The sequence below is a fragment of the Aspergillus luchuensis genome, chromosome 2 (genome assembly GCF_016861625.1).
Source record: "Aspergillus luchuensis IFO 4308 DNA, chromosome 2, nearly complete sequence".
Lineage (NCBI taxonomy): Eukaryota > Fungi > Ascomycota > Eurotiomycetes > Eurotiales > Aspergillaceae > Aspergillus > Aspergillus luchuensis.
In genome coordinates, this window is record NC_054850.1 from 3380180 (window position 1) to 3593752 (window position 213573).

At 50.5% G+C, this 213573-nt stretch overlaps 64 protein-coding genes across 64 annotated transcripts; 31 read left to right on the forward strand and 33 right to left on the reverse strand.

Moving 5' to 3' along the window:
* Positions 1-1265: 1265 nt before the first annotated feature.
* Positions 1266-4791, reverse strand: AKAW2_21111A (DUF1765 domain-containing protein; the record flags this gene model as incomplete). Its single annotated transcript, XM_041685899.1, has 3 exons — positions 1266-1281; positions 1354-3882; positions 3941-4791. 3 exons carry the CDS (start codon positions 4789-4791, stop codon positions 1266-1268), a joined length of 3396 nt encoding a protein of 1131 aa, XP_041539937.1.
* A 4048-nt stretch (positions 4792-8839) lies between these two features.
* AKAW2_21112A (ATP synthase subunit H) lies at positions 8840-9399 on the reverse strand (the record flags this gene model as incomplete). The annotated part of the gene is made up of 3 exons (XM_041685900.1): positions 8840-9108; positions 9221-9299; positions 9373-9399. 3 exons carry the CDS (start codon positions 9397-9399, stop codon positions 8840-8842), a joined length of 375 nt encoding a protein of 124 aa, XP_041539938.1.
* An 898-nt stretch (positions 9400-10297) lies between these two features.
* On the forward strand, positions 10298-11353 carry SUA7 (transcription factor SUA7; the record flags this gene model as incomplete). Its single annotated transcript, XM_041685901.1, has 1 exon — positions 10298-11353. The coding sequence occupies one exon, from the start codon at positions 10298-10300 to the stop codon at positions 11351-11353; it is 1056 nt and encodes a 351-aa protein (XP_041539939.1).
* A 1189-nt stretch (positions 11354-12542) lies between these two features.
* Positions 12543-15447, reverse strand: AKAW2_21114A (Aim21 family protein; the record flags this gene model as incomplete). The annotated part of the gene is made up of 2 exons (XM_041685903.1): positions 12543-14434; positions 14496-15447. 2 exons carry the CDS (start codon positions 15445-15447, stop codon positions 12543-12545), a joined length of 2844 nt encoding a protein of 947 aa, XP_041539940.1.
* A 3700-nt stretch (positions 15448-19147) lies between these two features.
* Positions 19148-21307, reverse strand: AKAW2_21115A (putative C6 transcription factor; the record flags this gene model as incomplete). The annotated part of the gene is made up of 6 exons (XM_041685904.1): positions 19148-19574; positions 19630-19986; positions 20040-20219; positions 20288-20439; positions 20490-20996; positions 21059-21307. 6 exons carry the CDS (start codon positions 21305-21307, stop codon positions 19148-19150), a joined length of 1872 nt encoding a protein of 623 aa, XP_041539941.1.
* Positions 21308-25673: 4366 nt separating this feature from the next.
* Positions 25674-27032, forward strand: AKAW2_21116S (branched-chain amino acid aminotransferase, cytosolic; the record flags this gene model as incomplete). The annotated part of the gene is made up of 3 exons (XM_041685905.1): positions 25674-26088; positions 26181-26785; positions 26847-27032. The coding sequence occupies 3 exons, from the start codon at positions 25674-25676 to the stop codon at positions 27030-27032; spliced, it is 1206 nt and encodes a 401-aa protein (XP_041539942.1).
* Positions 27033-28256: 1224 nt separating this feature from the next.
* On the reverse strand, positions 28257-29651 carry AKAW2_21117A (AAR2 splicing factor family protein; the record flags this gene model as incomplete). Its single annotated transcript, XM_041685906.1, has 1 exon — positions 28257-29651. The coding sequence occupies one exon, from the start codon at positions 29649-29651 to the stop codon at positions 28257-28259; it is 1395 nt and encodes a 464-aa protein (XP_041539943.1).
* A 695-nt stretch (positions 29652-30346) lies between these two features.
* RPS14 (40S ribosomal protein uS11) lies at positions 30347-31088 on the reverse strand (the record flags this gene model as incomplete). The annotated part of the gene is made up of 4 exons (XM_041685907.1): positions 30347-30498; positions 30561-30721; positions 30879-30951; positions 31022-31088. The coding sequence occupies 4 exons, from the start codon at positions 31086-31088 to the stop codon at positions 30347-30349; spliced, it is 453 nt and encodes a 150-aa protein (XP_041539944.1).
* A 465-nt stretch (positions 31089-31553) lies between these two features.
* TYR1 (prephenate dehydrogenase (NADP(+))) lies at positions 31554-33914 on the forward strand (the record flags this gene model as incomplete). The annotated part of the gene is made up of 7 exons (XM_041685908.1): positions 31554-31648; positions 32079-32139; positions 32207-32318; positions 32423-32571; positions 32709-33308; positions 33457-33588; positions 33756-33914. The coding sequence occupies 7 exons, from the start codon at positions 31554-31556 to the stop codon at positions 33912-33914; spliced, it is 1308 nt and encodes a 435-aa protein (XP_041539945.1).
* A 4423-nt stretch (positions 33915-38337) lies between these two features.
* AKAW2_21120S (cytochrome and DOMON domain-containing protein) lies at positions 38338-39701 on the forward strand (the record flags this gene model as incomplete). Its single annotated transcript, XM_041685909.1, has 2 exons — positions 38338-38386; positions 38446-39701. 2 exons carry the CDS (start codon positions 38338-38340, stop codon positions 39699-39701), a joined length of 1305 nt encoding a protein of 434 aa, XP_041539946.1.
* Positions 39702-40626: 925 nt separating this feature from the next.
* On the forward strand, positions 40627-44473 carry AKAW2_21121S (putative cytosolic regulator Pianissimo; the record flags this gene model as incomplete). Its single annotated transcript, XM_041685910.1, has 3 exons — positions 40627-42354; positions 42403-44244; positions 44303-44473. 3 exons carry the CDS (start codon positions 40627-40629, stop codon positions 44471-44473), a joined length of 3741 nt encoding a protein of 1246 aa, XP_041539947.1.
* A 1070-nt stretch (positions 44474-45543) lies between these two features.
* On the forward strand, positions 45544-47351 carry AKAW2_21122S (putative ATP-dependent protease (CrgA); the record flags this gene model as incomplete). Its single annotated transcript, XM_041685911.1, has 2 exons — positions 45544-47231; positions 47312-47351. The coding sequence occupies 2 exons, from the start codon at positions 45544-45546 to the stop codon at positions 47349-47351; spliced, it is 1728 nt and encodes a 575-aa protein (XP_041539948.1).
* An 830-nt stretch (positions 47352-48181) lies between these two features.
* On the reverse strand, positions 48182-48559 carry AKAW2_21123A (uncharacterized protein; the record flags this gene model as incomplete). Its single annotated transcript, XM_041685912.1, has 1 exon — positions 48182-48559. The coding sequence occupies one exon, from the start codon at positions 48557-48559 to the stop codon at positions 48182-48184; it is 378 nt and encodes a 125-aa protein (XP_041539949.1).
* Positions 48560-49089: 530 nt separating this feature from the next.
* On the forward strand, positions 49090-50723 carry AKAW2_21124S (RNA-binding protein; the record flags this gene model as incomplete). Its single annotated transcript, XM_041685914.1, has 8 exons — positions 49090-49105; positions 49181-49244; positions 49322-49331; positions 49403-49477; positions 49535-49556; positions 49617-49669; positions 49716-50189; positions 50238-50723. 8 exons carry the CDS (start codon positions 49090-49092, stop codon positions 50721-50723), a joined length of 1200 nt encoding a protein of 399 aa, XP_041539950.1.
* A 970-nt stretch (positions 50724-51693) lies between these two features.
* On the reverse strand, positions 51694-52731 carry RPS16 (40S ribosomal protein uS9; the record flags this gene model as incomplete). The annotated part of the gene is made up of 4 exons (XM_041685915.1): positions 51694-51984; positions 52072-52143; positions 52537-52559; positions 52686-52731. The coding sequence occupies 4 exons, from the start codon at positions 52729-52731 to the stop codon at positions 51694-51696; spliced, it is 432 nt and encodes a 143-aa protein (XP_041539951.1).
* Positions 52732-53090: 359 nt separating this feature from the next.
* On the forward strand, positions 53091-53833 carry MRPL23 (mitochondrial 54S ribosomal protein uL13m; the record flags this gene model as incomplete). Its single annotated transcript, XM_041685916.1, has 3 exons — positions 53091-53111; positions 53237-53597; positions 53715-53833. 3 exons carry the CDS (start codon positions 53091-53093, stop codon positions 53831-53833), a joined length of 501 nt encoding a protein of 166 aa, XP_041539952.1.
* A 329-nt stretch (positions 53834-54162) lies between these two features.
* AKAW2_21127A (urate oxidase) lies at positions 54163-55194 on the reverse strand (the record flags this gene model as incomplete). Its single annotated transcript, XM_041685917.1, has 3 exons — positions 54163-54284; positions 54353-54999; positions 55055-55194. The coding sequence occupies 3 exons, from the start codon at positions 55192-55194 to the stop codon at positions 54163-54165; spliced, it is 909 nt and encodes a 302-aa protein (XP_041539953.1).
* Positions 55195-55917: 723 nt separating this feature from the next.
* On the forward strand, positions 55918-57686 carry AKAW2_21128S (uncharacterized protein; the record flags this gene model as incomplete). Its single annotated transcript, XM_041685918.1, has 6 exons — positions 55918-56019; positions 56068-56088; positions 56136-56193; positions 56247-56926; positions 57008-57110; positions 57187-57686. The coding sequence occupies 6 exons, from the start codon at positions 55918-55920 to the stop codon at positions 57684-57686; spliced, it is 1464 nt and encodes a 487-aa protein (XP_041539954.1).
* Positions 57687-58345: 659 nt separating this feature from the next.
* AKAW2_21129A (uncharacterized protein) lies at positions 58346-58954 on the reverse strand (the record flags this gene model as incomplete). The annotated part of the gene is made up of 1 exon (XM_041685919.1): positions 58346-58954. One exon carries the CDS (start codon positions 58952-58954, stop codon positions 58346-58348), a length of 609 nt encoding a protein of 202 aa, XP_041539955.1.
* Positions 58955-61501: 2547 nt separating this feature from the next.
* Positions 61502-63236, reverse strand: AKAW2_21130A (uncharacterized protein; the record flags this gene model as incomplete). The annotated part of the gene is made up of 3 exons (XM_041685920.1): positions 61502-61527; positions 61602-62366; positions 62456-63236. The coding sequence occupies 3 exons, from the start codon at positions 63234-63236 to the stop codon at positions 61502-61504; spliced, it is 1572 nt and encodes a 523-aa protein (XP_041539956.1).
* Positions 63237-72926: 9690 nt separating this feature from the next.
* On the reverse strand, positions 72927-74122 carry AKAW2_21131A (uncharacterized protein; the record flags this gene model as incomplete). The annotated part of the gene is made up of 2 exons (XM_041685921.1): positions 72927-73877; positions 73946-74122. The coding sequence occupies 2 exons, from the start codon at positions 74120-74122 to the stop codon at positions 72927-72929; spliced, it is 1128 nt and encodes a 375-aa protein (XP_041539957.1).
* Positions 74123-74610: 488 nt separating this feature from the next.
* AKAW2_21132A (amino acid permease) lies at positions 74611-76491 on the reverse strand (the record flags this gene model as incomplete). The annotated part of the gene is made up of 4 exons (XM_041685922.1): positions 74611-74641; positions 74698-76020; positions 76073-76184; positions 76236-76491. The coding sequence occupies 4 exons, from the start codon at positions 76489-76491 to the stop codon at positions 74611-74613; spliced, it is 1722 nt and encodes a 573-aa protein (XP_041539958.1).
* A 1741-nt stretch (positions 76492-78232) lies between these two features.
* On the reverse strand, positions 78233-79100 carry AKAW2_21133A (cytochrome b-c1 complex subunit 10; the record flags this gene model as incomplete). Its single annotated transcript, XM_041685923.1, has 5 exons — positions 78233-78241; positions 78316-78463; positions 78544-78597; positions 78848-78918; positions 79098-79100. 5 exons carry the CDS (start codon positions 79098-79100, stop codon positions 78233-78235), a joined length of 285 nt encoding a protein of 94 aa, XP_041539959.1.
* A 577-nt stretch (positions 79101-79677) lies between these two features.
* On the reverse strand, positions 79678-81541 carry AKAW2_21134A (putative disulfide isomerase; the record flags this gene model as incomplete). Its single annotated transcript, XM_041685925.1, has 2 exons — positions 79678-80040; positions 80105-81541. 2 exons carry the CDS (start codon positions 81539-81541, stop codon positions 79678-79680), a joined length of 1800 nt encoding a protein of 599 aa, XP_041539960.1.
* A 1088-nt stretch (positions 81542-82629) lies between these two features.
* On the forward strand, positions 82630-83463 carry AKAW2_21135S (complex I NDUFA5 subunit family protein; the record flags this gene model as incomplete). The annotated part of the gene is made up of 3 exons (XM_041685926.1): positions 82630-83171; positions 83234-83338; positions 83397-83463. 3 exons carry the CDS (start codon positions 82630-82632, stop codon positions 83461-83463), a joined length of 714 nt encoding a protein of 237 aa, XP_041539961.1.
* Positions 83464-84163: 700 nt separating this feature from the next.
* AKAW2_21136S (coatomer subunit beta') lies at positions 84164-87111 on the forward strand (the record flags this gene model as incomplete). The annotated part of the gene is made up of 6 exons (XM_041685927.1): positions 84164-84181; positions 84298-84360; positions 84410-84431; positions 84490-84521; positions 84579-85847; positions 85903-87111. The coding sequence occupies 6 exons, from the start codon at positions 84164-84166 to the stop codon at positions 87109-87111; spliced, it is 2613 nt and encodes an 870-aa protein (XP_041539962.1).
* Positions 87112-88546: 1435 nt separating this feature from the next.
* On the reverse strand, positions 88547-90468 carry AKAW2_21137A (serine/threonine-protein kinase; the record flags this gene model as incomplete). The annotated part of the gene is made up of 4 exons (XM_041685928.1): positions 88547-88959; positions 89009-90160; positions 90217-90360; positions 90441-90468. 4 exons carry the CDS (start codon positions 90466-90468, stop codon positions 88547-88549), a joined length of 1737 nt encoding a protein of 578 aa, XP_041539963.1.
* Positions 90469-91656: 1188 nt separating this feature from the next.
* adaB (chromatin-binding transcription regulator ADA2) lies at positions 91657-93356 on the forward strand (the record flags this gene model as incomplete). The annotated part of the gene is made up of 3 exons (XM_041685929.1): positions 91657-91749; positions 91826-93223; positions 93288-93356. The coding sequence occupies 3 exons, from the start codon at positions 91657-91659 to the stop codon at positions 93354-93356; spliced, it is 1560 nt and encodes a 519-aa protein (XP_041539964.1).
* A 479-nt stretch (positions 93357-93835) lies between these two features.
* AKAW2_21139S (enoyl-CoA hydratase/isomerase family protein) lies at positions 93836-94798 on the forward strand (the record flags this gene model as incomplete). Its single annotated transcript, XM_041685930.1, has 2 exons — positions 93836-94064; positions 94170-94798. The coding sequence occupies 2 exons, from the start codon at positions 93836-93838 to the stop codon at positions 94796-94798; spliced, it is 858 nt and encodes a 285-aa protein (XP_041539965.1).
* Positions 94799-95106: 308 nt separating this feature from the next.
* Positions 95107-96273, reverse strand: AKAW2_21140A (mannitol-1-phosphate 5-dehydrogenase; the record flags this gene model as incomplete). Its single annotated transcript, XM_041685931.1, has 1 exon — positions 95107-96273. The coding sequence occupies one exon, from the start codon at positions 96271-96273 to the stop codon at positions 95107-95109; it is 1167 nt and encodes a 388-aa protein (XP_041539966.1).
* Positions 96274-97658: 1385 nt separating this feature from the next.
* AKAW2_21141A (uncharacterized protein) lies at positions 97659-97985 on the reverse strand (the record flags this gene model as incomplete). Its single annotated transcript, XM_041685932.1, has 1 exon — positions 97659-97985. One exon carries the CDS (start codon positions 97983-97985, stop codon positions 97659-97661), a length of 327 nt encoding a protein of 108 aa, XP_041539967.1.
* A 2992-nt stretch (positions 97986-100977) lies between these two features.
* Positions 100978-102474, reverse strand: AKAW2_21142A (uncharacterized protein; the record flags this gene model as incomplete). The annotated part of the gene is made up of 2 exons (XM_041685933.1): positions 100978-102272; positions 102351-102474. 2 exons carry the CDS (start codon positions 102472-102474, stop codon positions 100978-100980), a joined length of 1419 nt encoding a protein of 472 aa, XP_041539968.1.
* Positions 102475-106245: 3771 nt separating this feature from the next.
* AKAW2_21143S (putative fermentation associated protein (Csf1)) lies at positions 106246-115978 on the forward strand (the record flags this gene model as incomplete). Its single annotated transcript, XM_041685934.1, has 3 exons — positions 106246-106301; positions 106350-106385; positions 106450-115978. The coding sequence occupies 3 exons, from the start codon at positions 106246-106248 to the stop codon at positions 115976-115978; spliced, it is 9621 nt and encodes a 3206-aa protein (XP_041539969.1).
* Positions 115979-117325: 1347 nt separating this feature from the next.
* On the reverse strand, positions 117326-118406 carry AKAW2_21144A (glycosyltransferase family 2 protein; the record flags this gene model as incomplete). Its single annotated transcript, XM_041685936.1, has 3 exons — positions 117326-117356; positions 117407-118151; positions 118238-118406. The coding sequence occupies 3 exons, from the start codon at positions 118404-118406 to the stop codon at positions 117326-117328; spliced, it is 945 nt and encodes a 314-aa protein (XP_041539970.1).
* A 5759-nt stretch (positions 118407-124165) lies between these two features.
* EFT1 (elongation factor 2) lies at positions 124166-127149 on the forward strand (the record flags this gene model as incomplete). Its single annotated transcript, XM_041685937.1, has 6 exons — positions 124166-124173; positions 124298-124313; positions 124442-124499; positions 124579-125234; positions 125291-127069; positions 127132-127149. The coding sequence occupies 6 exons, from the start codon at positions 124166-124168 to the stop codon at positions 127147-127149; spliced, it is 2535 nt and encodes an 844-aa protein (XP_041539971.1).
* Positions 127150-127862: 713 nt separating this feature from the next.
* Positions 127863-130349, forward strand: AKAW2_21146S (CCCH zinc finger and RRM domain protein; the record flags this gene model as incomplete). Its single annotated transcript, XM_041685938.1, has 5 exons — positions 127863-127927; positions 128011-128129; positions 128202-128846; positions 128919-129934; positions 129996-130349. The coding sequence occupies 5 exons, from the start codon at positions 127863-127865 to the stop codon at positions 130347-130349; spliced, it is 2199 nt and encodes a 732-aa protein (XP_041539972.1).
* A 609-nt stretch (positions 130350-130958) lies between these two features.
* AKAW2_21147A (TNT domain-containing protein) lies at positions 130959-131796 on the reverse strand (the record flags this gene model as incomplete). The annotated part of the gene is made up of 2 exons (XM_041685939.1): positions 130959-131675; positions 131722-131796. 2 exons carry the CDS (start codon positions 131794-131796, stop codon positions 130959-130961), a joined length of 792 nt encoding a protein of 263 aa, XP_041539973.1.
* A 1028-nt stretch (positions 131797-132824) lies between these two features.
* On the reverse strand, positions 132825-133676 carry AKAW2_21148A (TNT domain-containing protein; the record flags this gene model as incomplete). Its single annotated transcript, XM_041685940.1, has 2 exons — positions 132825-133478; positions 133608-133676. 2 exons carry the CDS (start codon positions 133674-133676, stop codon positions 132825-132827), a joined length of 723 nt encoding a protein of 240 aa, XP_041539974.1.
* Positions 133677-134733: 1057 nt separating this feature from the next.
* Positions 134734-135469, reverse strand: AKAW2_21149A (putative lactoylglutathione lyase (Glo1); the record flags this gene model as incomplete). Its single annotated transcript, XM_041685941.1, has 2 exons — positions 134734-134796; positions 134852-135469. 2 exons carry the CDS (start codon positions 135467-135469, stop codon positions 134734-134736), a joined length of 681 nt encoding a protein of 226 aa, XP_041539975.1.
* A 485-nt stretch (positions 135470-135954) lies between these two features.
* AKAW2_21150A (uncharacterized protein) lies at positions 135955-137578 on the reverse strand (the record flags this gene model as incomplete). Its single annotated transcript, XM_041685942.1, has 2 exons — positions 135955-136896; positions 136958-137578. 2 exons carry the CDS (start codon positions 137576-137578, stop codon positions 135955-135957), a joined length of 1563 nt encoding a protein of 520 aa, XP_041539976.1.
* An 844-nt stretch (positions 137579-138422) lies between these two features.
* BMS1 (GTPase BMS1) lies at positions 138423-142169 on the reverse strand (the record flags this gene model as incomplete). The annotated part of the gene is made up of 4 exons (XM_041685943.1): positions 138423-141740; positions 141807-141896; positions 141963-142033; positions 142112-142169. 4 exons carry the CDS (start codon positions 142167-142169, stop codon positions 138423-138425), a joined length of 3537 nt encoding a protein of 1178 aa, XP_041539977.1.
* A 582-nt stretch (positions 142170-142751) lies between these two features.
* AKAW2_21152S (urea carboxylase-associated family protein) lies at positions 142752-143741 on the forward strand (the record flags this gene model as incomplete). The annotated part of the gene is made up of 2 exons (XM_041685944.1): positions 142752-143490; positions 143542-143741. The coding sequence occupies 2 exons, from the start codon at positions 142752-142754 to the stop codon at positions 143739-143741; spliced, it is 939 nt and encodes a 312-aa protein (XP_041539978.1).
* Positions 143742-145035: 1294 nt separating this feature from the next.
* On the forward strand, positions 145036-147590 carry AKAW2_21153S (uncharacterized protein; the record flags this gene model as incomplete). The annotated part of the gene is made up of 5 exons (XM_041685945.1): positions 145036-145236; positions 145290-145550; positions 145595-146359; positions 146405-146551; positions 146601-147590. The coding sequence occupies 5 exons, from the start codon at positions 145036-145038 to the stop codon at positions 147588-147590; spliced, it is 2364 nt and encodes a 787-aa protein (XP_041539979.1).
* A 517-nt stretch (positions 147591-148107) lies between these two features.
* AKAW2_21154A (uncharacterized protein) lies at positions 148108-148525 on the reverse strand (the record flags this gene model as incomplete). Its single annotated transcript, XM_041685947.1, has 4 exons — positions 148108-148195; positions 148270-148338; positions 148396-148436; positions 148508-148525. The coding sequence occupies 4 exons, from the start codon at positions 148523-148525 to the stop codon at positions 148108-148110; spliced, it is 216 nt and encodes a 71-aa protein (XP_041539980.1).
* Positions 148526-149046: 521 nt separating this feature from the next.
* On the forward strand, positions 149047-150521 carry AKAW2_21155S (alpha-ketoacid dehydrogenase kinase family protein; the record flags this gene model as incomplete). Its single annotated transcript, XM_041685948.1, has 2 exons — positions 149047-149258; positions 149315-150521. 2 exons carry the CDS (start codon positions 149047-149049, stop codon positions 150519-150521), a joined length of 1419 nt encoding a protein of 472 aa, XP_041539981.1.
* Positions 150522-150605: 84 nt separating this feature from the next.
* Positions 150606-152178, reverse strand: AKAW2_21156A (putative 2-methylcitrate dehydratase (PrpD); the record flags this gene model as incomplete). The annotated part of the gene is made up of 2 exons (XM_041685949.1): positions 150606-151747; positions 151830-152178. The coding sequence occupies 2 exons, from the start codon at positions 152176-152178 to the stop codon at positions 150606-150608; spliced, it is 1491 nt and encodes a 496-aa protein (XP_041539982.1).
* A 203-nt stretch (positions 152179-152381) lies between these two features.
* AKAW2_21157A (IQ calmodulin-binding motif protein) lies at positions 152382-154587 on the reverse strand (the record flags this gene model as incomplete). The annotated part of the gene is made up of 4 exons (XM_041685950.1): positions 152382-152656; positions 152726-153253; positions 153323-154139; positions 154201-154587. The coding sequence occupies 4 exons, from the start codon at positions 154585-154587 to the stop codon at positions 152382-152384; spliced, it is 2007 nt and encodes a 668-aa protein (XP_041539983.1).
* A 768-nt stretch (positions 154588-155355) lies between these two features.
* AKAW2_21158S (putative thiamine pyrophosphate enzyme) lies at positions 155356-157339 on the forward strand (the record flags this gene model as incomplete). Its single annotated transcript, XM_041685951.1, has 4 exons — positions 155356-155357; positions 155422-155464; positions 155511-155633; positions 155702-157339. Coding segments are annotated over 4 exons (1806 nt in total).
* Positions 157340-159529: 2190 nt separating this feature from the next.
* On the reverse strand, positions 159530-160594 carry AKAW2_21159A (amidohydrolase family protein; the record flags this gene model as incomplete). The annotated part of the gene is made up of 1 exon (XM_041685952.1): positions 159530-160594. The coding sequence occupies one exon, from the start codon at positions 160592-160594 to the stop codon at positions 159530-159532; it is 1065 nt and encodes a 354-aa protein (XP_041539985.1).
* Positions 160595-162777: 2183 nt separating this feature from the next.
* Positions 162778-164737, forward strand: ARO8_1 (aminotransferase-like domain-containing protein; the record flags this gene model as incomplete). Its single annotated transcript, XM_041685953.1, has 7 exons — positions 162778-162939; positions 163021-163057; positions 163108-163139; positions 163197-163407; positions 163465-163541; positions 163601-164425; positions 164483-164737. The coding sequence occupies 7 exons, from the start codon at positions 162778-162780 to the stop codon at positions 164735-164737; spliced, it is 1599 nt and encodes a 532-aa protein (XP_041539986.1).
* Positions 164738-167501: 2764 nt separating this feature from the next.
* On the forward strand, positions 167502-170247 carry AKAW2_21161S (putative serine/threonine protein kinase; the record flags this gene model as incomplete). Its single annotated transcript, XM_041685954.1, has 4 exons — positions 167502-167942; positions 168020-168134; positions 168183-168352; positions 168400-170247. 4 exons carry the CDS (start codon positions 167502-167504, stop codon positions 170245-170247), a joined length of 2574 nt encoding a protein of 857 aa, XP_041539987.1.
* Positions 170248-171193: 946 nt separating this feature from the next.
* AKAW2_21162S (uncharacterized protein) lies at positions 171194-172189 on the forward strand (the record flags this gene model as incomplete). The annotated part of the gene is made up of 2 exons (XM_041685955.1): positions 171194-171766; positions 171824-172189. 2 exons carry the CDS (start codon positions 171194-171196, stop codon positions 172187-172189), a joined length of 939 nt encoding a protein of 312 aa, XP_041539988.1.
* Positions 172190-173917: 1728 nt separating this feature from the next.
* Positions 173918-175720, forward strand: AKAW2_21163S (serine/threonine-protein kinase; the record flags this gene model as incomplete). The annotated part of the gene is made up of 5 exons (XM_041685956.1): positions 173918-173924; positions 174308-174359; positions 174431-174638; positions 174691-174847; positions 174918-175720. The coding sequence occupies 5 exons, from the start codon at positions 173918-173920 to the stop codon at positions 175718-175720; spliced, it is 1227 nt and encodes a 408-aa protein (XP_041539989.1).
* Positions 175721-176687: 967 nt separating this feature from the next.
* On the forward strand, positions 176688-177265 carry AKAW2_21164S (ubiquitin-conjugating enzyme E2; the record flags this gene model as incomplete). Its single annotated transcript, XM_041685958.1, has 2 exons — positions 176688-176886; positions 176982-177265. The coding sequence occupies 2 exons, from the start codon at positions 176688-176690 to the stop codon at positions 177263-177265; spliced, it is 483 nt and encodes a 160-aa protein (XP_041539990.1).
* An 887-nt stretch (positions 177266-178152) lies between these two features.
* Positions 178153-179710, reverse strand: NUO49 (NADH-quinone oxidoreductase subunit D; the record flags this gene model as incomplete). Its single annotated transcript, XM_041685959.1, has 3 exons — positions 178153-178190; positions 178251-178971; positions 179039-179710. The coding sequence occupies 3 exons, from the start codon at positions 179708-179710 to the stop codon at positions 178153-178155; spliced, it is 1431 nt and encodes a 476-aa protein (XP_041539991.1).
* Positions 179711-180139: 429 nt separating this feature from the next.
* On the forward strand, positions 180140-181429 carry RPC40 (DNA-directed RNA polymerase core subunit RPC40; the record flags this gene model as incomplete). The annotated part of the gene is made up of 3 exons (XM_041685960.1): positions 180140-180184; positions 180256-180360; positions 180458-181429. 3 exons carry the CDS (start codon positions 180140-180142, stop codon positions 181427-181429), a joined length of 1122 nt encoding a protein of 373 aa, XP_041539992.1.
* A 261-nt stretch (positions 181430-181690) lies between these two features.
* On the reverse strand, positions 181691-183220 carry AKAW2_21167A (NEDD8-activating protein UBA3; the record flags this gene model as incomplete). Its single annotated transcript, XM_041685961.1, has 6 exons — positions 181691-182442; positions 182498-182794; positions 182843-182922; positions 182986-182991; positions 183042-183143; positions 183192-183220. The coding sequence occupies 6 exons, from the start codon at positions 183218-183220 to the stop codon at positions 181691-181693; spliced, it is 1266 nt and encodes a 421-aa protein (XP_041539993.1).
* Positions 183221-183603: 383 nt separating this feature from the next.
* Positions 183604-186879, forward strand: TEL2 (telomere length regulation TEL2 family protein; the record flags this gene model as incomplete). The annotated part of the gene is made up of 6 exons (XM_041685962.1): positions 183604-184471; positions 184523-184870; positions 184924-185010; positions 185060-185594; positions 185645-186361; positions 186417-186879. 6 exons carry the CDS (start codon positions 183604-183606, stop codon positions 186877-186879), a joined length of 3018 nt encoding a protein of 1005 aa, XP_041539994.1.
* A 934-nt stretch (positions 186880-187813) lies between these two features.
* On the forward strand, positions 187814-188041 carry AKAW2_21170S (uncharacterized protein; the record flags this gene model as incomplete). The annotated part of the gene is made up of 1 exon (XM_041685963.1): positions 187814-188041. The coding sequence occupies one exon, from the start codon at positions 187814-187816 to the stop codon at positions 188039-188041; it is 228 nt and encodes a 75-aa protein (XP_041539995.1).
* Positions 188042-188060: 19 nt separating this feature from the next.
* AKAW2_21169A (uncharacterized protein) lies at positions 188061-189703 on the reverse strand (the record flags this gene model as incomplete). The annotated part of the gene is made up of 2 exons (XM_041685964.1): positions 188061-189203; positions 189251-189703. The coding sequence occupies 2 exons, from the start codon at positions 189701-189703 to the stop codon at positions 188061-188063; spliced, it is 1596 nt and encodes a 531-aa protein (XP_041539996.1).
* A 535-nt stretch (positions 189704-190238) lies between these two features.
* On the reverse strand, positions 190239-192622 carry AKAW2_21171A (Sec1 family protein; the record flags this gene model as incomplete). The annotated part of the gene is made up of 4 exons (XM_041685965.1): positions 190239-191735; positions 191792-192003; positions 192269-192464; positions 192545-192622. The coding sequence occupies 4 exons, from the start codon at positions 192620-192622 to the stop codon at positions 190239-190241; spliced, it is 1983 nt and encodes a 660-aa protein (XP_041539997.1).
* A 560-nt stretch (positions 192623-193182) lies between these two features.
* SPO20 (putative plasma membrane SNARE protein (Sec9)) lies at positions 193183-194500 on the forward strand (the record flags this gene model as incomplete). The annotated part of the gene is made up of 2 exons (XM_041685966.1): positions 193183-194385; positions 194441-194500. The coding sequence occupies 2 exons, from the start codon at positions 193183-193185 to the stop codon at positions 194498-194500; spliced, it is 1263 nt and encodes a 420-aa protein (XP_041539998.1).
* A 2704-nt stretch (positions 194501-197204) lies between these two features.
* On the forward strand, positions 197205-200962 carry PRP10 (U2 snRNP complex subunit HSH155; the record flags this gene model as incomplete). Its single annotated transcript, XM_041685967.1, has 2 exons — positions 197205-197214; positions 197274-200962. The coding sequence occupies 2 exons, from the start codon at positions 197205-197207 to the stop codon at positions 200960-200962; spliced, it is 3699 nt and encodes a 1232-aa protein (XP_041539999.1).
* Positions 200963-201731: 769 nt separating this feature from the next.
* On the forward strand, positions 201732-203300 carry AKAW2_21174S (uncharacterized protein; the record flags this gene model as incomplete). Its single annotated transcript, XM_041685969.1, has 1 exon — positions 201732-203300. One exon carries the CDS (start codon positions 201732-201734, stop codon positions 203298-203300), a length of 1569 nt encoding a protein of 522 aa, XP_041540000.1.
* Between the last annotated feature and the right edge of the window lie 10273 nt (positions 203301-213573).

Consider the following 213573-nt stretch of genomic DNA (forward strand, 5'->3'; position numbering starts at 1 on the left):
GCATTTGTTGGATCCTATTCGAATGTACACGATATCTTCCCATTAGCATGAATGCGTACCTAAATTCTTACGTAGTCCCTGCAATACTGACACATTCCCTTGTATACTTACATAATGAATATCATTAACGTAACTAAGTAGTTCCATTAACCCACCTCCCATAACAATTACTATGGCTGCATAGTTAACAATCACGAAAAGGGATATCATGTATCCCAAGTTTTCCACCCAAATACTAAGTTATGACAGCTATTTCAATACTAAACTAACCTAAATAAGAACTCAATTGAGATTGATGTCTATAGAATACACATCAGCTACACTGCTTACTGATGATATTACCTACCTAATACGTATAATTAATCATGTCCCAAGAAAGGGCCTAAAATAATAAAAAAACGAAAGACAAAAAATAATAACAACCCGAACTACTAATAATGGATGCGTCGTTACTCATTAGATTTAGAACACATTGATGTCTGTCTCCCAGTTGCAATCCGTGCATTTCAACAACCCATGCCGTGTCTTTCTTTTCTTTCTGCTTTTGGCTTCACACGAATCACCTATATCCTACATTTTTTTTTTGCTGCATTGCAGCTAGCTAGCTAGCTACATCCCGGTTTAGGTAAAGGAAATTAAACAGGAAAAGTTGAAATGAGTAAGGAATGAAGAAAGATAAAGGGATGGAATAGGAGATAGTAGCAGTCATTAGAAAACTGAATTGGTGGATGAGAGGAAGAGAAAAGGAACGCATCGCAGACCATAGCCATGACTCCGCCGAAATGTAGATAGGAAGTAGATTGAAATGACGTGGGAAAGAAAGATGAAATTTTCAGAGAACAAATAATAAAAAGGCTATAAGATAAAGGAAAAAGAGACAACCAGGCCCTCATCCCACACCCGTGCATGCGCCGTGTTATGTATTAGCCAGTCAACCCAGATTTATATACAGTACATGTTTGGAAGTCAATGAGGAATCAGAAGGATGGAAAGGTGATGGAAATAGAACAGTAAGGTATTAAATATGCATAATCCCGGGTTCGCCTTTCCGTGGTCGTACGCTGTATGCAATGTGGAACCGGAAAGTGGGGGGTTCCGTTGCATGCTCTATAGGACAGTTTGCGTGGTTTTGGTGAGGAAACATGATGTGCAAGAGATGTTGTGTGCTGGTGGTTGTATGTAGTAGGACTTCTATCTTGAAGGTGGATGAATGGAGTGGCCGGAGCCTTCGGTTTGGAATCCGAATGCGGAGGACAACACCTCCGTCAACGCAAGTCAGGACTGACTCATGATCAGTATGGAGGATATACATTATATTTCCATTCCTTCCTAGGCTTCCAGTGCGCTGCTTACTTGCGGAAACTCTCAACTCCAAGCGTTGGTGTTTCAACCATGCGATCGCAGGGCACGCCTTCGTCTCGTCTCCGGGCGAAGAAGCTATCACATTCGGATACAATTTGTGCCCACTCCGCAAGAGCCCTTCCTGCGTATTTACTGGCTGCGAGTTTATCATTCATCGCAAGACTGATATCAAGATCATTGGACTGCTTTTCTGACTCTGTACTGTCGTCTGTTCGGGCGTCTTGTTCGTCTGATTCGGGTGCACCTTGAGGGTCATAACTCTCATCGTCGTCTTCTCCCTCCGCCGCTGAAACGTATTCGGATAACGTCTCACAATCATCCCGCTTATTCAGAGATTTTCGGAGCTGCAAGTGCAGCTGCGACCCCACGGGAAGACAGGGAGTGTAGAGACGTTTGTTCTTGCTAGGCCACTGAGGCCGATCCATCCACTCTAGCGAGAATTTGAACGAGTAGGGTTGGTGTGCAGTCTTGGGCCGACTCAGCTCCCCAGATTGGTTCTGGGGCTGCCATTGACCGTCCAAGCCTTTGTCTGCTGACGCCAGATTTTCAGAGCTCGCAGAATCTGACTCGTCAGAGCTGCTAGAAGATGACGCCTCACCATTAGACTTTGAGCTAGAAGAACCGCCAAACATGGCTTTAAGGATACTCCATTTCCGTTTAGGTGCGGGTTGGGGCTCCAATGATTCCGCTTTCGCAGAAGTATTGCTACTGGAGAAAGCGGACGTTTTCTCCGCTGGAGCCGGAGGAACAACACGATCGAATGATACGAAGAAGTTCGATGGCGACAACTGATTGTCACATCTGATAATGATAATCCTCCGGCCTGGTGCCGGCGTGCATGGTGCAGAAGAAAGCGGTGTGGTGAGTTCTTCATCGGCTTTGGCCTGGAAAGCAAGGTAGTATTTCCAAGTGCGCTGAAGCCGGTCCCATAGCGTCTCGTATATCGCAGTGTCAAGAGATGTGGGCTCATCGCTAAACCTCCCCAGTCTCCAACACAACAGACGATGAAAGTAGGCGCGGACCATTGGACTCCAATGACTGAAGTAATGGTAGAAAATGGACTCTTCTAGGAGAAATTTCAAGCACAGATCGGCTTTCCTTTCCTCTGAAGCAGTCCATGTGGTCCAGATAGCAAAGAGAAACGAGAACACCCGAACTTCAGTGAGAGAATTGTGACTTTGCATCATTTGACGACAGACTTTCAGCCAGAAATTCCAGTCGAACAAGTCATTCTCAACGGAATGAGAATATCGTATGATAATGGGAATAACCTCCTCCACAAAATCACACAGCAGGAAACAAGCATTATGGTCGAACAGCGATGTCCTCTCCGCAGCTGCTCTCATGATGGTACAAAATGATTCAGCATACAGCAACCTTGCACGGTTCGGCTCAAGCGAAGATTCCGAGAGAAAATCCCGAAGCAGAATAATCAAGCGATTTTCAGCCATCAAACGATGACTATTCGCTGCCCCTAAGGGAAGAGCCGAGACAGCCGCATCGGTCCCTTCTATAAAATCATCAAATGTGACCGCGGCAGCCGTGTGATTGGTTTCCTGCATTTGCGGAACCGATTGCTTGTAAAGGGTGTCCTCAAGAACAACCAGGAGCTGCGAGTGAATCGGCAGCAAGCCTGGTGCTAGGATCCGCTTCTGCTTGTCAAGATCTGGCGGCAGAGCATCGGCGTACAGTACATGAATGTACTTGACAAAAACGAAAAAGAGATCGGTATCCCGGCCACTCCATCGCGAAACCCACGGGCTCTGCCAAGGAATCTGAACAGTACTCAAAGGTACATCAGGCTTCTGACGAAGGTATCGCACCAGAGCCGTATGGGCGTGAAAAGCAAGCGTCCGTAAGGCTGCCGGGAAGTTTAGGGCAAGGTCCTGTGTTAGCGCTTTCGTGCCGCTACCTTTGTCGAGATTTGACTGGGAAAGTACGCGCCGGAAGATGCTGGGAGGTGTATTCCATAGCCGCACAAGGATGTCGGCGACGCCAGGACAGAAGAAGAATGCATACGCACAGGCCTTGCCACAGAATGCAACTAAGCTGGCGGGCGCATGTCGCATAGACATTCTTTCAACCACAAATGACATCTGAGACAACAAATTTTGCGTAAAGATATTCCTTATGTTGTGATGAATAGACTCAAGGAGGAAATCGGAGCCTGACGAGCCATCCGAACTCTCCGATATAGAAGTTGACGCGTGCTTGAGAGGCTTTGGGAAGTTGCTGCTCGACGGTGGAAGAGGGAAAGGAACCCTCCATTCGGGTCGAGTCATAATGCCGACAATCGCTTCCAAGTATACTGGCCTATCCGTTCCGGATATGGATTGATTATTCTTGCCGTTGAGCATCTCTAACAGCCCTGTCCACCACTTGTTGAGTATGTTAACCCGGCGATCTAGGTCTTCGGGCCTCAGATGTTTACAGGATTGATGTGAAGGGCTTCGGTTCAAGAACGGCAACAGCGCGGACCGGATGACGTTGGCTTTCAAAGCGCTGGACTTAGCCTGAAACCTATATGAAGACTGAGTCAACCAATGTACGCATATATGCAAGTTCCTTGAGGACTCACTTCTGGAAGTCAGCCTCGAGGCCCCGGAAAACACCCCAGAGCTCATCCTTTTTCCGCGGCACGTCCACTGTTCCGGCGGAATTCGTAGTTGCCGGTGCTTTAGGCACCGGAGGTAGGACCGGCGTTGAGACGTTTAGGGTTGCGGTGAGTTTTTCTAGTGAATTCTTGGCCACTAGTGATTGAGGTGAAGAACTACTAGGAGTACTAGGACTATCTGCTCGACTTTGCGTCACAACCGCGACCATCGGACGTCGCGGTCGTTTCTGTAGGATTGTCCGCCTGCGGGCGGGAGCAGTAGGCTCAGTTTCTGCACTCCCAGAATCTGCTTGGCCGTTCGCCTTGGGTGACGTTGTCGGGGGATTTAGGGTTTGTTCCTCTGTACGTAGAGAACGGAGCCGGGAGCTTTTCCCGGAAGGCGGGGAGCTTGACATCCAGGGTTTTCGAGCCAAACTGACCAGCCTGCCGGACATAGAGCGGGCTTTGGAGGGGCGAGCAACGGGCGACGGTGCCCTCGTTTCCGGAACCTGGGCAGGAGGAGCTGAGGTTTCTGGGCCAGCAGGATCCGACACATCCTCTGTCGATACGGTAAAGCGAGAAACAGCGATAGTTGGTTTGTTCTTAGACCGAAGCGAGGTCCGTCGTAAGATGTCTTTGCCAGCAGCCACATCCTCCTTTGACGGCGACTCCGTCTGAACAGGATGGTTTAGGTCGGAGAACGTCCTCCGCAGACCAGGCCGGCCGGCCTCGGTGGCCGCTAGGTCCGGAAGGTGGTTGTAACTAGCGGCATGGGTCAAATGGACGTGATCGTCATCGAGATGAGGGGTTGCGAGCTCTGGAGAGGAAGAAGACATGGTCAAGGATAGCCAATCTTGGCTATAGATCCACGCAGAGGAAGAGCCCTAGCGAGGTGTACATCTCCTCCAGCCGCAGAAGGCTGGGCAATATACTATCACTCAAACGGGCGTTGGGGAGACCAGCTCCTCCATATACAACGAAAGCCACTCCCAGAGAGATCAAATCATATGCGGGCCGTTCTATTCCAGTAGCATTGAATCGTTCCGGTCACCGATGCGGAGCAAGACGAGGGAAGGCGACAAGGAAGGGAGGCTTGGAATGATGGCGGTGCAGGCAGGCAGAGGAAGGGCAAGCGACCGCGGCGAGCGAATACGGCAATTATCGACGAAGCTCGGGATAGGACTGGCTCCGAAAAGCTAAACCGGGAACCTTTAACGACGCACGGCGAACTAGGGACTGAATGTTAGCCAATGCTGGGCAGGGAGAAAATGAAGAGCGAGCGGTTGATCGACGGACGGGCAGAATTCCGGCGTGAATACGAAGTATAGCGGAGTAACGATCGTAAGGTTGAACGAGGGGCAGGTGGGAAAGCCGGCAGGGGTGGGCAAGAGATAGTAGGTAGGAAATTGCAGCAGAGCTAAGACTGGCTTGCTCCTTTTCTTGTTCTTTATATGGGCCCCAGGGAAATGATAGAGTGAAGGAATATTGGGGAGTGAACAGAACAAGCAAACGAATGTCGGAATCAACGAGGGAAGGGGAGCGGAGCAGGAACGGAGCGGAATAGATAGAGTAAGGAAAAGGGAGAAAGGAGCCGCAAGAAGAGGAGATGGGGATGAACAAGCCAGCGAGAGCCAGCGACGGCCAAAGAAAGAGAGACACAGAGAGAGAGAGAGGAGATGACGAGCAGGCCGAATGGGGCAAAGCAGATGAACTGACCGGTTTCGATAATACTTCCCACTTCCTATTACATACAAACCAGCCCACTTGTTCTTCTTCTCCTGGTGGCTTTCTCTCCTCTCTAACCCTTGATTTAGCCCTTCAGGAACCCGGGCAGATGGGGCTTTCCTCAAGACTGGAGTAGCCCCCGTGAAGCTTGGCCCCAACAATGGAGGGTATAATGATCTCACCAGGTGGTTATTTTCTTTTTAAAAGGAGGACAACGGTGATGACGGGGGAGGGAACAGTGACCTTGCGGGCGCGGAAAAGTAGAAGACGAGAAGGAGGACTGAATGGGACTCCTTCCACGTTTAAGATTGAGAAAGAAAAGAAGGCTGTCCCATCCTAAAGGTTCCAGGCAATTTGCCCAAGTAGGCGGTCGCTTAGGATTTCTTTCTTTTACTATTTCTTTTTTTTTTCTACTATTTTTTATTTTTTCTTATTTTCCATCTGCCTGCTTGTCTGGATTTTATGGCTTGATGATGTACCCCGTCCACGCATGGAGGGCCAGAAGGTAAATAAGCAAGTACACACCGTCTGGCTTGCGCTTGGGCGGTATTGTCTCTTACAGTAAGTACCGGGTATGTATGTAACTATGTATTTGATTACAATACCGCAGTTCCCTTGTCGGAATTCGAGCGATCCGAACACCAGACTCGCCCAGAATGAAACTCCATTGTCCGTCTAGAGATGAGACTGGGACGAGGGTGGTGATGCTCATATGATGAGATTGAGGGGAAATTAAAGCCTGGACTTGGTATTTGTCCCCTTTATCGTCCCCCTTCCTTTCCTACTGTATATCTCACCAAACGTTGAACCGTCCGGGTGCGTCCCTGGTGCTTAAGCCTCGTAACCTATTAATACATGGAGAAGGGGGGAGAGGAGTTTGCCCCATGCAAGGCTGTGAAGAGAAATTCAATAATCGCGTCATGACGAAATCATTCTCCAAGCTGAAATTTTTTTACTATGAATAACCCACAGTGTCTTAGCAGTCCTGGACTTGCGTAGATTTAGATGTAGGTGCTATGGTAACAAAAGGGTTGAGAAGAAGGATGGATCAGATCATTGCGACTATTGATGGAAGTAAACTGTATTCGTGAGCGGTACCATACTTTACTATCCGTACTTACCTTTCAACTATCTATCTACTTACCCATCCAATCTCGCTCAGCTCCGGGCTCCGATCCTTTGTGAGGCTGCATGCACGTCCAACAGCAGCTTGCAGGAACAGGTTGGGTACGTAGTAGAGTTTTCGATCCTCGTCCTGGTCCCCGAGTTGGGCAATGCGAAGCGTCTGTGGGAACGGTTGTGCTGACTCGTCCGAGGGGCGCAGTGGAGGGGAACATTCTCCCGTGTTATTATTAGTAGTGACAAGATGGGAGTTATCTATTTCGTACAGGAGGAGGACTGGGATCTTGGCAGGACCCTGATATTAGTCCCTATTTGGTTGCCGTATGGGGTAATTGTGAAACATTGTGAGTAAAGCCGCGCGCAAACTTGACTTGGCATAGGGAAATGGTTAGTCAGGCTGAGGCTGGTAAAAGAGGTGTCAAGTAGTGTCAACTACTTAGTAGAAAGCGCTTCAGTGCTCTTATCAAGTGCTACTTCATGGTGCAGAGGAGTTGCTTGCTACTTATCAGTCGGGGTGTAAGTAGATGATCAAAGTGTGGTGTGGTTGTTCCATCACACTCTGCCCCTGCTTTGTCAGGAAAGTAAAAGTAAAAGTAACTATCTCTGGGTGACTTGGATCTTTCACCGTCCGCGCCGTAACTTACCATTCATTGTTTGTTTGGTACCACCGAATATACTTGGATCGGATCGGATCCTCACCAGTACCACAGCAACTGGAAAACCTTCCCTCCAGCATCCTCCTCCTCCTCCTCTTGGATTACTAGTCAGGTCGCTAATCAAATCTTAATTAAGTGGGTTCACATTATCAACCATAAGACAGATATGAATTCCTGCCAATTCAATCCTCCGAAAGGAATGTTGTACAGTTATAAGCGGTCCACCTGGAGACTCCCGCTCTCATTCCATTTGACCAACGTCATCCTGTTGATAACCGGGGGATGAAGTGGCTCAGCCAGCCATTTCATGCCTGCCACCGTTTCCTAACTTCTTGTCAAAGATTCCTGGAGTATGAGATTCTAAATTGGCTGACAGGCCCATCGATCGCTCAATCATTCCACAGATCGACCCTGCAAGTATGGACGTGTAAGCCCATATGTTGAAAGCAAACCCGGTTGCAACAACCCTCATAGCGTGATGGATGTTGTGGATAGACAGACAGACAGATTGATCGAGGCAGATTATCGTATCATTGTTTCAGTCAAAGGCCTGAGTCCTGATGGTCTAGCGGTCTGCGAAAGCAATCCTGGCTGGAGCTGTCATATCTCACGCTACACACCCACTGTACAGTAGAACAACTAACGCTAAATCCCCTGCATCCTCTTCGAATCGACAGATCTTACCAACACACTACTAACAACGATGATTCGTATTGCATGTTGTTTTTAGCCCGATGAAGAAGGACACGTTATGATCGTCTCTCAGCCCGAAGTAAGGTAGATGCAGTTGCATACCCTTGAGAAGATCCAAAGATGTCCTGCCCTTCCGGTCACCGGCGCCCATGTGCACTTGACCATAACCGAAATGTACCAGATGTATTCGCAACTTTCACACGTCGCACACCAGGGTCATCATTGCAGGAGGCGAATTCCAATTTGTCTGGCTGTATCATGTCCCGCTGTACTCCGGACAGCGTTCCCAAATGGCGTGCTGGGAATCAATCTGCCACTTATCAATCAGAAGAGGAGGTTCGGACGGTCGGATATATCAAACCCGCCCGCGCTACGGTCGCCTGAGGCCAATTTCTGCGCTCGGGGTACCCGCTTTGGCCAAACGTTGAGTACTATGGCTACGAAGTACTCCTCTCACTCCCTTTCTTGAATAACCTCCCGGCCGGATTATGTTCCGAAGGGATGCAAAACATACTTGACTAAAAAGAGCTTGATGGCAAGAGGAAAAAAGAAAGTTCATGTGCTCAAAGTAGGTTTAATTTACAGAAGTTACTCCAGGACTTGAACAGCGGAGGATATCACATTAAGTCCATCCCATTGTCTATAAGCCCCGACTCTCCCTGATCGTTGTCGGTGAAACAACAGATACCTAGTGAGCAGCGTGGGCCTCCTCCTCCGGTTCCTCCTCGAACCAGCTCTCCTCAACGGGAGCGGCCTCACCAGCGGCGGCCTGGCCCTCAACCTCGACCTCCTGGCTCTCGTAGGACTTCAGCTCATTGGCGAGGTTGGCCTCCTCGGGGGACTGGGGAGCGGCGGGAGGAGCGAACTTCTGGACGTGAGCGTCGGCGTCACCGGCCTTGACGGGAGTGGGCTTGTAGGCACGGAGTTCACGGAGGTAGAGCTCCTGGACAGGGTCGGCTGCAAGACGTTAGAAACCGTAGATGCCTCATATGCACGGCTAATTTGCCCAATCCGAGTAAACATTCTCGATGGGAACCGATTCCACATTGTATGATAGAGGGTCACATACCCTGACGGACAGCCGAGGTCAGGAAAGTGCGGCGAGAAACAGAAACCTGTTGCCGAGAGACGCGGGAGAAGAGAGAGCGCTACCGAACAGGGTCAGTCACCATGTCACCCGGTTGAGTTGGAGGGTATATCGTAGGTGTATTGTAACCTTACCGACGCTCTGAGAGTCTGGGACATCATCGCGGCGGGGTGATAGATGAGGGGGGTTGGAGGTAGGTGGGTTTCTGCGAGGAGAGCAAGTGCTGATTGAAGCCGATGTTGGAAGTTCGACGTTTGTTCGGGAGCCTTCGGCTTGGCGGATGACTCAGCAGGGCGGCTGCGAAGTCCAAGTCAGGTGCATCTCCAAGCTGGGTTTGTCCGCTTCGCCCCTCAACCTCAGTTCTCTCGCTTCCTCTTCCTCTCCTCTCTTCCCTCTCGTCGTTCTTTGTTTCCCCTCCCCTCTTAACCTCCCGGCCACCTCTTCCGCAAGGCCTTCCTTGTCTGCTCTGCGACACTTTTTCGTGATACAACCCTCACGGAGAGACCTTGACTGGTTCCATCGCGGTCGGGCAAGTTTGGCTTCGAGGTTTCGGGGATTACGCTGGAGAAGGTGATCACCGAGTACTTCAGTGCTTTACTCTGGGAACTTTGGCAGGACCAAGAGTCCTTCACCTGCCCGGAAAGGTAAAGCGCTAGCTTATAGAACCTGATCCCCTCCTTGAGGATAAAATTGCATGTCGGTGACTACCGGTGGACCTTCACCGTTGTCATTCATCATGTAGTTTTCACTCGGGAATCTCCTGCATCGTCTCCCATTGGAGTTGTTGTAATCAGATATGCTTGGGGCATTCAGGCTAACATTAGTACAAAGGCAGTGACGTGGAGACGTACTTGCAAATCAGTCTGAGCGATTTGCGCCGCTGCTGTCCCATCCTCTATCGCCGTTATACTGTGAGCACGCCGATTCATAAAGTCTCTCCAACAGACTTTGGCCGTGAGCCTCACTTCGCCATACGAAGGCCGTTGCACCTGCAGCTCCGCGTTTATCGACCACTTTTCTAAAACGATACACCCAAGCTTTGTCTCACTGCCTCTAAATATGGCTGCCGTTTCCCCTGCTGCCGCTAGGGCCGAGCCAGGCCAATGGAAGAAGAACCTTTCGGCCCACGTCATTTGCCCCGAGTGCAAAGAAGTGCCCCCTAATCTGGAGTTTCCTGGTTCCCATGAAACTGTTTGCGGCTCATGTGGCCTGGTCCTCGCTGATCGGGAAATCGACATGCACTCTGAATGGCGTACATTCTCCAACGACGATCAGAACAACGACGACCCTTCTCGTGTTGGAGATGCTATGAACCCGCTTCTCAACGGTGATCAGCTGGAGACCCAGATTGCTAGTGGTGGGTCGGGCCGCGTTCGCGATCTTTACCGGGCTCAGAACAAGCAGTCAAGTGAAAAGGCAAACAAAGCTCTTCTGGCAGCCTACAAGGAGATCGGTGCTCTCTGTGATGGTTTCAACATCCAGAAGAACGTGGCAGACACAGCGAAATACCTCTTTAAGATTGTGGACGATGCCAAGGCATTCAAGGGAAAGTCTCAGGATGTGATCATTGCAGGCTGTATTTTTATCGCCTGTCGCCAGTGCAAGGTGCCACGTACCTTCACTGAGATCTTCGCGGTGACCAAGGTTACGAGGAAAGAAATTGGGCGTATTTACAAGGCTTTGGAGAAGTTCTTCACTGCGCAGAACCTCGAGCGGATCAACGCTGTGGTCTCAAGCGGAGGTGTCCCTGATCCCAACGACACATACACCGCCACCACTTCCACCAAGCCTAGTGACCTTTGCAACCGTTTCTGTAACCTGTTGGATCTGCCCTTCCAGGTTACTAGCGTCTCCTCTGCTCTATCCGATCGCGTGACAACGATGGGAGATTTGGCTGGACGTTCTCCCCTGTCCATTGTGGCAGCCTGCATATACATGGCTTCGTACCTGATGGGACATGGCAAGAGCGCCAAGGAGATATCTCAGGTGGCCCATGTCAGCGATGGTACGATCCGCGGTGCTTACAAGCAGCTATATGCTGAAAGAGAACGCCTGATCGATCCCGAGTGGATCAAAGATGGAAAGGGTGACTTGAAGAACCTGCCTAATAGTTAAATGGGCTAGACCTTGCCCTTTTCAAGCAGTTTGACTACTCGACATTTTGCCGGAACAGCCGCTTGTGCTTCCCATCCAGCGCCTTAGTCAAACCTCACTACTAGCTACTGAGAGTAAACATGATACCCCAAATCACCTAGAGATATACACAAAAAAAGAGAGAAGAAACAAAAACAAAAACACACAGATATATAATCCAAATCCATTCCATACCGTCGCATCACCATATCAAACAAAGAATGGCAATTTGCGAAAGAAGGACCCGGTAGTCTCCCAAACGAAACGAGAATGAAATCCAGAAACCAGAAAGGGGAATTTCTCAGTCGTTATTTCCAAAACCATCATCACATGCCGTCATATTCCTTCTTACACTATACCGTTCATCTTCCAACTTACAAAAAGCAGCCCTGATGTGTCTGACAGACAGACCACACCCTTTTCTTTCTGCTCTTAGTTCCCCCGTTGACCTTGAATTTGCCAAAACCTTCCCATTGAAGTTTAGTGATTCATTTGCTCAGTCCTTCAGCCTTTCGTTTCACACTCTGTATGTAATTAATCCAGACATATCTAGCTAGCATACATGCCATGCATCATGCATCATTAGTTTTCAATCAATCAATCAATCAATTCCTATTATCACTGGGTACTAGTAGTATCTATATAATAATCATACAGTAGATAGATAACGTAAACTTGACAACTCTTGCAGTTCGCAGAACGTAAAAACCCAACTCCTCTATCTCATCTCTGTGGTAATAATAATATTATTATTATAGGAGTTGATCTGATCAGTAAGTTGTAAAGATTCAACTTCGGCTCAGTGAAGGATGATGATTAGTAGAAAGGACCAAGGGGCAAAGTGACCCTCGCGCAGATGTCAGAAAAGTAAAGTACGATGAATGATACGAATAGCACTGCTGGAAGTGGGCACTCAAGCTAAGCTAGCTAGCTGGCTAGCTAATTGGCTGGCTAGCTGTACTTACGTCTTGTCAACTGGCGGTGGTTCTGGTCGTTGTTGTTGCTGCTCTATAGCTACTGCACAGAGGTATGGTAGTACTATGCGTGTATGTGCTATCAAGGGAGTGAAACAAGACGGTGGGGTGCACGAGTGTCTCAAGAAATGAAGGAAAAAGGAAAAAGAAATGAGAAAGCAACATGTAGAATCAGACAACCGTCAATAGCCGGTACTTCACCGGGTCTCGCCAATGTCACCTTCCGAAGGCCTTTTGCCGTCTGCAGAGGCGGCTAGGGTTTCGGCGACGTTGTCGACTTCTTGCTCAGGGGATGAGGTCTCTTTGGCAATAGGGACATCCTCCTTGACCACGGGTTCTACAGCGGGGCTTGGCTCAGCCGCACTGTCAGTTGATATTGAGTGGGCAGCCTCGGTGAATGTAGGTTCCTTGGACTCAGTGACTGTCGTGTCCTTCGGTGAAGCTGAGACTTCCTCTTCCTTCTCCGGCAATGGCTGCGGATCAACAGATTCACCGGCGATATTCTTTGCGATCGCTGGAGCCATGGTATCGGGCTTCGTATCGGGAACAGCAGAGTTGGCTTCAGATCCAACGACCAAGTTACCGTCTTCACCAACTTGCCAGACATTCAACGTTGTGGTGATTCTGACCTCAGGAATAGTAGGTAACCTCGTGCTGGCCTTCTCAACGGCAGGCTTTCTCCGCGCGGGTCCACGGGCGCGGCCCTTCCGAGCATCACTCAATGGTTGTTTCTCTACCGGGGCGGCTTCTTCCTCTTTCTTCTTCTCCTGAGGCTTGGGAGGGGCCTGCGGGCCAAGCTGCAATCGTGAGTTCAAATCCGACAGGAACCCTGCCTTCAGGGCAGCAATCTTGCTACCGCCAGGACGCGCCGGTACGGCCGGTTTGGGCTTGGGAGCGATATCCTTTGATTCTTCGGGACTTGCACGAGAGATAGGCTTGGCTGGACGGGCTGGAATCTGAGGCTTGGGTCTATCCGGGATGACTGGAGGTTGACGCTTTTCAATAGGTGAAGTGACCGGCTTCGTTGATGCATCCACTGCTGGGGCTTGCTGCGGGCGCTTCTGAGGACGTAGTGGGATGCTCGGCTTTGAGGGAACTTCTGGGCTCTTGACCTCTTCCTCTGACGGCTCTATGGTTGTCACTAGTGTATGGCTTTCAGGCGCATCCTCCCAGATGTCACGGCTGGGAAATCTCTGCTTGGCCACTTCCGGTCGAGCGGGGGGCTTCTCGTCATGCTCTTCGGATTCCAAAATCTGTGTTGCGACCTGATGGGGATCCAAGTGACTCGCGTGGCTTCTACGGAACGACTCTTGTTCAGGAGTCTCAAACGCCTCCTGCTTGGGCCCTTCCGGAGTAGACACCGTAGCGTGCAGCTGCAGACTGTTAGGCGAATCTTCCCAGATATCCTGGCTAGGGAACCGATGTTTGAGCTCCGGACGCTGCTTGAAGCGCTCTGCAGTTGAGACAGTCTTCTTGTCCTTCGCATCGTCCTCAGGAAACAGGGGCTCATATTCTTCGACATCTTCAAGAGGGGTGTAGACGCCTCCATGCTCTTCGCGCGAGTCATACCGTGTCAAAGCGGGCATTCCACTCTGTACACTAGCAGCTCTGCTGTTAGATCTGCTGTGCGTGGCACTAGGTGTGTGACTTCTGCCTTCATAATCGACACTACCACTCCTTTCGAACGAAGGTGAGACAGCGGGATGCTGGTAGGCCGACTCGGGGCGCACTTCGTCGGCAGCCAATATGGGCTCATCGTCTTCATTGCCATCAGTAAAGCCGCGGTTAAGCTCTTCCGGATCCGGAGTCTGAGCGAAACCATCGGGATGGTGCAAGTGGTGGTACGGCTCGTCAACATGGATCACTCGAGGTTCTTGTGGCTTCTCAAATGCCGCCTTCTCCACAGCCTCATCCTGTTGTGCCTGGGACTCTGCGGCTGGTAAGCTTGACTTGCGGAGTGGGGACTCAAACGCCGGACGAGAATCCCGGCGTGACTCGGGAGGTGGCGATGACAAGCGATGCGTATACTCGTCAGAGGCAATGTAGCCAACTTCCTCCTCTGGAGTTCCCGCCACAGCAGGCGAGGTACCTGAAATATCAACATCAGCACTATCCTTCCGATTACGTAAGTGTATTACTGGTTAACGTACCAAGTCCAGAGCCAGTGACAGCAGAACCTCGAACAATCTTGTTCAGGTCGTCGCTGCTCAAAGCCCAATCTGGTCTAGGAGTGCCCACACCAGGACCATATTGGCCTTGTTCTTCCTTGACGTATTCTTCTGGGTGCTTCTCGTACCACGCTTTTTCGAACTTGTCGTTCGTAGGTACACCGTGCCCATGCAGGCCATAACTTCCGGGTGGCAGCGAGGCCTCACGACCACTACGGGTTCTGTTATGACTCCGACCTGGACGTTGCTGCTGGTGCTCCACGATGTATGGACTTGGGGACGGAGCCTGGACATCGCCCGCGTTGGGGTACATGGGCACTCTCTGCCCAATCTCCGGAATTCCGTGTTCATCACCATGGAGTGACTGTCGGCGATCCGCGGACGCAGTTGAAGACTCGGCGCGTGAGCCACTAGCCCGCGAATGCGATGAGCGAGTGGGCCTTTCGGCATGATCATCATGGAGAGGAGACCCGGCACGGCCCAGACCGGCGGCTGCAGCTTGACGAGAATCTGTACGTGTGACAGCCTGCACCTTGGCCTTGGCACTGGAGGAGGGTAATGATGGCCTTGGCGCATGGAGCTTGAGATCGCTTCCCACGTTGCGTGTTTCCGCGGGGGTCGAATGGTGGGCGTCGGAGGCGTTGCCAACATCCAAGTCTTCGTACTCGATACCCTCTTCCCCCAGAGAGGGAATTGTGACACTCGGAGGACGGGGAGGCAGATCGGTCGAGGGGGTACGCTTCACGCCCGAACCATTGGGCAGTTCATTCAAAGGAGAAGGTGCATAGCTATCGCGGTAGGGAGACACTGAGCGCTCAATGCGGTGGGTAGGACGAGGAGGGATCCTAGGCATGTCTGCTGAGGAAGGTGCAAGGCCTTGTTGAGGTGATCTTGACGGTCGGGGAGGGATGACTGGAGCTGTCTGACTCGACATGATTGTCTGGTTGGTCTGATAAATATGGTTTCGGTATGTGCTGGAAATCAATTCTAACGATCGTCAGTCTCAGCGGAGCATTGGACAAGTGTCACATGAGCCAGCTGATCTCGATGGCGGGGAAGTGATGAGGGTTGGGTTTGAATTAGAGCTAGCACAGGGCAGCTGTGCATACATAGGTCACGGAAACAGGACAGGATGCAGGGGCGATGGTCAGTCTGGGGGGGACGTGCTCCCAGTGGGAAGATAGAAGAGAGCACTATCTCAGCTAGTAGAGGAGCTAGCGGAAGAGCTGCAGAAGAGGGCACGAGGCGAACTCTGTGGCAGGGATTGTACATATGTAGCCGGAAGCAGGTCGATAAGATAGGTGCCATGCGAAGCCGCTCACATTCTTTGTTGTCTTGGCTTGTCCGGCAGACTTCTGAAGGCGGATAGGAAGCCGTTCCAAGGGATTTGGAACGATAGAGAAAGGACGATATTTGCAATGACTGATAAGGGACATGGAATTGATTCGCTTACCTGGCAAGGATAACAAGTGTTGACGCAATGATGGAAGGAGGACTCAGCCCGAGCTCTAGAATGGGGGGGAGGAACGGGGTGGGGAAAGTCAATTCTGGGAGAATTTAACAGATGAAAATGAATATGATGCTGAGACAAGATGGAAGTATACGAGAGAATGTGTCCGAGCGAGGGGGAATGAGGAGAACAGTGAAGTAAGTAGAAACAGTAGCAAGTAGGAGGAGGAGGAGGAGGAGCAGCAGCTTGGCAGCAGGAGACGGTCAGGCCTGCAAGATAACTAGTCTACTAAGTAACTATGGGGATGATGTATGACTCTTGATTCCCGCAAAGTGGCCGTAACAGCCAGACTAACCGCTTTCTTCCTGCCACGGCCCACCGCCCCGTCGCGTGACGTGCTCTGACGGCATAATACCACTCCTGTCCCCTCTTGTAAACCGTATGGTAACCGTATCTGGGCTGTGAACCAACCGGCACTGTTTGTTGCAATTACATAGTATTGTTGAGGCGGTGGCAGAGGACCCCGCTGGGATCAGGAGTCATTTTTAGGTTTCCCATTTTTTCTTTCTGTATCACCGTGTATCATTTTTTAAGACACGTTCCACTAGACCCTTCTGCAAAGGATGTTCAAGATAACGTTAATCGGTTCAGACAAATACAAAGTAGTCATAGTAGTAGCTAGATAGATGGAGAAGACCACATACCAACTGTCCGTTTCTCAGGCATCATCGTTCAGCTGACGACAATCCACCAATAATACCAGATTAACAACAAATCCCAAGACCCTCAAATGAGCCTTACCCTATGCATGAATGACCGTAATGGATAGGTATGATTTGGTGATGTTTTTTTTTTTTTTTTTTACCCTTTTTCACTGCATTGCATCATTTGAGGCATTTTCCCCTCTTAGTCTGCTCTTGGAAGGTTGAACATAATGCATACCAAAAGTCTAGACACCTACTAGGTACCCCAGTAACATCGACGATAACCCGTTAGCGCTTCGTGATACTACGAATTAGCATCTATGAAAAGGTCAGCTCAGACCCCAAAGGCAAGGCCGTCGCCCCCCGCCTTGCACGACGCAGAAACTCGGTATCAAATTGGCGGATTACGGGTTGATGATCTGTGGCCGATCCATTCTTGAAAACTCCCCGTTTGCTCTAAGAATAGGAGAAATTAAATCCCTCCCCTATTTTTTGCGCTACTTGGTAGATAGATACGATGAATGGTGCGGGGGGGAAACATTCGAATACTGGTAAGAACAAACAATGTCCATGGTGAATCCCCCCATCTGCTGCGTCAGGGACCACTTTCCCCCCCCCCCTTCTCCTTTCATGTTGGGAAAATGAGTCGGGCTAGACCATGGTCCAGATGTAGTCTCAGCCACAGCGCCACGAAGGGGGTATTCTCCCCCCGTTGCTACTGTTGTATAGTACAGAGATCTGTCGATGGGCAATTTTCCCAAAACACCGAGTGACAGGGAGTATTACCGGATTAGCTATGCAACTTATGTTATTTGTACGATATGTTCACTCTTATGCATTAATTTAACCCCCTTTCTACAATGCAATTGCCAATACTTCAGTGTGGCGGTGCAGGTTGCTTCCCGGACTGATTTACTGGTGCAGCCTTCCGTGGTACAACAGGTGTATGTGTTGGTTGCCGGTCAAATATTGAGTAGTCACTCCATGCCAGGCTGCATGCTGCTATACATGCATATATACCTCAGATCTTAAGGTCGTGAATGTCAAGCAATCCCGCTATTATATCCATTCTGTCGAAGCACTCAGTGAAAACGGATAGATACGGAGTAAATGTAGCTTGATATGAGTTGAAATATCCCATGTAGTCTATAGTAACTATGCATCTATCCTTGGTGGCAGGTTTTGTGGCTGCCCGTGGCGCACCCTCCCTGTCCTTATCAGATCAGGAAAGGGCAACTACTATAAAATTAGCATACATGGTTTGATACTATAAGAAGGCTCACCTTATTTGCCTGCCCTGATGTAGTTGCTATATAAATCTAAAGAGTTACGTATTCGCCTAGTAAGTACTCTTGCAGTTATTAAGAATTCATAATTCGTAAGTAGACATAGTCGTTGGTAAAGATAATTCCTAGTCCTCTGCAGAGGAAACATGGCTGACAACCTTAACTTTACTACTCTGTATACTGTATGAACATGCAGTGCAGAACTGACTAAGACGATGCTACCTACTTACTACATGATAGACGTGTCTCTAAAGAGTGAGTGAGTCCTTGTTTCCAAAAAAGCAACATATCAAAACCTGAAAATGCACATGGATGAGGAAGGAGAGAGGCAGGGTGGTGGTCTTTCAGACGAATGTCCCTAGAGACAACAAGGCCATGCCTTAGAACCCGTTATTTAACAACCTTCAGCAGGACAAGAAGAAGCAATTGGGGCAGCCTGAGAGTCGGAACAGCTGTCTTCCCCATAATGAGGGCTGTCGTCAGCAGTTGTGATGCAACATCGACATGAAGAGGTGTACTGAGATGCACGAATGAAGAAATCCTTGCCGAAAGATACTAGTGCTACATGATGGAGGCAACCGAAAAGCAGGTTTTCCCATAATCCAAACCCAAGACAAAGTTGCTGGTCGGCGGTAAGGGAAGAATGGATGGGCTTCTGGAGGTTGGAAGGGAGGCTGGCGGGCGCCCTTGACGTGTTTGGTGTAGGAAATTATTGGTGCGCTGGTCCGGAAAACTTATCCTACCGGCACAACCTGCTATCACTGGCTCCGTTCTGCCTTGACAGGTCCCCCCAAAGTAGGCGGACTCTCCAAACTCCAACCTGTCGTCCACTGGCTCACGCCACTTTCGTCTTTCTTCAATGCTTTATCTATTTCATCGTCTATGCTCGGGACCTTCTCATCTGAGTTGATCCTTGTCATCTTCTACTGACGATTTACCGTGGTCTCTTTTTTTTAAAAAAAAAAACAGTTACCGCATTTTTCAAGAAACACACATTAACACTACTGAGGGAAACCCTTTCCCCCCCCCTCGTGGTACAGGATCTGATCTTCCCCCATCATGCCTTCCGATTGAACCTGCTCCTTTCGACTTTCACCCACTATCCATTCCATCTGATATCTCTATATGACTCGATGCAAACATAATGACGGAGTAACAATGCCGTTCTGGCAAATAATGCTATGATTCCCGGGCTTACACCCATTGTGAAGTCTCCTGCCCCCTGTGATCCAGTACAGCAACCGCTTCTGGGGGTAAAGTGAGCCTCGAGGACTGAACAATGTTCTCTAGATTGCGAAGCATCTCTTTAGCTAACGCAAATCTCTTGCTGAAAGCCACTAGAAATCGACACAATTCCACAAACGCATCCTTTGAATCGTCCTCGTTCAAGGCACTCAGAAAGACAAGGAGACTACTATTGGTGGGCTCGAGCATCTGCCTGGGTATTTGTCGCAATCCATAGGCTTCATGGTACGAGCGGAGACACTGGACAACTTGCTTCGCCGATCGAAGCTGATTTGACCGAGCCTGTTCAAATTCCGATGGATGGGACGTGGGCCCGAAATGTTGATGCTCCAGGAAATATTGGAATAGTACCATAATCGTATGGTGATATCCGATACTAAATGACAGTCAGAGATTGTGTAAACACCTGCTCGCGAAGCTCATGTTCTTACTACAGGTATAAGATTTGTGGTGGTTGCTCATCGTCGGCTTCAAAGTCCTTCGGAAGGCTGTCAAGCCATCGCTGCAAGCGAACGCATTTCTTATTGGCTGCTATCCACAGTTCGCCAATTGCCATGTCGAGCCCTTTGTCAAACAGCAGCTCCGGTATGTCCGCGACAATATCGGTCAAATCGATCGTTTTGGTCATGACGAATCGTAGATATGCCGGGTGTTTGGCGAGGCCAACCTGATTGAAGCGAGGATACGGTGTCCACATAACATCATCATCATCGAGCGCAGTTACAGGATAAGGTTTATATTTCGGTAGCTTCAACTCTGCGACCTTGCGACTATGCAAGGACGTTTGCCTGCAGATTCAGCCGGTTAGCTTAGTCGGTTTACGTCGGGGATACCGTCATACGCGTTCAAAATAAAGAGACCCCAAGCAGTGATTGCACAAGCATGCTGCAGTCTGGGAGACATTTTCTCCCACTGGCGGTGTCCCATCCTCGGTGATGTGAACATGCCAAAATCTTGTGCGAGCTGTACAGCTTGTCTGAGCATGAGCCAACTCAAGTCGTCTTTACCTTGGAACTTCAGGCTTCAACTAGTCAGCTGCTAGAATTGGTTATGTATAATTAGGGAGGGGGATCTCTTCGCGAGCCATACAAACGACTCATTAGGGCCACAGCTTGAATATTGGCCAGAGAAACGCGGCCTTCCTCCGCGTTCCACAATCGCTCTGCTTCCGCATAAAAATGCTGCCCCCGTGACGTCTCATCGTCAGGGACAGCAAAAACTTCTGGAAAGTCGGAATAGATCTTGTCGTGGTCAGAAATAGCAAATTGAAAGGAGGATGGGAGCAACGCACACTTGCCACAGCTAATATGCTATTAACAAGCAGCGAGGTGCAGCAATCTGGATTGGTTTCTTTGGTAGTCATATGCTTTAGGAACGTCTCTTGATCCACGACCTGCAATAACGGATGATCCCAAGTGAAGTACAACGATATTAGGTGCGAAACAATATGGTCATCATTAGTAACCACTGTCCAAGGCCCGGCAGATACCTGAAACAAGGGACTATCACATAGCCTCTCCACCGTTATCCGCAAGTGGGCATCGACAACTGGGCGCTCGTGCTGCGATGGGATATCTTCCGCAGGCCCAACGCTCTTGGAGTGCTCTGAACTTGCGTCACTGAAATCAGTGGCAGGAGCGTCGATAACAGAGACGAGGTCATTCAGTTGGGCATTGCCACGGATCTTTTCCAACATCTGTCGGGCCTTTTCTTCATCTGAGGATCGAAGCGTTTCGAGAAGCGAGTATAGCAGGCCTCGGTAGTACTCTAGCTCTCCTTGGGTGCGCCTCGCAGCAACCTTTCGTCTCAGGTCGAGCGTCTCATCGAAGATGCATCCACCAGTGTTTTGGCATGCCTTACAAGGTGGCGGGCGTCCGCTGCACTGTGATCCTTCTTCGTTAGCAGGAGCGCGACATAGGTGAATGGGCAGATGAAGGGCAAGGATGCAGGGTACTTCGTCGGGAGAGAGGCCCTGGGTTGCCAGTCAAGATTCAGTGAGACACGCATGCACACAGAGTCTACCTCCCTCCCTGTGCTTCCCCACTGCTTGTATGCAGAACTAAGAGTCCAGGTATTACCTTCCGCTTTGCCTGCTTGCATGGCAAACATGCTGTCGAATTCTTCCTTGACTTGGCCAATGTGGTTGATCCAGTTGCAACGGGGCCTCGGGGCCCTGGGGCTAGGGAGGGAAGATGTTTGCCTTGGTTTTCGGTGTTCATTTCAGGCGACGATGCTCCCGCTCGGGCGAAGGAAAGGTAGCTATGAGATGATGGAGAGATGCTATCGCATCGCTGATCACTGGTCAAGGCTGCTCTTTGGTCAGTCGGATCGTACGACATGAATATCGCAATAAGACGTACGGCAATACTTTTGCAATCTGAACCTATTATTCTTGGGGGAAGGACTGCAAAGAAGCGGATTTCGGCTCAGGGACACGGGCAAAAATGCTAAATCACCTCACCCTATCCAAAAGTTCGGTATGGGGCGACCTTGATGGTTCAACTCTCATGCAAAGAACAACCTATTCCGGGATACCTGTCAATAGGCATATTTCGTCAAACACGGATGCCAGCCTTTCAACGGTCGGTGGTTGTTGCTGATGATTTGTGCCGCGGTGACAACAAGACCCAGTGGGGTCGGGGAGACGATTTCACCCTAGAGGTGATGAAATGGTTCAACGAATCGAGAACACCGTGATACACGTGATCATAGACATCTTCTATACGAGAGCCTGGGGATGGGAAGGGGCAGGGCTGGCAGAAGCAGAAAGACTTACCAGATAACTAACTGCCCGGAACCATGACTAACGACCATCACATCTAAGCCAAAGCGCTTGCATGGTTTGAAAGACCCCTCAGCGGGAAGCAAACAAGCATCAATACCGGTTATTCTTGGGGCAAATTCCGATCCCTAACAAGGGGCCCTGCTTAAAAAGGATTCCAAATACTACAGGCGGACAGTTCTCCCGATTTCCTCCCCAAGGTTCCTCGATGGGCAGAGGTCTGGCAGCAGCGCGAGGCGCATCGGAGCGATCCTGTCGTGGTATTGGTTACGGCCCTATACCGTTCGTTCCGGTCCGATCTACAGGTAATGACACCATGTTCGCATTCCCTAAGCGAAAGACTAGTGCCAATGTCTCATGGCCCTATATGTGAGGAAGTTGGGTGTCACTAGCCCAGACGCATGCTAGCCAGGAAGCCTGGAATGTCCGCTTAGGGCGAGATAACACACTTAAGGTGACAGGTATGCACGGGGTCCCTCGGCCTGCAATTGGTCTACAAAGTACCCTCAGGCCGTCAAATAAGCGTGCCACAAGGTAAGCCAGGAAGGCTCACGCCCATCTTGCTGTTTCTGCCGTCGAGTCGTTCCAGTGCACTGTTTACTAGGATAAGGGATCCAGGACTCGAATGCATACAATACATGACATAGGTCAAACTCTACCTGCGATACCAGCCGTGCCTAGCGATCTTACAGGCCGGGTAAAACAGCCATCGGGCCAGCGAACCGCAAAACAAAGTAAGGGAGAGTTTTGGGGAAAGCACACAAGGCGGAGGGGGTAAAAATTGAAATAAGAGAGGCGGGTAATATAGCAGGCAGGTGCTTCAGCCAACACCCCGATATGCAGCAAATACAATAGGTGGAAAAGTTCACCGACCCGCAACACAATGAAATAGCACCAGCTAGAGGACTCCAGATCCTAAACTGGTCGAGGTCGAGGTCCACCATAAATCAGGTCGCCGGTCCACTCCTCAAAAAACGAATAGCTACCGAACCAGGCAGCTTCTTGCTTCTTACATCAGCCCAGCCGGCTCGCCTGTCAGAATGGGGGCTCGCATCCTCTCACTGCATCCTTACTACGCGGCGAATGATGCTCCGTTCTAGCCTGCCATGGCATGGCCCCGCAGCAGTTTCTCGACTGATCCTGGTTAGCAGCTCGATATTGGCGCTGGCTTATGTAGCTTGCTCGAACCAATGTGGGTTGTGCGGTGCAAAGTTCCGTGGGCGTGACGCCTCGTAGCCAAAATTCCGGCTGAGCGGGTATAAGATGGCGATTTGGGACTGGCTCTACCGCCCTGAGAACAGAGCCTTCTTGCTGTGGGACTGTGACCGAAGACTAGAGTTCTCGTGTCATAAGCTTAAATCGAGGGCCAGAGATACCTATTCTTTTGACAGAGTATGACATCCACTCGAGCGCATTTCTATGCACCAAGTGTTATCCTCCTTGCAGCATAGGGACGGGAGGGGCGCGAGCTGACTCAAAACCCCATCTCCACATAGCACCTGCGGCGAAGGTCGCGCCTGTCGATCATTGATAGTCCAGAGTTACATTGGGCCGGTCATCTGTGGCTGTAGGATCCTGGAGGCAAGTGTGCATACGCGGCTTGGGATACTCTCAGAGGGTTGCGATGAATGGGTCGGATCACCTGACAGCCCGTAATACGTCGGATTTGCGCAGAAACGGCCTTATACATCACTGTGACATGAACCTCCTTCAACATTCGCCCATTTACGAGGGGGGCCACGCTTTCATTTACATTTTGTTGGTGTCAACCGAAGCTTTCCCTCCTTTCCTACATCGCCACCAATCACGATGACGCGACCAAAGCCCGGTTTTACATACCAGCAGCACGCGAGCTTCCCAGCATTTCTCAAATTCTGGGGCAACTCCTTTTCCGCCGGAGTCTGCCAGGGGGTGAACGTTAGTAAGGTCCAATCGCTTGGCATGATATATCTCTCTGCACCGAAAAGCATCGATCCAATCATTACAACTTAACCTTACCTCCGCGGTCTGAGCGCCAATCAAACATGCAGACCCGGTCTCCGCCCCATCGTAGGCCATCTGGCCCTACAGACAGCTTGCCTAGACGTTCGGCATGGACAGTTTATTCTTCTCATCAATAGCCCCCCTCCCCTCTTCCTGCAACCTCACCGTTGAGGATACTGACAGGCAGCCCGACGACCCGACAATAACATTCTTCTGTTCGGGCACCACCCGGAAAGGAGACCCAAGAGCTGGGCATCCATGGTTATACAAGTAGCCGTGGTACAACAAAGTGCAGTTTCTCTTCACCACTTGGACTGTCCATGTGGCTCAAATAAACCCCGAGGCTTTTCTTTATCCTTGCGTGCGGTGTCTGCAAGAGTTGGCTAATAAAGTTCCAGACAAGCACTCGAGTCACACTACTAACGATCTGTTGTCTCCAATCATAAGGGCTGCAACATGCATCCACGGCATTCCAGTCTTTCTGGGTGCTTCTAGCCTTCCTAGCTCTACCGAAACTTGATGCGGGTTTATTATATTCAGGGATAACTAGTATATTTTGCTTTTCATTTGCTCCAGATGCTCTACCTCAAAAGGTATGTGCGTCTGGCTTTCTGTGGAATGCAAACCACACTTCTGGTCGGGCGTAGGTATGGAGATCAATGGATCGAATTACTCTGCAGCAATTGTTTCACCTCCACATATACCTATGACGGGAGTATTCGGCTCGCAATGAAATTTTTACAGAGACTGAGCACCGAGAAAGAAAATTCTGTGTCCGCTTTCGATGAGAAAAGAACTTCATACTCTTAAGGCTCAAATGGCTGGGAAGCCAGAAAGGAGCTTACAAGCATGATTCTAGACAACCAGCAATATTGACCAGTCAACGCCCTACTAATCAATACCTACCTAGGCCACAAGACCTTCCAGTTAAGCGAAAGAGTAACCTTCTAAGATATTGCCTAATCAAGGCGAACATGACTCCTTTCACCTCCGTTTCCGGAGTGATAAGCCGCCGTCTATCTAATCAGTAGACGACACCGCCTTCGGTTAGCATCGGTACGAGGGGCTCAACGCATCAAGTCGATCGATATGCATACGATGGAGACCGCTGTCAGATATAGAAATATATCGAATCTGTTACCAAATTGACGCGACAAAGAGACAGGCATCAGCCTATCACCGTATGTCCTGTCAGTTCGCGCCCTGTCAAGAACAACGGCGGGACGTTGCATATCGCGTGGAGGCTCGGATATCGATGGCAAAAAAGGAGTCGTCCCATAGAATCAAGGCACCCGAACCGGCAAGTCACTGTAAAACTTTTTTTCTTGGTTTACCCTTTCCCCTCCGCGGGGTTCGTCTGGGTGCTCCTTAAATTCAGTAGATAGAATCATCGGTTCCTCCTCGTCTGTAGAAAAAGAAAAAATTTGCCATCTCAATTGCTTCTCTTACCACTCGCTTTGCCACCGAACAATCTCTGCATCTCTGCAATTAGTTGGTTTTCTTTCCGCTCGGGTTACGGAACCGAAAGTCGACGCTTAAGGTACTTCGAACGGATCGCCAGGGTCAGTCAACTTATTCTGTGACTCATAAAGCCTGTTTCGTCGCGGAATTCACTCGCGCCCAATCAATCTCTCCAATTCCGCATATCCTATTTAATACCTTTTCTTTTTCCTTGATCACTTTCCTCGCAAATCATACATCAACGCAATAATGGGTTCTGTTGCGCCTTCTCCCGCAGAGCTCGACGCCTCCGTCGTCAAGGTCACCCGCTCGACCAACCTTCGCGATGTGCCTCTTCCTGGCTCTCCCGAGGAATTGAGCCACTCCCACTGCACCGACCACATGGTCACTGCTCGTTGGACCGTCGCCAATGGCTGGGAGACTCCTGAAGTTCGGCCATTCGAGAACCTGAGCATCCCTCCCACAGCCTCGTGTCTGCACTATGCCACCGAATGTTTCGAGGGTATGAAGGTGTACCGGGGATTCGATGGCAAGCTGCGTCTGTTCCGGCCCGATTGCAATGGCGAGCGTCTGATGAACAGCGCCAAGCGCACCTCTCTGCCCTCGTTCCGGTATGAGGAGATCAAGCGTCTCATTGCCAAGTTGATGCAGATCGATGGACCTCGTAAGTTTGAACCCGAACCCCGATTGCCGGGAGTGACTTCCGAGATCACGATGAACTGCACGATGAACTGACAAAATCCTCGTCTTTTGTAGGTTGGCTACCCAAGGATCAACCCGGTCGATTCCTCTACCTCCGTCCCGCGTTGATTGGCAGCGGCCCACACCTCGGCGTCCAGACACCCAAGGAAGCCCTTCTTTTCATCATCGCCGTGCCGTGGCCCGACCCTTCGAAGAAGCAGGTCGAGCAGCCTGGTGTTCCTCATGGATTGAAGCTTTACGCTTCTCAGCCTGATAGCATTCGTGCTTGGCCCGGTGGTTTCGGATACGCCAAGCTCGGCGCCAACTATGGTCCGTCGTTGCTGGCGCATGGCAAGGCGCAGGAGCTTGGGTTCGATCAGGTGCTGTGGCTGTTTGGTGAGGATCGTCAGGTTACGGAGGCGGGTGCTAGTAACTTCTTCATCGTGTGGGAGAACAAGGAGACGAAGAAGCTGGAGCTGGTGACTCCTTCGTTGGAGAGTCAGCTCATTCTTCCGGGTGTTACTCGTCGTAGTGTGCTGGAGTTGGCTAAGGAGCGTCTGACTCAGTCTGTGGGCAAGCTGGCTCCTGTTGATGTTGTTGAGAAGCACTTCACTATCGGTGATGTTGAGGAGGCTTGGAAGGAGGGCAGGATCGTGGAGTCGTTTGTCTGTGGTACTGCTGTGAGTTTTTCCCTTTTTTCTACTTCACACCGTGTGTATGGTGACTAACTGTGACATTCAGTTCTTCGTCACTCCTGTCAAGCTCATCCGCAGCGGAGACGTAGATATGAACATGCAGGAGGCTGGTGCTGAACGTGCCGGATATGCTGCTCAGATCAAGTCCTGGCTCGAGGCCATCATGTTCGGCATGAAGGGCGAGGCGACCCATGAGTGGGGATACGTCATTGATGGTGAAGTTGAACAATAAGCGCTAACAACGATGATGATATTCATGACGATGGTGGTTTGTTTGACGAGGGGATGGAAATCGAGCCCTCTGGAAGGACTCGTGCAGTTGTAGGGAAAGGAGTTGGTGAGATTGGGCGGGGCAGCAGGAAGGGGAAGGGATAAGAGCCACTGTATATACTTAGTTTCTCCGGTACTTTTTAGAGTGCAGATGATAGATTCACGTGACATGTCATTCTTTTTGGATGTTTTTAATGCTATTTTACACAATAGATGGCGCTTATAACGATGTGTGATGGAACTGATGGAAAAAAGTGCAGCCACGAATGCATAGTCAGGATATTATGGAAGCAATCCTGCGGATGGTCACACTTGCTTACTACTAGGTAGATTAAGATTTCAACTATAATGCACTATTGGAAAAAGCTACAGGGGCGACATATCATTATGGGGTGATCTGTGCAGCAACATATGAGGTTATTGAAATAAATCAATGGAGATCACTAAGTACGTAGTAGTATAGTACCTATTATATATAGTACTTGGATACCCGCCTGTATGTAACGGCTTTTTGAAGTAGTAGCTTGTTAAGATCCGACTTGAACCTCGCTGATAACACATTAAGATGATGAGACATATCAAACAGAAGATCGTTTACCAGTAAGTAGCGATGATCCAATCTGTCTTTGGAGAGATCAGATAGTATGAAATACAGTTTGAAAGGTACTACACCAAGGCACCCAATAGTACAGATAGGTCTTTGATGTGTAAACTTCTCAGCTTATGACCTCGGCGACGTGCGAAGGATCCGCAATAGATACTATTGACTTGATATCTGTTTTTTTTAACCCTACTTTTTGTCAACTAATAGTTTACTCTGCTAGGGTATAAATCCAAGCCCTCGACTCTACTGACTTCCCTCAATTGTCTCGAACCCAAGCTTCGATCTTTACTACACCTGCCCCTCCCCCAAAGTATACTTCATCTCAATCAGTATCTGACAATGCGTCTTGTCATTCTATCTACCTTCCTTCTCGCTACTATCGCTCCAGCTTTTGCTGCAGTGAGTGTCGACGACCCTGGACAATCTCGCACCTGCAACGCTGCTAGTCACTAGGGATCTGCAGTGCTAACTCGGAGATCAAATCTACTAGTACTATCATGTTTATACGAGTTGTGAACATTTATGCCCCGAATTGTAGTCAAATACTGCGTATGAAACTGTGCATATCTCATTGATACCGTCTCAAGCCTCTCCCATATCTACACGATCCTGTGTGGAATCGTCTCCCAGATCTACCACCATCGGAGCATACTCTCCTAGCTCATCGTCTTCATCATCATCGTGCATGTCAAGCTCCACCTGCTCACCATCCTCCAGCTGAACCATACCCCGCCGAACAAAGACTTCACGGTTCAGCTCCCAGTCGTATTCCTCTTTGACCCATGCCTCGAGCTTGTCAAACTCAGCCTTCACCACTGACTCCGTACCATCAACAATCTCATAAAGCGACCGTCTGAACTTCACAAGTAGCCTTCGCAAGAACTCACCACCTTCCTCACCATCAAGGTCAAACAGCCCCCCTTCGACATCATCACACCTCTTGAGCTGTAGTAAAAGCAATCTCAATACCCCAGCCACCAGGGTCTCTCTATCCCGTATAGCCGCCCGACACGTCAAAATCAACTCCAACAACCTCTTCCACTGCTGAAGACAAGAGTAATTCATGAGCGTCAAGATCATCAAGAACGCAAACTGCAATTCCCCTAGCACCTGATCCTCCCCAGCCCTCTCATAACCCTCAGAAACCCGGTGTATCAAGTCCCCCAACGCCCACGAGCGATCCTGCGCAGCCTCCGTCCTCTCACGCCCAATCGCCCCCTCCCGCCACGTCCTCTTCAAATCAACCGGCAGAAATCCGAACTGACTCTCCTTCTCCCCCGTAACCTTCTCCAATTCCTCCGTCGCCTCCGCCGAATCCATAAGCCCAGGTATAACATCCGTATCTCTTTGCGCCGAGCTAGCAGACGTAACCATCCACCGCGGCCGACCATCCACATCCAAAGCCGGATCGCCCACAACGCGCGTCAAAAGCCGCGGCGTCAATTTATCCGTCAATTCCTTCCAAGTCTGTCTCCCTTCTTTCTCATCTTCCTCATCGACTTCAAGCTGTACCGGATGTCCAGCATTCTGTTGTGCCAAAGCCGCCGGTGAGACTCGACTGCGGTACCGGAACAATCCTCCTCTTTGCCATATAGCTCCCAGATTCGCTTTATGGCGCATCGCTTCTTGTTTGTCTGCATCGCTGTCGATGGTTAACGGGGCAAGGGTCTCGGTGTCGGTGTTCCATTTCCAGACGATTATGTCGGCGCCGGGGTGCGAGGGGTTGCTAAGAGAGAGAGCGCTGCCGGCTTGGGCTTCGCTGAGTTTGTTTATGTCACCGACGTAGAACCAGCCGCCACTTCGGAGGGATAGACTCTCTGTTGTTCCGGTGTAAAGGAAGTGCCATCCTGAGGGGAGGTCGCGGATTCCGTGGAAGTTGGGGGTCGAGGTGAAGGTTATGAGGTCGATGCCGACAAAGGTCTTTGGTGGGAGGTGGGGGACGAGGATCGTAGGGGAGGGCGATAATGTGGATGTCATGTCTGCCTTGTGAGTATCGTTAAGTGTGAGTTGGATTTCTTTATGGTGGGATAGCTGTGTTTAGTCGTGTCGCATGTGAAAAGATCGAATCGCAAAGCTGACGTCAAACCAGATTAAGGCTGGATAGGGTAATGATTCTTTGATATTGGTATATCACGTAGTATGGCGGAGGGTGCAGTTAATGCATGGAAGATATTTGATGAGTCCAGAATCGACGTGTAAGAAATCGTGGTAGGGACAGGAAGGTGGAGGGGAGCTCTGGGTAGATCGATAAAATGTGCTTATCTTAGCTTGATTGCGGGATAAGGAGCCCGGCTACGGAAGATCAAAATCAAATGCCTTAACATTCACAAGCGTAAGATATATCGAGGTGCAGGAACCAACCACGGTCAAGTTGCATGATTCTATACGCATATTCTGTTTACTGTGATTCTCTACACATACAAGTTACACTCAAGGACCACATCAGTTCTAGGTTCAGTTATATTGACTATACAACCGCCACACAGACAGCAGACTACCTAAATCCAGAACCGAAAGACACACTTTTGGGTATGTAATAAATTGAAGACCAGGCGATAAAGGCCGTTCTTCGCGTTTATTCCATCCACATACGGCAAGCAAGGCCAAGTCCGCTCCGATCCAACCATGCGGAGAAGCTCCGCACAACTTGGAAGAGATGAACCCGCACATGCTTACAAACGACGACCACGGCGACCACCCTTGCGACGAGTAGAGTCGGAGGGAGTGGGGGTGACGTCCTCGATACGGCCGATTCTCATGCCGGAACGGGCAAGAGCACGGAGGGCGGACTGAGCACCGGGACCGGGGGTCTTGGTGCCGTTACCTATATCTAGTATTAGTGATTGTTCTCTCGAGTTGGTGCTTTCATAGCGCTCGTTCACATACCACCAGTGGCACGGATCTTGATGTGGAGGGCGTTGATGCCAAGCTCCTTGCAGCGAGCAGCAACATCCTGAGCAGCCAACATGGCAGCGTAGGGGGAAGACTCGTCACGGTCAGCCTTGACCTTCATACCACCGGTGACACGGCAGATGGTTTCGCGACCACTGTTATCCCAATCAGTTAGCCAAACTGTATCCCGCCAGACAGCGTTCTGCGACAATCCACGATATCCGAATCCTAGTCCATTGCGGGGCGCAAAATGTTCTCCGGAGAACGGATTCTCGTGCAGTCGATAGTCGGGTATTTTAAGATGTGACGAACCTCAGATCGGTGACGTGGACGAAGGTATCGTTGAAGGAGGCAAAGATACGGGCAACACCGAAAACGAGCTTGCCTGCAAATCATCTCAGATTAGACATGGTCTCGATCGCAAAACCGTAGAGCGTGCACTGGGTTGTACATACCATCTCCGGCCAAAGGACCGAGAGAGACGTTCTCCTTGGCAGCACCGGCGGTCTTCTTGGGAGCCATTTTGTCGACTTGCTGGGGTAGTGGGATGGAATATGGAAGGGAAGGAAAAAGAGAAGTTCGATAGGCCTCAAATGGCTTGGATACAGAAAATGACTGGTGTGTGCCCTACCCACGGCGGCTCACATTCTGATTGGCTGAGAGATGATCAAGGGCGGTGGGCAAGCGAGTGTTGTAGCCTGAGGCCGCGGAACCGCGGTGAATCAACTCGATGACTCTTTCTGTGACAGGCACTGTAACGCCGGATGGGCAGTCGGCCCGGTTTGGTGCTCCCCCCAGCACTATTTAAAATTTCTGCTGCAACCTCCCGAGCTATAACTTTCTTCTTCCTCCTCATATCCAATCAGGCAGGCAGTCGGACTCTGTGGCTTTGTCTGCTGGCTTGTTTATTGGCTCAATTGAGCATATCGCGCAGCCTAGTTTCTCACAACAAACAAGACTGAACGAGGACTAATCCAACCAGCAAACATGGGCTTCACTAAGGAATCAGCCACGATCGGCATCATTGGCATGGGAGACATGGGCAAGATGTACGCCCAGCGTCTGAGCGCTGCCGGATGGAGGTAATATTTAAACAAGTGTCCTTCCCAGTCAGTTGTTTCCGATTATCACCCTGGTGGTGTGTGTTATTGTAATAGGTGAGCATCCCCTTCTGTCTATATTTCTCTCGCTTTCCCCTTGCTTCCTCTCCCCCTCTTTGGATGATGACTTGAGTGCATTTGGCTCGAGTATGGCCTGGAGGTTAGCTTTCCTACCTTGGTAGGTTTGCGACTCCGCCAGACCGTCAATGATGTAACATCTCAGCTACCTATATTTCTTTGTCTGAAACCCAAAGCTATCAACATTTATGATGATTGATTCACACATTTGCGCATAATGGGCTTGTGCTAACCATTCTGCCAAACTAGGTTCTCGCGTTGTATATCATTAGAGCAAAGCATCAAGCCGGACTGGATTAGCTATACTAACTATCTACTCTTTTTATCTATCAAGGATTAATGCATGTGACAAACCCGACTCGTATGAGCGTCTTATAAAAGAATTCGAATCCACAGTACGTCCATGATACTTCGCAGCTCGCGCTGTCCAGACATAAACTCATCCTTCATAAAACCAAAAAGCAAAATGTCACTATCTTTCCCAATGGCCACCTGGTTTCCAGAATAAGCGATTACATTATTTACAGTGTAGAGGCCGGTGTCATCGACAAGGTAGTGGAAATGTATGGCCCGTGTATGTATTTCAAGTTGCAAAGGCTTGCTTGCTTGCTGCGCCCTTATATTTGCATCATGAATTTGAAATGTGCCTGTCTGACTTGTGGAAAATCACACAAAAAGCTACCAAGGTCGGTGCAATCGTCGGTGGTCAAACGTCCTGCAAAGCCCCTGAGCTCGCGGCTTTCGACAAACACCTTCCCAAGGACGTAGAGATCGTATCATGCCATTCGCTACATGGCCCTCAAGTCAACCCCAAGGGTCAACCTCTGGTACGCTGCTGTCTGCCTGCCTGCCTGCCTGCCTGTCTGTTATTTGCTTGGAGCATATTATATGCCCTCAAACCCAAGATCGCACAGGACAATGTATGAATGATAACATAACGCCCGTTTGCCTTTTTGTGTTCTAGGTCTTGATCCAGCACCGTGCCTCCGATGAAAGCCTCAACTTCGTCAAGGAAGTCCTGTCATGCTTCGAATCCAAGTTCGTTTTCCTCTCCGGAGAGATGCATGACCGCATCACAGCAGATACCCAGGCCGTCACCCATGCGGCCTTCCTGAGCATGGGAACAGCATGGCAGGCCAACCAGCAATTCCCATGGGAGATTAACCGTTGGGTGGGAGGTATCGAGAACGTGAAGATCAACATCACCCTACGCATCTACTCCAACAAGTGGCACGTGTACGCCGGTCTTGCCATCTTGAATCCAGCGGCGAAGAAGCAGATTCGGCAGTATGCAGAGTCCGTGACGGATCTGTACAAGCTCATGATTGAGGGCCGCCGAGACGAACTCAAACGCCGTGTCAGAGCTGCAGGGGAGGCCGTTTTCAAAGCGGGTACCAACGGCCAGGATCTCCTGTTGAAGGACGAAGTCCTCGACCGTTTCTCCCTGTCGAACCGGGAACGTGAGCAGGCTCCTCCAAACAGCCATCTCAGTCTGCTTGCCATCGTTGACTGTTGGTCCAAACTTGGAATTGTCCCCTACGATCATATGATCTGTTCCACGCCTGTGAGTTTGCTTTGTCCCTTGCTTTCCATGGCGTTCCTGCCTTCATTATTTTTTTTTTCTGTTATTCCCCGCGCAATTTATGCGATGTAACGTTGCTTTAAAGTCAAAGTCTAATCCTCGCGCGCGCGTGTGCGTGCAATCTATATAGCTTTTCCGTCTCTGGCTGGGCGTCACGGAATACCTCTTCCGCAACCCCGAACTCCTCGAGGCGGCCCTCGACACTGCAGTTGACGACAAGACGTTCCGTTCGGATGACCTGGAATTTACCTTTGCAGCTCGCGTGAGTACCAACCCTGTTTTAGCTTCCAAAAAAAAGACCCTGGCCGCCTTTGTGCGGTTTTAATTCAGTCCAATGGATATGAATGGGAACCCAACCCCTCCCCCAATGTACATTTATTCCAATTTGTACAACAGCACCACTGACGTCATTCACTATAATTCGTGCAGGCATGGTCGGACTGCGTATCGTTCGGTGATTTCGAATCCTACCGCGACCGGTTCGAGCGGATCCAGCAGTACTTTGCTCCCCGATTCCCCGAAGCCGTCAAGCTGGGCAACGAAATGATGAAGACCATTCTGGAGAAGACTGCAACGGGCCAAGCCTAGTATAGGAGAAGACACACCAAAAGAGATGAAGTTCGAGTAATGCCAATGACTCCTCCCTAAGTCTAAAAGCCCAATCACAAGAAGAAGCCGGCTAGGGACAGTCGGGTAGCGCGTCTAGAGTAGGTGGATGTCTCTGCGCCAGTCCGGCAGGATCGGAGAGGGGGGCAATCCATAATAATCATACTCATAATAATATACTAATGATATTAATAATAATGTGTAATAGGCAGCAACTGTCTCGCTCGTTGGATAACGACGACGACTGGTAACAACAGTGGAACTTTGGTAGACGTACGGGGAGTATCCCTTGAACTAATCGCAATCGGGCAGATAAGGGTAACCCTTGAAATGTTGTTGACAGGGTTTCCTTCCCGAGGTCGAACGAGAGGCATGGAAAGTCATGGATCTTTCTTTCTTGATGTCAGGCAAGAATGGCTATTATTGTTTCCCCCCTTAACTGTCGTTGTTCCGTGTGGTTGGAGCAGGTCTTGGTATGCTGAATGGGTATGTATGTATGTATGTACGTAGTAGTATGTTTTTGTTCACGCGCGCGGGGGCTCAGGTCGCTCGCACTTTCTTAGCGCACGGAATATTCCACCGTATCGCTATGGGCTGGGCTTTATCCATTTAGGGCAATTCGCATACGTTTCATAGGTCCCGCTGTGGCAGACACTAAGATGCTAAGCCAGGATGTTATTAGTCCAAGTGGTGGCTAAAGGTACTAGGCTGCTTGGTGTCGTATCTTTGAGAGGTGCCAAAACTCTGGAATGGGGATCGGAGACCCAATCCGATCCCAGCAGACTTGAGGAGGGTAGTATCGTTCTCGGTCCTCTTGCATGAATAGATAATTGAGTAAAGTGTGTGTGTGTGTGTGTGCGCGCGCATTCCGAAGCGACTAGCTACTGCTAGAGCCGAGATCTTATATTACTTGCATGACCTGCTTTGGGAAAACAAAAGGGTTGATCTGTATGTTGCATGACGTTTTGAACGGAGACCCTCCTTTGAGGCTTCAGCCCCGGGTCGTGGGAACTCCGCGGTTCCGGTAGGGGAGATAGATTTACGGAGTACGTCGGATCATTTTAATCAATTGTTCTCCGGATGGATACTAAACTTTGAATGCCATGAGTCTCGGGCGAGAAGGATAAGATTCGCAAAGATATATGGTAGTATTGGTAATGGTCCGGAGCAGACCGTTTTTCTTGGGGCACGTCGAAGGTTGTGCTCGATCGATTAATCTTGGCATCGATGCACTGCTAAGTCCAAAGCGGTTGGTTGCAGCCTAGCTGGATATTGATAGTTCATGAACTTGTCGTATACAAAGTAATTTAAAAGCGCTATCTGTGCGGACCAGGCCGTCTTGTGGCGTTGTGTCGTATCTGCTGGGGTATGCTAGGATAATTACGATCCAGGCTATGGCGCTTCCTGGCCTGCATCATCGTCGGCATGGCCATTGTCTTTTCAAGCCACCAGATGATGTAGTGGTTGTCGAAGTGGGGTATCACATGGCTGCACTATTTGCATGGCAAAATTTTTTTGCTTGCGAGGTGCTAAGAATAACCGAGCTGTGGACTGATCGAGCCTGGAGGCGTCGGAGGCTCGGAGAAGTCTTGCGTTATTGGCCTAGTCCGCCCTAGACGAGTCTCAATAATGACAGCTTCAGGAGCCCAAAACATAGGGGGCGTCCGACCCAAGGTGGTCCTGCTTCTTTTCTGAAACCATGCTGCGCAACCTTTCCCCATACACTTTTTCATGTCTGTACTCCGCTGCACGCAACAGGCCATACTGACTGTCGGTCAATCATGAGAACGTGCGGAAATTGCTGAGTTGTTCATATGCTTTGGGAGACGCGTGGAAAGCGTATAGGGATACGGTGTTCGTTCTTTGGTGCATGAACCGTGGTCATGATTAGACTTTTTTACTTCTTGCCCCCCTCCTCTTGGTTCCCCATTCGCCTCGAACCCCTTTTTATGGGAAAAGAAAAAGGGTTAAGCCCAGCATTTTCCAACCCAAGGTTGCCCGGCTGTCCTATTTCAAGAATGGTAAAACAGCCGTCTCAAGACCTCGCAATCGGCGAAGACCTCGCCCGTGGAAAGCCAGTAAACGAAGGTCCCGTCTCCAGGCTCGACCGTGTGATTGGATCCGTTATTCCGTCGGCCCACCCCTGGATGAGCAGCGAAAGAACGCCAGGATCGGTGAGAATACGACTGCTTCCGAGATCCGAGAACTTGGTCTTAGCTACGGAAGGCGGATGCTGATTGGCAGCGGTGGTCCTGCACAGGATTCGTGCGTCCGAGAAAGTCGTGTGGGTGACCACTCATGTCTAGTGACGAAAGGGTCCATGATTGGCGCCAGGAACATTAAGCGGACTTGTGAGCTCGACGATAGCAAGTAGCAGTGGACTAGATAGTAGAGAACTTGTAGCTAGCTATTACACCGGAGCCACTTCGTAAGTAAGAACTCAGATTTGAGAAAAGTATATGAGTGGCTCCCAATGACGATGCAATAATAATAAACAATGGGGGTGGTGGTGGAAGGGGAGAAAGCTGAGTGATAGAGATGGAAAAAACAACCGGGATACCTGTATCTGGATAGAACTTACAGTACTGACTTAGGTACTCTTATTCCGGTTCGCCTTCCGGAGTACTTTTACTCCGGTTTCTGGTAAGAATGGATGATAGATCATTTTACCATGGCCTCTTGGGAGTGAGAACAGGTCAAGAAAAGTGTAACCAAACGACGAAGCAATATCTTGTTTCGTTTGTAGATGATGGACGGACCTTCAAACGAACAACAGATGCGTGCCAGTGAGGAAAGGGGACCGGGCCGGGGGGAGGGAAGAACAACAGAAGGAATAACAAGGGAAAAAGAGGACTGAGTTGATGGGTCCGGCTGCAGGCTGCAGTCTGATTGATCAGCTGCTGCTCTCCGAGCCAATTGGCATGTCTCCATCCATTGAACGGTCGAAAATCATGATGCTGGATTCCCGGCAGATGTTCCTTTTCGCCTTTTTTGCCCCCCCTCTCTACAGTTCTACGTACTGTGTATTACTCTTCCACCCACCCACACACACAAACCCCCGTCCGAGGGAGTCTGTCGGACTGTCTTTCTAACTAGTAACTACTGTACTAGTGTCCTTCCTTCCCTCCCAGAAACCCACACCCACACCCAGTCACCCACTCCCCTCCCCCCAAGAAACCCAAATTCAATCCAGGCTCCTCTCCCGTCTGCAAATAAGCACCCAAACGAAAGTTGCGCATGGACCCAACTCCATGGATATGGCATAGTCCCATCCTGGTTTGATTAAATGCCCACTAGGCAGTCATCGTACCTTGGGTTGGAAATCCCCCTTCTCCGGCTGCTAGTATGGTTTGGGACATTGCTGGGCTCAGTCTCCAGCGCTCTGTCTGGGCACAAGCTGGCGAGCACAGACCATGTGGCCATTCCACTCCCAAAATATGCCCACTGAGAGGCCGGAGAGGCGTGGCAGCTGGGGGAACTTTAAATTGGGAAAAACCCGAAGATTTTCGCCTTGGTTGATCTGAGAAAAAATCAAGGTACCCGCTTGCCTTGCGCGGTGGGCATATCTATCTGACAATCGCCCATTTTGATTGACGATCTTCTCCTTTCGTGGGCCCAATCTTGCTTCCTATCGCTGTTGGATCTGAATAGACTCGATTGCCTTCACTCACCCTTCTGCCCTTTCTGTCTCCCTGGCAGCTGCTAGTCTATCCATCGGAGGGTGTTCGCCCGCATGGTAGCGTGATCTTCCATCTCTTCCATCGTTGTGATTGCCATGCAGATCTGTCGCATGGCATCTGTGGCACATCACTATGTGGCTTAGGACAATCATGCACCTTTCGATTCTTCAATTGCTCTAAGTATGAACAGCCCTTGTTTCCCCTGTCCCTCCAAAACATGGCACCTATGCTCTAGCAATCCCTTGCCAAATGGACGTGGCCGCGGAACCCCCGTTGTCGTCGAGACTCATTGATGGTTCATGACGAACATGGGGGGGACTTTCAGTCTTGTATACCGAAAGAAACCCAGTAGATGTCGATTTTCCAAAGAATGCTTGGTCTTTACTGACAGAATCTGTCTGCGCAGTGATGTTTCCCATCTCGTCTATCTATGAATATCAGACTTCCAGCAGCAACTGCTAAGATTCCAGCATCTACACTCCCAGGAAACCTCCACCAGCAGGTGTCGCCCACACGCAATCCTGGTTACATTCTATTCAGGACAGTCCTTTTGTGATACTATTCTTTTGGTATCCTTATATTCTTTCTCATTGTTTTATTCGTGAACTGGCTTGGGCCCGCTATCTCCTCTCATTCTCTCTACATCTACACTGATTCGACTATCTATCACCTATTCCTTCCTTCCCTCAAAACCCAACATTGAAACGATCCTTCTTACCCTCCAAATGAAGTTTTCAAATCTCTTTGCTGCTGCAGTCGCTGCCTTTGGTCTGGGTAAGTTCTTCCTTCTGAAGTTATTGTACCTGCTGAAATGGCTGACTGTATCTATACAGTGCGCTCAGGTTGCAGCCAAATAGTCAAGCACAGGCCCTCAGAAGGTGCAGGTGTCTCCTATAGCATCAATGTACCTAAGAATACCTCTGTAACGGGCTCTGGCCCCATCTTTCTCCAATTACAGGCACCACCTGGTGTCAAATGGTTTGCCCTAGGTCAGGGGTCGCAAATGACAGACGGGAACCTGTTCATCGTCTATGCGGCATCCAGGCACAATGTCACCTTGTCCACTCGGAGGGCAACCGGTCATGTGCAACCTCTTTATGACCCGAGCATCGAGGCATATCTTCTCGACGGCTCTGGTATCCACGACGGGGTCATGACCGCTAACATCCGTTGTGATAACTGCACAACACTTGCTAATGGAGAGAGTGCACTGGGCAATTCCAGCTCCTGGATGTGGGCCCTGACGCATGGCCCTCCGATGATGTCCAGCAACGTATCCCAGTTGTTATACCAACATGACTGGCACGGCACTTTCACCCTGAATACCACTTGGGCTGTTGGGGGCAACAATACCAACCCCTTCGTTGTCCCGATGGCAACCATGCACGAGCTGTCGGCATACACTCACCAGCAGCAAGTCAGCGATACCATTCTCCATAAGAAACGAATCGCCCATGGCGTGATGACTTCAGTGGCCTTCGTCCTTCTCTTCCCCAACTTCGCTCTTCTTTTGTACATCGTCCCTTCTCGGCGTACAGTAGCCTGGATCCATGCTCCTCTGCAGCTTTTTGCTGTGCTCCTAGCGTTAGCTGGGTTTGGAGTCGGTGTCTCTGTCTCGAAAGATCTGCAGGAGATTGGAGGCTACCACCCGGTCATTGGTTATGTGGCGGTCGGGGGTGTTGTTTTGATCCAGCCAGTACTGGGCATCATGCAACATCTCCACTTCCGCAAGACAGGGACAAGTTCGCTATATGGCGTCTCCCATCGTTACCTAGGACGTTTTTTCGCGGCCCTGGGAGTCATCAATGGCGGAGTAGGGTTTCATTATGCCACTGCCAAGAATCCTGATATCCCTCCGGCTTCCCCTATTGCTTATGGCATAATATGTGGGTCGATGTTCATCATCTATGTCTCCGTCATCTTCTGGAGGAGATCGAAGTCGGCATCCAAGACCGCGAGGTTCAGTTTACCCTTCTTCCGACGGCGACAAGAGAAAGCGCCGATCGCCAAACTTGAAAATAACAGCGACAGCACACTTTGTGGAAGTGGAGTTGTTGAGACGTCACGGGAGAAGTCATGGGTGCCATGAAGTTCCCGCAGAATATCACGATCATTATCAGCATTTTGTACTACCAAGCGTACATTTTCGTTGGGTCTTGCATATCCGGAGTTCGTCGTACTACAGCATCTTGCCATCCTTCATTCGTTTCCGATTTTCTATTCTCACCCCTGTCTTCATGTAATATTTCATTGCATCAACAGGATCTCTCACCTGTCTTTCACCCCAACCTTCGCTAATTTCCATGCATTATATCTCAGAAAGATTCTTCTGTATATATACGAGCTAGCTCGTTTGACTACTTGCCATGGGTTTCATGACTATGTTGGTCTTTCACGAACAGGCATCGATCATAATGCCCAATCAATCAATCAATCATATTCACTAGTCAATTATCAAAGTGCATCGGTAAAGAATTAGAGAGTAAACACGCATCCAATACTCAAATATCGGTGAGCTATCAGTAGTGGAGGCCACAGAAGCGACGAGTAAACTAGTATAGTTGCTAGGTTAAGTTAGTTAGCCTGAGGCGATAAGAGCGGGTTAGTCAGCTGGGGTCCGGCCTGAAACCACCAGCGGTGGGATTGGAGAAAGACCCCGGTCATTGAGGCAGATTGCTTGCTTCGTGCTCTAACTAGCATCTAGCGTTGTCATCTGCAGCCTGTGCTACATGTGATTTGATTCTTAGACGCCCTCAACCTTCCCGATCTTTCCCCCTCCCTCAGCCTCATCACCTTCGTGACCGCCGTGATTTTGTTTCCCCTCCCCTCCCTTTTGAGGTGCCCGCCGTCAGCGAATACGCCCATCGAGAGCGGTCGGTTTCCAGTCACCCCGAGCACTTCGATCGCTCCGATAGTCTCGGTAATCTTGTCGGCGAACTCAATGCAGTCCTCCGTCCCTTATTTCAATTGCGACAGGTGATACGCACTCCTCTCTTGCGGCTAGATGGAGCTCTATGGCGTCCGGACATAACTCAGCGTTCTCCGCGACGTCAATCCAGCACCGTGCTGTGGGTGATGGACGGTCATATAATAGCTTGGAGGATAACACTGCAGACGGTAGCTGGGCCGAGTCCGCTACGCGAACCGGACGAAATGCTCGTTCGGAGTCTGGAGGCAGCGCGACCATTGGTCTCCGGGCAGGGTCATTAGCCCCTTCTTCGGGGGCCCCTGGTAGCTTCAGCTCCGAGCTGAAGAGCATGAAGACGTCGCGGAGCACTACCCCTCGACCCGAAGGTGCTCCCGCACGACGACCGAGCAGTCTAACGGAGCACGATGAATTGTCCAGCACCGAGGAGCGCCAGGCCGTGATCCGGGACAAGATCGCAAAAGAAATGAAAATCAAGACGGGGACGGAAAACATGCTCGAGGCGCTCCTGGCGAAGAACCCGAAACATACCAAAGATCAGAGGCTAAGGGTGGAGTCGGAGCTGAGTTCATCCAACCGCAAGCTTGCCGAACTACATCATGAACTGGAGGAGGAAATGCTACGTGCGCAGGCGCCGTCCACCCCTCCCCGAAGTCGACTCTCAAGCCTTTTCCAAGGCGGCTCGATGCGTTCGCCCACTCGGAACAATATACCGATCGAGGAGCAGCAGATCCCGGGTGAAGCGGAAATGGAATCGCCAACATATGTGCTTGCGGAAACACTCCAGGCCCTGGAAATCGAGGGCATGTCCCCAGATTACTACGTTGAGCGTGCGAATAGTCTGGTGGAATTGTTCAAGAGACATCCTACCTTGAAATACGACTTGGAGTGGTCGGTGTTTGGGCTCCGTGTGCAAATAATGCTCTTGAGCGACAGCAAGGAAGCCGTGGCCGCAGGGTATCGTTTGACTCGTTATGCCATCGCAGATCGGAAGTCGTTGCAAATCATCCGGTCATTACATACAGACGAGCTGGTTATATTGTCCCTTGTCAAGGAAAGCAAGGCGAGCATCGAGCGTGAGCAGGCTTTGAAGTTTGTTAGAGCGTTTTTGGACGTTAAAGATGGCGTTCGGGAAATCTCGCGTGCTGTGGTCAGAACGATCGTCTCGGTTGCTGAACATTACGAAGACCGACTCCGGAATATTTCCATCATGACACTAGCCGAAATCTTGGTGAAGGATCCGGCACTAATTGCATACTCTGGGGGCTTTGCCACTCTACATGATGCTTTAGCAGAGGGGACTTTTGGCGCCTCAGAAAGTCTGATAGCAAGCTTCCTTCATGTCCTTGATACCCCTCACAGCAGGAAACATCTTCGGGGAGGGTGTGAGCTAGAGGCTGTTCTCGCACCGTTCACTGACTCCTTGTCGGATACTGTTCGCAATGGGCGTCTTAAATCGTCGGCTAGGGCGATCTCTGCCATGCTCAAGACGTGGCCAGGATTGATAGTTCTCGCGAGAAATGGGGCCCAGCCTTTGCAGTCACTCTTGGACTCATTACATTACCCTGACCCACAGGCAAGGGATCTCATTATGGAGCTTCTGTTCGATGCGTTGAGGATTAAGCCACCTTCATGGTCCTCCTCATTCCTCGCTGGTCGGAGATTGACAACTTACGGAAGAGTAGCTAATCTCAGGACTGAGACTGATACAAAGCAAGCTCGAAGTTTTTATGATGACGATGGGAATAGATTTGATTTAACAGCACATTTCTCGACTCTTATCCTCGCAACCCTGGTGGATGCAGGATTGTCCAAGGTCGGTACCCCGAGTTCTGGGTTGTGGTAAACTGTTAACACGGTGCAGGCTCTTTCCGATCTCATTGAGGATGAAACGGACCTGGCTCTTAGACGCAAAGCGACGTTGCTTTTGACCGAAGTCCTGAAGCTAGCACATCACTCTCTGCCTCAGCATATCAGTGCGAAGCTCCAGGTCCTCCCGCATTTGCTACCAGCCGCTATAAAATTCGACGTCGACAACCATGATGTTTCCACCTCAACTATCTACCAGATCGAAAGCATAAACAGAACACTGGCCCGCTCTGTCGGGGGTGTTTCAAATGGAGCGGGGCGTTACAACGTTGACGTTGACATTTCTGCTTCAATACTTACTGGCGACCAAAACAAGGAAAAACTGAGTCCTGCCATGGATGAGACTCAGTTCCGCAATGCGATCCTGGAGACCCATGTTCTGAATACTGTGAATTACCTAAAGTGGAAGTGGGATTTGATCCACCGTATTGTTGAGGGACCTCTGACCAATCCCAAAAGACTGGAAGAAGGAATCAAGGGTTCAAAGTTCATGAAGCGACTTATGGGTTTCTACCGGCCATTCAAGTATAGGTTCTCTATGCTGCCGAACACAAAACCAAACCAACGTTATGTCCGCACTGGTTGTGCGCTGATGCGCACGCTGGTGCAATTACCCGAGGGCATCAAGTACTTGGCCGAGAACAAGTTCTTGAGGCAGGTTGCAGAGTGCCTTGCGCAGGTTGACCGCATGAGCGGGCTGACATCCTCCTCGCCATTATTCTCGAAAGAACAGATGACCAACACATTGAGCGGTGGATACTTTGCAATGCTGGGAGTCCTCAGTGGCGACGCCAACGGGCTTGCTATGATGGAGCGTTGGCACATGCTCAACATGTTCTACCATATTATTGAGCTTCGGGATCGAGACGACCTCATACAAACACTGCTTGGTAACATGGACTATGCCAAGGAGAGTCACCTACGAGTCATCCTCTCCAAGGCACTCACCACTGGCTCCAAGGAGATTCGCATATTTGCGACCAGGCTACTTCGAAAATATGCGGTCGGAAACGTTCCCCTCTCCTCACAGTCGGCCACTGGCAATGCGGACTGGGTGGTCAAGCTGCTAGTCACACAGCTATACGACCCTGACGTGTCGGTATGCCAAGTAGCTGTAAAGATTCTCGAAGAGGCGTGCAATCAGCGTCATTATCTCGAGTTCGTGGTCAAGTGTCGCCCTTCCCTCGATCACTTGGGCGAAATCGGTGCGCCGTTACTTTTGCGCTTTTTGTCCACCTCAGTTGGATATCATTATCTGGATGGTCTCGACTACATTACACAGGAAATGGATGACTGGTTTCTGGGTCGTAACGACGCATATGTGGGCCTTGTTGAAGCCGCGCTATCGCGTGCCTACGTCGATCAACCGCGTCGGAACAGTTTTGTCCCTGAAGATCTTGTAGATCTACAGGACATCGGACTAGTGCCTCCCCATTTCTATAGAGAACTCGCTCGGACAGCAGAAGGCTGCAAGCTTCTGGAGCAGTCAGGGCACTTCAATGAGTTTGCGTGGACCATCCGCGATTTTCAGCTGGATGAAGAAGACACAGAGGCTCTTCTCAAAGTGAAAGGTTGCCTTTGGGCCGTTGGTAATGTCGGCTCCATGGAGCTCGGTGCGCCGTTCCTTGAGCCTGATATTGTCCAACACATTGTGAAGATCGCCGAAAGCGCCGAGGTTCTGACGATGAGAGGAACGGCCTTCTTTGTTTTGGGTTTAATCTCGCGCAGTCGACATGGTCTTAAGGTCTTGAGAGATTTCGGATGGGACTCTGCTCTCGACCACAAGGGAAATTCTTTGGGGCTGAGTTTACCGACCGACTTCAACAAGCTCTTCTTGGTATGTTTTTAAATAGCCAGTACCTGTGCGCCAGCCATTAACCATCTTACTTTTGCAGGTTGATTTCCCAAGCCATTCCCGGAACCCTGACTCGAAGCGCACGTCTCAGGAGAAATTCAAAGAAGCGGCCATGGACACGGATCCAACTAACCAGAAGATCTTGAAGTTGATAGTCGATATGGGTAATACCGTGTTATCCAAGCGGGCTGCGGCAGACCTCCACAAGTAAGGAACACACCTTGTATAGTAATAACCAAATGCGACGAAAAGCTAACATAGCCCGAATTTACAGTCTCAAGTCGAAACAGCCCGATTGTTTCCACCAGCCTCACCTTTTCCGCAAGACGCTCAGTATCCTGGAAAGCCACCACTTCCGACTGCCTGCACGCCGCTTTGCCTTGGACTTGTTTGACAAGAGTGTCATGCGACGCATAGTGTTAGAAGACGATTCTGATTCAGACTCGGAGGCATCGTCATCTCAAGTATCAAGCTAGATGGGCACGCCGAGTCTCTCGCTTATTCGAACAATCTTCCTTTTAACGAACTATCATGCGTCAAGCTAGATCCACAAGCAAGCATCCGATGACTTCACGTTTGGAAATCTTCTTTCTTGGCCACAACCCCCCTTTCATTTCTGTCTTCCTGGCTATGGCGTTGGATGGTTCCGGTCATGAGCAACGAAAGGATGTTAGCATATCATGTTGTTCTGCTCTATTCTACGCTTGATTTGCGGCTCTTTTTGTTTAGCCGTTGATCCGATACCTTTTTCTGTGATTCTTCTCTCTCCACCAATCTTGCATCAGATCGAGAGTTTTGCTTCCACGGGGTTTGTGGGATTTTTTATGCATCGGTGATCATCATCAATTCATTCAATCTTATGAGTACCCTTTGTTCTCGTTCGAGGGTAACATTGTACTGTATATACTTAAAGATTACCATTTACCTTTTTTTTTTTTTTTTTTTTTCAAAGTCCAACGAAATGCATCATTGCATCTTGCATATTAGCTACTTCAAAGGAAAAGATGCCTTGGCTACCAGCCATGACATCGTAAAGCGTGTCCCCGAACCTCGGATGACGGCCGGAAGGAGAGAGCTCCGGAGACCAACCAGCCCAGCTCGTCTCCACCCGTCAGTCACTGTAAGTAAGCCAGCCCAACAAAACATCAATCAATCAATCAATCAATCTAAGCGCCGACCGACCAACCGACCGACCCTGGTCTAGATTCTTTACCTCTATCCTTTATATTTTGCCTTTTCCTCCTCTCCGATCCCCTACTCCTCTACATACCGCGAACCTCCATGGAAGATGCCACCATGCCCAGCCCTCCACCACCCTCCTCTCCGCATCCCAGCAATGCAGCTGCTGCAGAAGAAAAACAAAACGGCGATGATCACCACCACACGCTGAACAACAACAGCTCACGCGACCCGCTCCTTTCCCGATTAACCTCCGCACATTCCATCATCCGGCTTATCCAATGCCCGCGCTGCTCGTTACCGCTCCGAACCCCGCTGCGCCTGCCCTGCGGAAACACGATCTGCAAGTCATGTCTACCGCCCATTCGGCAACGGACGGGGATTACTTATCCGGCGGATGAGGAGCGGAAACAGGGGTTTACGTGCTATTGGGGAGATGGTGCGACGAGCTGCTCGGGGGAACATTGTCTGGGGGATTGCGGGACGGATGTTTTGTTGGGGAGGGTGGTGGATGTGTTTGAGGAGGTGTTGGGGAAGCGGGGTAGTGATGATGATGATGATGGTGCTGGTGCGAGGTTTTGTGATGTGAGGTGGGAGGGGAAGAGGTTGGGGAGTGAGGATGAGGTCAAAGGGACAGAGGCAGACATAGGCACAGAAACATGTGTTGCTAGGATTGGGTGTGGGGATTTGTTAGGGGGTGTGTATGGACTGGTTAAGCAGGGTCGTGTTGGGTTTGGGGATGTGTTGGAGGTGGATGGTGATACTACATTTGAGGAGGGACAAGGGCAACGACTATCCTACGAGAGATTGAAGGAGGCAGTTCGGGGAGAATTGGACTGTCAGGTCTGCTACTCGCTTATTTTGGATCCGTTGACGACTTCTTGTGGACATACGTTTTGTCGCGGTTGTGTGGCTATGGTTTTGAATCATAGTGATCTGTGTCCGCTGTGTCGGCGCAAGTTGAATATGGCTTCGACGGTGCGGGCTGAGCCCGTTAATAGGAGGATTTCGGACTTGGTGGAAGCTTTGTTCCCTGAGCAGGTTGTGTCGCGTCGCGAGGGTTCTTCTAATGAGGATGGAGTGGCCGCTACTGGGGATGGAGAGCGGACTATTCCCTTGTTCGTGAGCTCGCTTTCGTTCCCGACTATGCCGACTTTCTTGCATATATTTGAACCGCGGTATCGGACTATGATCCATAGGGTCATGCAGACGAGGGATAAGAAATTTGGTATGGTTATGTATAATCGCTCCGGTCGGCTGCAGGAAGGTTTGGGCAGGGCCCAATTCATGCAGTATGGTACGGTGCTGGTGGTGGAGCGGTTCGAGCTACTCCCCGATGGGAGAAGTTTGGTGATTGCATCAGGGGTGTCGCGCTTCAAAGTGATGAGCTTTGAGATGGTGGATGGATACCATGTTGGCAGGATACAGCGCGTGGATGATATTGCGATATCTGAGGAGGAGAGGCTAGAGTCTTTGGAAACGTCATCAGGAACAGGGGAATCACTATCAGCAGCGTCAACACCACCGGAGTCTCTGCCCACGCAGCAGCTTTTTCAGATCGCCTTGGATTTTATCGACAAAAGCCGTCGCGAAGGAGCAGCATGGCTCCATCCGCGAGTCTTGCTAGCATATGGCGAGGCGCCTACCGATCCGGCTGTGTTTCCCTGGTGGTTCGCCTGCGTTCTGCCTCTTTGGGAAGATGAGAAGTACAAGCTTCTAGCGACGACCAGTGTCCGGGATAGACTGAAGATGGTTGTGCGGTGGGTGAGGAAGTCAGAGTCTCGAGAGTGGTAGGTAGATGATCGGCCCCTTCATCAGGGCTTTGCTTTCATATCCTTCCTGGGTGGCGCTCACATTTTCTCTTGACAAGGTTGGCTCGGCCCCGACCATCATTCGCCTCGGTCTTATGACTAGCCGTCCCTCTCCTCGTCTTCTCCCTCGTGCCAATGGTTCTGAGCCCAGCTTTAACATACCTGGCCCCGTCTGCGGGAGTCTTTACGTCGTTCACGCCATTTTCCATGTCTGTCTCCATCTCGTTTGGGTCTCCTCGTCCAGTTGATCCTGATCGCCGGCAGCGGGCGCAGAGTCAGGATTCAGGAGGAAGCTATATCCCACAGACTCTCGTTATGGGGATATTCTTGGCTATCTTTGCGACGCAAATGGCGATCAATGTTGTCCAAATCCGGCGAGCCAGACGGCGAGAACCACGCTGATAGATATGCTCAGAGGACGACGAGAGAGATGCACGACGAGGAAGAGGGACGCCACTCATCCACGCCAGGTACGGCTAATCCTTGAAGTATCGAAGGCGCTATTAGTACACGATAGCGTTCACTGGTCCTTGTACTAGTTGGCGCCCGGCCTAAGACTGCGGCAGCCATAATTCCTCCTCCAGACCGAGGAGTATAAGTATATTCTCGTCCTAGCTGGTGGCTGGTTGCCACAGGGACATACTAATCTCGGAAGCTACCCATCGCATCGTATAGGTGGGCTTAACGCCCATCTCGTAGAGTCTGGTGCGACTCCATGCAGGCATGGTATCCTTTCTTTGCTTCTTTATTTTTTTTACTTTTTCTCCTACGATCGACCGATGACAGAGTCGAACGGGAACGTACAGCTTTGTGCAGATAGAGGGATAATAGGAGGGATTGGAAGGTTTCAGGCAACTAACTGTTTGGGAATCCCTGCATGTACTTCGAACGAGCACATTGGTGGTGGAAGTGGAAGAACCAACCCGTAGCTATCTATGCATAAAGTAGGAGCGAAATGCGCCTTGCGTGCGTACCGCAGATGGTGGAGAACGGCTAATGTCGAAGCCTGATAAGAGAACAATGTTGCCTAACTGGCAGGGGTAGAGAGCCTCTGAGCCAGTATCCAAGCTCTGACTTGTCCAGCGCAATGCAGCGTCGCTGCGCCCGTTTGCCGCTGAGCTGCGCTGGTTGGTGGTTGGTGGCCGTTGGTCGCACAAGCGCTGCACTTGGGATTTGCGACGCCAAAACCACCCAAACGTTGCAAGATGGCGAAGGAACAGATACAGCTCATGCAATCCTAATCGCCCTTTCCCATGGCGTGCCTCGTCGCTTGCCTGTTCGGGCGCCATTGAAGTCTGGTTCGCCATGCTGGTCTTGATGCGTTGGCTTGCCAGCTCCCCCGGTCGTTTTCCTTCCTTCTCTTCCTCTTCGCCTTTCTTCTCTTCATCTGCAATTGATCCGCTGTTGCATCTTATCTGCAGTCTTCTTCTCTATCACTTTGGAATATCTCCCTACGTGTGGAGCGCCCACGGTGAGTGTATCCAGACTGTATCTATGATGTACTATGTTCGTCAGCAGAGTGAAAGGTGAAGCAGGAAGAGAAGATATCGGAGATTTCAAACCAAGACCCTTGTAGAGAAGAAAAAGAAAGAAAAGAGGAGAATGAGTAAAGAGGGAAGAATAAAAGTGTCGGGTGATCCATCGTTCTTGCAAAGTTGATGTGGAGCGACTGTGGATTGGAGATATCAACTTTCCCTTTTCTCCTCTTCTCCTCTCTACTTAGTACTTCTCTACTCTTCGTTCCTTCAACCATCTCCTGCGCTGGTCTTAGCTTCTCTTCTGCATCTTCCAGGTGAAGACTGCTCAAGACTAACAGCTTCTTTTTAGTATCAGCTCAATGTCTACTTCTTCAGGTAAGCTTGGCTTCATTTGCAGTTGTCAAGCTGCTGGGCGTTGCCTGATCTTCACTAAAATCACCCCACACCCAGATTCTCGTACTATGGCCTCATCGACCTCATTCACAGGCCATCCGAATAGCTATATGCCTCGAAGGTGAGTGTCCTCATACTCGAGTTCCATTATATACTCACTGATATATGTACTCGTCCGACTGACTGGTTTCTAAACAGACCATATGCTGTGAGTCCCCTCAACTGCTCGCTTAGAATCTCATCAATGCGAGCTGGTCTGACGATTTCACCATGATACAGCAACTTCCGAGCTATAGAAGTACCCCGTCAAACGCAGAAACCGTCACCATCCCCCGCTCGGAATATGATCGTCTGGTGAGTACAATCTGACAGGTCCAAAATGGCCCCTCGCTGACCGGTGACACTTCGCAGCTCCAAGATTCGCAACATTTTGGTATGCGACCGCCTCTCATATACCTAATATCTATCTCTGCAGCTGACATTATCACTACAGCTAAATTAAGAACCTCACTCCTTAATGGAGGGTTGTCCCAGGAAACTCTTGATGTCAGGAGACGCCCACTGATTGGCGTACATTTACTAACCTACATAGGTCTTGATTTACGGGGCTGCTCAGCAGCCTTCTCACCAAACTAGCCGCGAAAATAGCTCTCAGAGCCCAGCGAAATCGCATGCGGCGTTCGAGAACAAGGCCCCTGGCTGTCATGAACACTTAGACGTGAAAGTTCATGACCCTGAAGATTTCGCCATTGGTGAAGATGAGGACGAAGACGAAGACGCTCTCCTGGATTCTCATGACAGCGAAGACAAGGATGACTATGATGAGTCTTCCAGAAGTGCAGGATCGTCTCCGACTCCAAGCGCCCAACGTACCGTGCTAATTCGGAATCTTCCCGACCGTATCGCGCACAGAGACATCGTCGCAGCCATAAAGGGCGGAGCCCTACTGCACATCTATTTACGTGCGCGGGAACACATGGCCAGTGTGTCTTTTGTCGAGGAAGCGGCCGCTCGTGAATTCTTCCGGACTGCGAAGACCTACGGTCTCATTGTTGCTGGGAAGCGCGTAAGTGCCCAATCCGGCAAACGGTAGCACCGCTAATAGGTACTATAGGTGGAAGTGGGTTGGAATGACAGACAGTTCTACCTTCCTCCGTATGTCCGGGCCAAAATTGACAATGGAGCATCGCGCAATCTAGTCGTCTACAATGTACAGCCGAACGTCACGGAGTGGGTCATCCGGAAGGATCTGGACCATATCCACAACCTAATCGTGATCTCGGTACAATTCAAGAATGGCAATGCCTACATCTCCACCAATTCAGTGCATAATGCGCTCTTTGCACGCTCCTGCATGATGTCTCGGTTCACGTACAAGGGCATGAAAATTGGGTTCTATCCGGACGAGTGTTTAGGTACCCCGGGGAAGTACCCCAAGAAAGAACCACAAGCACCGGCAAAGAAAACCGGCTCCGTGCCCAATCGTTTTCAACTTCTGTCCCTGGATGGAGCCGACGATGAGGACGACCATCCCAGCCATGACGGACTGGGAAGGATGAACAATGGAATGCGATGGGCTGATAATAGCGTTACCGCCTGAGTTGTCTCCTCTCTCCTCTCTTTATTTTCTTTGTACTTTCTTTGAAGTGTTGTGCTACCAAATAGTTGAGCAGCACTTTAGGCGAGACTAGTCACCAGATTTAGGGGAATCGGTACTAGTATGGTGGTGCGTTGCGTGAAGGGGATCTGGCTTAATAGAACGAAATGACTGATCAGGCTGGACGGACGAACATGACGGATAGGCAGCGGCGAGTGGGGTGAGAATGAAACAAGATGGCGGGTGATCTACGAGGGGGATGGCCAGACTGATTGCCAGATGCTATCACTTATTATAGCCAGCGTATATCAGTCATCTAAACGGTTCATCCGTTATGAGAATGTGCGTTTGTATGCTAATACAACGCACGGACGTCCAATACAACTTTATAGTGACAGGGCTGACGACAAAAAAAGAAATTGGGTGATATTTAAGATAGTCCAGGCTTATACTAATAACAGCCTAAGACCGGGGCCAGCATTGCACCATAATTTCCAAACACAGCCACTGTAAACAACCCAAACCATCCTCTTTATTTGATTGAATTGTCTGCAGTGGTGGAATGGGACCACCACACCAGATCTCTCTCTTCTTCTCTCCCTCACCCCAGTAAGTACAACCGTTAAAACGACAAACAGCAACAACAACACCATCCCGCATGATATCCCGTTTTCTGCCTCACACAAAGAAAACCCTTCATAACCCGGCCATAATCATAAGAGGGGAAACGTTATAGGAAAACTTTTTTTTTAAAACCGATCCGAGCCAAGCAAGCAAAAACTCGAACCGTAAAAGGTGGGGGAAAGCATAACAGCCGGGAAAGTAAGGATTTTGTCCCCGAATTCCATGGTTTGAATTCCTTTCTTTCGAAAACGGAACGGAACAGGAAACAAAAAGGAATGAGAACAGAAAAACAGGCAGAGGCGGAGCAAGCTTGTATGTGTGTATATTGTTGATGTAATAATGAAGCCGTTTAACGGTAGGACTTCTGGTAGCGAGCGCGGGCACCACGACCACCGAACTTCTTGGGCTCCGTACGACGGTTGTCGGCGACGAGGAGTGTGCGGTCGTACTGGACAAGAGCCTGCTTCAGCTGGTTCTTGGAGTGCTCATCGACGTACTTCTGGTAGTAGGCGACGATGGACTTGGCGATGGCCTGACGGATGGCGTAAACCTGGGAGGTGTGACCACCACCGGAGACGCGGACACGGATGTCGACACCGGCGAACTTGTCGGCTCCAACGATCAGGAGGGGCTCGTAGACCTATTCCATTTTGGAAAAAATCGCGTGTTAATTGACCCGTCCCATGGCAATTTCGCATATAATCCCGATAGGTGGTGAGTTATGTACCTTGAAGCGGAGGATCTCAGGCTGGACCAGAGAGAGGGGCTGGCCGTTGACCCGGATCATGCCCTTGCCTTGCTGTAGTTGGAAGAAACGAATCAGTCTGGACGCTCTTCTTCTTTCCGTTGCGATCTTGGTTCATCTGATATATTGCGATGCGGATGCAGATGTGTCGTTCGAGTTTGGTTGCGCATGCCTTCTTCCTTTTTTTCCCTTTAGGTATTCGACTTCCTTCAAATTTGCATATTCGTGTCGTTCAATTATTTTTCGATACTCGATATCGCATCCCTCGCGTTTCCATGCATTCCATGTTCCTTAACCCTTAATGTCGAATAGATACCCAAGCTTCCTTCAACAACCTTCCAACCCCAAGTATTGACCAATATCGAACGACACATCGGCATCCGCAAACACGATAAATCCTAGACCAGCAGGAAGGTGACAGATAGACAGAGAACGTTATTCTCATACCTTGCAGTGGGCGACAGCGGTGGCTAAAATCACATCAACCGTTAGCATCCCATGCTACCTTCAACCAAATCATCCCAACATCCCGAACCCTCCCAATCTTCAAAGTCCACCCAATCCATTTATATATCAAAAACAAGAGGAAAACTCACCCGTCTTCTTCTTGCCGAAGCATTGCACACTCGGGACGGAAGCCATGATGGGGAGGCGGCGAAGTGTGCTGGGTGGTGGGAAGTAAGGTAGACGGTGTCGGGGTCGTGGAGTATTTGTCGTCGATTAACGGAGTCGCGCTGTATTAATTTTCGCTTCGCACAGTCAGGCGGTGCGATTTCTTCTTTGGGGCTTGTGGTTTTGCTGACTGTCCAATTCTTGGTCTCTCGCTTAGTGCGCTGCGCTAGGCCGCTTTGGGACCTTGAGGTAGGGCTTGTCGGGGAAGTTGGATCGCATCACGTGATGGGGAAAGTTCGGACTCCCGGGATAGAGGCCAGTGCCAGGTTGTTGTAGGGTATAGATTGAAGTAAGAGGCATATAGCTATAGCTATTCGTTTTACGTCAAGATGTCGCAGACTGTTGGAAAGGTATATCCCGTTATTCTCTTCCCCAGTATTCTCTCAATTGCATAATATTGATCCCTTCTCCCTCCCTCTCTTTACCTGTCTGTTTATGCTCAATATCTAACTTTGATTTCAATATAATGCTATAGACCCGTCTCGCCTTCTCCCGAACATGGCACTACGTCGATGTCGGCAGTGACCCTCGCAGTCTGGGTAGACTTGCCTCCTCCATTGCCCTCACCCTCATGGGCAAGAACAAGCCCGTCTACGACCCCTCCACCGACTGCGGTGACTATGTCGTCGCCGTCGGATGCCACGACCTCCGTGTCACCGGCAAGAAGCGCTTCCAGAAGAAGTACTACACTCACAACACCCGCCCCGGTAGTCTGCGGAGCATGACTATGGACAAGATGTTTGAGAAATGGGGCGGTGGTGAGGTCCTCCGTCGTGCTGTTCGCGGCATGTTGCCCAAGAACCGCTTGCGGGATAAGCGCTTGGCTAGGTTGAAGAGTGAGTATACCTCTGATATCATTATCAATTGGATATATATATGTCGTCTCTACCCTGGCGCTAGACTGGCATATGGTATGTCGTTTGAGGATGTATGCTAATGGTAACCTTATATAGCTTTCGAAGGTCTCGCCCACCCCTACAAGGAGAACATCGTCAAGCTTAACGGACAGTCGGTCATCGGGAACTTGCCCGAGGTGAAGGAGGCGTTTAAGATGGCCAAGACCGATGCGTGATTGCATTGTATTGTCTGCGCATCTTGTCGGATTGCTGGATCGGATACCATTTTGACCATTTACACCTCTTGTACTTTTACATATGTCATTGATATTGCTGTTGTCATGTTATGACTTGCTAGCGCATGGGTGGGAGTTTTGTGATTTCTGATTATTTTATATTTTATGTGACATATTTTGTTTATATTACTACTAGCTACGCTACACAATCACAACAGCTTGTGCATTGATCATGTATCAGAACCTGTGAATGATGCTATTTATCCCTAACCTATATACAAGTGCCAGAACTCCATCTCATAACTGCTAATGCAATACTACAAATCATCCTACAGCTTCGCCTTCGTGTTGCGACCAACCGTGCACTTGATCAGCCCGTTCGGGTTGGTCTGCGGCGCATACACCTCGGCATCCTTGCCGGTGTTCTTCAGGCCCTTGTGCCAGCTCAGGTCTGCGACAAACAACGGATTAGCCGGGATTCAAGACGAACGAGTCTATCAAAAAATATGAAATACATACCAACTTCGAAGTAGTGCTTGTTAGGCAGAGAGTACTCGACCGTCTCAAGCAAGGGCTGACGAGCCAAGATCTGCTCCGCCATCTTGTACATAGTGTTCTGGACACTGGCCGAGTTGTCCTCGGCAAAGGTCTTAAGGGTGATATCCCGGGCCGCCGACCAGGTCGCATCGAACTGAGGCACAGTAGCGCGCACCTCGTCCAGCCCGTTGAAGCGGCGCCACTGCCAGCTGGCGTCGACGTCGGTGCTGAGAATACGGTCCCATGTCTCAGGGAGGGTGGTGTACTCGTCGCGCAGGAAGCCCCAGAACTGCGAGTTGGTGCTCTTCAGAACGGTCAACTTGGCCAGAGACGAAGTGATGTCCACGCCCTTGCCCTCGACGACATCGACCTGCACGTTGCGGGTTTCCTCGCCATCCCGGAGGAAGGAGTGCGGGTGCGGCTTGCCGTCGATGGTCATACGGGTCCAACGGTGGGTGATGATGTTGACATGGGCGGCGTGGATGTGATTGTACTTGGTGATGAAGTGGGTTCCAAGGATGGAGCCAAAGAGCTCGGGAGGAGTGACGGGGTTTTGCTTGGCGGTGATGTAGATGGTGTTCTTGATGGAGTCGGTCGCGACAATCACGCTGTTGTCGGCCTTGGTGTAGCTGTAGTAAACGAGGGTTAGCTCTGATTTCGATTTTAAGGGAGAAAAATACATACGAGGTATCGATGTCACCCTCCAAGAGGACGCAGACGGTCATCTCCACGACCGTCTGGACGCCGGTCTTCTCATCGCGGTGGACCTTGTATACTCGGACATTGTCCTTGCCGTAGCGGGCCGCAGCAACTGGGGAAGACATGGTGGGTATGGGGTAGGGAGGTGAGGAAGATGAGCAACCAAAGAGGGGTATTGACAATAAACACAGAACTGGGAGATTCAACTACAACAACCCCTGTGGCAGCAGGATGAAGCTTTTTAAGACTTCTCCGGAGCCAGGAAGCAGTCGGGATGGGGAGATGGCAGCGTATCGGCCACCTCCGAAGCCCGCGGGACTTGACGGCCGCAGCCTCCCTCGCTTTATCTTATCGCCCCGGGATTCGTAACCTCTGGGGTTATGCAAACATCAGGCAATCCCGGCTGTGGTTGCCGGGGATTTGTTTGGCTAGAATGAATGTAATGTAACCAAAGGGATTGATTGGGATGGATTCATCGGTCTACCGTCAGCGGTTACATGAAAGAGCAAGAATGACAGCCAGACTACCAAGAAACCCTACAAAATGTAGAGGAAGTGTCAGACATGTGACTGCCCAGACGTCATCCACTCGAAAGAATCTCGCGCCTCAGCAAACAATGAAATCCCAGACTCAAGATGGTCTCTGCCATCATTGCAAGAAATGTCGGGATCTGCTGAGTTTCTCAATATAACATATCCCGTTTCGACCCTCGACTGACCTTCAATTGCTCTGCTACGGACCTGTCCGATACCGCGGGCCCGGCCAGTTGTCCAACGTTTCAGCAATGAGAGCTATCCAGCTGAATCGTGCTGAGACCAGGACATCAAGTCGACGAGCCGGAGAATACCATGTGGTTTACAAGTGAAGGTAGAGAGCGCCCGCCATGGCTTCTCAAGTACCGTTCCTCTACAGCCTTCATCATCGCGACAGTCTGGACCTCTTCGTTCACGGTATGCAGACAATCACGCTACCAGAGACACAATAGCTGACACTGGCAGGACTACTTCCTCTATGCCATGGTGAGTACCATCCAGACTCACATCTATATCGCCAGTTAACTCTCCAGATCGTTCCCGTCATGCCAACAGCCCTAGTCGACCGCGCGAAAATTCCCTATGAAGACCGTACGTCCACCACCACACCCACCCTTACTCTATACCATCTGATACAAAACCAGGCGAACGCTGGGTCAGCATTCTCCTCATATGCGAAGCCACTGTCGCATTCATCTGCTGCCCGATCTTCGGATACTTGATCGATGTCGCGCCCACGCGCAAACTCCCCTACCTTCTCGGCCTTATCCTGCTCGGCGCATCTATGCTCATCCTCGGTCTCGCACGCACCATCGGCTTCTTCGTCATCGCACGCCTCCTACAAGGCAGCGCAACCGCAATGGTCGTCGTCGCTGGACTCGCCCTCCTCACCGACTCCGTCCCGTTCGAGAACCTCGGCCAGACTGTCGGATACCTAGGGTCAGCGGTTACCCTAGGGTTCCTGCTAGGTCCATTACTGGGGGGTCTGGTGTACAGAGTAGCAGGATATCAGCCCGTATTCGCAATGGCGTTTGCCATTGTAGGGATGGACCTGGTGATGCGGTTTGCAGTGATAGAAAAAAGGGTCGCGAAGCGGTGGATAGCTTTATCGCAAGATGATGCCGACAACGATAATGAAACCAACAACCACGACAGTCCCTCTGTATCAAGCACACCTCAACCCGAAACCACAGAGAACGAAGCACCCATCATACCCAAACACTCCCGCAAACCCACCCTCCTACTCCTCATCCAACAGCCCCGCATCCTCATATCATCCTGGGGTCTCCTCGTCCACGGCATGATATACGCAGCCTTTGACGCCGTACGTCCCTCCTCCCCACCCCAACTTCCCCCATCCATACACCACAAACTAACAACGACCCACCCACCCACTCATTGACAGACAATCCCCATCTTCGTCGAATCTCACTTCAACTGGACACCCCTAGGCGCAGGCCTAACCTTCCTCCCCTCCTCCATGACCGCTCTCTTCGAGCCCTACTTCGGTACACCCCTCCCCTCCCCCATTCCCCTCCCCCCAAACCACCCATCTCACTAACCCTATCCCTCTATAACCAACAGGGAAACTAACCGACACCATAACCCCGCACCCCATCGCAACAACAACCTTCCTCCTCCTCCCCATCCCACTCAGCATGCTCGCGCTCTCCACCAACCCCACAAGCACCCACATCACCCTCCTAATGATAAACCTCACCTTGACCGGCCTGCTCGTCAACATCGCCACCCCGGCCCTGTACCTCGAGACCCAGCGTGTATTGGATACCATGGAGCGCCGGGAGCCGGGGATCTTTGGGCCGAGGGGCGCAGTCGCCCAGGCGTTTGGGATCCAGACGATGGCGCAGTTCCTAGGACTGAGTTTGGGGCCGTTGGCTGGGTTCGTGGAGGGGAGGTTTGGGTGGGGGGTTGTGGTTGTTGGGTTAGGGGTGGTTTGTGCGGCGACCGGGGTGGTGGTGGGGGTTGGGTTGAGGGGGGATGCTTGTTGTGGTGGTGGTGGTAGTAGGTTTGGGGATGGGGATGGAGATGATGGGGAGAGGGAGAGGTTGCTTGCTGGGGATTGAGTAGGTAGGTGGTGAAGTAGCTATCAGGGTGATAATAGATAGGATTAATTTGAATTTTGGATGATGAGTATGAGTGTAAAGTCTGAAGTTTGCTTTTAGTAAGGAAACCTAACTAGGCCGGTCGGTCATATGCTGATTGATTGATACATTCGGATTTCAGATCAGATCTAACATTCAGTTCATCCATCCATACCCCATCTTCTCTCAAATCATACCAACTGCACCTTTTATCGAAAGACATCAAGACGAGCATCACACAGCACAAGGATTGTCTTCATGTACAGTTCAAACTCAATCCAGATACACACCGGTGTGGATGTAGCGTAGCGCAGCATAACATAGCGGAGCGGGGAAAGAAGAACCCATATCAACACCACAATGGAATGGATCAATCATATAATAAGAGAATCGAAAACCCGAAGGAAAGTTAAAAGCGGTACATTTTTGGTCTGTATTCCATTCACTGGGGGGAGGATGAAAGGGAGAAAGGAAAGAAATAGAGAGAGAAGATATAACGCCATCCAATGCCCTACTTGGACGCCAATAACACCTGATCATAGGGGGTTAAATTGTAATCAGAGAAAAAGGAAAGAAACTCCACCATAACGCTCATATCCCCAAACACCATGAATCAATAAATAGATAAATCAATCAATCAATCACAGACTTAGCTGATCAATGCTTCCCACTCTACCACTCCCACCGAGCCGACCTCCGCCCTTCGTCACCATCCCTAAACGGTAGAACCGCTCCTCCCCGCCAGGCGTTCGACCTCCGATATACCACTTCTCCGGACCCAGCGCATCGCGGAACCCTCCCGAGCCACTGGAGCTGTCGCTGCCGCGACGCTGGCGGCCTTGGCTGTTTGTGATCGGGATGGGGTTTGATGCGGCCGGGGTGGGTGGAGAAGAAGCGACCTGCTGGGTCTGAGGTGGGGCCGGGGATGCTGGAGAAGATTCGGGTTGGTTCAATGGAGATCGCTGGTGCGAGTGAGGACGGGAGTGGGAGGAGGATGAGGCGCTAGTGGTGGAATGATGGTGGTAGTGATGGGTGGTGGTGGATGGAGAGGCATCTGATGAGGAAGCGGCTGCGTTGCCGCTGCTGGCCTTGGTGGCTATGGCTCGTGCGCCTTGAGAGATTTGGGTGGAGGAGAGCGAGGAGGATGGACCAGCGGTCGCGGATTGTGAACCTGCTGCTGAGGCTTTGTATGTGGACTGGGCGCGAAAGGCCGCTAGGAAGTTGGCCAGGAATGGCCGGTTGGTGGACATGGTGGCGAGGTGGGGAGCCACGGTGAAAGTATAGAGATGGGGTGAGTGAGTTTGGACTGACAGGGGTACGCTAGTCGGATAGGACTAGGGCCTGTAGTCGGTCGCAGGTGTGTTTGCTAATATTGGTGTAGAAGGTATGGGTTGCCGGTTGTGAGAAGTGGTGAGGTGAGGGGATTGTGCGTCTTGTATATAGAGTTGGTGTCGGTGGTCGTCGGTCGAGATCGGGGCGATAGTAGCCGCGGAGTTGCGGAGTAGACGAGATCTAGACGGGGGTCTGAGAGGAGAGTGTGGATGGAGAAGTGCGACTGAGTACAAGAGTACACGAGTACACGAGCACAGACAGGACCAGAAGAAGACTGCAGGAGGGGACGGACGATCGGAGCCAGAAGGATGGAGGAGGAGGTGGACGATGACGAGAGAAACGGCGGAGGAGATTCAGAAGTTGAAACTGGAGGACCTCCGGGGAGTCCCGTGGGCGGCGGCCAATCAGCGGGGGTGGATATCAATCCGGGGGAGCCCCTCGGCGGTGACGTCTATTAGTTAAAAGTATCGTATACTATCAGTTAGTTAGTTATATCTACGGGTAATGGAGGGGGTGAAATAATCATTCATCACTTGGAATCTTAAGCAGTCTCTTATCTCTCATGCTTGCTCCTATGTCTTTCTGCCGGGCGCTCTATCAATCTACCCTCCACTCTCTCTCTCCCCAAGTAGAGTATCGGCCTACTACACTTTGGCACATGCGAAACAAGAAAGAAAAACAAGAATCTAATCACCTGCAACAAGAGTTACCCGATCGCACTAACCATCCAGCGCTCACCGTAGGGAAATCCCGGGATCGTTTCCAGACATCTCCGCCCCGGACCAAAGGTTGGCTTGTTCGGTCGGGAAAGTCAAGTTCCAGGCAGTCACGGGGTGTTCACATGGTCTGTCCCCTTCCGATCCCGTGAGGCTCTCTCATTAGCTACTTAGCTAGTTAGTTACCTTAGTACTACTTCAGTAGTTACTCTGCTATTTCTCTACTACACCCCCACCCAGGTCAATTTCTGTAAAGTCATGTAAATATGGCCCTTATTATTTCTCGTTCAACTCCGAATCACTGGCTGTCTATATTCTAGCTTTTGGATTCCCGTGGCTTCCCATAAGTGACGACTTCCACCAGGCCTGATGCAGGGGGTTTTCAATCGGCCTCCCTGGCCTCCAGACTCCAGGACCAGATACAAGAAGAAAATGCATGCGGCATAATGGATAGAACAAGTACATAACCGACGTATGGAACATCTGGGGGCTGACCAGGGGTGTGCATCCAGGCAGATCAACCAACCGCCGTCCGGAGTAACAGAAAAGAATGAAACAAGCTCCAACACAGCAGGAGTGTCCCTGACTGCGGCCAGGATCTGCAGCCAACCCAGCCGCAAAATGTAGGAAATCGGGCAGTCGAAAAGCACCATGCTACCTTTTTCGGTCACAAATGAGAGATGAAAAGAAACAGAATAAAGAATAAAGCATGAGACACGAAAGGAAACCGAAGCACATTGACACAAAACACATTGGATAGGAACGCAGGAGGCAAATAGTAAACACAAGACGACGCAACACCTTTCATCCTAGCTCGACCTCGTATGCCCTCCATCGGACACTCAGTATGTACTTACATGGTCGACTGGAAGACAACATGCGGATAGGAAACGGCCGTGACGGTTATGCAAACAAATCCCGAACACACCCAACCCTCCGTGCAGCTCGAATTTGAACAGGAAAAGGGAACATGCAACGCGAAACGAAGAGTGGACGGAAGCCTTCCCCGCAAGAAATCTTTTGATGACTCGTTAAGATGAGAGAGCCCTTGACGCAACAAAATTCAAACACATGCCCAAGTCTATGATTGGACGCCAGTAAAAAAAACCACACACACCATCCCATCAACCCACTCATAATGGATGGAAACAAAACAAAACAGGTCCAGAATCACCGCAAATCTGCACTCGCCGTAGAAAATGCTCACAAGATTTTTCAAATAAACAATGGACGACCAGATAACCCAGTAGGACAAAAGAAGACGTTTTCATAACAATGAGTAATCCGGATGCTGTAATCTAGACCAACGCTGTGGCGCGCTGCGCGGAGTTGGTGGCCGAAACGAGCTTTTTTCTATCTGTATTTTTTTTCTTTCCCTTCCCTTTCATTTTCCGGTTCATATTTTTTTCTTTTATAGGGATAACCCTCGATAATCATTCATGTGACTTCCAGGCTGGATTCATGCGCATGATCCAGGAGACTGATAAGGTGCCAAACCGCATAGCATGTAAACCCTTGTGTAAGAGCCTCATCAGCATGATCGGAGAAGCGTCCCCATAGATACTCCCAGACAAATGACTAGCATTGCAAGACATCGCTAGACTGATGCATAACATCGTTTGACAACGTAACCCAGTTAGTAAGACAAATTTGTAACCGTTCGTTATGGCCGCAGTGCTCCGTCTCCCTTGACGTTATACACATCAAGCTCAACGTGGTCAGCTCAAGACATCCACTTCCAAGTCACCACTATTGCCTAGCAGGCTGGACGGTACCTGGGATCCGGGGGTTAGCATGCCGTCATCCATACGCAGGGGCAGGAGTTGAGTTCCGGGACTCCTTCACTTACCGTCGCCACTCAACGTGGTCGAAGCCAGGTAAAGACCGTTCATCCCACCCTCCTGGGGACCAGCGGTGGTGGTGGGGTAAAACTTGCGTTCGGTATCGACGTGAGCGTGGATAGGCTCCTGGCCGGACGCCATGGTCTGGGGGAAGACGGGATTGATGTAACCGTCGGACGCTCCGGGCTGAAACATCGAAGTCCAGTCAATTTCGCCAGCGTGATTGGGAGGTCCAGGCATGACAGGACGTTTAGGGTCTTGAACAACCGGGGGCTTTACCTGCTCAATAGGAGGACGATCAACATTCAGCTGCTGGCCATTTGCATCTGCGCCAGGCTGCACCATGTATGGGTTCTGCTTGGGAGCAGCAAGCCAAGGTCCACGCTGGTGAGGCTGTCCGCCGGGGAACGCGTCTTCGGGCTGACCGCGGTTCATCCCATTAACGGAAGGCATGGAAAATCCCAAAGGCTGCTGTTCCGGATATCCGGGGCGACCGGGAGCCATGCCATTGCCGTTCACGGGCGCCTCGCCATACGTAGCACCCGGCATACCGTTGGGATGCGGGACGGTCGTGTTGACTTCATCCTGAACGGGTTTAACGGCGTTTTGCGCAGCTTGAGACCGCTTCAAGTGTGCCTGAGGGTGCGACAGGTGAGTCGCCCCAGTAGGGTTACCGCGGCGCAACGAGCACTTCTGGAAGTGGCGCTTGAGGATATCACTGCGAGAGAAGGTATCCTTGCAGAGCACACACATGTACGGACGGTCTCCAGTGTCTACCGAAAAAAACATAGATTAGTCATCGGAACAATTCGATCCCCGCCATGCGCTATCATATTATTCAGATGGAAAGAGGGGCACTCACGTCTGAGCAAATGGCGCTTCAGGTGCTTCGCATGAAGATAGGTCTTGTTACAGTGCGGGCAAGGGAACTTTCCATCCGCATCCTTGGCCGGAATAGTAGTGTTCTTCGCGGTACCATTGACACCGTTCGTGACGGGAGTCGCGCGTCCCGGAACGCTCGGCAAAATTCCGCGGCGGCCCTGCGACCCAACAACCTGTGTCCTAGGTGGTTCCTTCGCAGCATACGGGGGAGCACCGTTTGCACCTGCAACAGGGTCGGGGTTCATCCAAGGCGATCCCTTGTTATCGGAGTAGCTGAAAGCACCCGACGGAAGACCGGAGAAGTCCGAGCGACGATCACGCGGAGGCGCCGGCGCAATCGGCTGGGGATAGGTCTGCGCGCTGGACGCGGGAGGCAGCACGCTATGAGGCGGAGGGTAGGCTTGCGACGGCTGGGGTTGAGCCTGCGGATTGGGGTGGGACAGGAACGAGGAGGGAGGCAGGCTACCCACGGTGGTGTGAGGCATGATAGGAGCCGCGGAAGACGCGTAGACATCGTGAGTAGATGCGGGATACCTCGACAGATCCGGCCGGTACGGCTGGCCCATGTAGGAGTGAGGGGCAGGGGATTGACTGTGATGAGGCTGCAGCGGGGGGAGAGTATGCGGCTGGGACACAGGGTATTGAGGCTGCATGGTGTACTGAGGCATGGGCATGCTCGAGATGGGTGTCGAGGACAAAGGCGTGGAGCCCTGGGGTAGGCTGGTGGATGGGGGCCGTGAAGGATGAGATCTGGGATCCATCTTGAACGCGGAGAGGCTTTCAAACACGGAAGGAGGGGACGGAGGGAGGAGAAGAGAATTGGGGTAAGAGACTGGCGAAAGGAGATTTCACGATATCTCGATCATTGATCGCAGGGCGAGAAAACCTTTTCGTAGGATGTGTCTTGCGACCAAGGCAGTGCTCCGTGGATGCGAAAAGACTGCCAATGCCACCTTGTTCAAATCCTGATCGCGTTTCGCTCGCAAAATTCTCCAGTCCGGAGTTGTGTGCTCGCTTCTCTTCGATTGTGACTTCTGGATCCTTTTTTTCCTTTGCTTGTTCCGATAAATGAACAATCCTCCCACCTGATGCGGAGAATTGACGATGAGATTCGCGGAAGAGGTAGGTTCGATAAGCAAATCGACGCTCAAGGATCCTCAAGGTCGACGATAGACGTGCAGGATCAAGTTCGACTCCACTGCAGAAAAGAGGTCAGGAAAGAGGTCGAGATGCTTAATCTGAATTCCCCACGGTCACCCACCAGAAACTCGAGTTGTGTGGGAACTTCTCACTATCCGCACGTTGTCAAAACAGTCAATGGTTCTGATCCACCAGGGAGGCGGCGTGTAAGTGGGTCTAACACAATCAGCAGTGCTAGAAGGAAATTTCGCTAGCCAATTTTTGCTTCGCGTCAACAATGCGCGCGAAATTGACCAGGATGACTCTGATGGGAAGATCACAACTGCCAGGGACAACGCGTATAGATGCGGAGACAGGGCGAAGGAAGAGTGAAAAGTAAGGGGGGGATGGTAGAACAAGAGGGCAAAGAAAGAAAACGAAAAAGAATGATAAAATAAAATAGAATAAAATAAAAAAAGCTTAGGAAAATTTGTTCCAAGAGGGAACACCCAAGGTAGCCGTCCCTAGGGTAGTCACGAGAATGGAGGGAGGAGGGGGGGTGGAAGGGGGGGCGACGAACGGCGGCGGCGGCACAAAGTTAAGTGGGTGAAGGAGGAAAAAAAAAATGTTAGGGGAAAAAGAAATTATCCTCAGTATCGGAAGAGCGAAAACTGACACACTAACCTACTACTAAAGGCAAAGAAGGAAAAAAGTGGAAGAGGGAAAGAAATCACGACTAATTGAAGGTTAACTGGGGATTGGCGGTGACGATCGTAACTCTGGGAGGCGACAACCGTAAAGGATGAAGAGAAAAAAAAATGTAGGTAAAAAAAAGAAAATATGGAAAAAAAGGGAAAATGCTATTAAAAAAAAAATTATAACGGAAAATATTAGTTATTTTTATGATTTTATTAGCATCGTTTTCTACTCAGTCAGCACCCAACGTTTGGGACGGTTACTGGTTGCCGTTGACCTGATTCGTGCCTCGTCCGGTTTCCGAAACCCAGTCAAGAGCCGAACAAGGTCTGCATTTTCTCTGCAAACTAGACTATCCTACTTTTGTGTTTCCTTCTGGTCGCTTTACCTTTTGGGTACAACGATGTTGAAAACGTTAACCAAGATCTGCGTGCTTCGGTAGACTTCAGCAGTGCCTTTGGCACTGGGAATTCTAAACCACGAGAAGAGGAACGGTTCTGTAAACTTTCTGCCGCCCAAGAGACGGCAAGATCGGCTCAACAATCAGAGTCTTTTCCGAAATGTAGACACCGGAAGGGTAAGGAAAGCCCTCAGCAGAGCACAAGTCGATTTTGGTTGGCACCAGCGGCAAGCAGGGGAAAATTGTTGAAGGCGCTATTTCGATCGACGATGCTGGTTGGCTAGTTCGTTCATCGCATAATGTATTTTAATTATTCGGATTTCTTGGTCAGGCTTCCTCTGTGTCACAGATTGGTTTGGATGGGAGACACATCGGGCGTGTACCGAAAGACAGACCCCGATGTACTCGATCGTATCCTCGCCGCGGACAGCCACGGGAAAGATACCTGGCAGGAACTTGTTGTTACCGGCCCTAAAGCCTACCAATCACATCGCACCAGAGACTGCGCGGACGCAAGCGGAGAAACGCATGAACTGTTCTAGGCCAAGCGTCAAGCATAACGAAGAGTTAATTCTCTTTTTATTTGCCTACGTAGTTATGAGAATATGGTCAAGGAAGGAATATTCTGAACTATGCAGAACGGAGTCGGACAGTTCGATGTCCGCGTCTCGATCGTTACAACCCATCGCAACGAAGACCGTAATTTTACGCCTGTTGGTTTTGAACCCCCCGGGGAGAAGAAGGGCCAGGGCCGAACTTCATGACTTAAGAGGACTACCCAAGGCACCAGACCGGGTGGAAGGAACAAAGAAGAGTAGCAGGTACTATGTAGATACAGCAGCAACATAGCAAATCAGTTCTCCTGGCAATGAGGGGGTGGGAAGTCATGGAGGGGCGGGAGGTCTAAGACTGCTGCATGCCCGCCGTAAGATTGAGCTTCCGACAAAGCGTAAAGCCGGAGCTTTGGTCTCGAAAGCTTAGTGAATCTCGTAAGTACCCCTGTAGTTACATACTTCATAGATGCATGCCGACCGCCAGTACAGAGCAGTAAGTAACGTCCCTGTTTCGGTACATACTCGAAACTACTACTAGTAGGAATTAGTTAGTGGGCAGGCAGTGCTCCGTCCGGTCGCGTTCGACTGCCCTTTTGAGCCTGGACAAATCACCGAGGCATCATATTGGCCTGGGTGCAGCAGAGTCTCTCGACGAACTCTGGGATCTCTCATCATGTTGGAGACAGAAGGAGTCTTCTACTTTGTAGTATGCTTGATGTCATGAGGCGGATGGAGTTCTGCATCCCTTCTCCGCAGTTGACAGGCCCGCTTGCTCGATATTGGCTCCTTGGGGCGCTCAGTCCTCATGGCACATCCACAATCCCACATAAGTTAGGTAGGGGCAGGAAACCTTATCAACGCGATATCTTTGTTCGAAGTGGAGTGGCATCCTGGCTTGGACCTGAGCTTCACGGCTGGGAACAATGGTAGAGTTGCCCACTCGACTCCACGGCTGTCAATCTCGATTTTAGAAGTATATACTCCATCAATACTCCATAATGTGTGACATCCGATGGGGATCCTTATGGGGCTTCCCATCCTGCACTTCCCCATCACCGGTATTTATATCAACTGCGGGTTGTCCGCAGCAGTCAGGTACCTTTCTTTAAAGTTGATAGTGGTTCACATTTTAAGTGTCTCTTGCCGCGGGCTACAACTCCCATGCAGCCATAGCACTATGCTACCCATTGTTTTGTATCTTTGTCTATTAATCATTTCCTACGGTCACTATTAAGAAGTGACAGGAGTTAGTCTAACGGTGGTGTCACAAGCAACGACTCAACGGCTGAGCCTGCATCTATTACTCATATCATGCGCTCGGTTTGCTTTTGCGAACTAGGTATTATTTCGGACTTGCGTAAGCCGCGCTGGACGGGCTCTCAAAGCAGGGTATGTGTGTGTGTGTGCCTCCTGAGACATCCTGAGATTACAGGTTCGGCGTTCAGATCACTCAGGCTACCCTCCAAATCTCCTGGCAATGAAAATCCCACGCTTAAGGACAAGTGATGTTCAGCGCAAAGACACACACCACCGGCAGGGCTCCGACCATTGATTGAACGCCTCAGGTATATACCGGCTGCATGGAGCTTCTAGACTGCAGGCCGCAAGCGTGGTACTTTTGCGTTTCGGGGAGTGGCAGGAAATCCGGCCAATTGGCAAGTCGAGGAGGCCACGCACCTTGTTCCATCCATGCCAGTGTGCCACCCCTAACAGCTTGATTACGCCTTGGAAATTGTGATTTCGGAGGGCCGAGTAATACCACATTTTCCAGGCGTAACCCGTGGTTCGGCGCTGCGTATCCTTGCCACTTTCGACCGGAGGTATGATGGATCATAATCAACTCATTCCTGCAATCGCTGCTGGCGTTCAATCTCGAGTTCCGGAAGGGGACATCAGAGCAGCGAACAGGACGATTCGATTTTCATGGCTGTTAAGCTACAAATCATTCCTCAGATCAACGATTCTTCATCATGATGGGTCCCTCTTTTAGACTTCAAGACTGCGGCTGTTCTCCACCAGGAGATTTTCGCTGGGAGCTTCTCCCGCTTCGATTGTGGACCTTGACCTCTGGCTTAGGCGGGCGAGTGGAATCGCTGCACTTGCTTCTCCGTATTATACCCGGAGCTATCTGATCTGACCACCCGGCAGGGGTCACACAGCATGCAGCGATTCATAAACTCAGAGGAGGCTTACTGCAGTACGCAGTCCAGTATGGAGTCGTACTGTGAAAAGCGAAATTGACGATGCATGGCGGAATTGCGCGGAGGAGAGTTCCGTCAGCTTGCAAATGCGGAAGCCTATTTTGCCTTCTTTCTTTCTCAAAAGGGGATAACATTAACTACATTCGGATGAGTGCCTCGCGCTCGTGGCCACGGAGCACTACGGGAGCGTGAAGGAAACATGCCGTCATACACCCCCCGTACCATCCAATACCTACCGACTATTTTACCAACCCGGTATTATCATTACTAATGTGTGCGGAACGAAAACTAAGTAATCTTGCAATCTGCGCTCGGCTGGATGGAATTCGCACAGCTAACCTGGTATTCTCCCCATACTAGATTCATTATTTGTCTGTCATGTTGTTAGGAGTTGTCGGTCCCCATCCTCGCCTTAGCGATCGGATATATCGCTCAACCACAACAAATAATAATAATTAGCTAGACTAGCGCTTGCTCTCAAGCCGGTGGATGATGGTTCTGCAACATCTCGCCCGACTTGCCACTTACGCTGGCGTTCCAAGGAACAGGCGCCCGCAGTTCTCACGCCGGTCAGCACCACTGCGAGACGCCTTCCCGGACACGGTAAGACCAACATGATGCATCCAGTGGTAGCCTCCCGGTACTACCCTGCACCTCGCCCAATGTGGCGGTCCGATCACGGCCACCGGACTCCACCAACGAAGCCGATGGCCCGCTCATGGAAACTTCTACGGAGACACCAAGCAAGGCGGTGTGGGAGATCTCGAGAAAGACCCAGTCCACACACTGGCTGTCGTACGAGAGAAGGCGCACTAGACGCTGTTGGTCCTTAGGCAGCGCATAGCCAGAGGTTAAACCAGGTGCTTAACGGCATGGCTCAACGAGAAATTGTCCGACCGATCGCCGCCAGTCTGCTATCGTCCTAAAGCTTGGCTTCGCTTGTGAGACACTTGCGGACTAGTTGGACCAGGGAGTACACAGTAGGTAGGCATAATGCTGTCCGCCATTCTCCGCCCACCATACTGTGTCAGGCATGAAAGGACTATTCGGGCTTGGTATTCACTGCTACTGGGTACGGAGTTCTACCCGGCTGCAATAGTAGCCAAGCGCCTAGTATATGTGATGTCGATTACTTCGTACCGACACGTACCTACATCAAATTGCGTCGAGTTCCATATATAGATCCTACGGACACCGCCGCCTTCAACAAAAGGACTGTGTGCAGGCCCGAAAGTACATTCACCACAACAGATCGATAGAATCTCTCCTGTGTACTCCGTACTATCTACGTGGCAGGGATAAGCAGGCACAAGCGCGCAGCGTGGCTGGTCCGAGTCCAATCTCTGAACAATGAAAACCAACAGGCGCCGTGATAATAGCATAATAGTGATATAATGCCACTAAACTCCGTACGTGGACTAGTTCAGCAGCGCTAAAGTCCTTAGCCCCTCGACGAAAAGCATCCCTACGGGTCCTACAGAGCAGAAAAGAACTCAAAACGACCGCATGCAGATCTTCCCGCCGAATCCGGGACGCTCAGAGTCGGCCGGATACTTCCTCGGCACTTTTACCCTGCCAGGGTGGTTTTTCCGGGCATGACCGGAGTAATGCCGAAGCTCAAGTCTGGATCGGCTCAGTTTCAGACCTCGCGTGCGATCCAATCACAGCGAAAATGTTGAGCGAGGCGAGAACGCCACTCACCTCATTCCACTTGATGCCAAGCGGACCGGACGCTCTTGCGATGCACATTTTGTTGGTTGTTGTTCGGTGTGTGTATTGTGTGCTGTGTGGCCTGAGCCTGAGCTGCTTAGGCTTTTCCCCTCACCCCTCATCGCTCGCCTGTTTGAGTTAGTGACAAAGTAACTTACTCTGACTGGGAGTGTACAGAGCAGTTAGCGCTTGATCTGGATCGCATGGGTGAGGTAATCATGGTCATGTGCCTGACGCTGCGAGTCAGCCAGCCAGCCCGCTCGTCCTCTCTCCCGCTCTCCCGCCCGGAGTGCTGTCGCTTCTGCTGCCGCCGCCATCATTACTTTTTCCTATTCGATCAGATACATCTCTAGTTACCCAGTAGGTGGCTGGGTAGATACTACACATCCTTCGAGACATCTACACCGGCTCGCTTATGTCTAAAAATTGGGACCACACAGAACAATGGCTATTAACGTACAAGATCACAAGCATACTACTGCCCGAGTTGGCAGGAGTGTAAGCGCAGCTAGTAATTTGTTAATTGGGATGTTATTGCAGCTACAGGCTATCCCACACTTGACGGGCATCGTTGGCGCTTGCAACAGTTGCTCTATCTATTCGCCAGCCACCCGGACTAGGGTCATGCATAACTGGGGGGAAGGACTCGTTCGATCGAGCAATGTACCCAGTCGGACATGGGCGGCACTGACACTGGTCGTCGATCCGAAGGTAGCCATCGAACCATGGTCTTGGATCCGACTATGGGCCATGGCAACAAAACCGCATGGTCCCTGTTGAGGTCTCTGAATGATACGATGGCGGGTCCTTGGGATACGGGATGTATCTACCAGGGCCGCGTCATGATGTTTCCGACTGGTTTGACGCGCATGTATGATCCGGCGAGTGTGATATGTTCAACCGTATCAAATGCTACCAGGGCAGCCGGAGTGCAATCCGGGTGGCTATGGTGAGAATGGCCTGATTAGTAGGATTAGAGTTCGTTGAGCGTAACGCCGTCACCGGAGCCACCATACAACTTCCCTTTCAGATAGAGTAAGTGGCTGCCTGAGGCGTGATCAGATAAACGACGAACCCCCTCTCACTAAAGCTGCAGGGGTATGTCCGCACTACGGAGCATGGAGGAGGAACTAAGGGAAAGGAGGAGGGGACGCTGAGGGGAAAGGGGGAGAACCTGGAGATGAGGTATCCATGATCTACTCGATGGCCTCTCCCACCCCCGTATGGGTTAGAAAGGCGAGTCCGTCCCGCTTGTCTGTTGTCGTGTATAAGACTTTTGCCACCGGCGACAGGCCGACAAGCAGCCACGCGGACTGGGATTTCATTGTGAGACAGCCAGGTTTATCTGCCTAGTCTATATGGCTGATTATAATTTCTTCCTAGGCTGGAAAAGGATTGTTGTGACTTTCCCCAATAGGTATTTTCCACGGTCTAAGATAGGGAAGAGACGGTAAAAAAATGAGAGGTAAGCTGATTCAACCTTCCTTTAGATGTCGATTGTTATTATTTTAATTATTATTATTATTATTGTTGTTTTTATTATAGCATTAATTCTGTCATTCTATGATTAATACTAAGGTTAACTCGCTAGCAACAGCAGCAAACAACGATATCATCATCATCGGCTGCCGAGGCACAAGAAATGATAATGCAAAAAGCAAAATAATACCGCAACAAGAGGGTCAGCCCCAGGCAATCAACCAACTAGCGAGTTTAGAGGGCCTGCCTCAGGCGGGACACCGGAATAACGGACTCTCATTGCCAAGCACCACCAACCTCCCCTCTCTTCCTTCTTCCCCCTGTCAATCAATTTCCCCCCCCCCAGCCCCAACCCACCTCAGCCCGCTACTCAATTTTACCTACTAACTACGGAGTTACCACTCGTGCTCTTCCTTTTTTCTCGGCGCTGACTTGGGTTCTCAAGCAAAGATAAAGTTACAAGCTACACCATATAGTCAATGCAAGTCCATCCCAACACGGGTTAACATCCGACGGAAGAGCATACCATAGCCAACCTGCTGAAGAATTAGCTAGACATTTGACCCCAAGAATGCTCGATAAAATTTGTCGGCAGTAATTTTACACACCACTGGGACATTTTGCCGATACGATAGGCAACGACTTGCCTACTTCACAGCAGCTCTCGAAAATAATAAGTTGTAAAAGTCGGTGAAGGACCATTGCCTACGTATTGAAAACAATATATAAATAATATAATAAAAAAAAAAAAAAAAACAAAATATCATGGGCTATCAACTACTTACTACCTACGTTAATAAATACCAACAAAGGTACCAACCAACCAACCAATGAAGCCAGTCTACTATGAAACTACATACAAACCACCATGTAATTTTGAAACAAATTGAATAGATACATAGACTTGACTAGACAGATAGATAGACAGATAGATAGATAAAATGAATGGATACATCCCAGCCCTACTACCCACTACCTACCCATCCCTCCACTCCATAGATACTAAATAGACAGTAGTTAGTAAGACACATACTACTGCAACCTGCGTACCTGCAGGAAATTTAATGACCCCTCTGGCCCGCACGCCCGCGAAATCCCGCATCAAAGGTTGCAGGGCAGGAGACAAAGACGGGAAAGTCATTCGTTCGATCGGGAGGGGAGGCGTAGTGGAGATGTACGGGTGGATGGATGGATGGATGGGGTTTTGTGGTCGCGCGGCTGGCGTGTATGTGTGTGGATCGGGTAAGTAGGTAGTACAGTAGGGATTATGCTTGCTGATGGAGTTTTAACTTGGGTCAAGTGGTGCTATTGCTAAGTGTGGTATGGTTTAATGTACGGAGTATGGTGTGACTAGATAGATAGATAGCTACTTTAGAGGTATTATGGTTAAGTAATTTTTATGGGAAGGATGATTTTGAATGGCATAGTGATGTTACATTAATATGGTTAAGATGATAATCGGATTGAGTGGTAGTTGTCTCTGCTGGGTTCATTGGATGGTGGTGGTGGTTATATATAGTATATTTAGGTTGAAGTGGGTTTCACCTCAATATACTATACACAAAGGCTGCAACTGAACCACTACTACTGGTAGTACTAGTACTATCATGGTATACAAATGAGATCATTTTCGAGAAAACTGGATTTATATTGCATTAATTCGATGAAAAAAGTCTTAAAAATGTATATCCCTGTTACTCTTGATGTGGTCCAATTTAACCTTCATAGGGCCTAGTAGCGACATGGTATATTCATGGCACCATCATTAGTACGCCACTGTAAGCTCTGCAACACTTCTACCACTAGTCCTATGAATAATCACTCTAATGATATAAGCTGGGATTTTTATTAGCTACTACTGCTGTTTCTCAACTGAATTGGTCGGGTATAGAAAGTACTGCAGATATGGTTGATGATAAAGAGAGAGGGAAATTCACGAGAATTGTCTAGTCTTTTATACGAAAGAGCAACGCATGTTCTTATAAATCACCACAGCAATGATAGCCAATATCTAGGAAGGTCATAATATATTCTAGATTCGCAGTCAAGGGAAAGAAATTCCCTGCTGCCTTCTTTCTACCTCTCATGCATAATGCTGTCTATACTCTCCATATCTATTTGCACCCTCATTGCCCTCTCACGAGATGACAATACTGCCATGCCTTGAAACTCCTCACATCTGGAAGAGACAGCATTCTGTTCGCGGGTTCAGCACCAAAAAGCAACCCAACACCAGAACTCGCCAATATCAACTAGATAGGTCAAAGACAACCCGGACTAGCAGAATCAACCCTACGACACCAAATACATCACCGACTGCACCGCCGTAGCAACTCCCACCACACACAAACACATCTTCCCATGCAACTCGAAACAATACAGCAACTGCCTCACACTAATCATCTCCAATACATTAAGCACATGCAATGGTCCCTTGAACCTGAAGAGGTCTTTGATGAGCCTGCCTTTCTGCTTTGGGTACTCCTCATCCTCATTGTCATTCTCATCCTCCTCCTTCCACAAAACAACCTGGTTATCACCATCCCCCATCTTCTCACCCTCCCCCGGCAAAGGTATCAACGTCTCACAATCCCCCGTTACCAAGCTCCCCTCCACCACAATAAGCACAATACACGCCGGAAGCAAAACCAGAACCTGAGCAACGAGCATAAGTCCCGCGACAAGAACATCGGATCTCACGAGGGAAGTAACATCCGTCAAGTCCTCCGGCTGCAGCAGCACACGATCGAATCGAACCGGGGCAAGAAGTAACTCCGGCACATACATCATGATCGTCTCAGCACTAGCGTAAAGCAGCGTCGGCAGGAGAAGAGCTTTCCACCGATAATAATCAAGACTAAGAGGCACGTAGCGCATCTGCTCAGCGGGAGGGAGGATAGCTCCTGCTGTCCGGAAGAAATGGAATTCGGCGAGAGCGACGGAGGCGATGATGTGTGCGAGCGGCTCAGGGAAGCGTGCGATAGGCGATGTGAGCAGACCTGTGACTATAAAGTACCTCAGATTGTAGTAGATGGTGTAATGGAAGCCGTTGATGAGGGAGACAAGTCCTTCTTCGCGGTGGAGGGTGGTGAGGGTTTGAAGGAGGTTGCGGGTGGTGGTAGGCTTTGGATTTGATTTCTTGTTGTCGTCCTTGTCCCTGTCCTTGTTGGGGTTGGGAGGGTTGCTATCGATGGTGTCGAGAATGAGGAGGGACATCACACGGTTGCCGATGATATAGCGGATCTAGATGTGGTGATGGCGTACTTGTTAAGTTGTGCTCATCTTCGAAGGGTGGGGATTGGGTTGCTTACTATGAATTCGAGGGACAGTCCTAGAATGGCCAAGGTCAATTCTAGCACATTTTGGGGTGGTTCGGTAGGACTTTCTTGGAAGAGTCCATGGGTGTTGGCGAGTAGTGGATCGTTTCCTGCGGTACGGATGAAGGTGTTGAGGAGTTTGCGAAATGCGAATAGCAAGAGGCGTGACATGGCGAGTCTATCGATAGCGAGAAGTGGCCAAGAAGCGAGAGTCTCGAGATACCATGTTGGATGTGGGAGAGAAATACTGAGGTATAAATACTTGAAGCTATATTGCCCTGTCAATGAGTTGTCGGCACTTCCCTGCTCCCTGTTTCGCACACATGTCTAGAATATGGTAACAACCGCAAATATCTGGAGATCCTCACGGAAACCAAACTAGTTCCCTGATAGGGTCCATAAATAGGGCTGAATTCTATATGAGGCTTCTGTGGCCTAAGTGCGGGTGGATCCTCGCTGTGGAGAAGAGAATTGGTTGTTGATGATGAATCAACGATCTTCCCTTCCCACCACAAACAATGACTCATGCCAGTGGCAGTGCGAGGGATGCTTCTGTCCTTTTAATATAAAATGCTCTTACCTAAATGATGGGTAATTATATCGACTGATGCCGAGATATAATACTAATTTAGCAGTATATTGGCGCAATGCCGAATTATTTACAAGACTGTATGCGGCGTCTGTGGACGACTGTAGCCAAACATTAGAACGAACGTAACCTGAACAGTGTAGTGAGGCAAAACTACCTCGCAGATGCCTTGCTCGACGCATCATCTTGCACTACGTCTTCATCTGCTCCCACGCCATCTATAACAGCCGCATCCGCAGCGTGGATTGCGTGCTCCACATTGACCTTTGGTCCCGTGAACCACTTGTGCGCATCCACAACCCACCAGATAGTCACCCCCAGCATTGGCGCTCCCCAGACCAGACACGTCCAGTTCATCAGACCCGGCGTCAGATCAGAACCCGTGACACTAGGCAGACACAGCACGGGCACCATGAGAAGCACAAACGCCACACCCATTCCTCCAATCCAGGGCCCAAAGGGGCCCAGATGCCACGGACCTTTACGAAACCGGTGACCAACGAAGAACACCCGAATCGCGATGGGAATGGCAAAAGCGACAAACTGAGCGATGCCGCCAATAGAGAACAACGCCCCGATGGCTACATCGCCGGCTAGAACCAGCAGACACATGAGAATTCCCAGGACGCCATTGAGGATCACCGCATTGACCGGGGTTTGGGTGCGCGTGTTGACCAATTTCCAGTATTTGGATAGGGGGAAGCAGTCATCTCGTGCGTAGGCGTAGGTTACTCGTGAGGCAGCCACCATGCAGCCTTGGCCCATGGAGAAACCGCTGATGATGGTGAGGGCTAATATGGCCAGGGCAGTCTTGCGTGGCACGACCTGGAGCAAGTACGAGGCCCAGGGCTGGCCCAAGTCCGAGTTTATGACTCCATCAATGTCGGTGACAGTGTAAGCGACGACTAACTGCAAGAACCATCCCATTAAGCCACCAGCCCCTGAGGTCATTACGATCGCACGAGGCGAGGCGACATTGGCATTGGAGCATTCCTCGCTTAGGTGGAAGGGCGAGTCGTAGCCAGACATGGTCCAAATGACCCCGACAAAAGTCATCAAAACGGCAACACCATCGGGAAAGTCGGTGAGGTTGGTGATGGTGCCCCAGACGTCCTTGGACGAGGAAAACTTGGGCTCATTCGTAGTCCCAGCAGGAATGGCGATGAGAGTAATGACGAGGGCGATGATATTGAATGTTGAGCCCCAGGAATTGACACGAGCCACCCATATAGTGGGCATGCTGCTGATGGCCGTATGGATTATGAGAACGAGCACTGTTAGAAGATAAACTTGCCAGTTAGTGGGGACATAGTCTGGGTTCTGTATCGACGCAGCGGCGAGGATCATTGCAGAAAGCGCGTAATCCACAGATGGTGCTGCGGTGATCTGCCCAATCCAGTTCGACCATCCTGTGATCCAAGCGGCAAAGGGTCCATATTTTGGAGGCGCAAGGACCGCTGCGGCGTAGTAAAGGCCACCACTGTCAAAGTCAGTTTTATACTCCTATAGTACGCAACTCAGGAGAATCTTACCTGGTGGGCATCGCGGAACATAGCTCAGCCATGGACATGGCAACGCATTGAATGAAAATCATCGCGATGATCCAGCCCCAGACCATACCGGCTGTACCTGCATAGCCCATTCCTTGTGAAAGTCAGCCCTACCCCTCATATTGATGGATCCAGGAACAGCTACCGTAGTATATCGTGCTTGCAAATGATGGAAGCAATCCTAGCACCGAAAAGCTGACACAGAAGGTTGTCCATAGCGAGAATTCGCGTTTGAATTCTTGCTTGTACCCCAGGGCCACGATGACCCTCTCGTCCGCATCCATCGCATGATCGGTATAAGGGACGTCGCCCTGAGGCAGAATGGTCGTGACGGGGTCATGGTCGACATCCGCGAACACTGCTCCTTTGGAGACAGCCTTATGGCTGCTCGTACCAGGCATTATGAATGAACCATCTATGTAATAAGAGGTGATGTGTGTACAGTAAGCTGCTGCTGGGGAGTGGGAACGGCGGGGCAGGAAGTAACGTGGACGGAAGAAAAAGCAAGCAACGCAAAGATGCAGCGTTTGCTAGCTCAGACTCAAACTCTCATTTGTTCTTCTCAGACAGATGTCAAGCAGTATAAGTATGGAAAACACAGGTGAGTAGAAAATAAGTCATAGAGTGACTGCGGGACAGACAGGGTCATGCGCCAGTACATATATGAGTGGCTTTCGGGAAATCAATACTGCCATCTTATCTGCACAAGACACGTCCCGTCCTGCAAAGTCTTAATACTGATAGCCAAAGCCTTGAGTAAGATAGGTGGAATGCTGGTGTAACACGATAAACGCCTTAAGGAGCTCAGGTACCTCTGAAGCTGGGTGCAAGCGAAGCGGGGATCGAGCGCTGATACGCTTGGCAGCTGGTCACGATCTCACTGGATGACCGGAAGGAAAGACTGTCACTTGCAGTCAAGCAGCAGGAGCGAGTAGGATGACTCGCTAAAGACGAGACGAGATAGGATGCAGCTCCTTGCTGGTCAGAGACCTGAAGCTTGGCATGCACCATACTTGGCTGGGAAACTTCAGGCGCCGCGAGCGAAGACAAAACTTGGAGAACCCCTCGAACTTGACGCTAAAGTAATGACCCAGAAGCTGGGGAATCCATCCACTCGGGCTTATCGGAAGCAACTGGTTGGCTATTGGGTGCTTTGACTGCCGGATGATAAGCATCGAACGAATATCAAAGTGTTTCTAACGGGTCGATGATAAGACGGACGGCAGCATCTGGAGCTGGCTGAATTTATGACCTGTCAATGAAAGTAACAATTGGCCGGTAATAAACGAGTCGCTCTCCGCTGATTTGGCAGGCTATACCTGCCTTTATGAGAGTAGCGGGGTTGATTTCGTTCATTTTCAGCGGTCTCACCGGTAGCTATAGTGTGTCTACATAGTGTGTGTTAGTCGGTGGTCCCTAGACGAAGCTTAGACTCCTGTATCAGCCCCCGCATACAACTTGCATGGACACCACGGGAGCCACTCTTACCTTGCATTTGATACCAGTCTCCTCACTGGTCTTTCATCCATGGAATTCTCGCGAATGGCAGCCTCCAAATCCCTTCAAGCCACATCGTTCATACATCTTCGCGAAGGTCCATGGTGGCTTGAGGAACTGAAATTGTGACTATTCGGACTTTATCAGCAATAGTCGACCTGAGACTGCGCTGCGCAGCACTCGAACGGTGCTGTAATGCGTTCCTGTAGTCCGGCGCCAGAGATAGAATGACTAGCCCTGAGTGGTCCAGTGACCGAATTCTTAAGGCTAACGTTTAAACACGGACTATAGGCCTAAAATCGTGCATGTGTAGACGTAAATATCAAGGCTGTGGTTGGGGGGAGGAGTAAAGGAAGAAGCCTAATGTGCCTGGGGCGGGAGATAGGATCGGAACCTGAGGCTACAAGGCATGCGTGTGCCCCTGGAGAGCCATTGGCAGTCTGACGTAGACACAGACAAACAGTGCGTCTTAATGTTACTGAAAAAAATGAATGAAGCAGCCAGTGTCTATGTGCTATCAGAAACTCATCGCTATTCTACACGTACAGCACCCTCTTTTCTTCACCATCCATCCGCTAGGTGGCATATCCACGCTGGGTGGGTTCTTATAGATGGTCGGAAAAGCATATCCCATACGGCACCAATTTAGAAGGGCTAGACGATTATTAGCATAGCTCTCAATCCCAATTGCTGGTGCCACTGGAGCGGTATGAGGTAAAGGCACTTACGTTGTCCTCGGGAGCGATCGTGCGGTCGAAGTACTCATCGAGGAAAGGAACCTTCTGGAGAATGTCGCGGCGAACACGGGGGATCTCGCCGAAGAAGAAGAGGGCGAAGGTACCGGCGGCGACACCGAAGGTGCCAGCAATGGTAGCGCTAGATGTGCCCAACGTGTAAGCTGACCTGCTAGGAAGCCAAAGACGAGAGGTAGTCTTGGAACTTAAGGAGGAACTTACTACTTGGTAGCCAGACCGGTGGTGAGGCCGTGGAAGTGAAGGGGAGTGTGGTACCTATTCAATACAGTCAGTACGTCGCTTCCAGATACCACTTGCAGTCCCGGCTGGATTGGTGCCTCTCTAGCTGGATCTTGTATTCTCGTCAGAGGCAGGGTATGGCAGCAGTATGGATAGTTTTGCCAAGCACAATCTGCAGTACCCAGAGCTAGCAACAGGGACCCCGCCTCGTTGACCCAACCCAAGCCACCATGGACACCTTGTGTATTCGTATCTCGACCGAAGATGGGATATCGGGGGTTCTCACTTGGGAGCGAAAGGAGAGCGGTAGGCACCGGCGCTCTGGGCGGCGGCGCGGCGGAGAGTCTGAGAGAAAACCTATCGGCGAGAAGACAAGATCAGCACTGGTTCACTATTGCCCAAGCAGGGTTCAAGTCGCTATTATAGTAACATGGATAACGGCTCCCGACGCAGTTGAACAGTGGGCAAGCTCAAAGAACCCGACAGAACACTGGTAGGATGAAGGCCACACGAAGAAACTCTGGGGAAAGACATACCATATTGACTGGGTCTAAAGAAGCACGTCTGGCAACGACAATTGCTCCAGCAAAGGATGACGGCAGCTGCACTTGAAGTCTGAGGCTGTCGACGAAAACCGGGAGACTCCGCGACGTTGAGTGCTTGCGGCTTCCGATAGCCAATCAGCGACCGGCAATTGGCATTCACGTGACACTATGATTGGTCAAATCAGAGGCCGCGCATTTCCACTGCTCATGCCATCATTTATGTCGACAATAAAAATGCGTGTGTCGAAGCATTCAACCTCTACTGCAGCATAGCATCCGTTGAAAAGATCATTCAAAGGACCTGATTATTATGGGCACTTTTTCGTTTGTGTATGGCCAACTGGAAGACAGTGAAAGTTTCAAAGGGAATTTGTGTACAACAGTAGCGCCATATTCTAACACCATTTGGGACAAAATAACAGACAAAAGTATAAGAGTAGAATCGTCAATATGAAGAACCCAGAGATCCTGGTAAACATATAGCAACCCAGTAAACGTCCAAGATAGACACGAAATTAGGGCGTGGAAAAAGGTATAAAAGAAGTAACTGTACAATGCCCATATTATGGGATCAATCAACCTTGCCGGTCGATCCACCGTTCAGAAGACCTTCCTTTCCATCAAGGTTGAAGAAACCACCACCGGTGTTACCAGTAACCCCGAGTATTCCGCCACGAGCCCCGCGTCTGAGACTCCTTCCCCGGGCTACAATTGTAGCACCAGCCACCGAAAGCGTCAGGATGATAAAGAAGATGATCGGGTGACCGCTAATGAAAGTCCGAGTGAAGAAGAAGACAGACTCAAAGGTACCGACTGTGGACTTGGGCGTGAGTTTCGGTGGGTTGGCGATGACCAAGGGGATGGTCTCAAGGATGGAGGTCCGGGAAGCCATGATAGAAGCTCCGCTGGAAGACGTATCCCAGTAGCGCCGGTTCTAAAAAAGATAGATTAGCTTCAAGTCCTAGCAGATGATTAACTATTCTGTTGTAGTCACTTACATCCTGATCATTGATAACCACGCGTTCACCGTTCTCGACGTCGATGCCGTATGTGGTTCTCAGCCACCGTTCCCAGAAATCGCCATCAATCCAAGCGAAACCGACTTGCTTCTTGTCATCTTCGCGGATGGTAATGCGCATGTTCTTGGCGGCCCGCAAGGCACGCTGGTCGTTACGGTCTTCGGCTTCCTCGATCCGCAGCTGCTTAGCGTCACGCAGCTCAGCACGCTCCAACTGGAACAACTGCGTCTGCTTGTCCATCCACTCAAGGGCGGCATTCTTGAGCTCTCGCTTCGATTGAAGGAACTCGTCCGAGTGCTTCCGGCTCAGGATGCCAAGGACCACATACTTGCCGTCCATGATTTCCCGTGCGTTTGAGGCGGTGAGCTCAGGAACAATGGGCAGCCACACAGTGCGCATCCAATTGAGAATCTGGCGGAAGTCCCGCATATCCTTAGGAGCAAGCGCATTGTAGTAGCTGGGGCGACCGTCGCGGGACACAAGGAGGCGTGGCCAGGTCGAGATCTTGAACCGTTCCGCAAGAGCAGCGCTGTTCGTCTTGACAAGCCGGGCATGGCCGACCAAACTAAGAGTCAGGCGCTCGAGAGCTTCAAAATCTTCCGAGGTGGTCGCATGGTCATAGAAGTACAGGAAGATGACGTCCTCTTTCTCCTCCAACTCCTTGAAGATGGTGGCATCGACATCCTGTACACCGGATCCAACATCAACAGCCTTCTTGGCGTAGCTGACCAAATCTCCGAGGCCACGGAGACCGGTATACTCGACCCTCTCACCGCCGCGGAAGAAATACATTGTCGGGAAGGCGCTGACACGGGCATCTTTGCAAAGTCGGGATTCCGCATCGCAGTTCACTTCGCCCACATTGAGAACACCCTGCATCTCCTTTGCCATTTCCCTCCAGTTGGGAGCCAATGCTTGACAGTGGTGGCACCATGGTGCGTAGAACTTGATGAACCAAGGATCCTGAGTGGTGGTGACCAGCTTCTGGAAGCTCTCCGCGGTGAGAGGGACAGAGATACCCTGGGGGTTTGCTGGGGCCGGCTTGGGCTTAGGCTTGGACTTGGACGACACCTTGTCTGCAGGTGTCTCGTCCTCGGCCAGCTGTGCAGCCTGCTCGTTGTGCTTTTCTCCAGCCTTGGTGCCCGCCTCACGATCCTTATCTTTGGCGACGGGCGCCTCGGGCTGAGCCTGAGTATCCACTCCCTTGTCGCCAGGCTTGGGGAGATGGAGACCATGGGCAGGCCGCGAACCAGGCTTGATCTGTTCCAGCTTCTCCTCAACGAATTCGCTGATACCCTCCATACTCCTCTTTCCATTGTACCGTTCAACCAGTTCACCGTTGTGATACAGCGCAAAGGTGGGGAACTCTTTGACTTCGAGTTTCCGGCAAAAATCGCCATGCGCGAGACAGTTCATCTCGGCGAAATGGAAGTTGTAAAAGCCATGGAATGAGTTCAGCGAATCGGTGTTGGATGACTTGGAAGACGACGAGGACAAAGGATCGGAGGTCTAGTGGGACATTAGTGGATGCTGCTGGCAAGGAGCGATATTGACGCAATGCGCGAGAGATTAACTCACGTAGTAGAATTCATAGAGTGTCTGCCATGTAGGGGCAATCTTCTGGCAGTGTGGGCAGGACGGAGAGTATTGCTTGACGAACCTAGGTTCTTGTCAGCTTTCTGGAGGACCAACGGTACATATAGAATGAAGAGACAACATACCAGTAACCGTCCTTGATCGTGTCATCGAAGTTGTCGGGAGTCAAAGCCTTCATAGGCGGGACCTCGATCCCATTGAAGGTAGTCGACTGACCCTCCGACTTCACGTCGGAGTCGCCTCTCTTTACGAGGTGATGGCTGGGAGAGACATTATCGGAGGGGGCGGCTAAGGCGGGAATCGAGAAAAGAGAGAGTAGGGACCACGCCAGCAAAGAGACCCTCATGCTGGCTGTAGCGTAAGGTCTTTGACCTTAGAAGTGTGACTGAATAAAGAGGGACGGTTCGAATTTCGGGGGTCGAAGGAGTAGTGGAAGAAGTCAGGACGGGGCGTCACAGGTGGCACATTGAACTAACGACGGTCTAGAATCGCTAAGGGACACGCTTGAATGTACCCCTTGTTGGAGGGGGGCGAAAGAGATATCAGCAAGACAACTGCTGAGGAGAAGAAGAAGAAGAAAAAAAAATGAGCTAAGCTCAGAGACTACTGCGGAGGCGATCCGCAGGCTCTTTGAGAGAAAGAATGCAGGAAGAACACTCCTACAAGAGAAAGCGATAAGCCGACCAAGTGAGGTGCTCACGAGAGCCGCAGGGAGAGACTGAGGGAGAATGTCCCCCCGGCGCCACGGTTTCTCCGCGCCCCGACACGGGACCTCAACCCTTCGCGCATCGATCCCGATCCAGTGTGGTATCTTGACGACTGACAGCGCCGCTATTCCCGCTTATCCTCTGCCATTGGGTCTGTCACCACCCCGACCCTTATACCCAATTACACAACCTCCAGGCATAATGAGGTCTACATTCCGGTTGCTCGCCGGTGTGAAGCCGGCTCGTTACTTGGAGCCTTTCGCTCCTACCGGCTTGACCGGCCTCGTCACTCACCCTAGCCCTCGCCCGACCTTGATCTTCCTCTACAAGTCCACCCTGGACAAGCTGAAGGCCTTCCCCGAGTCCTCCGTCTACCGCCAGTCTACCGAAGCATTGACCCGCCATCGCCTGCAGATCGTCGAGTCCACGAAGCCGCCCGGATTCGATGCTTGGTTGGAGCGTGTGAAGAAGGCCGTGGCTGAAGAGCCCGAGCGCTTCGCCTCTCTTCGCCGTCCTGACGGTACATATGCCGCCTGGCAGCGTGACGACGGTTCCGACAACCCCCGTGGTCAGGAATGGGATGGAGAGAGCATCGAACCTACTACCGAGGGCCCCGCTCGTACGGCAGAGGAAGAAGCGCGGTGGCACCAGGCCATTGAGGACTCTACCAAGCCCACTGCCGAATCAGACTTCCACACTTCACAGATGAAGTGGGAGAACGAGCCCGCCCTGGAGGCTGAGCAGTATGTGGCATCATCTCTGAGCTATGCTACCGTTCCGTGGAGATGCTGATCAATTATTCTAGGATCGCCGAAATTGAGAGACAGATTGGCGCCGGCCTGATCGAGGAGGTCATTGAGGTTGCTGAGGGCGAGTTGAAGGTTGTTGACGAGCTGTACAGGACTTCCGCGTAAGTTGACCGATCGACCAGTTTTCGTTTGAAGCCAGAGATGCTAACGTTATCTTAGTTGGGAGGAGCTTTCCGAGAAGCCCAGACCCGGCCAGTGGTCTTACTTTGAGCGCAAGACCGAGTAAGCATAGAATGGTTTTCTCATGAATGGAGGATCCGAAACTAGATTCCCCATCTGCTTGTAATTATTATCTTATGGTTGTGTGAAACAAAATTCGATGCCAATGCCAGGCCAATTTCTTTTTTTATGGGGTTAAGTTCATAGAAGTCGTGATGAATTCCGTTATATTTGGTTACAAATGTCCCCTTGAAGAAAAGAAACTAAGGGAGCTGGTGCAAGTGATGCGTGTGATGTGAATAACTAGTTCATTGCTTTAGTTGATGACTACTGCAAACACCCCCAGAGGGTGCTTACGATGGTCGCATCTGCACACAGGTATTCCCTTCTCAGATGATCTACAAACAGAAAGGCATCCACAAGCATCTATATCTTAAGAAGTGATGCAGGGTTGATGTTTGATGCTCACCATGGAATCACAAACCGTAGGCGGTGAGCCCCATATGGCTAGCCGGTTCCAGATAGCTGGCGGGATTCCGTCTCCTTGTGGACACATCGCTGCCAGTCCCTGAACATCTTCGTTGACCTTGCTGGCCATTCCGGTCGGGGACTTTCCTTCTTTCTTTGCGCTCTCATCTACTCGATTCTCGGGACTCCTTTGCACAGACGGGCTGGCTGTTTGAGCGGCTCGTGGCCTGGTTTCCCCTCCTTCTCTCAGGCCGTTCTCCGACGCCGCACATAGTCGCGACTCTCCTTCCCCACACAACATGAAATTGGATGTCAAGGTACGGGTTATAATGCGGGGTCTAAAGTCCTTAGTTTAAGCAGAGGCTGTGGCGTGCAGAGGATATAATCTTGGGAATCAATTATACGAATGCTGACTGTTGTTGTGGCCTAACAGAGACAGCTGTTCGCCCGCTCCGAGCGGGTGAAGGGCATTGACTTCCATCCCACAGAGCCATGGGTGAGTACTCAATCGCTGCAATCCGTTGATCAATACTGATACTTTTCAGATCCTCACAACGTTATATAGCGGTGCGTGACGGTAGCGAGTGGAGGAAATCATCGAACCTGATGTGCTAATTCGACATAGGCCATGTATACATCTGGTCTTACGAGACTCAGGTGAGTTGTGCAGACAAAGAATCGCTATGATGCACTGCTGATTGCTGAATTATCTAGTCGATTATCAAAACCTTCGAACTCACCGATGTCCCTGTACGAGCCGGTCGATTCATCGCTCGCAAGAACTGGATTGTCTGCGGTTCCGATGACTTCCAACTTCGCGTCTACAATTACAACACCTCCGAGAAGATTGCCTCGTTTGAGGCGCATCCGGATTACATTCGTTCCATCGCAGTGCATCCTACTCAGCCTTTTGTTCTCACGGCGTCCGATGATATGACGATCAAGCTCTGGGACTGGGAGAGGGGCTGGAAGTGTGTCCAGGTGTACGAGGGCCACAGCCACTACGTGATGGGGCTTGCTATCAACCCCAAGGATACGAACACCTTTGCCTCCGCTTGTTTGGACCGTACCGTCAAGATCTGGAGCCTCGGCTCGCCTCACGCCAACTTCACCCTGGAAGCCCATGAAACCAAGGGTGTCAACCATGTCGATTACTACCCACAAGCGGATAAGCCGTACCTTCTTACGACATCAGATGACAGGACCGTCAAGATCTGGGATTACACGACGAAGGCGCTCATTGCAACCCTGGAAGGACACACAAGTAACGTTTCGTTTGCCTGCTACCACCCGGAGTTGCCGGTCATTATCTCCGGATCGGAGGATGGAACTATCAAGCTCTGGCATGCAAACACATACAGGCTGGAGCAGTCGCTAAGCTATGGCTTGGAGCGTGCCTGGTGTATCGCTTACCAGCGTGGCAGACAGGGTGTTGCAATGGGTTTCGACGACGGTGCGGTAGTTGTGAAGATGGGCAGAGAGGAGCCGGCGGTTTCCATGGACGGCTCAGGAAAGATCATCTGGGCCAGGCACAACGAGGTCGTTTCCACTGTCATCAAGGGTGGTGATGCTAGCATCAAGGACGGCGCACCGCTGTCTCTTCCCACTAAGGAGCTGGGATCTTGTGAGGTCTATCCCCAGACGCTGTCTCATTCCCCCAACGGCCGTTTCGTTTCGGTATGTGGTGATGGCGAGTACATCATCTACACTGCCCTTGCCTGGCGAAACAAGGCTTTTGGACAGGCCCTGGACTTCGCATGGGGCTCCAAGGACAACAGCAACGATTACGCTATCCGGGAGTCCACGACCAGCGTCAAGATCTTCAAGAACTTCAAAGAAGTCAGTGGTGGTCTGGACGTGGGCTTTCAGGCTGAGGGTCTCACCGATGGTGTGCTTCTTGGTGTTAAGGGACAAGGAGGTATTGGCATGTTCGACTGGGAGACGGGTAACTTGGTCCGCCGCATCGAAGTCGACCCCAAGGCTGTAAGTATCTACCAACGACTAAGTTAAGGCGACCCTTCACTCACACCTCGAATAGGTCTACTGGTCCGAGTCCGGCGAGCTGGTGACCCTGGCTTGTGAGGATACTTTCTACGTCCTCCGCTTCTCCAGGGAGAACTACGTCAACGGTCTGAACGCCGGTGAAGCCGACGAGGATGGAGTGGAGTCCGCCTTCGAAGTTGTCACCGACATCAACGAGTCTGTCCGCACAGGTCAATGGGTTGGAGACTGCTTCATTTACACGAATTCGACGAACCGCCTGAACTACCTCGTCGGTGACCAGACCTACACCATCTCTCACTTTGATCAGGGCATGTACGTCCTGGGCTACCTGCCCCGCGATGGCAGAGTGTACCTTGCCGACAAGGACGTCAACGTCGTCTCCTTCGGTCTCTCCCTCAGCATGGTCGAGTACCAAACTGTGGTGCTGCGTGGTGACATGGACATGGCAGCTGAGCTGCTCAAGGACGTACCCCAGGACCAGATGAACAAGGTTGCACGATTCCTCGAAGGCCAAGGCTACAAGGAAATGGCCCTTGAAGTCGCAACCGACCAAGAGCACCGGTTCGAGCTGGCACTCGGGCTCAGCAACCTCGACATCGCCCTGGAAATTGCCCGTGAAGCCAACAACGAGCACAAATGGAAGACGGTCGGAGATGCCGCCTTGGCAGGATGGAACCTGGCCTTGGCCCAAGAATGCTTCACCAACGCCAAGGACGTCGGCTCTCTCCTCCTTCTGCACACTGCCAGCGGCAACAAGGACGGTCTCCGTCAGCTGGCCGAGCAAGCCTCGGAAGCCGGCCTCCACAACGTCGCCTTCTCCACCTTCTGGTCCCTTGGCGACGTTGACGGCTGCATCGACCTCCTGGTGCGTACCAACCGTCTGGCCGAATCTGTTCTCTTCGCACAGACCTACAAGCCTTCCCGTGCCCCTGCTCTCGTCGCACAATGGAAAGAGTCTCTCGAGGGCTCCGGCAAGACCAAGATCGCCCGTCTCATCGGTATCCCCCCCGGCTGCCCTGACCTCGCCGCGGACGATGACCTCTTCCCGGAGTGGGACGAGTACCTCCGTCTAGAGAAGGAGGGAGTTGTTCCTGAGCCCCCCTCCTCAGAGTCTTTGATCGACGTGCACGCCGACGAAGACGGCAATGCCGTGTCGGCAGGTAACGGTGAGCCCGAGGTGGAGGCTCAAGCCGAAGCCGAGGCCGAAGAGGAAGAGGCCGAAGAAGAAGAAACTGAGGCATGATCTGACGATGGTTGTATAAGGTGGAGAAAGATTAGGAGAGAGCGTGTGTGAGGTTTTTTTCCTTTAATTTCCGCAGGAGTAGGAAGAAGAGAAGTGATAAGAGGAAAAATTATTTCCATGTACCGTTGACAACCCTCCTACTTACTCTTATCTAGCTTGCTTGCTCATTTTTTACATAACTTTATTCATCTTTCTAGAACTATGTGTTGTCTTTTTCTTTTTTACATCTGCTTGGTTTGTCATCATGATTCAATCTTATGTTCATCCTTTCTTCTCTTTTATATTTGAACATTGTATGTTTCTTTGGTTCAGTTATCCATCCTACTACCTGTATCTATCACCCCTAGTTCTAACGATTTGAAGTGATGATCATAATATTGTGTCCCCTTTTCTGCGTATGGTGACATTCGGACCGTACGATGTATAAGCTACCACACTATATTTGTTTGTGGGACGCAGATTCAGTTGTAGAGTAGATAGTAATCCCATTGTCTATGAGCCAGCCATGTCAAATCAACAAACACCCTTACCCTCAACTGGTTTAGCCCATCCCAGCGCGCAAAGAGAGCAGAACCCAGACAAAAATTTTCGACAGTAACATGAGAAGGAACAGCTAAATGGTCTAAATCGAGGACCGCTCAAATGTGTACTTTCATATGTAGATCGATCCCAAATGGATTTAACTTCCCCAGGAGCGATCCGTGTTCCGCTGGAGCAGCAAAGGATCGGACCAGCAGATCTGAAACAGAACGAGGTCGGTTCATCAGGCATACAGAGGCCCTGTGCAGAGGGCTAAAATGTGAAAGCTTTTCGCTTTACCTGTGCCGTCCGCCTGTTGTTCGAAAATGGAAGCAAATCACTGACGCAAGCCCGAGACAAATTTGTGAAATGATGCGGCAGTCAAAAGAGGTGTGATAATGACAGTAAATGAGAAATGCACGAAAGGGACCCGCCTCAATTGTATCTTGAATGCAAACCAGGATAGAAAAACACAAGCGCTCAGCCGAGATCACCGCCACAGAGAATGGATTCCAACAGAAAGATACCATATACCACTTGTGCTAAGGCGGAAAACAGGGAGAACCAGCAGTGAAGCAAGTGCTCGAGCTATGCAGAGAATATGCACGAGTAAAGGTGAAAAAGCAAGGAATTGTCTCAAACAATTTCCCTTTATGTCTTGAAGGGACGTATGGTGTTCAAGTGAGTCGATTGATGATATATCAGCTTTTTACTCGGTGATGCTACCAAAAGAGGGATCCTTGACACTGCCACCGGCGTCGCCGAGACCGGCAACCGGGCGGTTGTAAGACCAGCCTTCGAATTGTTGCTGCATAGTCTGTGACAGCATGGGGCCGTCCACGTACGAATCCTGCGGTGCTTCGGAGGTGAACTCCCGGTCGAAGTTGGTGATATCGCGAGCGCCCATCTGCAAAGGTTAGTCATCATCACCGTCATACGCTAGCCACATCAAAGAGTTACATACCACATTCGGACGGAAGCTGGGCTCGTACTTCCGCTGGAGAAGCTTGCGCCAATCGATGTTAGCGAAGAAGTGGTGCGACTTAATCTCCGCTGCGCCGTTAGCTCCCAACCGACGTTGAGGATCGCGATCAAGCAGTCGGCTCAGCAGATCCCGAGCGGCCGGGGGAACAATGTCCGTGCTGGGGAAAGTCAGGGGCTCCTGAAGGATCTTCCGATACATATCGTTGGTGTTTTCGTCGTAGAAGGGGGGAAGACCCGTCAACATCTCGTAAAGGAGGACACCCAGCGTCCACCAGTCAACGGTCTTTGTGTATCCGTTTCCAAGCAAAAGCTCGGGTGCGAGGTATTCAGGGGTACCACAGAACGCTGTGTAGAAGGTTAGACGGATTCAGGTTGAAAGCAGGGGTAATCTTACTGTTTGTGCGATCCTCATCCTTCATGTCCAACTTGCACAGACCAAAGTCGCACAGAGCAATGTGGCCAGTGTAATCCAGAAGAATGTTTTCAGGCTTGAGATCACGGTAGATGACCTTGAAACCATGCAGGCACTCCAGCGCACAGAGCAGCTCGGCAGTGTAAAAACGGGCCCGGTTGATATCAAAGCGCTGCTCGCGCTGAAGGTGATGGAACAGCTCACCGCCGTTGACGAAAGCAAGGACGAGGTACAGCTTCTCCGGAGACTGGAAGGAGAACTTGAGAGGGACGATGAAGGGGTTGTTGATTTGAGAGAGCACGGATCTTTCGGCGAGGGTGTGGGTGACTTCCGACCGTGAGATGATGTGCGCCTTGCGGATAGTCTTGAGGGCGTAAATCCGACCCGTATCCTTCTTCATGACCTGCATGACCTTGCCGAAACTACCCTTACCCACAACCTTCAGCAACTCGAAGTCTTCCAGCTTCATGCTGCGCTGCTTGTTCTCGACGAAGGAGACACCAATCTTGATGGAACCGGTGCCGAACTGCATATCCAGCCATTCGGCGCCCAGCTGGCCCAGCTGGCGCTCCTGCGGCGTCTTCTTGGACTTGGGGTCTTCCGCATGGGGCTGAGCCTCTTCGAAACGAGGATGTACCTTGACGGCGCCGAGGAAGATATCCTCGCTGCGACCAGCGCCAGGACGAGCCGTGGGGTTCCGCAAATACAACTGAACGTTCAATTCCGTCTTGCGCGACACATCAAACTTATAAGCCGTGTTGTCTCCAGCCCACAAGGGGTTTTCGGGGGAACCAGAAACGGCGTCGACGAAAACTTGGTTCTTTTCGAAATCCAGAAGGGCATAGGGGAGGTACTTGGTCGAATAGCGACCGTGGGAGGTCGGAGCGGCATTGATACCCCCGCTGGTGGACTGAGGGCGACCGCTGGGGACGTAGGAGGCGGCCTGTCCGTGTGCAGAGTGGGATGACGAAGAGCTTGGACGCATGCCATAGGAACCGCTGCTCTGGAAATGGGAGTTGAAGATCTGTTGGTAGTGGGGGGAAAGAGAGAAGCCTCGACCTTCGTGGAGGGTGACGATCAGGATTCCGGGCTTGACAGGGGCCACGGGCGGGGAGACGAGCGACTCCGAGGCATCTTTAAGAGAGTGTTAGACGGTCGGCAGAGAATTGAAGAGAGTAGGAACAACATACTGATTCCATTGGAGTTTGTTGTGGAGATACTGGGGGTTTGCGAAACAACGGGGGTCTCTTCGCCAGAATCACCTTTGATGGTGGATGTGGAGGAGGATCGGGTGAATGTTTGGGTCAAAGGAGCCAAGTGCGTCTCCTTTAGTTCTGTATGAGGGAATTAATTCATTAGCATCCGATATGCCGGGACAGAGGAAACAACAACCGGGCATAAACATCGCACATACTTCTAGTGAGTTTCCACGACATTGTCATAGGTATGTTCTAGCAAGCGAATCCAGGGTGTGTATATGTTTGGAGAAAGGGCGAAGAGGGAGAGGAGGGGAACAGGAAAAGAGAGGATCAATTTGAACAGTCTTCCGACGGTTTTAAGGAAGAGGAAAAGGAGAGAGGAATAGGAGGCCAACAACTGGGTCGGAGGCCTGGCAGAGAAGAAGGGCAAAACGAGCCAGACCAGTCAAGTGCAGTGATAATATGCAGAACCGCCACAGCCACAGCGGTCAGCGACACAGAAAAAAGAGGGAGGAGAAGAGAGGGAGGGAGAGAGGAATGAGGAGGGCGAGGGTAAGTAAGTAGTAGTAGTAGTGGTTTCAGGAACCACCGATCGGGGCGGGAACAGGGGAACACCCGCAAACTGTACAAGACGCTTGAAGAACAAACGAAATGATGATGGAAGTAGAACCAGGGTCGGGGACACGATGGAACGACGAGAAGGAGGATCGACCCGGAAAAGTGACTTTTTTAGGGAGAGACAGTTGATAAGGCGAATTGGGGGGGAAAGAATTGGGAAATGGGGGGAGGAGGAGTAGGAGGGGGGGGAAAGGGAAGAGGGGGTGAATGAATGAAGGTGGGAAAGGGACTGAGCGAGGCTGAACTCTGAATAGAATAAGTCGCCGCCACTCCGTCCTTCATTGGCCCAGGAACCCCGTTGCCTGAATGTGTGCCTGGGGCACGAATATTTGTCACCCTGAGGCGGTGCATTCCCAGATCGTAATCTAGTCCCGATAAAGTAACCACCAAGTGCACTAGCCTCAGAGCTTAGCCACCGCCCACCCCCCAGAACCTCGAATCGTCCGTCCGCCGATACGCGACCAGTCTCCTGTTCACTGCAAACTGCTACTATCACAATCCTTCAGCCATCCCCAGAAACCTTGTTGGTATTACGGTTCTTGTCTGTGCTGGATCGACTTTTTGGGGACTAACCTGACGTTGAGCCCTCAAGGTTACTCCACCCTAGTTTCCCCGGCATTTCCCCCCGCTCATCGACTGCGGAGACGTACATCCCTTTGCGCTACCGTCGTTCTCCGGACCATCACCTTCATACCCGACGCGCATCCCTCTTTTCTCATTAGTTCCAAATTGCCCTCTCATTTCACTGGAGGGCGTGTCGGTGTGGTTGAAACGGATCCGGGAACATTGGAGGATGAAAGGGACCCGCGACCGATGGGTGTAATACGGAAGAAGACCGCCTCGCGCGGCACTGAAGCGGGCACCAAGTATCACTGTGATATCTGCTCGGTTGATGTGACTTCGACGGTACAGTCTGCGATCCGTGTTCTAGAAATCTTCGCCTCTTGTCGGCCTTAAACCTAATCTATCGGTCTCTTACTAGGTTCGCGTATCTTGCGCCCATCCCGCCTGCCACGAATACGATCTCTGCGTCCCCTGCTTCGCTGCCGGAGAGAAATCCAAGAACCATGACCCGTCAACGCATCCATTCCAGGTGATCGAACAGAACTCGGTCCCGATCTTCGAGGAGGACTGGGGTGCGGACGAGGAGCTCCTGCTGCTGGAAGGCGCCGAGATCTACGGACTGGGATCATGGGCGGACATTGCAGACCACATTGGTGGTTACCGCACCAAGGAGGAGGTTCGCGACCACTACATCAGCGCCTATATCGATAGCCCGAACTTCCCGTTACCGGAACGCGCCGATCCGGACGACAAGCGCCTTTCGGAGGCCATTTCGAAGGAAGAATTCCAGGCGCGGAAGAAACGCCGCATCGAAGAGCGCAAAGAGGCGGCCAAGGCAGCTCCACCCACAACACCGAAGCAGAAGCCTACTGCCAGTGTACCGGCTTGTCACGAAGTGCAGGGCTACATGCCGGGTCGGTTGGAGTTTGAGACAGAGTTCATGAACGAAGCCGAGGAAGCGGTGCAGCACATGACATTCGAGCCTGGTGCGGGCGAGACGGCGAACGGCGAGACAGACGCGGAGATGGAATTGAAGATGACCGTGGTGGATATCTATAACTCGCGGCTTACGGCGCGCACGGAGCGCAAGAAGATCCTCTTCGAGCACAACCTCCTTGAGTACCGCAAGAACACTGCACTGGAGAAGAAGCGCACGAAAGAAGAGCGCGACTTGCTGAACAAGGCAAAGCCGTTTGCCCGGATGATGAACCACGATGATTTTGAAGAGTTCAACAAGGGCCTCGAGTACGAGCACAACCTGCGGCTAGCCATCACGCAGCTCCAGGAGTGGCGCCAAATGGGTATCGGTGATCTCAAGGGCGGAGAGAAATACGAACAGGAGAAGCAACAGCGGGCACAGCGGATGGTGCCGCAGGGCTCGTTTGATCGGTTCGCCAGCACGCGACCGACGAAGCAGTCGCAGCAACCAGAACAGCCGTCCGCTGCTAGTCAGCTGACGACCCCGGAGCTTCCTCTCCGGCTCCAAAAGGCGTCCGGGGCGCCTAAGGCACCAGAGCCTGTCAACCCGCCGATGAATGATTTTGATCGGGCGTTTGCCGCCACCAACGGCGACGTCAGCACGCCGCAGCCAGTGAAGACCAAGTTTGTGATCCAGCCACTCAACGGAGTGATTCCATGGAAGCTGGAGAACGAGGGAGCACCGGATCTGCACCTGCTGACCAAGGAGGAGGTCGAGGTGTGCAATGTGCTGCACATGCAGCCCAAGCCGTACCTAGTAATTAAGGAGACGTTATTGAAAGAGGCGATGAAGCAGGGCGGCAGTTTAAAGAAGAAGGACGCGCGAGCTATTTGCAAGGTAACCCTCTTTCCCTCTGCCAGCGAAAAAGAGTGAAATGGAATACTGACAAAGATTTCTACAGGTCGACAGTACCAAGACGAGTCGGATCTACGATTTCATGGTACACAGCGGCTGGATCAACAAGAGCTGAGCGTCTGATTTGCATGAGCAGGATACCACGTGGTTCTGTGTAAGGAGTTGCGGCGTTGTGAGGTAGATGATACGATTTACGGATTTGATTCAGTGATTAAGTAGATGGACATATAGTTTATCTATACAAGGGACAAATTAATCCTTCAATTAACTATAAAGTAAACAGAATTTATTTTATTCATCACGACTTCCCACGTAGCTACTCCAGTCAACCATAAAACAAGAGACAGTAATCGGAACCGATACCCACCAACTAACCACAGAACCAGTCTAGCGGCAAGACCGTCTTCTCCGCATTCCAATCTAACCAGCTTACCTTAAGTATAACATCCGACCGAACCTCGGCATCATTAAAGACCCGTAATCAATCATACACCTTTATAACAACAACACCACTCCTCCCCCTACCTACCTTGAACAATAACCCTCACCACACCCCAATCCACATACCACACTATCCAAAAGAAAAGAAAAAAGATGGCACCAACCCTCCCCACCCCCGCTTCAAACACAATAACCCTCTCCCTCCCCCACCCACAAGTCCTCCTAGTCACTCTCTCCCGACCCAAAGCACTAAACAGCATTTCCACTGCGGGCCACCACGACCTCCACGCCATCTGGACCTGGATGGACAACGAGCCCTCAATAAGAGTAGGCATATTGACTGGATCCGGGAGGGCGTTTTGCGCGGGCGCAGACCTCAAAGGTAATACCCATACCCATACTCATACCCATACCCCATATCCCCCTCAATCCTCCACTACATCTCTCCCCTCAACATAATACTCATGCATATATGTACTACATACAGAATGGAACACCAACGTTCAAACCCCCACATCATCATCCACCAGTACCCCCTCCACCCCCTCCACCCCAGGCATGCCCCCCAGCGGCTTCGGGGGCCTCTCCCGACGGAGCGGCAAAAAGCCTATTATCTGCGCAGTGAACGGGCTCTGCCTGGGGGGCGGATGCGAGATGGTGCTCAACGCCGACATGGTGATCGCTTCCTCTAAAGCGTATTTCGGGTTGCCGGAGGTGCAGCGCGGGGTGGTGGCGTGGGCGGGGGCGTTGCCGCGGCTGGGGAGGATTGTGGGACGGCAGAGGGCGATGGAGATGGCGTTGACGGGGAGGAAGGTTCCTGCGGAGGAGGCGGAGAGGTGGGGGATTGTGAATGAGGTTGTTGGTGATGATGGGGGGAAAGGGGTGGTGGAGAGGGCGGTGGAGGTTGCGGTGCAGATTGCGGGGAATAGTCCTGATGCGGTGTTGGTTAGTCGGGAGGGAATCAAGTTGGGATGGGAGGGGATTGGGGTGGAGGAGGCGACGAGATTGTTGACGGAGGGGTGGTCGGACAAGTTGAATCAGGGGGAGAATATCAGGGAGGGATTGAGGGCGTTTGTGGAGAAGAGGAAGCCTGTCTGGAGGGATAGTAAGTTGTAAGTAATCGGTTAAGATCTATATTGGCTACAGTTTGTGAGAGACCTGGCATATATTCATGTTCAGTCATGTATTCGTGCTAGTTGCCTGCAACTATGTACATCATTATCATGTTATGACTATGCTAATCCGTTTCCATACCCATGCTCCATATCCGCGCCGACCAGTGTTCGCCGTATCCCAGATGGCCTGTCACCGTCCTGCGGCGGGGCCAGTTGTACATGCAGGTGATCGACTCGGAATGCTTTCGCAGTTTTCGTAATTGTAATCGTGAACATTAAAGAAGACAATGTGCAACAACAGCCATGCCTTTACTTCGTCCCCTGCTGCACCTTGCGCACCCGCTCCAGCACGGCAGGATACAGAGGGTGTTTCTGTTCCAGGCCGGTGAGGTTGCTGGTGGCATCTTCCGCCGACTGTTCTTGGAGGATGTTAGCGAGCTCGGCACTCTCGTCATCACCAGGCACGTTCTGGAAGCGCAGAGCCATCTCGACAGCGTCCATCAAAGAGTCATACTTCATGCCGCGCTCGGCCAGCTGCGAAGCCGGTCCAATGAAACGCTCCTTGCCAGACAGCTTGCGCAGGGGAGCACGACCCACGCGTTCAACATTGTCCTCCAGATAAGGGTTGGAGATCCGGCTGACGATCTTATCGACGTACTCCTTCTGCTCCTCCTCTGAGATGCCGTGCTTGGTCACGATGAGCGAGGCAGTCTCCTCAAGAACTTTGTGAACAAGTCCACGAATTTCCTTATCCTCCAGAGCGTCGGCAATCATCTTCTTGCCCCGGAAGTGACCAAAGTAGGCAGTAGTAGCATGGCCGGTGTTGACGGTGAACAATTTGCGCTCAATGTATGGCTCCAGGTTGTCGACCCAGTGGATGGCAGGAATGTCTGGGTGGCCGACAGAGCCAAAGGGAGTCTTCTCGACAGCCCATTCGTAGAACTTCTCAATGCGGACATCGAGGCCACTGTTGGGGGCTTGCTGAGGGACGATGCGGTCAATGGCAGAGTTGGCAAACTGGGCGCGGTCGTACAGGGACTCGACGCGGTCCTTGCTGGTGTGCTGCTTGATGAAGCCGTGCAGGGTGTCGGTAGCACCAATGGCATTCTCACAGGCAATAACCGCGACAGGCTTAGACTCTGTGCGAGCATCGATACCCTTGGCAATGACAGGGGCGATGAACTTGAGAATGTTGGGGCCCACAGCACAGGTCACGACATCAGCCGTAGCAATCTCTTGGATGACATCGCTCTCATGGGTCTTGGAGTTGATGGCACGGTAGTTGGTGATGGTGGTGGTGTGCTCACCCTCCTCACTGACCTCAGTCACATTGTACGACTTGTTCTGCTGCAGAGCCTCGACCATCTTGTCCATGACATCGACGAAGACTACTTCGTAGCCTGCCTTGTGGAGGAATTCGGCGACGAAGCCACGGCCGATGTTACCACCGCCGAACTGGATAGCCTTCTTTCCCATGATGTAGTGGAAGTATGACTTAGTAGAAGGGGGGTTGAGGTTGAGGTAGAGTAATTGGAAGACTGATCAAGTGAAGAAGTTGATCAGTAGTATGAGGGGTGACTTGATATTGCGAAAAGAAGAGTGGTGTTGAAGACAAAGGAAGGTTGAGAATTGAAGAGGAGAGGATGGAGAGAAGAAGAGGGGGGAATGGAGGGGTATATAAAGTATAATGAGCGAAATAAGAGAGAATGAGGCAGTCACGATGGAAACAACGGGAAAGTGCAACGGTGAATGAAACCGAGACTTTTCACGATGTTCGGGCCAATTCCAGTAAGTGGGGGAAAAAGACACACGCAGTGACTATGATCCAAGTAAAAGGGAACAAGACTAACTGACTATGACTTAATGGATCACGATGAGGCCCAATCCAAGCCCTTCCAAACAGGACCAGAGCCGGCCGTTCCAATGAGCGGCGATGACGCAGGCCCAAAGCGGATTGGCCATGCGGGCATTTTCAAGCCCTGCACGCCTCCCCTTACTTTGCTTCTATCCCAATCAGACACGGCCACTGTCATGGTCCCGGTTGATTCCGCACCCACAGACAATCCTGTCCTTGTCGCATGTGCGACTGTGCCATCGTGAGGTTGACGACGCGATAAACTAATGGCTCGTTGGCCCGTTAGCCCGGATGGCCTTCGACTAACTAATAGTCTACGTACTACTAGTGGTGCTACTGTAAGTCATCTCACAGAATCTCATCCCAGCCGGTTCTAATCCGTCTTTCTTCCCAACAAGTCATCTTCCCTGAACGTTGTGTACCTATACTCCGATCGCTGACCTTTAATGGGCTGGTGTGTGCTGCTTGTTGGTCCTGTTCTCAGGTCTCCTACATCATTCCCCTGACTATCATCATCGTCCAACCGGTCGTTAACATCATCATCATGGAATCAAATCGAGTATCCACCAGGGGTTGACCCACCGCTGGTGTCAGGCCAGCGATGGAATGGATAATTCAAAGAGATTCTACTGTTAGCGCTGGACGATGCCGGGAACGAGCAGCGCCGGAGGGGCCAAGGGAGGCCATGCGCCCTCGTCATTCGACCCGAGCCCAAACCTACTCCACTGGTGACGTGACCGGTTCTTCCCCCCAAGCAACGCTACGCTGCACTGTACCACACTATCGTCGGTTACCCCCAGTGGATGCGATCAACAATGGATGGCCGTAGAATCCCTTTCATGGGGTTTCTGTGGGTCTTTATATCCGGCTCCCTCTTATCCCCAAGACAAACCCAATAGCTTCATGTTCTATAGCCTGGCTGGATGTATTCCTTGCATTTCGATTCATTTCTATCCGCACTATCTACCCTTTCCATCAAATACAGTCCCTATTCCTCTTCTTTCCATCACTGCTTTCCCTCCTTTTCTGTCTCCACCCCGGGAGATGGTTCCGCACTGGATTTGACCGATTCATAGTCCGAGTGCATGAGGGACTTGGCTTGATCATCACAGTCACCTGCAAGGGTGCCTGTCTCTGCTCGGCTCCGGTCGACCAGCACCGTCAATAAACTGGTGATGCCTCCCGTCAACATCAACCCTGTGGCGGCCCAAGTCATTCCCAAAAATTGGGGTCCGTACTCGGCACGGACACCCATATCGCGCCCATGGTCATTGACAAGATCGACAAATTGAAACGCGATAACCGTCGCAATAATTGAGGAGATTCCGAGCATGATAAACCCCAGCTAGCACGTGGTTAGTGCTGGGATCATCCCAATCATATGTCTGGGGAGGGCTCTTTACCAGTAATGCCGCTAATTCCATGACGGACTGCCGTGGTCCGCGCCGAACCAGCCAATACAATCTGCCCACTATCGCCAAGCCAGCAGCCCCGGCTCCGATGCAGTAGAAAATCCCTATACTCCGGCTGGTCATGCTTAACGCATGGAAATCGTCTGTAACGGCATCGGGCCATCCCAGGTTCGAAAGTGAAGTGGTGTTACCGGTTTCATTCAACAACACCACGGAGGGATCAAAGGCAAAGGGCAATGCGGCTTTGGAGCAATTTGAGAAGTGTCTGTTGCCGGTCATGAGATCTCCTTCGCAATACGACATCACATAGATGGAGTAGAAGTCATGTATCCCCGTATCTCGACTCTGTTCTCCAGAAAAAACCTATATTGACGTATCTCAGCTGACTGACTAGACACTAACGTGCAACCAGAGGGGTCGATCGGGGCTTAAACTAACCGTGAATATATCGACACCTGGGAGCACCGTCAATTGTGTGCCTGCGAAAAGACATAAAAAAGTGAGGATAAAAGCGATAAACGCTGTTATCGTGGGGAAGTAGTTCACTAAGCGACCCATGGTGAAAGATGATCTGCCTCTCTACTAAAATTGTTTGCGACGAAGCTTATTTGATGAATACTGCAGCATGATAACCATGAGGGGAATTGCTCGCTCGTAGACGACATGAGCGATAACTTAAAGGATCCCAACCGCCGTGTATTCATCATTCCTTGAGATGGCCGGTATACATCATCTTTGGGAGACAGCAATGATCCCAACTTCCTCTCCTCCTTCAAGCACGTGGCGGTTCTCCAGCTGCATTGGTCGCGGGTACTGCCAGAGATTCCAATTGGCCGACGCGAGCCGTTGGGAATGTGCATGCTCAATTTATCAGGGTTGGCATGTTCATTCTTGAGGGACCGCCCGCTTGAAGAATGCCCGCCTACCGGGAGCATTCGAGCTGAAAGGATCAAAAAAGGTCCAGATCCTGCATTTGTCATTTGATTCCCTGAACAACGCTGTTATATTGACAGTGCGTTATTGCTGACACTAAGATTCGACATCTTGAAAGAACAAACTCTACAGCTAGCCTACTTAGAAAAGCCGTCATTCTAAAGATAGTCTTCCTCATATTTCCCACCCAAAGCCACTTTTACCTAAGTAAGAATTTGAGACCTATAGTACTAATACATCCTCAATAACTTTGAAGCCTATGCCCCTGGAGGTGGCCTTAGGAGGAATCCTTAAAGATGCTCTATGTACGGAGTAGCCTAGTTTAAATATGATTCTAATCTGAGGACAACTACTATATTTAGAAATGGTGTAAAGTCCGTTTGGCAGGGTGTCGAGTCTAAATAGACGGACCCCGCCGTTTGTAATAATATCCAAGCGATTCAGGGCTGTCTTTATCAATCGCAACTCGATCGAGACTTCGACTTCCACACAAACACACGACAATATCACCAGTGGCACAAGCCACGTTTGATTCCAATATCTGTAAATACGCACTTCTTTGCTATGCTCAGACCAAACGAAGAATTGGATCATTCGAAAAACAACCTCATTTCGTAAAACAGAGAAATCCCACTGCCAACCCCAGAGAACAATCATCCGATAGTATTGATCCAACAAATGCTGGAGCTTGTTCCTCGCAATAGTCACAAGATATAGTTCACTGGTATCAAACACTCTTCCAGCCGAAGCAGAGCTTCAGAAGCTATATCAGAAGGCGTCTACACATTGAGTTCTACCATCAAAGCTAATGCTACTGGATAAGTACCATCATCCATTAGACAAAGACTGAAGTGTTTTTTCCGTGGCCAAACGGCCATATTGACCTACGTTAACTACCGCATGAATATTCATTCTCCCGTGCCACGGTCTACTCGAGTGCCTGTGGAGCAACCCAGAGGACTGAAATATAAGGTTACTATGCTTCAGGACAGTCGCCAGACCTGCTGTTGATTCAGCAGGAGATATTACAAACCGCGTTGCAAACCCTACATTGCATTAATTACTCACAAGCGACTACTCAACTCGGCGTCGATGAGCTCCACACTCTGGATGGGCTTGATAACATAGTATGATTTTTTAAAAATAACCTCTCCATACATAGGGTAAAGGTTCACAGTAGTTGAAGAGCGTATAAGCTACTTATTACGAGGTCACGATGCGCATCAACAGTAGAAAAACGTTTGATACCGATTGTGATATGTCTATTTACTGCGGTTAATCCAGGCGGTAGACAATGTGGCCCTTGTTGATTACTACTAATCTCATTTGTTTCATTTTACGTATTGGTGGACGTGTATTTACACAAATTGCCTCATGATTATGGATGCGGGAGGAATGGGGAGACTACCAAGTTGCAGTCAACAATCTAAAACCCGTAATAGCTGTGCTGACTTTTACATCCCGGCGGGGAGGCAAGGAATAGGGCGATTGAGTTGACTAAGGACTCATAGGGAAGGATGAGGAATGTATTATTCCTAGTTCAAGGACAAAGGTGTTGATGATGGCTGTGCAGCTAGTCTTCTTTCTTCCTTGAGGAAGAGTCTCTCTATTGCGCAGCTGTGGCCCCATTTGTACTCCTCATAAATTAGCTAGTTTTGGACCAGAAAGACTTATTGATTCATGATATATTATCTAGGTGAAGCCCAGATGAAGCGAAAAGCACATATGTAGAACCAAAAGGGTATCAGATACATTGCTGCTGCTGGGGTATGTAAAGAAAGCGAGCGTATATAGGATCGATCCTCAAAAGAAGGATCTGTAAGAGACTGGATCATTAAGGCTGGAAAAAGATAGATATTTCCCTTGAGCAGGGATATAAATGCGACAGAAGAGTAGTTTGCATATCAAGGCCGTTGACCTTGAGGTGAAGTGAAAAGCCTTAATCTGAATGACAGTAAAGAAGAAAAGAACCCGGACAGATCAGAATGCTACACCCACAGCGGAATGACGATACTCGTAATATTGGGTAAGCATCTCGTCATAGACTTCGGGCTCTTGGTGTTGTGGCTGTTCGCCCTCGTAAATTGTGGGATAGGTGTGTTCTTCTGTCACGGTTGGGAAGGTCTGTTTCGGTGAGAAAGGACTGCCAAGAGGAAGGTCAAAGTTCCGTGATTCAGTGCTCGATGCTTGCATCGTTGGGGCTATTGTCGTGCCGCTGGCGAGGGACGGGGTGGCTTTGTGCCCTCCGGTGAGATTGCTAATGGTTGATGCGAGCGTAGAGCCGCTCAGCGTCCGCGACCGGATGCGAAATGGCCCCTTGTCGCTGGTTTTGATCGGGTTGGAGAAAAGGAAGTTTGGCTTGTTGGGCGTTTGAAAGAGCCACTGGGTAACACGTCCCGAGCGGGTTGGGGTTCGATTGGGGTTCTCCGATGGTGTGGTCGGAGGTCGGCTTTCGGAGGGAGTGGTAGGTGGGTGATACGTACTGCCTGAAGAAGGGGAATCCTCCTCAGTTGGAATAGAAGGTAAGGGCCTGTCCTGCAGGCTGGGTTTGGTGGGAGTCCTAGGGACCGAGGATGTAGAGGCCTTGTGGGTGTCCCGGTGTAGCTCGCTCCTAGCCAGGGACGTGCTGCCACCACTTGAATCCAGCCTGGGAGTGGTTGAAGGAACCGCACTTGGGGTCAAGCCAGTGACCGCAGAGCTACGTTGTGAAAAATGAGGGATTAAGGGACTGGTGACCGGAGGATTCTTCTCTAATAACTGGAGCTGTTCTTGGGTTGGCAATGAAGACCGACGGGAGCCTGATCCGACCGGCTTTCTCGCAAGCTGGAAGGACGAAGAGGGTCGGTGAGTTCGCGGTTGCGATAACCGGCCCATTTCGGTGGACGAGAGAGCCCGCGGGGGTCGTGAAATGACCTGCTTGCGGTCGTGCTCGAGAGGGAAGTCTTCAAACTTGGGAAGATCCGGGAGTCTGTTGCCTGGGGTATTGAAGCTCAATTCAAGGGGACGATATTCATCCAGTTCCGTCAAGAACATTGAGACTCTTCTAAACTCCGAGGGTCCACTGATCCTCACGGGAGCAGTTGACTTCCTCTTGAGCGACATGCTAGCTCGATTCGACGCTCGCGATGCCCGGGTCCTGCCCTCAACCACCCATGACTGTAGCGATGATACCCGAGGCTGAGGGCTTGGACTGGGCAAGTCATCGTAGCCGGTGAGGTTCATCGGAGGAACGAGATGAGGTTGAGTATGGCATACTTTCATTTCTCGTTCGACACCTGCAAGGGACGACTGTCAGTCCCCATGTCTGAGAGGGAGGAGTTGTAGTAAGAGAGAAAGTATGGGGAAAGCTATACCTTTTTGCTTCATAGCCTGTTGATGATGAAAGCTCTCATCGTCGCCCCTCCCGCTCAGGCAGAACAAACAGGAAGATATCCAGCCAGTGAATATGGAGCCTGCCTGCTCAATTGCCTGCATCATAGCTGCCAGCGCATCAGCAGTGATGCTCCATCGCCCAGTGGCCAGGAAGGGAGGACTGGGTGGGGACCGGAAGAAAAGGCAGGCAGCAAAGGCGCGAGCAGGCGATGCACGAGGCAGGTCAATGAAACACTAATACGAGACATCTGCCCAGCGGGGATGCAGGAGAATTAAATCGGAGGGTCCGGGAGGAGGGGGGGCCCATGAGGGCGCTGATATGAGAGAGTGAGTGAGAAAGAGAGGCTGGGAAGGTTAAAGTAAAACAAAGAAAGCGAGTAAATAAGCAGGAAGATGAAGGAGGGAAGCGGGACAAGAGTAAGTACTAGGGTTTTGGTGACCAACCATCTCTCCCAACTGTCCCATTTCCCTCCCCGCGATAAGTGTCAAAGTAGTAAACAACAGACAAAGCGGCGACCGCTTGATGCTATTGTCCCCCTGATTCATCAATACTGGGAGATTGGAAGTAGCAGAGCAGCTAAGGAAATGGTGCCATGCAGTCCAAGGCACCCGCTAAACTAGCTGGCAACCAATAACCGCCACGATCAGCCCCTCCTCGACAGCGTGTCGGCGTGTCGATCAGCCATCAATCCATCAACTGATAGCCATGTCACCTTCTCGGCGCCTAATGGTTGCCCTCCATTTGCTCGGATCGCTGAGGATGTGTGATCTGGCCAGCAGCAGGTGACATTCACACTTCACACTCACACCAGATCACTCATTAGACGGAAACAATTTTAGATACTCGGTGCCTGACTGTAGTGTGTTCCCCCCACCAAATTCAACTTTCGCAGCTTTCCCCTGGTTTCATCCTTCACCTCCTGTCTTCTCGTATCGATAAAACATTTCATGGTTTCATTCATCTTACATATCCTATGCTTCAAGAAATTTTGGCAGATGCGCCCCCATATGTAATAAAGCCACTGAAATTGGCGGGGATGGGTCTGTGCATGAAGCAAGCTCTGCTCTCCTAGCGATCCCACACATTCTCCTCTTCCAGCCCTCCATATGTCCAATTTGGCCGCGTCGTCGGCTCATCATCCCCTGCTCGATCGGTTGGGCTTGCAGCTCTGGTATTCTCCATCGTGCCATCTGCGCTATTTTCAAGATAGCTTGGCCGTTCATCAACTGGCTCCCCAGAGGGTCTCCTAAATGAGAGGTCAGTGCTGTTCCGTTCCGCTGCAGAAAGATGAGATCTATGAGATGGTGCAACATACTGGAAGTGCCTCTGGTCGGGCTCCAGCCAGGTCGATCCGAACGCCTTCTGTGTATGCACTCTCTCCGCTTCCTCTGCTTTATGGTCCTCAACCACCAAGTCCACTAGCTGACTGCGCTGGGAGCTGTGGGATATGGACGAGCTAGTCTCCTGACGAACTGTCTGGCGACCGTTGGGGGGCTCCCTGCGAGAACTACGGGAACTGCCTTCACTTCGTGGGGTACCTCCGCCATTGTTGATGCGGGACTTGCGGTGCTTTCGCGTCCGTTTTACCGCCCCAGGATTTTGTAGATTTGGGGAGCTTCGGTGGTGTATTTGCCGTTGATCTTCCGGCACTTCGTTGGCCGTGATCACGGGATACTGATTGCAATTAGCCCATCCGTGTCCTGGACTAGAGCACCATACAGCTTGACTTACATTCCAATCGCCGAATTCAAGAGTGCGTGCATTGGCAAATAGTCTCTCATCCTCATCGTCAAGACCCATCTCCTCAATGTCGCTGTTTGATCGAAATCGACTGAGCGTGCTGCTTCGTCGATCGCGACTGCTTCCTTCAGACCCTGACAGTAATGGCGTTCGACTGTTAACCTCGCCTGGTTTGGGGATCCAGTACTTCGCTTTGCCCCCACGCTCATACCGCATGCCGTGCATCACTCGCCTGACACGGGAGTTGGACTCGGCATGAGGGATGATGTGATCACCGGAATCAAAGAGTCTGTACTCGTAGTTTTCTCCTCGAAGGGTCATCTTCGTATCTTCAATAAGGTCGCGGATACCAAAGGAATCGCGAAGGGCAAACTTCACAGGCAGACGGGCAGCTGAAATGGTGGAGTCGGCGTAGTCATGCCAGGAGAAAGCGTACCAGTGGGTAATGGCGAAGAATGGCATCTCAAAGCAGATCAGACTGTCCTGAATCGCAGCGGCGAGATTGTCGGGTGTATATCCCGCCACGCCGTTGGATAGAGCACCCAGCCACTGCAAGATGGACAAGAAAAAGCCTTGCCAATAAGAAGCAAAAATAATAAGCTTGACACAGAGGAACTTGGGAACCGGACGGAAAGGTGCCAGGTCGTTGTGCAAACAGACCCAAAACATGGCTAACGAATAGAGACTTATGGTCACGCTGACATTGTACACGATACCCGTCCAGAGATACCCCGATGTCAAGCCCAGATAGCCTTCCTGATAAGTGTCCGTCGCTTTCATGACAATAGAGATGATAGCCAGAATTGGCTTAAGCCATGTATACTGAAGAATTCCACGCTTGACAGCCAAGAAGGTCTGAGGGTCGGAAATATCCACTTTGGGCAGGATATGGTTCAATGGCCAAGCATGTTGAATTGGAGGACGTCCATGAGTCATAATAATCAATGCTCTCTCGCCTCCCAGAAAGTTGATGAGTAGTTGGAAGAAGGTATAGATCGTGAACGCCTGCAGAGCACCATAAGCATGTGGCCAGCCAGTTGTCGGCGCGCATAGCTTACCTCGTAGACATCGCGAACGGGGTCCAGCCACATCGCCGCTTTCAAGGATATAATGCTAGCCCAGGAGGAGACCGCATAGATAGGGACCCTATTGCAATCAGCATTGCGCCAACATTGTTGTCAATGGAAGTGGAGACGGACATCAACAGTATGCGGACAACATATCGCTGGAGGAGTGGTTTTCGATAGTTTTTCCTATGTCACAGTCAGAACAGAACTAGGATGAGATGGAAGGTTTGGAAGGTCGTACGTCTGAAGCCATATGGACCTAAGATCGAGATGATCGCTTGTTATCAGCACATGTACCCTTCGGGGGCTACCAGGGGCAGCGGGGAAGGAGAGCTTGCTCACAGGAGAGACAGAAGTGAAGCTACCAGCGCAGAAACACCAGCGACTATCACCACCGCTCGTGCCAGGCTCGAGCCTGTACCACCGAAGGATGAAATGCTACTCATGATCAACAAGTTATCAGTAATCGCGGTAGTTGACCGCGTGCGCTTTCAAGGCAGTGTCCGCGGGCAGAGCATTCCGTTTCAGACCACCAGAATGTCACCAAGCGCCGAACATGATCATCGGACGGGTATAATCGTGGAGCTGAAAACTTCCCAAGACCTTCCAAAGCGAAGAAGTCCCTCGCATGACGGGTGGGAGAGAAAGCAAGGTCGTGCGGTGAATATTGCGTGGACATCGGGGGGGTGGGATCCTTATCCATCAGGCCCATTCCTCCGCTCTAGCTTGAGACACCGCCTACTGACACTCTGTGACTGGTTCCGTGACGGCAGCCTAGTCTGAGCTAAGCTGGTCTAGTGCGCGTCCGCCGCCCGTCCCTCCGTCGGAGCTTCCCCGTCCTCTCCACCATCTTTTTGTGACCCAAACCCGCCATTCCAGCCTCAGTTTCAAGGAACCTGGGGCCCCCTTTCCCTTGTTCTAGTCTGCTTGAAATGCTGTCGCGAATCTTCCATATTGCTTGAACTATGCTTCTCCTCCTATTCCGGCTCTCATTGACGGCGCATTGATTGTTTCGCCGAGTCACCATGTTCCCGAAGTACACGGGTTCTGGTAGGAGGATATTGCGACATGGCCAGCACAAGCTTGACAGCTTTATCGCTGACCCCGGATCCAAGCTTCAACTGGTTAGTTTTGTTGTCGCCTTTATATCACAATGGCTAACATGCATTCAGGTTCTTCCTCCTTGAGCTCATTGTCTCCTGCATCCTGTGGGTTCTATTCATACTCTCCCCTTTCTCTACAAGGTGACCCGCTAACGATCATACTACTCAGTGTATTGTTCTTTTTACTCTACTTCAATCGCCTCTTTGCGACCCTCTTGTCATACGGAATCCGCGCTTATACTTGGCATTACTATCGTGCCTATGTCGACATCCGTGCGCTTCAGATCTCCCTATTGGGAGGCAGGATCTTCTTTAAAGGCATCCGATACCATGGGGTGAACGAAACAATTTTTGTGCATGGAGGTTTTATAACATGGCATTATTGGAGACATTCAGTGAGGCAGACGGACCTTGCGAATGGTAGACCCGACAATCAACAATCACAGGATGAAACCCAACACAATGGAACCGCCAGTGCCAGCGCGAGCAACAGTAGCGATCGAGGCGAACAAGGGGGGCTGAAAGGCACGAACTTGCTTCCTTGTCGCATTACCGCCAAGCTTTACGGTCTGGAGTGGTTTGTATATAATCGAACTCCAGCCTACGAAGGAATCCTTGCGGGCTTCAGCCCCCCGCCGCCCGCGCCATCGTTCACCAGACCGCAGTATCCTGGAAGCAATACCTTGGATCCCCGACTTAAAGATGATACAATGGATGGTTCTGCGGGGCATACGCCTGACCAGGCGTCCGATCTCCATGGCAGTCGTCGCAATAGCGAGATGAAGGAGACGGGCGCGTCTGCGGCTTCGGAAGGCAATGGGCAAGAGGTAGGGGAGAGCCTATCTAGGTTGCTCCGGCTCCTGCCCATTAGAATCGAGTGTGACAAAGGTGCTATCGTCATGGGCAACGAAAACACAAGATCTGTACTAACTGCCATCTTCGATGGCGCCACGGGTTTGATCGAAGCCTGCGATTCTGGTCCCCTCGACCTTTACCGGCAAGTGTTCTCTTTTGACTTCACCCACCCGGTCATACAGATGCGGCCCAACCCAGACTTCAAGCAGAATCAGATCGCTGCTGCGAAAAGCCTCGGTTCAACCCGGTCGGAGCAAATGGAAACGAAACGCAAACGCGACACGATATTCAACTACCAACTGCAAAAGCGCCGGGTCTGGCACAGTATCCGTGATCTTATCCCGTACTTTCAAACTTCTGTTGAATCATTCCACATACATGAGAAGAATCCAGAGGCGGCTCCTCGAAGCTCGGCCGACATCCCCGATGACACACGCTGGGTTGGTCTTTCTCGATATTTGGATGAAAGCTCCCAGGATGACCACGAAGAGTGGAACCCTGTCGAATATGCCAGGTTTTCCACACTGATTGATAGTCCTAGCATGACTGTGGCATACTACTGGGATATCCCTGGTTGTGTCAAGCCGTCCCCCGGTGTACCGACACCGACACCGGCACCTTCAACTTCGGCATCGGATATCAATGGCGCACCACCTCCGGAATGGGGAATCGATGTGAAGATCGGCGGCGGCACTATCAACTATGGTCCTTGGGCTGATAGAGAGCGAGTAGGCTTGCAAAATATATTTTTCCCAAATGCCTACAAAAGCTCGCAGCCGGTTGACCTGCTGACCCCCGGTGAGCTGAGAAAGAACACTGTATTTCGCCTACGGATCGAAATCAACGAAGAGTTGACATTGCGTATCCCAACCAGGGAGCCATCAAAGGATTGGCAGTGGAAAGGCCGTGCTGACGCAATACGAGGTGTTTCCAAACTCCGAAAGCAATCAAGCCGAAGGCAGTCGCGCGCAGGAGACGGGGATAAAGGCCATATTGGCCCTGACATACGCCCTTTCGGATGGCTTTCACTCCGTGTCGCGGGCGATTCCACCATAAATTATGCCATGGATATGGTAGCATCGGCCTCAGGGTTCCATAGCCAGCTTGACCTCGATCTTCGAGAAACTAAGATGTTGTCCAGTGTCAACCATGCGCTGTTGTGGCAATGTCCTAGACAACTTGTTAGCTGCGATCTCTCCGTACCACTATCTTGGAACAGCCTTCGGACCTGGGTGTTCGACGTTAAGAGCACCGATATGGAACTATTTTTACTGCGCGATCATATTTTCCTTGTGACGGATCTCGTCTCTGACTGGGCGTCGGGCCCCCCACAGGACTATCACACGTTCGTACCGTTCATATACAAGCTCAAACTGTCGTTTGACAATTTTCGCTTGTTTCTGAACGTCAATGATATGAATATTGTCAGCAACCCATCGGATCTGAATGACAATCGCTCATTGGCTATCAAAGGCACGACACTCACGTCCGACATCAGCATCCCTTTGAGCAAGTATCAGCCTGAGCAGAACACCGTTGGGTTCAGCGTCAATCTGGAGGATGGAGGCATAGACTATCTGACTCCAGTATGGGATACGCTACATTCATTTCTGCAAGATAAATCGACTGCCACGTTGAAAAGCCTCTTCATTGATGGTTCATATAACTACTATCTGTCAACATCCCCGGAGCTGACAGATACATTATTGTTAAACATTGACGGGTTTTCTCCCAGGCTCTATCTATTTGGGTTCTTGATACGGTCATTCATGACAATCAGAGAGAACTATTTTGGAGAAGAAATGCATTTCAAAACTCTAGAGGAGTATCAGGAGCACGCATACCAGCAGGAGGAGTCTGGATCGCATGGCGGAGTTAACCCAAACAAGAAGTCAAACGACCTCGATGTGATCGTGCACGTAACTGTCAACAGTCCTTGCGCGCTCTTCCCAGGAAATATCTATGGTTACTCCGACTGTCTAAGGCTTACCGCGCCTTTGCTGGAGGCTGACCTTCGATTCACGAACTACTACATGGACTTGCAGTTCTCCCTAGCCCCTCTCAAGGTGGGCTTGGAATCCAGCGAGGTAGAGGAGAAAGTCCTTCCCGCGGAGACCCAACTTTTCATCGATGGTGTTTCTATATACGGCCACCGTCTATTCGGACTACCCCCGGCTGAACCTACCTATGTCTGCAATTGGGATTTTGGAGTTGGTCGCATTATTGGAGAGTGCTCGCCCGAATTCTTGAGCTGTCTTGTAGCGGCATTGCAAAGCTTCGACTTGACGTTTGACAATGAGGAAAATGCGCTGCCACCATTATCTCCGATCCAGCTTCATGATGTCACCTTCTTACGGGCCAAGGTGGATTCTATTCATCTTTCTGTTCTCCTAGACAAAGCCGCGCTGATGGTCATGTCTGGGCCAATAACGACAGAGTTCAATGATCTGGCGAATGCAAAGTTTTCCAAGCGGATGAAGCTCCTCATACCGGACCTTTCCATTGCCGCAATCGACTACCAGTTCTTGGGTCGATTTGGAAGTTTGCTACATACGGAAATCACGCCTCTCGCGCTTATCCAGTCCAATTTGAAGATTATGATGGTTCAAAGAAGAAGTGATATTAATGAAAGCCGGAAACTACAACAGGAGCATATCAAGGTGCATGATAAAAGGACACAGCGGACGCCGTGGCTACTCATGGATTGGGAGGACATGGATCCCGACTCGCTGCAGCACAATGAAGATGACTCTGTACCACCGACTATTCCTATACCTACAATGCCTGAGCCTATTTCGAAACACTCCGGCTTAGGGTCCTTGCAACCGCCGAGGCGACGCTTTTCTGCAGCCAGAAGCAATCTGAGTTCGAGAAGCTTTCTTGTTCTGCAAGATACATTGAGCGTGAAGAGCGTACCTAAACGAGAAACACGTACAGCCACTCGACCAACAAATATGCCATCTAGAATGGGGAGGAATCAAAAGCTGCATCGGGCAGCGACAGTCGGTTCAACTCCTACAGCATCTAAGTACCCGGATACGTTCAAGGATGGATCAGTAAGCATATCTGGTGTGTCAAATGCGTGGGCCATGCCGGACTTCTCTCTCCATAAGACCGTCCTTGATACATCACAACTCCCTTCGGAAAAGGACTTGCGCAAAGATGGTACTTCACCGAGGGGCAACCCCCCCGTTCTGGATATCGACCCGTTTTTCTCTTTCTCCGACAGTGATGTAACGACTTATACTAACATTGCCATTGAACTGCCCGTTGGGATTAGGGGCTCCTGCTCCCCTGAGTTCCTTCACATCGTGTCTGCCTTCATTGAGCGACTTCAGCCAAAATCTCCTGTTGCAATCATTGATGCTCTCCAAAAAGAGGTCATATCAGACATTGTAGGTTATGAGAAGTCAATGAGGCAGCCAAAGACGTGCACCAGTGTTGCCATCAAAGCTCCTTCAATACTCGTCAATCTGGTCAACTCTGAATTAGCTGCGAACGGTGATATTCATTCTCGTGACGAATACAGGGTCGAAGTGTCTCATTTGCAGACTGAATTTAGGACAAAGGTGGAGAGGCAAAAGGGCGATCTCCTTTCGGGCATAAATAAAAGCTCCATTGTGCATGCGGCTGCAAGCAATCTTTCTATATCTGTCCAAGGAACCAGTTCTGAGATGTGTCAACAAAAAGCCGAATTTAGTTGTATCTTTGGCGATATGAACTTTTGGCTTGTGGCTAATCCCAGCGTGAGATCAAACTTTCAGGTCAGATCATTCGACACTGTGACTTCCACGAAATCCGTGGAGCACCTCGCCTCCCTAGTCCGCCGAACAACTACAATGTCGGATTCCCTTGCATCCTCATTCCAACAGAGCTCATCAATCGGAAACAGGCGGTTGCAGTATCTCATACACTTCCTTACCCAACGAGCTACGGACATTCCAGATCCAACATTTCTTGTTCGCATATCGTACGTGCTTAGAGTTGCACGTTCCCATCTGCGACAGCACGACTCCTGGAAAATCATCTCACGCTTGCGAAATGTCTACTCCCATATGTCGCCGGATCAGCGCCAGGTATTGGCATCCAACTGCCTCCATGATGCTTTTGTGCTTCCTTCAAACGCTAGAACTGTTGTACTCTCTGATTTCGATCATTGGCGAGCCTGGGATTTAGCCCATGTTGAAAAGAGTTATGTTATGCGAAGGATATGGAACACTTCTGATTCCGATTCCGATTCCGAGAAGACATTGACAAGCCTAATGTTCACTTCCACGGTGAAGCTATTTCGCTTCTCTATCGACCCTGGGCCGAAAGAGAGCGATTTTATCGTGGAAGATTTGTCAACTGCCGTCTCAGTTCAGCCCAGTGAACTACCATCGACAGACCAAGGGCGCCGACTCAAGGAGGCAGTAGTCATACAATCGTATTGCTCTTCCGTTGGCCTCCACTTACGATGGGAGATCCTAGATCTGGTGGAAGGAGTCCTGAAAACAATGTCTACAGTCACACTGGAATCCACGCCTCCGCCCCAGAGTCGTGGCAGTGGCCCAGAAAAGCTCACCGAAATCCAGGTAGTTTTTGGAGCTGACCTGGGCTCGATCATTCTCGATGGCATCAATATAAAGCTAGCGTTGACCGGTAAAGCTCTTAGGAGCTCACTTGTGCAGAAACCCCCCAGCGCAGAAAGTCCGGAAATCATGAGCTTGTTGCTGAGCTCCGAAGCTTGCTTCTCAGAACTCTCCAGCTCTTCCAAAGCTCTCATGCTCTGGAAAGTCAGTAGTCCTCATATGTACTGTTCTCTTTCAACTGAAGAAAACGAGGCAGAGTTGAACCACGAATGGAAGGTTGCTGGTTCTTGCAGGAAACTCCGCTATGATATGAGGGAAGATGTGCTGGGCCTCGCACATACTGCTGATCGGTTGATAGAGGACGAGATTCATTTCATACAACAGCTTGTGAATAGTGTGGAATTGCCATCACATGAGCCGCAGCTTGACAAAACTCCTTCGAAGAAGCGAGTGCGCAATAATTTCCACGTTGCCATGTTCCTGGACGATTACCGACTAAGCTTTTGTGTGCTTCCATCGCTGACATATGTCATCGCTGGAGAAGTAGCACGAACTTCAATCACACCGAAAATTGGATCGAAAATTGAAGTAGACTTTGACTTGAAGAAGAACGCACATACGCTTTTATCAAGCGAAGGCGGCAAGTGGCGTTCCCTTTCAACATTGGAGATACCTCCTATCAATGGTCGAGTCATTGCTGATGTCTCTTCGACTCGCACTGATGTGGAAGTGGATGTTACTATTGAATTGATAAGAGTAGAGGCCAGCGCTGTGCGAAGCCTTCTTGGTGCCCTTTCCAAGCCAGAAATTTCGCATTTGCTTGACGATCTGAAGCGAAGTCTCGAAGTCCTGCGGCTACATTTCAACGAGAACATTGCCCAGAAAAGACCTCCTCCACAACAAAGCGTGTCTAAGAGTCACAGCATTTTGTACAAAGCACGCATGACGATGGCGGGAACAACTATTCATGCCAGGGCACCAGGGCTGAACGGCAAGAGCTATACCGCAGATATGGATATCAGCCTCGGTATGGTGCGCCTTCACCTAGACAACGGCCTCAAGGCAGGACATGCCTTGGAATACCCGGAGTTCCATATCGATACATCGAACATAAGCTTTGATTTGAGGAAGGAAGACGCACATCGCAGCCGCTCATACTGTACTTTTGCAGTCGACGCCAAGCTTCAGGGTACCTCGACGACCAGAGAGAGTGGGGAAACTCGACGATTGTTCCACTTAACCAGCAAAGGGTGCGATATCGAGCTTTTCCCAGAGACCGCCGCATTGGTGGTTGATATGGCTGCCCACTTGCAGGAACGCATAAAAACGTTGGACCTTTCTCAGGAGGTAAAGCGATTCAAACGACTGCGACATCGCGGCCACACGGAAGGCAAGGAACAGGAAATTCCAAGCATCAACGTTACGGATAGCGCTTCCTCCGAAGGCCTATTCGACTCGATGTACTCCCTTGACTTCAACGATATTCAGATTGGCTGGAACATGGCAGGTGTACCACCAATGGCATCTGGACGTAGACCTGATGATCTGGTGTTCTCCATCAAACGTGTGGAATTGTCCAACAAGAAAGCAAATGCCGCTAAGCTTCGAATTGAGGACGTCCAGTTGCAGATGGTGCCTGTTTCTGGTAATAGACGGAAGCGCTCGCTTAATTCTGCTCTATTGCCAGAACTAGTTTTCAATGTGGCATACTCCTCAGCCGGAAAGGAGGTTCGACTAGCCTTCCAAGCTGCAGGGAAATCTCTCGACATACGCGCTACTTCTGATTTTATCTTGCCAGCAAGCGTGATCCGGAACTCTCTTGCCTCTGCTGCACGAACTATCCGGGAGGCCAATGCCACTTTAGTGACAAAGCCATCCGATGATAGCACCAAACACCGCCCACTCTTTGGAAATAAGCGCTTCCGCTCCGTTCTGGTTGACGTTGACTTTGCCGGGGCCGTTATGTCCCTACGAGGGCGGCACACAGATGATACACAGGCAATGCTAGCGCCACCCTTGAAAGACGGCAGGCTTCCTGGGTCAACTTACGGACACTACATTCAAGGAGATGGAACAGCCACTGCAACGTTCAGAGCTCCAGGAGTAGCTCTGAAAGTTCAATTTGAGGACAACGGGCGAGATGACTCTGCCTTAAACGCGGAGTTGAAGGTCGACGCATCTACGAATGTCCTCTACCCGAGTCTCGTTCCCCTGATCAAGCAGATGACCTCTACTATAAAGGAAGCCATGGGCGACCAACCAAAGTCGAGGAGGCCGTCTAATGCCATGATGCTGCAGTCACAGAAGTTGATGCAGGAGACCCCTCTCGATGACAAAGGACCTGGTTCAATCCTTGGACGGTGCAAGGTGAATGTAGGCATCTTGGTTTGCAAACAGGAGTTCAGCTTAAGCTGCCAACCCATCGCTAGAGTAGCAGCTACGACACGCTTTGACAGTGTATATGTGACAGTCAATACCGTGCAGTCAGATGATCAAGAGCGATTCCTAGCCCTCTTGGTGTCTTTCAACTCATTGCAAGCATCCGTGAAGCATGTGTACTCAAACGAATCAACCGCTAGCTTTGAGGTTGAGTCTATGGTCATGTCTCTTATGAACAGCAAACACCTAGGGAGGTCGAAAGGGATCTCGGTCGTTCTGAGAGTGAGTCCGATGGAAGTTGCCGTCAATGCGAAGCAGGTTCAAGATCTTCTGCTCTTCCGTGAAATCTGGGTTCCTTCAAGTGACGAGGTAGACACTGCCCCTCCACCCGAGCCACAGCCCACGGAGACGCAGGCATATATCGTGCAGCGATATCAACAGGTCGCAGCAACCCCTGCTTTCCCATGGAACACCACAATCTCGATCGAGAAGTTGGAAATCCAACTCGACCTAGGGTCTACGCTAGGAAAGGCGCAATTCGCCATCAATGACTTGTGGCTGTCCTCGAAGAAGACCTCCGATTGGGAGCAGACTCTCTGCATCAACTTCAATACACTAGGGATCGAGAGCAAGGGCCGAATGAGCGGTTTGGTTGAGCTTCAGAGTCTCAAAATAGCCACTTCCATTAATTGGCCAAATAGTCAGCAGGTCAACAAGACGCCCCTCATTCAGGCGTCTATATCTTGGCATCAGCTACAGGTCAAGGTTTCTTTTGACTATCAACCTTTCTTGATAGCTCACATCTCCAGCTTTGCATTCTTGATGTATAATGTTCGGCAGACGGATGACGCTCCTGGCGAGCGTCTCTTTAGCATACTGGATGGGGATAAAGTGCAGGTCTTTTGCACAAGCCTGACTGCATCACAGTCGCTGGCATTATACCAGGCATGGCAGCGACTTGTGCAAGACAAGCAAGCAGCTTATGAAGCTTCTCTACGAGATGTGGAACGGTACCTGCGCCGGAAGACGTCGATCTTCTCGGAGAAGGCGGAGGTCTTGTCCAGGGAAATTTCCAAACCGGAGGAAGACAAGATCGAGACAGCACCAATCACCTTGCACACCGGAGTTGTTGTCAGTATCAACACCGTCAGCATAGGAGTCTTCCCAAGCTCATTCTTCGACAATCATGTATTCAAGCTGGAGGCGCATGATGCGCAGGCCCGGTTTGATGTCTCCTTGCAGGACGGTAAAATACACAGCGCATTAGGCCTAACTCTGGGCCAGCTTCGTGTTGCGCTTTCAAACATTGTGCGGTCCGGGCCTATGGATACGGAAGAGCTACTTGTGAATGAGATCGCCAATCGTGTCACGGGATCCAGGGGAGGGACTATTCTTAAGGTTCCTCGGCTTGTAGCTCGCATGCAGACCTGGCAAGTCCCGGGCTCTCAGCAGATTGAGTATATCTTCCAGAGCACATTCGAGGGCAAGGTAGATGTCGGTTGGAACTACTCCCGCATCAGTTTCATCCGAGATATGTGGGAGACTCATTCTCGTGCCTTGGCTACTCGACTCGGGAAGCCACTGCCCCCATCAGCGGTTCGGATCACTGGTGCGTTTGATGCGGAAGGCAGCGGCGACAAAAATGAGCCGCAGGAGAAGATCACGGCAGTAGTCAATGTTCCGCAGTCGAGATATGAATACGTGGCGCTGGAAACACCGGTGATCGAGACCCCTCAACTCCGCGACATGGGCGAGGCGACGCCACCGTTGGAATGGATTGGACTTCAACGGGATAAGCTGCCTAACATTACTCATCAGATTGTCATCGTCACGCTTCTGGAGATTGCCAAAGAGGTGGAGGATGCGTACGCGAAGATTTTAGGATCTTCCTGATTTCACGCGGTTCTGTATATAAGTTCTACAAATAATCAATGACCCATTAAACACTTCTAAAGTGAAATATAGAGTACTCCTAAGTTCAATTTGAAAGAATTCAGATAAAAAAAAAAAAAGTAGGTACCCTTATAGTACGATTGGGACACGTGGTAGTCTTACTATAAGACGTTTCCAAATTAGGATGTGCCCTAGTCACAGGCCGGCGACGACGGAAGTTTCTTCTACATATCAAACTATGAGTTGACCAGCACCAACTATTAATAGCCAATTGGGTTATCTACACATAAGTCTCACAGCACATAGACAACAATAGTTGACATTCATGCCTGAATAGTATCATCCAATGGAGAGCCCCGAAATAGGGCCCCTTCCAATGACCGGAGTGAGGGTAAAAAAATAGCAAGTAAGTTGGCGCACTCATTGTTCAGCATCACATAGTAACATCAACCGCGATTTCTCCACACATTTCACAGATACCTAAAATAAAATACGCTCATGAAAGTGATATAAACCGGAATCAATAATAAATGTCGACGATGACCTAGAGGCGCATGCCTCTGACGGACGTTGGATTGTCGAACTGCCTCAGAAGGAAACACGGCACGGGGGTCACTCGGATGAGTATCGAAGACTGCTTTCCGGGGAGGATATTGAGGCCGCCATATCACGCATGACAGTGGAACTAGGTGACAGGTAAGAATTATGTAGCACATGAGAACAACAGGAGGGTACAGCAAGGTGGTCATAAGATGAAGTTGCCAGTCGGGATGATGATGATGATATCTCTCGATGATACCGACCACCGAATGGAAGATGCCGGCGAGGGCTCCAAATACAAAGAGGACGTTGAAGCCAACTCTAGCATCCCATAAGTCCCTTTTCAACTGTCTCATTCGCGTGGGGACCTTGCTGGGATTGTTCCAAGTGTTCTGGGCACTGCCTGTCACTAGGGACCTACCCCCCTGTGAACCGAATATATGGAATTGTATGAGAGTACAGATTCGGTCTTTGCCCGGTTTGTCAGTTATACGTTGTACATATAGTATCAGGGTTGGGAGACGGCAAGACCGACCTGCACATAACCACAGTTCACCAAAATGAGAAAATACGGACAAGCGAAATCCCATTGCTGCCGCCTTCAGCCATTCGTACAGGAAAACGAGTCCAAACGCTATCAGGGATGATGGGATCTGGACCTGGAGTAGATGGTGTGGCACCAGCGCTTGACGTGATATTAACGCAGGAGCGATTATCGCACAACCGATACTCTGACCCAGTGGTGACAAAACCCAATAAATACCAAAGTATGCCATAGAGTATCTCAACGGAGTCGGGATAGACTCCCTAGATGGTGCCCAGGGTGTAGCGATCATCTCTGTCAGGCCAGTGAGCCATCGTCGGTTCTGCCGGACATGACCTTCCAACGAGGTTGGCACGCGTCCCAGTTGCAGCATTTCAGTGAGATATACGACGCGCTTCCCGTACGCTGGCAGAATAAACGATAGAGTGATGTCCTCCACTTCATTCAGAGTTGGAAATCCGCCCACCTGGACGGCTAAATCGCGGCGCATAAGACATCCCGAAGTTGTTGCTAGACTCGATCCCATTTCGTCCATCTTGGGCAAGATCACCTCGAAGAACATCGCCAGGCTTTGATCAAGTGGGTCCCCTTGGGGAAAATTATAGTAGTCTTGCCTTGAACTTACGATTCCAACACTGTCATCCCCCAACATATGAGGAAGCGTGGCTCGCAGAAAGTTGGGAGCAGGCAGAAAGTCTGAATCGAAGATGGCAATAAGCTCAGGCGGCTTGTCCATTCCTCCCTGGATATCAAACAAGCCAAAGTTCAGGTTGCCTGCTTTTGCAAAGACTTTCTGGCTCGGCTTAGTTCCTCTGCTGTAGTATAGGAGGTTTGGCCAGGTATGTTGCAACTCTTCTACCGCCTGTCGTAGTTCCAGAGAGTTTCCATCATCCAAGATGAGGACCCGGAATGCAGTTTGGGGGTAGTCAATGACACACGCTGCATGTATGGTATCGCAAATGATCTCGATTGGTTCTCCGCAGCATGGCAGCATGATATCTACCGAAGGCAATGCATGGTTCATAGTTAGATGGAGTCGTTTTGACATTTCCTCTGTCTGTCTAGGCAATTCAATGCTCAGGGACTGGTCTATAGATAATCAAGGCAAGATGGACGACCATAGTTAGACAAAGCACTATTTTTGGGATCACTTTTCCATGGGATTAAGAACGTACAAGTCCACAGGGCTTCGAATATCAATACCACCCACATCCAGTAATTGGTCTCAGGTGCACATATCAGACATGATAGCCGTAGCGCCATGTAAAGTGTGCAAAAGGACAAGCTAACCCGGCGAACATGGCCGACGTACGTCTGGGCCAGTCGTCTAATGGCTGGTTCCATTGTTTTGAACGTCTGAGAGAGATGTTATGCCAATTATGGTCAGCAGGGTAAAATGGTTTCGATGACGACCTCCGACCGTAGAAAAAAGTGATGATAGTTCATTTCTTTCGGGGACAACAGGGGGTTTTAGACACCGTGGCTGCTGAGATGCCAGCAAGAGACTACTGTATAGTAAGTATGCAACAAAGTAATCTCCGTCTGCAGATGCCTCTCTGGGCAACGCATTAACCCTCTTCCTGGCTATTGTATGTTATACGTCGAATCTACCACTTCAGCGCACGCGAGTGATAGCTCCTTGCTTATCATTGCATCTTCAAAATATCAGCACACCATTTCGGTGAGTTATCTTCGATCTACATGACCATGCAGCAGAAAGGGAGAAGAAAACAGAAAAAGAAAAGAAATGAGACATGTGAAACTATCATCAGTCAGTTCTACAGTCTTAGTGTATTCCATATTGATGAACGCCCACGATTGGGTGGTGGAGTAAAGTGGGTGATGATGCCTAATGAAGTACATAAGTAGTTTATATCCGTGGACGACATCTGTCCGTGAATGGGAACCAATGCATGATGCAAGACGAAATATCCCTCATCATGCCTATCTCTCCGAGAGTCCGAATACCACGAGGGAGTCGGGCCGTCAACGACCAATGAAAGTATTAGCGTTGCGGTTAGGGCGCACTGGAACAAAATGTAAGAACTTTATAGTACCATAGCAGCAAGGTAGAAATTCTCACTCAACAGGGGTGCAGCACTTAACGCCGCGATATGCCAACTCGGATTTTAACCTCATGATTCCCTAGACCGCATGGAACTGGGAGCTGGGGCATTTGCCGATGTGGACAAATGCGTTACATCGGAAGTTCAATGGTAAAGGGCACCGCATTGGCCTCGAGCAGCTTATCCAGTTGACAAGTGACTTCGGACGTAGATCACTTTGATACCTCCATTGAACCACTGGTAGTTTTACCCATTTGCTGACATGACTCATGGCCTGGATCAGGCAATCTTGCATACTCCCTGCTGTCTTTACACCGACAAACTAATGACCACATATCCAGAAGCCCATGTCATCCTGAATATACTCGCGACGTGGAAGGGTGGCACCAGTCCATGGTAGCCACGGTTTTTCGCTTTATTCCGATCGGCCTTCGTGGACGATACTTCGGTATACGGACAGGGTGGTGGCAGAGCACTATGAATATGATAGAGCCCTGTGGTTCTATTTTTGCAACGAGGAGAAAGGTGACAAGGTCAAGCAAGTGTTAATGGAACACGATAGGTACGTTCACAAAGTTGTGCCACCAGAGAGGTTGCTGGAGTTTCATCGTCAGAATGGATGGAAGCCGCTCTGTCGGTTTCTGAACCTTAGAGAGTCACAGACTCTATACGCTATGAGAAATGACTCTGGAGGAAGACAGGCGGCTATGGAAGAATTCTGGAGGAGATGTGTACGGCGGAGTATCATGAAGATCACTCCGTCGGTTATTGCAGACTAGGGTTATATATAGCTTGTGGTCATGTTGCGTTCCCGACCACACTCTCACATAGGAAAAGTTTTCCGATGCAACTGCTGTAAAGAGTACTTCATTGATCATGTCAACCTTGTGGACATCTCGGTATGTCCGCGCCGAATTTTCACCGCCATCGATGGAACGGCATACAGCAGTAGTTTAGTGGCACGAGAGCAATGGCATTGGCGATATGTATAAGTTTGAGCTGTCACTTATAGCCAACCACTCCATGCACATGGCTCAACGATTGACGGGAGTTTGCTCTGTCGCTGAAAGATTCGTTTTTGGGCCGATCATGCAATACTACCTAATGGCCTCGGTCTTTACCTGATCTCATGGTTAATGCGTGCCCAAAATTTAACAATTTTCTAAATCAATGATCCCGGAAATGAAGAAAGCTGTTTTCCACTCTCAGATTGTAATGCAGTAGGACCTTCATTGATACATGTTCAAGCTACTCTTAATGGAAAACCTTTTCTCTTGTAATGGCGTCTCCCATTCTTCCTGTTTAGAAAAGAAAATGCTTTTATATTCTGCCTGCTCCTACCAAGCGTAAAGCCTACCTGGCTCTCTCATCAACTGAAGCAAGCTCTCTCTGAATATTTTGCAGCTTGTTATTACCCCTTATGCCTGTGCCGTTGTGAGATCGAAATATGTCAATTCTCATCCCTAGTTCTAGGGCAAATCTGAAGGATTCGGACTGCTTTACAACGTTGCTAATCGGGCGCCACAAACAGCCGAGCATTACTGGATGAGGTCGAAAGGACGTAACGCAACTATGGTAGACGTGATAGGTGATGATACTGCTGTAGGCTTCTACGGCATGGGGAATCCTATCTTTCGAGCTTGGGATGCGATAGTCGTGCCGGAATGTAATTCTAACAGACAATGGCTGCCGTCCTTCATTGTATTTGCCGAGTCTCCTCTATGGAGGTGTTTAATTAGGAACGCTTACCCTATCCCAGTTGAGCAATACTTCATTCCTCGCATCGAGCAGTTTATCCAAAACAATACCTGTCGCAGCACAGTAGTGCTGCAAGCTTGGCAAGCATGGCTACACAACATCGACACTGAGGAGTCAGAAGTCTAATTCTCTCGGAGCATATCTAGAGCGCCGCGTTATATGGACGGCGCGTTTGATTGAGTCTTAGGCAATTGTAGCCATAAGTCCAATGGCACTCGCTAATTCGATCCTCTGCCAATCAGATGGCATTCGCTGTTGATTCTTTACTGAAATGTCGCAGCAAAAAGCTACTATCATATGAATGACTATTGGGGCTGGGAAAAGGAGCTCCTTGCCTTTAAGAAAGATAGAGATTCTAAATGTATAGGACTGTTCAAATAACATGAACGAGTGAAAAGTAAGAGCTACAGAATTATTCTGAGTCATGAGACAGAGACAGTTTATCAATAAATCCGTACAAGAGATACTGCAGCTGTTACAATGAGCTTTTAGTTAGCAGAACACAGCCAATGATATGATATAAAATAGTATAAGGATGGATATAAGTATGTTCCTTTTCACAGGCAATAGTGTACAGATCTTAGCTTGTTCTTGGTATCATCCACCCACACGCTCTAAAAGTATTTATGATGCTTTAAGACGATTTTGACAGAAATATACATGCAGTGAAGCACAACTGGACTGATTATTTTTCGGTCGCCTGGACTGGAGTGATATAAACGGAATCAATTCTGTACTATGCGAGGCCCTTCACGTCCGACAGCCGTGTCATGAACCTCTCACTAGCTACTTTGTCTTGTATCAATCCGGAAACCAACACTCCAACAACAGATAGCTAAGGACTGTTACGCAGATGATTATAAGTACTCAGCGTATGGCATTCGAACCCGCAAAGATGGAACAGAAACAAGGACCGTCTGACCGTCCACCAAATCAGTTGGATATCAATTACAAACAGTTCATGTTCCTGATGGTACACATCGCTACAGTTTAGTTCCAACAATAGATTTCTAGAAAGATGTAAGGTCTTAGGGGAGCCAGCAGGAATCTTGAAAATTGTTGCACTACATCCCAGGATCACTATATGCCTGAGTGGCACATTCTTGATCACACAAGTACGATCAAATTATAGTTTGCGCCTATTCCAATTCTAGCTATATATTTACTGAATATCAGCCCATCAGGATATATCTTAAATTATCCGCTGCGAACGCCCCGTCATCATAGGATGTTGTTCCCTATATGATTCCGCTTCAGATATACCGTAGCTCATCTATTTTCTAAATACAAACCGCCCCGTTGTTATGAGAATTGTTGGATTCGCCTGTTCCACTACTGGAATGTTCAGGGACGTGTCAGTATCATTGTGCAGCGCCATAGCTAGAACAAGGACACTCAGTGGTCGGTGGGCTTGTTGTGTGATTCTTTACGGTGTTTCACGATGATTTCCTGAGGCAACATGGGGCTGTTTTTGTCGATAAACCCGGCTTGTGGTGAACTGACGAGCCTAGGGCGAACACAACTAGCGCCGACTCCATCATGGATTTAGGGAGTCGTATGTTCGGTATAGTATGAATTATACTACCCACTGCATAATGCTGCCATCGAGGGTCGGTCAAGTAAACAATCGAGGTGCATAAGCAGGACTCATTCTGTATGTAACCTGATTGTTTTTATCTTCTCTTCGAAACCGCGAGTTTTGCCACAACATATAATTGTCAAAGATACCTAGGTGCTCATTTCAGAGTGCTCATCCTCTCTAAGGTTTACTTGGGTGACTATGAAATCAGATCCTCACAGGTGGTTGGTGATCTAGCCACGTGACCAGGCCTACTAGTATAATTGCTTCAGCAGTAGCTTAGACAATAACTACTATGCCACATCATCTACCTTAGGATAGATTGATAGAGCCGAAGAGCCTAGACTAGTCATATGTGTACTGCAAAAGGGTACGTCGGACCGCATTTGCAGGTGTGCAGGAGTAGTCGGGCGGGCGATTGGCCTGCCGCTGTCAAATTGGTCGAACCACGTTGTTGTAACGTTCGGTAATGCATTATTTCCTAACTCCGCTTCCCCCCATCCCGTGACCAGCCGGGCGGTGAGGAAGGAGGGGTCAATACCAGCCTGTAGTAAGCAGCTACAGTGTAGAGAAACTAATAAACTTCATTACAAGCTAGACATATAAGATTAAGATGTGACTGCCATTTTTACTGTTTTATTTCCCTCCTATTCATCTCTCTTGAATACTTGACAATGTTTCTCTCCATTGAAAGCAAGCTGACCAAGGTGATGAATATGAAGATATTGGCCAGTGGAACTAGGCCGCAATTGGGTAAGCTCCATACCTTAATTACCCACTCAGGATGGCGGGAAAGAACTTCTCTGGTACAACGGATCATGATATCAGCACACTTCAGCACTCTTTGCCACCCACCCACCTGAACACGGGATCACCGTTGAGAGGGAGGTTGGAGGTTACAGTAAGGTGGCTAAAGATACCAGAAGAGCTCGTGTACGGGAAAGAGAGGAGCTATGAGCTCTGTAAGCTTATAGTAATTGGTCATTGGATGACCTCTCCAGAGGAAGGTATAATTTGCCCATAAACCATGGTCAACTCCCATTACCTTAGTTCCAGTCAGTCTGTGCTTGCTGGGAAGTGCGGGCTCCCAGAGAGGAAATCGGACGAGGTATTAATGATGAGTCCTAACAGTTGTGCAGTAAGTAGTAGTAGTACCAGTTCAGCCGTCATTACGGATACTCATCCACAATCTACCCTTATTACCCAGTATTTCCTTTCATTTATAACCATTACGATAAGCAGGACTGGCGGGCACTGAAAAAAAAAAGAGAAAAGAAAGATAGTAGATACAACTAGAGGGTAAGAAAAGTAACCGACGCTAAGCAGTGAAACGGTAAGGAAACGAGGGGCCCGACAAGAAAAAACGCACATCCCAGATTTGAAATCGGAAAAAATCCCACCAGCACAAAAAAAAGTGTCCCCACCCGCCGCCCTCTCGCTTTCCTTCCCTCTTTTCCCCTCTTCCTCTCCATCCGCCCTCTTCCCTTCCCTCTTCTCTCTTTTTCCTTCCTTCACCTTCCTCCGCGAAGCCATCTCTGTCTCTTTCCCCGGAGCAGCGCACATAGGCCTTTCTTGTCCTATTTGATCACTCGGTCGAGCTAGCTCTCGATCTTGGTCCTTTGTGTGTCGTTCTTCCTTTTTATTTTCTTTTTTTTACGAAACCCCGCCTCTACGGCAGTTGACGAGAAAAATCAGTCAAGATGGTTAAGTACGTTCACCCACACACTCCCGGTCAATCTCTATGGCGATGCTATACCATCGCATAGATGGGTTGAGGGGTCGGCATCATACCTTGGAAACATGGAATAACGTGCTAACGATGTTCTTTATAGCTTCACTATCGAAGAGGTCCGTTCTATGTTCCCCGCACCCACTTGCATCGGACTGCTTCTCGACACCTAAGAGGGCAACCCCGGCCCAGTTATGGGAAAAGCAATCAGTCAACGAGGATGGAAGCGTACTAATGCTGGAAATAGATCCGCGGCCTGATGGACCGCCCGGCCAACATCCGTAACATGTCCGTCATTGCTCACGGTATGTACTTGATCCAGGTCTTGGCATCATTGATGGCCATATGTATCTCGAGTTTTATCTCGCTGACTCGCAACCATAGTCGATCACGGAAAGTCCACCCTTTCCGACTCCCTGGTCCAGCGTGCCGGTATTATCTCGGCTGCTAAGGCTGGTGAGGGTCGTTACATGGACACCCGTCCCGATGAGCAGGACCGTGGTATCACCATCAAGTCCACTGCCATCTCCCTCTACGCCAAGTTCCCCGATGAGGAGGATCTCAAGGAGATCCCCCAGAAGGTCGATGGCTCTGAGTTCCTGATCAACCTGATCGATTCCCCCGGTCACGTTGACTTCTCCTCTGAGGTCACTGCTGCTCTGCGTGTCACTGACGGTGCCCTGGTCGTCGTCGACTGTGTCTCCGGTGTCTGTGTCCAGACCGAGACTGTCCTTCGTCAGGCCCTGACCGAGCGTATCAAGCCCGTCCTGATCATCAACAAGGTCGACCGTGCTCTGCTCGAGCTCCAGGTCTCCAAGGAGGACCTGTACCAGTCCTTCTCTCGTACCATCGAGTCCGTCAACGTCATCATCGCCACTTACTTCGACAAGGCTCTTGGTGATGTCCAGGTCTACGCCGAGAAGGGTACCGTTGCCTTCGGTTCCGGTCTCCACGGCTGGGCTTTCACCGTCCGCCAGTTCGCCGTCAAGTTCGCCAAGAAGTTCGGTGTTGACCGCAAGAAGATGCTTGAGCGTCTCTGGGTATGAAGCAATGCATCATCTTGCTTGTGTATGAACATCGCTAACAATCAAAACAGGGTGACAACTACTTCAACCCCGCCACCAAGAAGTGGACCAAGTCCCAGCCCGAGGTCAACGGCAAGCCCGTTGAGCGTGCCTTCAACATGTTCGTTCTGGACCCCATCTTCAAGATCTTCCAGACCATCAACAACGACAAGAAGGACCAGATCCCCACTCTCCTTGAGAAGCTTGAGGTCAAGCTTTCCAACGACGAGAAGGACCTTGCTGGCAAGCAGCTCCTCAAGGCTGTCATGCGCAAGTTCCTCCCCGCCGCTGATGCCATGTTGGAGATGATCTGTATCCACCTTCCCTCCCCCGTTACTGCCCAGAAGTACCGTGGTGAGACTCTCTACGAGGGTCCCTCCGACGACGACTGCGCCGTCGGTATCCGCGACTGTGACCCCAAGGCTCCTCTGATGCTTTACGTCTCCAAGATGGTTCCCACCTCCGACAAGGGTCGTTTCTACGCTTTCGGTCGTGTCTACTCCGGTACCGTCCGCTCCGGTCTTAAGGTCCGTATCCAGGGTCCCAACTACGTCCCTGGCAAGAAGGAGGACCTGTTCGTCAAGAACATCCAGCGTACCATCCTGATGATGGGTCGTTTCGTCGAGCCCATTGAGGATGTTCCCGCCGGTAACATCGTCGGTCTGGTCGGTGTTGACCAGTTCCTGCTCAAGTCTGGTACCCTCACCACCTCCGAGACTGCCCACAACATGAAGGTCATGAAGTTCTCCGTCTCCCCCGTCGTCCAGCGTTCCGTTGAGGTCAAGAACGCCCAGGATCTGCCCAAGCTGGTCGAAGGTCTTAAGCGTCTGTCCAAGTCTGACCCTTGTGTCCTGACCATGATCAACGAGTCCGGTGAGCACGTCGTTGCCGGTGCTGGTGAGCTTCACCTGGAAATTTGCCTGAAGGATCTCGAGGAGGACCACGCTGGTGTTCCCCTTCGTATCTCCGACCCCGTCGTCTCCTACCGTGAGACCGTCGCTGGCACTTCCAGCATGACTGCTCTGTCCAAGTCTCCCAACAAGCACAACCGTCTGTACCTCACTGCCCAGCCCCTTGACGAGGAGGTCTCCCTGGCCATTGAGGCTGGCAAGATCACTCCCCGTGACGATTTCAAGGCTCGTGCCCGTCTCCTTGCTGACGAGTACGGCTGGGATGTCACCGATGCCCGTAAGATTTGGTGCTTCGGTCCCGACACCACCGGTGCCAACTTGCTGGTTGACCAGACCAAGGCTGTCCAGTACCTTAACGAAATCAAGGACTCTTTCGTCTCTGGTTTCCAGTGGGCCACCCGTGAGGGTCCCATCGCTGAGGAGCCCATGCGCTCTATCCGCTTCAACATCCTTGATGTTACTCTGCACGCTGATGCTATTCACCGTGGTGGTGGTCAGATCATCCCCACTGCTCGTCGTGTCCTGTATGCTGCTACCATGCTTGCCGACCCCGGCATCCTGGAGCCCATCTTCAACGTCGAGATCCAGGTCCCCGAGCAGGCCATGGGTGGTATCTACGGTGTCCTTACCCGCCGTCGTGGTCACGTCTACACCGAGGAGCAGCGCCCTGGTACTCCTCTCTTCAACGTCAAGGCCTACCTGCCCGTCAACGAGTCCTTCGGTTTCCCCGGCGAGCTTCGTCAGGCCACCGGTGGACAGGCCTTCCCCCAGTCTGTCTTCGACCACTGGTCCGTCCTCCCTGGTGGATCTCCTCTTGACCCCACCTCCAAGCCTGGTCAGGTCGTCACTGAGATGCGTAAGCGCAAGGGTCTCAAGGAGCAGGTTCCCGGCTACGAGAACGTAAGTTAAAACCCGTATACTAAGTTCCATCAATGAGATCCGAAGCTAACCTATATGAACAGTACTACGACAAGCTGTAAAAACCTTCCATACAAGCCGACTAAATTTCGAACTTGTGATGGATGGAATCCTCTGTTTATGAGATTGACGAATGCAATACCCTGTCTACATTGAGGGGGAGGATATAAAAGAAAAACAGCTTAATGTCGTATGTGGATTTTCGACCGCTTAGAGAAGTAGAATCGAGCTGTGCACGAGCATATGCGATGGCTTCATTTTTACGTTAACGACCGCGAGGGATTTTCCATAGCTCCTTTCCTATTCCCTCGATTGGACATGAAAAAAATATGATGGTTTTCAAGTTCATTATCAGTATATCGTCACTTTAGACTCGTAGTTGGCTTGTCGGCCAGATAGGAGATTAGTAGCACCGGTGGTGACGTGATGTGGTAGGGCAACCGGGCAGCTCACCCAGCGTAGGTCACGTGGGGAGACTGTCATCCGCGTCGCTCGCGTTTCCCCGGCTTTTTTGGTCCGCAAAGCTCTGTTGCTATCTCCTCGCACGTCTTTCCTTCATCGCACGATGATTCGCGCAAATCTCTGATCAAAATTACCGGCAAGCCTTTATTTTGTCACTATATTCATCATCCGCATTTTTGACGCCGATTTTGATCCCTGACCCAAACCTCTTTTCGGGCGCCGCCAAGTAACGCCTGCTGTCTCTATAAGCTCTTCGAGGCACTATTCCTTTCGGCAACAGTCGCCTGCCACGGTTGCAACCTTGCGCGGCAACATGCAGCTCACTGAGGATCAAGCGACTGAGGTGAAGTCGTGGGTAGTGAGGAAACTGGAAGATATGTAAGGCTCATCTGCCCGGCGACTGTTTTTCCACGACGTTCCCTGCGCTGAATCACGAGCTAACGAATAACTCGCCGGTCCAGATCGGATGCCGATTCTGACGTGCTCGCCGATTATGTCCTGGCGCTTATCCGAACAGATGCCCCGGACGAGGAGATCCGGAAGGCTTCGGTGGACAACCTGGAAGACTTCTTGAGAGAACGTTAGTCATGTTGAGGTACTTGCTTGCGCAGAGAAAGCGCAGTTGGCTCACTGGCTTTTCTTGCATATATAGACACCGTTCAGTTTGTCGATGAACTCTTCACAACGTTTGCGCCCAAGCCGCAGCCCGTTCAAACCGCCGCGATGTCCCATGATGGTGCTGCAGGATCAGCTTCGGAACAGCAGCAGGCCTTTGGAGCTCCCTCCGGCCCAGCAAATGGCCCTTACGGCATTCCACAGTCGCAAGCTGATGGCTCCAATTTCAATCGCAAGCGTAACTACCACGAGGGATTCCAGGCCGATCAGGAGCGCGACGATGGACCCCACCATCGCACATACAAGACCCCTCGCCGGGGACGTGGCGGTGGCCGGGGAGATTGGATGGGTAGGGACGGCGGCCGCGCAGGACCGGCTGGTCCGGGACAGTTCCATCCTGGTGCAGCGGGATTCCCAGTGATGCCTCCTGCGTTCCCCGGCTTTGACCAGAATGATCCGATGGCAGCGATGATGGCTCTACAGAGCATGGGCTTCCCTCAGATGCCGGGCATGCCTCCGATGCCGATACCACCCCCGGGCGCCGGTGCCGGCCAGCAGCCGGACAAGATGGGACCCAAGAGTTCGGAGCGGTGTCCGTTCTACGAGACCCAGGGTATCTGCTACCTTGGCGCTACATGCCCCTACCAGCACGATGCCATGCCAGGGTCCTCCAAGGAAGATGGTGAGTTGGCCGATTGATTGCGTTTGCCGCTGAACGAACTCTGCTAATGATGGGGGTTTTTTTTATCTTTAGAATACGATCCAAAGTCCTCCAACCTCATTACCGACTTCCAAAGGCGCACGGATACACCTATGCGAGGCAGCGACAGAGGTCGCGGCCGCGGTCGTGGTGGGGACCGAGGTGGCTTTGGAGGCAGGGGACGACGCTCCGAATTCTCTTCTGCTGGGCCTAACGAGGATACGACGATCACGACTATTGTCGTTGAGCAGATCCCTGATGATAAGATGGACGAAGCCACGATCCGAGAGTTCTTTTCACAATATGGCGAGATCACTGAAGTCACTCTGCAACCACACCGGCGACTGGCCTTGATTACCTACGATAACCACGCAGCTGCTAAACGGGCATGGTCTAGTCCCAAGGTGATCTTTGACAACCGATTCGTCAAAGTCTACTGGCATAAGCCCAAGGGTGATCGGAATGGTGACCATCGGTCTCCTGCCGGCGACGCCATGAACGAGGGTCCAGCCTTCAACCGCGAAGAGTTTGAGAGACAGCAAGAGGAAGCTCAACGGGCGCACGAGGAGAAATTGAAGAAGCGCAAGGAGACTGAGGAAGCAAAACAAGCCCTCGAGCGACAGCGCGACGAGCTCCTTAAGAAGCAGCAGGAAGAGAAGCTTCGTCTGATGCAAAAGCTTGGCGCGAAAGAAGGCGGTGATGGCAGCGCCTCTCCGGCCGACGAAGCGGGTGTGTCACAGGAGAATGCCAGTGACCAGACCCAGCAGCTTCGTGCACAACTGGCCGCTCTTGAAGCCGAAGCGAAGAGTCTTGGTATCGACCCCAACGGTGCTGGTGCGAGCGCACCATACTCCTACCGCGGTCGCGGAAGAGGCTTCGGTGCTCGTGGTGGATTCCCGCCCCGGGGCCGTGGTTACGACCCGTCCTTCCGCGGTGGATATCGTGGTCGTGGCGGCGCTGCTCGCGGCAGAGGTGGTGTTCTACGTCTCGACAACCGACCCCGTAGGGTGGCTGTCTCCGGTGTGGAGGCCAACTCTGAGAAGGACGAGGCCTTGAGACAATACCTCATTGTAAGTTTCCCGCCTCCAGTCTTACCCTATTTACGCTTTCAAAGCTAACCCAGTATACCAGGGCGTCGGCGAATACGAATCCATCGAGCCCAACCCAGACCAACCCGACTCAGTCATCGTAGCCTTCAAGGAACGCTACCTAGCCGAGAAGTTCATGTTTGGAACCCGAGACATCCCCTCGGTAGGCCAAGTCCAGCTCACTTGGGTCCCTAACCCCCCTATCACCCTCCCCGCCAGCGGCGCAACATCCGGCCCTGGCTCGGATACCAACAAGACAGGGTCAGACGAGGACACGGTAATGGACAACGCAACGGGGCCATCCATGTTACCGGAACAGAGCGGAGCACGCAAGGACGGCCCGCACGACGTGGACTACGATGTGGCAGAGGTGGATGACAGTTGGGGAGTGGAGTAGAGTAGATCCTACCTACCTGCTTTCGAGTGTAACTTATGCTCATGATGGGATGGACGGATGGATGGATTAGTAGATAGATACGTCTGCACTTGTTCTTCATATTCCTGGCGTCTTCTGGGGAAGGGAAAATGGTTTCTTTCTTGTCTCGTTGCATAAAGTAGTCGTCGGTGTCTTCTTCTTTGATCCTTATTTGCTTTGACGTGATAGACTCTGCTGGGTATGTATATGTATATGTATGTATGTACCTGGCTCGATTTTCTCTGGCCTTTAGGCTTGTACGATAGTTATGTGACTCTGCAGATGCAACTGATGGGTGACGATTCATTTTTAATGCTGGTTGCATATCTTGATGATAATATATTAAGATGTAGCCACCATCATATATGAGTAGAACCAAGTACGACCACCAAAAGAATGTTGTATTATGATTATTGCAACTACCTCTAACTACTATCCCGATGAGCATACAAAAGAAATCCTCGTCCATCCGTTATTGGTTCCTCCGTACCAAGGCATATATACCTCTTCTTCGAGGCAAGTCCTTCAAAGGAATTGCCAGATGATACAATTTCATCATCCAGCAACAGCCCTCAAACGCCTATGCCTCGCTCAATGATAGAACATTGGGTCCCCTTGCGCCGGCTCCAGACTCTCCCACGCCTCCAAGCTAGGAGCATTTGCTCCTTCATCCCATTCCACAACGCCATCCTCATGACAATCTTCGACGTTGACGGGTACAATAGTCTCATTACCTACCAAGTACTTCAGGCCGTCCTTCATATCCGGAAACACAACCCACTGTATGCCACCCCCAGGTTGTTCAAACCACGGGGCAATCTCCCCTTGCTGGGCAATGAACGGCTTATTCACCTTATAAACATAGTAGTCGAACTGCGGGCTATCCGGATACTTATTTAGGTTCCTCGGCGGGATAGCTCGTGCGCTGTACTTGGTGCCCAGAGGGGCCAGAAAACCACCATAAGGACTGCCGAAGCGGTCCACACAGCTGCCAACGCGAGGTCCTCCTGGTAGAGAGCCGGCTTTGAAACCATCATGGTCCGGATACTTTGGATCTTGCCAGGGTTTCACGTCCCATTTTGCCCATTTGTTGAGCCACTTACGAGGACACAGGCCTCCAAACGGTTCCCAACCCTTGAAGATTTCGGTCCAGTTGCCGGAGGTATCGATGACCTTTGGACCCAGCCATTTGTTTTGGCAGAGACAGTCTTTACAGAAGAACTTGTCCTGTACGGGATCCCCCTTTATCGGCTGTATGCCGTCGCAGAAGTTCTGGCCGCACTTCTCTGGGATGGCACTTTCCTGGATCTGGGTGGGTTAGCATGAGCTACTTGAAGACTTTGTTTGCGTCAACCTGACTTACCACATCTGCAAGGGCCAGTGAGCCCAGCAATGGGAGAGCGAGTAGTGCACGGGAAAGAAGGACCATGGTCGTTGTGAATGAGATTGGCTAATCCGAAGTAGTGGGCTTGAAAGTTGATGAACAAGAACGATAGACACTGATCTCTACGCCTTTATATGCCTTTGAAGGATGATCTTTTCATGATGGTCAACTCTTACCAAGTACACAAGGGATGCAGCCAGCCATTGTGTATTCATTCATACTACCACCCATACCAATGCCAATGTCGGTATGCATATCACCAGTCAGCATCTACTATACTTGGTGAATAGCTACTACTCACCTGACGTATACCACTTCCATCTCTTTAGTGTGACACCGGAATTACTTACCGAGGCAAAGAGAACCCCCAAGCTACAAGGGAAACCGTGGAAGAAGTGGGAGCTGGTGTGTGAGACAGGAGAAAGGCATGTCTGACTGCAATGATCTGCTAGCCATGTTCACCCGAACTCCACGACGAAATATGTTCCTAACTGCAACTTCTTACTCGTACGAGTAAGAGCCAAAGTAGATCGCAGAAATGCTTCAAGTCATCTGCCAATTTATGAAGAGTAAGTATCGGCATCGGTAAGCCCCGGTGTATGGCATGGAGTACGGCAGGGTTCGTTCGGTATCTAAATGCCGATCCCCGCGGAGCTTTTTGATCCTCTACCGGAATGAGAGAATTGCTTTTCATGATTTTTGTTGTTGATGTTGATGTTGATGTTGTTGTTGGCTTTGGGCCAGCAAAGCCTGAGGATCCATTCCTTCACTAATATAGTTAGTGTTTCATTGTATGCCTAAGGCTCGTTACGCCTGCTTAGGGCTTGCATCTTATTTCTGAAGCTATTGCAAGGTTATTGTGGTCATACTACTATATCTCGTCTACCCCCTTGTCTACCTGCAAAGTTACTCCAGCTAATTATTGACTCTATAGAAATTGTATTGCTTTTACTACTAGTAACGGCATACACCCCAGTCCTCTAACACCTACTGACTCCGCTGCCCAAGGAACAGGGCCCGTGCAATACACAATTGCCATCGCCAGCACTACACTTCAGCTACTCAGCTACTACCTAATAATCCTGAAGACCATAGACTCTCTCCATCGGCCCAGCAGCCTCCCAAGCTTCATTAACCCCAAAAGTCGTCGCCCCGACCAACTTAAGCTTGCCGTCAATTTGCAACTGGGTGACATTCGCATACCACTGCCAGCCACCTCCAGGCTGACCATACCACGGCAGAATCTCCCCACCCAAAGCCACAAACTCCTCAGTCACATTGAATCTCCAGTAGTTGTACATGGTACTACCATTGTACTTGTTCAGACTGCTTGGCCCGATGGATCGCTCTCCGTACGGAGCGTCCGCCGGGGCGAGATAACTGCCATTTTGCGTGCCAAAGCGGTCCACCAAGGTGCCAACACCTAGACTCACATTCTTGGGACAGCCATTGAAGCCATTGTTGGGTGGATAGACAAGTTTGCTATAAGTGGGGTTGAATCCATTGTCGGTCCAGTTCGCCCAGGTACAGAGCCAATCTTTCGGACAGAGGCCGCCCAGCGGAACCCAGTCGGTGAACATGTCGGTGAAGTTGTCGGTCGGTTGGAAATTGGACCATCCTAGCAATTTGTTCTTGCAGATGCAGTAGTCGCAGTAATAACTCGTGTCGCTCGGATCCGGCTCTATGCCGTCGCAGGCATCGACGCAGGTTGAGGGATAGTCTTCGGCCTGTCGGAGGATGGGGGGTGGTGTTAGTGTACGTGCTTCTCCGCTTCTTCACTCTCTCTCCCACTCTCTCTACTATGTATATACATCCATGGTATGATGAGAGAGAGGGGTCGAATTGAGACTCCGTACCTGAAGTGCATGAGATAAAGTCCCCAGTAACGGGACAAGAAGTAGCGAGACCCGGGCAAGGATAACCATGGTGATTACTAGGTACTACTAGTAAGTCCTGAGAGGAGCTGGAGGCCAGTAAATTTGTATGTCCTATCTGAAAGACTCGAGACTACGTCCTTGAGATGGTGATACCTGACTTATATATTATTTTGATTTCCACCCATCGTATCACCCACAACCATTCTCACTATACCCAAGAAAGGGGGGAGATATCGAGAGATGGATTGAAGGGCATACCTAGACACCATTCCTTACCATATGGATGGAATGCTATATACTGAGCTACGAGAATGTAGATACACCCAAGCCAGGAAACGTCTAGTAAGTAATAAGGACTAAGTACTACATATTGAATGCTGCATAAAGCTTGTATTTCGCTTTGGTATCAAATCAATTGGATGAATTGAGACAGATAGTACCCCCCCACCCCCTATACAGCCACAAGAACGAACGAGAACACTAGCAGCACTGATTATCATCTATTCATTTGTTTAAGTAGCCCTGGTACTAATCCTACCCTAACATAATAACAAGTATCTGCTAGACCCAAAATGGAAAGAACTCGACAGGAAGTATGCGGGGAATAGGACGGAAGGGCCGATGCGTAGCTGTTGGCGGGCTTGGGCTTGGCTTAGCTGGGAGAGAGAGAGAGAGGGAGGGGAAAGGGGCGCGTGTGAGGCTGTTTAGGCCTAGATGAGTGAAGAAAGCTAGTATTTGTAGTAATAGTAGTGGTACTGGTAGATTTGAGGGCCTATTGAGAGGTAGACTACTGTCCAGTAGGTAGTACTGTTTTGTCTGTAGGTGAGTTGCTTGGGAGAGATCGATTGCTTCATGAGTGGAGGACATTGCTGTATCAATTTACCATTTGGAATACAAATAAGTCTATTACAGTGGAAGCATGGAGAGACGAGCTAGTCAAGGATTACCGTTGAAAGGGGGAACGGGTAGAAAGTCCCGCGGAGTTTGTACTTGTTGTGGAATGGAATTTGTGGCTGGGCTTTCAGGGCTGAGAGTTATTCTCCAAGGTGCTTTGGAGTTGCTATAACACACAAGTTCAAGTTACATTATTCACTTCCCACAGGTATCAACTATGCCGGGCCCATTGATCCTGCATGTTCTGCGGAACAAGTTCAACCATGTATCCATCCTAAGCAACCGTCAATAACTTGGGTACTGTGATTGATAGAGTCAGGTCTGCCCACCGGATCAGCCACACACGCAATCTGATCGTAAATTTCCTTGAACTTTGGATGTACATCCCCCGTCCCCAAGCCGCGATGCTCTTCCCAAGCACTGAGAGGAACACTACCCCTGGAACTGTCCCCAACCTCTTTCAGCACGTGTACACCATCTCCCCTCAGTCGCTCGACAGCCGCGGGAACATCCGGGACAGTGAAACCTAGATGGCCAAATCCCAGGTAAGGAGGTAAGTTCCCTGTAGACACTCTAAACTCTTTATCCTTCTCAGTCCCATGAGTATGGTAAAACTCCAGCAGCCCGATGGTCTGGGTGAGTTCACGGACGTTGGCGACACGGAAGGCCCAGGCAGAAAGGTCGGCGCGGTCGCTGGGAGTGGGGGGATAGCCAAGGTAGTACATGGTGAAAGGGCCGGCGTTCATGGTGAAAATGGTGCGCATGCCCATGAGATCGATGTAGAAATGCAGAGTGCGCTGAGGATCTCGGATGCGGAGCATAAAGTGATTCAATCGGTAACCGACCGTGTCGGTTGTCAGAGGCGGGTCGGTGTTATGACCCCCAGGAAGATAGATGCCCGCCTCGAAAGGGGATGATTGAGATGCGGAAGGTGTTGCTTCATCCATTCCTTTGGCGTGACGAAAGATTGTAGCTTGGAAGAGCGCAAGTTGTTTGCACGCAAGCCGGAGGAAACCTGTACCAGCAATAGAACCAATGCGCGCGGGATGCTCTACGTAGCGAAGCCCCTTATAGGAATTAAGGAGCACAATGGTGGGAGATTCTCCAAGTATGACCGAATAATGACCTGTTTGGGCAGATAGTGGCATTAGTGGACCATGGAAACATGATGTTGAGAACGCCACGACCGTTCCTTTCGTCTGAGGATATAGTAATCGCAATTGTAAGAGTAATCTAGGGCTGGCCTGAACCAGATATTTGACGCAATCTAAGTCCGACTCCAATAGCGATTCTTCAGGTTGGGGTACCAAAGAGTATATGCAAACCAGGGCAAATGTTGCCACTGTCCTGTTGATGACTGTCATTTTGAGCCGTACATGTGAGCTTAGAAAGGCAGGCAGGCTGAACACCGAGGGCTGTGTCCGAATGCCTCTCATCCACCTCGTCGGTTATGCTCTTGAGAGCTGTCAGCTTGCTTAGAGCCATGGTCCGTAAAGCTGGACTGTGTCGAAGCAAACTTGACTTCGTCGTCGCTGTCACTGTCCATTTGATCCAGAATCCGGTCGATCTCGTCTCCAGCGTGCAATTCTAGACCAATTCCTTGATCGTTTGAAACTGGCATAGGCCGACCACGGGGATTACTGTCTTGAGAGTCTTGACTATGGGGCACTCGAGAGGCCGAGCTTCTGGAATCGTGGCTGCTCTGAAATATATTTCGTTGACGTTGGGAATGCTGGGAGCTTGAGTGATAGCCCGAATGTCCAGGACTGGACATGAAAAGCAGAGTTTCGATAGCGTCCTGTTCCATAGCGCTATTTCGATTGTGGTTTTGATGACCAACCGTACCGTTATAAGAAGCCTGACGCATTGGGCCAAGAGGAGGAGTCCCAGGGACCTGAACCTTTTCTGAATCTGCAGCTGGCCTGGACACGCCAACCTCTTGGTAAGAACGATGTCTGCGATGCAGTGACACGGAAATTTTCGGGTGGTGCAGCGGCTCGTTGGGGTTGGGACGTCGGCGGCGACTGCGGCTTCCACTTGCAATATCTGCAGGGGGTGCGAGTTTTGGGCGAGGATGGGATTTTGGCAGATCGAGGTTTGAGGGTGGCGAGGCATCGGCGGATTGGGCCACAGGAGACAGCCGCCCAGGGCCGCTCGGGGTGTAGAAACTGGTTGTTGAGGGTGGATCCGGCGCAGACATTGTGGTTCCATCTGGTGAGCTATTTTCTCCCAAACGCTGAGCCTCTATCTCGCTGAAGGCGGGCAACAGTCCAACCTTAGCGAGAGATTCTGTACTAGGCGGTAAGCCATGGATCTTCCTACTCTTAACCTTGGCGGCAGCATACGATAACCGCGTTCGTAGGTGAACGGACAACTAATTTGAAATTAGAATTCACATACAAGTCGCCGAAATTGATGTAAGGAATAAGCCTTACCGCTGCAATCCTGCTCTCACGCGATAGGGAGCCAATACTATGAGAGCGACGTCGATCGGGACTGTCTACTTCGGAAGGGTGGTCCGCTCCTGGGGCATCGACAAGGTGTTTGGAGATCCCAGCTGCAGTCCTCTTCGATGGGGCGTTATGTTTAGATGGGCTTCCCGGTACAGTCATAGAGGGACTATGGCTCTTTCGAATGGTGGACGCCAATGGCTCAGACCTGATCTGTTGCCCACCAGTGGACGCGTGTATACTCGTCCCCGTGGGTTCTGACGAAAGTTGGTGGTGCATTATTTCTTGCGTTCTGTTGTATTCGACGTGCTTTTCTTGCGCGACAGGCGGCAGACCCGTCGAGACCGAAGACTGTGGTAAGTGTCTATTGGAATTAGATGCCGGCTGGTCCGATGGTGGCTCTGATGTTATGTGAACCGCCATGGACGACTCCGGCTTAGGTGGCGATACGCCAACACGACTGTTTCTATGATCTATGGTGTCATGATGGCGGCTCCCAGCTGGGCGGCTGTGGTGTTCGGTGGCTTCTGCAAGATTCCGCGACGCAATTTGGGGTTGGGGGTTCTGCACATGTGGGCGTCCGTCTAACCGCGACGATCCACTCATACTGATAAAATGAGCGGCGGAAATCTGACACTGCAGGTCTTCTGAGGAATCTCAATAAGCTCTCGGGTGTGGCGTTTGCACATTCCTCCGATGGCAGCAGAGGAGGCAGAGGGTAAACAATCACGAGGGCTCTCAAACGGCCTGGCGTCTAGCGTCAAACAGAGGCAGATCACCGCCCGCTTCTGACGTTGTTGGGCACGGGAAGGGTCCGAAGCGGAGCTGTCAGGAGCACTCAGTCCACTGAGACAAAATGCCTGAGAAGCTGTTTGCTGCAAGGGATGGCGTTCGAAGAATCCACACGTGCAAGGCGGGACTAAGTACTAGCAAAAGCACGTTGCTGGTCTCCGCACGTCAATCCCGATGCCTGATGGATCGGCTTAAGGGGCGCGAGGGAAGGATGAGGAGGGATGCCATATGTAGACGAGAATCCGCCTACATGGAGAACAAATTGAATGCAGAGCTAGCGTTCACTGCGCTGGTGGGCGCAGGGCAACATGGGGAAGATCTTCCAGGACCAGCTCAGCAACGAGCGACGAGACAAGACGCGTTGCGCGGCGCGGTCACGTGGGGTTACTTCCACCGCATGGTTCAGGCACCATTTTCAGGCAGCCACAGAAATGTAAAAGTCAACACCAACTCAGTCTATTCCTGGTATAGAGCATCAATATATCCACATAAAAACAATAATCCAATAAGAGAAATAAGAAGTCCGACGCTATAGTCGGGTAAGATTCAACGCCATCCACCATGCAACATGTAGATAGATACACATCGACCATATTCACAGTAAACTTTTAACATCCGGTAGAGATCCCAAAAACATGCCGTTGCAGGAAGCGTTGCCTTACTTGCGCTTCTTACCCCCGCCACCTTCACTGTCCTGGTTCTTGCGCTTCTTACCTTCTCGGCGCCAGTATTCATCCCGTTCTCTCTTCTCCCGCTCGGCCTTCTTTTCCAGACCCTCCGCAACCTTCGCACGATACACCTGGCGCCGTTCCTCCTGCTTGGCCGCACGCTTGGCCTGCTTCTCGTTGCGCATGGTATTAAGCTTCTGCATGAGATCTCGTGCCTTCTTCTCTTCACCACCCAGGACCACAGCACGCTTCTGCATGTAGGTCTTGTCCTTCCGACCCTTCATCTTCGTGATTTGGGACTTGAAGGGAAGGTCAGCCGCCAGCTGGCGTGGCACACGAAGAGGGTTGAAGTGACGCTCGGGGCGCTCAATGGCGCGGTAAGCTGAGTCCTTGTTCATAGGAGTAGGAATTCCCTTTTCACGACGGACTTCACCAGTGAGACGCATAGCCTTCCAGCCGTTGTCACCGACACCGTCCTCGTCCAGATCCAGCAAGTTGGTGACAGGGTTGTAGAAGCGGTGGGGCTTGATCGGGTACCATGCGCGAAGGAAGACGATATCGCTCATGAGAATCTTGTCCTCGAAGGTAGCACGGAAGTAACCCTCGGGCTTGCTGAGAGCGCGTTTGATCTGACCACGAATACCAGACACAGTCCGGATGGAAGCTCCTTCAAATTTGGCGATTTCAATAGACGAGTTGAACATGTCCTTGATGAAAGCGGTGTTCTTGAAGATCTTGTAGGGTACACCAGTCAGCTTAAGCTTCTTGACAATCTCCGTGTGCTCGTCGACGCTCAGTACGACACCTGTAGCAGCGATGCGGAATCCCGGAGTCTTGTTCGAGAATGATTGCAGACAGCAGAAACCGGTGTTAGGTGCAACAAGAGGCCCGTAGAAGGTACCAAAGCAGTGCATGTGTTCGGGAGTGTACTTGAGCATGCGGTTACGGGTTCGACTGTCCGAAGTGCTGTATATCGGCAGGGACTGGAAGCGGCGCCAACCAAGAGAGAAGATGAGAGGGTCGTTGCTCTTCAGGATCTTCTTATGCCAACGATGCCTCTTGATGCGGATCTGCACATAACCGAATCTGTCTTCAGTCGGGGCCAATCCACCCACAATCACAGGGAAGCGGGGGTTGAACTTGGTTGCGAATTCGCAAGGAACGTTCTCAAGCACGATACGTGCATAAGTACCAGCCTTGAAACCTTCCGCACGGGCCCTCGAGGCCGGGTCAAGCATATCGAATTCAGCACGGTTGATGTCGATCTGCTTCTGGAGCTTGGCCTTCTGCATATCGTACCACTCGTCCTCTCCGAATTCTTCATCTCCACCCCCGGCCTGCCGGGAGTTATCCTTGGAGTTAGCGAAACCTTCACGGTCTTCTTCCTCAAAGCGCAGCCTCAATTCTTCCTTCTTCTTTGCATTACGTTCTCGCTCTGCATCCAAGTCGACGGGGCCTTCGGCCTCTGCAGCTTCATCATCCTCGGCGCCTTCTTCGTCAGAGAACCCGTCGAAAGCTTCACCAGTCTCCAAGTCTTCAAACTCTCCGTCACCCTCGTCATCTTCATCAAATGCATCATCGACATCCGAATCATCATCGTCGCCACCAGACAGTTTGGCACTGACGAAGCGTTGCCGCAAGGATTTAATCATGTCCGCATCTTGCCATTTGGCTTCTAGCTTGGCGTAGTCGTACTCAGGAACAGCACGGTACTCCGCAGCTTCTTCTTCCTCAACGTTTGTCTTCCTGAAGAAAGCGTCTTCGTCCTCTTCAGGCTCTTCATCGTCATCGCCGTCGGCCTCCTCCTTACCACTCCATCGGCGGATCACATCTGCAGGTGTGATGGTTTCATCATAAAGCATGCGTGACAAGTCAGGGACACGGTACTTAGGACGCTTCGAATGGAGGGCCTTCGCATTGGCAAGCATGTTATCCTTCCAACGGACCTCGCCATCATCTTCACCGTCTTCGTCTTCGTCGTCCTCGTCGCTATCAAGGACCTGATCCTCTACTGACGAGATGGAACCAAGGTCGGAGTCACTGTCGGCAAAAGCGATGTCGTCCTCTTTCTGATGAGCATTGCCGTTTTGTCTTTCCTTGAAGTTGGCCTCGAAATCTGGCGGTGCGGAAGCGTCGACCTCTTCCTCATCACCGCTCAGGTCCTCTTCCTCATCTTGCTCCATGTCCTCCTCGTCCTCTTCGCCCTCTTCGCTTTCGAAGCCTTCATCATCGTCCGCCGCATCCTGATTGTCCTGTTCGCCGTCCAGGAATCGAACGTTTCTCTTGTGCTTCCTGCCGACAGCTTCATCCTCGTCATCTGCCTTTCCGATGGCACCACCGCCGCGGAACAAACGAACACCACTGTCTGCCTCACCCAGAAGTTTACGCTCTCCTTGAAGACCGACGACCAATTGCTCTCCCAGGCCACGCTCCTCATCGTCAGATTCCTCGCCACGATCAAAGTTCGAGGTCTTCACATCGATGTAAACAGCATCCTTGTCAACCAAGACACCACCGACGTCGGACATAGGAGCAAAAAGCAACTTCTGCTTCTCTCCCAGCCTGCGCTTGCTATTCTTGCCGGTGGCTTTAGCCAACTGCTGATCCATATAAGGTGTTGGGCATGGGTCGGGGAGAGACTCGATGCCAGAAACAGTCAAGTCACCCACACCAGGAACATGCACGCGCGCACCAGAAGCCGGGAAGTTGGTGCCTCGTAGGTATCCATAGAGCGCTATCGTCCGATCACACTTCGGGTTTTCTTCGATCTGGGTAGGCGGCGTGATGTCGAGGAATCGATCTGCGAGGGCGTAAGGGTGAGAGTTGCGCCAGATGAGCGGTCTCGGGTTCTTCATGACAGACAAGAAGCGGGACAAGTTGTGCACTTCACGGTCGGGGTAGCGGCCATTGACGACTCCGGAAAGGTAGAAAAGCTTGGCACCGTTATACAGCTCGCTCCAGAAACGATGCTTGAGGCGTTTCTTGGCAGCACGCAGGGTGCTCTGCTTTTTGAAAAGGTCCAAGTGGGTCAGGATACCGAACACATTTCCGGGCATACCGTGAGAGCCCAAAACGTTCAAGAACTCCATAGTCTCCATCTCGAAGCCATAGTTTCCGTCGATCATCAGAAGCACAATATCCGCGATCTTAGCCACATCGACCATGCTGGCGAGGGAGTCGGAGGGGCATTCTAGGAAGGTAAGGCGGCGCCGTTTTGAGGTTACAACAGTCAACGGTCCCTTAGGGGTACTGAGGGTCTGCTTTGTGTATCGACGGATCAAGGACTTGATAAGGGTCGTTTTTCCAACCTGGAAGCAGCGAAGGCATTAGCATGTTGCAATCTTGACAATGGCATCATTGGTAAAGATACATACCCCCGGTGGGCCAACAATAGCCACCACGAGCGGCGGAGCTTCCTCGGGCAGGCGATCAACAAGAGGCACATGGAGTCTCTTTTCTTTAATCTATGCGGCAGAATGAGCATCAGTGACCGTTGCGTACGGGATTATGAAGAGGGTAGTAGCGCGTACATCGTGAGATCTTGCGCCGGCCTTGTTCGATTTGCCAGGGTTCGAGAACGCGAAAGCCTTCGGATTCGGGCCTAAGTTGCGATACATCTGTTAGTCGACCATTTTCTTTGAAAAAGCGGCGAATCCGACTTTGAAGAAGTATTACATACCGTCGTACTTCTTTTTCTCTTTGGCAGGGCGATGCGCCCTGTTGGATTGCTCCTCCATCTTGAATATGCGAGGTCTGTGGACCCCTCAAGAAATCTCTCCCCGGCTCGTGAAAAGATAAAAGCTTTCACCAAAAAAGTCGAGCAATCGGCGAGCTGCTTCCGTTGTCCAGTAGCTCGGCCAAAATTATTATTTCCATTTTCTTTCGCCGGAGGGTGTTTTTTCCGAGCCGAGATCTTCCCGCCGGAGAAAATGGGGGCAAAAGGCGGAACAGGAACATTGCTGCCCCAGGCAACTAATTACTAATGAGATCAGTTCTGCGATCAGTTATCGTCCGGCCCGGTCGAGTTCGATAAGGGCTCAACCCTTCCATATCGGCCCGGTGTCAATACGTCGTGATGGCCATGAGAGGATCCGAACTGGGACCCCAAAGCGGGGCTGTATGGGGCAGAATACGATAAGGAACGCTGCGATCATCGGCAGGCATCCCGAGGTAGTCGTGTACTATTAAAGCATAGGTTCACTGCCCCTGGCGTGGGTTAAGATGTACATTCCTCTCGCATTGGTTGCGTACTACACTGGTCATCTCGAACCGCCAAATATATTACCTTAAGACTACTGCTTCAACCAGACACATCCACAATGGCTGCTCCGCGTCGTCCCCCTCCAGCTTATACAGCTCCTGCTGATTCTGGAGTCCATGCTACCTCAAAGCTGTACCGAAACATCTCGGAAACAGCTTCCGAGTCCTCCAAACGAACTCTAGAGTCATCCTTCACTATTCGTCCATGCTCGGGCCAAGCTTGGGTAGTACCAGCCGGACACATCTGCCGTCTCACAACGCCGAAGGGTCCTCAAGTGGGTGATCTTAACATCTGGAATGCGAATAACCCTCGCGAAAGACTCTGGGCAGCGCGCACTCGTCAGATCCACGCCTCCCATGTCTCGGTTGGTGACCGCCTGTGGTCGAACCTGCCATACTTGCGCCCTCTAATTACCATTACAGGTGATTCGCTAGCAGGTGGGCAACTTCACGAAGTCTTGGATGAGGATGGCAAGCGAAAAGAAGGAAAGGGCTTCGGCACAACGCAGTTCGGAGGGCGCGTGCACGACCTTCTTGGTACCCGTTGTGATCCTTATGTGAATCTGGTCATGGGTGGGGAAAGCTTCGACTTCCACTGCCACTCTAACCTGACCCGTGCTGTTGCTCCGTATGGTCTGACAGAGCTTGACGTGCATGACGTGCTCAATGTCTTCCAGGTGACGGGACTCGATGAGGAAGGAAAGTACTTTATGGAGACTTCTCCTGCAAAGCCGGGAGAGTACTTTGAGTTCTTCGCTGAAGTTGATGTACTCTGCGCACTGTCGGCATGTCCTGGAGGTGAGTTTTATCTGGCAATCATGAAGATTAGATACTGATTCTTGGTCGTAGGTGATCTGTCAAACTGGGGCTGGGAGGAGAAGGCAGATATGGGGGCTACCACACGTCCACTGGGCGTTGAACTGTATAAGTTGACGGATTCCAAGGTGCTTGAGGGCTGGAAGGAGCCTGTAAGCCCCAAGTATGCTGGTATGCACGGTATGAAGATGCCACAGAGGGAGGATGACGGATCTGGTTATGTTGGGCTATAGGTATCGGGGAGGATATATAATATGATGTATGATATACCCTGACGACCAGAGTGTTCGTATAGTACCATGTCGAACCGAGTGGCTATTTAAAGCAATTCATATAAATAGCAGCAACTTCCGGCGATACCGAGGTCTACAAGTCGGTCGAGGTATCCTACTCAGAATGGTTTACCAGTATCTTGCGTTGAAGACGGGTTTTTTGTTGGCGTAGGCCTTCAACGCACTAAATACAGATAAATTTAGAGCGTTGTATCGGGTCTATCTGGAGAGCAGATAGAGAGATGCGTCCCAACATATGTAGTAGTAGTAGTACGAAGGTTCCGTGGGGATCTGCTTTTTGTCAGATACAACTACAGTAACAGCTATCACAGGTTCCAAAATGGACGACAGGGATGTGTATTAATGCTCCCCTCTTTATGGATGTATTTTCATCCAAGTGAACGATACATCACAATAGGCAGGATGCTGGTTCTATGGAGACACTCTCATTCCTTGAAGAAACTTCCCATTAAGTTTTACTTCAATAGCAAGAGATGAGATGACAAATCTATCTAGTAGCTACACGCACATTAACCTTAACCTGAATTTCCTTAAATATCTATGACAGGAGATGATTACTTGGATCCGTGCGTTGATTAGAGGCGACCTCAGGAAGTGGGATTAAACAGCGACGATCATGTGAGCTAATGTCACCACCGTAAAACACCAGATTCGGTCTGTAGTTCCGCATCATATCTTTGATTCCTTTTTTTTTATTTCCTTTTTTGATATCCCAGCATCAGCGAGTCGGAGCGAATGATCAGCGCCATGTGGTGCGGGATGCATTGAATGTGCCGTGAATGCAACAAGAAACTATTGGTGCTAACAAATGCCGCACTCCCTGGGCCGAACCCCAGAGGTTGGACCAGAAAAATCCCTCTCAAGGTGCTTACAGCTTTTATCTATAGCTATCTGTGCATTATCTAAAATATTCTTGGGATATCATCCAATCCTTATTTTCATCGAGATAAGGACATAGCCAGATGGCGTTCGATGGCTCGTATACGATGGCTGCGATGTGTGTCCACAAGCGTGGGAAGAGCACGCGGGATGAGGATTTGTTCAGAAGCTGACGCTTATCTACGATTCTTGCCGCCTGAACCATGAATATAAGTACTACAATGTTCAGTGACTTCTATAAAGGTGAATCGCACATAGCTCTGCGTCATCCCATGCCTCTTTAACTGACGTGACCCGACCTTTAAGCTAGCTAGCTGCCAGTACTCTTACGAGTCTGTCTTTGCCTCGCATCAGAATGGACCCTGACCCAGAGGCCTTGAAGGAACTGCCATCGCTGGCGACGGTGAAAGAAAAATCTCAACAGACTCAAGACTCTATCTACAATATTCGCCCATGGAATAACAATCATCTTGATCGAGCCATTAGTACTGTGAGTACTATTGGCGAGGATGACGACCCAGGCTTGCGCCGACCTACAGACTTCAAGCAAAGACAGGTACTGTCTGACAGGATTCCAGTGCTCAGAAGCACGCAGGCTAAAACCAGCAGGATTTCTCCGGCAAAATGCTTCTTTGGCTCGCATACCAGTCAATTGGTGTCATATACGGAGATATTGGAACCAGCCCGCTCTACGTCTTTTCGTCTACGTTCACCGAGGCACCGTCTCGCCAAGACCTTATTGGAGTGCTCTCCATTATAATCTGGAGTATTACGATTATGGTGACCATAAAATACGTCTTCATTATCCTTCACGCGGATAACGATGGAGAGGGAGGTACATTCAGCACATATTCTCTGCTCAGTCGCTATGTAAGACACCTCTCTTTTGTGCCGGATAAAATTGACCAGCTCAGATGAATATCACTCATCGAGATCCTCGAGAGGCATCCCTTGTGCAGATGAAGAGACACCTGTCAATTGATCTCGAGAGCTCCAGCAGATTTGCTAGACACAGCCTGGAAACAAGCAAGTTCGCGAAGCGCCTACTAAAAGTCGTGGGAGTACTGGCCGTTACGATGGTTCTTGCGGATGGCCTGCTTACTCCCGCTCAATCCGTGCTGGGTGCCGTCCAGGGAATTGAAGTTGTTTCTCCAAACATTTCCAAAGGCACTGTCATCGGGGTCACGGATGCTATCTTGGTCGTCTTGTTCTTGCTACAGCCACTTGGTATCACGCGGGTTACGTTCGCCTTTGCCCCAATAGTTATCATTTGGCTTGGATTCAACGCTGCGTTTGGAATCTATAACCTTGCTAAATATGATGCCGGGGTCTTTGTCGCCTTCAACCCCGGTTATGCATTCACCTTTCTGATCCGACACGGGGAATCAGGATGGAGAATGCTCAGTGGTACTTTGCTTGCCTTTACCGGAGTTGAAGCCCTTTTTGCCGACCTTGGTGCTTTTAGTCGTCGGGCGATCCAGATAAGTTGGTTATGCTATACATTTCCCTGCCTACTTCTGGCATATATCGGGCAGGCTGCATACATCAGTGTGCATCCAGAAGCATACTCGAATCCGTTCTACAACGCAGCTCCCCCAGGCACCATCTATCCTGCGCTTGTAATTGCCATTCTAGCAGCTATAGTTGCATCGCAAGCAATTATCACTGCTACCTTTCAGGTATGAATATCGCTTTCAAGGTATGACCAGTCTAACTCCGTTTAGCTCCTAGCGCAAGTGATGAAGCTCTCATACCTCCCACAATTCAAAGTGGTTCATACATCCGATATATTCCATGGACAGCTTTACATACCGCTTGCGAACTGGCTATTGATGATCGGGACGATACTTGTGGCGTCTATCTATAACAACGTATGTCAATCGATTCTAATGCTCATTGGGGTGCGCTAATGAAGAGCAGACTACATCTCTTGGAAACGCATACGGAGTGTGTGTCATCTTCGTCACCTTCTTCGACACATGCATGGTTGCAATGGTGGCAATGTTTGTGTGGCGCAAGAGTCCTTACCTTGTCTTCCTGCCCTGGCTTACAATTGCTTGCTTCGACGGGGCATACCTATCTTCGGCACTAACAAAAGTCCCCACTGGCGCATGGTTCACTCTCGCCGTAGCCACCATTCTCGCCCTGCTCTTTCTCCTCTGGCGATTTGGAAAGGAGCAGCAATGGTTTGCTGAAGCGGAAGATCGCTTTCCCACATCGCACTTTGTGACAAAAGATCAAGATGGTAGCATTCGCCTTACAGATCGGTTTGACGGTGCACCTCTGAGCACCACCCAGGGTGTGGGCATATTCTTTGACAAAGCTGGAGAGACCACGCCCATCGTCTTTAGCCAGTTCATCCTGAAGCTCACGACAATGTTTGAGACGATTATCTTCTTTCATCTACGACCTCTCGAAACTCCATCAGTCCCTATCGATGATCGCTACACTGTTTCGAAACTTGCAATTCCAAATTGTTACCGTCTGGTTGTCCGCTACGGCTACAATGACGAGATCATTTCCCCCGACCTCGCTAGCACCATCACTGATCAGGTACGCAAGTACTTGATCGAGCATAGACATACCACTGCTCCGACGGAAGCTAGCACGAGCATAAGTCAGCTGAGCCGGGATATAGGTCAAGATTCGACGAGTGCTGAAGAGTCCCGGACGATCACTAGCCGAGGGAGGCCGGTCGATCCGGTAGCACTGCTGGAGAAGGCTTGTGCACATAACGTGCTGTACATCACTGGCAAGGAGCAGATGAGAGTCAAAAGGGGTACGAATATTTTCAGGCGGTTTGTGCTGGAGATCTTCCTATGGATTCGGGACAATACCCGAGCGAAGATTGCTTCGTTGGGGCTGGGAGCCGAGAAGGTGATTGAGGTGGGGTTTTTGAAGGATATATGACCACATAGTCTGTAGTGAGATAACACCATATCGTATGATTTTATCGATATCTCATCTATACTATTATGATCCACACAGATATTTCCTTAGATCTTCATCCACGTCATTCATAAGCTGGTGATAGTATACAGCACGTGACTGCCCCTCGCGGGATAACGTCATCGGGTGCGTCATTGCCGCAGGGAATCACAGGATGGAACAATGCAATTCAATACGAATCCGGAAATGGCAGTTGCATTTATCCATAGTTAATGGAAAAAGTAAGACTTTAGAGGGGCAGTTGTGTAACACCAGCAGTAAATACACGATACGTAGGGCTCTTTATATCACCCGCTTATAATCTCGCGCCGCTCAGTTTCTACACACTACTCATGCTTGTTGGCTGAATACGACAATTCTTCATAAAAATAATATCATAATTCATACATTCAATATAACAAATAAGACCATAGAAGTCATCTAAGCTCCCGCAAATTAGTCATACGGCCGGACCAGTTCCGTTCTGATAACCTTTTGTCTACTGGATCGAGACTTCGCTGTCTTTCTCGACGTGGATGTGGTCGGAGGACTGGAGGGTGGAGACTTGTTCATCGTCGTATTGGACACTATATGATCAAGAATTAGTTGGGACATGCAAAAGGATAGTAAGCTTGACAGTGGTGGGGGAAGATGTTCGTACACGAATCCCTTGACCAGAGCAAATTCCTTCACGATCTTGCCTCCGTTATCAGTGGCAGTCTTCTTGGCCCTACGCACAAGTGTTAGAGCCAAGCTTTTTTTATGAGTAAACTGTGGTATATCTCACTTCTCAAGCTCCTCAGGGGGAGACTCCTTCTTGAGGCTGACCTGTAAATAATGAAATTCGTTAGCATTTAGCCAGAGGACGGGAGTGGGACGGGACAGGACAACAAACGAACCATGTACTGGTGAGGCATGTTGGCGGTAAATTTTTTTGTTCTGGAGAAGAGAGAAGTAGTTCTTGAGTGAGAAAGTAATCTGAAAACCCTTGACCTGAAAATGTTGATGAAAGACGTAAGATGAGTTGCCCGATGTGGGACAGGGGAGGGTTTATTTATACTCTGCGGCTAGTAGTAAGAAGTAAGAAAGAGTCTAGTTAGGCACCTGCGGGGGTCGATCTCACGCCCTGATAAGGGGACCGAGGGGTCGGACTAGGGACCAACCAGTAGTGTGCACACCACTTTGGGTGCAGTGCAGGATCGATGATGTCTATGCAGACAGGGGTTAACAGAGTACAGTTAATGTGGCTGGAGAGTGCATGCAGATAGCTACGTCGTATCACAAATGGCTACATTTCGTATTCTTGGCGAATATTGATTTGTAGGGGTGAGTCAACTGGCGAGTTCTGCGGCAGCACGTGAGACGGATCCCCCACGGAGTCCGGCTTGTGAGGTCATCGACTGCTGTGTCTTGCAAGTCGCCATGGCCAACTTTGACGATGGCGGTAAGACGAGCCCTGCAGACTGCGTCTCGGGGTGCTAGCCTTCGATATCATTGTTTCTCAACCTTTCCAGCAAGGTCCTTTTCTTCGTCACCTCTCGTACAGACGACTACATCCCCACGGCACGCGTTTGCTTACGGCGCCAATGATGAAGTTGCCCGTCTCGCCGCCAGTCGTCGCCGACCATTGACTCTAGCAGATCTGCTCAAGTATGCAGCATGCGCTCTACATTCCTCGATATAGGGATAATTGCTAATTTGAATAGACATGGGCGTCCGCCCCTGTGCAAAGATGCCCTCCTGGCCTCGGCCAACTTCACGCTCTCCCTTCTTCCGGCCCGCCTAGCGTCTCGTATCGAGGCTCTCCGCAACCTCCCTTTCATCGTCGTATCGAATCCGCATGTCTCCAAGATCTATAACAATTACCTACACTCGCTCTCGACTCTCCTGCCATATCAGCAACGTCAGGTCACGACGCTAGAGGAGGAGAATCAATTTGCTGAAGTGCTTGCCGATCTCGTGCATACGCATACGAACACCATTCCCATTCTTGCCCGTGGCTTTCTCGAATGTCGCCGATACATCGATCCCACTGAGGTAACTCGGTTCCTAGACACGCATCTGCGCGCCAGAATCGGCACACGGCTCATAGCAGAGCAACACTTGGCGCTGCACTTTGCCTCGCAGCCAGTCCGCGACGATCCATCTGAACAACAAGAAACACCAAAGGATGCTGCACCATCAAATTACATCGGAGTCATTGATACCGCACTGCAACCCGCCCGCATAGTCAAGTCATGCGAGGACTTTGTGGGCGAGATCTGCGAGCTGAAGTATGGGGTCCGTCCGCGGTTGAATATCGGTGGACAGCCGGACGCTTCTTTCGCACATGTGCCGGTTCACGTGGAGTATATTCTTACCGAGTTGCTGAAAAATGCTTTCCGGGCGGTTATTGAGTCCGGGAATGGGAATGAGCCCATTGAGGTGACCATTGCGGCGGCACCTGATGTTCCTGCCAGTCCGGTACATGACCCGAAGGCGAAGGAGAAGTGGAGTCACTCCGATTCGGATACTGGATTTCACATGGACACCGTGGTGGGAACGGCGGATGCGAACGAGTCAATCAAGTGTTGGTCGCCGTCGCAGCAGAGCATCACGATCCGCATCCGAGACCGGGGTGGAGGTATCCCTCCGGAGGTGCTGCCGAACATCTGGTCCTACAGCTTCACTACCTTCTCTGACTATGGTATGAACGGGTCGGAGAATGGCAGCATGGACGCGCTAAACACGATATCCGGCAGCGGGGGCCATTTGAGCAGCATTGCCGGACTGGGGTATGGACTGCCGCTGAGCCGGGCATATGCAGAGTATTTCGGAGGGAGCATCGCGGTGCAGAGCTTATGGGGATGGGGAACAGATGTATATTTGACGCTCCAGGGAGTAGCCATGCCATCTTGTGTACCGCAACATTGATATACCACTAATCTAACGAGGGCCGGAACCAATCTAATACCACTTACTATTGCTCATTTTCCATCCCGAAATCTCATCTACTGCTCATAGATGCGTCTCTGACCTCGCAAACAAATCCACCAACTCACAAACCCTAGCATCATCCCTCTCCACCACCTCCAAAATCCTCTGAACCTCCTCCTCCGTAAACATCAACCGCATATTCCTCACAAACTTCCTCCTAACCTCCTCCCCCGTCCTCGGATTTCTCACATGCCCCACCGGAAACTCCACCAACACCTCCAACACCCGCCCATCCTTTAACCTCACCACCACCCCAGCAGCAATACTCCTCTTCCCAACATCCAAATAATCCCTCGTCAGCTCCTCATCCTCCTTCACCACAATTCTCCCCCTCAACTCCTCCACCCTCTCATCCCCCACCCAGCCCCCCTCATCCTCATAATCCTCCACCTCAATCGCCCTCCCCTTGACCATCGCAACCGCAACAACCCACTCCAAACAATGATCCCTCTCCGCCGCACACTTCAACTCCTCCCTCCCCGGCCTAGAAATAATATACTTCGCCGCCCAAGGTACCCTCACCACCACCTCCTCCACATCCTCCCACACCATCCCCGGCTCTTTCTCCCTCTGTCCCAAAACCGCCTCCACAGCCGCACACCCATGTCCCTCCACCGGCATAATCTTATACATCACCCCTTCCACCCCCCTCCCTTCCATCTCCCCAAGCCCACCTACAAACTCAAACTCCCTCCCCCCAAACCTCCCATCCCTGAACCCGGTCCCCTTATGCCTCAATACACCCCCCACACCCCTCATCGCCTCCTCACTCCCCTCCCTATCCGCCCTGAACACCAACGCAACCGCCCTCGCCGCCGCATCAGCAGCCGCCCATCCCTTGCGAGGCACAGTGAACGGATGCGTTCGATACAAGCGACTCGGTCCCGCATCCATCCAAACATGGGATAGTATACCCTGTGTTTTAGACGCAGAATGGCCCATCATCCACGAGCAGACAGCCGCCGAGGCCAACTCGACAAGAATAACGTGGTCAAGGTTGTGTGCGTGGAAGGCGTTGAGCGCTTGGTAGTGTGTTTGGATCTCGTAGGATTTGGTTATTGCAGAGAGCAGGGTGGAGATTGTTGTTGGATTCGCTTTGATATTGACATATCTGGGGTGGCGGCTTAAGTAGTCGGATGTCGCGAGGAGGGCGGCGATGTTATCTGTTCATTTAGTTTATTTTTATTAGTATTCAAGGAATTGGTGGTGAGAGAACGAAGAGGGTAGGGAAGTTACCTAACCTACCAGAAGGATGTCCCCATTCCATCCCCCAACTTGCATCGTTGTGGTCCAGGTATCGGATTAGGACCCCTAGGTCGAAGGTACCTTTTACTGGGTCTACGGTGTGAGAGGTACCCGGGACGGGGAATCCGTGGGGAACGGTGGTGCCGGGGATGATGGGGCCGAGGAGGGCTCGTGCGGAGGGGGACTTTGAGGCGGTTTCGATGGCGCAGGAGAGGGCGTCGAGGAGGGCGGTTCGGGCTGCGGTGTGGTGGGTGGTGGTAGTGGTGGTGGTTGGAGAGTGGGTGTAGGTTGTTATGTCGCGGAGGGGGAGGTCGTATATTGGTTCTTGCGGTGGTTTAGGTTCATTCATTTTGGGTGGTGGTTATAATGCTGTAGTTAATGATAGAATTGGGGACGGAATATGAATATAGGGCAAGGTATAGTATATTTATCAAACTGTATGACTATCCAAACGTGCTAACGCTATGCTAAAGTCGTACATGTCCAATATATCGCTAGTAGATAATAGTCAAACCGAAATCATCCAAAGGGCCAAGCAAGTGTGCTACTATACTAAAAACCACCCGCTCCTCTGACTCTCTGCACCGCTCCTACTGCTCCCCGTGCCCAGCTAAAGTGTCCCGGGTCAACGCCAATCGATCCCACAGGGAGATCATTGGTCGTTGGATCATGCCAGCAGCCGTCTTCTGGACTGACGCCGCCGTAGTACGCCGTGTTCTGGTTCCGGTCGATGGCTTCACGCCAGGCGCGGCAGACGAATGGCGAATCCAGCAGAAGATTTACCTCCTGGCTGTGGTAGAAGGATTGGGTGTCGAGGTTTCCATTACCTGCGTAGTTGTCAGATTTCACATCACTTTAGGATATAATATAGTGTTATAGAGTTGGGAATAGGATACCTTGAATAGCGACCTTCTCATCAACAATCATCAACTTAATATGACAACTCCTCCGCTTAAACTTATTATGAATCGGCCGGACTTGATCCTTCGCCACATAGTTAAAAATCCGCAGACGGAATCGCTGCTCGTCCGTATCCAGCGCCTTGTACATTCGGTGCGCAACCATCTCATTCGTCCCGTTCTGGAATGGCAGTAATTCGCCGGCGTCGTTGTACCCCAGACACAAGTAGCATGTGACGGTGACGTCGCGGGTCTTGACGGCCTCAATCAGAGCCTGGACGATGGGCTCGGCGTTCATGTTGGGGGTTTGAATGAAGATAGATTCTTGCGCGTTGTTGATTGCTGCGAGAAAGCTGCTGTTTTGTGGCGTGTGGATGCTGCTGTGGTTGGGGGCGCCCCAGGGTTCCCGGTTGATGACGGCCATGGGGAAGGGATCGTGTGGTGGGAGGACGATGTAGGGCTGCATGATGAGTTCTTGGTCGCTTTCGGGGGCGTCGGCCGACATGTCAGATTGAATTGTGGTATCTATTCATTAGAGATTAGTTTCTGGTCCTGCATGGATCTGTAGCGCTAGTGGTTGCGGTGCATGCATACTTAAGCGACGAGTCACAGCTTGCGTTCTGGTCTCTCCCTCCCGTGGTAACAGCAAACCGTTCATGCGCTGGGCCTCAGCCCGAATATCCGGGTCATAGTGATGTTCGTCGACAGTAAGTTCTGGGAGAGGCCCCGGGTCTGGAGCATCATAGTCTGGCTGCTGCGAGGCGTGACAAGGAATAGGAGCCCCCGTGGCGGGCGAGTCCAGCATGGGCAGTGAGGGTTCGAGAGAACGACCCCACGAAATCAACGCCGTATCATACAACCCATCCACAATGGGTCCCTCGACATGAATCATCATCTCCAGGTTGTCGTTATCCTGCACATTACTGCTCTGCAGCAGTCCAATTCGCCGATCAATTACCATGAACTTGGCGTGAAAGGTTCCGAAGATAGGTCGGTGGTAATTGACGACCTGCAGATCGATGTTGGGGATCTCATGAGCCGCAGGAAGCTGCACCTTTTCGCTGGTGTATTTCTTCTCTGGCACTGGGAGGTGGTTCTCGAACAGCTGCTGCGGATCTCCGCGATCATAGACCATCTTGACAATTACTTTCGTTCCACGTTCGCCGGCTCGTCGGGATAGCTCTCGGAACGCATTGGTTACCAATGTGGAAGCATCCGAGTGAATCCAGAAATTCGTCGCCAGGAACACTTCCTTCTCAGCTCGTACAATGCAATTGGCCATGTGGCGACAGAGATCAGGCAAGGGGGCGATAATAGTCAGAGGGACTACGCCGTGGCTGCCCATCAGTGGCGGGGAGACTACCCCGGACATGGGATTCTTTTCTAATGCGCAAAGCGCATCGTGGTAGATCTGATTCCTGTCAGGTATGTCTCTCCAAGGAAGAAAGTGATAGTATTGGCTGGTTGATTACCTTCAAGAAAAGGTCGCTGGGTTGAGTGCTGCCCCAGTTTCCACACTGCAGAACCTTTCGCAGTTCATGATCGTCCTGGTCGACCGACTCGTTCGAGTCAGTTTTGTGTGACTTTGACTTCCGATCATGATACAACTTCTGGAATAGCTTAGTGGGCGATTGCGATGGATCCTGCAAAAGCTCTGAAGTAACGGTCTTCTTGTCATGACAGAGCTCATACACAGTGTCGGAGAGCATGGTGGTTCGCACTTGATTGGCACTTTTGGGCTGACGAAGAAACCAGAAAATAAACGAAGCCAAACTCAGAGAATACACGGCGCTGACGAGTTTAAAAAGGGGTATCCAAGTGGATTCGCTGGCGGGACCCCAGGCGACTGGCGCGACCATGGCTATTAATATTAATATTAATATGAAAGGATGGCTGCCTGTCTACGAGATGACGTATTCGGGGGGGTATCTACCGGTCAGCATTCAGATTCTGGATGGCCATGGGATAATATAACAATTAATTGGGGCCAATGCTGCAAATGATGTGGTGAGCGCATCCCTTGAAAACCGCAAGCAACTGGCGAGGGACGCGGCCACGACGTCATGCGGGCTGACGATAACCAGTGATAATCCATTGAGAAACTGGCCGATGAGCAGTGGAACTATTCTAGTAAGATTAATCGGTGGGTGGATCCACCAACTACCAGCTTGGCTCTGAAACAAGCTCCTGTCGGAGAGAACTGGGCAGAATAGGGCTGATCGAATACTCGTGATACTAGACATTCTTGAGCCCAATATTGTTGTTGCTGCTGATCGGCTTCCGGCACATAGTGGAAAGATGAGCACCTCCACACTGAATTCCCAGTTCCGCACCATGATTGCACCTTGCAGCTCAAATATGGGTTCCACCTCCTCGTGTCAACCTTATTGACGAACTACTTACCCCATTGGGTGATTACTCAGTGAAAGCCGTTAACCTCGGTGTTAAACTGCAGTTTCTCCTCACCAGTTCGGACTTGCCCCCGAGCCTGTCCTTTATTAAGCCGGCTTTATCAATCTATCCCCGACTTCTTGTATCCCTATTCCTTTACTCCGCATTGCTCTCGGTCAACTCCAGTCTATTTCAATTGCGCACCCATAGATTATCGTTGTTGACTGATTGCGACCATGTGAGTCACTAGAATTTCTCAATTGGCCTCTCTTGTTTGTTTCATATTCTCTGACAGTCTTCAGGATCTACACAGCATCCTTTGCCTTCTTCGAGGCACTTTGGGAGGTACTGTCCCCATCCACATAGAATGCCGGTCAAGCTAACCTTCCAGGCTGGGGTCTCCCATGTCTTTGTCAATCTTGGCTCTGACCACCCCTCTATCCTCGAGGCTATGGTCAAGGGCCAGAAAGAAAAGCCTGATGCCTTCCCCAAGATCATAACCTGTCCCAACGAGGTGAGTCGATGAATGCAATCTCGTTGTGGATCTCGACTGGACACTAACCCCGCATGCCTCCTTGGCAGATGGTGGCCCTGTCTATGGCCGACGGCTATGCTCGCTTGACTGGGGAACCTCAATGCGTGATTGTCCATGTCGATGTTGGTACCCAGGGGCTCGCTGCTGCTATCCACAACGCATCTTGTGGTCGAGCCCCCGTCTTGATCTTCGCCGGTCTCTCCCCGTATACTATTGAAGGGGAAATGCGTGGCTCGCGCACAGAATATATTCACTGGATCCAAGATGTTCCGGACCAGAAGCAGATCGTCTCACAATACTGCCGGTATGCCGCGGAAATCCGATCTGGTAAAAACATCAAGCAGATGGTCAACCGCGCTCTTCAATTCGCTACGAGTGATCCCAAGGGACCTGTCTATCTGGCCGGTGCACGAGAGGTCATGGAGGAGGAAATTACCCCTTACTCTCTCAATCAGAGTCACTGGGCGCCTGTCTCCCCATCTGCTCTCCCAACCGAAGGTGTCGAGTTAATTGCATCAGAGCTCGCAGCTGCGAAGAACCCCCTGGTCATTGTCGGTTACTCTGGCCGGGAAGCGCGAGGTGTCCACGAGTTGGTCACTCTCGCCAACATTTTCCAGGGCATCCGCGTCCTCGACACTGGCGGCTGTGATATGTGCTTCCCTGGCGACCATCCTGCGTGGCTAGGCATGCGTTTTGGTGTTCATGATGCCATCAAGTCTGCCGACTTCATCCTCGTTGCCGACTGTGACGTACCTTGGATCCCGACGCTCTGCAAGCCCTCCGACTCTGCCCGCATCATTCATGTTGATGTAGACCCCCTTAAGCAGCAGATCCCTGTTGCCTATATTCCCACGATAGCGACCTTCCGCGCCGAATCGGCAACTGCTTTCAAGCAGCTCAACGAATATGTTGCCTCCAACTCCTCCATTCAGCAGACAGTCCAATCGGATGAGAACCGTGCTCGTGGCCAGCGCCGCGCAGAGGTGTTCCAGAAAACCCGCCAAGCTATCTACAACCTCGCCCGCTTACCTCCCGGCGGGGATGTCGCTCCGCTCAATGCCAACTATCTCATCAGCCAACTACGCCAGTCCTGCCCATCGGATACCATCTGGGCTATCGAATCCGTAACTCTCACTACCCACGTGGCCGACCAGATCGCCCCTACCCTACCGAAATCCTGGATCAACTGCGGTGGTGGTGGACTGGGGTGGTCCGGCGGCGGTGCCCTGGGCATCAAGCTCGCCACCGACGCCAAACACGGCGGGACAAACAAGGGCAAATTTGTCTGCCAGATCGTCGGCGATGGCACCTATCTCTTCTCTGTGCCGGGGTCTGTTTACTGGGTTGCTCGTCGCTACAACATTCCCATCCTCACGATTGTGCTCAACAACAAGGGTTGGAATGCCCCTCGGCGCAGTATGCTCCTCGTCCATCCGAACGGCGATGGATCCCGCGCTACGAACGAAGACCTCAACATCTCTTTCGCCCCGACTCCAGACTATCCGGGTATTGCAACAGCTGCATCTGGTGGTACTTTCTGGGGTGCCCAGGCTGCTAATGTTGCCCAGCTGAGGAAGCTGTTACCTGAGGCTATCAAGAGTGTGCAGAATGGTACCACGGCGGTCTTGGAGGCGCAACTTGATGGGACGAAGGGCAAATACGTGGCTGCGAAGCCTTCGCTGTGATTTTTCCCTAAACATATCATTACGCTTGTGACGTCTATATGAGTACTATGATACATGATACAGTCTTTTGCAATTGCAAAAGTCTGATGCCGCCTCCGAACAAGACCAGACAATACAATGAATAACCGAATACACATGGGACATTCACCAGATGAGTAGGACTACTCGTAGCATCCAGTAGACTGGCGGTGGCTTTGCTCCATAGTCAGAACCCCCAAATGAAATATCACCTCGGAGAAATACCTTACTCCACCTCTGTTTATAACACACAACGCGACCAAATATCCCTTCTGATTGGATCAGACCGCCCAACGGGAACTCAATCTCCGTTCCCGGGACTTGACTTCCAGCGCTAGGACTTCAATCCTCGGAGATCTGCGAAGCCTCGGGTTTCTGTCCGGGAGATGCACCCCGCGCAGTTTACCGATTTATTCTTATAGACATAGCAGTTGTGTTCCACACCCCACTCCTTAATCCTGGATAGATCTCAATGATGAATAAGGATGCTCGAGGCGGTAAATTAATGAGTTACTTAGCTTTCTATAATTGGAAATAACAGAACATATGGAGCTACATAATACTGTTTGTTATCTGAGCAAATTATTAGCATCATAGATTTTCAAAACACGATAAAAATGACTAGTCTAAATACTTCAGATAGATATAATAGTCCTGTACAGAAATAAAAGATACACAGTATAGAAATATTCCAGTTCTGTTCCAGAATTGGCCTAGCATAATTTTAGGTCAGGGCTGCTGAAACATTCAAAGAGTGTGAGTAATGACACTGTTACAGGACTTCCGGATACTGGTGTCACCAGTTGTACTCTTTATGATTTCAGCAACCCTGTGATGAAATTAGTTAACTACAACAGCTTAATACGCGTAAATTCACTGCCAAGCTTCAATGCCTCTCCCTGCATGAATCCGTGGATATAAGCCCCCCCCCCCGATAACCTGGTACGCATCTCGCTGATCCGCTTCTCGCAGAACAAGCGGGACCCGGGATCCAGCTATAATCCATATTGAGTCTCCTTCTCTTATGGATGTTGTAGCGAGGCCTAGGTAGTTAGAATCTGTCCACTGAAATGGCTATGCTAAAATTGATTATGGACAGCTGTGTTGGAGCCGCTCAATACTTCATCATATTGACACTATCTGACAAGTATTGCTAGCATGGAAAAGAGGGTGATAAACATAGAAGAAAAGATATATATAATACAAGGTGTGGGTCCTGGTCGGGTAGATGATTATATAGAAGAGGCTTGATTGACCTGCTCGATGCAAGCGAGAATTATATGACTTTATAACCACATGTTTCTATCAAACGGTGGGTACGACAACCGGAATACCATATTCCACTCATAATAGGCTAAACTACGCCTGATAATGAGGGAGCAACCTGATAAAGTTTCAAAGACAGCAGTATGTGTCGAGCCTCTGAAAACAAGAGATTATGCTACGGTAACTGTGCATAGGCAGGGCACACTCCGAACCCAGTAGGACTTATCTGTTAAAACTGGTGTTACATACAGTGGTAATCACCCATCCTACTGATCCCTACGCACTCGGACATGGCCACTGTGACAGATTTGATTGACAAGTAGCTAGCCTTATATAGCCAAGAGGCATTAGGTATCTCGACTTCACAGCCCTAAGATATTTTGAAGGTATGTATTCTCCTTACCTATCCCTTATCTCTCTGAAAAAAGCGGGCCTGAGAGGGGTGAGCCTTTCTGGCCTTAGTTATATATAGTGAGATTTGTTCTGCGATCTCCAGAATACTCCCTAATTGCTGCTAAATTGCTACTTATCTTTATCTAGATAGTTACGTGTCCATGGACAAGTCAATGATCTTCAATTTACATAATACCGGTCTATACAGTATGTTGTCGTGTTACGGGGAGCTATTCTTCATCTAGTGCTGAGCTTGGTCCAGTGTGGTTTTGCCTTGGGCTTCCTGAAACAAACAAAGTGTATGAGTGATGAAATCAGTTTCCGGAAAAAAGCAAGTAGATTCACCTCATTGAAAGTAACATAACAAATTGTGTAACAATCTCGGTTAGTGAAAAATAGCATGCAGTACAATATCCATTTTGTGTTTCCCACCAGGTTCAGGTCAAAGCAATATCCCCGTTAAGCAAATAAACGCCTTTCAATATTGATCGTTTCCCAGTTGCAGTGAGTTCATTAAACAACATCACAATCCTTGAACTTGCTGAGCTTGAACAACCTTCTTGCGTTGTCCCTGCCAACACGAAGATATCCGTCCCGGCCACCCAGTGCCTCCTTGATTTTCTCCTCCTCATCATCGTACCACTGGCAGCCATGCTCCATTCGCTCGTAAGGGAAGTCAACGCTGAACATCATTCGCTCATCGCCGAGCCACTCGTACAGGTAGCGCAGATTTTGGGTGCTGAAATTTCCACTGGTGGTGATGTAGATGTTGCGCCTGAAGTAGTAGAGGGGTTCCTTCTGGCAAACAGTATCTCCGTTCTTCTCTGCCAGCGGCCGTGTCACACCCTTGACCCAGTGGTCCATCCGCCAGAAGTCAAATGGGATGCGTTCGCCCATGTGCCCGATGATCATCTTCAAGTTGGGGAACCTATCGAACACGCCGTTGACGATGATTCCCATCAGGTGCAATGCAACTCCGTTGCAGTAGCTCTGGGGTGGTCCGATGAGATACTTGCGGTCCTCGTAGGTCTGCTTATAGAGTTGGGTATCCCGCAAGGGTGCGGCAGGATGAAGGTAGACTGGGACGTCCAACTCCACAGCCACTCTCCAGAACTCATCGTAGTCGGGCTGATCGTAAAACAGAGGTTGGTCATCGTCTCCTTCCCCGGTATGTTGAACATCATTCAACAAGGCTCCGTGAAAGCCTAGCTCCTTCACGCAGCGGCGAAGTTCATGTCCCGCCTGTCGGGGATCATGCATTGACAGATTTGCGAATGCTCCCAATCTGTCACGGTGGTCCTTGATCTGGTCATGAATGTAGTTGTTTACATCGCGGGCCCTTTTCTCGGCCTTGTCCTTTTCGGTGATGCCCTGGATACCCGGGACGGTCAGGGAGAGGATGGTGTATCCAATGCCGTTCTGGTCGGACAGCTGCAAGCGTTCGTCCGTGATAGACACGATTTGACGCTTGTAGCGTTCAACATCTTTGGGGGCGATGTAGAGGGCTGCCTGGGCATCGATCTCCTCATCCATGCCCTTCACCTCAAAGGCTTCTTCGAGAGCGACTTTTCCACGCATATTGAATTATTAGGTTTGGTAACTTGTTCAAGTTTTCTAGTGCGATGCAATAGATATGTCTCAAAGTCAAAAGAGATTAAGTTATTAAGTATAGAGTAGATGATGCTCTTTGATTGAGATGATCCTCTGTCCGACTGGTTGAGTCTTTGAGGGGGTTTATATACTAGCTGCATCGCGGCTCAACCCATGGTAAATATCCATATGATGTTCGGTGACAGAAGGTTCCCCGCAAACATTCCCCTCCGTAGCATTGGGTTCGAGATGGCCGGCACTCACCTTGATTGCGGTGGTGGAGAGGGGTTTCAGAGGAGTATTGATTCCAGATGTCAATTTGACTTTCGGGTAACTGTTCCAAGGCCTCAACGCCTATAACATTGAATGTTGTTTGGAGTCGGTCTGAGTTGAGGGTTATGTATAGCAAATGTCATGAGGGGGCTTCCTGTCATACTTATTTCATCCGAGTGCATCGCTGATGAGACATTGATCTAGACCTGGGTGTGGCGGGTGTGGCCTCACCCGGCTAGAATCGGATTATGAGAAGTGGCTTGTGATGGCTTCAGGGAGGGGAATACAACAAGAGATCTTGATGATCTCAGCGTGATCATGGCATATCCTCTTCTGTATTGGAATTGGCCAAGGGATAGTAGCTGGCGTTGTCCCCAGCTTGGAAACCACAAACGACATTAGAGCAGATTTAGTCCCCAAAACTAGAAGGGCAATAGCCCATGATACGTCACATCGAAGAGCTAGATCACTCTTTCCAGGTAGAGCTATAACGACTGTTGTAATATGCTCTGATGTATAGCCTGAAGATTATGTTGACGGTAGTCATAAGAGTTACCTTGAGCCAGCTTGAGCCAGCTCCAGGATTCGTCACCTACCGAGTATCCCACGCTGAGAGGGAATATGAGGATTGTGATGGCAGAGCTCCTCCTGACGCAACTGTCGAGGCTCGTATGTTAACAAGCAAGGTACGGAATTTTGTTATCGTGTAATCTGAGGACATACGTTGCTCATTAAACCTTCGTGGTGGTATGTGGGTGGTCCGATGGAGAGAGAGCTACACAAACCCGCATCCTGTTTGCATCAGACTGTGTACATTCGAGAGACTTCTGTTTAAGCTCAAGAGGCATTGAGAATGAAGGGAACATCGGCAGAGTAATAGTGTTTCCTTAGTAATTCTTCATTGGTGGTGAGCACAGACTCATGCTTTTCTCCTGCCAAAGCACATGAAAGAGGGGTAGACCCAACGAATGAAGGCTTACCACGTGAATCACCTCCTCTGAACTTTACCAGGCATGGCTGTCACACCCAGTAATAGGAGCTGGGGCTCCATCTCTTCAGGACAGACGTGTACACGGGTTAGTCACTAACTTGTGGGTAGGCAGTAGTAGAAGTCGTGATAGTTCGTTTCCATTGCCTATTCGGGGACAAGACCAAGATCTTATCGGGTTGATAAGCAAGTCCGATGCCGGCGATAGCCTTATCTAGGCGCGGGGTTGTCACCCGAGCGGTAATCTAATTTCCATGCATTCTTGCTGTTTGTCTGGCAGCAACAGTTGTTGGTCCTTGCTTCAGCTCGAGCTTTCCCCTCATTCTCTTCAGGCCAAGTCGGATCACAATAATGATTACTCGATGTTCCACCAAGCTATCTGGTACTGACCAATGGCTCTTTGCTTGAGAAGCAGTTAGATTGAAGTTGCCTTTAGTACCTTTGCAGGCCCAGTCATACGGAGACTGTATCGGGAATACGAATTACGTTATCGCCGCCCGCCGCGCCCTGTGAACGACAGAGTCACATCGCATCAGTTTGCGGCATCCTACAGCGAAATTAGATAACGAAAACGCGGTGAAGCTCCTCCATGGCATCTGATTGCTTCTGCCTTCCTTTCATCAGCAATGGCGCCCCTTTTTTGCGTGCCTCGTGGATGAATCCGGTCCCCATCGACCCAATGATGCATTACCGGCGGAACCGGTCCGCCCACTTAAGCGGAGAAAAAAGCGGACGCCCCTGCGTGACTCGATTCTCCCTCTCAGTTTCGCCATCAGTTCGCCTGCATTGTGAATTTCTTTCTCAATCGTCTACCTTGCTACACTGACTTTCGTGTGGACTGTGTGCATACCCTCATTGCCTTTCATATTCACCCAAGTTCACTACGTGCAATCAGACCCCTGTCTCAAGAATGAGCCCTCCCGTCGCTGTGGACAATGACTCAAACAACGTGGGCTCGGTTGCCGCAACCGGCCCATTGACGGTCGATGCCATCCCTGCCCTGAGAGCCAAGAGCGCAAAGGTTCCCACCGGTGTTGCTCCTGCTACGAACAGTGATATGTTCAAGAGCCCTGTATGTTATTTTTTCGCCTCCATCAACCCAGCTATACTCTGTGGCGAAAGACCGACTGACCCTTACTGTTCTCTCGTCCAGCACTGCTTCACCAAGCCTCAATCGAAACGCTGGGATCGTAAGTCGTCCGATTGCCTCTATGTCGGCCAATCACTAATTTTTCGCAAGATATTTTCTCCGTCGAATCCAAGTCCCGGAAGGTTCGTCCGTTTATACACGTCGTTACGGTATACATCGATACTGAAGCTTTTTGTTAGAGTTCAACCTTGAAGGGTGCTGCGCGGTACCTGAAGAACCCCGGATTGATCTCTCTGGGTGGCGGCCTTCCCTCTCCGGAATACTTTCCCATTGAGCAGCTCTCCGTCAAGGTCCCCAACGCCCCTAATTTCTCCCCGGAGGCTATTCAGAATTCCGGTGCTCTTCTGACCGCGAATAAGGGTGACGTGCGCACCGGAAAAAGTCTTTTCGGTTAGCTGCCTCCAGCCCCCGCGCGTTAAGTTGCATACTAATCAAACATATGATTAGACTTGGAGGTTGCCCTTAACTATGGCCAGGCTTCGGGAACTCCCCAGTTGCTTAGGTTCGTGACGGAACACACCGAAGTATGTGGAGGCAATACAACCAAGTTTTGACATGTGTGACATGGACTAATCGCTACTAGCTCATTCACAACCCTCCCTATGCCGATTGGCAATGCTGCTTGACCGCAGGTAGCACGTATGCGTGGGACACGATCCTCCGCATGCTTTGCAACCGCGGGGACTACATCTTGATGGAAGAGTACACTTTTGCGAGTGCCCAGGAGACTGCGCTTCCGCTGGGACTGAAGGTGGCGCCGATCAGAATGGATGGGGAGGGTCTCTTGCCCGAGTCCCTTGATGAGGTTCTGAGCAACTGGGATGAAGCCGCCCGGGGTGGTCCCAAGCCTTACGTGCTGTACACCATCCCCACTGGTCAGAACCCAACGGGTGCTACTCAGTCTGCGGAACGGCGTAAGGCTGTGTACAAGGTCGCCCAGAAGCACGACGTGTACATCGTGGAGGATGAGCCGTACTACTTCTTGCAGATGCAGCCCTACGCTGGTGCTGACAGCGAGCCCGTCCCGCCCCCTGCGACCCACGAAGACTTCCTTAAGTCCCTTGTGCCATCCTACCTGAGCCTCGATGTCGACGGACGTGTCCTTCGCATCGAGTCATTCTCCAAGGTCCTTTCTCCTGGATCTCGTGCTGGCTGGATTGTCGCTGCGGATCAGGTTGTGGAACGATTCATCCGGAACTGCGAGACCTCGGCCCAGAACCCTAGCGGTATCTCTCAGTTGATTTTCTACAAGCTTCTCGACGAGCACTGGGGTCACTCTGGATACATTGACTGGCTGATCAACCTGCGCATGCAGTACACTGGCCGCCGTGATACGATGATGCATGCTTGTGAACAGTACCTACCTCGCGAAATTGCTCAGTGGATTCCCCCTGCAGCAGGCATGTTTGTAAGTACTCTATGACTACTAACTCCCTGGTGAGATGATAAGCTAACACACTGATAGCACTGGATCGAGGTCGATTGGAAGAAGCACCCTGGCTTGGCTTCCGGCAAGACTCGTGAGTCCATTGAAGAGGAAGTGTTCCTCGCTGCCATTGATAACGGCGTCCTTGTCTCTCGTGGCAGCTGGTTCAAGGCATCTGGAGTCAACGAGGAGAAGATGTTCTTCCGTGCTACGTTTGCTGCTGCCAGCTCGGAGGGCATCACTGAAGCGATTCGGCGGTTCGGTGATTCTCTGAGAGTCCAGTTCGGTTTGTAGAGAGCAGTTGACTTCTTTAAGAAGATGTAAATACGAAAGAAGTAGATAACCCCATCCTAATTCTAGCGTGAAATCGGTTATAGAGTAAACAAATTGAATGTTTATTTTGTCGCAGTATAGTTCCTCATTACATGAAATATTATCATGAAGGACATCTGTATAGAATATTCTTATAAGTAACAGTCTTTTTAAAATCCTTAATTTCATGATTTCCCTTCGTTGCGCAGCTGTTATCTATCACATTGGTAGAAACCCAAGACATCGGAACCGCGTGAAAACAATATTCCGCCGGGTGATCCACCCAGCAGCGTGACACTATCCCGAACGAACGCTCTGGAACTTTAATCGAACGTTTGCCCCAAAACCCTCCATCGACTGCCTTAGATTGTCCATATAACTATCTAACGAGAGAGGAGAGACGATGTATCTTGTTTTTTTATGATTGATATTGTTTCATCTAGCTCTTGATACCCCTTAGACTTTCTTCTCTTTCCGTTTTCCCGTTGCCCTGATCCCGTTACCCCTGCATTGACGAACGACCGGTTTCTTGTTCGTTGCTTTGTGGTAGACCAGCTGGCTTGGTCCTAGGATTCTTGGGTGCTTGTTGTAGGTGAGTGGTCTTGGGATTTTTTATAGATAGCAATAGAGGGTTATGCTCTGTGTCTTTTGGTGGTCGAATTGCTTGCTGGACAGCTGTTCGTCCGATTTCTTGCGTCGGTTTCTTAATGTCACGTGATGGGTATGAGGCGGTTAGGATGCAAGATGCCTAACTAGTCAAGCTGGGTCCTGGGCTCAGTGGCTATTTTGTGTCTGTATCTGAAGCCATTCGTGCTCACCATCTCCATTTTGCTTGGCTTGAATAGTGTGCTCTGTTTTGTAGATACTAGCTGGTGCAGTGCTAACCAGCATGCAGATTATTTCACTTTGAAGATTCCATTTGTTCCAGCATCTGGCATCTGGGCTTCTCTGTTCATGCAACAGAATTGTGCAGGTGAACTCAAGGCTGTGAATTTATAGAGACCTTCAAATACCTTAGATTGTCACTTCTTGGGTGTACTAAAAGGTGAACCTGATTGGTCAGAGTATAGCACGTGGCCTGTGTACTTCACCATATATCGAATATCTCGAATTCACTGGAGCTCGACTGCTTAGCACCTTGGGGAATTGGTTTCTGCCTGGCACTAAACTAGCGTCTTCTTCTTCTTTACATCTCTCACCGCCTTATATTCACGTCATTTTGGGCTTCAGTGCAACACAGCATTTGAGGTGAGTTTGCGCCTATCCTGGATAAGCTTTCGCAGTGCTTGGGATCACAGGTCCCCAGGAACAGCATGATGTGTTTTAGTATGTAACTAACACCTTGTAGTTCACTGGCTGGTTATATAGGTTCCTGCAAATCAGTCAACAGTGAGAATCGCCCTCCTGCTCCGTGAATGAGACACGGGACGCTCGGCTAGGGCCTCTCGCAGCATCCGATCCGTTCTATATTGGGATACTCCCATTTTTAGCTTGGATGTAAGTTAGTGAATTGGGCGGTCACTTCCCGTGTCTGTTGTTATTTCTTCTTCTTCTGCCGCTTGCTTCTTCTGCTTGTCTTTCTGCGTCGCATCAGACTTGTCGATGAGCTGTGTCCGTGGCAATTTCCTCGTTCCTCGTTATTTCTCTCTCAAAAGTCGCGTCGTTTTCTGCATAATCCTTGATAATGGCAGGTTCAAGCTCGTTTGAGCCCTGTGAACGCGTCGACGGGTTTGCATTATCCTAATTGCTTGGTTATAAATGCTGATCTACTTGCAGTCCCCAAGCCTGGCAGGAGTATCGCCAGGGGGGTGATCAAGGCAGCGTAGCGGGCCTAGACGGGCATAATAGTAAGTTTCCGTCCAATTCTGACTCGAGTTTGGAAAGAGCTAAACATTATATAGGCCCAAAAGAGGGTCTGTTCGAGGACGGAAATAACCGTCGGCAACGGGGCCTGTTGCATAAGAAGAGCGCGAGTGAGCAACCGGTTTACCGAACCCACCAGCGCTCAGGCAGCAGTAGGCGAGAACGACTGCCATTTTTCGGCAGGAAGGCCACCTCGAAAACACCGGACGAACAATCTCCAGTTGAAGCACGTGCCACCAAGGCGGGCGACTCTCTCCGTCGAAGGCGACTCTTCCGTTCGCACACTTACCCTTTTGGTCGTAACTTCCACAGACACTCGCCGCGTACTGGAGGCTCGGACTCCAAGATTGGTTTGGCTCTTCAGAACCTCTTTTGGCCAGGACGGTCCAAGGAAGAAGAAGAAAGACCGGCACCATCGAGATTGACCCTTGCTGACCCGTTCTTAAACAGCGTGCCTCCCCTTACCATTGCTCCCTTATCCACCCACTTCCCCAATTCCTACGAACATCGTCGAGCTCAAGTCTTACCGTTTGCACAAGGTGTTTGTGGAGCTCCCACAGGCTACTACTGGGACCCTTCCTCCCCCCTCTCTCCACCCTTCATCCACACTCCACCTCAATTTCCTCCGGTGAATTTCCTTTCCCCTGGAAACCCTCTCGGTCCTCCCATCACGCCTGTCTCTCCTACTGAGTGTTTTCCAGCATTTGATTGTGAGTCTCCAGGTGCCCAACCTACTCTCCCCTTTGTACCCTTGGACGCTGGGAATCATCCTAGTCCCGAGACCTTCATCCGGCCCCGCCAGCCTTCTATCTGTCAACAACCAGTTGATTCCCCCAGTGGCTTACAAGATCATCCGCTACCCTCAGAGCATTCCGATTCCACCATGGATCCCTCACGTGGATCGCGCTTTTTGGACCCGGCGGTGGCTGCCCTCTCCAAGCATAAGGCCGAAGCCATAAAGCTTGCTCGTGAACAGGGTGTTGCTGTCCGAGAAATGTGCCGCAGAGCCAAAACAAACACACCCCCTTATGAATTCGAGGAGTTGATCGGAAAGGGATCATACGGACGCGTCTACAAAGGCCACCAGCTTCCCTCCAGTAAGGTCGTTGCCATCAAGGTGATGGATATCGATTCTGTGGACTATCAAACTGTTCGTGACTTCAGAGATGAGTCAATCAAGGACTTTATCCACGAAATTAGGGTGATGAAGCAGGTCAAGGACGCGGGTGCGAGGAACATCAACGAACTAATCGAGGCAATCTCCATCCACTCCCAACTATGGCTGGTTTGCGAATACTGCCCTGGTGGTAGTGTTAGAACCTTGGTGCGTGCATTCCTCTTGCCATTCTCTGCCTTCGTAAGCATATTATCTATCTGTGTACTAATGTCATTCTACTGCAGATGCGAGCGACCGGCGACCGGCTTGAGGAAAAGTTTATCATCCCTATCGCTCGGGAGCTTGCTGCTGGGTTACGCGCCATTCATGATGCCGGCGTCATCCACAGAGATATCAAAGGTAGGCAACTACCTTAAAGCTACCGGGCTTGCGACTGACTATCTAAAGCTGCCAATATCTTGATCCACGAGGAGGGAAGGCTGCAAATTTGTGACTTTGGTGTCGCCGGAGTGCTTCAATCTCAGATGGACAAGCGGTCCACTTGGATTGGGACACCACACTGGATGCCGCCCGAGATGTTTGCGACTCGCGGTGAAGCCCACAAGTACGGTAGTGAGGTGAGATCTACGCCTTCAAGTGAACTTTTTCATACTGACTGCTATAGATTGATGTTTGGGCCTACGGTTGTACCCTGTTTGAATTTGCCACGGGCAATCCCCCTAACTCGAATCTTCGCGAACGTATGCAGATCGGCAGACAGATCACTCGCAACACTCCGAAGCTGGACACCGATAAATATAGCGACGGTCTTAAGAGCATCGTTTCATTTGCCCTGGAATCCAACCCGGTCACTCGCCCTGGTATGGCAGATATATTGACACACCCTTACGTTGCTGATACTGAGGACGCATATCCTACTGCGTCCCTCAGCGAGCTGGTCCGCATCTATTATCAATGGTCACAGCGTGGTGGTCAGCGCATTTCTCTCTTCCACCCTGGAGGTGCTGCTGCTGCAGAAATCCCCGGCAAGAAACAAGATTATGAAGAGGACTGGAACTTTAGTACGACAGATGGTTTCGAGCGTCGCTTCTCAGTTATTGATCTTGACCAACTGGCCGCCTCTCTGGCGGAGATGGAAGATCAAATTAGTCCAACCACGGTGCCTAGCTCGGATCATGAATCATCTGAGGACGGATCGGACAAGGACATGACGCCGGAGGACAAAGCAAACTTTGACGAGCGTGTGCGTCGGGGAGCTGCGGCGATGGAGGGTCTCTTCGATGAAGACAAGCCAAGCTACAAGTATGAAACCAAGAATGACTTCGTCCCAATCGAGCCAAAAGCCCCTACGTCGGATCTTCCGCTTCGCACTGATACCGATCGATCATCAGTCACCTCGACATTTATTGATATTGACATTGGCTCCTTTGATTCTTCACACTATGCTGCCGGAGCAACCTCAGCCCAGCCATTTCAACTTGCCGATGCGGATACTATTCGAGCGAATCGGACGAGTGGACGTCAGCACCGGAACTCTGTTGAAGGCCGTTCGCGTTCGTCCAGCAGCGGTGTGAGTAGCAACCGGGGCTCCGAAGATATGACATTCCAGCCCCAGACTGGGCCTCGTCCTCCTACAATGGACTGGAAGTTTCCTGTGTTCATGCAACCTCCAACGGAGGAGGCTGAGCCAGCCAGCCCACCAGAACCAGAGACAAAGCCGGCTGAGCCCGACACATCCGATAAACGAGCAACTATGGAATGGACATTCCCCGTCATGACAGCTCCGGCAAATGATGGGGGCGCCAGCAGCGACAGCTTTACGGATACTAGCCAGTATGATACACTGAAGGCACCGATTGTGGAGAGCCAACCTTCAGCCACAGTCCGGCGCTCTAGTATTGGTGAGCCCGGGGACTCCCGGCCATCTACGTCTCGATCCGGCGAGTCCAATGGATCTGAGACTGACTATGACCCCTTTCGCTTTGATCGACCTTCCACACCACCCAGTCAGGCGCCCGCGGACCCAAAAAGTCCTGAATATCCCCAGTTGCTGAATACGTTCAAGTATCCTAACTACGACCAGTCCATCATTATGGACGGCCCTGGTCCAGATGAAGAAGAGGAGACGGATGACGTTTGGCAGAAGCCTTCTGAGAACACGGACGATCCCTCTTTGTCTGAACCCTTCCCGACCGCAATCCCCACCAAAAGCATCGACCTCAGCCTCCCCTTCGTCCCGTCTGCTAGTTCCTCCGTATCGGACTCTTTGCCTACGGCTCGGACCAATTTTCCTTCGCTCACCACTGACGATGGAGAGCCGATCCTGTTCCCCGAGCTCCCTCTGCCTCAGCTTGAGCTCTTCATGGCTGGTGCGAACGACCACGCGATAGCTGGGGAGTTGGATCGACTGTTAGAAAGCTTCATTGACTCGTTGAATTCCACCGGACAGGCTTTATCTAGAGTCAAACTTGGTCCGGAGGTGAAAGAGGAGGTCAAACCAGAGGCTGAGTAGGTGGTTAGTCTTTGGCTGGTTTCAAAAAAGAACATCTCGGACTGCTGGCGTCGTACGGTTTCTGACTGGTAAAAGCACTTGTCGTTGAGGGCTGTTGGGCATATTTCGGTGTTCGTGCTGGATGATACGGTTGAGCAAAATGATGTAAATTGAATTTCTGCAGTCATAAGGAAACCATAGTATCTGATGTATGCTGTCAGTTTGACAGCCTGTCGTAATGAGTCTTCAGCATTCACTGCCGGTCAGGCCCAACTTACGTATAGGAACCCACTGCAACAATATCTTATCAACAAACATTGCAATCACGATCAAGGTGTAGATAACTACTGTATAATCCCGACCCTCGTGGCTCGACACGAAACTCAACCTCGTCACGTCCAGACGTGACGCGCGTCATGAGGTGGATGCATCTCATTGCCATTTCTATATCCGTTATCTAACTTCAAAGCAACGACTCCTAATCATTCTCCTTCAACACCTTCGGGACTTAGTAACCCCATGACTTAACTGACAATCAACAACCTTTAACCATATGTTCATATAGACATACACATCCAAACCAAAATGACCACTCGATCAACTACATCCTCAACCCCATCTCCATCTCCATCTCCAACCTCCCACCCAACAACCACACCAAGAACCAAAATATCAGGAACCACAAATTGGACCCTCACCCTCCGCACAATCAAAAACCTCTATACCTCTCACCACTACCGCCAATGCATCGCCCACGCAGCAGAACATTTGTCTCTAACGGAGCAGCCGGTACAGTCAAGACTATTTTATCCTATCCTATCTCTTTCCTTTTATTTTTTTCTTTCCTAACTACGAGAATATATATTACTTCGAAATCTCTATGAGATCATGTGCTAACAAGATTCTCCCAATGATCGGATGGTGTTTGTGTGGGGTATAGATATACAGAACTTATCTCACATTCTACATGGCTGTTTCATATGAAGGGATGGGTCTTGCGGCCCATCAGTTCTCCGGTCAGAAATTGCCTCTTTTGCAGGCTGCTGTGGAGTGGTTTGGGGTTTGTGGGGGTGTCCTGGAGGAGGTGCAGGGTGGCTGGGATGGTGGCAGTGGGGTGCTGATGTGTGAGGAAGATGGTGATCCGTTTGTGGAGTACCATCGTCGTCCTGATTATGATTATGGTGGGGGAGATGGTGGGAAATTGGATGAGGAAGAGGAAGAGATGCTATTCTCGGGGGAGAGTGACAATAGCTTCGATTATACCAACACCACTATCTCGACGTATAGTGAGGTGTCGTTTTTCGATGAAGGTGGAGAGGGAATTGAGGATGGGGATGAGCGTGGTCTTGTTCCTTCGCCATTGAAGGTGCGGAAGGTGTCTGGGGAGTCGGTTGGAGGGAGTAGCTCTCTGCAGGGTTCCGAGGGTGAGGGCCATGCTATGGGTGTGGCTAAGGCAGGAGTTGGGGTGTCGTTGCCATTGCCGTTGAGGATTGCTGCCCCCACTACTTCTGCGTCTATCTGTACAGGTCCCAAGAAGGAAGTTGGTATACAAACGTGGCACTCAGTCAAGACACCAGCTTACAAAGGCGAACTACAGACCAACACAACAATCGATTTCCTCCGTCAGCAGGTCACGTCCAGTATCACCACGCTGCATAGAATGATCACGGACGTGGCTGAGATGCAGTATGCACGGCGCATGTCCAAGGGAATGCGACGCTCTGGATCCTTTTGGAGCTTTAGTCCGGTCAAGGAGAAGCATGTTGCTGACGGCGATGACATTGGAAGCGGAAAGTCTTCGTTTGGGGTCAAGGAGAGTATAGAGCAACGAATTGCGAGATTGCGAAGGGATGGATGGCAGACAGTGGGAATCCGGGGACAGAGAAGTGGATGGAAGGGGGAGGGCTATTATCGGGAGTATTGTGGGCGAGTGTTGGATGAATTGTATTTGGGAAGATCTTGAGATTGATCCATGATGGCCATGATGGTTTAGGGGAGTTTGGTGTTAGTTATGGTTTATGATAGGATGTTTGTTAGTGTCATTATACCCATTATTGTAAAACAGGTGCTCAATGAATTGGTTGAGCCTCCTTCAGGTTGAAGTCGCAAGTCAGACAGCCTAATCAAGCCCACGTAGTAAGTAATCAAGGAAACTAGCTAACTAACTGGAGTTTCCACGAGGCTAGCCCAGCAAACCTGCATTCAGCCCGAGTGGAGAACGACAGGAATCATCCGAAGAGAGCAGGCCGTCAGTCAGCCTGTCAGGGCTAGACGGTGATCCAATGAACCGGCGTCAATCCGGCTAAGCATCCCAGATGAGATTTTAGGCTGCATCTCCGCGCCAATCCCTTAAAGGGGGCCAAAACAAAAAAAAAATTAGTTAGTATCAGAAACTTGGCGGACATAGCCCCTTTTATATTGTGACCAATATGTCTCAGTTCGAAGACTCGGAGTGAAGAAAAAATAGTCAAAACGAATACGACATTCTTCATTCTGTTTCTTTTCTTCTGGTGTGTGGCTGGTGCCCAAGGCACAAAGCGCCAAAATAATTAGCTCCAGGGACTGACTGTCGGCAATGTTTCAGCCTGGAGGAGAAAGGCGTGTCAGCATTGGCCCGCTGGCCGATTTCAGATTTGGGGGCCCGTTTCACCCTAAGCCGCTTTTTATTCTAGATTCCCTCATTTTTCAGGGCGAAAAACTCTAGTACCAGAATATATCACTTGCATGCAATGTGATGGTCATGATCATGTAAAAAGCATCAGGCTGTGAACTTGAACAATGTGTCAATACCAGACGGATATTTAGACCCGAATTACACTGCATTATGTAGTAATTGAACACCATACCTAACTAATTGTGACTATGGGACACCTGCATCCATGGATCAGCCTAAGCCTACTAAAATGCGCTGCCTGGAGGAGCATCAGCCTTGCGTGGCCGCTCCATCACTCCGACCTCCACCATCCAATCCCTATAGATAGGATTTCCCTTCGAGATTGAGCCCCGCTGAGAGAAACCCCCCCCGTGGCTGTGCTGGGCAGCCATGGGATTAATGGGTTAAACTCTATCGCCGGGCCAGAACTTGACCTTTTTTCTCGCTCTCTTTTCCCCCCTCCTTAACCAGATTTATTATTCCCTTTCTTCTTCTCTTCTGGTCCAGTTTCAGCTGTCTATCAACTGTTTAGCCTCCTTCCTTTTTTTCCTTTCCGACCGACAACAACAGCGCATTGCATTGCCTTGCTTTGTCTTGCCTGCCAGAGTCTTGCACGTGCGATAAGCAGCGACCCCCCGATCAGGTACCGTGTGTTTACCCAGTTAGTTACTTGGTCTTTTTTTTCTACCCCCTATCGGTGGATGGAGGGATTTACCCACCATCAATCAGCCTTCCCCCCTCCCACCCTCCACACGGACACTGTCGCTGCTCGTGTACGGAAGTTAATCCCACCAAATACTTACTTCTTCCGTCTTCCTCCCCCAGGTTTCTGTTTTTCAACCTTCGTCCTCGATTTCTCACAAACGCGACTTTCGCGATCTTGACACTTTCGAATCGCCCCGCTACCAACCTCCCTCACGTGCGGGGTTCCCATTCAGCTTCGCGCTCGCTGGTCTCGAGCCCACCGCACACTACTACTACTCACGGATTAACCCCCCTTCCTAGGGCCTTCACTAAGGCCCTTCTACTCCAGTCACCATGAGTTGTAGGTCTTGACCTTTCTTCGTTTCCCTTCTCTTGTTTTTCTTTCGTCGCCGATCAGCCATTCGTTCATTCCACGATGGCATACACTTTCATTAGCCCAGCTTGCCATTGACAGCCATTGATTGGTTTCTGTGCTATCGCTCCCGGAACGGCAGCCTCATGTCTTTCATGAGCCATGTCTTTGTCTCTTATTTCCACCATCACCTGGGGCCATTGCGTCCATGCAGGTGGCATTCTCATCCTGTTCTGGCTCTTCGGTTCGATCGTCCCATCACTACTTGCCCTGCTTGCACCCGTCCACCTCTCTGGTGATTTTATTGAGCGGCTATACCAGTTCTCTCCGTTTCTGCAAGTCCAAGCGCTGACCAATGGGTGATTTCACAGTCCATAATATGCTCAACAAGCTGTCGGGACAGCCCGAAAGCTACGAGAAAAAGTACGATAGGATCCTCCTCGCTTCCCCTTACATCTGCAGACATATAATAACCGCTGTGCAACCCGTTGCAGGTCCCACTACAAGTTCGGACGCACACTCGGCGCTGGTACGTACGGTATCGTTCGTGAGGCCGACAGCAGCAAGGGAAAGGTCGCCATCAAGATCATCCTGAAGAAGAATGTCCGGGGCAACGAACGCATGGTCTACGATGAACTAGAGATGCTTCAGGCTCTCGACCATCCCAACATTGTCCATTTCGTCGATTGGTTCGAATCGAAGGTCGGTTGCATCAAGGATACTCTAGACGGTCCCCTGTCTAACGATATGGCAGGATAAATTCTACATTGTCACACAGCTGGCCACTGGTGGTGAGCTGTTCGACCGGATTTGCGAGTACGGCAAGTTCACCGAAAAGGATGCCTCTCAGACCATTCGCCAGGTGCTGGGCGCCGTTCACTACCTGCACGAACGCAATATCGTTCACCGAGGTATGTCCTATATATCGTCAATTGTTCACTTTCAAGGACTTGGACTGATCTTGGCATCCACTCTGACTAGACCTGAAACCCGAAAACCTTCTCTACCTTGGTCCCGACCCCCATTCCCCTCTGGTCCTCGCAGATTTCGGTATTGCCAAGATGCTGGATAGCCCGAGCGAGGTCCTGACCAGCATGGCGGGCTCCTTCGGCTACGCCGCCCCAGAGGTCATGCTCAAGCAGGGTCACGGTAAGGCCGTCGATATGTGGTCCCTCGGTGTCATCACCTACACCCTGCTTTGCGGTTACTCCCCCTTCCGCTCCGAGAACCTGTCCGACTTGATTGAAGAGTGCCGGAGCGGAAAGATCATCTTCCACGAGCGCTACTGGCGCGATGTTTCCCAGGACGCCAAGGACTTCATCCTCACCCTGTTGCAGCCCGATCCTTCCAAGCGTGTCACATCCGATGAGGCCTTGAAGCACACCTGGTTGACCGGTGAATCGGCCAGCGACCGCGACTTGCTGCCCGAGATCCGTGCCTACATTGCCCGCTCTCGTCTTCGCCGAGGCATCGAAATCATCAAGCTGGCGAACCGCATTGAGGCCCTCAAGATGCAGGAAGACGATGAGGACATCCCCAGCCCGGTGGAAATGGCAGAGAAGGCATCTGGCACGACGCCCTTCCCTCAACTCTCGCCCAATGGCAAGTCCGATTCCGCGCCAGCGGAGGGCGAGGCGACCGGCACGAAGAAGCGCAGTCTGAGCAAGATCGCCCGCGGCGCCATCTTCCGTGAAGTTGTGCTCGCGAAGGTCCGTGAGGTGAAGGAGAACGAAGAGCGCGAGAAGGTTGAGCGCGAAGCTCGTGAGCGGACCACCCATGCATGAGGTCTGATCGGATGGCGTTGATAGAGACTTGCTTTCTGCTGCTGCACCGGTTCCATTCTTGTTGGGTCACGGACCATCACTGAACTGTTTTCTGTGAATAACTTTCGATGATTCCCCATCCATATACTGATCTGGCGTATTCTTTTTGCTGTTTCTTGGTTTGCTGAACGAGATGGGACTTTAATGGAGGCTTCGGTTTACGGAGATAATATTCCTTTCTGTGATCTGAATTCATATTCGGCTTGACCTGATCTTCCAACTATACGCCGCATGTAGATGACTCGCATCGATGTAATTGCCTCCAAATTGTGATCAGGCAAGTAGAAACAACAGTCTAATCATGACCAAATCAGATGCCGGGATATCACGTGGGGGATGTCCCCAGCGTGATCGGTCCGGGCCAATCAGGTGATGGCGTGCGGCCCCGTCAGCCACCGCCAGCAGATGATCGCCCGGAGATACCATCGCGGCCCTCTTTAAGTAACTTCCTGTCCCCTCTCTTTCATGTTCCCCTCTTCAGTCTCTCTTCACTCAGACTTCTCTCGGGCATTCACTACTACTAGATCTCTTAGCACTGTGACTTCTCAATCTATCACTGCGCCCGCCCCGTCCAACAACTCATCCGCCGTCTCGTCGATCGCCCCGCCCTAAGTTGTAGACGTCATACATCTGTGCGCCTCCACGATCTGACAATTCCTTCCCGACAAGGCTGGCCAACTAATACCCACCAGATCTTCCCTGAGCAATCTTCAATAAACCGACTGTCACTTCTGCCTTGAAGAGGCGCTCTGCCCACCATGTTTGCCGGCAAGCGCCTGAGCAAGGTAAGTCATCATGCCACCTACCACCCCGCTCATCATCTCGACCATTGCAACTAACACAAATCTACATACAGGAGCTCCTAAAGGTAATCCATTCCTGCAGCATTCACCCTACCAGATCTATCACAACCAATATCTACACTCCAATGGCGCCATTCCCTCAAAAAAAATCAACTAACCCCCTCCCACCACAGATGAAAGACCACCTTCCCCCCGGGATCACAATCGTCAAGTCCGACAACCTCGAGGAATGGCAAATGGACATCAAAGTCCTCGACTCCAACCCACTCTACCAGAACGAGACATACCGACTCAAATTCACCTTCAGCAATAAGTACCCAATCGGTATTGTTACCCCCCACAATTACAATTTTTTCCCACAGTCCTTCCTCAAATTATGAAACCAATACTAACGCATTATTTTTGACAAATTGCAATAGAACCCCCCGAAGTCCAATTCATCGAATGCCCACCCACCTCTGACCACCCCCGTCCCATCCCCATTCACCCACACATCTACAGCAACGGCATAATATGTCTCGATTTGCTCAGCTCGGCAGGCTGGTCACCCGTACAGACGGTCGAGAGCGTCTGCATGAGTATTCAAAGCATGTTGACGGCGAATTCGCGCAATGAGCGACCTCCCGGTGATAGTGACTTTGTGTCGTATAATCGGAGGAGACCTAGGGATATCAATTTCCATTATGATGATGATAATGTATAGTGTTCTGGGGAGGGGGAGGTGAAATCGGTGGTGGTGGTGGTGGTGGTGGTGGTGGTGGTTGCATTGATATTGGCGCGTGATCTTGATCTTCCATTCCCATTTCCATCTCATCACATCATATTCATGTTCCTCTTTTGTTTCGCTATTTGCTTTTCTTGCTTGCTTGCTTGCTTGATTCTTATCAAGGCGAACAAGGAGTTTAACTGGATTTCCGGATGGAGCGTTGGTATTATGCATGAAATGCATTTACGTGTGGGTTTTATTTTTCATTTTTTTATTTTTTTTTTCTTGTTTACTCTTTTCTTTACACAGTTACATCTCCTGTCTTATATATTACAACATACATACATATACATATTTCGCTACACACTCTCTTCCGTACAAAAACACCTGAAAATTGACCCTATGGTTACATCTAAAATTGTCACGTTTACTTACCATAAACTACTACTACTTCTACTACTGCACCAAATCCAAAATCATACTCGATGTTTTGAGTCACTATACACAGGGTTTATGGAAGAGAGAACAAGGAGGAAAGAAAGAAAAAAGGGGGAGGAGGACAGACAGACACAGTCGACGGAAGCAACATCAGCGACACAGATACAAAGGAAAAAGTTCAACGCCATAAAGCAAAGTAACAAGCAAAAGGACATTGGTACAGCAGGTTGAACCTGGTTTTTGGGGAGATCGCCATAGCCCAAAGGTGGACCTGTTACACAAACTCGCACACAAGCCGAATTGTGATGGTAATAGTAGAGACAATTAATCTTTCTCTTGGTATATCTGCAACTTCTAATCGAGATTTTGGCACCAATAAATCAGGGTCATGTGTCTTTGAGCTGTTATACAGGTCTTCGTTGGAGATCAGACGGTCCTATCCTTTTCTACCGGTCAACCTCACCGAACACAAGATCCATCGTTCCTAAAGAGAGAAATGTTAGTATGTTGTTGATATGGTCAAGGCACTTTGGGTATAGCTTACCGATAATAGCGACAGCATCGGCCAGAAGGTGGCCGCGAGACACTTGGTCGAAACCACCCAAGTGAGCAAATCCAGGAGCACGGATCTTGCAGCGGTAGGGTCTCTCGCTACCGTCACTGACAAGGAACACACCCATCTCACCCTTGGGAGCCTCAATGGCGGAGTAGGTCTCACCCGGGGGAACGGCGTAACCCTTGGTGAACAGAAGGAAGTGGTGGATCAGAGCCTCCATGTTCTCCTTCATGGCCGCACGGGGAGGGGGGGAGATCTTGTAGTCCTCAACACGGACGGGACCAGCGGGCATCTGGTTCAGGCACTGGTGGATGATGCGCAGGGACTGGCGGAATTCCTCCATACGGCAGAGGTAACGGTCGTAGCAGTCACCGTTGACACCGACGGGCACGTCGAACTCAACCTTGTCGTAGGCATCGTAAGGCTGGGACTTACGGATATCCCAGGGGACACCGGAACCACGCAGCATGACACCGGTGAAACTCATGTTGAGGGCATCGGCAGCCTTGACAACACCAACACCCTGGGTTCTGGCCTTCCAGATACGGTTATCCGTGAGCAGTTCCTCGGTCTCGTCAATGCGGTCACCGAACTGAGTAGCCCACTGGTAGATATCGTCGAGGAGACCAAGGGGCAGATCTTGGGACACACCACCAGGGCGGACGTAGGCAGCGTGGAGACGGGCACCGGAGACACGCTCGTAGAATTCCTAAATTCGAGGACTCATGTCAGTCATTGCGGCTAGCACACAGCTCTGCATGCCAGAAAACACCTACCATGAGCTTCTCACGTTCCTCGAAACCCCACAGGAAAGGTGTCAAAGCACCAACATCCATCGCGTGGGAAAGGACGGACATGAGGTGGTTCAGAATGCGTGTCATCTCACCGAACAGTGTGCGGATGTACTTGGCTCTCTCGGGGATCTCAACGTTCAGCAGCTTCTCAACAGCCAGGGAGAAGCACTGCTCGTTGGTCATCATGGAGACGTAATCCAATCGGTCGAAGTATGGCAGGGCTTGCATGTAGGACTTGTATTCGATCAACTTCTCGGTACCACGGTGAAGCAGACCGACGTGGGGATCGGCGCGGACGATCTCTTCACCATTGAGCTCCAGAATCAAACGCAACACACCGTGAGCGGCAGGGTGCTGAGGACCAAAGTTGACGGTGTAATGGCGGATCTTGCGGCCGGCTCCAGTGTCCTCGGATTCGAGGGCGGCGCCCACATCAGCCTCCGAAGGGCCCTCCTTGTTGGCCAGAGATGTGAAGGTCGGGTCGGCCGGGATGAGGCGGGTGGCCTGGTAGCTGGTGGGTTCTGCATACCGGCGAGGCAGCGACGTCGAAATCGTCCGGGATCTGGGGATAGCAGTGTTTCTGGAGAAGCTCGAGGGGCGGAGGCAGAGCCTTTTGGGCGCGCTGCCCGCCAGGCGAGTGAAGGAAGCAGCCATTCGGGAGAGCGGGGAGTGAGGATGAGGGTGAAGCGAGGCGGAGAGCCCTCAATCCAGACGCAATTGGGTTGGAAGGAGGGGGAATTGGCGGGGATTGGAAGCGATGCGGACTGACGCTTGCTCCTCGTTGGATGAGGTTGCGCTTTCCAGGCGAGATACAATTTGGGCAGTCACGTGAGAGGAGCTTATGGTCATCAGCCCGTCTCTGGTTGGTCTGCCGTTAGCCACTTAAAACTCTCACCACTAGTGCCGATTCCCCTTAAACTGCTGGGTGTGTTATATACACCCGTCTCTCCGCCTTTGCGGCCTGCAGAATTTCAGAAAATACTGCCGCTTCCGCCAAAGAACTTTTCGCAGTTGCTCCCTCCACTTTGTCTGTCCCTCTTCCTCCTCCAAATTTCCCCGCGACTTCTAAGTCCATCGTTCATCATGGCGCCTCTCGTTCCCTCGCAGGAGGAGCTTGATCGCAGAAGGGTATGTTCTGTCTTCCGACCGTGACCTCTTGTTCCTATTTCCTCCATCATACTGACTGCATTGACTTCCAGATCGTTGACATCAACCCAGAGACCGTCTCCAACATCCCCTCCACAGATTTCCCTGGTCATTGGCCCGGCGAGTCGCACGAATGGTCCCTCGAAAAGTTCAAGAATGTACGTTGGTAGTAATCAAGTGTTCGCGCTCACAATGCCACTTCTCCACACAAGTCCCATCAGCTTTGCGCTCACACGTACCTTTTTTCGCGAACAGGATCTCAAGATCGACTTCCACCGCAACGAGCGTTTCGAAGCTTCCTTCTCTCTCATCGGAGTCGACGCCTCCATTGCCAATGCCTTCCGTCGTATTCTCATGGCCGAGGTGCCCAGCATCGCCATCGAATACGTTTTCGTCCACAACAACACCTCTGTCATCCAGGATGAGGTTCTCGCACAACGTCTGGGTCTGATTCCCCTCAAGGGTTCCGTGGAGGGCATCAACTGGATGCGCTGGTTCAAGAAGCCCACCGACGACGATCCCAATGGCAGCAACCCCGCCGACTACAACACCATCGTCTTGCGCTTGGACGTCGAATGTACCAAGAACCCCAACGCGGACCCGGAGGAAGATGATCCCCGCAAGCTCTACAAGAATGCGCACGTCTACGCCAAAGATATCACTTTCCACCCCGTCGGTCGCCAGGAACAATTCTTTGCTGGTGATGACGCAATCCAGCCTGTCAACCCGGACATCCTGGTCGCCAAGCTCCGTCCTGGTCAGTCGATCGAGATGGAACTTCACTGTATCAAGGGTATCGGTGCCGACCACGCCAAATTCTCCCCCGTCGCCACGGCTACCTACCGTCTACTCCCCGACATCAAGATCCTCCGCCCCATCATTGGAGACGATGCCAAGAAGTTCGCCAAGTGCTTCCCTAGCGGTGTCATTGGCCTCGAGAAGGTCACCCGTGAGGAAGCCAAGCAGAAGGACAGCGGATATGAGGGCCACGAGGGCGAATTGAAGGCAGTTGTTGTGGATCCCTTCAAGGATACCGTCAGCAGAGAGTGTCTGAGACACGAGGAGTTCCAGGGCAAGGTCAAGCTCGGTCGCGTCCGCGACCACTTCATCTTTAACATCGAGAGTGTTGGCCAGTTCGAAAGCGATACCCTCTTCCTGGAGAGTGTCAAGGTCCTGAAGCTGAAATGCGCAAGATGGAAGCGGGGCTTGACGGACCTTATGCGCTAAGTCAAAGCCATTTGACTCAGCCTTCCGTGAAAAATGATTCAAAGCTATATAATGCATTGGCCTGGCGTTGGATTGTCTTGTTGATTTTGTACATTTACGAAAAGTTGGTGACAACCTTCTTTACACTTGTTGGGAGTCTGGACTGGGATCTTTTTGTGATAGAAAAAGCAGATTTGACTTCCTAGGTCTTGAACATGATCATCAGAGCATCAGCGATTCTTCGTAACGTGTAGTTGCCGGTCCATCTCAGCGGCTCTTCGTCTATTGAAACGCCAGTCGGAAACGGAAATCGATGATATACGCCGGGTCACTGACTGCGATTTCCTGGCCGTCCTCAATCAAGTCCTTCAGCTTGAGCTTCAGATTAGCGCGAGTCTGTTCCTCCAACTGCGGCGGGAACCGTTGGTAGAGTGTCTTCTCCTCCGTCCTCATACTGGGCTTCTTCAGTTGAGCCTCAGGCCGTTCTCCAAGGGTCTCGATGAATTCTTCCAGCGTCATATTTGGGTTCACGGTCAATTTGCGTGCCAGGTTTCCGCACACCGGGCAGTCCGGCTTCTTCTCCGCCTCAAACGTGTACGTGTACACGCCCTCTTCTCCTGCATACATCATATAGTTCTCAAGATACGGGTTGCATGATGTGGCAATCTTCAATGCCTCGGAGGTGGTCGCCGCTGCGATCACAGCATTGGTTGAAGCAATAGCCGGAATGATGTTCTTGACAACTCCCTGAGTCATCTGGAAAGTGACGCCGGCGATATTGAACTGCTTCGCCCGCTCCAGAGCAGCATTGTAGACCCAGCCAATGTGCTCCATGTCGTCACTATCGAAGACGTCATCTTTGCGCTGTTCCTGCCAGGCAATCTGATGAGCCCATTCGATGCAGTGTTGAGGCTGGCGCGGAATGGTTGCGATGGTACAAAGAGGAACGGCCGGTCGCGGCGCGTGCATATCAAGCTGACACTCAATACAAGAGGAAAGTGTGGGTAAAATCACACGCGCCTGTCCCTTGAATCCTGTTATCGGTCAGTCGTGCTCTGTTTTGTGTCCAGCATAAGTGAGCAAACATACCTTCTGTTCCACCATCGATGAGCGGCTTCAGACTTTCTGGGTCCTCGAAATCGACCATTCCGATCAGAGTCGAGTTAATCCAACGTCTGGCTTCGATGCTATCCAGACCACAGACGATGATCTTGAATTGCATGTAGTAATCTTCGTCTTTGTCTTGGATCTTCCCTACATACGGTGTGATCTTTACCCCCTTGACTCGTCTTTCTACAAAGGCAGCAGCAACCTCAGCTTTGGGCTTGCCTATGTCTGACTGGCGAAATAGAAATTGTCTGTTCAGGTTGGAAATATCGATCGTATCTGCACGTGTTGGTCATTTGTAGTTTTTACAAATCAAGAAGGACTTACCCATATCAATGACGTGGATGTCTTTGAAGCCTGACAGAGCCAGGTTTTTGAGGATCTCACATCCTAGTCCTCCAGCGCCGCTGTAAGCAGTGCTTGGTTATTATCCATGTATTTCTAAGGGAGTAAGAATCGCCTTGACTTACATGACCCTGTAGTACCGTTAGCGAGCACGACGAGTCCGAAACAGTCAGAAACGTACAGAATTTTGGATGACTCTAAAGCACTTATCGTCTCTGGTCCAGGGACCCAATCTTCATCGCTGAAGGGTCCGGACTTAGTCAGGACGCTGTATAGATGCTTCCTGGGTGATATGAGCAGCTGCAGCTATGGGGTGGAGAATCCTTCTCACCATCGCTGAGGCGAAGTTGTAGCTACCATTTTCCGATTATGTTGTCTAAAGTAGCCAGGTCGCTAACTATTTGCCTCTACCCAAGCTCTTGTTGCATAAGCAAGTGATCTCTTGCCTCCGAGCTGCACTTATTGTGAGCTCCTGCACCAGCTTAGATAATGTGGGCGTCCAAGATATAAGCAGGGTAATAGCTCCACACCCGAGAGCTACGTTGCTATAAATTCCGAGTTTTCGGATTGTAGACAGCGTGGAGGTGATGATGGGAAGATGAGGATGATGAGTCTCGAATGGTCGTTAGATCGATACAGCACCGCCCCACGTGACCCCTCCGCGCCATACAATTTCCTCCAACTTCCACAACTTGGTCCTCCTTTCCTCGCAACTTTTACGAAGATAATGCCACATTAGTAAAATGGATGGTCTACTTACGGCCGTTAAGACGGTCAAGCACAGCCAGCAGCCCATTTTGTCGGCCGCTGCCGAGGGAACATATTCAGGCACCACATCTAACGGCTCTGAGAACCGGTCCAAAGCCGATCTTCCCGGGGACCCAACATCCTCAGAACATATCTTGGCCATCTTGAAGGCAAAACCCGATGAGCACGAACTTGCTCAGGTTCTAGTCATATTAGATCCATCAAATAAAACAGCAACTCCGAATGGATTTGATATCCGGGTCCCGCGCCCAGTAACAGCGCAAATTCTCAATGCTCTGGTTATCATTACAATCCCGGATCATTGGGAGGCTCTTGGGTCACAAACCCAGAGTTCAAAGTCTGGTAATTCGAAGCTACGAGCTGCTCTTCTGAGATGTCTCAGTAGCGTTGCGGGTATCAGTTGCTTGGTGACCCAGCTCCGTTCTCTCATAGCTGCGTCCCGTTCATCGGCTGAGCAGGCGAAATCATCCGGTCACAAAATACAGATTAGGGATACACTTGCGGTCATCTCCGCCCTGCTGGAGCCGAGCGACTTTGCGTTTCGCCTATACGCTGACATGGATAATCTGTACAGCAATGCGACACAGAAGCAAGTGGCTTGGAGGGAGTTGCTCTCGGTGCTTGCTGCCAGTAAAGTATTGTCTACAGCTGCAGAAGCGCTTAATCTGATCTCTGAGCTTGACGGAATTTCTACAATCTCTTGGATCGGGGAAGGCTCGAAATACGCTACCTGGCTAGGTTCAAATATCTGCTATATGGCATCGAAGACTGCTCTCAGTGATGAAGAGGCTTGGAAATCCGTGGCTCTTTTGACTGGGAGGTCGCTAAGCTTGGGCTATACAGGTATTTGAGTAAGTCTTTACTGATAGGTTTGGTAGGCTAAGCATGATACAGATCAGGTTGTCAAAGAGATCTATACCGGACTTCTTGTTCGGCGACCACTTTCCGAACAGTACAGCTCGCTTTTTGACCGTCTCCGGCCAACGGAGCAACTAGCATTGCTTGAGGCTGTCTTTCGGGATCTTGAGAAAAAGCAGTTTTCAGGTGAAATACCTGGTGACAGTGCCAGCAACACCTCGGGACAAGTGGTCAGTAGCGTAGCAGCTCTCTGCTCAATGGCCGTGTCAAAACGGTCACATCTGCAAAGTCAGATAATAGATTGGCTGTCAAAAGGCCAAGGCGGTTCGATCCATTCGCTTGGGTTGCGCCGTGCTCTAGTGGCTACATTAGCACAGGAAGAAGGTAGGAGTAAGCCCGCTTGATAAAGTTTTTCTGGCTGACATGGATCACATCAGACTCTATAAATACTCTTCTTAGTAAGAGTCTAGATCAATCAGGCGACAAGTTCTACATTCAGCACGCTCCCATTAGGTGTCAAGAAGGTACTATATCCGTGTGTTTTGTATAGCAGAAAGGACTAACATATATCAGCCAATGCCCAAGTTGTTCTTCTCGCTGCAGGCTACCTCCAGCGGCTTGATGCTGCAGCAATGATGTTTATTGGACGCACCGGACTCTTCCTCAATACAGTCTCGAACCGCCTAGCAGCGTCTTCGCCCAGAGCGCGCTTTCTCGGCATGCTGATTGGAACTACTATCTCTCAGCTCATCGAGCAGCAAGGTAAAGGGATGAGGTTTGATCTTGAAGAGATGGAAAGTGATGAGGCACATTGGTACTTGGACCTTGCCAAACTACATGATTCCATTGGGTCTATTGAATCCATTGAATCGCTGAGAGGGCCTCCGGCCACAACTGAAAAGGATACCAAAAACCGAACCTCTAGTACCAATATGCCAAAGAAAGACACCAGAAAAGCAAAGATCGTTGCCATAGAAGAGGTCAATGACTCGGATCAAGAGGATGAAGAAGATGAAGATCTCATCCCATATGAGAAGCCCGATGAAGATCCCTCAGATTCTGATGATGACCCAACCTTGGTTCAACGCAACAAACCTACCGCACCAGTGTATGTGACAAAACGAACCGTAACACATATGGTCACTAACCATGGGTTAGGTATATCCGCGACCTCATAACCTACCTACGTGACACAGAGAACGTAGAGCGCTACGAACTGGCTGTTTCTACCGCTCCTTCCCTGATCCGACGCAAGACGGGATTTGGAACAGAGCTTGCTGAGAATATAGAAGAACTGGCACTCGTTGTCGTGGGCTTACAGGAGCATGGGAAGATCCCCAGATTCCAGGAAATCCAACTTCAAAGTATGATCGCACTGATCGTATCTCAACCTCTCAAGATGGGCCACTGGTTCTCGGCCATTTTCTTCGATGGGGACCTATCTCAACCACAGCGCTCTACGATCCTCACAGCTCTAGGTTTGAGTGCTCGCGAACTCGGCGGAAATGGCGAAGCAGATGCTAAAGCACTGGGTCTCCCACGGGTATCCGACGCTTCGTTCCCGTCCAAAAAGCTCCCTGGTAACCTCGAGGCTCTGTATCAGCCTGAGACCGAATCGCCAATCGCAAGCCTAACCAAGCAATTATCACGCGCCTCACTCGAACCACTAGCTGCCGATGCCTCAGATTCCCTGTCTGGGCCCAATGCACTCAAAGTCCGCACATTCTCCTCCCGAATGGAAGTCGAAAAGAAACGTCAGCAACGCGAAGCACAACGGCAGAAGTCCACCGCAAAAGATCTATACAGAGTCCTTGCAGATGGGTTCTTCTACCCTCTGAAGGGTCGTTTCGAAATGATGATCATGCAATTTTCATCGTATGTTCTCCTTCCTCCCCAAGTTTTCCACAAGTCATCATCGCTAACGAACCAGTTCCACCGCTCCCTCTTACAACCCCTTCTACGCCCCTCATCTCCTCAGTCTCTTCACCCAAACACTCACACTCATCTTCTCAACAATGGGCCCTCACACGCCCCATCTCGCAGCCGTCACACACGAAACATTGACATTTCTGCTCTCGCTCCACGCTCGCCCTATATCAGACGATCCCGGCATCTTGTCCTCGCTTCTATCTCTCTTCCTCGCAGCTGTAGACTTGAACGTCGCCTCCGGGACCTCCGGGGAAGAGCGCCTGGTCACTGAATTCGCCACGCAAGTCATGGAGCTGCGAGAATGGGTAGGAGAGATATTTGATCGGACGCCACCGGTCCAAGATACGAGCGATCCGCGAGAACAGGTGCGGACATTAGCTGCAGGTGTCATGGTGAAACTGGGAGAGGTGATAGAGCGATACCAGGGACGGCTGATGGGTGTAAATTCCGGATTCAGGTACTAGTTGTAATTAAACAATCCCAATAACGTCTATAAAACAATCTCAACACGATATACCCAACCTCATTCCAAAATGCACCAACCGTCATCTGTATGATCCTCTAGAAAAGGCGTCGTCTCCTCTCACCCATTCACAGTAGTGGTGGTGGTGATGTTGGTGATATCTATAGGTATCATTCCCACTCCCCTGTTGTTGCCTGCGAACGCTCCTATCACAGTTTGGTGACAACGGTACGACGTGCTGATAGTAAATCGTTTGGTATGTTTTAATGCTTTTGTAATTTCCATGTATAATGCATTACCCGATACGTTTGGGCTGTCTACGCAGAAGAGTAGTACCAGGCTCGACATATGTCCGATCCTGCTGGAGCAAGCGCAGATGGTTGGTGATTTCTGTTGAAGGAGGGCGCTTTTCAACATATACGAATAGTAGATTCTGATAGATAGTACTGGAATCATAGTAGTTAAGGCGGAGCCAAAAACACTAAGTAAGTCTAGACCCGTTCCTCACAGTATGTCAATGGGGCGGGGCGTGCGCGGGATAAGTGATGGTGTGTAGGGAGAGGGGTAATTGCATCTACCTAGATTAGTAAGTCTGCTACGTGGACGTTGTGATGTGGTTGACATAAATGAGTGCTTGCTCTTCTAGAATCTAGATTTTTGAAGGAGGACATTGACGGTCCTCTTCTCGTTTTGCTTTGCTTATAGAGGTGTCAAACGTGGTGGCCTTAGTCATATTGGTCCGGTCCTATTAGGTATGCGAAGGTTCCCTATTTTAGGGTCATGTGTTCCGGATGGAGTTGCAAGTGGCATGGGAAGCTGCAAGACCATGTCTATTATGCTAAAGTCTCTTTTCAAAGGAATAAACGCAGAAGTGGAACCGTGAGGGTCAGTTTGGGAGAAGCCTCCAGGATACGGAAGAGCTCTCAAAGCACGAGATGGCCGACGATCGTGCGTCACAGGACACAGCAGAGCGCGAGGCTCGCAATGCTGTCACTCTCGGGCTGAGTGACCAGAAGACGATGCAACAGTTGTCATCGTCTGGAAAGAGCGCGCAGGATCGCCGGAGACAGGCGGCACGTCGGCGTGCTCAGAATGAGAGTGTTGACAGTCAAGCGGCGACTCAAGGAGACACGGGGCAGAGCAGGAGTCAAAGCCAAGCATGAAATCGATCAAGTCGATGGTTCAACTTGCAGGAGGTGACTCTGGGTTGGATGGTTCTTCTTGGGCGACTGAAAAGGCATCACGAAGATGACCTTCATATATCTCTTTCTCCTTCAGCTTGCCATCAAGGAAAGTTTGTATGTCCGGGGTCCAATATGGCGACACAGTCCGTTCAAACTCCACCATCCCAGCATCATCTAGTTTCGAGTATCTTGGTTGTATGTGATCTAGGAAGATATTGTATAAACCTTTGGGGGTTTCGAGTGCGTGAAAGTACCAGAAACTTCCAGTTGCCCAGCCTCGCCTCATGATACTCGCGAGACCCAAACTTTTCTTTCCCGCTTGAGAGCGATTCTGTTCTTCCTTGTCGAAGACTTCCATGAATTCGGCATGAATCTCACTGAAAGCATCAAGATGTTCTCCTTCGTATAACTGATCCACTCCGCGACTTGTGAGCCAATAGGGCGGATGGAGCATCTCAACCGGTCGTGAGCATGTCCACTCTAGGTCAATGAGTGACTTGATGTTCCAGTCGCTGTCGACAAAGAGGTTACTTTGGTGTAGATCCGTCAAGGTCATGATAAACGGCCCACGTCGATGTTTGCGACAGGAGAAATGTGGCAGCAGAGCTCGCATTATGGTCAGACTTGACAGCTGCGCTTCACCGTCGGCCTTGTCTCGTATCGAATTTGGGACATGGCGTAACCGACTGTCATGATAGGACAGCAGGTCCATATAGTAACTATCGCTTGTCGAATACACGAGGTCTCTGTCCATGTCTGTGGGGACGGACTCGTTTTCTAGATGATGAAGACGAAGTGTTAAAGGGCGATTGGTGAGCTTTACAATCCCATGGTTATCGATTGTCAGAGATCCTATTCGGTCGAAAGGAAACTGGGCTAATGATAGTATAATCTGACTCAACCCGCGGAAAAGGTTGGCTCTGCGTTTGCGGTCGTGGCGTAATCTATCCCAAGTCTCAGAAAGCATCACAGCATCAGAGCTTCCGACGTGGTCCAAAAGTAAATAACCCGTTTTCAGGCTGTAAGGGCAGTTTCCACTTGAGTAAGGTGGTCGAATTGGATACCCGAAAAGAGGCGATAGCACACGGTGAAGGTACCATTTTAGGCGGCTGAAGATGGAGGTGTGCTGAATCGCGGTGAACTAGGCCAGGGTTAACTTGGCTCTCAAATCTTCAGCAACTCACTTACACATGGGCCTTGTGCAAATGCGAAGCCCCACAATTGCGGTATGGGTATAGAAGGACAGTTCTGTCGAGTCCATATATAAGTTGCAGCCTCGCAGCGAAGCTTCTCGTCCGAATTCCCTGGTTGTTGACTCTCTCCCACTTTATAGGGCAGAGGAAACCTCATAAGGACCCTTTTGGATGTTCTACCATCCTGCCCATCAATGACAACTGGGATGCACACGTTGAAGCTTCCGGAGATCCACTCTTTGACTTCTTCGACACGGCATGTCTGTTTTATATTTAGATTCATATGATACGACACAATAGATTCGATTACGGTGCGATGTTGATACAAGTATACATAGAAATCAATGCGCCGTTGTGGATATGATAGCTCTTGGAGGACATTGTCGTCGTCGTCTAGAGCCGCAGAGAGACTGATTTGTCCGTGGAGTAGCGGCAGCGCACCCGGCATGCTGGCCGGTCGGGTGGTTTGAGGGATTACAGTGCAAATGAATGTCAATGTAGCCTCTCACAGCACAAAAAAAATCGGGCTCAAGGATTTAAACACCCACTGTCTGGCCTAATGCCAAAAATGCAAGGGTTGGGAAGACTGCTAGGTGACTTAAGGGGATAGAGATAGATGGACAACGAGATAGAAGAAAGAGTAAGGCCAATGTGCCAAGGCCGCTAGCCCCCTTTCGGGTGGAGTTTGTTTAGGCCTGAGGCCCCCAGCTCCGGTACCTTGGATACTTAGGAGGAACAACAAAAAACACTTAGGACACATTCTACAATGCGACAACTATGCACTGCTGCTAATGATCCACATCATTGCCACACCCCACGCTTAGAAAGTTGAAGTTTCATAATTCCTGTTGGGCTTGTGGGACCCCACAGACATGAAATGGGCAGCGGTGCACCAACTCCTAAAGCATTACCTACAGACCCCAGGGAATCATACAGTGTGGGATTGATATCATCATTCGCTAACATTAAGTCTTTACTACCCTTCACTCCAACTTCGCAAAATTCCCCTTCTCGATCGCCGCATCCATCATCCGATCACCATTAATAAGGCTCGTCGTACAAATCACAATCTTCCGCCGGGGAGCTTCCTGCGCCGCAATAAACCTCAACGCCGCAATTTCTGTGAATGTAATTCCGCCCAAAAAGAAAACATAAACGGTCTTGATCGCATTATTCCCGCTGATGGTCTGCCGCGCCCTGATGGCCTTGTCGTCACCCTTCTGTACAATGCTAAACGTAGCTCCACGAGCACTCTTCACTACGTCCTCAAAACCCAGCCATCCTGGGGACGAGGCGCTTGCAGGGCTAGGTGTTGCAGCAGTGACAGGCCCGCCTCTGACAAGGGAAAGAATGTAAGGTTTCTGCAGAACACATTGAACAAGACGGATGCTGAGAGGGGCGAACCCGCTATAGACGTACGCAACGTCATTAGGGTCCTTTTCGCTGACCTCTTCAACGACCAGTCGGAGGTTCTTGCGGAGGTAGCCGTAGTTGGTCTTAGTGCCTGTCTGGGCGCCAGCGGTAGGGAGGAGCATGGTGGTGGCGGAAGAACGAGGCTGAAGAAGTTCCATTTTTTCGAGAGCCCAGAAAGTAAGAAGGTGTTGATGGCCGTAGGCTTGGATGATTTGACGTTTGAAGTTTTCGAGGTCGCGGGGGCGGAGACCACCGGACATGCACGATTCAAGACAGAGCAGACGGAGAATGGTCTTCAGAGGAACATCGCGAGCAATTAGCTCCTCAACGGCGTCGTGATGGTATGTAGCGTCGGCGCCCGCGGCGTTGTTTTGTTGGACTTCGAGAATCTTGCGGAAGATATCTGAGCGAGTGGTTCTCATGATTTCTTCGGCAAGGTTGGTATGGACCCGGAGACTTTGATGTTCCAGTTGATAGGTGGGAAGTTTGTTGACGAACTCGCGAAGCTCGGAGGTAGTTTTGGCGGCATGTCGGCTTTCGTAGTCGCTTTCCAAACGGCGTGCAACCTTGTTCAATATGTCACCTACAATAGCGAAGTTGGCGTCACGCAGCTGGCTGAAGAGTTGGTCGGAGGAGTCCAGTTGGACTTTCCGCTTTTGTCCTTGTTTTGAGGACTGCTGGGGTGCTTTAGAAGACTCCTGAGCCTGAGGCACTGCCGTAGGCCCGACGATAGAGGTGTCCACATCTGCTTGGTTATTCTTGATGCCTACTGTCTCATCGATCAATCCTTCGTAGGTCAATTGTGTCAGTAGCGCAGTCCCAAAGTCGACTTCGCGATCGATGATGATGAGGCTTTCAGTGCTTGCGCTAGGAAGAAGGCCTCTGGCAGAGACTCCAGCAAGACCCGAGCTCTCTTCAGCATCAAGCTCCTTTCTCATCCGCAGTAGGAGGTCTGCAAGGCGTCGGGCATGGTCACCCTTGCCAATGATACGAGGGAAGTAGCCATGTCTTTGCTGGATGTCCATGAGGGCTTTTGCGGAGTGGAAGATACATGCCGGATCCTTGTGCTGTGTGCCACTAGGTGTTAACAGTGTTTGGAAAAGGAAGTTATGCTCTTCCTTACCAGGTACAAATCGCCAAAAGAGTCTTCTAGCTCCAGGGATAGCACATCTTGCTCCAAAGGGGCGAAGTACAATGGGAATTCGGCAATATTCACATCGCCTATAATGCCGGCTTCTTCAAGGATGGAATTGCTTACAAGGGTCCGCCTCGGAACCCAGAATATGGAGAGTTCATGTTCAACATTGCCGTTGCGCTGAAGACGCTGAATCTGTTCTAGAGGAATGTTAGCTCATACTGATGGCATTCAATCGGGCGTGACTTGAAAGAAGGCCTTGAGATGAGCTGTATACAAATCTCTCTATGTTGGGATCTCTTGACTGACTACGTAGAGTGGAAGATAGATCTGCGTAATCTACTGTTTGTCCCGAAGAGATATAGAGGCATAGCTTCGCCAATGATCGCATGACGAGGCACAGGATAGAGAGGATTTACAATGGGAGAAGGCGACGGGGTGGTGATCCGGAAGAAATGGACATACCTGCCACGGCCCGCACCTGGCGTATCTTTTCCGCGTGGACTAGAAAGACGACGTTGCGCTGAGAGGAGTCCACGTTGCCATTCTCGAGCAGGAACACGCGATCTACACCGTATTCCTGGAGCAGCGAGAACTTGACGAACAGCCCGACTGGACCAGCCAGATCCTGACTGACGACAAGGTTTTTCTTACCACGTACCTGCACCACGAGATTCAGCCCATGCACAAAGGCGAGGAAGATTGCTGCTGCCTTGAGGGACACGTTGGAGGCTTACTCACGCCTTCAAGGAGAGTTAACAAATCCCTACGCGCCTTGTCCCTAAAATAGTCTGCATCAGACCCTGGATACGGCGCCATGGCTGCGGTGAAGCATGCTCCGGCGATGTGATTGGGAGGGGGAAAAGGGAAGATTGAAGGGAAGAAGACGGAGGGAGGAGAGGAAAGGCGGAAGCAAAACGAAGGCAACCACCAACTCAAAGTGGGAAAGTTTGCACGTTTGCAGCCACTGGTTCGTGGCTGCGAAAAGGGTCCAGCCACCCCACTAGCCGTTTAGGGATTAGTGCGTGCACTGCCTGTCATATTGATGGTTCTGATACCGTCATTACTTTCACCACTACCCATTTTATCTTTCTAGGATGATGTATCAGAATTACCCTCCGCCTTGGGTCTCGACCCTCCATCCAATAATGCCTAAGGAGGCGTTTCCCTGACGGCTGCTGCTCCCCTGACCAACTGGAGTTATTATTATCGTTGGTTTCACATCTTTTGCGCTGGTCCCTCTCTGATCCCCTTTTCTACCTCCATCTGTCCTCTTCTCAGATTCTATTCTCTCATTCACCGGATTAATCGCTACTAGCATATTCTTGCCCTTCTCTCACCCTCATATCCGACTACTAATCTCTTTCGCATTTCACGCCATGGGCCGATTCGGTTTCAAAAAGTCCGGGGACGACGACGAGGATTCCGGCAACCGTCTGGCACTTTTCGGCTCCAGATCGAAGAGCAAGAGCCCTGCGCCGCCTGCCAACCCCTACGCTAAGCCTATCCCGACCGACCCTTACACCAAGGCCAAGATGCAGGCGGGTGTGGCTCCTCTGCCAGCCGGAGAACAACCGCCCGCAGCTGGCCCCTCTGGTGCCCATAACATCCCCGGAGATAACAAGTATCAAGGGTATGCGCCGAATCGATATGGAAACCAAGGCGGTTATGGATCCGACCGCTTTGGTGGCGGGGGTGCTGCTGCCCCTGCCGCTTCTCGGTACGGCCCTGGCGGCTATGGAGGACTAGGTAGCGCCGATCCCAATGACCCCGCGGCGGCGGATGGCAACAGAGATGCGCTTTTTGGAGGGGCTCGGGATCGGGCACAACAACAACAGCAGCAGGCCGGTCCTCCCCCGCCTTACTCCGAGGGCGGAGCTGCCTATGGCGGAGGCAGCAACGAGTACAACACCTCCACTTACCAGGAGCGTCACCTTACTGCTGAGGAGGAAGAGGAGGAAGAAATCCAGACCATCAAGCAGGACATCCGGTTTATCAAGCAGGGTGACGTCGCCTCAACTCGCAATGCACTCCGTGTGGCTGCCCAGGCCGAAGAGACGGGTCGTGAGACACTTGCTCGTTTGGGTGCGCAGGGAGAGCGTATCCATGATGCCGAGAAGAGTTTGGATGTCGCTACAGTCGAGGGACGGATCGCGGAGGAGAAGGCAAAGGAGTTGAAGACACTCAACAAGAGCATGTTCGCTGTTCATGTGTCCAACCCTTTCACCAGTTCCCGGCGCCGGCGAGAGCGTGATGAGCGGATTTTGAACACGCACCGCGCTGAGCGGGAAACTCGCGAGGGTACCGAGAAGGAGGCTTTCAAGACCAACCAACGGATGGAACGCACATTCAGGGATATCGACAAGGAGGCGGCCAAGCAGACCACACGTAACAGGACCAACATCACTGATCGTGCCAAGTACCAGTTCGAGGCGGACAGCGAGGATGAGGCGATGGAGAACGAGATCGAACAGAATCTGGATCTGCTTGGAGGAGCTGCGAGCCGTCTGAATGGCCTTGCTCGGGCGACAGGTCGCGAGCTGGACGAACAGAACCGTCATTTGGAGCGTATCACGGCCAAGGTAAGTCCTTTTGAGATCCTGTCACGAAGTCCCATCTCGACTGACTGCTTTGTAGAGCGACTTTGTCGACGACCAAATCGCCATGAACCGGGCCAAGCTGGACAGAATTCATTAAGCTTGGCCTTGGAACCATTACTGACCGCCTGGTGCCGTCGAATTTCTACTGTGCATATCACCACTTGCTACCATATCCTTGGCGTTTTGGGTATTATACTACATTATGCTTGCTATCGGCCTTTTGGCCATTGTGTTTCGCATACGGAGGAAGTAATAGTCGCGAATAGAGATGTCAACCCTTTTAGCTCATACCCAGGACTTTCCATATCGCTTAGACGTAATTCGGTGGGATTACAGGTGTCTTCTGCATCCAATTCCGCAAATAATTGCAGAGGAGGAACTTTCTGCCTTGGGGCTCCGAAAACGCATAGCTTTCCAATAGTTAATCAACTTCAAGCAATCTTATCGTACTGCTACTCAAGTTTTCCGGCATCAATCAGCTCAGTCCAATGATCTTGTCATCCTCGACAGGCCACACGCCTAATAGCCGAAGAACATGCGCCCACTACAATTTAAGACCAATATGTTACTCCTGCCATGCCATGCCATACACTCTTCACAGCAAGTCAGCCGACCCATCCCGTCCCAAATCCGTAGGTAATAACTATGAAGCAAAACATAAGCAGCCAACAGATCCTGAAACACCACATATATTATATCATATTACACTCCTCTCCGCTCATTAGACAGACACACAGTCTCATCATCAGTCCATGCAACCCCCACCCCCCACACACACATACTACGTACAGCAAGTAATCAAATCAGTAATTAAATCCGAATAACACAGAAGTCACGGCTAAGGAAAATGAAATTCGGACAAAGAGAGAAGCTGACGTATACAGCCCATTTACAAACAACCCGATCTAACTAGGAATGGTATGTAGACAGTAATCTAGTATGCCCCACTGTGCGTAGGCGTAGTATGCTATGGCCTCGCGGAAACCGTTATTAATCTGCTACATAACAGTTGGATATTGGGCTGAAACACGGTGGGGACCGTGGTCAAATAAACCAGACTTTTTTTCCTTTCCCTTTCTCGTCATTGTTTTTTGAATATTGGGGGAAATTGATCTTTATCTGTTCCTGGTTATTTCTGTGTTTCGTTTCCGTGTGGAGTTAGTTGCCTTTTAGCCGCGTGGAGATAACATGATGTCAGTTTCATTGTCTGTGGGTTGGAGCAGCTTTTCAGGTGCTCAATTATTATTTAATTTTTTTCATTTGTTATTCGAATGGTTTTTAAAATATGGGATCTAAGGAGAAAAGCTTTTAGGCTGGAAATATTGTGACCGGTTAATACACGTTTGTGGTAAGTAATCTGATGGTTGTAAGAGAGTATGAATGAAGTTGGAAGAGCTTCGGCTTTTGTTAGTGTGCTGCTATGCTATACATGCACCATACATTATATGCCGCATGTATCTAAGAATAAGAATACGATGCTGTGAGTGAGAGGTTTTCTGGAAATCTTCTGCAATACTCTATCTTATGAATGAATTAGTCGTCTGAGAGTAGTGGCCGTTAGTATGTCCGTTGTAGTAGTTGATGTCCATTGATACGGTATATACCGTCCGGTTGGATTATGGATATTGAAGTGTATATATAGAGAGGCACTACCGCCACACTAGCCAGGCTTCCTCCACACCAGCCTCTGCTCATGCCACACCCTCTACCTTCCATTTAAGGTAAGGCTCGCTCCCTTTTAGGTAAGGCTCACTCCCGCTTAGGTAAGACTTACTTTTTAGCTCAGACAGAATCCCACCGCCTCCCTATTTCAGATATATACTGCCTGAGGTCTGAACTTTCTGCCTCAGGTGACAATAACCCTAAAGTAGTAAGCGGTATGGTTCTGCCCGACACGAAAAGCAAGCCTTACCTAAACGGGAGTGAGCCTTACCTAAAAGGGAGCGAGCCTTACCTTAAATGGAAGGTAGAGGGTGTGGCATGAGCAGAGGCCGGTGTGGAGGAAGCCTGGCTGGTGTGGCGGTAGCGTCCCCCTATATATATGAGAACAATTTGCTATTCTTACCAAACACTGGTCTGAATACTATTGACATCGGTTGTAGCACGATTGTCGGGGTAGGAGATGTGTGCCAGCAACTATACTATTAGTAGAAACAAGCGGCTTAGAAATATATGGTCATGAACTACTTATCAGCCCAACGCAACACCCAGTGCTCTGTTCACATAATGATGTTCGGTTCACTTATATTGATCAAGTATTTTCTGTAGGAATTTATAAAGTCTTAGCGCAAGCTTCAGAAAAGAGTTATAACACCATATCGAAATGTAGTATCTAATCCAATTGATTCGTTGTTGTGGCGATCCGGAGTCAATGAGTAGAGCTTCATTTCTAAATAGAACGAAGCTATAAGATCGAAAACGCATCAAATAAACCATACCTAGCCTCATTCAGGCTCGTTGACCTATCTAGAGCCATTTGGAAAATATATATATATTAAAAGGAAAAAAATAAAAAAATAAAAAAAAACCAAATGTGAAAGAAATCGAGGCGAGATCCGGCGAGAACAGAAGCAGACAGCTACACGGCCATCACGTGCCTCATCTTAGTCATCAATCTAGTCCCGCCGCCGAACTTCACCTCACGTCTTCTTGATATTTTCAGCGCGAGACATCAGCGCATCACCCTCCACGCCCCCAAGGTCGCTGCTATTGTCCGTTTTTGATCCGAATGTAGCTGCTGTTACCCCTGCCTGGGAGTGTTCGTTCTCTTTCTCGTCTTTGGGATCACCACAACCGCCACCATGTCCGACGGTAGGTAGCCTCCAGATCGCGGACCTTGCTTCTGATGATAGGCTGACAACCCCTTCTAGCTGATTTCGAAGCCGTCCGGAAGCTCCAAGCTGAGCGGAACGCTGCTGCATCTGCGAAGAAAGGTTCTAGGACCTTTGATCCGTCTAGCCAGCGCACTGACAACTCAACCAAGGCCTCCCTGACTGAATCCTTCGATACCACCCTCTACGAACGCGAGGGCGCTGACAAATATGCGGGATACGACATGTCCATCGCCGTCAATGGCGAAGATGAAGAGATGGAGGATGCGGACGGAGGCCACCGTCTGGTGGGCCAATATACCGCGACAAGGAGCCAGATCGATGAATTTGCCCAAGGCAATGGTGTGGAAGAGGAGGACGTTCTCCTAGGACGCGAAAAGGCGGCCAGAATCGCTGATCGCGAGACGGACTATCAGAAGCGTCGCTTCAATCGCGGTCCGCTGACGCCTACACGCGCTGATCCGTTTGCCGCGAACGAACATGCAAACGTGGAAGGAGAGGGCCAGACCTACCGTGAGGTTATGGCTCTACGTGAGCTTGAGAAAGAAGAAGAGCGTGTTCAGAAGCTGATCGCAGAGAAGCAGGCCCGTGGAGAGGAAGATGTTCAGGAGCATGAGGCCACCTTGAAGTCGGAGGACAAAGAAAACGCTGAAGCTGGCTCGACCGTATCGGTCGCCACCGGTCGCAAGCGTAAACAACGGTGGGATGTGTCATCCGAGCCTACTGAGTCGGCTGAAGCTGAGGCCCCGCAGCCCGCAGACACCAAAGCCAAGAGATCTCGCTGGGATCAAACGCCTGCGCCTGCTGTTCCTGGCGCCGCCGCCGAGGAAGCTCCTAAGCGTCGTTCTCGATGGGATCAAGCCCCAGCCATTGCGGCATCCACCCCCGTGGGCAACCAAGGGCTTGCTACCCCGATGCATCCTTCTCAAGTAGGTGTGCCTATGATGCCCACCAGCTTTGGAACTGATATCTCTGCGCGCAATGCTCCTCTGTCTGATGAAGAACTTGATATGATGTTGCCCTCGGAAGGCTACAAGATCCTCGAGCCTCCTCCGGGCTACGCCCCTATTCGCAACCCGGCGAGAAAGCTTATGGCGACACCGGCACCTATGGCCAGTGCGACGGGAGTCGGAGGTTTCATGATGCAGGAGCCGGAGAGCGCTCGCGCGATGGGCAAGCAGCTACCGACTGAAATCCCCGGTGTTGGTGACTTGCAGTTCTTCAAGCCCGAAGATATGGCCTACTTTGGAAAACTTATGGAAGGTGGGGACGAGAGTGCGATGTCCGTGGAGGAGTTGAAGGAAAGGAAGATCATGAGACTCTTGCTGAAAGTGAAGAACGGCACTCCGCCTATGAGGAAGACTGCCCTGCGTCAGCTCACAGACAACGCGCGGCAGTTCGGTGCCGGTCCCCTCTTCAACCAGATTCTTCCGCTTTTGATGGAAAAGTCCCTTGAAGATCAAGAGCGCCACTTGTTGGTCAAGGTCATTGACCGTGTCCTGTACAAGCTGGATGATCTCGTTCGCCCTTATGTTCACAAGATTTTGGTCGTCATCGAGCCCCTGCTCATTGACCAAGACTACTATGCTCGTGTCGAGGGTCGTGAGATCATTTCCAACCTGGCCAAGGCGGCTGGTCTTGCCACGATGATCAGTACGATGCGTCCCGATATTGACCATGTCGATGAGTATGTCCGTAACACGACGGCTCGAGCATTTGCTGTCGTTGCTTCTGCTCTCGGTATTCCTGCACTCCTACCCTTCCTTCGTGCTGTGTGTCGGAGTAAGAAGTCGTGGCAGGCCAGGCACACCGGTGTCAAGATCGTCCAGCAAATTCCCATCCTTATGGGTTGCGCCATTCTTCCCCATTTGAAGGGTTTGGTCGACTGCATTGCCGACAATCTTAGCGACGAACAAGCTAAAGTCAGAACCGTCACTGCCTTGGCCGTGGCTGCTTTGGCTGAAGCTGCCAACCCGTACGGTATTGAGAGTTTCGATGAGATCCTCAACCCTTTGTGGACCGGAGCTCGGAAGCAGCGTGGTAAGGGTCTGGCAGCCTTCTTGAAGGCCGTTGGTTACATCATCCCTCTCATGGACGAGGAGTACGCCAACTACTACACTAGTCAAATCATGGAGATCCTTCTGCGTGAATTCTCCTCACCCGACGAGGAGATGAAGAAGGTTGTCCTGAAGGTAGTATCGCAGTGTGCTAGCACTGATGGTGTGACAGCCAGCTACCTGAAGGAACACGTGTTGACCGACTTCTTCAAGAGTTTCTGGGTTCGTCGTATGGCTCTGGACAGGAGGAACTACCGCCAAGTGGTTGACACGACCGTGGACCTCGGCCAGAAGGTCGGCGTGGGTGAGATTCTGGAGCGTGTTGTGAACAACCTGAAGGATGAGAGCGAGCCTTACCGGAAGATGACTGTGGAGACCGTGGAGAAGCTTATTGCAGCCCTTGGAGCTGCTGATATCTCCGAGAGACTGGAGGAACGACTCATTGATGGTGTTCTCTATGCCTTCCAGGAACAGAGCATCGAGGATATCGTGATTTTGAACGGGTTTGGAACAGTGGTCAATGCCCTGGGCACTCGCTGCAAGCCTTACCTCCCTCAAATTGTCAGTACCATCCTCTGGCGGTTGAACAACAAGTCCGCCACGGTCCGTCAGCAGGCTGCGGATCTCATCTCGCGTATCGCAATGGTCATGAAGCAGTGTGGAGAAGACGCTCTGATGGGCAAGCTTGGTATCGTACTCTACGAATACTTGGGTGAGGAGTACCCTGAGGTACTTGGTTCTATCCTTGGTGCTCTTCGTTCGATCGTCACTGTCGTCGGTATCAACCAGATGCAGCCTCCTATCAGAGATCTGCTGCCTCGACTCACTCCTATCCTGCGTAACCGTCACGAAAAAGTGCAGGAGAACACCATCGATCTGGTCGGTCGTATCGCCGACCGTGGTCCCGAATCGGTCAACGCCCGCGAATGGATGCGTATCTGCTTCGAGCTGCTGGACATGCTGAAGGCTCACAAGAAGGGTATCCGTCGTGCTGCCAACAACACATTCGGTTTCATCGCCAAGGCCATTGGTCCCCAGGATGTGTTGGCGACGCTGCTGAACAACCTTCGTGTCCAAGAGCGTCAGTCCCGTGTCTGTACTGCCGTCGCCATCGGTATCGTGGCTGAGACTTGTGCGCCTTTCACCGTCCTGCCGGCCCTGATGAACGAATACCGTGTTCCCGAACTGAATGTCCAGAACGGTGTGCTCAAGGCCATGTCCTTCTTGTTCGAGTACATTGGTGAGATGGCCAAGGATTACGTCTATGCGGTCACGCCTCTCTTGGAGGATGCTCTTATCGATCGTGACCAGGTGCACCGGCAGACCGCAGCCAGTGTTGTCAAGCACATCGCGCTGGGCGTGGTTGGTCTGGGTTGTGAAGATGCCATGGTGCATTTGCTGAACCTGGTGTTCCCCAACATCTTCGAGACCAGTCCCCACGTCATTGACCGTGTCATTGAAGCCATTGATGCGATCCGGATGGCAGTTGGCACCGGTGTGGTCATGAACTACGTGTGGGCGGGCTTGTTCCACCCGGCGCGCAAGGTGCGCACGCCATATTGGCGACTGTACAACGATGCGTACGTGCAGAGTGCGGACGCGATGATTCCCTACTACCCCGGCCTGGAAGACGATGGTCTGGACCGGACTGAGTTGTCTATCATAGTTTGAACAAAAGCCATCCAGCGCATGTTATTTATCATCATCTTCTGTCTCTGTACCCTTTTTCTGCCGTGTGCTTTTCCATCTATCTTTCAACATATTGGGGCTTGTTCAATTACGGTGTTTCTCTGGCGGGATTTGGCGTGTCTGAACCATCTTTATCTAAGATATAGTAGTCTATGGCAATATCCAACATTTCAACGTTCAATTTAATTCTATCCCACTTACTTTCGGACACTTTCCGTAAGCCAATTCAGTAGTCAATGAACGAATTGAGACTATCGATCTCTCTGTTCCGATCGATCCTCTGACTATTTTCTCCCCCGCAATTCCAGCGTGGGGAGCACCCGCACTCAGACTCCGCGCATCATGCCATGCGATCGTTAGTTGTCGAGATCCGAGTTACTCTCCCGATCAATCTAACAAAGCTATCCACTTTTCTCCCTAACATTCCTGTGCTACCCCCGATGACATCAAGCAGCACTGCCCAGACCGACCGGAAAGACTCCCTCCGCCTTCTCCCGTGGCACCGACGGAGCATAATCTCCGTTTCCCAACCGCCATCCCATCATCGGCACCATCCCCGCCGTCTGTTACTACATACAAAGCCGCAGGCAACTTGAGCACAGATCCCAGACCACTATGTACCTACTTGATGCGATGATCATCATTCTCCTCCCCTTGGCAGACTACATGCACTAATGCTCTTCTTTCTTTGACGCATACACGCACGCACGCACAGGCACATACACACACACAATCAAATCTCTCAAGCATCATGGCTCTCCCCTCAAAATGCGATGTGCTCGTCATTGGCGGCGGTAATGCCGGTTTCTGCGCAGCCATTTCGGCGGTCCAGTCCGGCGCAAAACACGTTGCCATTATCGATAAATGTCCGGAAGAATGGGCAGGAGGTAACTCCTACTTCACGGCGGGGGCGATGCGTACCGTCCACGGCGGATTGCCGGATCTGCTTCCCATCGTGAATAATGTCGATGCGGAAACGGCGAAGAAGATCGATATTAAGCCGTATACCGTGGATGACTTCACGGGCGACATGAACCGTGTTACAGGGCGGCGCACGAATCGCGAGCTCTGCCAGACACTCGTCAATGAGTCGAACTCGGCGATCAAGTGGCTGGCGAGTAATGGCGTGCGATTCCAACTCTCTTTCAACCGACAGGCGTATGAAGTCAACGGTCGGCTCAAGTTCTGGGGTGGTCTTGCGCTGAAGACTCAAGACGGCGGCAAGGGTCTCATTCAAGATCACTTGCAAGCAGCCCGGAGACTGGGCATTCAGGTCTTCTTCTCGACCGCTGCTCAGAAATTAGTAACAGACCCGGTCTCTGGAGCCGTGACGTCTGTGGTGGTTTCGCATCATGGCCGCGACCAGACTATCCGGGCTGGAGCTGTGATTCTCGCGGCCGGTGGCTTCGAGAGTAACCCGCGCATGCGCGCGCAGTACCTTGGACCTCACTGGGACGTAGCGCTGGTACGCGGCACGCCCTATAACTCCGGGGATGGATTCGAGATGGCGATCCGGGATGTCTCAGCCAAGCAGGCGGGCAACTGGTCGGGATGTCACTGTGTGGCGTGGGATGCTAACGCACCGGCCGATACGGGCGACCGGGAGATCTCCAACGAGTTCACCAAGTCCGGGTATCCGTTGGGCATCATGATCAATCGGCAAGGGAACCGGTTCGTGGACGAGGGTTCTGATCTGCGCAACTATACGTATGCGATGATCGGACGCCAGATTCTCAACCAGCCTGGCCACATGGCGTTCCAGATCTGGGATTCCAAGATGATCCCTTGGTTGCGATCGGAGGAGTACCGGCCGGAGGTGGTGCAGCATATCAGCGCGGCCACGATCAGTGAGCTGGCGGAGAAGTGCGCCGAGTTTGATCTCGAAGATAAGAAGCGCTTCGAGCAGACCATCCATGACTATAATAAGGCGGTTTATGAGCGCCAGCGCAGGCATCCGGGTGGGAAATGGGATCCGGCTGTCAAGGATGGACTTACTACGCAGTCCGAGGGCTTGGAGCTGGCAGTGCCCAAGTCTAACTGGGCGCTTCCTATTGATCAGGGACCATTCCTGGCGGTTCGAGTCACGGCGGGCATCACTTTCACGTTTGGTGGACTGGCGGTTCGTCCGGAGACGGCGGCGGTGGTGTCATCGACGACAAACCAGGAGGTGCCGGGGTTGTACTGCGCGGGCGAGATGCTGGGAGGACTGTTTTATGATAACTACCCTGGAGGCAGTGGATTGACGTCGGGAGCTGTCTTTGGACGGCGAGCTGGTCGGGCTGCGGCAGCGAGGGTGTCGAGCCGACAGGCACGGTTGTAGTGGCTGCTATAAGAAAAGTATGCGATAGGATATATATACGAGTGCTTGAGTAGCAAACATATAGCAGGAATAATATACTATGTTTACATTTACATTTCCGACAGACTTCAATATCATAGATCTTACTTGTACTACTAGTAGTAAACATGAACTATTTTTAAAAAGCAGTAGGACATATATATAGGACTAGTATTGCAACAATACCCCAATATATATAAACATCTTCGATAACACTATAAAATATTCTACCAACTGAGAATCACAACCACTACTATCTAAATCCCAACATACATACAACTTAACCAACCGAACTACAACAAGCATCTCTACTTCAGATAAAACGACCTGTACAGTACGAAACCCCTCCTACCTGGGCAGTGATTGTGTAACCGACCCCAGCTGCACCCTCATCCAGGAACAGAAAATGATGACAGTAGATAGTAAAAAAAAAAAAAGCAATGAGGTCATTCCTTCCCTTGCCAATTCTCCCTTTTCCTCTCTCTCACCCATCAACCACATCAAAAGATATTAACTACGTAGTCAAAACATGAATCACAAAAAATATACGACATCAACCCACACCCACATGCATCACCCAAAACGCACGAACCACCCAACCAACATCTGAAAGAATCCCATCATCATCATCATCATCATCACCATAATCACGAAAAATTAGAAATAAAACCCAAATCGATACACGCAAGCCAGCCCACTACCCTCCCTAAGGTGTACAGCCCGCCAAGGGCGCCCCTGCAACCCTGCAGCAGGGCAACAACAACAACAACAAATTCCAACAATGACAGTGACAATGACAAAAAACACCAAAAAGAGAAACAGTAAAGTAAGTAAGTGACTTTACAACTTTTACTCCTCTGAGTCTAGTCAACTTAAACGGAGTTAGTAAGTAAGTACAGTTAGTTAACTAGGTATGTTGCCGCGTAAGCCTTCTCCATCAGCCCATGTCATGTGTGGGCTTGGCCCTGCTTGTTCCGTGTTGTGGGGAAAGGAGCACAACCCATTTGGTGAGATCTTATTGGTTGGGGGGATGGTTGGTGGTGATGGTGGGTGGTGGGGTTTACCTAGGAGGTGGGGAGGGTCCGTCAACTAAGTAAGTCCAAACTCGTAGGTTGGCCTTTTTGGTATGACGGGATGAGATGGATGTTGGATGATGACTGAGATGATGGTGGTGGTGGTGGGTGTGGGTCTCTTCAGCTTCTTGTCCAATTTACTTATTTATGTTCTTTGGGGATTAGTTGAGTTGAGTTGCCTATTATGGTAGGTCTATGGGGGTAAGTAGTTCTTTTTTATATGTTGATGATAATGATGACATTCTTGGTGGGAGGTGCTTTTTCCAATTTGGGATTGTGGATGATTGGGGTTATCGGTTAGTATTCATTCTATTGTTTCTATAGATTGTATCGTGGTTTTTCAAGATGAGTAGTTACTAGTAGTACGGTAAGTAGGTCGGTAGCTAGTTGTGAAGAGGCTTGAGCGCTGTAACTACTATTCAGTGACGATGGTGATGATGATGATGATGACCTAAGCGCAGTTGAACATCGGAGGTGACTACGAAGAATACCTATTTATTGGTTAGGAGGAGTTGTACTGTCTAGACATCAAGATATCCGAGTCAAATAACTAACCTTAAGCACAGACATCAACAATAACTCTGTCAAGAGTTGCCTTTGATTAACTTCCTCTGCCTTCTCAAAGGAAAAACACAATCGGAAACTTCAACTCCTCCGTAGCTAACCTAGGAAGTATAACCAGCAACAAGCATATGATTAATCCCATTTCCCCATCACTATCACCATATTATCCAGGCACACATGCAGTTGGACTACTGTACTCCGTGCCGGGAAAAGAGATAGGATGCAGCTGAAGTCGTCATCACATTGATTGCAATTAGCATTGGGCATACATCTATCTGCATGAGGAATGGAAAAAAAATTAAATGAATAATCCATTTATGCCTAGGCCCCCTTCTCTTTTTTTCCCTTTCTGCACCACATGGGCCCCTGCTCATTTTTACTGACTAGTGTTTTCTCTCCCTCAGATGCAACCCTACTTTTAGCTTCGGATTGATAGGATAAGCTTTGTGGAAATTATTTCCAGGGTCGTAGTTGGTAAATAAGTCAAGGTGGGCTGGCTGCGCGCGCGCGGCATCCATCATTCATCATCCCTTGTTTCTGGCAGTTAGTTATCTACAATATTCATTTCCGGACTTAGTCATGTTATTGTTCGGCATGACAAAGCTTGGTTTGGAAGTAAGAAAAAGGGTTAATTGCTTGGCGATTCCGAGGGAACATGTGAAGCCGAATTGGATCCAGATGAGGAGAGAAGGAAGAGGAGAAGGGAGGTCTTGGTAGCTAATAGTTTTGAATTCGTGTTTCTCTCTCTCTCTCTCCTCCCCGACCCCTGTAAAGAGAGATTAAGGTATGTCGGATGCCCACTAACTACTAGTTAGGTACTGTAGTTAGCGATGAAGTAGTGAACCAGAAAGAAAGAAGGAAAGAGAGAACCACGACACGAGCACTTATGACGTCTAACAGCTTCCTTCTTGGCGTTAGTTTCGAATGCAGGGTCCTCTTATAACCAAGAGTTATATTAATAGAAATAAGAAATTAGAAGTAATGGCAATTTAAAATCTAATTAACAATATATAAAAAAAGGTCATCAGAAATTAAAAACGCAGATTCAATCCATGGTACCGCTCGCACACTACGTACTACGTACTTGCTTGGATTACTCAGCAGGAACGCATTGATCAAGCGCTAGGAACTAGTTTGAACCCGATGTGCCGTTGGCGATTTCAAATCGCGGCTCCATTTTAATATACTCATAAATAAATAATTAAATAAATGAAAAAATAAAAGGATGATGGAAATGGGAACTTATTTTGCGCGCACGAACACACACAACTCGGGTTCAATCAATTCGAGACAATCAGATAAACTCATCCCATCAAAATGTTTCAGATTCGTAAGTCAATAAAGATGACAATGACGACTACTGCTTCTGCGGGATGACATCTGTCTATCTTTAGTGTGTATGATTGATACTCACGAGGACTCTCACCCACACACACACTGACTGAGTCACTACCATACATCAATCACCTTTTGTGACATCCCGCCAAGGGGGTGATGCTGGTGGTGGCTTGCTCCACTTCCTGCACACTAGACTCGTTTCTGTCCCGTCGGGGGGATCCTAGAGACGCGGCTGTCGCAGGAAGCTTAGTCGGTTTGATTCATTCAGGGTCCTACGGAGTATCATGGCTGCTGGTGGTGGCGGTTTTTGTTTTTCCCCTTTTCGGTGTCCGCCGCCCTGATGTCAGTGTCTCATGTGTCGTGCACGTCTTGTCTGGGCTTGTCTTGTCTCAGGGATATCGTCGGAAATCCCCGCAAATGTAGGTACGGATAGAGTGTTACGTACATCTTCCTGCTGTACACACAAATCAGAAGCAGTAGTAGTGTAGGAGGTAGATACTCCGTAGGTGGCTCTCCCTCCCCCCTCCCTCGGGTGGTGGTAGTACAGAGTTTGGAGTACATCCACCGCGCACAGATGTATGCTGTCAGGTGAGCTGAAGATAACGGTCAGGGATGTTGGCATTAGACCAGTCTGCTTTTACTTTTTATCACCCACCCACGCAACAACCCCTGAAACTATCACCTCACATCCCAGTCATAAAATAATGCAGTAGCTAGTAGTAGTAGGAGTCAGGTTCGGGTTCTGCTTTCCCTATGTTGTGTGTTATGAATAAGAAATTAAAATAAAAAGAGAAAAAAAAAATCTAGAACGAAACAGGACATTGCACTGGCGCTTGGATAATGTCATTGTTATTATTAGAACCGTTTAATAAAAAGAAAAATAAGATTGTTGCGTTCGAGAGAGCTGGCAATAATTACGACCTTCCGAGAGAAGCGTAGTCTCTTTGGCAGCAAACGGTGGTGGCATCCATACCTTTCCGTAACTTCCCACGGAAGACGAGGGAGGGAGGGGGGGAAAGTGATATCATGGCCAAGCCAACCAGAGCTCAGTTACATGTTCTTGAAGAGTAAACCCGGTGGAGCCCGGACTGGCGTTAGAACTTCATTTTTGACCAACCCTTTCGACAGGGCCAAGAAATGAGCCGGCGCGTTTCAGGTGGCTGCTAGCCCGCAACCCTGAGAGTGGCAGTGTCCTGGTGGGTGGTGGAGCCCGCCAGGATCGCACGCAGGGATTCTGGTCAACGGGCTTGCGGGGTTCAGAATGGAGGCCGATACGGGCTTTAACTTCTTGACTTCTGGACAGAGTTAATTAGAGTTGTTTGGGTAATGTCTATCTTTTTCATTTGTCTGGTTTAGATTCTATCTGTAACCTAAGCAAGAAGTGAAAAAAAAACTTACCACTCTGCTGGGTAAGTACGTACAGAACTTTCTGAATAAGATGGTTTTTAGAGTGATTTTTCGAAAAAAGCAGGTTTGCATGGCCTGCGCGCTGCGTAAATTGTATCCATCCAATAACTATGATAATTCGATATTATAAAAACCATGACAAAAGAAACCCTTGCTGACAACAAACCATATACTGAAACGGGGAAAGCTCCACCCCAATGAGGTATAGCGCTGTGAGATGTGCACGCGTCAGCTCCTGTGGGGCCCCAACTGTGATTGGGTTATCTGAATGAGCCAAGCTCGGCTATCGACTATCTGCCGTCCCCCGGGGATGTGGCTAACATGCCCTCCCTGCTTTTGCTTAGTCCAGGGATTGAGAAAATTGAATCATAGCGTGGTTTGCCAATAGCGTGACTGGTGATTTCTGCTCTGTTGCGTTTGGATCTTAGTTTGCACGCTAAACCAGACCTGACCCGCCCATGGCTCCTCTCTCTACCTCTTGTGTGTTCTGTTGGATGGAGTTACTTCCCACCGAGTACTTGCAAGTCCTCATTCTAGGCATGTAAGCATGTATGTATGCATGTACAGGCGATGGAATCTCACGACAAATGCTTTTGCTGCTTACTTTCTTACCTGTGACGCAGATTGCTTAACTTCTTACATTTCCATCGGGCTGTAAATTAAGCAGATGTGGATCTCCCGAATGGTTTGAGTCGCGGTGGTATATCGGGGTAGGGAACCAATCAGGAACCCAATTGAACGACTCAGGTTCCTCTGACACATTGCTATTGCAATTGCGCAATAGTTAGTGAGTGGGACACAAGACAGGAACACACAGACACATCTAGAGCACCTCCGTAATTTGGTAGTCTAGAAAGTACTAACAACAGTAAGTAAGCAAAGCAATGCGCAAGTAGTCCAGTTCCCTGCCGCACGGGAACTGGATTTTCTCGCTTTGCCGCGATTGATTGATTGATGGATGACCTTTCATTCTCATCTTGGTGGGGCTTCCCTTTTCGGGCTGTGGTCCCACGCCACTTTTACCTGTTTTGTATTTTCTTTTTTTTGCATTTCCCATTTTGATTTTTTAAATTTTCTGGTTCGTCCCTAAGTCAGCCAGTCCCTCTCCAACCACATCCGCGGACCCATGCAAGCCCCAAAAAGGTTAGCTCACTAGGGGACAACGCGGGAGGGGGGAGAAGGAGGAGGTACGAGCGAGTGGGTTTGCGAGCTGAGTGGATGAAGAACCAACCAATATGAACAATTGGACAAGGGATCCATCGCCAATGGGGGGGACTGTCAAAAATTTGGGTATGGGCTGCCACGGGAACGAACCACTCACTGATTTGAACCCATCCTCCACCACCACCACCAACCACCACCATCACCTCCAAATAACAAACCTTCACAAACCCCCATCTAGATTGACTCCAAAAGTGAATATACGCCAGCACGCCGCGCCTGCCCTCCCCCCCATCTTCCCTCCCCGACCCAAAAAACTACTAGTTAGCTAGTTAGTTAGTTAGGAGAGATACCGATCATGCCAAACTATAAAATCTCATCTCATTTAGGGTTCCCGAGTTACGAGGTGGAAAAAAAAAAAGAAAAGAAGCTGGCACGCCAACGCCAACGCTACACCTAAAATTGCAAAAGAAGATTCATGGAAAGTTCACTTCATGTTCTAGTTACTGTTTAGTATATTCTTTTTTGCCTCTTCGTCTTGGTCCCCACGTCTCATGGCTATACTACTATTCAGCTCCGCTATTCGGTGTTCTTGTGGTCTTAATTTCGGGATTCATTTTTTGGTTTCCCGCGGGAATCTCGAGTATCTGTTTTCTTCTGTTTCTGGGAAATAATAGGAGGGATTCTAGTTGAGATACATCGATGCGATCTATGGATAACCATCACAGATGGTGCCGAAGTTAAGTTTCGTAGTAGTTTTCTTTTTTTTGCTGTTTTATATCTCGCTTTATACTTTCCGTGGATGGGTTCACTACTACTAGTACTGGGGTGTAAAGTAGTAGTAGTTTCGTATGTACTCGTATCTATGGCACATGATACACTCCAATACCCTCATCATTTGCTTTTCTTTACGTTGAAACAAGAAAATAAGCGCGTAGCACTAATCTTACGTACCCTCTTCTTGTTCCCTTCCTTCCTTCCTTCCCTAAGTATTGGTATAGTCTGACCTAAGAATGCTATACTTACATCTATACCTACAGTAAGATAGGAGCAGCAAAAGTAAGCCCAAAACGCCATCATGCCAATCAACGACGATCTGCCGTGTGGGATCTGCCAAGAAAGGAGCCCCGTGCAGATTGACAGATGGTGTTTAAGAAAAAACCCACGAAAATAATAATAAACAAAAAAAAGGGGGGGGAAGAAGGAAATGCCTGACTCGTTGCCCAGCTTCTAGGTTGAGAAATTTGATTGCTAATGGCTGCTATGCTTACTTAGGGTTATTAGTTCGACTCCATAGTCCTGCTGTAGTGTATGCTGCTACTAGGTACGTACTGCTTGGCTTGCTGTGGACTTGGTAGCTAGGTAGGGGTCCGCAGTTTGAGATGATGATCGTCCGTGTTCCTGAAGAAATAGGGATTTTAGATTATTGCTTCGATGTTGGCGTGGGTTGGTGATTGGGAGAGAGAGAGAGAGTGGGATGTGGTGCTTGGTGCCACTTATCTATCTATTGATCTAGCTAGCTGGTAGCTGGCTGGCTATTTATTGCCGACGTCAGAATGATCGACGAGATGCCGAGTTCAAGGTTGTTGATGATGGTCGCGATGTTCTATCTGATCGGAGTGGAATGGTAGATTTAGTTTACACTACTGCTACTGCTACCTGCTTGCTGGCAATCATACAGTAGTCAACTCTTCATCAATACGTAGTATACAGTAGTCAAGCATCTTGGTAAATACTTTCACACCCCCCTCTCTCCTTTCATCTCGGAATCCTCGGAAATGTTCTTGGTTCTATGTCCCTTGGCGCCGATAGTCAAGTGTATAGCCAGTCTAGACGTTCGTTGTTTATCCACCGCCCAGTGAAGAAGCGAGATTAAATTGTCCTAATTATAACAACACGACGGATATGAACTCTCCCTAAGGTGGAAGAATGAATGGATTCACCGGCAACGATGGAGTACACCAACCATTTAATTAGCGAGAGGTGCAAGGGCCCTACTACTTACCCACCGCAAGTAATCTACTTCCTATGTATGGCTCATATCCAATTGGCGATACTACTACTACTGGCCATATGTTGGATGTGCTCCATGCTTTGCGTCGATGCTTCTGTCACCAAAGTCAAAAGCGTGGAAACTTGGCTTCGGGGGGAACAGACTGCCGTCCAATCCCGGAGAATAGAGTGTCTTTCCCCGAGAGTTTCAATTGGTTTTTGTAAATTTTTCTTTTGTTCCTTCTGCTTAAGCCATAATTTTTCGCCACCGAACTAGTGATGCTTTGCCTACTCAACCTACAGAGTAAGTGAGTACGTACTAAGTAGGCTGGAGCTATACAAGACAGGAGACTAAGGTAGGTAAGTAGGGAAAAGAAGGCTGGCTGTAAGGCCAGACCACGAAGCCAAACAGCAAATGAGGAAGGCGTAGCGGTTCCGTTCCAATTGGGCCCCGACTCGGTACGAGCTGACTGACTGACTGATTTAGTTCGATTTCTTTTCTTTTTTGGAGAGAGCAATTAGGAAAAGGGTTCCCCACCGGATTACCCGATCGGGACTCCCCGCAATGGTTTAGGGGAAAAAAGGGTCAGGACGGGCCCCCTCCCACCCCCCTCAAAGTGGGTTGTGGCTGATGATTGGCCGACCGTTTCTGGGTCCAGTTACGCGTTTTTGGGGATGATGTGCCGTGTCAAGGGGGTGGGTGCGCTTCCTCATTCGGTAGTTTACGAGCTGCCGGGATAGGCTTAGGTGCAATCCCTGCAAAAGAGGGCAAACCTTATGCCGCTAAGGCACGGATTTGATGGGAACTTACACCAGTCTCGCCGCTGAGTATGGAGTCTATCTGTCAATGGACTGAGTCGAGGTGAGCGTTAGTTGTTGCTGCTGCTGCTGCTGCTGCTGCTACTACTGCTGCTGGTCCCCTCCCCCTACCCTTCCCCTCCTCCTTTTAGTTGTGGTTGTTGTTGTTGTTGTTGTTGTTGGAGACCCCGGGGGGTGGTGGTTGACAGCCATAAGAAAAGCGGTGAGATCCGGATGGTTGGCGCTCTACTTAGGTGGCGTTTTTTTCTTTTCTAAAAAGGCACGGTTCCGCCCAGGAAAAGCGGATCCGGCGGTCAAGAGGCAAATCAGCCAAGCCGGGAGCTGGGCTTTTCAAACAAACACCCCCTCCATTGAAAGGAACGGAACTGGACCTCAAGTTTATGTGACCATCTGAAGCTGCGTCTCAGATGTTGTTGTCGTCAGCCAAAAGTACCTTTTCTGATACGATCCTATAGTAAACATATTAGATTCTTGTTGTATAGGTTGCCTGAATATACACATTCTCTCTGTCTACTCCGTTGTAGATACTCATCACCCATTCCTTCCGACCAAAAATAGCCCCGAACTAAAAATTTCATTATTGTTATTAGTATTATTATTCTTGTTCTAACCCAACCTCCAGTTCCTTTTTTTTCCCACCCCCGTCCCCTCCAATCTCGGGTCGCGGGATTATTCTTGCTGAAGTTTACGCAATGCACACCCGCTTGGGCCTCTTCAACTTCCGTACAAGCCCCCAGCCCGCGCGCATACCTATCGTTCTTTTTCCATTTAGCGATTTCGGCTCGCCTCTTCGGGGAATCCCACACCCTCCTTTCTGGTGGAGCAAGAAAGCAAGCAAGCAAGCAAGCAATCCTGGTTGCCCGAGAATGAGCAATTGCGTAGAATGGATAGATAGATAGATAGATAGATAGGAGTATTTGGAAAGACTAGACATGGGCGCATAGGTCAATTTGCCTCTCTCTCTCTCTCATTGCAAAGGAGATTCGTTTACTCCTGCCAGTACTATTACTATTATTATTATTGTTTACTTGTTGTAGTACTAGTTTGGTTCTCTGCGACCGTAGAGTGTTGAGTAGTAGTAACTTAGTACTGTAGTTGAGGTGTGTAAGCGGACTTTGAAGGCACTTCCTGGCCCGCCGCCGCCGCCAATTGCATCATAACTAGCAACAACCCAACCCCGAAGTCGGCCATCACAGACATCAATTACCCGTCACGAGGATGATACTACTCCGTATAGCACTATGGAATAACCGAACCCTCTCGGTCTGAAGTTGCCCGTAATCATCATCATCATTATCCTCCCATCCTCCCATCCTCCCGTTATTTCCGTGCCGAGAAACGGAGCTGCTAGGTAAGTAGAGAGTTGGGAAGTATCATGCGTCAGGAAGAGAATGATACTACACTACAGTGCCTAGGTAACTGTAGTAATTAAGTGTGATCGCGATCTCTATTGGCCCACAAAGCCAAGTAGATACTATCACAGGTGGCATGGCATGTATTGTTAAGGAAAGCATTGCGAATGACCGGGGGGCAGGCACGGGCGGGTGAGGAGTGTGTTGAAACAACCCTAGGTACAGAATATATTATTGCACATGAATATGAGCCAGGATTCAGATACCATTCTGAGACGCTTCTCATAGGTAGGTAGGTAGTATTCCTCGGCCATTGACTGCAGGACTTGTTTGTGTGTGTTTGTGCGTGTGTGTTCAGTGGATACGAACCAGGAAGGTAGACTACGGATAGAGATGGAGTAAAAAAGTAAGTGAGAAGGGAAACTCTTGTCGCTCTCGCCCCCTTCTGCAACGCCTCACTGATGATGCGTCCCTTTCCCACCCTCCTCCTCCTCCCTCTTTTCCCTCAAATAGGAACCCCGGATGGAGTAAGTATGATTAAAAAAAAAA